Source organism: Kogia breviceps, chromosome 4, assembly GCF_026419965.1.
Source record: "Kogia breviceps isolate mKogBre1 chromosome 4, mKogBre1 haplotype 1, whole genome shotgun sequence".
Lineage (NCBI taxonomy): Eukaryota > Metazoa > Chordata > Mammalia > Artiodactyla > Physeteridae > Kogia > Kogia breviceps.
In genome coordinates, this window is record NC_081313.1 from 159,113,564 (window position 1) to 159,401,921 (window position 288,358).

General features: G+C 38.0%; 1 long non-coding RNA gene and 1 pseudogene across 2 annotated transcripts; both read right to left on the reverse strand.

Annotated features, from left to right (window-relative positions):
• Positions 1 to 29,604: 29,604 nt before the first annotated feature.
• LOC136794186 (uncharacterized) lies at positions 29,605 to 228,844 on the reverse strand. 2 transcript variants are annotated; one of them, XR_010840572.1, is made up of 8 exons: positions 228,799 to 228,844; positions 81,609 to 81,743; positions 80,468 to 80,520; positions 80,200 to 80,363; positions 72,286 to 72,369; positions 37,225 to 37,312; positions 34,585 to 34,611; positions 29,605 to 29,638 (listed from the first exon to the last, which is right to left on the reverse strand). It is a non-coding gene; the product is annotated as an uncharacterized lncRNA (long non-coding RNA). The 2 variants fall into 2 exon arrangements; XR_010840573.1 differs by lacking the exon at positions 72,286 to 72,369.
• LOC131754327 (protein YIPF5 pseudogene) lies at positions 115,539 to 117,261 on the reverse strand (annotated as a pseudogene).
• Positions 228,845 to 288,358: the final 59,514 nt, after the last annotated feature.

Genomic DNA, 288,358 nt, shown 5'->3' on the forward strand with positions numbered 1-288,358 from the left:
CAAGGGACTCAAATTATATACCAAGAGTTGTATATTAAAGGGAGCATTATGCATACACCAAAGACTGTCTATTAGTTCATTTACTGACATATGCATTTGCTTGTTCCTTCATTAAACTAAAATTTATTGAGTACCTACTATGTGTTAAGGACTATGCACTGGGGATACAATACTGAACAAAAACAGACATGGAGCCTGCCCTCATGGATCTCAGAGTCCACCAGGGTATAGAGATATGAATGAAATAGGCATGTTAATGGATGTATCATTCTAAATTCAAATAATTTATCCAAAGTTAAGAACAAAATGTTATGAGCGCATATAATAAAAAAATGACTGACCTACATTTGAAAGTCAAGGAAATAGTCCACAAGGAAATGACAGTCTTTTTCTGAGAGCTGGAGGATTAACAGGAATTAACTGGGCAAAAAGAGAACAGCGTTCCTGAGGGAGGAAGCATCACACAGGTAGGTCGCTGGGTTAAGTGAGAGGATGCTAGAGTGTTGAAGGACAGGAACGAAGACAGCTTAGGCCTGGTAGTGGGAACAGAGTGGAGCAAGAGACTGAGAGCGAGTGAGCACATAGGATACATCATGGCAAGAACTCTACCATGGTAAGAATTTTAATGAAACTGAGAATACTAGAAAGGCATAGGTGGGTTACAAGAAGTGAGGAGACATGGACAGCTTTGCTTAAAAGATTGCTACTCTGGTTCCTTTCGATATATTGCATCAAATAAAATATATTATAAAATTAATTTCACTTTATTTTACTTTTAATGTGTCTACTAGAAAATTTAAAATTTTGTATGTGGCTTTCACATTTCTCGTGGACAGTGCTATTCTAGAACTTTCTTTTTCTCTACTGCTTTGAGCTAAGCATTGGAGAAAACCCAACTGGTGAGAAATCAGAACACTCTTTCCTCTCAGATAAGTTTTCTGAATACTACTAAACGCTTAGACATTGCATATTAAAGATGATGACCAAAAATGAAGATATTAAAATGCATAATCTCAAGGAACTTAACAAATCTGTGATAAAAAGCAAGGAACCCTATTTATTAGAACTTACAAGTTCTAGGCAATACATTTAACTTTTTCATTTTGACATTTATGAACTCATTAAACAATAACCAGTAATGATGTTTATACCAACATAGGAATACACATATAAAACCTGATTCTTAAATTGTGACTCACACAATATGAACTTAGACACATAATTCATACCCCATACTCAGATGCTTAGCCCAAATCAGTAGAAAAAGTAAAGTTCTAGGACAGCACTGTCAATGAGAAATAGAATGAGAGCCACATATAAAATGTTTAAGTTTTCTAGTGGCCATATTAAAAGAATTTTTAAAAAGTGAAATTACTTTAATATGTTTTATTTAACCCAATATATCCCGTCTCACCACTCCAATGTGCTGTCAATATAAAATTATTAATGAGCTATTTTACATTCCTTCTCTAGTACTGTCTTTGAAATCCAGTGTTTATTTTACTCTCAAAGAATATCTCAATTCAGAGTTTTCACATGCCAAGTGCTCAACAGCCAAATGTGGCAGGTGGTTGCTGTAATGAACATCACAGCTCTAGAGGGAAGTGATTTTAGAATCTTGTTCTGACTCCATCACTATACAAGGTAACCTTGAAAATGTCACTTAAATTGGAAGTTTCATTTTGTCATGTGTGAGATGGGCATAGTATCCATTGTATCTGCCTTGAGAAGTTATAAGAATAAAATATTAAATTTTAAAGTAATTCAATATATATTTCACATTATAAGGAATGACTTTGATCTTACTTTACTTTCATGATTTTTATCCCTCCTAAATTAATAATAAACACATAAAGCACTCAAAAGGATTACTGTTACTGTAACTACTACTACTATTATTACTATTATTTGTACTGTGGTTTAAAAAATATACACTATGTGAAGTTTAGTCTTCTCTAAGTGAAATTAGAACTCACACAAATGTCCTTTATGAATGGAGTCATTAGCCAATATTTCAAAAAGAACATTCACAGGAATTTCAATAAATTGGAAATACTTAATGATGCTAATGTGCAAATACTGGGCAGATAGAGGACTTGCTGATGGGTACCATATGCATTTCCATTACCAGAAAATTGGAAATAGCATAGATTATGAAGGAAATAATAAATAATAGCACAGAATTTTAATTAATACTGAAACACTCTAAGTTTAAATCACCATGACATATAACAATGCTATGGCAGCAACTCTAGATTTCTATCTTTATATAACTGCTGAAAGGTAAGTGAAGTTGAATAAAGGGTTTGGCACTTAATTTTTTTTACATATATTAACGGTATCCATTTGATACAGAAGACTTTGATTGCTTAGCTGATTACATGCAGCATAGCAAAGAATAATATATGGGGTTTGACTCCTTTCCTACAGCTCAAGTTTGTCATTGTAACTAGTATTTTGTGTGGTAATGAGACTGGGTGTCCTGTCACTGATATTCTTGAACTCAGTTCCAAAATTCAAGTCCCTGTTACATACAAAGTGCTCTGCTAAGATGGATATAACACCTCACCACAATTTTTAAAATCTGTTACAAAGGTCAAAGTCATCTGAAGAAAATTAAGTTTTGCAATGATTCACTGTACTCTGAAAAAAAAAAAGTTACTTCCTTTAAAATTACCTCTGCAGTAGACTGATTGGTTGAATGTCCCCAATTATTTGCTTTTCTGTGCATCCATGCCTATTTTGCTACATGTCTTTGCAGTAATAATTACTAATGAGATTGAATCTATTCTCTTTTTACATATTTATTGTGGTAAAATATACATAGCATAAAATCTACTATCATAACCATTTTTAAGTGTACAGTTCAAAGACATTAAGTACATTCACATTGTGCAATTATCACCACCATCCACCTCCAGAACTTCAACTTGGCAAACTGAAATTCTATACCCATTAAACACTAATTCCCCATTCCTCTCTATCTCCAGCCCCTGGCAACTACCATTCTATTCTGTCTATACAAATTTGATGATTCTAGGAACCTCATATATGTGGAATCTTATAATATTTGTCCTTTTATGACTTACTTCACTTAGATTAATATCATAAAAGTTCATCCATTTTATAGCATAGTCAAAATTTCCTTCCTTTTAAGATAGAATAGTATTCCATTATGTGTGTGTGTATACCACATTTTGTGTATCCACTCATTTATCAGTGGACACTTGGCTTGCTTCTACTTTTGAGCTACTGTGAATAGTGTTGTTATGAAGATGGGTGTGAAAATACCTGTTTGGGGTCCTTTCTTCAATTCTTTTGGATACAGACCCAGATGTGGAATTTTACATTTAATCTTTTGATGAATGACCATACCATTTTCCCCAGTGGTACACCATTTTACATTCCTGCCAGCTATGCTCACTTCCTTGCCAACACTTGTTATTTTCTTCCTTCCTGATTACAACGTAACTAATGAGTGTGAAATGGTACCTCATTGTGGTTTTGATTTGAATTTATTCCCTTACTCCTGAATCTGACTTTAGTACTAACTTTGGTCAATGGAATATTAGCACAGCAACTCAATAATAATCTTTAAAAAATGCTTATGCCTTGCTCTCTGCCAATAACATGGGAAGAACAAGCTCAGGCTTGCCTGTTGGAAGAGGGAATATGAGGAACAAAGCTGAGTTGCTCAAGTCATCCCAGACAAGGCCATCCTAGATTAGGTAATAGGCAGCTGATGTGAGTGAGGCCAGCCAAGATGAGCAGAGCTACCTAGCTGACCTGCTCTGAATGCAGAGACACAGTGAGCCCAGCTGACATCAACCAAGCATAGCCAAATCAGCCAAACCCAGTTCAAATCAGAGAAACTCCAGAGACTTGAGGCTAAATAAACTATTATCTTTGCTTTACTTTGTAGCCATATCTATATATACATAATCTTTTGGAATAAATTATTGCATGAAACTCTATTGTTACATAATGAGTCAAGGTAGAAGTATCAGTGGTAAGAATGTACCAAAACAAAAGATCAATTAATTAAATGTTGCCAGAGTACAATGGAGCATACCATTAGAATTGGGATGGAAATACTGAATTTAGCTTTTTTTGAGCAAGTACATTTTCCTTTCTCCATCCATTCTTCCAAACCATGGCCAGTGTGTTTGGCTCCCGAAACCTCTTTCCAAGAATCCATAACTGAAAAAGCAAAGAATCAAGGGCATTAGTTTGTACCTATGGAAGACCCAGAAATTTATGAATCCAGGCATGATCATCTTTCTCATAGTTAAGAGATGAAAATCTCATTGGCTACACAATTTTCTTTTCACTTAACCCCACTCCCTGTGACCTATGGTCATCTTATTAGCCCTTCCTCTATTTTGTACCTGGCCTGTTATAGGCTTGTATGTTTCCTGCCTGACCTCTGTCAACATTTGAGTCATAACCCTGATCTGGAATTATGACTTCCTTTGGTTTCTTCTCATTGTGTTCCCTGGAAATGTAAATTTTCAGAAAACAGAAACAAACCATGACTTGGATATTCGGAATGTTATACTTGGTTTGCTACTGAAGATAGCTTTATTTCACTACGGAAACTCAAATTCCAAGAACTTTAAACACAGTATTAGCAACAAGTATGTTTTTTTCCCATTTGGTTTCTTTCTCTCCTACATTTTGGACGGTATTCTCACAGTTGTCATTATCATCATTATTTTCATTATTCATGAAATGAGCCATGTAGCATGCTCAAGTGGAAGCCAAGGAGCTTGGTGCCAATTTTTGTCCTGTGATCAATTTGAAATGGCTTGCTGTTTTGGTCCTGACTGAGAGAGATTAATAACATCTTAAGGTAACATGCTATTGATTAATCTACTCTTAAAAAAAAATCCCTATTCCCATAGAAATTTGTTATTTCTGATTCATCAGATCCTTTTATTTAGTTCTTTAGTCTAACAACATTATTTTTATAAAGAGACACCCTTCCCCAGCAATGTCAGAGTATACAAATACCACAGGGATTTTATTAAATGCATTTAATTGAGATGGGCATGCTAAGGGAACACTTTGTTTCATAATAATAAAAAAAGCAAAAAGAACAAAATCTAGTCCCAATTTCCCTACAGAAATATCATTTCAAGGATAATTTTTCAGTGTTATAACTTATGTCATGAGAAATGCATCAAAACTATTCTTTGACATATAAGAAATCATCTGATATATCTTTTCTTAATCTATGTAACAAGAATGTCTAACATGGAGAACAACAGGTCATCAAGGAGACCATGGATTAAAGTCAGGCGGTCCACGGGGAGGGGGAAGGGTAAGCTGGGATGAAGTGAGACAGTGGCATGGACATATATACACTGCCAAATGTAAAACAGATAGTTAGTGGGAAGCAGCCGTATAGCACAGGGAGATCAGCTCGGTGCTTTATGACCACCTAGAGGGGTGGGATGGGGGGGGTGGGAGGGAGACACAAGAGGGTGGAGGGAGATCTGGGGACAGATGTGTATGTATCACTGATTCACTTTGTTATACAGCAGAAACTAATGCAACAATGTAAAGCAATTATACTCCAATAAAGATGTTAAAAAAAAATTATATCCTTTATTTCTCACTAACCTGTACCTGATTTAGCTTTTCCTTCAATCATGAATGCAGACAACAAATTCCAGTACTGTTAGCAGAATCTATGGTTCTATCAGGAAAAATCAAGATATTTGTGTATTACATTGCAGTTGTTACAAATAGTTGAATATATCGTTAATGTTTACCACTATTCAAAATTATGGTAATAATAAATCCTATTATTGTGTTGAAGAAGTATATATGTTACTATGTCACAAGTTTGTTTTTATTCTGTTTTGAGGATTGTATTTAAACATAATAGGTTTCCTTTAATAACATAATTCAAAAAAGAGGTCCACAGGTTTTACCATGTGCCGTAAGAGGTCCATGGTACAAAATTGTTTAAGGACTTCTGCTTATCAGAAATCCATTCTCTGGTGGAAAAGGCTTGTTGAACCTCTTAAGATAGTGAAAATAGCATCCGTTTAGGAGAGTGAAATTTGATCAATCACTGACTGAAAACTTTGTGTGGGCAGCCCCAAGAAAAACTAAAATAAGCAATATCTGAGGCAGTCCTCCCGTCTCTGAGCTCGATACCCTAATTCTGCCTGTGCCTAAGTTTACCCAGGACCCCCCTGGACAGCATGTCATTTCCCCTCCTTTCTTGGAAGTTCTCAAATGTTGAGACTTTTATCAATATTCCATTTAAACTAGGTCCCTACGACAAATATAAAGTACTGACTGGTGTTTTAATGTTCAGTGCCTTACTGGAAAATGATTTGCACTTTTACAGAAGCTTTATGAAGCCAGTGTCGCAACTGATTACAGAAAATTCTCAAATGTGAGGAAAAGAAAGAAGACACTGCTGACAATCAGGAGTTCAGAAGCTCAAGCTTCTCTACTCACCTGTATTTCCAAAAACTCTAGAAAACTCTAGAAAAATACTCTTGAGTATTTCCAAAAACTCAAGATCACAAATTGGGCTACACATTAGAGCCAAATTCCCAAGTTTCAGTTAAACTAGGGATATGAATTCTACTCTTTTGCTAAATTAGAAAATAATAAAAATCACAATGTAAGTTTTTTTCTTCACACCTATGAGAGACCCTCTGAAAGCAAACAGGATTGGACCAATATTCCAAAATCCAGATGTTTTCCAAAGCTCAACATTATCTGTAGGTGTCTTCAACCTAGCTTAGTTTGTCCCATGTCATGTCCTCTTCTTAGATATGAATATCTGAATTAACATATATTTGTTTCTAGTTAAGACTAGCAGCATACGACGTGAAATATCACAAGATAGCAAATGATTCAGCCAAGTTTTTTCTTCCTCTCTCCATTCCTCTATAATCTAGGGCACCCACTGGATCAGTAGAGGAACATTTTAAGACTTTAAATTTTAAGTTGAAATTGGATAATTTTAAACAAACATTGTATTCACGTTTCTCTGCCAACCTCAAGGGAAAAGTACTAACTGAAGATCACATTGAAACGGAGGTGTATTCAGACACTTCCTGGGTTTTTATATTTAACTTCCTTTAGACTCAAAGCAAGAGCACAGGAGCTCACCTCCATTTCATAGTCTGTTAGCATGTTTCATAAAGGAGGGAAGAGATGATTGAACAGTTAGAATGTGTAGCAATTCTAATTATGTGGGATGCTGAATAAGAGTAGCAACAATTGAAATGCTGAGAAGCCGACAACATCCTCAGAAACAGTTAAGAAAAGTCTCGGCATCAGAGATTTAAGAGTGTAGGTCTGTTCCCAACTAGCTTATTATAACAGGAAGATTTAAATTTAGTACATAGTACAGAGCAAACTTGAAGATGGCTGACTCTCTTTGGTCAAGAAATACATCTTTAACCTTTTTTGAACTGAAAAACTTCAAGAGTAAAACAAACACCTCTGATGTATGAGGTTCACATATATTCTAATGCACTTAGCAATTAATAACTGCAAGGTCATCTGTAGGAGGAATACAGCATTATTCCACTTGGTGACATCCAGAGCCCCTGTGCTTACAGGCCACATCACTGTCATGTTTTGCTTACATCTAGTATCAACATACCATAAAGATGTGTTAGATAAATATAAACATCTTGACAGGTAAATGCAAGTATGGACTGTAATACCTTTGAAAAGTACAAATTAATATGACTTACTTCTATGAGAAATATTTATTCACTTAATTTGGCCCTTTCATAAAGTTTCTGTTCGTACCTTCCCCAAATATCATTTATCTGCCAAGTTGTATTTATTTAAAAGCTTTTGGACTATTTAAATGAAATTACACTTAAACTACTTGCAAAGGCAGAGGAGAAGTCCTCAGATTTTGGCAGGATCTCTGCCATTTGTTCAATTAACTCACTGATGATCTGAAAGTAAATCTGGTATTACAGAGAGTTACATAATGCCCATCTATGTGACAATCAGCTGAACTGTATTAGCTCTCTGAGAAGGGAGAGAGCCAGTCATGATGAAATGCAAGTCCCCACTTGGACACTGGGTGGGGATGGGGATTCAACAATTCACAAAAAGTGCTGGGTTAGCTGAATCTGTAGGTCAAGCTCAGGGTCATGGCAAGGATGCCTCCCTAAATTTTGTACCTTGGGTTCCTTGCTTGCTGCACCCAGCCCTGATTTAAATAGTATGATCATTTCAACCACATTTGACATTAGGACACATAGCATACAGGAGGGCAATATTTTCCTTAGTGTGGCTTACAGTATTGAATCAGAAGTACTTGCAAAACCCGGTAAAATTGAGATTTCTACTGTGAGAGATGTTCAGAGAATGAAGCCTGATAATTTTCATTTATAATCACTTGAGGAGATTCTGATGCATTCTAAACTAGATCCTCAATGCAAAAGAATGAAACTGGACCCCTATCTTTCATGATGCACAAAAATCAGCTCAAGATGCATTAGAAACATGAACATAAGACCTGAAACCATAAACTTCCTGGAAGAAAATACATGGGGTAAAATCTTGACATTGGTCTTAGCGATGACTTTTGGGATTTGACAATAAAACCAAAGGCAACAAAAGCAAAAATCAACAAGTGAGACTAAATCAAACTAAAAAAAGCTTCTGCACAACAAAGGAAACCATTAACAAAATGAAAAGGCAACCTATGGGATGGGAGAAAATATTTGCAAATCATATAATTGGTAAGGAATAAATAAATCCAAAGTATATAAAGAATTCATACAACTCTACAACAACAACAAAATGATTAACAATGGGCAGAAGATCTGAATAAACATATTTCCAAAGAAGATATACAAATGTCCTGCAGGTACACGAAAAGGTGCTCAACATCAGTAATCATCAGAGAAATGCAAATTAAAACCACAATATAACACCTCACACCCTTTAAAATGGCTATTATCAAAACAACAAGAAATAGGGCTTCCCTGGCAGCATGGTGATTAAGAATCCACCTGCCAATGCAGGGGACACGGGTTCAAGACCTGCTACAGGAAGATTCCCATATGCTGTGGAGCAACTAAGCCCATGCGCCACAACTAGTGAGTCTGCACTCTAGAGACCGCAAGCCACAACTACTGAGCCCACGTTCCACAACTACTGAAGCCCGTGCACCAAGAGCCCGTGCTCCGCAACAACAGAAGCCACCACAATGAGAAGCCCGCGCACCGCAACGAAGAGTAGCCCCTGCTCACCGCAACTAGAGAAAGCCCACAGTCAGCAAGACCCAGCACAGCCAAACAAATAAAATAAATACGATAAATAAATTTTTTTAAAAAAGATGAGAAATAAAAAGTATTGGCAAGGATGTGGAGAAAAGGGAACCCTTGCACACTCTTGATGGGAATATAATTGGTGCAGCCACTATGGAGGTTCCTCAAAAAATTCAAAATAGAACTAGCACATGATCCAGCAATTTCACTTCTGGGAATTTATCCAAAGAAAATGAAAACAGGATATAAAAGAGATACCTGCACTCCCATGTTCATTACAGCATTATTCACAATAGCCAATATATGGAATTAACCTAAATGTCTGCCAATGGATGAACAGATAAAGAAGTACACAATGAAATACTATTCTGCCATGAGAAAGCAGGAAATCCTGCTGTTTGCAACAACCTGGATGAACTTTGAGAACATTATGCTAAATGAAATGTCAGACAGAGAAAGACAAATACTGTATGACCTCACTTGTATGTGGCACATAAAAAAGCCAAACTTATAGAAACAGCGTAAACTGGTTGCCAGGGACCAGAAAGTGCAGGAAATAGGTAGAGGTTAGTAAAAGGGTACAGATTTTCAGCTATAAAATGAAGTCTGAGGATCTTATGTAAAACACGGTGACTAGAGTTGATAACACTGTAGTGTACAATTGATATTTGCTAAGAGAATAGAACTTAAATATTCAAGGAAATAAAGAAAGAATCGAGGGAGGGAGGGAGGGAGGAGGGGAAGGAGAGAGGTCCTTCAAATACTTGCTATATAACTGAATGATTGATTGACTGAATAAACAGAAGGCAAGTGAAGACTTAGGCGTGGTTTGGGAGTTATCTTGTACTCTGGGCATTTTCCTTGAACTAAAAGAAACACAAGGCAGAAAGGAGAAAAATATCTGCATGTGGATTTACCCATTCACATAATTCACCACGTTGTTTTTCCTAAGAGAACATATTCTAACATCTTTAAATAATTTCATGTAGAAATATTAAATTTAGTCTGAAATATTATTTTGTACTAGATAATAGCAAATACTGCTATTTTCTCAGGTAAGTAAATTGAAAACAAGTGGCAATTCAATTTCTGAACTTTTGTGAACTTACATTTTTAAAATTTCTGGCCCCGAATATTTTACTAGCCTGCTCACCCAGAATGCTATTAAATTAACAAAATATATGTTCTTAAAAAGTCAGACAGGGGCTTCCCTGGTGGCGCAGTGGTTGAGAGTCCGCCTGCCGATGCAGGGGACGCGGGTTCGTGCCCTGGTCCGGGAGGATCCCACGTGCCGCGGAGCGGCTGGGCCCGTGAGCCATGGCCGCTGAGCCTGCGCGTCCAGAGCCTGTGCTCCGCAACGGGAGAGGCCACAACAGTGAGAGGCCCGCGAACCACAAAAAAAAAAAAAAAAAAAAAAAAGTCAGACAGAGTACCTTAACAGAAATCATATATGCACTTAAATTGGGAGCACAAAATAGGATATAAGTTTTACACTGTTCTTCAGAAAGCACAGGATTGTGATATTTCCCTCTAGGAGAAAAGGTTATCTTTGGAATCAAACTTTAGGTTGTTTACAGAAGAAATACTTCTACTTAGGAAGCTGGAAAAATGATAGGGATTGGCATTAGACTTTTGATTGTAGAAAACACTTATGACTGGATTTTACAGGTTGGCATATTGCTGCTGGGAAAGGAAGTTTTATGTTTTACAGTCTTGAATTCATTTTTGTTTTTTATATAATATACAACTCCTGTGGGTCCACCAAAGACTTACTCAATAGATATTCTCTGTTATCCCATTTATTACAGCAATGATTATGATATGAAAACGTATTTTGGTGCTAACAAAGCCATACTGTAGGTTTAATAGCTAAAGTGGCAGAGCAGAATGGCCCACCAAGGTACAGTTTCTGAGAAAATATTGCCACAGAATGTTCATCTAGGGAAAAAGAGATTGTTTCTGTGTTTAGTTGAACATAGATTATAGTACTTTGGGGGATTACTCGATGGTGTTTTGGAATTTGGGGCTTCTATGAATGTGGCAAAATCTTTTTGTTTTCTAGGAACAAATGCCTAGGTTAAAGTGCAGTAACCAGGGTAACAGATTCTGAGAAAAGGTGAATCCTCAGTCTTTTTTACCCAGTCACTAGCTCCAGCTCCCAGTCTCATCAGCTTTGGCCCTTTTCCCATAGGTAGAATGAGAAGATAAATAAGGTTATCAACACCAAGACCGATGTGATAAACCGGAGAGTCAGACAGAGAAAGACAAATACTGTATGATATCACTTACACGTGGAATCTAAAAAAATAATACAAATAAATGTATATGCAAAACAGAAACAGACTCACAGACATAGAAAACAAACCTGTGGTTATCAAAGGGGAGAGGGAAGCAGGGAGGAACAAATTAGGGGCATGAGATTAACAGATACAAACCACTAGGTATAAAACAGATAAGCAACAAGGATATACTGTATAGCACAGGGAATTATCTTGTAATAACTTATAATGGAGTATAATCTGCAAATATACTGAAGCACTATGCCATACACCTGAAATTAACAAGCATAATAAATCTCAAGCAATGGAAATATGAGTTTAACATACACAAGAAATAAGTAACAGGGATGTTAGGAAAATAGGTCTCTGATTTGTTTACGGTATTTCTCTAGGTAGCCTTTTTAGTAAGGCTGAAAAGCATAAAACAATGTTTTCCAAAGTGGAGCCTTGGATGACCTGCACAAAATCACCTGGAGAACTTATTTAAAGTGACGTAGTCAGAAATCTGTTCCTCTCTGTCTCTCAAGTCTGCTTTCCTGTGTTGGCATCATCTTCAGGCAGGCTCTCTCCTGAGATGTCACAGGCTGCTCCAAGATTCCTTGTTCTGCACAGGTAGCAAAACAGAAGCTCCTCTGCCCCAGCCTTTACTAGATTACATTCTATTGGCCTGACTCATGTCACATTGATGTTTCCTGCACCAGTCATCATGGAAGAAGATGAAATATGTCCACGCCTGGTTGTCTGCCTAACCATGGTGCCAAGATAGGAAGTCAGTCTCATCCAAATCTTAGACTGTGGTAGGGGCAGTTACTCCTCAAAATCAGGCTGCAGCTTCTAAAAGATAGGAAACTAGATACTGGCCTGGCAGAAACAAGAAATGCCTTTTAGGACTTCCCTGGTGGCACAGTGGTTGAGAGTCCGCCTGCCGATGCCGGGGACGCGGGTTCGTGCCCCGGTCCGGGAGGATCCCACATGCCGCGGAGCGGCTGGGCCCGTGAGTCATGGCCGCTGAGCCTGCACGTCCAGAGCCTGTGCTCTGCAATGGGAGAGGCCACGACAGTGAGAGGCCCGCGTACCCCCAAAAAAATAAATAAATAAAAGAAATGCCTTTTATAAGACAGTTTATATATGTTCATTTAGTTACTTTTTAGATATTAATTTATACATTTATTGGTACCATTCCTGTTCTAAGAAGGATTTAAGATCAAACATCTGCTATTTAAAAACCCACACACGACGGAAAGAGATGAGATCTCCACACTAGAGTCAACACTATTTTTACCTAGATATGAAGAAATGAAGCCTATCTGCTTCATTTTTTTAACCATTTTATTAAGGTATGATTAATATGTAAAAATCTCTACATATTTAATGTATACAAATCTATGAGTTTGGAGATAAGAATACATCCATGGAACCATCACCACCATCAAGGCCACAGACATATCCATCACCTCCCAAACTTTCTTCTCACTCCCTCTGTTACTATTAATATTGCTATTTTTATTTTCTGTGTCTGGTAAGAACACTTAACATAAGATCTACATGGGTAGCCCTGGAGAACATTGTGCTAAGTGAAAGAAGTTAGACACGAAGACAAATACTACATGATGTTACTTACACGTGGAATCTAAAATAGTCAAACTCATAGAAGCAGACAATATAATGGTGGTTGTCAGGGGCTGAGGGGAAGGGAAATGAGGAGGTGATGCTCAAAGGTTACAAAGTTTCAGCCATGAAAAATAAGTTCTGGAGATCTACTATATATATAGAGCACAGTACCTATAGCTAACAGTACTGTATTGTATATTTAACATGTGCTACCAGAGTTACTCATATGGTTACTGTATTAATCAAAGTAGGAAGCTCCCTGGGGGTACTTTTAAAATTCTTAATTGTTTTTATAATTTCTGCCCTTGCTCTGCATTTCTTTGCCTCGTTTACTTCTACACCTTCTTACTTCTCATTTTTGCTCTCTATAGTTTGGCCTTCCCACAATCTTCCCATGAGCTTAAAATGGTTTCGTTTGGAAAGCAGACCAAGAACATAAAACTATTAAAAGCATCACACGAATTTGGAATTGCATTCAACTGCTAAAACAGGCCTCAAATAACAGTTGTTTGAGCAAGATACAGTTTTATTTTCTCAATATGGAAGCCCAGAAGAAGTAGGACAACCAGGGCTGATAAGAAAGATGGACAATATTCTCATCGTCTTTACCATGTGCCTTTCATTCTCAAGGTTGTGTCAATGAAAACAGAGAATATGCCACTGCAACCATAATCTTCCCAGAGAAGGGTGGGAAAAGGGAAAAGGGGGAAGGACAGACAGCGTGCATCTTGTCACCAAGTTGCTCCCTTTACAGATTTTTTCCTGGAGTCTCTACCAAATAAATGACTCCTGCTTACACGTCAGTCATTTTTATCTGCCGGAAGGAACTGGGCATTACAGGACTTTGATTTTGTTTTTTCTTTCTTGAGCAGGGCACATTGCTTCCCTTCCCTATCTCCACAATTCATGGAAATGTTACTAATGAAGAAAGAGAAGGTAAATAGTAAACAATTTACAATGTTCAGCACAAGTGAGTATCCATTGATTCTTGAGACTCTGCAAATTTAAACCTCACACTCAAGAGCAACTCACTGTTTCTTTAAGAAACTCTCCCAGAAAAATCTTGATAACACCTCCCACAAATTAAAATGAAAATCAATTTGATTTTAATTTCATCCAGTTTGATTAGACAATAAACATTAAGGAGTAATTTAATGAATAGGAGTGCTCATATTTTAGAAGATAATGGTATCATAAAGTAGAGCCACTACACTATAAATGGGCAATATGCATTCCCAATTTCTCCAGGGGGAAAGGTTTATTAGCCCAAATCCCAGACAGAGGTAACACCTTCTTGTTATTGGAAACTCGGTCATACAGTTCTCTGCTACCAGATAAGAAATCTAAGGAAGCCTTTTGTTTATACAACAACATGGGTAACTCAGTTCCCTAACCTGCTATTAATGTCACCTCATTGGATCCCAGGGCATATTCTTTACCTGAGCCCACCAAATTATGTGTATGTTTTCTGGTCAACAAAGGCAAAGGAACTTTTTATTAATTTGAGAGAATAGTACAGCATAATAAAATACAGTGAAACAACCATTCCCTTGGCATAAACATTCATTTACTGAAGAACAAACTGCAGACCCAGTCATTTAATTCTAAGAATCCCTCTAGTCCAGACTGCTATATTCACTAATGCTTTCCAGACTGATCATAATTCTTCTACTTTTGCCTCCTTTGCAGCCTATTTTAGTTGGAAAGTTACTAACATCACCCATTTTTAATATTGTAAACGGGTTGTCCACTGAAATGATGTATATCATTTTAAAAGTAGGAGAGAAGCAAAAGAGCTCTGCTAGGCAATGTATCCCTACTATTAATGCTGTGGCTATATGTTTTCATAATCTGTTTTGTTTTGTTTGTATTTTAATGCTATACCAGCATCAATTCTTTTTTTTTTTTTTTTTTTTGGTCACAGGACCCTGATTTTTCTTTGAATATAAATTTAGTGGGAAAACAGATCAAGGCCCCCTCAACTCCTGGCCAAGGGTGAGCAGGATGCCAGATGCTCTCTTCCTGGAACTTGAATTTTAAGCAGAAAAACCCACAGATTAAAAAGTTCAAGTTCATTCATCCCAGAGAAGTACCCTATTATAAGGACCATCCATTTCTGCTCCCTGAATTTTCAGAGCAACTGTAGTCATTTATTAAGTTTACAATCTTTACACAATTGTTCAACAATTCTCTGAACTACCCTATATCCTTTCAACAAATATCTACTTTGCTTAGGCTTATCAGAGTTTGTTTTATTTGCTTTCGACTAAAGAACCATAATTGATATGAAGAGCGAAGACCAAATGTGATAATAGCACAAGCCCCCAAAGTCCCTCTACATCCCTGAGTGTTGTGCTTCTAAAGCAAATGGGGAGAAGATAATCCTCCCCAATTCTTGAAAGAAAAATATAGGTTAACTCTACAGAAAAAGTGCTACACAGTTCCAAAAGCTTGATTTATAAGTCAGAGCTTCTGCAGTTCATGTCCATGTCTTGTATACAGGTCTTTTTAATGATTTAATTCTAGTTGTCTGATGCACTTAAGGAAATTTAAAGATTTGAACCAATATACCACTGTTTATAAAGTATAATTTTATTATATTTTTAAGTAGAGGATTTAGTATTGGAAAGAATTAGATACTCTGACCTCAGCCACAGTAAGAAATAAGAGGGAAAAAAGATACTCAGTAGAAGGAACTTTGTTCCTAGAGCCCAACTAGCTTCAATCTTTATCACTCTTTATATTACATGTGGCACCTTTCCGAGAGACAGAAAAATAAGCCTTTTCCCTAAATGGTCCTTATCTCTGGTCTTCTTCCTATATCAACTATAAATTACAATTACTGGGAAATTTAAAGTGGCATTAGTTGAAGGTTACTACCTTTGTATTTTTTTTTTTTTTCTTCAGTACGCGGGCCTCTCACTGTTGTGGCCTCTCCCGTTGCGGAGCACAGGCCCCGGACGCGCAGGCTCAGTGGCCATGACTCAAGGGCCCAGCCGCTCCGCGGCATGTGGGATCCTCCCAGACTGGGGCACGAGCCCGTGTCCCCTGCATCGGCAGGCGATCTCTCAAGCACTAAGCCACCAGGGAAGCCCGAAGGTTACTACCTTTGAACAGGGGATCAGAAGTTATTTCTTACTTAATCGATCAAAATGCTTGGGCAATATTATCAAAGAATAAGAAGCCAGCCATGAAGAACAGAGAACAATATTTAGGGAAAAAACAGACTACTATGAACATAAATATCTATTGTCTTCCTTTACTACACATCTCTTCTTCCAGCCTTCGATTTCATGCACTTATAGTAAGAATTTTTTCTAGTTCTCTCTATACAAAAAAAAAAAATTAAAAGCTCAAAATGTTCTTTACAGATTGCTACTTATCAAAGTTCTGAAGGGCTTTCAAAGCATCTAATAAGAAAACAAGTTGTCTTTGGTACATAAAGAAGTGGGGCTTCCCTGGTGGCACAGTGGTTGAGGGTCCGCCTGCCGATGCAGGGGACACTGGTTCGTGCCCCGGTCCAGGAAGATCCCACATGCCGCGGAGCGGCTGGGACGGTGAGCCATTGCCGCTGAGCCTGCGCTCCGCAGCGCGACACAACACTGAGAGGCCCGCGTACTGCACAAAAAAAAAAAAAAAAAAGTACATGACAATATTTCACAATAACAATTTACATTTTACTTACTCAACTGCACATTCAATTACCCATATCCAAACATGAAATTGGTATTTCTTTCACCAAATTTTAAAGCCTAAAAACAGGGTATAAAACGATAAATTAGGAATAAACTGCTTTCCTGTGAAAGAATTTTAGGGATGCTTAAAGCAAGAAATAAAGAAATAGAATCAATTTGAATTGTACTAGTTTGGGAAAATGATTGCTTTCTGTTTGCATCGTGGAAGTACAGTGTTATGGTATATTTATGTTTTATTTATTTTTCAATTGTGAACTATTTGGTGCATAAAAAAATAGCACCTATAATGCTTAAAGTTTGTTAGATGTATGGTTTAAATAATGATAAAAACAACACCTAGCACCCAGAACCTAGCTTAAGGAAGAGACCCTTATGGGTATTTTGAAGATCTCTGGATGTTCCTCCCTGAACAGAGCCCCTCCATACACCCCCCCCCCCCCCCCCCCCCCCCCCGGAGAGGTAACAGGTGTACTAAATTTCTTTTAATCATCATTTGGTTTTCCTTAGACTTGCCCTACAAACAGACGTCCCTAGTTGAGAAGCTTGCTCATGCATGTTTTAAAGGTTTAGGTAGATCTTTCCACCACTTTTATTTATTGATTGCTCAGCATTGTTTTTAAAATCCATCTATGTTTCATTACTACATAGAAAACCACTGTACGCACAAACCAAATTTGCTTATCTACTGTTTTTAATGATGGAAGTTGGACTGTTTCCTCGATTAAGAAAAAAAGCTGTGATAAATACACATATCTTATCACTTACAAATGTGTAAGAGTTTATCCAAGGTGTGAGCGTACAATACCTTATATACAATTGCTGGTTCTTAAGGTACATGAATCTGCTTTTCTACAAGATAATACTAACGTTTCCCACGTGATTATACAGTTGACCCTTGAACAACAGGGGTCCACTTACACAGGGATTTTTTTTAAATAAACATACTGGAAAATTTTTGGAGATTTGCAACAATTTGAAAAAACTCACAAATGAACCTAGTAGTCTAGAAATATCGAAAAAAAATAAGAAAAAGTTAGGTACGTCATAAATTCATAAATATATGTAGATACTAGTCTATTTTATCATTTACCACTATAAAATATACAGAAATCCACCATAAAGTTAAAATTTACCAAAACTTATGCACACAAACTGTACATGGCGCCATTCACAGTCAGGAGAAATGTAAACAAACATAAAGATGAAGAATTAAGTCATACCTGCATTAAATTAATGGTAGTACATACCGTAGTCCTGTGATAATTTCATAGCCACCTCCTGTTGCTACTGCGGGGAGCTCAATTGCTGTGAGCACCACCTTCAAACACCAGAGACGCCAATCATCCCCACCTGAGCCCCTTGTCTCTCTCCAGTAAAATCTCATCTCGCGGGAACATGAGCTCTCGCGGTTCTCGCGTATTTTCCGTGGTGTTTAGTGAAATACCTTAAACCTTGAATAACACCACGAGACCCGTACAAAGTGCCACTAGTGATGCTGGAAGTGCTCCCAAGAAGCAGAGAAAAGTCATGACATTACAGGAAAAATCTGAATTGTTTGCTATGTACCGTAAATTGAGGTCTGCAGCTGTTGTTGCCGCCATTTCAAGATAAGCGAATCCTGTATAAGGACCATTGTAACAAAAAAAACAAAAAAAAAAAGTTTTTTCAATTACCCATATCCAAACATGAAATTGGTATTTCTTTCACCAAATTTTAAAGCCTAAAAACAGGGTATAAAACGATAAATTAGGAATAAACTGCTTTCCTGTGAAAGAATTTTAGGGATGCTTAAAGCAAGAAATAAAGAAATAGAATCAATTTGAATTGTACTAGTGTGGGAAAATGATTGCTTTCTGTTTGCATCGTGGAAGTACAGTGTTATGGTATATTTATGTTTTATTTACTTTTCAATTGTGAACTATTTGGTGCATAAAAAAATAGCACCTATAATGCTTAAAGTTTGTTAGATGTATGGTTTAAATAATGATAAAAACAACACCTAGCACCCAGAACCTAGCTTAAGGAAGAGACCCTTATGGGTATTTTGAAGATCTCTGGATGTTCCTCCCTGAACAGAGCCCCTCCATACACCCCCCCGCCCCCCCCCCCGAGAGGTAACAGGTGTACTAAATTTCTTTTAATCATCATTTGGTTTTCCTTAGACTTGCCCTACAAACAGACGTCCCTAGTTGAGAAGCTTGCTCATGCATGTTTTAAAGGTTTAGGTAGATCTTTCCACCACTTTTATTTATTGATTGCTCAGCATTGTTTTTAAAATCCATCTATGTTTCATTACTACATAGAAAACCACTGTATGCACAAACCAAATTTGCTTATCTACTGTTTTTAATGATGGAAGTTGGACTGTTTCCTCGATTAAGAAAAAAAGCTGTGATAAATACACATATCTTATCACTTACAAATGTGTAAGAGTTTATCCAAGGCGTGAGCGTACAATACCTTATATACAATTGCTGGTTCTTAAGGTACATGAATCTGCTTTTCTACAAGATAATACTAACGTTTCCCACGTGATTATACAGTTGACCCTTGAACAACAGGGGTCCACTTACACAGGGATTTTTTTTAAATAAACATACTGGAAAATTTTTGGAGATTTGCAACAATTTGAAAAAACTCACAAATGAACCTAGTAGTCTAGAAATATCGAAAAAAATAAGAAAAAGTTAGGTACGTCATAAATTCATAAATATACGTAGATACTAGTCTATTTTATCATTTACCACTATAAAATATACAGAAATCCACCATAAAGTTAAAATTTACCAAAACTTATGCACACAAACTGTACATGGCTCCATTCACAGTCAGGAGAAATGTAAACAAACATAAAGATGAAGAATTAAGTCATACCTGCATTAAATTAATGGTAGTACATACCGTAGTCCTGTGATAATTTCATAGCCACCTCCTGTTGCTACTGCGGGGAGCTCAATTGCTGTGAGCACCACCTTCAAACGCCAGAGACGCCAATCATCCCCACCTGAGCCCCTTGTCTCTCTCCAGTAAAATCTCATCTCGCGGGAACATGAGCTCTCGCGGCTCTCGCGGTTCTCGCGTATTTTCCGTGGTGTTTAGTGAAATACCTTAAACCTTGAATAACACCATGAGACCCGTACAAATTGCCACTAGTGATGCTGGAAGTGCTCCCAAGAAGCAGAGAAAAGTCATGACATTACAGGAAAAATCTGAATTGTTTGCTATGTACCGTAAATTGAGGTCTGCAGCTGTTGTTGCCGCCATTTCAAGATAAGCGAATCCTGTATAAGGACCATTGTAACAAAAAAAACAAAAAAAAAAAGTTTTTTCAATTACCCATATCCAAACATGAAATTGGTATTTCTTTCACCAAATTTTAAAGCCTAAAAACAGGGTATAAAACGATAAATTAGGAATAAACTGCTTTCCTGTGAAAGAATTTTAGGGATGCTTAAAGCAAGAAATAAAGAAATAGAATCAATTTGAATTGTACTAGTGTGGGAAAATGATTGCTTTCTGTTTGCATTGTGGAAGTACAGTGTTATGGTATATTTATGTTTTATTTATTTTTCAATTGTGAACTATTTGGTGCATAAAAAAATAGCACCTATAATGCTTAAAGTTTGTTAGATGTATGGTTTAAATAATGATAAAAACAACACCTAGCACCCAGAACCTAGCTTAAGGAAGAGAACCTTATGGGTATTTTGAAGATCTCTGGATGTTCCTCCCTGAACAGAGCCCCTCCATACCCCCCCTCCCCCCCTCCCCCGAGAGGTAACAGCTGTACTAAATTTCTTTTAATCATCATTTGGTTTTCCTTAGACTTGCCCTACAAACAGACGTCCCTAGTTGAGAAGCTTGCTCATGCATGTTTTAAAGGTTTAGGTAGATCTTTCCACCACTTTTATTTATTGATTGCTCAGCATTGTTTTTAAAATCCATCTATGTTTCATTACTACATAGAAAACCACTGTACGCACAAACCAAATTTGCTTATCTACTGTTTTTAATGATGGAAGTTGGACTGTTTCCTCGATTAAGAAAAAAAGCTGTGATAAATACACATATCTTATCACTTACAAATGTGTAAGAGTTTATCCAAGGTGTGAGCGTACAATACCTTATATACAATTGCTGGTTCTTAAGGTACATGAATCTGCTTTTCTACAAGATAATACTAACGTTTCCCACGTGATTATACAGTTGACCCTTGAACAACAGGGGTCCACTTACACAGGGATTTTTTTTAAATAAACATACTGGAAAATTTTTGGAGATTTGCAACAATTTGAAAAAACTCACAAATGAACCAAGTAGTCTAGAAATATCGAAAAAAAATAAGAAAAAGTTAGGTACGTCATAAATTCATAAATATACGTAGATACTAGTCTATTTTATCATTTACCACTATAAAATATACAGAAATCCACCATAAAGTTAAAATTTACCAAAACTTATGCACACAAACTGTACATGGCGCCATTCACAGTCAGGAGAAATGTAAACAAACATAAAGATGAAGAATTAAGTCATACCTGCATTAAATTAATGGTAGTACATACCGTAGTCCTGTGATAATTTCATAGCCACCTCCTGTTGCTACTGCGGGGAGCTCAATTGCTGTGAGCACCACCTTCAAACGCCAGAGACGCCAATCATCCCCACCTGAGCCCCTTGTCTCTCTCCAGTAAAATCTCATCTCGCGGGAACATGAGCTCTCGCGGCTCTCGCGGTTCTCACGTATTTTCCGTGGTGTTTAGTGAAATACCTTAAACCTTGAATAACACCATGAGACCCGTACAAAGTGCCACTAGTGATGCTGGAAGTGCTCCCAAGAAGCAGAGAATAGTCATGACATTACAGGAAAAATCTGAATTGTTTGCTATGTACCGTAAATTGAGGTCTGCAGCTGTTGTTGCCGCCATTTCAAGATAAGCGAATCCTGTATAAGGACCATTGTAACAAAAAAAACAAAAAAAAAAAGTTTTTTCAATTACCCATATCCAAACATGAAATTGGTATTTCTTTCACCAAATTTTAAAGCCTAAAAACAGGGTATAAAACGATAAATTAGGAATAAACTGCTTTCCTGTGAAAGAATTTTAGGGATGCTTAAAGCAAGAAATAAAGAAATAGAATCAATTTGAATTGTACTAGTGTGGGAAAATGATTGCTTTCTGTTTGCATCGTGGAAGTACAGTGTTATGGTATATTTATGTTTTATTTACTTTTCAATTGTGAACTATTTGGTGCATAAAAAAATAGCACCTATAATGCTTAAAGTTTGTTAGATGTATGGTTTAAATAATGATAAAAACAACACCTAGCACCCAGAACCTAGCTTAAGGAAGAGACCCTTATGGGTATTTTGAAGATCTCTGGATGTTCCTCCCTGAACAGAGCCCCTCCATACACCCCCCCGCCCCCCCCCCCCGAGAGGTAACAGGTGTACTAAATTTCTTTTAATCATCATTTGGTTTTCCTTAGACTTGCCCTACAAACAGACGTCCCTAGTTGAGAAGCTTGCTCATGCATGTTTTAAAGGTTTAGGTAGATCTTTCCACCACTTTTATTTATTGATTGCTCAGCATTGTTTTTAAAATCCATCTATGTTTCATTACTACATAGAAAACCACTGTATGCACAAACCAAATTTGCTTATCTACTGTTTTTAATGATGGAAGTTGGACTGTTTCCTCGATTAAGAAAAAAAGCTGTGATAAATACACATATCTTATCACTTACAAATGTGTAAGAGTTTATCCAAGGTGTGAGCGTACAATACCTTATATACAATTGCTGGTTCTTAAGGTACATGAATCTGCTTTTCTACAAGATAATACTAACGTTTCCCACGTGATTATACAGTTGACCCTTGAACAACAGGGGTCCACTTACACAGGGATTTTTTTTAAATAAACATACTGGAAAATTTTTGGAGATTTGCAACAATTTGAAAAAACTCACAAATGAACCAAGTAGTCTAGAAATATCGAAAAAAAATAAGAAAAAGTTAGGTACGTCATAAATTCATAAATATACGTAGATACTAGTCTATTTTATCATTTACCACTATAAAATATACAGAAATCCACCATAAAGTTAAAATTTACCAAAACTTATGCACACAAACTGTACATGGCGCCATTCACAGTCAGGAGAAATGTAAACAAACATAAAGATGAAGAATTAAGTCATACCTGCATTAAATTAATGGTAGTACATACCGTAGTCCTGTGATAATTTCATAGCCACCTCCTGTTGCTACTGCGGGGAGCTCAATTGCTGTGAGCACCACCTTCAAACGCCAGAGACGCCAATCATCCCCACCTGAGCCCCTTGTCTCTCTCCAGTAAAATCTCATCTCGCGGGAACATGAGCTCTCGCGGCTCTCGCGGTTCTCACGTATTTTCCGTGGTGTTTAGTGAAATACCTTAAACCTTGAATAACACCATGAGACCCGTACAAAGTGCCACTAGTGATGCTGGAAGTGCTCCCAAGAAGCAGAGAATAGTCATGACATTACAGGAAAAATCTGAATTGTTTGCTATGTACCGTAAATTGAGGTCTGCAGCTGTTGTTGCCGCCATTTCAAGATAAGCGAATCCTGTATAAGGACCATTGTAGCAAAAAAAAAAAAAAAAAAAAAAGTAAAGCAAATTCATGAAGCCATCCCTGCAGCTACACCAGCAGGCACGAAAACCTTGCACTTTTTGCAAAATACCTTTTCATCTCATATTAACGATGCAGCCTCTATGTGGGTGCAGGATTATTATAAGAAAGGGTACCTGTAGACTCTAATAGGATTGGAAAAAAGTGAAGTCAATACGTGACATCTTAAAGCAAAAGGAAGACAAAGCATATAAAGCTGGAGAATTTAATTCCAGCAAAGGATTGGCACCATATAAAAAACTTTAGAGAAATTAGAAAGTCAGACAGAAATTACAGTGTATTTCCATAAAGTTTGCCGAGTGTGCCTGCCACTCTCTTCTCCCTTCACCTCCCCCACCTCTTCTGCCTCTGCCACACTCCTGAGTCAGCAAAACCAACCCTTCCTTCTCCTCCTCCTCCTTAGCCTACTAAACGTGAAGGTGACAAAGATGAAGACCTTTATGATGACCCACTTCTACTTAATGTAGTAAATAATCATCATGTTGTACACTTAATAAACCTATCTGTTGTGTATGTGTGTGTGTCTGTATGAAAATCTAATAACTATATGGAAAGAACTATTTGAGATGTTTTTGTGTCATCATCATCATCACCTAAGTATTCATCATTAGAACATCGTGTACAAGACAGTCTGGACATTAATTCTATGAGAGTCATAAGTATTACAAATGCATCATAGTTTTTAGTTTGCACTTTCATGATTTACAGTCTTTTGATAAATGTAAGGTCTTACCCTTTAAAGTTAGTGGTTTTCTCCTGTATAATTTGACGGTTTGTGTCAGGTTTAAGAATATAATAAAGAATATGTTTCTCTAAAAATATATAATTACATCTTTTATAATTAATGTCACCAAGAATTGATGTTTGTGTGTGGGTCTGCAGAAGTGAAGTGGGATTCAATTTCATCTCTTTCCACATAAACAAACGTGTGCCCATTAACTTTTTTATTGCTAAGCCCACCTTTTTTTCAAATCATCTGTACAGCACTTCTGTAATATGATGTTTTCATAAATAAACATGAAATATTTGGATATATGGATATATTTCTAGGATTTCTAACATTCCATTGATTAATTTATCTATTAGCAAGAGTTTTTTTGCACCTGCTGTTGCTTCTACCTGGAAAGCATCTCCGGCAGGTCTTTTCTTGGCTTACTGTTTTCTCCATTTAGGACTTTTTTCAAAGGGTACTTTTGTGACAATTTTAATGTAAAATAGTCCCCAATCTCTCATTTTTACCCCATCTCATATTGTATTCACTATATCCTTTACCACTGCTTTATATTTATACTTATTTGTCTGTTTATTGCATGCATCTTCCATTAAAATGTAGAACCATGAGAGCTAAGACCTTGTCTGTCTGGCTCATTTATGCATCTTCAATGCCTTTGGAATACTTGGAAGATAGTAGGCATTTAATGAGATGTTTTCAAGGAATAAATGAAGAAATAGGTATAAAGTTTGCTCTGTTACTTATGAGATGAGGAATCTTGGGCAAGTTACTTAATCATTCTAAATGGCGCTTCTAAAATATCAATATTATTTCCTTATTTGCAGGCTAAGACTTAGGGATAATGTTTATAATGTGCCTACGATGGTGCCTGGCACACAGAAAGTGCTTTGTAAGTGGTAGATACTATGATATACCGTCCACTGATAAAAAGAAACAAGATGCAACTTGCCATTAAGAAAACCCCAAATATAAAGATACAAAATATCAAATGAGAATTTTGGACTCTGATTATTAAAAAAATGAAAGATTTTTAGAGAGAACCCCCTTGAACTACTTTAAATAGAAGACAGACTCCATTAGGAGATTACAGTGATATCTCATGGAGCACAAGACTGGAAATAGGGGACACAAGGAATCCTTCTTCTCCCTCTCTCATTGCTGCTTCTCTCTGCAATTAATTTAATGTCTTCTTCATTTCAGTTAGCTTTCTGTTTTTTAGTTAATAGAGCAGCCACAAGCTACTGAATTTATATGTTACATATTCAGCCAATCAAAAGGAGCTCAATCTTATTTTTTCAGTCCCAATTCCAAATTTTCAAGGAAAGGATTGATTTGACTGCTTTGATTTATATACCTACCATTCAACAAATTGGTTGTGGTTAGAGAGCAAGGGTCATCTTGTACAAATATAGCAGCTCCCTCTGATCCATGTGGATGGAGAGAGCAATTACCTGCTCCCCAAAAGGAAGCAGACGTCAATAAGTTAAGGGGGCTGAGAGGATCATGGATAGACATCCACTCTCACTATATTTTTTTGAATGTTAACAGTGTCCTTTAAGCATCAGCTCACGAAAGAACCACAATCAAAGGCATAGTACAGTGAAAAGACCACTACCCTGAAAGTTAAAAGACTTGGTTTCCAGTATCTAGTTAACCAGCTGGAAAAATTCAGAGAAGTCACTGTACAGTAAAAGGGTTAAATTAAACAGTATTACTTTTTATTGCTTTAAATGCTTATAATTCAATCCTTTCAATGATGGGCTAAATTCCAGGATATGTTGATAGCTATAAGTAATATTTATTTTTCTCCAAAGTTAAAGGCAGATAGATATTGGAACTGACTTTTCCTATCATGAAACTCTTATTTTACCTGACATACTGAATGGCTCCAAAAGGGCAAGGCACTGAGAAGGATATATTTTTCTTCCCTCATTTGACCTAACATTCCTCTGAAGGGGTCACTCCCATGGTGACAGCTTCTGGGAAATTTGACAGTACCATCACCAATTAAAGTGCCTCTTTTTCTTGACACTCAGTACCTATTTTATTCTAGATGTGCAATTTGGCCTCTTTCTGTCATAAACCTTCTCTCCTGGATGGCAGTTTGAGGAAACAGACACCACTACTTGATTTCTCTCATACCATGGGAAGCTTCAGCCCACTGAAATCTCATCCACATGGCACTAATTCATTTTCCCTTTACAGCCCTCAAATTCAAAAGGCACTATCCACAGGTCCACAAAGTAAAAGACCAAGTAGATAATAGTTTGCAAATGATATAGACAGCAAAGCCATTAAGGTAAAAAAAATAAAATACTGTGTTTTTATTCCCGTCTTGCCCCTAGGTTCTTCATGACCTTTTTTTTTTTTTTCTTAGATTCCATATATATGTGTTAGCATACAGTATTTGTTTTTCTACTAGAGAATGGACTTGAGGATATGGGGAGGGGGGAGGGTAAGCTGTGACAAAGTGAGAGAGTGGCATGGACATATATACACTACCAAACGTAAAATAGATAGCTAGTGGGAAGCAGCCGCATAGCACAGGGAGATCAGCTCGTTGCTTTGTGACCACCTAGAGGGGTGGGATAGGGATGGTGGGAGGGAGACGCAAGAGGGAGGAGATATGGGAACGTGTGTATACATATAACTGATTCACTTTGTTATAAAGCAGAAACTAACACACCATTGTAAAGCAACTATACTCCAATAAAGATGTTAAAAAAATTACTGTGTTAACAACTGTATTACAGTGATGTAGGCCACATTCATACATGGAAAAGAATGATTAGAGAAGCTAAGGCTTCTTTTTCTGAGCAACTACCAGAACCAGTATTAAGCTGTTTAAATAGGTTATCTCATTTAATCCTGTCATAAAATCTGCATTCTTAAAATGAGGAAAAGAAGGCTTGAAGAAGAGTTTCCCAAATTACACAGAAAAAAAAGTATTGTTTAGTGCAAGTTTCACAAACTCAGATGTTCACAGGAGCCAAGCAGGTAAGACAAATGAATAAATTAGGTGTGGCACTTGCATATTAAACAATAAAATTTTTCTTTGCCTCTACAATTAAGAGTACAGCAACTTTCAAGTATACAATACAGTATTATTGACTATAATTTTAAATATTCTCACCACAAAAAAAGAAAGGGTAATTATGTAACACGATGGAGGTGTTAGCTAATGCTATGGTATTAATCCTTTTGTAGGGTATAAGTGTATCAAATCAACATGTACATCTTAAACTTAGTCAATGTTATATATCAATTATATCTCAAAACATCTGAAAGAAAAAAAAGAGAACACTGTCTCCTTTTCCTTGAAAATCCCCACCCTCTAGATCCATCCTTCATTTTTGAAGGTACATTTTTTCTATTATAAGAAAGGCAACAATGTGAAAGAAATGGTCACTGCTTATTGTCCCAGCTTTGCAGTCAGGACAACAATATAGAAGGATAGAAACTATGGCAAACTGTAGAGGTCATGTCTTGACTAAATGGAGAAGACAGAATAACTCTCTAGTTGATAGTTCCCCTAGGATATAGACACATTTTTCAAGGGAAGATGCAAGTCTGGATTTTTACATGAAGTCCTCCAATTTTTAAACGCTGGCTCAAACAATTTAAAAATATAATACATAGGCCAAATAAAATACACCTGTGGATAAGTAAAAATAATGAAGATTCTGGATAGTGCACACCTGGGTTTGAAACCTAACTATGCCACATAACAACTATGTCCTTAGCTTCTCTAATCCTAAATTTTCTCATTTGTAAAATAGATTAAAAATAGTACCTGTAGGGGGCTTCCCTGGTGGCGCAGTGGTTGAGAATCCGCCTGCCGATGCAGGGGATACGGGTTCGTGCCCCGGTCCGGGAAGATCCCACATGCCGCGGAGCAGCTGGGCCCGTGAGCCATGGCCGCTGAGCCTGTGCGTCCGGAGCCTGCGCTCTGCAACGGGAGAGGCCACAACAGTGAGAGGCCCGCGTACCACAAAAAAAAAAAAAAAAAAAAAAATAGTACCTGTAAAAGAATCATTAAAAGGATTACATGAGATTTAAAAAAAGCACTCAGTACACAGTAAATGGTCAATAAATGTTAGCTAATGTTTATGCTAAGTAAATGAGTCAGGATTTAAAGTAAAGTTCACCTTCCTCCAAAGCTCATGCTTTTCACATTATATCACCATTCATTTAACCAGCTGAGGATCCTTCACGGTGATTTAAGGACCTCTCCTAATTTTGTTCCATCATGTAGTTCCCTTCGCCCCATATAATTGTGATTAATCCCCTGAACTTACTTTAGCTAGCACACTTAGAAAGCTAAACATTGGCCTTGGTCACCAATAAAAGAAATACCTAAAAAGTTTAGGCTCAACTATATCACAAAAGTTGTGTGTGCATGTGAATGTGTGTATGTATGTGTGTGTGTGTCCCATATCTCACTCTGCATGCCAAGATGTGTACATATTCCTAAAACCAGCATATTTTGTGATCTCAAGATACCTGCTAATGCATGGTATACATGCTTCCTTATCAACATGTAGCAGGAAAAGAGAACATCTTTACTCCTCAATTCTCAGCAAAACCCTGAATTTCACTTCTAATAGAACTAAGGTGACATGAGAATGGGATGGCAACCCCAGAACCAAAGCATACAATCAATGAAATGAACTGATCTGACTGGCTTAGTCTACCTAGGTTTTTGGCTTCACCACTAGATGCCCACAAGAGAAATTGGCAACTGTTTTAAAAAGGGATTGAGGAGAGGGTTATAAAAGAAAATATCAACAAATGTCCACTAAACTGGTTTTGAAATTTTGTTTGCTTGGAGAATTGAAGGGTAAGTTTTATTACCAGGGGGTGTTCAGATAGCCATGGACTGCACCAGTTATGCTCAGTGATAATTTTACATTAAATAATGCCACACTTTAACACAAAACAAAGTGATACTTAGTATCACAAACTCTTACAGCTTAAAAACTAGAAGAAATCTTAGAGAGCAGCTAATGCAACATATAATTTGATAGATAAATAAAAATGTTTCCTGAATAGCATAAATGTCATGCTTAACATCAAACTTAAAAGTTAATTGTAACTGGAATCCATATTTCTCTACTCATATTTATGTTTTCTTTGAGCAGCTTTGAAAAAAGATACAAAACAAACCTCAATCCTTAGAGAGAAAATTTAGATTGATAAAACATAAGCAATTTTTAAACTAGACTTACATTCTCTAAGTACTTCTAAGAGAAGACAACTGATGGATCCCTGTTTGAGGGAGGCAATAGATAATAGTCTCTACATCTGCCTGGACACATGCTATGGTCTCACATAGCCATTCATCTGGCTTGATATATTTTCAAGTTCTCCAGCCTATAATATGAAAAGAGAAAGGAGAAGAAGAAACAGAGAAAGGGGATGGGAAAGGAAGAGAAGGGAAGGGAAAGAAATAGCTTAATTAGTAGACCTTGTATTTTGTCAAAGGTAAATTTTTTTCAAGGTTTTCAGATTAAAAAAAAATTATATTGTTCTCGGATTTTGTCTCTGCCAACATCAATAGCAGAATATTGCCAGAAGTGGTAAGCAATGCAATACCATACCATACCATACCATGCCATATCATACTATATCATACATATATATATATATATATATATATACCATACATATACCAATATATACATATATATGCTTCACTTGATAGGGAAACCAAATCCATTATAAAATCTACATCTTTACAAGTTTTTTTGTTTGTTTAAGGATAACAACAGTAGTATGATAAACCTGTGTTCTATACTCCTAACTTGAAAGTTAAAACATTGTGTTTTTACAGCTTTCAAAGACATTCCATAATTGAACCCTCTAAAAGGTAAAGAATCTGTGCATATCCAAAGCAAGAAGAAAAATGAGCAAAGATTTCATAATGATTTTTCCCAAAACATACATTTATCAATCTCACTATTCTTCCTGGTATTTTTCTCACATAAAATGTATGATTTATAGCCTAGACTTTTAATGGAATAATGATTCTAATGTTAAGATTAACTATAGTGTGGATGGAACTGCTGTGTCAAACAACAGAACACAGGTTGAAAAAAGCCAATTTGGGGTTTAAATTAAAAATTAAAGATTGAAAAAAATTTTTTTTATTTATCTGGAAATAATAGCCTTCTGGGGCTATGTGATTATCATTATGTCCCTAATTCACTGGTAAATAAAGATTTACAGAGTATATATGTGGCTGCACAGCAAATAATCTTTGAACTACTTTTACCACTAGTTCAACCAGTTTGTTGGATGTTATTCATCAATGTTTCGCTTCAGGGAAAAAATACTTGGAACACTGTGAAAATTATTTCTTTAACAGATAGCACCAGATTTCTTTTTGTAGAGGGAACCAACTTTGTATAGGAAATGCAACGATACAAAAGTGAGTTCGGGAAAAGTGAAAGTGGTGATAGGTTGGCAAAAACAAGCACAACAGAAGAAATATTTAAAATTCTCCGCACTGGAGAAAAAGAGATAAAGTATCCTCTTTTGCTTGCCTTTAATTACCTATTGTATACACAGAGAATCAAAAGTGGGGAAGGTGTGATAACAAAGAAGAGAGAAGGGAGGCGCAAAGAGGATGAGGAAACACAACCAGGGAGCCTGAAACTCAACTTCTGGAAATAGCTACAGGACTTCTAAAAACAGGCATGTCTTACCATGAATTTTAAGTTATATGTGTTTCTTCAGGGTAAAACTCTCCATCTACTCAAAAATTCAGGAAAACCTGGACACAAATTCCTTAAATAAATGGTTTGGTGAAAAGTGAGGGGAAAGGCTAAATTCTCTGCTTCTTGGTTCATGTGGTGTGAAACAGAGACAGAGGCAGAATGGACAGACCATCCCCAAACTGACCTTATTCATCAGAAGATGATGACTTTATTCATCACTCATATCAAGGACCTTAAATAGTATCTAGCATGTAGTAGGTGCTTAATAAATATTTGTTGGTTGAAGGAATGAATGTATGCATGAATGAATTAATTAATGGAGAATCTGAAAGGCAGCAGTGATTTTAAGAAAGTAAGCCCTTTGGGAACCATGCAAATCCTGGAGAGGTGGTCATACTGTTATATATGAAATGAAGTTTCAAGTAATCTTATCAAAATCTTACAGGTCAATAAAAGCCTGGTTAACATCTAGTTTACATCTAGGTTAACATTTAAGACTTTGAAAAATCATTGTTTCAAGAATAAATATGACCAAAAGGTTTTTTTTTTAATCTTAAAGTATCTACTTTTGCTTGCCTTTAATTACCTATTGTACAGAGACTCAAAAGGTTTTTAAAGTTACTACTAAAACTAAATGTCCAGAGCATAATTTACAACTACTGGAAGAAAAGCATCCTGAAATACAGCTTTACAGACACTCTAGTTAAACCAAAAACTCTATCAGGCTGATTTCAAAGTATTAAAGGGTTAAGCCTAACAGATTACCTTAAAACTTAGTGGCTTAAAAGAGCAAAAAATATGCATCACCTCCCAGTTTCTATGGATTGAAATGTAAGAACTACTTAGCCCAGTGATCCTGGCTTGGAGTGTCACAGGAAGTTGCAGCCATGATGTTGGCCACGGCTCAGTTTTCTGAAGGTTTAAATAGGGCTGGAGGATTTCCTCCCAAGGTGGTTCATTCAAGTAGCTGGCAAGTCAGTACTGTTTCTTGGCAGAAGGATTCAGTTCCTCATTACAAGGATCTCTCCTTAGGGCTGCTTGAGTGTCCTCACAAGACAGCCAACTTCCACCAAAGCAAGTGATTTAAAAGAAAGACAGAAGCTTCAGTATATTTTACAACCACCCTTGAAAGTGACACACCATGACTTCCACCACATTTGATTCATTAGAGGAAAGTCACCAAGTACAGCCCATGGTCAAGAGGAGGGAAATTAGGCTCCACCTTTATAGACCGGCATGTCAAAGGTTTGGGGGACACTTTTTTTGTTGTTGTTGGTACGCGGGCTTCTCACTGCTGTGGTCTCTCCCGTTGCGGAGCACAGGCTCCGGACATGCAGGCTCAGCGGCCATGGGTCACGGGCCCAGCCGCTCTGCGGCATGTGGGATCTTCCCGGACTGGGGCACGAACCTGTGTCCCCTGCATTGGCAGGCGGACTCTCAACCACTGCGCCACCAGGGAAGCCCTGGGGGACACATTTTTAAACCACCACAATTACTGTGAGTCAAAAATTTTAAGTATTCAGTTAAAAAGCTATATTTTAAATATATGTTGTACTTCAGTAATACAATGCAATTTAACAATTTAATGACTTTTTTTTTTTTTTTTTTGGCTCCATTGGGTCTTTGTTGCCACGTTGCGGTGACCAGGGGCTACTCTTCATTGCGGTGTGAGGGCTTCTCATTGCAGGGGCTTCTCTTGTTGCGGGGCATGGGTTCTGGGTACGCAGGCTTCAGTAGTTGTGGCACACGGTCTTCAGTAGTTGTGGCACGTGGGTTTTAGTAGTTGTGGCTTGCGGGCTTTAGAGCTCAGGCTCAGTAGTTGTGGCGCACGGGCTTAGTTGCTTTGCGGCATGTGGGATCTTCCCGGACCAGGGATCAAACCCGTATCCCCTGCATAGGCAGGCGGATTCTTAACCAGTGCGCCACCAGTGAAGTCCCTTCAATGACTATTATTTTAGCAATTAGAAATGCATTATTTAGCAAATTAGAAGTAGTCCGTGAATAATATTCCTTTACTGTGTCACACTATTGAAGAATGTTGTTAAAATTAGATCTTAAATACAACTTCTTTAATGCCAAATCAGCAAGGTCTGCCAGGTTGATGAATTTTTATCTCATTTTTCCATCTTTATTCATTATTCCTAACAATTTTATTTAATTAAAACTTGGCCATCTCCAAATGAAACTGAAAATAGTTTTTAAAGACAGACATCAATGCTTTGCATTCTAACAAAGGACAACGTGTGTATATTTTCATGCATGCATTCCCAGAAAATGTGTAGGTATTTATAGGCACTGTAGTGTATCAGAATGAAATTGATAATTCATTAAAATCCCTTTAAAGAGCTGTCCTTGGCCATTGGGTCTGAAGATGAACTTCTAGCTCATGACATTTCCTTTTGAAGGAATCGCTTTAAGAACACAAGTTATATTAACTTTAATGTACACCACAACAAGAAATAAAAAACATCACAGTAAAAACATTCAGTTGAAGAATTGCTACCCTTAGGCAACACAGAGAATGTTACCACCAGGCTTTGTAAAACAATAAGTATTTGATATCTTTTAGGGACCACTACTAAAGTGTTTTTATGAATGAGGATATTAGATCTTACGATTCCTATATCTATTTGTGCTTTTGATTAATCACTTATTAATTTAAATAACAAAAAATCATGGAGATTGTTGACATACAAGAAAGAAAATTAGCATTAAATATTAGAGATCTTTCCTAAATAATGCATTGTTTGAATAACCAGACTTGCTTTTTTTTTTTTTTTGGTGGTACGCGGGCCTCTCACTGTTGTGGCCTCTCCCTTTGCGGAGCACAGGCTCCGGAAGCACAGGCTCAGCGGCCATGGCTCACGCGCCCAGCCGCTCCACGGCATGTGGGATCTTCCCGGACCGGGGCACGAACCCGGGTCCCCTGCATCGGCAGGCGGACTCTCAACCTCTGCGCCACCAGGGAAGCCCCCAGACTTGCTTCAATTAATATTTTCCATTGCATGTTTATTCATACCAGAAAGGGGAATAATTCATGTACAGACTACTGAACCAATTTTCTGCAAATGTTAGAGAAACAGTGGACACCTAATTTGACCGGAAAGGAAAAACATGACTGCCAGCTGACAATGATCATATTTTACTCTGAAATTATGGGTCAAAATTGTAATGTTTACCTCCCTACTTCACTTAAAAACGTGTTGTACTATTTTCCCATGTGTAATCCCCTCAAGGAACTTCTAATGTCATTGAGGAAATTAGACCAGTATACATAGAAGGATCCCAGAATCCCATTTAAGGCAGTCTATGAAGAAGTCCTGGGTTTTAATGATTATGGTATCAGAGGTCACACAATTCCAACATTGAATGCACCTCTAATATATATATTAGTGTCCCTTTAACTGAGACCCTATGAATAACATGATTCCTGTTAGAAATGGAAGTTATCAACAGATTTTTCTAAGGTTCTAAGGGCAATATAATTAGTAACAATAAAAGATATATAACCCATCAATAGTATAACATTTAACTGTTCATATACAAATTTTAATATTAACGAGCATCTCTTCCTCAAAGCAAGTCATACATAAGACTTACATTCCAAAAGGAGGACTCCATATGTACCTAGACCAAGCCAGAAACAAAAAATGAAAGTTTAATCTAGTGTTGTATTTGCAAGATTTAATAACTGGAATCTTGAAGAAAGTAAATAATTCTGGGTTAACTTAAGTGTTCAGCATATTTGCCATTCATCACTGGGTAGAGTATAGTCAAATTTGATCTTTTGCATTGTAATTGACAGGCATTTTTAACTATATATTTAAGGTAACCACAGAAAATAATATCATCCAACACTGATTCATCATAATAATTCATGATTAGTATTTTCTCAAAAAAAGACATTGAGTTATATGCTATTATAACCATATTAAATGCTTATTCATACTAATACAAAAAGGAAAACATAGTCACCTACTTGCACAAAGATTTCTAAGTTTATAATAGTTAATGATCTTCCTAATATTAAGAAACCTACAAAACTCTAGAGTGACTCAGATGCTCCACTGCAGACTAAACATTCTCGAACAAAAACCAGAGCTGGGCAGTAGTTAAAGCAGCAAAAACAACTTTTACTCAGGACTATCGCAATAAGGTAAAAGTGACTCAGTACCAAACCTGGATTAATTGCAAATACAGGGCAAGTGGGAATATACAACCAAGGAGTGGAAGGGGAGGGAGGGTAGTGGATGGAAAATTACTAAGGGGAACATCAGGGATAAGGAGAATTTCACCTAAACTGACCTAACAGGGTCCTTTGCTGAAGATAGGCCAGGGTAATCAGGCATCATCTGGGGGATGATGAAGGATGAAGAACCTGATCAGATATAGAGGGTGATCAGATATTGAGGATGGGGGACTCTTGCTAAACTGAATTGGCAGAGTTCTTGCTAAAACTGGATTTTACAAGGATGTATACAGGTGAGTCCAGGAGAAGGTTCAGGAGACTAACTAAAGTTTGGTCAATCAAGCAAAGAATCTGTCAACATAAACATAGATGATTTTAGGATACATACTGTAGTGATGTACAATCACTGCATGATCATTTTCATAGTTAACATCCAGTTTCAAAAAGTTCTAAGTGTGAACACACTTATCAGTAGAGTTTAAAAGAAAAAACTACAGTCATCCTTCAGTGTGCATGGGGGATTGGTTCCAGGATCCCCCGCAGATACCAAAATTGGACGGTGTTCAAGTCCCGCATATAAAATGGCATAGCATTTTCATACATAACCTACGCACATCTCCCATATACTTTAAATCATCTCTAAATTACTTATAATACCTATTTCAATGTAAATGCTATGTAAATAGTTGTAAATAAAATGTAAATGCTATGTAAATAGCTGCAGACATGGTGCAAACTCAAGTTTTGCTTTTGGAACTTTCTGGAATTTTTTTAAAATATATTTTTAATCCACAGTTGGTCGAATCCACGGATACAGAACCTGCAGATACAGAGGGCCAACTGTATTTTTTTCATAATTGTGAGCACATGGAAGGTCATTCTAAACATATTTTCAAAGTTCAAAACTGTAAAGAAAGAGGCTGATAGATTTGAAAACATAAACATTTCAGAAATTTGAATAATCAAATGCCATTATCAATGTTTACAAAAGACACACTGGCCTCAGCACTAGTCCATTGAGCCAATAAGAAGCCTCCACCTTTGAATTTTTTTTTTTTTTTTTTTTTTTTTTTGCGGTACGCGGGCCTCTCACAGTTGTGGCCTCTCCCGTTGCGGAGCACAGGCTCCGGATGCACAGGCTCAGCGGCCATGGCTCACGGGCCCAGCCGCTCCGCGGCATGTGGGATCCTCCCGGACTGGGACACGAACCCGCGTCCCCTGCATCGGCAGGCGGATTCTCAACCACTGCGCCACCAGGGAAGCGCCTGAATTTCTTATATTCACTGTTGCCCCTACTAGGAACTCTGTTGCTCAGGTCTCCAGATATCCTTATTTCTCTCACTTCCTTCAAATTTCTACTCTACTGTCACTTTCTCAGTGGGGCCTTTCATGACCACTTTATATAAAATAAATGACATGCCTCCCCCAAAAGAAGCAGGTATTCTTATTCCCCCTTACCCTACTTTATTTTGTCCAGAGAATTTGTCTCCATCTGACATACTGTGTATTTAGTTGTTTGTTTATTTTCTGTCTCTATTCCCACTCCAAACAAAAGCATGATCCATGAGGTTAGGACTTTATTTTGCCACTGCCATATCCCCAGTAACTAGAATGGTTGCTGCTCCATAGTCTGTGCTCAACAGGTTTTCATTAAATGAATTCATAAAAGAAAAAAAGGATTTTAAAATATTGCTACATGCTGCCAGATTACCTTCCCAAAATGTTGCAGCAATCACCACTATTCTGCAATATGTAAGAATGACTGTAACTGCTTTCCCATACTTTCACCAACACTAGACATTATCAATCTATTATGTATTTATTTATTTATTATCAAAAGGATAGGTGTAGCTTTTATCAAATGAATAGTCAAACCTAATTTATAGCCAGGAGTATATATCTTTGTTGACAAATTCCTATGTAACACACTATACAGAATGCAAACAGAAACAATGCAGATTAAGTTTCAGAGTTAATATCCTCAATAGTTCATGCTCGTGCCTTTTAGCTCTAAGAATTAAAATGCAAATAAAATACATCTTCAGGGGAACCTGTGTAAGGCAGTAATCCCTCCATTTCAAGAAAGCATCTTTCAGCCAGCACCATCCTTCTGTGAAATAAGCAGTTTCTCTGGCAGGTCTGAAAGAAAGAATGAGAAAAATGAAAGGATCACTCATTATAACTGCCCTCCTGGAATCCTTTCAAGAATATGCTTCCATGACGATAAAGAGAATTCAGAGGCTAAGAGGCACTCTACTAAGATTTACGGGAGGCTTTGGAATAGATCCACATGAAAGATAAATACAAATGTGCAAAAGAAAGAAGGATGTGGCAGTGGTAAAGACATTCCTCATGTGACATGGAAGATCCCGAGGAACAGTGATTCTGGGGATGCAAACTCAGCCTGTTGAATAGCTCTTGAGAATGACAGCTGTAAAAGAACATCGAGCAATTGGAAGACCTATGGGGAAATTGGCTTAGAATCTGAAACTAGATGGTCTGCATGATAAAGTTTCTAAGGCACAGATTATCTTTAAAATGTCTCAGTGTTCAAAGATCACTGCCATACCCAATGTAGAAATTACAAAGATGGGCCATTCTTTGGATAGTTCTGAGTTAATACAAATAATAGCATAAACCAAAATTAAAACAACATTCTGCCATTCTTTTCTTTTTAAGTTATTCTTTCCTCTCATATTTAATAGGATTTTTAAAAGTAAAATAGCTGTCTTTCCAAATTGCAAACTATAGATGTTCTATATAAACGCCAAATAGTCAGGCTTACTTCTAATATTAGCCAAATTCCCCATCTGAGAGACAGAACTTAAGCTGGCATTAAAGAAAAAAAAAAATAATTAATTAAATACTGCCAGATTACAGAAGACTTGGATCATTTCAATGATGTTGCCAACAGATGGCAAATTCAGGGCAATGGAAGATAATGCCAAAATAATTCCTTCTCGAGCCAGGATCCAAGCTAAGAGTGTGCTCTCTGAGAAACAATGATTCTGCTCACTGCTGAGGAAAAAGACATACACACACAAATATTAGGAGAAATATAATCAAATCTATAGAAATTAAGGCTGAGAACTAAGGTTAAAAATATTCTAGTAGAAGGAAAGGAAAAGGAGAAGGAATATTTTAAATATACCAATTAAGAATAAAATTATATTAAAATTATTCAGTGGTAATAATGCTGACCTTTTTAAAGCAGTATATGTATAGTCCATGTCCTTTTACAAGTATGTTCTCATTCAACCCACAGGAACGCTATGAGCTTGATTTTATTATTACCCACATTTTACAGATAGGGAAACTGAGGGATAAAGAAGTTAAATAACCTTCCCAAGGTCACAACTTGTAAGTGGTAGAGCCAAGATTCACTGCTAGACATTCTGATTCCAGAGACCCTACCCTTGGACATCACACCACTATGTATCAGGTTGAATGTTGCATGTAAACACCCAAAAGGCAGTTTAACTTTCTGTTTGAAGGCAACCCAACTCTGTAAGCCTGGTTCACTATGACAGCATTGCTCTGCTCACATAAAACTCAAAGATTCATTGATTCAAACATTTATTTATTTATTCATTTATTTATTTATTTGGTACGCGGGCCTCTCACTGTTGTGGCCTCTCCCGTTGCGGAGCACAGGCTCCGCAGCCATGGCTCACGGGCCCAGCCGCTCCACAGCATGTGGGATCTTCCCGGACCGGGGCACGAATCCGTGTCCCCTGCATCGGCAGGCGGACTTTCAACCACTGCACCACCAGGGAAGCCCAATTCAAACATTTAATTAGCACTACGTATAACACAAACATCACATCAGGCACTAGAGAGATGACAATTTATTTCCAGTTCAGAAACAGCTTATAGCCCAGCAGGAAATAATACAGATATGTAAACAAAAATAATCATAATGTGATACAGGAAGTGACATCCTATAAGGTACATTTAAAATATAAAAAGTTACAGACTTACCAAAATACTATTGCATTTTTATCTCAGGCAGGGAGGGGGAAATGAGAAGAAAGAAAAGGATAAGAAAGAAATAATGGCTGAAAGCTTGCCAAACCTGGGGAGAGATTTGGATATTCAAGTTCATGGAGCATATGGGTCATGCTAAAACTTCAATTCAAAATAATCTTCTCCAAGACACAGCATAAGAAAACTGCCTAAAATCAAAGTCAAAAAGAGAGTTTAAAAAGCAGCAAGAAAAATTAAATTTCTTTCATACAAGGAAACCTCCATAAGGTTATTAGCAGATTTCTCAGCAGAGACATTACAGACCAAGAAAGAATGGGAAGATATATTCAAAGTGGTGAAAGAAAAAAAACTGCCATCCCAAGAATACCCAGCAAAGTTATCCTTCAGAAATGAAGATGAGATAAAGAATTTCGTAAGACCTACCTTTCAAGAAACACTGAAAGCAATTCTTGAGGGTGAAATGAAAGGATACCAACTAGTAACATGAAAACTTATGAAAATAAATAACACACTAGTGAAGGCAATATATAATCAAATTCAGAATACACTAATACTGTAATATGGTGGTATATTAACCACTTAACGCTAATATAAAGGTTTAAGAACAAAAGTAATGAAAATAGTTATAGTTACAAAAACTTATTAATGGATGCACAATATAAAAAGATGTAAAGTATAACATCAAAAATATAAAATGTAGAGGGGAAATGAAACAGTAGAGTTTTCACATGCAATTGAAGTTTAGCTGTTATCAGCTTAAAACAGACTGTTATAACTATAAGATATGTGAGGTAAGCCTCAGGGTAACCACAAAGCAAAAACCTCTAGTAAATACATGCAAGATAGAGAAAGACATCAAAATATACTGCCATGGAAAATAATTAATTTACAAAGGAAGACAGCAAGAGAGGAACAAAGGAATATAGGAATTACAGAACAGCAAGAAAACAATTAATGAGATGGCAACAGCAAGTACCTACCTATCAATAATTACTTTAAATGTAAATGGATTAAATACTTCAATCAGAAGGCACAGTGGCTGAATGGAGACAAAATAAGACCCAACCATATGCTGCCCACGAGAGACTTACTTCAGCTTCAAGGACACATATAAGTTCAAAGTGAAGGGATGGAAAATGTTATCCCACACAAATGGATACCAAAAGAGAGCAGGGGTAGCTATACTTATAGCAGACAAAATTAATATACTTCAAGTAAAAAATGGTAACAAGAGACAAAGAAGGTCATTATATAATGATAAGGGGTCAATTCATTAAGATAATATAACAATTGTAAGTATATATGCATCCAACATCAGAGCATTTAAATATATTAAGCAAATATTAACAGATCTGAAGGATTAATAGACAATAATGTAATCATAATAGTAGGTTACTTCAATATCCCACTTCAAAAATGGATAGATTAATCCAGACAGAAAATCAATAAGGAAATATTAAATTTGAACTATACTTTAGACAAAACAGACCCGACAAATATATACAGACATCCCATCCAACAGCAGCAGAATACAGTTTTCTCAAACACACATGGCATATTATCCAGGATAGGTCATATGTTAGGTAACAAAACAAATATCAAAAAATTTAAAAAGATTGAAATTACACCATATATATTTTCTGACCACAATGGAATGAAACTAGAAATCAATAACAGGGGAAAAATGGGAAAATTTATTAAAATGTGGAAATTAAACAAGATGCCACTGAACAACCAATGGATCACAAGAAATCAAAATGGGAATCAAAAAATACCTTGAAATGGACAAAAATGAAAAAATATACTAAAACTTATGGGATGCAGCAAAAGCAGTGCTAAGAGGGATGTTTATAGCAATAAATGCCTACATTAAGAAAAAAGAAAGATCTCAAACAACCTAACTTTACACCTTAAGAAACTAGATAAAGAATAATAAACTAAGCTTAAAGTTAGAAGGGAAGACATAAAAAAAATCAGAACAAAAATAAATGAAATAGAGAATGAAAAACACAGAAATGATCAATGAAACTAAGAGCTGATTCTTTGAAAAAATAAACAAATTTGACAAACCTTTAGCTAGTCTCACCAAGAAAAAAATGAGTACTCAAACAAATAAAATTATAAATGAAAAAGGTAACAGTACAACTGTTAAAACACAAAGGATCATAAGAGACTACTATGAATGATTATATGCCAACAAATTGGACAACCTAGAAGAAATTAATTACATTTTGAGTAACAAACAACCTACTAACCCTGAACCATGAAGAAATAGAAAATCTGACAGATCAGTAACCAGTAAAGAGACTGAAGCAGTAATCAAAAACCTCCCAACAAGGAATATCCCAGGACCAGATAGTTTCCCAGATAAGTTCTACCAAACATTTAAATAAGAATGAATGCCAATCATTCTCAAACTCTTCCAAAAAATTGAAGAGGAGGCAACATTTCCAACCTCAGTTTCTTAGGCTAGCATTACTTTACACCAAAGACAGATATGGATACTACAAGAAAAGAAAACTACAGGCTAATATCCCTAATGAACATAGATGCAAAAATTCTCAAAAAAATACTAGGTAACCAAATTCAACATCACATTAAAAGAATTTTAGGACTTCCATGGTGGCACATTGGTTAAGAATCTGCCTGCCAATGCAGGGAACACAGGTTCGAGCCCTGGCCCAGGAAGATCCCACATGACACAGAGCAACTAAGTCCATGCACCAAAACTACTGAGCCTGCGCTCTAGAGCCTGTGAGCCACAACTACTGAGACCACGTGCCACAACTACCAAAGCCCATGCACCTAGAGCCCATGTTCCACAAGAAGAGAAGCCACCTATATGAGAAGCCCACACACTGCAACAAAGAGTAGCCCCCACTCTCCACAACTAGAGAAAAGCCTGCGTGCAGCAATGAAGACCCAATGCAGCCAAAAATAAATAAATAAATAAATAAATAAATTTATTAAAATAAAATAAATAAAAGAATTTTACACCATGATCAAGTGGGATTTATTCCTGAGATGAAAGGGTGGCTCAACATACAAAAATCAATAAATGTGATACACCACATTAATAAAATGAAAGATTAACATCATATGACGATCTCAATGAATGCGGAGAAATCATCTGACAAAATTCAACATCATTTCATGATAAAAACTCTCAGCAAATTAGGTATGGAAGGAATGTACCTCAACATAATAAAGATCATTATATGATAAGCCCACAGCTAACATCATACTCAACAGGGAAAGGTTGAAAGCTTTTGCTCTAATATCAGGAGCAAGACAAGGGTGTCTACTCTCACTACTCCTATTCAACATAATACAGAAAGTCCTAGCCAGAGCAATTAGTCAAGAAAAAGAATAAAATGCAAAAGGCATCCAAACTGGAGAGGAAGAAATAAATTGTCTTAGTTTGCTAACGACATGATCTTGTATATAGAAAATGCTAAAGAAACTACCAAAAAAACTGTTAGACCTGATAAACAAATTCAGTAAAGTTTCAGGATAGAAAATCAACATACAAAAATCATTGCAATCACAGCAAGATCCTTTTTGACCCACCTCCTAGAGAAATGGAAATAAAAACAAAAATAAACAAATGGGATCTAATGAAACTTAAAAGCTTTTGCACAGCAAAGGAAACCATGAACAAGACCAAAAGACAGCCTTCAGAATGGGAGAAAATATTTGCAAATGAAGCAACTGACAAAGGATTAATCTCCAAAATTTATAAGCAACTCAGGCAGCTCAATAACAAAAAAACAAACAACCCAATCCAAAAATGGGCAGAAGAACTAAATAGACATTTCTCCAAAGAAGATATACAGATTGCCAACAAACACATGAAAGAATGCTCAACATCATTAATCATTAGAGAAATGCAAATCAAAACTACAATGAGATATCATCTCACACTGGTCAGAATGGCCATCATCAAAAACTCTAGAAACAATAAATGCTGGAGAGGGTGTGGAGAAAAGGGAACACTCTTGCACTGCTGGTGGGAATGTAAACTGATAGAGCCACTATGGAGAACAGTATGGAGGTTCCTTAAAAAACTACAACTAGAATTACCATACGACACCACAATCCCACTACTGGGCATATACCCTGAGAAAACCATAATTCAAAAAAAGTCATGTACCACAATGTTCACTGCAGCTCTATTTACAATAGCCAGGACATGGAAGCAACCGAAGTGTCCATCAGCAGATGAATGGATAAAGAAGATGTGGCACATATATACAATGGAGTATTACTCAGCCATAAAAAGAAATGAAACTGAGTTATTTGTAATGAGGTGGATAGACCTGGAGTCTGTCATACAGAGTGAAGTAAGTCAGAAGGAGAAAAACAAATACCGTATGCTAACACATATATATGGAATCTAAGAAAAAAAAATGTCATGAAGAGATTAGTGGTAGGATGGGAATAAAACACAGATCTACTAGAGCATGGACTTGAGGGTATGGGGAGGGGGAGGGGTAAGCTGTGACGAAGTGAGAGAGTGGCATGGACATATATACACTACCAAATGTAAAATAGATAGCTAGTGGGAAGCAGCTGCATAGCACAGGGAGATCAGCTCGGTGCTTTGTGAACACCTAGAGGGGTGGGATAGGGAGGGTGGGAGGGAGACGCAAGAGGGAAGAGATATGGGAACATGTGTATACGTATAACTGATTCACTTTGTTATAAAGCAGAAACTAACACACCATTGTAAAACAGTTATACTCCAATAAAGATGTTTAAAAATCAATTGCATTGGTATATACTAACAATGAACTATATGAAAAAAGATAAAGAAAACAATCCCATTTACAACAAAGTCAAAAACAATGAAAAATACTTAGAAATAAATTAACCAAGTTAGTGAAAGATCTATACACTGAAAACTATAATACATTCATGAAGAAATTAAAGAAGCCACAAATAAATGGAGAGAGATACTGTTTTCATAGGTCAGAACTAATATTGTTAAAATGTCCATACTACCCAAAGCAATCTACAGATTCAGTGCAATCCCTAACAAGTTTCCTAAAGCATTTTTCATAGATATGGATAAAACAACTATAAAGTTGTATGTAACCACAAAAGACCCTGTACAACAAAGCAATCTTGAGAAAAAACAAAGCTAGAGGCATGATACATCCTGATTTCAAGCTATATTATAAAGCTATAGTAATCAAAACAGTATGATACTGGCATAAAAATAGACACATAGACCAATGGAATAGAATCAAGGGTGTAGATTTAAACCCTTGCACATGTGCTCATATAATTTTGACAAGGGAGGCAAGAATACTCGATGGGGAAAGAATAGTCTCTTCAATAAATGATGTTGAAAAAAAAATGGATAGTCACATGCAAGAGAATGAAACTGGACCCCTATATTATACCATTCACAAAAATGCAATGCATTAAAGACTTAAATGTAAGGTCTGAACTGGTAAAATTCCTGGTAGAAAATATAGCGAAATGCTCCTTGCCATAGGTCTTGGCAATGATATTTTTGGATGTGAAACTAAAAGCACAAGCAACAAAAGCAAAATCACCAAGTGGGATTATATCAAATTAAACAGCTTCTGCGCAGCAAAAGAAAAAATCAACAGAATGAAAAGGCAACCTATGGAATGGAGCACATGTATGCAAACCATATATTTGATAAAGGGTTAATATCCAAAATATATAAGGAACTCATATAACTCAATAGCAAAAAAAAATCTGATTTTAAAATGGGCAGAGGACTTGAATAGACATATTTCCAAAGAAGATATACAAATAGCCAACAGGTACATGAAAAGTTGCTCAACATCGTTAATCAACAGGGAAGTGCGAAACAAAACCACAATGAGATACTACCTCACACCTGATAAAATGACCATTATCAAAAAGACAAGAAATAGCAACTGTTGGCAAGGATGTAGAGAAAAAGGAGCCCTTGTGCACTGCTGGTGGGAATGTAAATTGGTGCAGCCACTATGGAAAACAGTATGGGGGTTCTTGAAAAAATTAAAAATAGAAATACCATATGATCCAGAAATCCCACTACTGGGTATTTAACTGAAGAAAACAAAAGCACTAATTCAAAAAAATATATGCACCCTCATGTTTACTGCAGCATTTTTTACAATAGCCAAGATATGAAAATAACCTGTGTCCATCAATGAATGAATGGATAAAGATGACATGATTATTATATATATATACACACATATATACATATGTGTATATATACATATATGTATATATACACATATTTACATGTATATACATATATTATACTACACACACAATGGAATACTATTCAGCCAGGAAAAATGAAATCTACCATTTGCAACAACATGGATGGAACTTAAGGGCATTGCGCTAAGTTAAATAAGTCAGATAGAGAAAGACAAATACCATGTGATCTTATTTAATATGTGAAATTTTAAAAAACAACAAATGAACAAACAAAAACTAGTTCATAGATACTTGCCAGAAGTGGGGGGTAGGAGATAGTTAAATGGGCAAAGGGGGTCAAAATAAATGTCATGGAGATGTAATGTACAGTATGAGAATTATAGTTAATAATACTGTGTTGCATATTTGAAAGTTGCTGAGAGTAGATCTTAAAAATCTTGATCACAAGAAAACCAATTGGAACTATGTATGGGGTGATGGTGATGGATATTAACTAGACTTACTGTGGTGACCATTCTGCCATATACACAAGTATCAAATCATTATGCTTTATACCTGCAACTAATATAACGTTATACGTTAATTATAATACCTCAATTTTTAAAAAAGTATTCAAATATAAAATGCAGGCTTCAGCAAAAGAAAAGGCAAAAAATATTTTTTACGTAAGCAGTACTCTAGTTGATAACTTTTTCCACAGGGGCTTAGATTAACAATTCTAAACAACTGTATATGTATATTGGAACTGAACAATGAAGTAAATGGATGGTGGATGGTGGAAGCAGGTTTTTCACTATTTGAGAGGAAATTATAGACAAGCAAGGGGACAAAACTAGAATGATCCCTGTGGTAATGGATTAGATGGGAGACATCAGTATAAACTCATGTTTAGCTTAATATAAATATAGATGGAGGGCTTCACTGGTGGCGCAGTGGTTGAGAGTCCGCCTGCCGATGCAGGGGACACGGGTTCGTGCCCCGGTCCGGGAAGATCCCACATACCGCGGAGCGGCTGGGCCCATGAGTCATGGCCGCTGAGCCTGCGCGTCCGGAGCCTGTGCTCCACAACGGGAGAGGCCACGGCAGTGAGAGGCCTGCGTACCGCAAAAAAAATTAATAATAATTAATTTTTAAATATATATATATATATAGATGGAAATGTATAGAAATACTTACAGATATGTGTATATGCACAGGTTTATATACTTACATATACTTCCTTGTTCTGTCAGCTGTGAGGGCTAAGAGAAACAACATGCCAGTAGCAGCTAATACACCAAAAGCCCAAATTTTGATTTCTAATACCATGCTCAATAAAAGAAACCAAAGCTACCTGGAGAAATGTCTGATTCTAGGACTTGGGAAGTAATTATTCAAGATGGGCATGGAATATCTTGTACAGAGTAATTTTTAAAATAAGCCAAAATTTGTAAGGGTATGCCAAAATGGTACAGAAACCAACTGCAAGAGCTCCCAAAGGCCAAAGCTGGAACAATTTGAGCAACAAATAATAAAGTTGTATTAGATTATAACCCAAAGTATAAAATACTCATAAATCCATACTAATCTAAATAACTGATTGAATAAATAAACAGAGGGAAAATACAGAAATCTCAATCTCACCTGGAGAATATTCTGCAAAATACATGAACAGTACTCCTCAAACTATCAAGGTCATCAAATACAAGGGAAGTCTAAGAAGCTATCACAAACAAGAGGAGCCTAAGGAAACATGACATGTAAATGTAATGTAGTATTTTGGATGGGATCCTGGAACAGAAAAAAGACATTAGATGACAAAAACTAAAGAAATCTGAGTAAAATCTGGACTTTAGTTGGTAAGAATGTATCAATGCTGGTCCATCAGTTGGGCTAAATGTATCATACTAATGTATATATTAATAATAGGGGAAACCAAATATGAAGTATTATGGGAACTCTCTGTACTATCTTCACAACTTTTGTGTAAGTCAAAAACTACTATAAAATGTAAAAGTTTATTAAATATAAATATCTATCATAAGAAATAAAAAGAATTTAAAGAATGTATGTATCAAAGTGAATATTTTTACATTTATGAGTTTCTAAAAAGAAAAATAGCATCCTATGAATATGTACCTCCAAGTATTACGTGGTTAAGTACCTTAAAAACTTATACACGGGAAAGATGGACATTTTTCTCAATATGTAAGAACACTACAATAACAGAGCAACTTTTTAGCAAATTCCAAGAAGTAGGACTTCTGAATAAAATAAAGGACTCGAGTAAAGAGTTGCAGGACAAACCTGAAGTGGATAGAATTGGTATTATTAAAGAATAAGACTGTCTCCCTAAATGACTCTCTCTCGATTCCTAGGAAGGCTTGTTCTTATTTTTCTAACCAAAACTTTCAAAAAGATAGGCTTGAAATGAACTTACAAAGACTGAATGGACAGTGGTCAATTGTCAAATCAATTGAACAAAAGAGGATCATGGACACTCAGAGCTGGCAAAATCACCAGGGTCAAACCTTTATTTCTTACATGAGGAGGCTGAGATGCAGAGAGATGAGGTGTCTTGTCCTACAAAATATGTGCAGCTGGTGATTCAGGATTCTAGAGCCGAATTTCCTCTATCTCCAGGGCCATGCTTCTCTCAGTGATAACACCACTGACAGCAAATGACTGCTACCTGTTATTTCTTATAGCCATTGCTTCCCCAGTACACTCTCATTCTCTCCCCTCTCTTGGGATAGACAAAGGTTTTTCTATCAAAATCCACTTACTCACTGAGCATATACAGAGACTCAAATAGTTCTCTAAGCAGTACCCCATGCATCCTCTACCCAGGATAAGAAGTGACACAATTGATAACAGTAAACTTCTAGTCCATTCCTAAAAGACAAGAAAAGGTACTAATATAAAGCAGCTATGCCCTAAGGTGACAAGTTAATACTGGAACTGGAGTGAACAGCCTCCTACCATAATAAACCCAGAAACCTCATTAAAGTAATGTTTGCTTATTAAACTGGAACCCATTAAAAGTAATCAACAAAAAGTGATCTATTTCTTCTACTATATTAATTTAATTTGGATGAGAATAATCTATACCTCGAATTAATCACTTCAATGGGAGTTGGTTAAAACAGTTAGGTTTTCCAGCCTATCAATTTTTAAACTAAAATGGAGAAAAACACAAAAACAGTTCAGTTTAAATAAAAGTACTTTGAAGCTTTGAACTTCAAAATAATCAGATATTGAGCAGACATAGCTATTTTTCCAACTTAGATCCTAATTAGTTTTCTTCGGTCTGAGGCTGATATGCATCCAATAAACTTGCAAATTTAGCAATTATCTGTGAAAATCTTTTCCTTTAAATAACTTGAGAGTTGTCTCCTGGGACTAAAAATATAAGCAACAGATAGAGAAATGTTTAAAAATGACAAATTTGCCCGACTAAAATATACTTAGAAATGTGAAAAATCTGTGCTTAAATAAGTTACCTCAAAATCGCATCACGTGACCATGAATTTCAAACTTATTAAACTTTCAAAATCTCAAAGGTGTAAGGAAAATGTCAGCAGTTCCTGGCAAGCAAGAGTAAACTTTATACTATGATAATGCTTCACAGACTGCAAAATCTGAATTTCAGAGCAGAAAGAAATCTCAGCAACCACCTAAATGAAATTCTGTGTTTCACATTTGTTCATTATCCTTACAGTCTGAGTTAACTCCCAGAAGGGACAAGGGTAGTGGGATTTAAACCCCAGGGTACTGCCTGCTCACTCAGTGCTTGCCACCTCTTCCCATCATAACATGCAGCCCTGTCAGTTTCCTCTCTTCAGAGCTGGGTGGCTGCCAGGCTTATATAACAAAGAAACCTGCAATCCCTCATCCTCATCTGTTTTCTTGGTTCCTCTTCACCCTAAAAGTCAAGACTATTTACTTTGGGATCTTTATTTCCTCATAGAGCACAAGACCTGACTGTTTGCTTTCTAGCTTAAAGCAATAGGTCTAAAATATAATACAACCTTTATTCTTTTCCTTCTAAAATAGGGTGACAGTAAGTAAAATATATCTTTCGGGTCCAGGATGAGCAAAAGAGAAGTTATTAAAGTATATGCTAATTAAAGAATAATCATACTAAGTGGAGCTCCCCTCAGTGACTCAACATACTTGGTTTTGTGGCAAAGAAGCAGGCTCTGGAGTCAGACTTCCAGAGACCTTAAATCCTGCTTCTCCCACTGATTAACTGTGTGACTTTAAGCTCGATGCTCTTCTTACCACATCCTCACCAGTTTTATAGTTCAAAAAAAAAAAAGGAAAGAAAATATCAATATACATATATTTATATATATGAAATTATTAAAATATGTAATTATATATAAAATTATATATATAAGCCCCTGGATTACTGCCTCAATGCCTCTTTTTAAAGTATCAAATAACACATTACTTCATTACTTTTGATCTTTCAGGGGTTATCTCTGCTATCCAGGGGCTACTTACACAAGTTCCTTAAAATTTCCAAGTCTCAGGTTTCCTCATGTATAATCCTTAAAGAATTAAAGGAGACAACAACTATTCTGCTATGCATTAAATGTAGAGATTTAGCAGACTTTTCACCCTCTTCTAGGCTTCTCCCTTTATAACGGAGGCTAGGATCTTAGGAACTATATTTCTCAGACTCCTTTGCCAATGTGATTCTAGATATAGTTTAGTTTCTACAACTCGGGTGAGTTTTGGAAGACAGAGACAGCTACAGTACATTACTCTTCGTTTGGTGGTGGCAGGTAATCATGTGACCTCTGGCATACATAATGCTTCACAGTGGCCTCTGGATATTTCCCACCCCCATCCCCACCCACACCTCAGCATTACCTATCTTCATGCTACAAGTTGTCTCTTTTCCTAACATGGCAAAAGCAGCAACCTCTTGATCCTCTAAAAATCTAGAGCCAACAGAAAGTCAGTGACTTTTCCTGACCTTCACTCTTCAAGCCCATCCAATAATTTTGTAATCAACTCATCACCTGTATTAAATTCCTCTCTTCACAAAATACTTACAATAATGTCTGTTTTCCTGACTGACCTGACTGATAAACCTATAAAGTATTCATCACAGTGCAGTGCCTAGCACACAGTAGGCACTCAATAAAGATAACTTGTAACGGTAGTAGTAGTAATAGCCACAGCAGGAGGAGGAGTAGAGGCAGTAAACTAAATGCCCACATTTTCAAACAAAACAAGGATAAAGTACCACGCAAATTAGGGGAAGTTCTGGATTATGGAAATCATAAGAGAAATGCTACCTTAGTTTTTAGAGTTAGATGCAATAATTCAATTCAGCTGTCATGCTATTTTATTTAACAATACATGGATTTGCAAGTACTGTTTGTGTATTTTATATCCATGTGATTTGGAAGAATGATCTCTAGACAAGAAACCAGGAAATCTGGATTCAAATGTCACTCAGCCAATTTTTAAACTGTGATCTTGTAGAAGTCAGCTTTGGTGCTTCAGTTTTCAAATCTGCAAAACGAAGTAGTTGAACCAAATGTTCAGTGAGGGCCTATTCAGCTGTTTAATGTTCTGCTTTTATAACTAAGTATGTGAAGGGCTTTAAGGTCCTTGAAGACTGTTGCCCAAAGTCATTTAAATATTCCGCTGAAGAGTCGCCGCCGCCCCGAGTCCCGGTAACATGCATTTAACAGTGGCCTTCTGGAGACAGCGCCTTAACCCAAAGAAGTGACTTCAAACAGTGAAAACTTCAGTGAGTGCTGAGTAAATTTTGCTTGAGCGGAGACGGCTTAAAGATGGCGGAAGAGTAAGACGCGGAGATCTCCTTCCTCCTCACAGAGACATCAGAAATACATCTACACGTGGAGCTTCTCCAGTAGAGCACCCACCGAACTCTGGCAGAGGACCTCGGACCTCCAAAAAGGCAAGAAACTCCCCACATATCTGGGTAGGGCAAAAGAAAAAAGAATAAACAGGGACAAAAGAATAGGGACGGGACCTACGCCAGTGGGAGGGAGCCGAGAAGGAGGAAAGACTCCCACACACTAGAGGCCCCTTCGCGGGCGGAGACTGCGGGCGCCGGAGGGGGAAGCTCCGGAGCCGCGGAGGACAGCTCAGCCACAGGGGTGCAGAGGGCAAAGCGGAGAGATTCCCGCAGAGGATCGGTGCCGACCGGCGCTCACCAGCCCGAGAGGCTTGTCTGCTCGCCCGCCGGAGCGGGCGGGGCCGGGAGCTGAGGCTCGGGCTTCAGTCGGATCCCGGGGAAAGGTCTGGAGTTGGCAGAGTGAAGACAGCTTGAAGGGGGCTAGTGCGCCACGGCTGGCCGGGAGGGAGTTCGGGAGAAGTCTGGAGCTGCCGAAGAGGCAAGAGACCTTTTCCTCCCTCTTTGCTGCCTGGGCGCGAGGAGAGGGGATTAAGTGTGCCGCTTAAAGGAGCCCTAGAACCGGGCGCGGAGCTGCCGAAGAGACAAGAGACTTTTTCTTGCCTCTTTGCTTCCTCGGGTGTGAGGTGAGGGGATTAAGAGCACCGCGTAGAGGAGCTCCAGAAACGGGCGCGAGCCGCGGCTGTCGGCACGGACAGTAGAGACGGGTGTCGGACGCTAAGGTTGCTGCTGCCACCACCAAGAGGCCTGTGTGTGAGCACAGGTCACTCTCCACACCGGCCCTCCCGGGAGCCCGTGCAGTCCGCCACTGCCGGGGTCCCGGGATCCAGGGACAGCTTCCCCGGGAGAACGCACGGCGCGCCTTGGGCCTGTGCAGCGTCACGTCGGCCTCTGACGTCGCGGACTCGCCCCACCCCCGTGCCACTCCCTCCCCCCAGCCTGAGTGAGCTGGAGCCCCCGAATCAACTGCTCCTTTAACATCATCCTGTCTGAGCGAAGGGCAGTCGCCCTCGGACAACCTACACGCAGAGGCGGGACCAAGTCCAAAGCTGAACCCCAGGAGCTGTGCGAACAGAGAGGAGAGGGGGAGATCTCTCCCAACAGCCTCAGAAGCGGCGGATTAAAGCTCCACAATCAACTTGAAGTGCCCTGCATCTGTTGAAAACCTGAATAGACAACGAATCATCCCAAGTTGAGGAGGTGGACTTTGGGAGCAAGATATACTATTATTTTCCCCCTTTTTTTTCTTTTTGTGGGTGTGTATGTGTGTGCTGCTGTGTGAGATTTTGTCTGTATAGCTTTGCTTGCACCATTTGTCCTAGGGTTAGACCGACCCATTTTTCTGTTTTTTGTTTGTTTGTTTGTTTGTTTGTTTGTTTGTTTTTGTTTTTTTTTGTTTTTTAAAAGGAAATTTTTCTTCTTAATAATTATTTTTTATTTTAATAACTATACTTTATACTACTCTGTCTTCTCCCTTTCTTTCTTCCTTTCTTCCCTCCTTCCCTCCTTTCTTCTTTCCTTCCCCCTTGTTTCCTCCCTTCCTCTCTTCCTTCCTCCCTTTCTTCCTCTGCACCTTCCGTCCTTGCTTTCTTGCTTCCTTCCTTCATTTCTTCCTTCCTTTCTTCCTTCCTTCCCTCCCTCCCTCCTTCCTTCCTTTTCTTTCCTCTCTATCTATTCTACCTTTTATTTTGAGCCGTGTGGATTAAAGGTTCTTGGCGCCCCAGCCAGGCACCAGGGCGGTGTCCCTGAGGTGGGAGAACCAACCTCAAGACACTAGTCCACAAGAGACCTCCGAGCTCCACGTAATATCAGACGGCGAAAATCTCCCAGAGACCTCCAGCTCAACACCAAAACCCAGCTTCACTCAAGGACCAGCAAAGAACAGTGCTGGACACCCTATCCCCAACAAAGAGCAAGACAGGTCTACAGCCCCATCCATTAGCAGAGAGACTACCTAAAATCATAATAAGGTTACCAACATCCCCAAACACACCACCAGACAAGGACCTGCCCACCAGAAGGACAAGATCCAGCCTCATCCACCAGAACAGAGGCACTAGTCCCCCCAACCAGGGAATCTACTCAACCCACTGAACCAACCTTAGCCACTGGGGACAGCCACCAAAAACAACAGGAACTACGAACCTGCAGCGTGCAAAAAGGAGACCTCAAACACAGTAAGATAAGCGAAATGAGAAGACAGAAAAACACACAACAGATGAAGGAGCAAGATAAAAACACACCAGACCTAACAGATGAAGAGGTAATAGCCAATCTACCTGAAAGAGAATTTAGAATAATGATGGTGAAGATGATGCAAAATCTTGGAAATAGAATAGACAATTTGCAAGAAACAGTTAACAGGGACCTAGAAGAAATAAAGAGGAAGCAAGCAACGATGAGCAACACAATAAATGAAATTAAAAATACTCTAGATGGGATCAATAGCAGAATAACTGAGGCAGAAGGACGGATAAGTGACCTGGAAGATAAAATAGTGGAAATAACTACTGCAGAGCAGAAGAAAGAAAAAAGAATGAAAAGAACTGAGGACAGTCTCAGAGACCTCTGGGACAACATTAAACGCACCAACATTCGAATTATAGGGGTCCCAGAAGAAGAAGAGAAAAAGAAAGGGACTGAGAAAATATTTGAAGAGATTATAGTTGAAAACTTCCCTAATATAGGAAAGGAAATAGTCAATCAAGTCCAGGAAGCACAGAGAGTTCCATACAGGATAAACCCAAAGAGAAACACGCCACGACACATAATAATCAAACTGTCAAAAATTAAATACAAAGAAAACATATTAAAAGCAGCAAGGGAAAAACAACAAATAACACACAAGGGAATCCCCATAAGATTAACATCTGATCTTTCAGCAGAAACTCTACAAGCCAGAAGGGAGTGGCAGGACATATTTAAAGTGATGAAGGAAAAAAACCTACAACCAAGATTACTCTACCCAGCAAGGATCTCATTCAGATTTGATGGAGAAATTAAAACCTTTACAGACAAGCAAAAACTGAGAGAGTTCAGCACCACCAAACCAGCTCTACAACAAATCCTAAAGGAACTTCTCTAGGCAAGAAACACAAGAGAAGGAAAAGACCTACAAGAACAACCCGAAACAAGTAAATGGTAATAGGAACATACATATCGATAATTACCTTAAATGTAAATGGATTAAATGCTCCCACCAAAAGACACAGACTGGCTGAATGGATACAAAAACAAGACCCATATATATGCTGTCTACAAGAGACCCACTTCAGACCTAGGGACACATACAGACTGAAAGTAAGGGGATGGAAAAAGATATTCCATGCAAATGGAAATCAGAAGAAAGCTGGAGTAGCAATTCTCATATCAGACAAAATAGACTTTAAAATAAAGACTATTACAAGAGACAAAGAAGGACACTACATAATGATCAAGGGATCGATCCATGAAGAAGATATAACAATTGTAAACATTTATGCACCCAACATAGGAGCACCTCAGTACATAAGGCAAATACTAACAGCCTTAAAAGGGGAAATCGACAGCAACACAATTATAATGGGGGACTTTAACACCCCACTTTCACCAATGGACAGATCATCCAAAATGAAAATAAATAAGGAAACACAAGCTTTAAATGATACATTACACAAGATGGACTTAATTGATATTTATAGGACATTCCATCCAAAAACAACAGAATACACATTTTTCTCAAGTGCTCATGGAACATTCTCCAGGATCGATCATATATTGGGTCACAAATCTAGCCTTGGCAAATTTAAGAAAATTGAAATCGTATCAAGTATCTTTTCCGACCACAATGCTATGAGACTAAATATCAATTATAGGAAAAGATCTGTAAAAAATACAAACACATGGAGGCTAAACAATACACTACTTAATAACGAAGTGATCACTGAAGAAATCAAAGAGGAAATCAAAAAATACTTAGAAACAAATGACAATGGAGACACAATGACCCAAAACCTATGGGATACAGCAAAAGCAGTTCTAAGAGGCAAGTTTATAGCAATACAATCATACCTTAAGAAACAGGAAACATCTCGAATAAACAACCTAACTTTGCACTTAAAGCAATTAGAGAAAGAAGAACAAAAAACCCCCAAATTTAGCAGAAGGAAAGAAATCATAAAGATCAGATCAGAAATAAATGAAAAAGAAGTGAAGGAAACAATAGCAAAGATCAATAAAAGTAAAAGCTGGTTCTTTGAGAAGATAAATAAAATTGATAAACCATTAGCCAGACTCATCAAGAATAAAAGGGAGAAGACTCAAATCAATAGAATTAGAAATGAAAAAGGAGCTATAACAACTGACACTGCAGAAATACAAAAGATTATTAGAGATTACTACAAGCAACTGTATGCCAATAAAATGGACAACCTGGAAGAAATGGACAAATTCTTAGAAATGCACAACCTGCCGAGACTGAACCAGGAAGAAATAGAAAATATGAACAGACCAATCACAAGCACTGAAATTGAAACTGTGATTAAAAATCTTCCAGCAGGGCTTCCCTGGTGGCGCAGTGGTTGAGAGTCCGCCTGCCGATGCAGGAGACACGGGTTCGTGCCCTGGTCCGGGAAGATCCCACATGCTGCGGAGCGGCTGAGCCCGTGAGCCATGGCCGCTGGGCCTGTGCGTCCGGAGCCTGTGCCCCGCAACGGGAGAGGCCACAACAGTGAGAGGCCCGCATACCGCAAAAAAAAAAAAAAAAAAAAAAAAAAAAAAAATCTTCCAGCAAACAAAAGTCCAGGACCAGATGGCTTCACAGGCGAATTCTATCAAACATTTAGAGAAGAGCTAACACCTATCCTTCTCAAACTCTTCCAACAGATAGCAGAGGGAGGAACACTCCCAAACTCATTCTATGAGGCCAACATCACCCTGATACCAAAACCAGACAAAGACGTCACAAAGAAAGAAAACTACAGGCCAATATCACTGATGAACATAGATGCAAAAATCCTCAACAAAATATTAGCAAACAGAATCCAACAGCACATTAAAAGGATCATACACCATGATCAAGCGGGGTTTATCCCAGGAATGCAAGGATTCTTCAATATACGCAAATCAATCAATGTGATACACCATATCAACAAACTGAAGGAGAAAAACCATATGATCATCTCAATAGATGCAGAGAAAGCTTTTGACAAAATTCAACACTCATTTATGATAAAAACCTTGCAGAAAGTGGGCATAGAGGGAACTTTCCTCAACATAATAAAGGCCATATATGACAAACCCACAGCTAGCATCGTTCTCAATGGTGAACAACTGAAACCATTTCCACTAAGATCAGGAACAAGACAAGGTTGCCCACTCTCACCACTCTTATTCAACATAGTTTTGGAAGTTCTAGCCACAGCAATCAGAGAAGAAAAAGAAATAAAAGGAATCCAAATAGGAAAAGAAGAAGTAAAGCTGTCACTGTTTGCAGATGACATGATACTATACATAGAGAATCCTAAGGATGCTACCAGAAAACTACTAGAGCTAATCAATGAATTTGGTAAAGTTGCAGGATACAAAATTAATGCACAGAAATCTCTGGCATTCTTATACACTAATGATGAAAAATCTGAGAGTGAAATTAAGAAAACGCTCCCATTTACCATTGCAACAAAAAGAATAAAATATCTAGGAATAAACCTACCTAAGGAGACAAAAGACTTGTATGCAGAAAACTATAAGACACTGATTAAAGAAATTAAAGATGATACAAATAGGTGGAGAAATATACCATGTTCTTGGATTGGAAGAATCAACATTGTGAAAATGACTATACTACCCAAAGCAATCTACCGATTCAATGCAATCCCTATCAAATTACCACTGGCATTTTTTACAGAACTAGAACAAAAAATTTCACAATTTGTATGGAAACACAAGGGGCCCCGAATAGCCAAGGCAATCTTGAGAACGAGAAATGGAGCTGGAGGAATTAGGCTCCCTGACTTCAGACTCTACTGCAGGGCTGCAGTGGTCAAGACAGTGTGGTGCTGGCACAGGGACAGAAATATAGATCAATGGAACAGGGTGGAGAGCCCAGGGATGAACCCACACACATATGGTCACCTTATCTTTGACAAAGGAGGGGAGGATATACAGTGGAGAAAGGACGGCCTCTTCAATGGGTGGTGCTGGGAAAACTGGACAGCTACATGTAAAGGTATGAGATTGGAACAATCCCTAACACTGCACACAAAAATAAACTCAGAATGGGTTGGAGACCTGAATGTAAGGCCAGACACTGTCAGGCTCTTGGAGGGAAACATAGGCAGAGCACTGTACGACATAGGTCACAGCGGGATCCTTTTTGACCCATCTCCTAGAGAAATGGAAGTAGAAACACAAATAAACAAATGGGACCTAGTGGAACTTAAAGGCTTTTGCACAGCAAAGGATACCATAGGCAGGACCAAAAGACAGCCCTCGGAGTGGGAGAGGATGTTTGCAAATGAAGCAACTGACAAAGGATTAATTTCCAAAATTTATAAGCAACTCATGCAGCTCAATAACAAAAAAACAAACAACCCAATCCAAAAATGGGCAGAAGAACTGGGTGGACATTTCTCCAGAGAGGATGTGCGGATTGCTAACAAACACATGAAAGAATGCTCAACCTCATTAATCATTGGAGAGGTGCAAGTCAAAACTGCAATGAGATATCATCTCACACCGGTCAGATTGGCCATCATCGGAGACTCTGGGAACAGTGGATGCTGGAGAGGGTGTGGAGAAAAGGGAACCCTCTTGCACTGCTGGTGGGAATGTAGATTGATGCGGCCGCTATGGAGAACAGTATGGAGGTTCCTTAGAAAACTACAAATAGAACTACCATACGACCCAGCAATCCCACTGCTGGGAATATACCCTGAGAAAACTATAATTCAGAAAGACTCATGTACCAAAATGTTCATTGCGGCTCTGTTTGCAGTGGCCAGGACATGGAGGCAACCTAGGTGTCCATCAACAGATGAATGGATGGAGAGGATGTGGCACATATATGCAATGGAGTGTTACTCAGCCATAAAAAGAAATGAAACTGAGTTATTTATAATGAGGTGGATGGACCTGGAGTCTGTCGTGCAGAGTGAAGTAAGTCGGAAGGAGAAAGACAGGTACCGTGTGCTAACACATATATATGGACTCTAAGGGAAAAAAATGTCATGAAGAGGTTAGTGGTAGGACGGGAATAAAACACAGACTTACTCGGGCATGGACTTGAGGATGTGGGGAGGGGGAGGGGTGGGCTGTGACGAAGTGGGGGAGTGGCAGGGACATGTATACACTGTCAGGTGTAAGTTAGATAGCTGGTGGGGGGCTGCTGCATAGCGCAGGGAGATCACCTCTGTGCTTTGTGGCTGCCTGGGGGGGTGGGATAGGGAGGGTGGGAGAGAGGGTGATGCAGGGGGGAGGGGATGTGGGAGCATGTGTGTATGTATAGCTGATTTAGTTTGTTGTAGAGGGAAAACTGACACACTATTGTGGGACAATTGTACTCCAATAAAGATGTTAAAAAAAATAAAAAAATAAAAAATAAAAAAACCTCAATATGAAAGAAGCTAAAATAAGATTAAAATTTCAATGAACAATAAAAAAAAAAAAAAAAAAGAATAGCTTTATATTTAAAGTAGATTTCCACTTTTGGCTTTCTAGTTCCTTTTTCCATCCTGAAAACCTTGTAAAATTAGTTTTCCCAAGTATCAATGAGAACAATAAAAGTTGATTTCATATGAAAAAAAATAAATAAATAAATAAATAAATAAATATTCCGCTGAAATCAAATGTATGTGATTAATTTTCCTAAGACAGAAAGCATTTGCATATCAAAAGGTATTTTTCATTTTAACTTAGCCTAGCTCCTGTCCCAATTATCACCAAATTTTTATTAATAAAGTAATGCTGTCTCATTTCAACCAATTTACTGTCGAGAGAAGAGAGACAGACCTGAAAATTATCCATTCATTCCAGCTCCATCTCAGAGAGCAATTATACACTGGTCTTTTCAATCATCAAATCCAAACAAACAAGTAGCTCCTAGTTAAAAAAATAAAATTTAAAAAAAGGTAAAAGTAGAGGAGAGATGAGAGAGATGCAGAGAAAGAGACACACAGAAAGACAGAGACACAGAGAGACAGAAACAGAGATGAAGAGACAAGAGAGAATATGGAAACATTTTGAAAAGTACAAAGCACTCAATAAATGTAAATATAGGCAGCTTCAACCACCCACTGGAGAATTAATTAACCAATCAATGAATTCTACTTCTGTATGTTGCTTGAAAGTTTAAATTACCTAAGGCAGTCCAGCAGACAGTGGTGAGAGCATGATCTTTGAGTCTAGGCAGACACAACTGAATGTCAGATTCAGTAATCACCAGCTGTTTAACTGTAAACAATTTGACCTCCATGTGCCTCCGTTTCTCATTAATAACATGAGAATAACAGTAATATCATAGGATTGTTGTGTGGATTAACTGACAAAATACATGTCTACACATGCATGTCTACACATTCACTTATCAAAGTATTTAGTATAGAGTAAATGCCCCATACCTGCTAGTTATTGGTAGAAATTGCCCCTTCCACCTGAGTTGTTTCACTTCATGAACTATCCTTAGCTAACCCATTGGTGCCTTTTGCAGCAATGACATTATTCTAAGCCCAGCTCTGTAGGGCGAAATTGATTTCAGCCTACCCCATTGGGGACATGTGAAGATATGCTGAAAGGAAAAACCAGAACAAATCAGAAAGTAAATTAAACTTACTAAGTTGACGCTGAAGTTGAATTATAAAGGAAAAGTATGATCTTTTTAAGTGATTAGGAATACACTATTCAGTCACAACTCAATCTTTTAATCTGCTTTTATTTTCAGCAGATGCTTACCCATTCAGTCCTAATTAAATTATACAAATGACTGTGCACCTGAAAAGACGTGTGCTGGCACTTCCACATGAGCATGACTGATCAGATAACCTTCAGTGACAGAGGATTTTGCAAAATCTAAAGGAAAGAGGGAAAAGATTCAAATCCAAGGGGCCTCAGAAAAATATTTCTCAATATACTAATAAACTGGTGCCTTATCAGGCAGTTATTCTCAAAGTATGGTCCATGGCCCTCTACCGTGGGCCATGAACTTCTCCAATTTAGTGGCAATATCATTAACAAATATTCATTAGATGTAATATGTGCTATTAACTATTCTAGATGCTTAGGATACAGCAGTAAATAATATAGAACAAGCCCTTGCTCTCCTGGGCTTACTTTCTAGTTTCCAGAGACAGACACATAAAAATTAATAAGTAATATATATTCTGTGTCAGATGATGATAAGTGCTTTGGAGAATAATAAACAGTGAAGGTGCATAGAATTGCCATGGTGGGGAGCAAGTTTCAATTTTAAATAGAATAGTCAGGGAAAGGCTCACCAAGATGATAACATTTGAGTAAAGATCTAAGTGAGGTGAGTTGTAAGCCATTTGCATATTTGGGGAAAGAGAATTCCAGGTTGAGGGAAGAACAAGGCAAAGACACTGGGGTGAGGGAGCCAGTGTGGCCAATCTTTTTTCTAACTCCCTTTTTCACTCAATGCAGTAAGCGCACCATGGAATATTTTGACCTTCCCAAAACAACCTGCCCCAAATCAGGAAAGTCCTCTGAGGCACTGCTGCAAGTTGAGCCCTGTACAGCGGAGACCTGGGCAAATTACTCAGAACAACATGATACAATTAAAAAAGAAGCATGTCCAATGAAGATTCATTTTGTGCTGGTATATGCTTCAAGGCACTTCCCTAACTTTATCTCATAAGAACTCCAAGGACTGAGCTACCATCTCCCTCCAGAGCCACCCTGATTTCTATATTTGGGTTACTTTCCTACACAGTTTGCCATGAACTGAGATACAGTTATAAGACTTCTTCCCTTCCTTTCCCTGCCCCTTCTTTAGGCAGATTCTTTAAAGGTTTTCCCTGTGATTTTACCAATAACAACTCTAGGAAAAGCAAGGGGAATTAATAGCATAATAAACACAGGGATCCTACCAAGTTATAAGACAGGACACGAGGAGGGGGAAGGGTAAGCTGGGATGAAGTGAGAGAGTGGCATGGACATATATACACTACCAAACGTAAAATAGATATAGCTAGTGGGAAGCAGCCACATAGCACGGGGAGATCAGCTCGGTGCTTTGTGACCACCTAGAGGGGTGGAATGAGGAGGGTGGGAGGAAGACTCAAGAGGGAGGGGATATGGGGATATATGTATATGTATAGCTGATTCACTTTGTTATACAGCAGAAACTAACACACCATTGTAAAGCAATTTTGCTCCAATAAAGATGTTTTAAAAAAAAGAAGCATGTCCAAATGAATTATCATATCACAGTCTCTTAACTCTGGAAAATATAAGCCCTGTGAATAAAAACTAAAGAATAGCAACCATGTAATAAGGGCACTCATTCAATAGTCAGCAAATATTTGGTAAGCATGAATTATGTTTCAGATATTATTCTTTATATTATTATTAGAAATACAAATAAGTAGACCATTTCCTCTCATCCTGGGCTTGGACAGATAAAAGGGACACATTCACAGAATCATGTGATAAAACAATTCATGCACATGGAATCAACTTTCCAATCCCACCAAGTGCCATCAGGAACATTCTGAAGACAATTTCCTTTGGAGTCTCACATTATAGCCACAGTAATCTCCATTTACAGACAATCCTGGGATTACCAACTTAACATTATTCACAGTACTGGATAGCATAGGTTCTAAAAATAGACGTAAACAGATTAGATTCTGTGTTCCTAGTAGAGATAAATTTCACATAAAGCAAAGCAAGAAATAAAAAGGTACTCTGGAGAAAAAACTTTCCACTTACCCTTGGGCTGGACAGCCCTTTGGTATTTTATGGATGCAGAAAATAGCACAGACAATTCCCCTTTGTCTTCTATTCCCATAGTGAACACCTGCTGCATTTGTCTTTCCACAGTCCATTCTCCCCTTCTCTTAAAGAATTACTTCCTTTTCCACTCTGAGTCTGTTACTTTGATTACGACTCACAACTCCAGTGGTAAGCAAGTGACTGAGATTGAAACAGAGTATTTCCTGTGCCCTTGCAGGGCCAGCTTTACAGGCATGTGAGCTGTGAAGGTGTACAGGGCCCTGCACTTATAAGGGCCTCACACTGGGTTTAATGCTCTTCAGTCTGTTTCAAAGTGCTAATAATTTTCTCTTTGAATTTGTGTTTTGTAAATAAAGCCCAATGAGACAATAGAATATACACGTGCATAGAGAAAATACATACAATATGCACCATTCCTGGTCACTCCATTCACATATAAAATTTGTATATCACATTCTGGAGGCCCCATGAATACAGCATTCCAGTCTGTAGAGTTATGAAGATTCAAAGCAAACACTAACTAAGAATTTTTACCTAAAACTGAGTAATTGAGGCCGCTGAAAACCACACTTTCCACTTGAATCAGGTTTTCTTCAATGGAGAAAAAAGCAATGGCATTCTAAGAAACACAAATGACCAGAAAATCCAATTGTATTCATTTTTTACTGTTACTTTCCTGTATTAGGCAACCACTTATGCTGAAAATAATGACACAGAAGAAAAGAGAACTATGGGGTAACTCATAGCTCCTTTTCCTTTTGGTCCTTCCTTACTCAACAGTAATCTGAAAGATGGAGAGTGTTGATAGAATGAGCACATAACAAGAAGTGAAGTTAGTTTGAAGCATCTCCATTGCTCTGGTAAGAACAAAATTCATATGCATGGGCAGGCTATGAAACTTATCCAATGTTATAAACCAGTGTTACCTCGATTTTTTTTTAAGTTGCATTATATACTCCTACTTATGTTGCTTAAGATGAAATGAAATTAAGGTGTTCCACATCCTACCTGATCAAAATCCTCCCTCACCTTTACTCACAGGTTCCATCAGACAATGCTTCAAAGAGACAAACCCTACCAACCTCTGGTCGGAGTCTCTCAAGTCACAGGTATTCATCTCTGTGGTATAACAGGGAATATACACTTGGTCTTTGTCCCAGATTCCTGGCACAAAGCTCCTAGAAGCCTTAGGATCTCCAGAGTGATGTGTCTTTTGTGTGCTAGTGACATGACTGTTGCTGAGGGCCCCTAGATACCTTCAGGATGGGGGCTGATCACCAGAAGACCAACCATGATTAGAAGGTTGGAACTTTCCATACCTTCCCCATCTCTGGGATAGGGAGAAAGGCTAGAATTTGAGCTAATCACCAATGGCCAACGATTTAATCAATCACGTCTGTGTCAAGAGACTTCTGTAAAGTCCTTAAACTACAGGTTTCAGAGAACTTCTTGGTTGGGGAATGCATCCAGTGCCGGGACAGTGGTGGTGCACCCCAATTCTACAGGGAAGAAGCTCCTGTACTCAGGACCCTTCCAGACCTTACTCTGTACACCTATTCATGTGGATTGTTGTGGATTGTTTTGATATGATTTCAAATCCACTTGTTTATGACAAAAATGAAGTTGTTATTAAGAGTAAAGTTGTTTTTAAGAATGAAGTTTTTGTCTTGATATAAAAGTTAAATTGTGTCAGGATGTCATTATCCACATCTATGGTTTCCAATAAAGACTCAGAAGCTCAGCTCCTGAGGGGCCCTGCTGGGGCCTTATTAGTAAGAACATAGGGAGAAGCAACTATGGGGAGGAACATTTAGACTATAAATACCAAAAGTTTATGAGCACTAACGGAGATTGTTCATGTAGGCAAGGCTAATCTTTGATGGTCTAAATTAGCTCTCCAAAGACCGTGGGGCACCAGCTCCCGCTGAAGTAAAGGCAACTCTTTTACTGGCAGTGTGGTAGCTGCAAGAAGAGAATCATCTTGCCCACCAGCATCAAGGCCATTGTTCCCTAGCAACGTGCTCTAGCAACAGGGGACCTTTGTTTCACTGGCAGCTGGACGTCAGCTCATGGTTGGTTAAGCCCACTCTCCCAAGAAGCAATTTGTAGAAATGGTTCACCTCAACTAAATCTGAACTTTATTTCTTTCATCTCCCCTTGTCTGGAACAATAGTGTGATTAATCTATCATTGGTTTGGAGTATGTTACATCTTTACTAGCTTATTAAGAGACATTATCCTGTACGCTATTGGCTTGTGAAATTATTACAGTTCCCACAGTGAACCTGTGTTAAATAAACTATTGGCAAAAACAATCTCAGTATCTGAGTATAATTTTCCTTGAAACAAAACATGACTGTTCCTTTTAATATATTATAGTAAACCAGTGATAATAAATGGAGTGTCTTCCTGAGTTCTGTGATCTATTCTAGCAAATTATTGAACATGAAGAGGGGTTCATGGGAACCCTCAACTCATAGTCAGTTGGCCAGAAGGATGGGAGGCCCAGAACTTGCAATGAACATGTGAAATAAGAGGTAGTCTTGTAGCACTGAGCCTTTAACCTCTGGGGTCTGTGTTAACACAAGGTAGTTAGTGTCAGAATTGAATTGAATTGTAAGACACTCAGTTGGTGTCTGGAAAGTTGGAGAATTGGTTGGTGTGGGGAAAAAGACCCGAAACATTTGGTGTCACAAATGTTGTGATTAGGAACAGATCAAAATCTTTTACGCAAAATCAGCACTTGGACATAGAAAGTCTCATATTGTATTCCAAACTGTTTTGTATTCAACAAACAATCAATTCAATGAAGTCACAGACATACCATTTAATTTTCTTCCATCTTTCCCTCTCTTCTACTCCTAGAACACAGAAAGCATCCAATAAACACTAGTTGAAAGTTTTAAACTAAGATTTAGTTATTATCAAAGTCTATTCCTTAAATATTTCTTCCAAAGTCTATTCCTTAAATATTTCTTCTTTTGTTGTTTAGATACTCTAATGTAAATGGCACCCACTGAAGGGCAGACTACAACATGAACAGTGCCTCTGGAGTAATGCAATGCACTGGCCCTGTCTTAGCTTGAGTGTCTCCATAAACAATGATATGAGTGCAAGTAGTTTATTTAGAAGGTGATACCAGGAAGCACTTTGAAGGAACAGAAAAACGAGAGTGAAGGGAGGAAAAGTTAATACAGGGTTCACAAATAAGCAAGTTACTACTGTAGACAATTGGATATCAATCCTGCTAAAGATCTTCTGAGTGTCTTTGTGGAACACACACTAAGATTCCCATTCCTCACTGGGTTGAAAGTCACTCCAGGACATTAACTCTCTAGCACTCCTGGCCTTCTCCTTGGTTGCCATACTCCTGCAGCCAGAGAAAGTCCTTGGGCAAAGAAGCACAGCAAGGCTCCGGGCATATAAGGGATCTATGTGCAGTTGTCCTAGGGTATACTGAGGTGACACAACTGACAGAATCTACTACAGATCCCAATATGGGTCCACGACATGCTGTTAGAGTGCCAATACTTATCTACTATGTGTCTGCTAAGTGCTAGGCATTGTTCTAGATGTAAAAGATACAAAGTTGAAAATAACAGATTAAAATCTCTCCCATCTTGAAACTTGTAGACTAGTGTAGTTAAAGGATATTAACTAAAATATTATATTGGGTTGGCCAAAAAGTTCATTCGGTTAATGAATACATTGTTCAATAAAGTTCTTGGTGAAAATGAAAAATGTATCTTTTATTTTTTCTTAAAACTGAATGAACTTTTTGGCCAACCCAATACAAATATAAGGAGCTTGTTTCAAGAAGTTCAGGAAGAAGAAATGGATATAAATGATGATTTGGTCTTATCTGGGAGATTGCTTCATAGAAAAAGTGAGGTTGAGATGAAGAATGAAAGATAAATAAGAATGTACTAAGAAATACTTTCAATGAATTAAAAAAAGGAAATATAGATGAAGTGTAGAGATAAAATGGGAAAACTAGCAGGAGGTTTAAGTCTGAAAAGGCAAGCAGGGGCTGGGTCATTCTGGGCCTTAAAGGCCATATTATAACCTGTAGTCCTTAAGATAAGATTGATGTTGTTCAAGGGTACAAATCTGCAACCAGTAGTAAATAAGCCATGGAGACCTAATGCACAATGTAATAAATATAGACAATTATTATACTATAATTATATAATGTTAGAAATATCACAATGGCAATCATATTACAATATATATACATGTATCAAAGTAGCACATTGTATGCCTTAAATTTATACAATGTTATATGTTGAATTTATTCAATAAATAAATAAAATCAATAAAAATCCATTGAAAGGTTTTAAGAAAGGAGTATATCTGTGGCAAGAAAACTTTGTGTGTTTTGAAAAGACTACTATGCCTATCTGGTAGAGATTAGTTTAGAAAAGTGCAGAGTAGGTATAAGAAGTACCCTTGAGGCCATGTATAGCACACTGGAGCAAAAATGGTAGCTTGCACTAGACACAGAGTTAAAAAATAGATGCACTGACTTAAATTGGCAGAATTTGATGATGACTGCGGGAGAGGGAGTCTCCATGCAGATACTGCCCCTTCCACTTCTGGACCATAGAACATGTTAAAAAACAAACAAAACAAAACAAAACTATGTATATATATATATATATATATATATATATATATATATATATATAGAGAGAGAGAGAGAGAGAGAGAGAGAGAGAGAGAGAGAGAGAGAGAAAGAGTTATATAGAGTTATATTCGGATGCATTTTAGATAAATATTAGAGAAGGAGCAAATATAGATAAGGGAAGATTATTTCACTTTGGACATGCATTTGAGACATTCAAGTGGAGCTGCTCAGTAAACATTTGGAAAAGGAAGCCAATAGCTCACAGAAGGGTCTGGTGTGGATATGCAAACTGGAATAGTCACATATACTTGTAACCTGAGGCCCTGGCCATACTCGGGATTGCCTGGGGAGAGAAGTTTGTGTTAGAAGAGACCAATGAGGAACTTGATATTCCATATATTAAACCTAATGTGTAACTGCAAAACAATTTCTCCTTTGAAAGTTTATGTCAATATTCAAGTTATTTTGATATAAATAAATTGTCAAGACAGTAGCTTTTGGTGTTGCTTTTTTGCTTTGTTTTGTATTTTACATTGCCTTGATTTCTCAAACTCTTAGAGACAATTTTGTTTTTCTCGCAGACGTTAATTTCCATCCAGACACAAACACGCAAGTGGGTCTCACATTTTAAAAGCCTGTGATAAAGCTTAACACAGCTTGAACTATTATAAATAAGAAAACGATTCAACAGTGTTCTGAAATAGCTCTCTTTACCCTCTAAATTTTCTAAAATGCAGAGTTAATTACTTAGTGGGACATAATGGCAAATAAAATTATATGGAAAGAAGGCACAGAGTTGTCAATAGAATCCCAGAAATAAGACAATTGCTTACTTGTAGGTTGATAAAGCAAAGAGAAAAAATACCTCTTTCTAATTTTTTCAACAGAAACAGAACATACACATCAAATGAATAGTTTTTATCTTACATTTAACAATGCCATAAATATACAAAAAAGCATTTGATCTTTGGGATCTTGAAACCATACACCAACCAGAAAAACAGTAGCTAAATTATATTTACAGCACTGGAAACAAAGCCATATAAACTGGAACTTCAGGTAATTCTACTTATTTTAAAACTCACTTCAGTTTAGATTTTCCTCAAATGGTTGTTTAAGCCCCACACACTAAAGGGAGAAAATAAATATATCCCCAAATCATAAACAGTTAATAGCAGTTTTGGCATTTGGATCATGGTGTGTCTTAGACCAGGACTCTCTTCCTCAAACCACACTTTTCATTTTTACCTCCCGTGAGTTCCTCTATTAAAATGAGTCTCTTCTCTATCATGTAGATTAATCCAAGGGTCCTTATTCTAAATAAGCAAGATAAGTGAAAGATGATGCTTACATTTTAGTATTACTGAGTCATCACCAGCTGCCCATGAATGGATTGAAAAAGGAAACTAAGATAAAATGGGCTCCCAGAGTTACATCCAAGGGTGAATCTCTTCCATAGGTGAGATCAGCCTTTAGTTTTTCAGGATGACTTGACTTCAACCAAGAGTGGGTGGCGAACTGCCCAGTTGTGAGTACCATTAACTGGCTCTTCCCCCTGCTTCTGGAACTATACCCATGAAATGTCAAGAATCAGACTCACTAAATTTTAGATTTTAGAAATACTACTAGACACGAATGAGGAAACTACAGTTTTTAAAATTTGACATATAAGTAAAATTAGATGTATAAAGGGACTTGCCTCCAGGAAACCAAAACTTCGCAGAAAATGGTTCCTATATGTGATTAGATTCTGTTTAAATGATAAACTCTAGCTTCTACCTCTCCTCTGACTTCTAGATTCATACCCACTCCATGTTGACTCTTCCACTAGGCTATTCCGCAGAATGCTCTAAAATTTGATTATGGATTGCTACCTTCTCCCTCCAAAGCTGTCCACTCTTTAGGTTTCCCTATGACATTAAACTGTGTTCAAGCTACCCAGTTACTTAAGTCAGAAACATAAGAGTCATCCTACTCCTTTACATCTCACATAGAATTTATCAGCAAATTCTATTACTGTCATATCTAAAATATGAACGGAATCCATACAGTAGTCTCCAACTCTGCTACCACTAGCACTGTCAAAATCACCATCAATCCTCTTCTGCATAACTACCTTAGCCCCCTGTCTAATCTCCCTGTGTCTAAATTCATCCCCTACCCAAATTAATAGTAGCCATAGCAATATTAGAGAAACATAAACATGATCGTGTCATTTGCCTGATTAAAACCTTTCACTAGGGTTTCCCTGGTGGCGCAGTGGTTGAGAATCTTCCTGCTAATGCAGGGGACACGGGTTCGAGCCCTGGTCTGGGAAGATCCCACATGCCGCGGAGCAACTAAGCCCGTGAGCCACAACTACTGAGGCTGCGCGTCTGGAGCCTGTGCTCCGCAACGGGAGAGGCCATGACAGTGAGAGGCCCGCGCACCGCGATGAAGAGTGGCCCCCGCTCGCCGCAACTGGAGAAAGCCCTCGCACAGAAACGAAGACCCAACACAGCCAAAAATAAATAAATAAATTTATAAAACAAACAAAAAAAACGTTTCACTAGCTTCCAGATGAGCTTCAAATTAAACCCAAACCCCTTTTCATGGTCAAAGGTGAATCCCTGCAGGCTGAGCTCTGCCTACTTCTCCCACCTACCCCACATCATCACGCACCATGTACTCACTGTCATGTACTCACTGTCACCCAGTCACAGGGCCATGTCAAGAGGTGGTCAAATATGCTGAGGTCTTTTCCACTTTGGGATTTTTGCACGTGCTGTCCCCTTCACTTGGAATTTTATTCTTTCTCCTTATGTTTTTTTGTTCCTTTTCATATTCTGGACTCAGCATAAATGACATCTTCTCAAAGAATCCTTCCAGAGTCACTCAACTGGAAGAGAAACATCCTCTCCCCACACCCTTATTCTCTACTCAGCAGCCTGGTCTTTGCTTTCTTCACAGTACCTGGGGCAACAGCTAATTAGATGTTGATTGCCTTGTTTACTAGCTTATTTCTCATTTCCCCCATAACATTGTGCGTTCTGTGAGGGATGGGCTTTGTTTTACTCACTAATTTACACCTAGCATCTCGGACATTGTAGATATACATTTGCTGAAAGAATGAATGATGCAGTGAAGTGATAAATGCTCCTCCTTGGAGAATCATGCATGCATCTTCAAACATCAGCCTGGCTGATTTTTGAAGGAAATCATCAAGAGGATGTGACCTCCAGTTGACCCTTGATCTGGACCCAGGGAATTAGAGGCTCCTTACCCCCTCCTGTGTCCTTGGAATATATGTTTTGCCCACTCTTCCCAAGTAGGAACTGTTTTCAAGGACACAGCCTTATGAGAGCAATGTGTTGTTGAGACCATCTGGATGATATACATGAATGAACCCTGTTAGAGCTTCTACATAAACTTAAGATTCTGGTGGGTGGATGCAGAGGTCTCATTTTGCAGATGCCCAAGACAAGCTTTGTATGTAAGTTCCCTTGCTAACTGCCACCTACCAATCTGGAGTGGTCTGCCTCTTTCTCTGGTCTCTCCTTGCCCTCCATGTATGGGGGCCAGTTCGCAAATCACCACTAATAATCTACTGAATTCAGAACCTACTAACAGTAAATAAAGCAAAAACTGAAACCACAATCTGGCAGTTTTTTTCTGCAAAAGGATGCTATTTCCTCTCTCATTTGAAATATGCTAACCATAGAGTATTCCATTGATGTCTCCAATTTCATGTCTTCAAAGATCTTGGATTTTATTTTTAACCTTTTTCCCAGTTTCAACTGAGTGTTTGTTTCAGTCAGCATTCATGGGTATGCCATGCTGATTTCAGAGAAGTGGAATGAAAATTTAAGGATTTTATTTCCAAAAACTCAATTATTTTGGACGTTATGAGAAATTGAAGGCTCAAACATTTCTAATCTTTTTTAAAAATAAATTTATTTATTTTATTTATTTATTTTGGGCTGCATTGGGTCTTTGTTGCTGTGCGCAGGCTTTCTCTAGTTGCGGTGAGTGGGGGACTACTCTTCATTGTGGTGTGCGGGCTTTTCATTGCAGTGGCTTCTCTTGTTGCGGAGCACGGGCTCTAGGTGTGCAGGTTTCAGTAGTTGTGGCACCCAGGCTCAGTAGTTGTGGCTCGCGGGCTCAAGAGTACAAGCTCAGTAGTTGTGGCGCTTGGGCTTAGCTGCTTCACAGCATGTGGGATCTTCCCGGACCAGGGCTTGAACCCATGTCCCCTGCACTGGCAGGCGGATTCCTAATCACTGCGCCACCAGGGAAGCCCTCAAACATTTCTAATCTTAATAATCAGTTCCCAAAAGAACTTTTTAATAAAAACAGTTGTTCCAAGAAGTGATGGCATGTATACAAAAACAAATACTCACACACCTATATACATACATAAGACATGCATTTATATAGATACACACAAGGTATTTATATAGTCAAATAAATATAGGAAATACTGAGTTAGACAAGGCTAAATAGGCCTTATAATTGTCAATTTCTCAGAGCCTTTATTAACATGCAAATATGATTACGAATTTCCAAAGTGGAATAAAGTACTCAGCATTTCCAATTTAATTTGTCCCTCAAGTCCTTGTCATCTGCTCTCATCTTCTAGAAGCACTGTTCTACAGAGAAAATTATAGAAAATGCTTTTCTAGAGAGAGTAATTAGAATTCCAATTCAAGAATTTTAAAATTGTTGGGACTTCCCTGGTAGCGCAGTGGTTAAGAATCATCTGCCAATGCAGGGGACACGGGTTCAAGCCCTGGTCCAGGAAGATCCCACATGTTGCAGAGCAACTAAGCTCATGCGTCACAACTACTGAGCCTGCACTCCAGAGCCTGCAAGTCACAACTACTGAGCCCATGTGCAACAACTACTGAAGCCCAAGCACATAGAGCCCATGCTCCTCAACAAGAGAAGCCACCAAAATGAGAAGCCCGCACACCACAGTGAAGAGTAGCTCCTGTTCGCCACAACTAGAGAGAAAGCCGGTGCACAGCAATGAAGACTCAACACAACCAAAATTACTTACTTACTTAATTAATTAAGTAATTAATTTTTTTAAAAGAGTTTTAAAACTGTAGAACCAGAAGAAATCTCAAGAGATCATCTCACTCGGTCTTCTGACCAGATGTCACAAACTCAAATGCAGGACTAAAGCACACTGAAAAGAATATATCCAACATAGAGGAGAAAGTAATGACTTAGCTTCAGCTTTAATGCAGAATCAATGTCCCAGATTATTTAATTTTCCAAAAGAAGCGAGAAACTCAGAGTTTGTATTATAAATTTACATTTTTAAATATTTGTAACTATTTCAAAATGAAGTTTTTCAAACACTACACAGACTAAATAAAAATACCTCTAGGCCATATTTAATACACAACCCACCAGTTTTCAATCTGATTTAAACTACCTAGTAGAAATATTTGTCTATTCCATTTTTCAAAATTTGTATTTAGTGACTCACCTAACGCTGCTGCATTTGTAACCATCTTTGATTTACTTTCCTTTATGGGCCCCTGTGAATCCTCCAATTTGGCAAGTCTTTCAACTGGAAGGTATAAATAACATCAAAATGGTCAAAATTTCCTTTGCATATAACATTAAGAAAGGGCCAGGTAATGTGCTAGAGTAGATGTCCTCCAAGATAAGCTCCATTCCATTGAAAGATCCATTTACTACCATACATTCTATAACGTTCTATTCTACTCAAATAGAGATATCTAAACTAACTCAATAAAGACTATTTCACTTGGAAAAATAACAAAAATTTTCAAAGGGAAACTTGTCTATAACTCCTGAAAATAATAATTTTAATATCATTAGGACCTAGGCATTTATCAGTTACAAAGTAGGTGAAGAAAAATGAGCAGCATAGATAAGAGCATAGGCTTTGGAGTCAAATAAGCCTGTGTTAGAATCCCAGCCCATTTCTTACTGGCCAGCTGATTTTAACACAGCATCCTCCCAGACTCTTGGCATCTTTGTGTCCTAGGTTAAAATGAAGAAAATAATAGTACCTGCTTTAACAGGTTGCTGACAGTTCTAATTATATAACATGCTTAAAGTAATAAAGTTATAGCAATTGAAAAGAGATCAGTGGTTATCAGATTGTTTAGTTGGGATGTGTGACTATTATGGGATAACTTGAAGAAATTTCTTTGCAATGATGGAACTCTGTATCTTGATTGTGATAATGGTTACATGAATAGATGCATATGGTAAAACTTCTTAAAACTGTATACCAAAAAATGCATGTAAAACCGATGTAATCTGAATATGGTCTGGATTCAAGTTAATAGTTTACTAATGTCAGTTTCCTGGTTTTGACAATGTACTATGGTTATGTAAGCAATTATACTGAGGGAAACTGGGTGATGGATACAGAAGAACTCGCTATATTATTTTACAACTCCTAATGAGTCAAACTATTTCAAAATTAAAAGTCTAAAGAAAAACAAAGGAAAAACAAAGCTTGCTAAGAGGATTGTATGCGAGAGTGTGCAAAGAACTTGGCACAATATCTGGCACATTATAAATGCTCTCTAGATGGCAGATATCATTTTTTAATTATTAAGTCTAGGAATTGAAACTTAAAAATAATGAAAATGGAATATATACCACTGAGAAATGAGATAAAATTTATCAGTTATCTAAGGAGGTAACTCAAATTGAATTTTGAATATTAAGACCAATAAAAGGGCAAAAGATGAAGCGATAATAACTCATCAGCTTCAAACTCATTTCTCATTGCCCACCTACCAACATTTCAGTCACTTGACATTATACCCAGGAATAACTAACACATCACTGAAATTATGCAGTCCTTTAAAGGACTGCATAATTTACTGTAATGACACAGTAAACTTTTCTATCTCTATGCACTTTCATACTAATGATGCTTTAAATACAGCTTACTAATAGCTGTAACACATTAAAACTAGTTTATAAAATAATCACCTGTTCTAATTAATAGTAGGGCTTAAGTAGTCAGAAAAACTTAATTGTGATAAATCTTTATAGACAAGTTAAACTGACTTTCTGGTCAGTATAATGTTCCCTCCTCTTGAAGTAAACTCTGAAAATAATTAGAATATTAACGTACATGAATCTTTACTTTCTTCTTTCCAGATGTACAGCTGCTTAAGAAATACAGTTTGATGTTCTAGTTTTATGAAGAATTATGAAAGAATTATTAAAAACATGTTCTAATCACTAATTAATTGATACATGTCTAAAAGGATCTATAACCATACAAATATTCTGATTAAAGTATAATAAAAATAGCATGTGATTTGAGGTGAGATAGCATGGGCTGTTATTGATACATTTATTCAACAGATTTTATTGAGCTCATACTATGTGCCATTTTTCTAGGCACTAGGCATACAGCAGGAAGCAAGACAAAGTCCCTACCCTTAGGGGGCTTACATTCTAGTAGGGAAGACAGACAAACAAATGGCAAACAAACAGAATAGCGTATTTCCTGTTATAAAGAAGAATTACATAGATCCACAATAAAAAGTGAGGGGTGGTGGAGAGAGGGGGGACTATAATATGTAGTGATTAGGGAAGGCTTCTTCAAGGAGAAAGCATTTGAATGACAGAAATGAATGAAGATGAGGAAGTAGGCCATTTAAAGACCTAACAGAAGAGTATTTCCAGAAGAGGGAACAGCCAGCACAAATGTTCTCAAGAGGGTCAGGCTTGGTGGGTCTAAGGGACAAGAGATAACCATTGTAACTAGACTAAATTAGCCATGCAGAAGATGAGGTAGGCAAGATAGCAAGAGATAGGCTCATGGGATATGGGTGTTACTGAATGTGATCAGAAGCCTCTAGGAAGTTTGAGTAAGTGTGTGTGTCATCATCTGACTTAGATTTTTAAGTTCAAACTCACTGCTGGATGGGGAACTAAGAGTAGGTGGGACAGAATGAACAAGGAGGCCTAGCTTAGCAATACTCTTCCCGGTGAGAAGTGATGATGCACCTTCTCAGCACTGTGAACTTGTTACCTGGCCTCTCTGGCTTCAGCTCCCTCACCCACAGACTGTGAGCTATAAGTGAGCTGTTTTGACATGTAACTTAAATTCTGCATGGAAAGTGAAACAAGCTTGGATGGCTGACCACAGATTCTACATCTGAAATAAACATCAGGTTCCAGTTCTACCCTAGGCAAAACTAAGGGCTATCTTTCACAGAATTTATTTCTTACATACTGTATAAATTTTGCAAACAACCCCCAAATATAAAGAATAACATTAAAAATCTGCAGCAAGTCTACCATGTAAGAATGAAGATCCTGATTATGTTGTGTTTTTCCTCCACCCACATATATAACCTTTTTGGAAAACTGCTTTTTTCCTCAGAAGCATTTACTATACTTCAAATCATTAAATATTCTTCAAAAAATATGAACTTTTGATTTATTTGCATAAGTCCCAACCATGGTACATTTTACCTGTTTCCAGGCCTACATAACTATAAATGACACTATGATAAACATGCTAATATGTAAATCTTTGCATGCAGAGCTGGTTGTTTCCCTAGTGTAAACTCTTAAAAGTAAAGTTTCTCAACAGTCAAAAACTGTATGAAAATTTAATGCATTTAACATATGCTGCCAAATTTCCTGCCAGAAACTTATTCCAATTACCCTTTAGACAAGTGCCCAGTAATATTTTTGAGTCTTCTAGGGCTTTTTTGAAATCTCTACAGTCCTCTTTATCACTAATCTTACAAGGCTTCTTGTATCTACTGCAATTTCTATCTCTGTCTGTTCCTCTTGGGAGTCCTTGCTCCAGACTTCTGCTCTGCATCCAGATCTAACCCCACATAAGTCTACACAATCAAAGCCTCCCAAGGTGGGTCGTAGCACACACTGTTGACTCCCTACATAACTGCCTTTTCACCATTCTCCCTGGCTAATAGTGACATGCTCTTGTCTGGGTATCAGATTGCCAGCAATGTACTTGAGGAAAGTAGGCTTCTCTTCCAACCCTGAGGGTGGGGGGTGAATATTTATTTTTCTCATCCATTGCTAGGGGATAAATCTCTTTTTTTTTTCTAATTCCATTGCCTTTGCCACTAATTAGCAGCCTGTGAACTATGTCTAGTGAATAAAGCATAAGGGGAGATATGCTGGGGGCTTCTGGAACAACAATCTATCCTTCCGAGATAAAAGGAAAGAAGTAGTTCTCAAGCTGCCCTAGTTCTCTCCTGCTTCCTACTTTTGAACATAAATGTGATACATGGACGTTTGGCAGCCATTGTGCAGCCATTAGTTGTTTCAGGATGAAAAAAAACAGGTCAAGGATAGTAGAGCAAAAGGATAGAAAGTGGCTGGCTTCTGGACATTACTCAGGCACTGAACAAATCTTGAAGACCACCTGTATTTAATAATTGACATTTATTGAAGTAAGTCTACGACTGTTCCACAGAGACTGCGAGATAGAGGTTCTATCTTTTTTGATGGTTACCATTCAAAGGAATGGCTCCTAAGTTCTTAAGGAAGACATTCTTGGGTTGTAAAACTGTCAGGAGACTGGGAAAAGATTTATATCTGTAAGGGTCTGAGAGAGATGTTATAGTTGTAAGTTTTCTAAAGTAAATACTCTAAGGAAAGGAATCTCAGGGGCCTATAGTCAGAAAGAAAACTGTCTATGTTTAGTGATGGTGAGAAGAACACTGAAGCCATCTTTGTCAGTGAACATGCTGCTTCTCCCTCAGTTACCCTAATCAACCCCCACTCTGAAAACCTGTGCTAAGGAATTAATTGAGCCTCTTATGATCTTTCAGAAAATTCCTAAATTGGCCAGAGTTAGTTTCTGTCCTTTGCAACTAAAGCCCCTCTGATGAGTCAAGATTGCATTCTTAACGTTTCTTTTTTTTGGAAATTAGGAAATGAAATTACATTTTCCACTGAGTGTAAATTATAATAGATCAGATATAGTGGAGGGAAAAAGGTACTGAACTTGGAGACCTGAGATATGGATTCTAGTTTCAGTTTGGTTACTGTATGTTTGAGGTCTAATGCTCGTTTTTCTCAACCTGACAAATGAGAAGGTTGGACCAGATGGTCTTTGAGGTCCCTTCCAAATCTGACTTTCCAAAACTCTGTGATCATTTTGCCAGTTAAACAAATGCACCTTTAGAAATGTAAAACCAAAAGATCATTTCTTTATTCTCAGACTTTCATTAGCTGGAAAGAATAAAAATAACTATGCCAAAACTGTCCACGGTTTAGCAGAAGCAAAATCACAGTCAGAATTTCAAACAGCAGGTTTTGATTAGAAGGAGTTCAAAGCAGTCATAATTTACTTGCTCTTCAAAGAAGCTCTTAGCATAGACCCGCACAAATTACCAATATAAAGTGGTTGGCAGGTACAAGGTAAAAGACAAGAACTATATTGAGTAGATAAAGAATTATTTCAGATACTGGATGATACTTTAGAACAGTAACTTGGGAAAGGAGGAATACGACAAACTGATCGTCATAGAATAAGTTCATTTTTCCAGCAATTTGAAAGCAGCAATCCTGAGCAATAAAATAAAATCAGCACGTCTCACCACATGGGGCAGCTAAAGTTGTAGTTTCCACAAAAGAAGGATAAATGGAATGTGTCACAGGGGATTAGGTGTTTAAGGGAGTAGAAAGTTCTTATAACAGCTGCTACTTATGATAGATTTCAGGAATGCTTTTGAAATGAGTAGATAAGGTACTGAAATTCTTGCATTCTGTCTGGGCTCAATCCTTTGGGAAAGGGAGTAGCGTAAGAAACAAGTGCTGAAATTTGTTGCTGGAAAATGCTGAACATAATTTTAAATATAACATTTGTCTCATTTGAATCATAATTCATGCTCATTTTAGGAAAACTGCAAAAGAAATATATACAAAAAAAATTAAGAAAACATATTTCCATTACTCATCTAGACACAACTCTACTTCTTCATTTTCCCTGGAACAAAATCTCAGCTATCCCAACAGGGGAATTACTGCTTTCATTACTAGCCACATACCTAGAAGAAGTGTGTTCAAATTGGAGGACTAAAGAGAGATGGGCTGTTGCCTTTCTATCTCTCTCCCTCTAATTAGAGGTATAATTACATAGATATTACTTAAAGAGCCTAGGAATGTTGAGGGCATAACTTGGTTTGCCCAAGCTACTAGGTTAGGCTACTGGGAAACTACCTACTTCTACTAGTAAAACTAGCTTTCCTATAAGCCTGGCATCCCTTCTTGGGCAAAGACAGCAAGGAATCCCATATATTAGGTTTCCCTCCAAAGAGAATTATCAAGGTATAATTCCCTGCATTTAATCCCTTAGGTTCTCCTCCTACATGCCAGCATTACTGGGTCATGGTTCATGGCGAGAAATGCATATTCAAGTACAGATACTGCCTCTGTCAGCACCTACTGCCTCTAAGCCCCACCCACTCAGGGAAGCAAGTGTTTTAGCATGTAGCTCCATCCTTATCCTCCTGCTGTCTGCATACCACTTGAAGAGGATTTAGAAACCCTATATGGCTCCCAAATGCAGAATAGGTCATCTTTCTAGTCTGGATAATAGGGGAACAGACCACACTGAATGGCACGAAAATCTCTGTCAAAGGCACTAGTAAGGATTTCCATGGGGTGCTATAATATAGCCTTTGCCCAAAAAACCACTGGACTTTTCATTTAAAATCAGGTGTTATTCCCTTGGATAGAGGCAGAGCCAATCACCTACACATATTTTAAAACACTACTGACCAACCCAATACTTTAAACATTTAATTTTTCTCTACTGGGTGGGCAGTTCAAGCCGTGCAGCCAACACCAACTAGTTTTTGCATTAGTTCAAGCAAAGGCAACAAAAGAAACAAAACTCATTACCTGTGAGCATTCAAACCCTGACAATACACCAGATAAATCATCACTTCAAAAGAACATGTTAACGATGACTTGACTTCCCCATACTAAGCAGCTAAGGAAGCATTACAAAGTATGTTGATTGGTTGGTTTTGCCAGGGGCAACCTATCCTTTTAAGGTGTGTCCAAGATATTAGAATTTCTCATTTACTGATACTATCTGTGCACAAGCTCTATGCTGGGACTAGATGTTGGAAAACATGGCATTCAGAAAGAAAGAGGGCTTGAAGTGGCTTTTTGCAGACTTCTGAGAAAAGGTCTCAGTATTCCCTCTTTTATTTCTCAATCCATCTGAGAAAGTTAGGAAAGAACCCTGAGGTGAAGTATGGAAATGAAAATAATTCTGAGGAATTTTCTAGCAATTTCCAGAATCCAAAAATTTCTTTCTCAAAATTTTAATGGAGCAGAAAGTTCTCCCAAAGTTCCATGAGTTAGCCTTTATTTGCCTATCTTAAGCAACTTTGGATAAATAGTTAAAAATCTGAAAGAGATAAATACTGCCAATCAATGTAAACAACTGATGGCTGTTGACTGATGATTAAGTTGTGTCATCGATACTATAATGGCATATTACTCTGTGATGTGATATAAGTTGTAACAAGATGCAGCCACGGTAGCTAGGACCAGTGATGTACCAAATATGTGGGTGTTCCTAATTCTCTCAGTTAAAAATATTCTTATTCTTATTCCGAGATGTAACCCTTGGCCATTCCTACAAAAGACATGACCCTTTTTTCATACTAGGTCCAGTAATAAATTTGGGAGCTCCATCAAGCCTAGGAATGAGTTGTGCAAATAAATACCAGAATTTATGATTATCTTTTCAAAAGCAATATTATCCTCTAACCTCCTAAAGAGCTTTCCTGGAAAATAATTTAAACATTGATAAATGAAATGATTAACCTAGTCCCACTAGGTTACTGCTAGCTTGTTTGGAATCTGCATGCTTTATTATTGCTTTCAGCCGATTTAATATCAACTGCCTATTTGCTGTCAATGTCAATGTCTTTAAAACTCCTTGATTGGGTCCCTAATGGAAAGACATTAGATGATAAGGCAAGTGATTTCTCTACCTTCCTTTTGGTGTCTGACATCATTAATGTGATTAATGAGGTGACCAGGGAACCGAAGTCACTTGTCACCATTAGATTGTTAATACAATAGCCAAAGCTCAAAGGTGAGGAAGGAATGAGAAAAAAGTCTTCTCTTATCTCTGTTCTCTACTTTATCAAGGAGACAAACAACCTACCTTGTGTGAACCTTTTTGTAATAGTAAACATTTTGTAATAGTAAATGCTAAGAAAATGAAAAGCTTGTTTATTTGGTTCCAAATTATTTGTGATGACTGAAAAATAATTATTTTACCTTTAAAGATTAAGAATCCATTCTAGATGATTGAATAATGACTATACAATAGAAAAATCGCTAGATCAGTGCCTTTAAAAAGGAGTAAGAGGAAAGGTAGACTCACCAATGGAAGTGATTGGCTCATGTTGATATAAAGTCCAGCAGAAGCTCTTGCTTCAGGCACAGCTAACTCTGTCTTGCTCCTCTTGTCCCCCTCTTCCTCTCTTCACCATTTCCCCCTTCTCCCTCCATTTCTCTGCTGTAATTTTCTCTGTTGTTTTCAAAATCCTGGAGAATAACAGAGAGAGAGAGAGAGATTAAGAGAGAGAACTTCTTTTCTCTCATTGTAGTAAAATCCCAAAATTGATACAAACCTGGCTTGGACTACTTACTCAGTCTTAGAGGATGAGGATGTGTATATTGATGTGTTCATACGAGCCCAGACCTGGAGCAGGGGGAAGTAGTTCACCCAAATGTGAAACACACAAGAGTGGGAAATTGTGATGCTTTTTTACACATAAAAGGGAAAAACAATCCTGAGCAACCAAACAGTAAAAATAAACTATCTATCTACCATAGAAGGAACAAATGGTTTTTAAAGAGAAACTGGGTTTGCATTTGGTCATACAAACTTTTTTCTGTAGAGTTATATGGACTGATGGGCATTCTCGTACATGGCTGGTGGGAGTGTAAACTTTAGAATTTTCCTGAAGAGCAAATTGGAAACATTTTAAGTATGAATATACATCTTAAATATGAATATACACCATTCTAGAAATTTATACTAAAGGAACAATAATAAATCATCACAAAAATGTGACTAAAGTGATGTTTCTCTCATTGTATATATGACAACAAAGAATTGGCAGCAACCTAAATGTCAAAAAATAGGGGAGATTTAAAAAAGCATGGGGCTTCCGTGGTGCACAGTGGTTGAGAGTCTGCCTGCCAATGCAGGGGACACGGGTTCGTGCCCCGGTCCGGGAAGATCCCACATGCCGTAGAGCGGCTGGGCCTGTGAGCCATGGCCGCTGAGCCTGCGCGTCCGGAGCCTGTGCTCCGCAACAGGAGAGACCACAGCAGTGAGAGGCCCATGTACCACACACACACACACACACACACAAAAAAAAAAAGCATGGAGAGTACTATTTTAAAATTTATGTGTTTATTTGTCTGTTTATTTATTTATATAATCTGAAAAGATATATACCAAAAGACTAGGAATATCAGGATGGTTGAAATATGGGTGATTTTTCCTGCCTTCTTTTTTCTAATCTCTATTTACTAATTTTCCCCCAATGAGTATAAACACGTATTAACTGTGTAATGTTTGTGTTCTGAGAAGAGAGTAGCTTGAAAACAGATTCCTGATTCACTCTAAATACCCCTTCTAAATAATACCATATTGGGATGGGAGGCTGGTGAGCAGGACATATAACACTTCAAAGGTGTCTTTAGGGACCAAGAATCAGCTGTAAACTATTCTCTTTTGTGATCTAAGCCAAGGGATCAGACCCAAGGGAAAGGGCTTACCTATGTTTGGGGTCTCCAATGATGACTCAGGTTTCTTTATTTCTTGAAGGAAATCAGCAAGCAGAAGCCTGGGCTTCTCTTCCAGAAAGACTGCACCTGTCCATTTGCTGCATGTGGTCCTATGGACCCAGAGGCCTGGAAGAAACACAGAGGAGAAAAATGCCCTGTCCCTGAAGTGGGGAAAGGACTGCCACTTGTACCCCAATTTCACATGATATTTTAAAATTAATTCCAGATGAAATAAGTTTTTAAATGCAAAATACATAGTGGTTAAAACATTACAAGAAATTTAAGAAGAATATTTGTATAACCTTGCATTATACAAGATTTTCCTAGGCAAGGCAGGAGACCTAAAAGCCTTATGTAATATTTCATTATGTAAAAATTAAACACCTTTCATGGCAAATATACCATAAGCAGAATTAAAGAGAAATGAGAAACTGAGGAAAATATTTTCAATGCCTATGTCAGATAAAGGGTTAATATTCCTTGTATTAAAAGATCTCCAGAAATAATTAAGAAAAATGGAAGTAACTGAAGGAAAAATGGATGAAAAGGCATAGACAGAAGAAGAAATTCTGATGGCCAATAAATACACAAAAATTCTCTTAACCTCTCTAGGGTTTAAAGGAATGCAAGTAAAAGCAACAAGATGTCATTTTTTCATTAATCTCATATAGAAATAATAATATAGTGAGAATAAAGCACGGATGAAAAAACAGGGATATATAACCTCAGATAGGAAATAATTTGTGAATTGCAATGACCTCTTGGATTGACCTATTAATCTCGATTTGGAAATCTATCCATTAGAAATAAAAACCCTCTGTTCTATGAACAAAGATGTCTATCGCAACACTATTTTATAGTAGCAGAATACAAGAAAAAATAAAGGGACACCAACAAGGGAAATGGTTGGATAAATCACAGTACATCTACTCCACGCAACAGTCCATAGCTATCAAAAAGAATAGATTAGGCCAACGACTCTCCAAGTGTGGCCCTTGGACCAGTAGCCTCAGCATCACCCAGGAACTTATAGAAAAGCATGTTCTCTGGTCCCACACCAGGCCTGCTGAATTGGAATGTGTGAGGATGGGGCCCAGTAATCTGTGTCTTAAGTTATCCATGTGTTTCTGATACATGGTTAGATCTATATCACTTGTCTTGAGAAGTCTATTCATATTGTTAAATGAGAAAATTAAATTTCAGAGTAATATATTCAATGTGATGCATTTTTATAAAAGCAAACATCTATAAAGCATACACTTTTTGATATGTACTCATACTTTTGTATGTGAAAGCATAAAGTTGTGCCAATAACATTTTTTAAGGTAGGAAAGGAGTAAGGAAAGAGAAATAACCTCTCTTCATGTATCTTTGCTTCCTTTTTCACTGGAAACAGTGAGCATATATTACTTTCCTAATTTTAAAAAAAAGACATTTAAATAATAAATTAAAGAAAACATGGTCATTGAGACTAGATTTTCACCTGACCTAGATCAAATAGACTCTAAGCTATGTGGACATCAATTGGTTAGATCTTCCTTTCACCAAGCCTTAATTGGCCTTAAGACCTAGCTAGTGATGGCTCTGGCATAATCCTTTACTAAGCAAACTATTAAATAGGTAGGTGGATCAGAGCAAGGATTCTTGGATTTTGCAAGAAGGGGCTCATAAGCACAATTTCTCTGTATTATTTCTCCAAACTGCCTTTATAGTTAAAGTTAAGGCCTATCCATTGGACCCTCTGAAAATGTTACAGTCACTGTAAGCAAACTATATAGATGTCAACAGCTATAATACAAGTCTATGCACAGTTTACTGAATTTAAAAATTTTGTCAACTGGTAGTTTATTCCAATACTTCTTTCCATTGGGTTTTAAATTTTAAGTGTGGAGAAACAATGGTTTCTTCTTTAAAGACCTAATCATTTATTGAAATGTCATTTTTAAAGTCAAATTAAGTTAAATGTTGAATTATTACATTTTTTGGCTAAGATTTTTCCTTCAAGGACAAAATACTCCAATACTATCATTTGAGATTGGTTTTATCTATATCTGAACTTTGTTAGAAAATACATGTATTTGCAAAGCTCTAGCAAGTCATAAGTACATGATTGTAGGGTCCAAAAGTTACATCCCAGGAAGTCACAAAAGTTAACAACATGGGCCAGAATAATCATGGAGATTAGGTAAATTTAACTTGTGATGTTGTCTTCTTCCTTTTAATTACTTAGCTCTTGAATATAGTCAATAGTCTGATGAGCTCTGATTATGGAGAACTCAGCCAAAAATAAACTGAATTATAATCACCTGCAATGTGACATTTAAAATTCTACAATTTTAGTTCTCCTATCCACCCATTCTTCTTCCATGGGACAACTTTAGGGTTATAACTGAAATGAATCTCCAAATGCCCCAGTGATGTGACTTTTGCACGTTGCTGGAAAATTAAGAAGAATGTTTACTTGCCCTTTAAAAACCTATATTCCACTGAAAGGAACCTAGATTTAAAATTCTCACAAGCCTGAAAGAAATAATTTCATAATCTAATATGTTATGGTGGTCTAAATGAGAATTTTCCAACTCAGTCTCATAAAAAGAAGCCTTTTGCCACTAGACTTAAAAAAGATTAGACATACAATTTAATTAAGTTAACGAAGTCCACTTAATTCCTTAGAAGTGAATCTCTTTTAATCTTCCAAGTTTATTGGCTTCATTACTGTTGCAAAGAATTTCTAACCCATGATTACATCGATGCCTTTCTGCAGAGCCATTCAGCATTCTGAGAAATACCCAACTAATTTGATTACATGCTTTGGTTCTCAACAGATCCCAAATAGAGAAAATCCTTTCTGCCTTTTATCTAAAATGTTTACTCTGCATTAACATATTTCACTAGTATAAGTAAATAAGCTTTTTTTCCTTCAGCCAAGTATTAGAGAGCCTACTATGTGCCAGTGCTTGCCAAGCACTTCAAGTGCATGAGGAAAATCAAGACAAGGATTTGACATAAGTACCTTACATTACAGTGAAGGTGTCTCTCTAAAAGGATTCCTTAAATATTTTTTGCTAACTCAATATTTATTACTTAATCAGATACTTGATTTAACACCCATGCTATTTGCTACCCTATTAATAACTGATTAATGCATTTTACTATTTTGCCCTAAATGTTTTACTACCCCCCAAGGGAAATATTTGGACATTTCCCTTCACTGAGGCCAGATTATCACTGGCACCCAACCAAGGAACAGACCCTATGTTCCGTCCAAAATTATTTGACTTTATTTCCATAACATAACATCCTTTCTTTTATCAAAGAGTGTATGAAATGCTGGAACTGAGGAGAATATTTTTATTTAAATATTAGAAATTTGTACCTGTATAACTTAAAGCACCATACCTCACCCTGAAAGGATTTATATGTTGTGCTGAGAGAGTATATCAATTTTATTTGTGGTGTTAACGGAAGTTCAAATTGCTAAATTAGATTCAGATAACATATTCATGGTTTGCATTAACAAGAAAATAAGCAGACAGTTGAACAGATTCAGAAACTGTGCATGTTTAAAGCAATCAGCATTTTAAGTGTGAAGAGAAAAATAATGTACTTTTAGTAAATAGTCTTTCTACTTTAAAGTCTCAACCATGGCCATGGGATTTCTGTTCACATTAAATCTTAGTTTTTTCTTAGTCCTAAAAAGACTTTTCAGTAGAGGGAGGAAGAAATCCCGTTTTGAAGAATTCATGTTACTGAAATCGCCATGGTCAGACTCTACAGGTGAGAGAATATAGTCCCTCCTAAAAAGTTCGTCCTGTTAACCAGAGGAAGGACAGAACCTTGGGGTTGAAAGAGTTCAGATTGACTACCCACAACTGATACTAAATTTCCCACATTTGTAGTAGGTGATTATCCAAAAGATACTTCTATGCATTTGCAACAACAAACTTTTAAAAGTTTGATGCTATTCCGTAGGACTTTGCCTGGAAATTTTCTTTAACTAAAAAGTACTTTAAACTTTACACTAGAATTCTTAGAAGGGTGATTTATAGAATCCACACTGGGGTTTTCCATTAGAACTGTAACTAAAAATAAATAAATAAGAACTGCCATCTCCAACCAATGGTTAGGAATGAAGGTGCTGGATTTGATATCCTGGGTTTGATTTCCAGCTGTGTAATCTTGCACACATTACTTTCTCTAATCCTGCTAAGCCTCAGATTCTTCACAGGTAAAATGAGGATAAAAGTAGTGCCTATCAAAAAAGGGTCTTTGTGAAGATTAAATGTAATAAGGTGTTTATCAGTACAATGCCCTGCACATAGTTCCCACGCTATAAATTCATGATTCAACAAATAAATATGTGCTACTCTTTGGTCATTTTCAATATTTTTACTCTCTATTATTTTCCTTAATAGACTTTAAGGGGTAATGATGTTACTGTCATTTTCAAAGAACCAGATTAGTATTTATTTATCTTCTCTAGAATTTTTAAAAATTTTGCCTTCTTTTTCATAAATAACATCTTTTATTTCTATTTGTCTCTTCTTACTTTTTCTTTTAAGTTTTTAAAAAATTTTATTTATTTTTAGCTGTGTTGGGTCTTTGTTGCTGCGTGCAGGCTTTCTCTCATTGCAGTGAGCAGGAGATATTCTTCGCTGCGGTGCGCAGGCTTCTCATTGCAGTGGCTTCTCTTGTTGTGGAGCACGGGCTCTAGGCGCACGGGCTTCAGTAGTTACAGCACGTGGGCTCAGTAGTTGTGGCACGTGGGCTCTAGAGTGCATGGGTTTCAGTAGTTGTGGTGCGCGGGCTCAGTAGTTGTGGCTCAAGGGCTCTAGAGCACGGGCTCAATAGTTGTGGCACACGGGCTTAGTTGCTCCGTGGCATGTGGGATCTTCCTGGAGCAGGGATTGAACCCGTGTCCCCTGAATTGGCAGACGGATTCTCAATCACTGTGCTACCAGGAAAGTCTCTCTTCTTGCATTATTTTTCTTTTTTCTAACTTCTTAATTCTTCTATTTTTTGCTTTCTCTCCTAAGGTAAGCATTAGGACTCTGATTACAACTTGTACTATAGCCTGTAGGTTTGTATGTGATGTGTCTCATTAAATTGCTTTCTAAAGAATTTGCAATATTCACTGTCTTCTCTTGGATTCTAGAATAATCTGGGAGTGAATTTCTTAGTTTCCATGTAGTTGAGATTCTTTTTGATCATCTTTCAATTTCTGAATTACTCTATTTGACAATACCTTTTAATTTAGAGTCATCTTTACAAAAAAGAGATTTCTGTCCTAACAGTTAGTTAAAAATTCATTATCATCTAAGGGAATTCATTTTTATTTAATAATTTTGATAGCCCTTTAAGAATTCCCAAGAAAAATTTCACGGTTTCTGTAGCCTCAATACTGAGAAGCATGCAAGAATGAGTAAAAGCAAAAGAAAGTCCATATTTAAATGTCTGGGTATTCAATGTATTTTGCTTTATTATAAATCTTAAATATCTAGTAGGAATCAAGGTGGGAAGAATTTAAAGTATTCCCACTTGCTTATACACTTTACTCTTCTCAGTTTTAATAAAAAGACTTTATAATGGAAGCCAGTCCAGGGAATTTTCTGGAAGTAAAATTAATAAGAAGTCAAGCATCAAAGCACAGTGTTAAACATAAAATGAAGCCAACCGACTGGGTGCAAGGAGTATGTAGATGATGAAAGCTTAAAAAAATAATACGTACACCATCTGAGCCATATGTATGATCCACAAAGATAAGGAAACCCTATCACTGTTGTATCTCCACCTCAAGGAGAAAAGAAACCACAGGAACAAGTAGTTTAAATTCCAAGACATAGCCAACAACTCTAAATGCAGAGACTTCCACATTAGTTCTAGACGTTTATAATCTAATCCTCAGTCCCAGGAAAACAAAACATTTTACCCTGGATCTAGAGTTCTCACCAGTTTTATGCAGGGTTATAGAAAGAAAAGACTATTTTCACAGTTTTAGGCGAGTGGTTCTCGCTGACCCTTAGTTTCCTCATCTGCCGAATAGCTACCAGGTGGCAAGAGCCCTGATTATATAATCTGTATGTTTATTTTTAGCTCTAGCATTTTAAAATTCTACAGGCAGGTTAACATGTGTCTATTCTAAGCATTAAAAATGTATGAAGAAATTCCAATCACAAACAGCAGGGCTATAATAGAACTTACTAAAATAGTTTTGATCAAATATACAACACCCTGAAGTATTACTTGATAAGACTAGTTTTGAACTAATCCTGTGGTTGATAAATTAAGTGCTCAGGTATGAAGATGAATCATGTCAGTTTATTTCATAATGCAGAAATTTTATTTACCTAAAAGAATAAGAAGAAAGTAAACTTTTGAGTACTTTAAATGGGCTGAGAGATACGTGCTAAGCGTTTTACATGTGCCAAATAACTGGAAATCATGAAAATAAAAATTGTGGACTATTAGTCTAGAGCAGATGTTGCTGGTTCCCTGCCCATATCCCTCTGGTCTTGTTACTTCAGTTTGCTCCTGTACAAATACCAACAGCCAGAATCTGCATCTCTTTGCCCAGAAGGCTTTGAAGACTTGGAAGGCTGCCATACCTTGCACCCAGCAGACTGGTGGTGGAAGGAACTAACACCTCTACCCCAGGGAGCAGTCGAAACCAAGGGCTGAATGGAGTTGCTTGGTAAATGCCCACCTTGCTCACCCCACAGGCAAGGTGTGTGTTTTACACCATTTTTTCAGAACTTCCCAGAAGTGTTAAGATCTAGTTACCAATAGCAGTGGTTGCACTGATAGTTCTTCGCACACTGGCTACCCCACCTTCCTTGTGTCTCTTTCCCACTCCCCTACTCATGTTTCCTGTACCTGCCAAGCTAACTACTTGCACTCAAGTCCTTCTATTGTCTCCAGATCTGCTCCTGGGGGGACCCAAACTAAGACTGACTACCAGAAACAGACTGATCTCACTGTGCAAGTAAATCTTCAAGTCAGTTACGATTTTGTCCTTCACCACCCCACTTAAATATACAGTCATGCTCTTTGCCCCAAATTAGGAACAAACTGGGCAGGAGTCTTGTATATGCAGTCAAGAAAGCAATACCCACTTCCAAAAGAAAAACAAATACAGAGGTGAAACTTAATACCCACCCTGGGAGCAAAGAACATGACAGAAACCTTTTGCTCAAATGAAGATATTATAGGATGGGGGAATGGAAGGAAGAGGATTAGCCCTTTGATTACCATTTTCCCTACTCTCAGGAGAATTTTGATGATAAAGATTTAGACAAGCATATTTTAGCAGGGTAGACATGAGTTAAGGGTTCATTCTGCTGAATACTAGTTCTGAGTCTGAAAGCAAAATTGTGGCAGGGACACATCATGGATATAACCTGTACCTAAGACAGTAGTTGGAACATAGTAGGAGTTCACTACATACCTATAAATGTATAGTGAGAACCAAGATGGATCAGGCAAGACTTAAAGACTAAGAAAGAGGAAGTTAATCCACTATAAATAGCTCAAGACTAGTTAGAAGGAAAACTAAAACGTCATCCCGTTTCAGCTCATCAAGTTAGGAAGGAAGCCTGCTTGATCAAAAACTCCACATGTACTGTCTTTTAGGAGCTTGGAGATAATGATAGAAAGAGGGGTGGACATTCTGCAAAAGGAAGAAAGGGAAACGTCCATCACCCCAATTATGTTTTCATTATAAAGTCCAAAGCAAAGGCAAACTTAAAATGTTATATTCAGAATGACTAAAGAATTAATTACTGTTGTAATATCTTAGTTCTCATGTGTTAGCGTCAAAATTATACCTTCCCAAATATCTATTTTCATATCTCTGAATCACTCATGAACACACTGTAGGTTACAGGCATGCTACTTTTACCTGACCATTGTGGAGCCCCTCATATTAATAGATCTGATCTTAGGTAAAAATATTCTGATGGAGACAAAAGAAATTTAACATTTGACTGATCCTAGCCTTCTTACATCACCTCCAGTTATGAAGGATTTATTCATTCTCTTTCTCTTCCTTCTTCTCTGCTCTCTTGAAAACCCAGTCCCCAGGATATTATCACCCTGAATTTGGAAAACAGGTATAGTGATATCTGATTGGAGGCATGAGGATGCTTCCAAAAACAATGGACACATGGTTTGGGGCTTGGTAAGACAGGAAGTAAAGGGAGAGGATGAAACATTCAGGGATACTATGGTATATTAAAAAATGAGAGAGGAGGGGGGATTTTATAAAGCATTGTTGAATTACAGAGCTGTGATTCAAATATAAACCACTAAAATACTTGTCTGGAAGTATAAGTTTAAAGTATAGTATGGTATGGTATAGTAGAGTTTAGTATAGTATAGTATTGTCTGAAATACTATAGCTTAAGCTGCCTCTAGGCTAAGCTGCCTCTAGGCTAAGCTGCTTCTAGGCTAAGCTGCCTCTCCTACCCTCTTTCTCTCCTGAAACTATATACAAAAATGTCGCTGGGTCCCCAGGGCACTAGCAGGACAACTTTGAAATAATGTATTAGAAAAGCAAATCACCAAAGAGGCATTACATTATCATCTTTCCATCAACCACGATATCCTTCTGTCTTTAAAAGACAGATATTCAAAGAGTGAAAATGTGCCTGTTTTATCTGGGAAAAAGTGGGAATTTTATTTCAACTTTCTGTGTATCATTAGGTTGTTGGAAATCATGGAAACCTAAATTACATATGAACCGCTTCATGCGCTGAGACCTCCTGTAAGAAGAAAGCAGCGAGATAATCAGTCAGCTCCAATCATCCTCAACATTAACAAGGTGGCTGTAGAGTCATTTTAAGAAATGACTTTCTGCTCCTATTAGTAGACTGATTATACTCTAGCTTTTGTTCCAGAAGCATATCACCAAACTAGTCCCCGAAAATGTGTATTAAAAATGATACATTTTCCTTGCCAGTGTTCATATTCAAGTCAAAGTTTCTTCAGAAAAGAACAGGAATACAAAAAAATTTGAAGCCATGGCAGTTTGCATCTCTCCAGCAAAAGCAATCATCAAGGCAAATATTTATTGTCTGAGTTGTTGAACATAGATGTGTGGACAGAAGTTTAATGTCCATGCAATCTGTTCCCAGTGCATTAGCTATCACACTACAAATGACAAACAAGATTCTCTCTTGTTCAAAATGTGTCCCACATGCTCAGAATCAATCTTGATCAACAGACTGTGGTATAATTTGGCAGTTCAGAGAGGAGAAGATTATGGACACATTTCAGTTAAAAAATAAATTCAAAGGAGACAACTTGTATGCATGATGTATCTAAAAATGCTTCTGAAACACATTTAGGAATCTAAGTCAACTCTGAACAGAGAGTCTTGGTCTATTTTGTCAAACAATATTATGTAGAAGAATTACTTATGGAGAAGCTACAGACAACCTTCCACTTTTTATACAACAAATTCCTGAAGTATATTCAAAAGCTGAATGTGAAAAAATAAAATGATCTGTGTGGAACCTTAGCTCCACTAATTACTAGTTAAAAGAATTTAAATTATTTAATGTCTCTAATTCATACATTTATACATTCAACACATATTTATTGCGTTCCTGTTACGTGTCAGACGCTGCTCTAGGGCTTGAAAATACAGAAGTTAACAAAAGAGGCTACAATCTCTGCCTTCACACTTTGAAATGAGAGAGGCAAAACAGACTGAGGACAAATATATATTAGAACATGATAATGTTAGAAAGAAAAATAAAATAAAAGAATGGGATATGAACTATTGGAGGGGTATTACATAGGTATTTGATAGATATTTTAGAGTGGGATAGGTAAGATGTCACCAAGAAGATGACCTTGATGATAACCTGAATAAAGTGAGGGAACAAGTGTGGATATCCATGGAAAGAAACAGCAGGGCTTCCCTGGTGGAGCAGTGGTTGAGAGTCCGCCTGCTGATGCAGGGAACACGGGTTCGAGCCCCGGTCTGGGAAGATCCCACATACTGTGGAGTGTCTGGGCCCATGAGCCATGGCCGCTGAGCCTGCAAGTCCGGAGCCTGTGCTCTGCAAAGGGAGAGGCCACAACAGTGAGAAGCCTGCGTTCCGCAAAAAAAGAAAAAAAAAAAAAGAAACAGAATTTCATGAGTGGCAAGTGCAAAGGCCCTGAAGCAAGACTATGCCTGACAAGAAAAGATAGCAAGAGACAGTAAAAGCAGAGAGATGAAGGGTAGAGTGTCAGAAGAGGAAGTCAAGAAGTAAAGGGGGTCAGAGCTGGGGAACAGACCTGTTAGTTCATAGCAAGGACCCTAGAGAGAATAAAAAGCTATTAGAGGATTTTGAGAAAAGAAATTATATCATCTGCCTTACATTTGACAGGAATAATAACAATTCTTCCTCATGAGTTTACTGTAAAAATTAAGATAGGTACTTCCCTGGTGGCACAGTGGTTAAGAATCCACCTGCCAATGCAGGGGACATGGGTTCATGCCCTGGTCCGGGAAGATCCCACATGCCGTGGAGCAACTAAGCCCGTGTGCCACAACTACTGAGCCTGCACGCTAGAGCCCACGAGCCACAGCTACTGAGTCTGCATGCCACAGCTGCTGAAGCCTGTGCACCTAGAGCCCGTGCTCCGCAACAAGAGAAGCCACGGCAATGAGAAGCCCGCACACCACAATGAAGAGTAGGCCCTGCTAGCCACAACTACAGAAAGCCCGCGTGCACCAACGAAGACCCAACGCAGCCAGAAAAATAAAAGTCTCCCTTTTAAAAGTAAAAAATTTTTTTAAAAGCCCTCTTCTCGAAAAAGTTTTTTAAAAAATTAACTAAGATAATTGACATAAAATGCTTCCCACAGTACATAGCAAAAGATAAACATAAAATGTTAGCTGCTATAATTATTTTTGTTATTCAGACACGGAGTAGGAAAACATAATAAAAAATGAAAGTCATTGAATGGGTTAGGATTCCTATTTTTTATTTTGTCTTTATCCTTAAAAAACTCAGAGTAACAATCCAAGGAGGGAAAGAAGAATAATGAAGAGATGCTTTGGTTCAAAGATCAAGTGAAGATAATTTCTGACACATTTAAGTGCCTTTTTTAAAAAATGGAAGAAAAAACTTAAAGTACAAAACAGAAGGATATTAAATTTTCCAGGTAAATCTCTCAATGCTCTAAGCACAGAAATAATTGGAAATCTATTTGAAGCAATTTGAATTGATGTTTCTTCCAATTTAGGGCCAGGAAGAAGCATCAAAACTGTTTGGATGACTTTTGGCAAAGAGCTATACACAGTAAATAGAAAGAATTTATTGTAAGTAGATTCCAAGAAAGCCACTAATAGGCCTCCCTGCTGGCTGAGCAAGATTACTGAAACAAAGTAAAGCAAAGCAAAATGTATTATTGCCTACTTAAGCAGTCTGGCATAAAAATTATTACAGAAGCTGGACTGGAGAAAAAATAAACAGATCATGCTTAAAACATCATGAGAGGCAAAGTACATTTTCCCTCTCCCAGTATATCATTCCAGGTATACAATAGGTATAAATGATATAAATATTGGAGAAGGATTTATGATTTGAACTCCCAGAGAACCTTCAAAGTGCAGAATCTCATTTCACACACAGCCCAAAGAACAAGTATTATCTTTCATATTTATATCATTTTGTGTATTTCATTCCTTTAAAAAGCATTTATTGATTACCTATTATGGGCAAGGAGCTGTGGAAAATAGAAAATTGTGTAATACATGGTCCTTGTCACCCAAGAAACCTACGTTATAGCAAAGGGACACAAGGTATAGTGTCTATTTCACTGAACATAAGACACCATCAATTGGAGTTAAATCAAAATAATAATTTAATAGGAAAAAAGAAAATCAATAAATATACATAGAGTTTTAAAGATAAACCCAATATCAGAAACATTAAAATTTGAAAGAAATACATACCTTAATATATAAAATCAGGTATATAAATATCTACACTAAGAGGAAGCATAAGTGAAAAAGATGGTTTTTGAAATAACAGGATGTTATAGGTGCACAAAGGAAAAAGTATTACCACTGGGTCAGAGAGGTTAGCAAAATCCAGATGATGTTAACATTTCAGCTGGGCTTTAAAAAAAAGCAATAGAAAGTCTCTAATGGAAATGACAAGTAAAAAAAAAAAAAAATGCATTCCAAGCAAGTAGAAATGGTGGGTAAGAAATGCATTCCAGGCAGATGAAATAGCACGTACAGAGTAAAAATTACTTTGCACAGAGGAGCAGCCATACATTCAGATTGACTGAAGGGGGTTCATATTGGACCCAGTTTGTAAGGCATTTTAAATGCTAAATAAATGATTGTGAACACCGCCCTGTCAGAAACTAGGAAGCTTCAGAAGTAGACAACACACGTTGTTTAGGAAGAATAACAAAACAAAAATCCACAGTGAACTGGAGGGAGGCTAGACTGCAGAGTGGAAGAGCAAGAGGGAATCTTCCAGAATACTCCAGGCAAGATATGCCAAACCAGACGAGCGAGGTGAAAAGGTGAGTTGAAGAGAGATGGATGTGTCTCTCCCTTTTGCGTGCTTTTACTCACATGCTCGTAATTAATCTGTAATAATGTGACATCAAAAGAATTATTCAGATTTTAAAGAGGAGGAAGCCAAGAGAGAAAATTTATGACTTTTTTTTTTTACTATATAACGTGTTGAGATAAACTGAGTCATATTAAAACTTTTTTTTTTTTTTTTTGTGGTACGCGGGTCTCTCACTGTTGTGGCCTCTCCCATTGCGGAGCGCAGGCTCCGGACGCGCAGGCTCAGCGGCCATGGCTCACGGGCCCAGCCGCTCTGCGGCACGTGGGATCTTCCCGGACCGGGGCACGAACCCGCGTCCCCTGCATCGGCAGGCGGACTCGCAACCACTGCGCCACCAGGGAAGCCCCATATTAAAACTTGTAAGTTTATTTGAGCAAAAATCAATTGCAACCAGGCAGTGCCAAACCTTCAGTGGTTAAGAGGGCTCTGCCAAGAAGAACGGGGGGGAGACGTGTCTAGAGAAAGTGCAGAAGCTGAGAAAGGAAAGCATAACTTGGCTATAGCTTAAAGCCTAGTTGGCTGCTTGTGATTGGTTGTCCTTAGTGTATTGATTTTGGAACCTTAAAGCATTTGCAGGCTTAGATTTTGGTTTGCTCACGTAGGCCACAGCATTAGCGCCTCCGCAGTCTAAGGGCCTCGTTGTTTAATTATTATTATTATTATTATTTTTGTGGTACGCGGGCCTCTTACTGTTGTGGCCTCTCCCGTTGCGGAGCACAGGCTGCGGACGCGCAAGCTCAGCGGCCATGGCTCACGGGCCCAGCCGCTCCGCGGCATGTGGGATCCTCCCGGACCTGGGCACGAACCCGCGTCCCCTGCATCGGCAGGCGGACCCTCAACCACTGCGCCACCAGGGAAGCCTTGTTTAATTAATTTAACACTAGATAGATTCGACCACCCCAGAGGGCAGATCTGCCATTCTCTTCTCAGCACATCACCTAACTTTCATAGGTTTCTGATCACAAATTACAGAATGAATGCTTTAGGATGAATTGGATGTTTCAACTTGAAAGATAAAAAAAGCACTGTGAGCCTACAGGGTGCAGTGCTTTGCTAAACAAAGATGGCTATACTGACTCAGCTGTTCAACCTCACGCAGTTGTTGACAATTTTCGTGGCAGTAAAGGCATTATCTCTGTGCCCAGCCTGCGCCATGTAATCAGAAAACTAAGACAGATGGCTGAGTGACATGGGATGAGAGGTGAATCAGAATTTTGGCTACTTCGTTAGCAAAATTGTGTTTAGGGTGATTTGGAATTCTACATTCCTATTTCAAATGATAAAATATTTCTGAAGGAAATTAGGCATGCACACATCATGAAAAGAAATTTCATTTAATAATGTTGGACAAATTACCAATCAAAATAGACTAACTTCCCCAAGCATCACTTGCATGAAGAACACTGGTTCTCAATTTGTAAATCATTTCTTAGATACTTGGTAGAGCTAAAAAATAAGGGTCTTATTTTGTGAAGTCTCTGACAACTCTATCAGAGTCACCTTGGGTGACCCATGATTCAGATTATAAATCAGGCAGAATGGAGTCAGTTTTGGAAATCTGTAGCAACCAGATTTGGAAAACACTGCTCCAGGGGACACTGTGACCAATAGATAGCTCACCTTGAATCCATGAGAAGATATAGTTTTTCTCTCCACGCCATGATAACTTACATCTTCAAATTCATTCCAAGCCACATTTTTTTGCAAGCAACCAATTTCTATCTTTTGCGATAATTATATTAATATTGATACTAAGCATATATGAAAACCATGCATTCTTTTCTATCTGGCATCTTTCAAGATAATCCACGTCACGGTGTGTATAAGTAGTGCGTTCCGTTTTATTGCCAACTATAATAAGAAGGTTGGGAAGGAGAAGCAAACCTGACCACAAGTGGGATTTTTCAATCATGAAAACTATTCTTAATTAGTAAATCCTTACACACATGTACACATATATACATACACTTTCATATATATGCATCCTACGAAGGTCATCTATGGTTTCAAGATTATTCTATTTGTAGTTATACAGTTTGTGATGACATTTTATGGGTCTGGGGCAACCTCTGTTTATATAACGTCCCCCAAAAGGTGTTTTGTTCAACAAAGAGAGGAACACAAAAGTCTCATTTTTGCCAAGTTCTTTGTAGGATGGACCTGTATAAATTCTAAAACAGTCATCAGGGAATGCGCTGAAAAAAAATATTCTAAAGCAAGTCTCCACAAACTTTTTCCATAAAAAGCCAGAGAGTTAATAGTTTAGGCTTTGTGAGCCATATGGTGTCTGTCACAACTACTGAACTCTGCCAATGTAGCATGAAAGCAGCCACAGACCACAGGTAAAGGAACAAGCACATCTATGTTCTAATACAATTTAATTAATGAAAACAGGTAACTACCAACACCTATTAGAATGGCCCAAATCCAACACACTGGCAACACCAACTTCTGGCAAAGATGTGAAGCAATAAGAACTCTCATTCATTGTTGGTGGGAATGCAAAAGGGTAGCCACTTTGGAAGATAGATTGGTGGTTTCTTACAAAAGTAAACATACTCTTGCCACATGTTCCAGCAAAGATGCTCCTTGGAATTTACTCAAAAGAGTTGAAAATTTATGTGTTTTGTTCATTAGAATACTCACAGGGGATTTTTAGAGCAGTGGAACTGACTCTTCTCTACGATAGGTAATGGTGGATACATGACATTATGCATTTGGCAAAACTCATAGAATGTACAATACGAAGAGTGAACCCTAATGTAAACTACAGACTTTAGTTAATACAAATGTATCAATATTGGTTACTAAATTTTAACAAATGTACCACACTAATGCACCACGTTAATAATAGGGGAGGGCTTCCCTGGTGGCGCAGTGGTTGAGAATCCGCCTGCCGATGCAGGAGACACGGGTTCGTGCCCTGGTCCGGGAAGATCCCACATGCTGCGGAGCAACTAAGCCCGTGAGCCATGGCCGCTGAGCCTGTGCGTCCGGAGCCTGTGCTCCGCAACGGGAGAGGCCACAACAGTGAGAGGCCCGCATACCGCAAAAAAAAAAAAAAAAAAAAAAAAAAATAATAGGGGAAACTGTGGGTGGGGTGAGAGCACAGTTTCTGTTGGGAACTCTCTACTTTCTGTTCAATTTTTCTGTGAACCTAAAACTGCTCTAATAAAACAAAACAAAACAAAAACAGGCAATGAGCCAGATTTGACCTGTGGGCTATAGTTTGCTGCCCTCTGTTCTAGAGAATGAAGACATCAACAGAGAATACTTGGAGTTCATAAAGTTGTCTTTGTGAATGTCACTGACTTCAAAGAAATTCATTCAATATTGCTTTCAGAATTTTGTTTAGAAAAGCATGATAACACTCCTGCCAATTACATTCATATTTTCATATTTTTATTTCCATAGCAAAAAGTTATCCATTATAATCATGAAACTGAACCCATGCACTTTTCTTACAAGCCAACAGTTAAGCAGATCCTTCTTGCTCCAGCATTGGGGAGACCTCCCACAACCCACAGAGCCCCTGTGTGGGGAACCTAGCACATCTTAATGTAACACAAGCAGTGCTCCAAATACAGGTGTCTTCAGGCTATGGCTTCATCTAGGCTGTTCAAAAAGATTAGATACTTTATTGCCCTCTTAAATAGTCTCATATTGTATACTTTAGAAAGTTTTATCTTCTAGAGTTTCCACCTGTCATGTTGCCATCAGTAGTGCGGGAAACAACCCTAGCATTTTTTTAAAGAGTTCTATAAACTCAGTCTTATCTCCATGGCCACTTTATAGTGGCAATGTGTGTTCCATTTTTAAGATACTAATCAAATTTTAGTTAAAATAGTAACATGTATTCTCAGTAACAATACTATAAATAATCTGTTTTGCACTTAATGTAACAGTAAAAACATATATTCAATGGTGTTATTATTATTTTAAATATTTGTTTTTGTTTCAAAATGCAGCAATAAAATTTACTTCAACTGCAATCACCAATGCAACTACAACTTTTCTTATAATTTGCCATAAATAATAAATAATGCAGTGCCTATAAATGCACAACAATCTTTCTTGGGAAAAGTTGGCTTTTGATTGCTGTAATTTTTGTGAGATTTGTCAAGTCAAGATAGAATTTTAACTAACTTGGGGTCTACCTGCTGCTAAGTGATCTAGGAACGTGTAGAAGACTTGTTTTCTTTAGGACAAGCTATAACTGCTCTGGGAATCGTAAAATGTATATTTCTGCCCCTTTTTTGTTATTTTCAACAGAGTATACTCATTAACAATGGGAAAGTAGCTGAATTTCAACCATTTAGTATAAGGATTAGTTTGATTAGCTTCTGAGGGTAGGATGGCTGAGTTGGAATGAAAGATTTGACTTCTCAGTATCTGCACACATAAGCTATTTGCCACTCATAAAAGACTAACAACTTTCTGGGCTTCCCTGGTGGTGCATGGTTATAATCTGCCTGCCAATGCAGGGGACACGGGTTTGAGGCCTAGTCTGGGAAGATCCCACAGGCCACGGAGCAACTAAGCCCGTGCGCCACAACTACTGAGCCTGCATGCTACAGCTACTGAAGCCCGCACGCCTAGAGCCCGTGCTCCGCAACAAGAGAAGCCACCACAATGAGAAGCCAGAGCACCACAATGAAGAGTAGCTCCCGTTCATCGCAACTAGAGAAAACCCGCATACAGCAACGCAGACCCAACATAGCCAAAAATAAGTTAATTAATTAATTTTTTTTTTAAAGACTAACAACTTTCTTTCCTGACCATGTCTGTAACTAGGTCAACAGCCATTTTGAAAAGAGACCGATATGTATATTATGGAGAAGGTAGAATAGAAAAGAGAGAATCCAGAAAAGTATCTTTTAAATAGAAGCAGCAGCATCTGAGTTATGAATTATTTGTCAAGTGATCTAGTCTTGAGAAAGTATACATAACCTTTAGAGAAGTGACAGAGACATCTACTACCAGCTATTGACCACATACCATGCTAGAACAGAAGTCAATACATAAACGAAACAAGGTTAAATACATTAACAAGGACCCATTGCCATATAACTGCAGTTTGCCCCAATCCTTCTCTCTCTCTTTTTTGTCTCTAATTTTTATGTGTAGGAGGAAGGCAGGAGGGAATCAAAGCTTGCAAGGAGAATTTTGCCTTGTTATTTTGCTAATTTAATGTTCAGCATCTGGTTTATCTGCTGCTGTGCATGGGCTATGGTGGTCTGACACTGATCATGGAATGCTGATTGAAAAATAATGAAGAGTCGACTTCAGATTGAAATTCTTTGAGGGTGAACTAACAACATTCAAGCTTATTAAGACCAGTCAAGGGCTTCCCTGGTGGCGCAGTGGTTGAGAGTCCGCCTGCTGATGCAGGGAACACGGGTTCGTGCCCCGGTCCGGGAAGATCCCACATGCCGCGGAGCGGCTGGGCCCGTGAGCCATGGCCGCTGAGCCTGCGCGTCCGGAGCCTGTGCTCCGCAACGGGAGAGGCCACAACAGTGAGAGGCCCGCGTACCGCAAAAGGAAAAAAAAAAGCTTTAAAAAAAGACCAGTCAATAACTAAACAAATTTTTTGCTTTTGAGTTATTTTAACAGATGGCTGCTTTATCTTCTTTCATAAGCTCACAAACAGTGCTCATCTGCATTTTCTTTACATCTTAGAAAACAGTTGCTGTGGTTCTTCACTTTTATTCCCTTATGCATTTAAGTTGAATTTTTTATGTTGAAATTTTGGTCTGGGCTTTTCCACTTTATAGTGGCAAGGTTAGAATAAGTTAGTAATAATTAAGTGTGGGTCAGAGGCATATGTAATTTTTGACATATGCCTTGGAATCTCAAGTTGCCTTAGGAAAACACCCCACCCATTTCTTCAGCTGCAAAATGAGAGATTCTGTGTTTGCCAGAGTCAGCATCTGCCTATATAAGACAATTTTTCAAAGTTAGAGAAAGTTTAAGGCAATAAGGTGACTTTTCCTAATAGTGAGGGTGACTTTTTGTAACTAAAAATACATATTTAAGCAATTATGACAAAGTCACATCTCTTAGTGCTTACAGGGCAAAGTTTTCCAATGGCTCAAAGCAATATACACATCATCCTAAATCTAGGACTATTTGGCAAGTATCACAGTGGCACATTACAGCAATATGGAATTTATCCCTATTAGTTGAAACTTTTTATCCTCCTGTCTAGCCTAATTTAGTTCTAGAAATACTTGAAAGAATTTTTTTATCTCATGGATAGAGCTTTCCTTTAATCAAGGATAATAAGTGCTATATGAGAGAAATAGGAGCCTTGATCTGTTGGGAAGTAACATAAAGGCTTATATTGCGGAGATGTGTTCAATTAATTGCAATATTCATAAAAGTTCTCAAAACAATAAAAAGAAAATTGGTAGCAGGTCTGAAAATATCCTAATTACCATCCCAAGATACAAGCAAACCAGTTTACACATAAGCTAGTTTGATAATTCTGCAGCCAATTAGTAACAATACCACCAAAGTTACCTGAAGTACTCAGAGAACAGAGATTGTTCTTGTTACACTGTCCAAACAAAACAAAACCAAGCCTAGTATGGTAGATTGGTTACATTAATGGTCCCAAATAATGCCTCCCTACACTGTGGCCCTTAACTGTGTGGTCCTCTCCCACTCTGTCTCTCGCTGTGGCCAACTAACTTATTTTAGCCAATGGAATACTAGCCCACATGCTGCAAGCAGAGACTTGAGGACATGTACGTTTCTGCTGTTCTCTGGTGTGACTGAGGGGCTGGCTTACTCTTGGACCCTTACCACTACCAGATGAACATTCCTAGGCTAGTCTGATGAAAAGATATGAGAGACATATGAACTAAACCCAAACTGTCCAAGCTAAAGTCATCCTAGTTAAGACAGCCCTCTGCTTACCTGCCAGCTGACCAGAGATGCATGAGCCAGCCCACCTCAGATCAACCCAGCCTCTATCAATAAAACCAGCAGCCAACCCACAGACTTATGAGAAATAATAAATGTGTGTTTTAAACATCTTTGTTTTGAGGTGATTTATTACACAGTATTATTATGGCAATAATTATTGATATACCTTGTTACAGTCTGAAAATCTTTCTGAAAACTTATAAATCCACCTTTTTGCCTGAATCTGTTGATTTGCTAAACACAGTAATTTTCTCCATTTGTCTCTTTCCCTCAAGAAATTGAAATTAAATGCTTCATTACATACTGAAATGTCTCTCTGTTATTACCATTACTTGCATTTCCAGGGCAGTATACCAGTTATCTAAAATTACTACTCAACTTCCAGGTCAAATTTTTGCAGTTTTCCAATATGCCTTCTACCTAAAAGAAGTCTTAAGACTTGAAGGGACACTTCCAAAAGAGATTAGGCTTAATCAGAGAAAAAAATATCTTAAAGATTTTTGAGGAAATAAATTTTTTAAAAAAACAAAGAACTTGGAGTATATGCAATTCCTTGCTGCTACATTTTTTTCTCTTTTTGAGTTTTAAATAAAGGTCAGATTAATAACAACTAGAACCCATCTATTTATTTCTTGTCATTATCAGTCAAAGTTCAGGTCATTTTAAAGGGACCCTCCACTCCTTGACAAGTTTTCCATACCTTTCCTAAGGACAGTACTGTATCAACATTAGTATGATATGCTTATCATACGTCTTTGCACTGAGGGATTGGAAATCATTGATTTTTCTTTACAGAAAGGAAATCTGGGCCATTGAAGAGATGAGGTCGTTTGCTTTTTGCTCAGCCTCTCAGAATCTTGGTTTTTTCTTTTATCACAAATCAAATGAAGTTGTTGGGCACAGAAAGTTTTGAGCAATTTGATTGTCTTCAAATAACTATTTTTCCTCTATATTTCTGTGGGAATAGAGAATATAGAATCAGAAAACAGAAATAATTTGTTTTTATTGTGAATCCATCAACCCAAATAAAGGCATAGGTGTGGAAATTTAATGTGAGAAAGTTATAGGTTTTTAAAGTTTTAAAATAAAGGTAAGTTACTTTATTTCTAGTGGGTTTATAGCATGTGATGAGAGTATAGGATATAAACAGAGATGTAAGATTGCCAAGCTAATAGCCACTTATTGATAATGATAAAACACGTTACTGAGAATGATAAAAACTGCTATATCTTCTTACCCTAAGTCAGACTCTCTGCTAAGTGCTTTCCAAACATTTAATTTAATGCTACAACAACTATACGATTCAATGACAAATACATAGTTGGCAGATCCAAGAGCCATTTCTCTCTCCCTTCTCTCATACTACCTTCTACTACTGTGGCTAGAAAAGTGAAATATTCAGTTTTCCAGTTTTCCTTGTCATAAGAGAAGGTCATGAGATAATGTTCTGTCCAAGTATATATAAGCAGAAGTTGTTTCAGGAGATTTCTGGGAAAACTTTTGTTTTCTTAATCAAAAGAGACAGTCATGAATAACGTGACCTTTCCCCCTTTCTTCCTGCCTTGAATGCAGATTTGACACCTACAGCTGTGGCAGTCATCTTGTCACCACATGGAAAAAGCCTAGAGGATTACAGAGATGCCAGCCCTGTTAATACTGAACCACTAAACCAAGCCCAAGAGCCTCTACCTCCAGATTTCTCATCATGAAAGAGAAAATAAACCTCTACTTATTCAAGTCACTGTTAGGCAAGAGTTTCACTACTTCTACTTGTAAAAATTCCTAATAGAAATTTCAGATCCCATGTTTGTTTCTTTGTTTGTTTTTGTTTTATGTTTTTCTTTTTGCCAATTTGTAGATTAGTTTCTTTAATTCACCTCCAGTAATGCTAAAGTCCAAAATAAATCCACACATTCCATTAAAAATTTATATAATATCTAAATATGACATATATCAGGTAGGTTTTAAGTTTGCCTTGTTTAACATTCAACAAATTGAAATTGGGCTGTGCATAGATATCCTAGTAACTTCAAGCATTAAAGCAATCTTTTAATTTTGAATACCCATTCATTCTAAAATATACACAAAATATGCAAAGAGGTGTTCATACTTAGCTAGAAACAAATAGAAGCTATGATGTCATAATTGAAAAATAGCCTTAAGTAAATATCCTATACTATTAAAAGTATAGATTTTAAAATGTAAACAATTAAATAAAAAATTAAATATCCATGCAAAATACCCAATGCAGAAGATACACTTTATATTCATTCATCTGTTTTTCACACATATACCTAAGTCCTTATGTCTGGGAAGGTGCTTTGTATTTCTGTTTGTTATCACATCCAATGTTCTTAAGCAAGCTCAGTACTGCCTTGCTCTGTACTCAATATTGAAGTAAACATTCTATCAGCAATCTCTCCAAAACTTCCCAACACCAATCTTTTCCTAGATTCCAAGTGCATGTAAGGTGCTGGTTATAAACCAAAATCAATTGACTGCTGATTTTAGTACAATGATCACCAAGAAAAGCAGAATTAGCAGATGGAATAAGCAAAAGGTTTACTTTTTATTTGGCCATAAGGTGGATATAAAATAACAGAGACCAAAACAGACATTAAAGTATAAAATGAATGACTTTCAGAGAGTGTATTTCCTGGGAGCAGGCCTTGCATTCATCCCTTTAACTCTGAGGATGCAGTAATCCTCAAACTACTCCTAATTTAGAGAACTTTGGAACTATTAGAATGACTCAGTGAGGATTCTGAATTCTAAGGACAATGAAGTATAACTGCACTCTCAGACTTTGGTATCATAGAAAGAGTTCAGGCTTTAAAGCCAGATGAACATTTACTAGTAAGTCACACCTGGGGTGATTTACTTAGCATCTTTGAGCATTAGGGTCTCATCTATAACTCACAGAGAAGTTGCAGACTAAATATAACATTTTTTAAAGTGTTGGTACAGACTATGGCATATATTAAATGTCCAATAAATAATGGCTATTTTTATTAGCTTATCATTTTGATATATTATCTTATTTTTAAGTATCTTTAGACAAAGCTAGAAAAAAAATCACAGTATGTTCAGCCAGTTTCACACTTACTCAAAATGAATTTCTGGCCTCAAAATTAAATCTTTTATAACCTATAATCTTTAAGTATGAGGCAAGAAAACCGTGGTGAGAGCAGCTGTTGATCATGACGAGATCCCTGACTGAGCTGCGTAAACACTGGGTAAACTCCACGTTCAGTGAGGATTGAGTGAAAATGAAATAAAACCACAGCAAGTACTGTTTGCTCCACCTGCCTAAAATGTGGAGAAAGTGCCCATGGGGTGTCCTCTTAGCCTTCTCTTTATTTGTTTAGTAAATGTGGATGGTCAAGGAGCCCATGGTGCATCTGGCAGCGTGGGTCACAAAATGTTAGCTATAAATAAAAAACAAGATCCGATACCCTCTTTTTATCTGTTCTTCCCTCAAGACTGTTCATTGGCCAAGTATTTTAGCCCCTTCTGTTTGTTAGGCATTGAGGATACAAAGGTTAACGAGATACAGCTCCTGCCCCCGTGATACCTCCCACTGTGGTTAGAATGAGAAACCTTTACAATCTGACTGCTGGAGCAACCATGATGAGCGGCAAGGTGAGCGCAGAATGAGAACGTGGAAAATCAAAGCTCTGCGGCTCAAGTTATCAATCAAAGTTATAATGTGAAAGGGCTCCCCCTCCCCTGCCTCCCTGATCAAGCTTCTCTATGTGAGTGCCAAACCTGGGAGACGGCAGCGAGGCAGAGAAGATGACCCAGGCTTGGATTGAACTAAGATTATGAAAGCAGCCTGAGAAAAAAAAAAAAGAACTATGGATAATGTGTCCCATCTAGCCTGACTCAGAAATCCCAAGGAGACCTTCTCCCAAGGAGAGATAGTGGCACTTGTGTCCTGGTGACAGATCAGAAGCCTCCCTGGTTACCAAACCCAACCAGGTACACTTTGTCTATGGTCTCTGTGCTCCCTACAACAGCTGAGTGAACAGAGGGGGCAGAGTAGTAGTGAGACTGACATGCAAACAAGTAATTATAATATAATGTAATGTGGAAGTACAGATTGGTGAGCAATGAACTCACCTCAGTCCTGGGATCAGACGCTCACAGAAAGCTCAGAAGACTTGTCACCTGGTGATACTTGGAGGAGGATATAGAAATTTCGTGAAGCTGGTGTGTGGAGGGGGGGAGTCAAGGAGAGAGCACGCATGCCAGTGGAAGAGCAGGAGGTAAGAAAATGATGGAAGGGCTCTGGGAAAGATAAACAATTTGATATAACTGGAGTGCAAGTGCTCCGTGTGCGGGAGAGGTGAGGGCAGTGGGTGGTAGGGGTAGGAGTGAGGAGAGCAATGAGACAGAAAGTTAAACCCAGATTGGGTATGGCTTTTTATGCATAAGTAAAGGGTCAGACAAACTATGTGCCCAAGCAGCTCAAATTTGCTCCCCAAAAGGGCAGTTTTAAATTTCCTATAGATTACATAATCATTTTTACATAAAATTCCATATTTTTGTTCTTTCTTGAAAACTCAGATGTGGTGATAATCTCAGAGGTGAGGTGATCACGTGGCCTTCTTAGGGCCACGTGTGATCCAGTGGGCCACGGACCCTGCCCAGTGCATGTCACTTGTTCTGTTTCCTGCCAGAGCCTGGAAGTCATGTGAGTTTTTCACTCCTGCACTCAGTGATGGAAAGATAACAAGAGTGTTTTATAGGAATACCGATAAGATTGCATTCATTATCTGCTCAACACTGTGAGCAAAAAAAGAAGGGATCTCACAGAAACTCTACTAATGCCAGCATTTTAATAGTTTAAAACTCTTTCACGGTTGCCTATACAATTTTCAATAGTATGTAAAATGGACCTCTGAAATACAACTATCTTACTACCAAATCCTTCTTTTTATCTCCTTTTGTAAAATAATTTTCAAATCATGGAGCCCATCCCCAGAAAGCCACGGAAGATAAATTATTTCATTGTGCTGAGTGCCTTAAACAATTCAAATCAAAACAAACTCTGAACTTAATAATCACTCACTGATGATGTTCTAATGCACATTAAATATCTAGCATTGCTCCAATTGGTTATATAAAAGTTTACCCTAATTTGTAGTGTTTGCAAAGCCCTTCAGCATATGTGTTGCTGTGGTATGTGGCCTCAGTATGTAGTGATTTAGTTTCACCCCCAAGTCAGAGGAAAGTTGAGTTTAACAGTATCAGCATACTTCATTGCAGTGCAATGAATTAAAAACAAATTAATATTTTATCCTCAAGTAACTCTTAAAATCTACAAAGTCTTATTGAAAGAGATTTATTAAAAGAACTAGGAGTTTGGCTGGTTTAGTTTAGCTTTTTATTTATTTATTAATCAGAGCAATTTCGACATTCTCCAAGATGCATAGCTAAGATGAATAAAATGTAAAGCTTCTCAAGAAACTGAAGTTACAAAATCCTCTAAAGGAAAATACTGACCAATGAAGAATATGAAGATGTATCTCATGCCATCACAACAAATGAACTCAAGGTGGGAAAAAAATGATTGACAAAGAGATAGATCTCTATTATTTACTGAACACCCTCTAATGTCAGGTACTATTTGGGCTTTTTACATATTACACATTTAAACCTTACAGCAAATCTATGAGAAGTTTAAGTCCCCACTTTATAGGTGCAGAAGCTAAGGCTCAGAGAGGTTAAGTAACATGTGTAACATGTCACATCTGCAAGAGGCACTCAGTTTTGAACCCAAGATTCCAAAGCTATGCTTTTCTCTTATATACATATATGTATATATACATATATGTATGTATATAACTATAATTGACTTACAGTATTATATTAGTTTCAGGTATACAACATAGTGAGTCAATATTTTTATACATTATGAAAGGCTCACCATGGTGAGTCTAGTTACCATCTGTCACCGTACAAAGTTATTACAATATTATTGACTCTATTCTCTATGCTGTACACTACATTCTCATGATTTATTTTTTAACTGAAAGTTTGTAATTCTTAATCCCCTTCCCCTATTTAGCCTATCCTTCCCACCTTCCTCCTCTCTGGCAACCACTAGTTTGCTTCCTGTATCTATGAATCTGTTTCTGTTATGTTATATTTGTTCATTTGTTTTATTTTTTTAGAGTCCACAAATAAGTAAAATCATATGGTTTTTGTCTTTCTCTGACTTATTTCATTTAGCATAATACCCTCTAGGCCCATCCATGTTGTCATAAATGGCAAGATTTCATTTTTTTAATGTCTGAGTAATATTCCATTATATATACATGCCACATTTCTTTATCCATTCATCTACAGACAGGCACTTAGGTTGCTTCCATACCTTTACGATGGTAAATAATACTGCAACGAAACTTGGGGTGCATATATCTTCTCAAATGAGTGTTTTCATTGTTTTTAGATAAATACCCAAAAGTGGAATTGCTAGATCTTATGGTAGTTCTAGTTTTAATTTTCTGAGGAACCTCCATACTCTTTTTCACAGTGGCTGCACCAATTTATATTCCAACCAATGGTGTACAAGGGTTCCCTTTTATCTACATCCTCGACAACACTTATTACTTGTCTTTCAGACAACACCTCTTCTGACAGGTGTGAGGTGATATCTCATTGTAGTTTGGATTTTCCTTTCCCTGATGATTAGTGATATTAATCTATGACAAAGGAGGCAAGAATATACAATAGGGAAAAGACAGCCTCTTCAGTAAATGGTGTTGGGAAAACTGGACAACTACGTGCAAAGGAATGAAAGTAGACCACTTTCTTACACCATGTATAAAAATAAACTCAAAATAAATTAAAGACTTAAATGTAAGACCTGAAACTATAAAATTCCTAGAAAGAAACATAGGGCGTACTCTCTTTGACATCAGTATTAACAATTTTTTTTTGATCTGTTTCAAAAGGCGAAGGGAACAAAAGCAAAAATAAACAAATGGGACTATATCAAACTAAAAAGCTCTTGAACAGTGAAGGAAACCATCAACAAAATGAAAAGGCAACCTACTGGCTGGAGAAAGATATTTGTAAATCACATGTCCAATAAGGGGTTAATATCCAAAATATATTTTTAAAATTCATATAACTCAATATCAAAAAAAACCCAATCTGATTTTAAAATGGGCAGAGGACCCAGATAGACATTTTTCCAAAGAAGACATACAGATGGCCAAAGCTATGCTTTGAAAGGAAACTCAACACTTAAAATGATCAGGAGTTATACTGAGTATTACCCAGTCCTGCTGAAGAACCACTGCCAATCTCAGCTCTATGGAGGATCTGAAGCTAGATGCACATATTAGGGAAGGGAGGTTTACAGATGTCTCATATTTGTTCCTCTGTTAAGGGGTACTCCTGCAAAGGTTACACAAATACACACACACACACACACACACACACACCAGCAGCATTATTATCATCAAACTGACAGCAGTCCTATATATCTAGAAAGTTATGAGAGGATGGGCCATTCCTCCCCCCAAAATAGTTAGGCCATCTTAAAGGAGATCAAATATTGGGTACCTGGACAGACACCGCCCCTGTAAGTGTATAGAAAAATGTGCACTATCCTGCTAAAAAGACAGCAATAAACACACTCACAAGCTATCCATCATGGCTAACACGCTGAACTGAACTGGGCACCAGAGGCCGCTGAAAAGAAATCCTTAAACCGAAGACCCCCTTTTACTTGTTTCTTTAATATTTCACTAGGTTTGAGGAAAAGCTGGCCAAACAACTCCACCAAAGTAGCAATAGTTCCATCCAGATAGTTTTGTATGCAAAGGAGCCAAAAAACTCAAGGGTAAGAATAATGAAGCTGCCAAACAAGATGGATGTAATGGCAGCATGAAGCAACAGGATAAGTGACTGAATTGCAGAATGAGGGCTACGCTGATGAGGCCAGTAATGATGAGGCCAGTAAACCAAAGGTGTCTTGTTGGGACTAAGCTCTAAACATTAAGATCAGGTCACATCAGAAGAACTCCAAGAAAGGCTTTGAAAGAGCAGATCCCTTTCTGATGGCTTCATTTCATTTACGAATTCACACAGTTACACACCTACTTTCAAATTTTGCTATCTGCCTAGTATGAAAAAACAAAAAGAACAGGAAATAATATCCCCAATTAAAAAAAGACAGGTAATAGCAGTTATCAGAACTTAAATGAAATCATTATTCTACTTGATGTCAACAACTGTGCTGTAAATGGGCACATTTCCAGAATCTTGACACTTAATTTATGTCCAGATTTCACAATTTTTCCCAGTTACAGTAGCATTTGCAGGGAGCTCTTATATTCCTCCTATATATTGTCTTAGATCTTAAACTCTTAGAGGCAATGATATGTTTTACACTTACTTTTATGGAACCGGCTGCACTTTCTTTTAAATAATAACTCATTGCCTTTATAAAGCAGATTATATATTTCAATAGAGTTTTCCATTATATCATTTTGTTTGACCCTCATTGTCTTGTGGGGAAGAGCAGGATGGCGTTATCCCAATTTTGTGGTTAAATTTTAAAAGAATAGCTTCTCAAGAACACACAAGTATTCAGCCAGAGAGTTGAGGCAAGAACCTGAATCTTCTAATCTAAGGATAAATGAACCCAATTTTCAGATCTTTTTTTTTTTTCCCAAGAAGGAAAAAGCAGCAATGATTTTCATGTAATCCTCTTAAGTGTACTCAGCCTAAATCGTGCATCAAACTCTGGGAACCCATGAGCAAAATCTTCAGAACTTGTTGTTTAGCCCAGATATTGTTATAAAGGGCAGTATAACAAAGTGCTTAGGCAGTTGGCAGAAAGGTGAGTAAGCTATTTTCTTTGAGGAAGAAATTAATTTTGATTAGGTGTATGTTGAAGTTTTAATTAATATGATGGCCTATTGAATAGCTTAAATATAAAATAAAGCGAAGGTCATTGCTATGGACTGAATGTCTGTGTGCCCCCAAAATTCATATGTTGAAACCATAACTCCAACATGATGGTATTTGGATATGGGGTCTTTGGTAATTAGGAATATGGTAATAAGGTAATTAGAGTTAGATTAGGTTGTGAAGGTGGGACCCTCATGATGGGATTAACACCTTTATATCAATACAAAGAGGATGAGACAATGAGAGCTCTCTCTTAGGGCACACACCCAGGAAGGCCATGTGAAGACAAACAAGAAGAGGACACTCACCAAGAAACTGACCATGTTAGCACCCTGATCTTGGATTTCTAGGCTCCAGAACTGTGAGAAATAAATTGTTTCTCAAATTTATTTTTGAGAAACAATTATTGTTTCTCAAATCTAAAATTGTTGTTTTAGCCACCCAGTCTGTGACATTCTGTTATAGCAGCCCAAGCAGACTGAGACAGTCACACTATAAGGCAGGTGTCATGCATGGCAGTAATAGACAAGCAGCTTAGCACCAATTCCTTATACCAAGTGGCCTCTGTTGTCATTTGAGATTGTGACCCTGCAACCCAAATATTGATTTGTCCTTAATTCTTCAAAAAGGCACTATACTGAAAATCCTGTTCTTAGTAAGTTATAGCTCCTAAAATGCCACCAGGTAAAGAACTTTACAAAACAGGTTAAAATATCTATCAACTGAATCAATCAAAAATTGTATAAGTAATATTGACTTGTTAAGTCCATTAGATGATTACCTCAGTGTTCCATTCACTGTTCAATAGGATGTTACATATTATTCTTCAAAATAAATGTAAACACCTCAAAAAAAAACCATCTTGGAAACACTGAGTGAGATATAATACCTAAACACACTGCTTACATAGTGAGAGTATTAATGTATTTCCAAGGAAAGAATATAAGAAGTATCTAAACATAAGCACAAGATTCAAGAATACAAAGGGATGGACAAGTCAAAACAATTTTCTGTGCATTCTTTGAACCTCAACATGTACATAAATTAGTAAATGTCTAAATGAAGTGTCAGTGCAGTCATTCAACCAGGATTAAGACAAGGTGAATATGAAGTTAGTACAAATCACTGGGCCCTGCTGGGTAGAAAGAGGATGGGATAAATCTCATGTCTGCCCTTCCTAGGGAGACATTTTTTTCCCACTGGGCCAAAATCAGGTCATAATTAAAGTATTCAACATTTATTCAAAAAATATTAACTGAACACTTACAATGTTCCAGGCATCGTCCTTGACACAAAGAATAGAGAAATGAACAAGACGGAGAATGTCCTTGATCTAATAGAACTTGCAATCCAGTTGGGGTAAATAGGTGAGAAAAATGTAAACAAATGAACAGGAATGTTTCTAGGGATGATATCTTTTTATGACAAGTTAATTTGACAGAGAATAGTCTGGCTAGGTATATGTAGATAGCCTGGTATTTGCCTGTATCTCTAACCTAAATTCTTACCTTCTTCCACTCCCTGCAGCTGCCTCAGCCTAACCTCTTCTGATGACTCAAAGGCACTATAATTCACTGTCCCGGGGCTATAATATTGGAAAATTTTAATGTCATTTAACACTTTAGAGATTACATTCACATACATTGTCCCATTAAATTCTCACACCTTAGGAGATAAGCAGAGTAGATATTTGTTATTTGGGGGATACCCTGCTTCATTTCCACCTTCCTAACCATACCCTATTTCCTTTTGGGGAGTTATCTGTCTCCCATTGTTTGTAGTCTGGGTGAGATTATAAATCCAGGTATCTGTCTGCCACTAGAACCCAAACTGACTGGATTATTCTGCACTGCCCTAGTACACCAAGCAGTTGAACATATAACCTGAACCCTGTCAAAGTTTTCTGACAGAAATTTTACTATTTAGGGCAAAAATGGAAGAAGAAAAGATCATTGATGTTATTCGCCCTGATAGTGTAAACTTAACTAGACTGTCCCTTTTACCAGAAATTCCTGTAGTTCTTCCTTTCTAGCCTTCAGAAGAGGCTTTGTTTCAAGTCATCCTTCAACCTTCCCTTTGATTGCTGAACTCTAGGTAGACTTTCATTTAATGCCTTTTCCTTGATTCACTCAAAGTTTCTGTTCCTTGCAACCAAAGTCTTCCAACTAATAAATTAGATCATTATGCCCATTTTACCAATGAAGACTGAGACTGAGAGGAGTTACCTGTCTAAAGTCATACCCTTAAACAGTACTAGACCTAGAATTTGAACCTACTTGTTCTTATTCCAAATGCAGTACTCATTTTGTGACACTTTGACTAATAAAATGTATCAGAAAACTATAAAGACTATAAAGATCATAAGTTGAAATCATGCATTTACCTCTTCTTTCCCCTCTTCCATTAAATAAAAAGGAAAGTAAAGAAAATTTCTAAAATAGAAACACAAAAATAAAAATAAAAATAAAAAAATAAAATATAAACACAGAAGGATTAAAAATAAAGGGGTGGTAGTAAAATTCTAGAAACTGGAGAGCAGAAGGCTGAATAGTATACACAAGAAAACTGAGTCCTAAGCCAAGAGTAAGAAAGCTGTGATGCAACCTGATTTCTACTACAAAATCTCTCAAAAGACACATATGTTGTTTGTGCACATTACTTCTAGAAATGAATGTAAAAATAAGGCTAAAAATTAGAGAATAGGTACAAAATCTTTTTAGAAAGCTATTTAACTTCAGATTCCTCCCCAGTCTAACAAAGAAAATGGAAGTTCACTTTATGGAAGGGTAAAATTGAGCTTCTGGATAGGTCATAATAAAAGGCAGGAATAAGGAAAACCAAAAGTTTTCATGGAAACACTAAAATGTAGAGCCACCTCCCCAGCTCATCTTTCAAATTACTGGAAGCCATTATATCACCAAGACAGGAAACAGGATTCTTCACTGGGTGACACAACCAGCCGAAGAAACAAGATCTAAACTCACCAATACGACATATTCCCCCAATTAAATGGCCCAGGTATATTACCCTATAATGAAACCCACATTTAGCCAAACATCTGAGGAAAATTTCAAATATAAAATATATACAGCAAAACACATAAACTGAAAAAGGGCTAGTTGAAGGAAACAAAACTTTGCAGTGAACTAAACACTTAAAAAAACTCTAATTAATATCCTCAGAGAGATAAAAAGACATTGCATTCATGAAAAAAGAATAGAATGCTATTTTTAAAAAGAGCAATCAAAGATCAAGAAAGAACTCTTAGAAATCAAAAATATGGTAACAGAAGTGAGGAAAGGCCCAATAAAAAGTTGGACAGTAATACTGATGAAATCTCCCAAAGGAAGAAATTTGAGGAAAAAACATTTTTTTAAATTAGAAAATAAATTCATGAGATCCAATATTCAAGAAATGAAAATTGAGAAAGAAGAATAAAGAAATGGAACAGAGCAATATATGAACAAAATAATTCAAGAAAAATTTCCAGAACTGAAAAATTTGAACCTCAAATTGAAAGAGCCAATCAGTTGTTCAGAATAAAATCTAAAGGAAAAAAAATCAAGGCACACTTCTTTGAAATTTCAGAATACTAGGGAAAAAGAAAAGATACTAAAAGCATCCAGAGAGGGGACAAAAACAAGTTACTTATTAACTTCATGTTTAAGATGGACTACAGATTTCTCAAAATCAGTACCCTAAAACAAAAAGACACCTTCAAAATTCTAAAAGAAAGTTATTTCCAACCTAGAATTTTATTCCCAACTGAATTATCATCCATAGGTAGACTGAAGACATTTTCAGACATTCAAGATCTCCAAAAATATCCTACATACCATTTCTCAAAATAATTACTAGAGGAGATACTCTCCCAAAACAAGAAAGTCATAGGATCCAGGAAACAAGTGAGAGATAAAGGGAATCCCCTTGTCAAAGATGATAATGAAGAGAAATCGCTGGCTGACAGCTGTATAGCTGAACAGATTGAAGCAGGTCAGAGAGGTTCTGAGGGATATACTGTCAAGATGAAAAAAATAGAAAACCTGATGCATTTGAACTAATTGAAAGGAGATTTAGATAAATGTAGAAGAAATGGTTAAATATATATATATTTATACATATGTATAAATACATTTTACATATATGTGTGTATATATACATTTTAATTTTTAAAAGGATAATTAGCAATTAAAAGGGAAAAAAGGAAGTTATGCAACAAAGGAATAGTGTTTGGAATATACCACATGGCTCCACTGAGCCTATGACTTACGTGATCATAGTAAATACAAATGGTGAATATTCATCTACCCCAAATAATTATTTAACTATGTTCACTGAATGGGAAGTTATGTTTTTATGCTTGCCTGTGCTAGGAGGGGTGATGAAAGAGAGGTAAATTTTCCTCTACCAAAGTGAGAAGTAAATAGATGCTGGCTAAAATGGAAAAATCAAAGAGAAGTACCATAAACCATTGTTCAGAAATGTGGAGGTACTTTTCATAAGACGCTGTTGAAAATAGTTGCCTCTGGAATGCAAAAAAATGGGCAGAAGAACCTGGGGACAGATATTCTTCCAAATAGCCTTGGAGAGCTGTATGAGTCTTTAAATCAGATCTTGAAAAAATTAAAACAACATTAATTAAAATTAAATTAAAAACACCCAACTGGCTATCCTTTTCCACACTAAAGAAGCCACACATCTAACCTTTCCTTCATAGGTCAAGCTTTAGCTTATTTAACCATGAAACCATATACACTTATTCTGGTGACAAACTAAGGATGCATTTTGCGTGTGTGCATGTGTGTGTGTGTTACTCTCATGGAAAATATTATCCTCCTCCAAGACTGTAGCTGGCAGAGACGAATGCCTGAAAAGGTTAGGAGAACCACTGACTTGATTGGAAGAGAGGACAGTTTGTTAAGAAACTGTCCCAAATCCACCACAGAATAATGAAGCTAATTTCCAAAGACCCTGATGCAATTCTTTGTCCTGGCCCTATCCATCTTCTCTACATTGGTAGGCAAAAACCATGGAAGCAAAACCCTTTTTCTAATTTAATAGATTCTGAGAAACAAAATTGACTAATGAAGGTGATCAGAACACGTAGGCAAACTGGATATTTACCTAACACTTGAATTTTCCAGATTAAAGATAGAAGGTTACAGTCCCAATTGTTAATGTTCCATTTAGAATCTCTGCATCTTCTTTGGAAGAGAGACCTTCCATCCTTACAGGGATACATTTTCTAGGGTTGTAAAGCTTCCTTTGAGTGGTTTAAAGTAGGGATATTTCACTATCATCTTCATTTTTGAAACTCTATGCCATTGAGCATGGTGTTCTCCTTGAAGTGTTTAGCTAGACCAAAATCACTCTGAGATGTACACAGAGGAGACGCACCTGTCTCATGCCCCAAACACACACAAGGCCATACAGCATGAAACCTAATTAGTCTGGGGTACGTAGGCATTTTTTTTTTAATTAATTGGGAAAATTTTAATTAATAAGCATCAAATGTACTTTACATTGAAACTGCAATACTGAAACTGTGACATTTTAAATATTCTTCACAAAAAAGGTTAGTGATTTTCTTTTTCCTGGGAAACATAGAGATCCAATTATGAGCATTAATGCAGAGTCTAGGTCACTATGGTTTAGTTAATGCTAGTATCTGAAGAGATGTTCACATTTCACACCTACAATAAGGTAGACTGTGAACTACTTGTATCGCTGATTTTATCTAAAATTCCATGAGATAATTTAGAGGACTGTCAAACTTTTGAAGTGCAAACTCATAAAACTTTACATTGGGATCACTTTTTTGCTTCAACTGCACCTGACTTGAGAATACAGGTAATTTTTATTTCCTAACTCCTTGAAAAAACATTTCTCCAATAAGTCTTATGTCTTCTTTATTACGGGTTATTTTTAAGAAAGATTATTATCTCTGTGGTTAATTTCCCACAGTTGATAAAAATCCATCAAAAACATCATAATATATAATTAGCAAGGAGAAGAGCTGTTTTTCTAAGGCTGCAGGAACACGAAAGAAATAGCACTTCTTATTTGTATTAGCACAAACATTTAAACCTAGTCATACTGCAGGTAAATCCAATATAGTATTCAAAAGTTCTATAAAAATGAACAAAAGATACGTATTTAATTCCACTGCTCCAAGAGTCAAACATCAGATCTGCACGAGAGTTGTACTGTAGCAGTTTGCTGGTCCAATTTAAGAGTTCAAAGTCCTTTTTGCTATTTGGCCCAATGATGTCCACATCCCAGATAAATTCAGTTCAAAAAACAGAAATTAGGGCAAAGACTCCGTATAGCAAAGCACAAGGATATGCTACTAGAAGTTGTTGTCCTTCCATGGCTAATGCAGAAATAAAAATTTTGGAAGCAGAAAAACTACACCATCCAATAATTCTAGCAGTGAGAATGATTCCTACCATTCCTTGCAAAGAAAATATCACTGCAAAGCTGGAAAGCAGGATCATGGGAAGAAGACAATATCCAAGGACACTTGCCACACAACCGAAGGAAACACCAGTCATACTCATTAAGTTTAATAAACAAACATTCCTAGGCATCCAATTGCACTGATCCCATATACATAGCCAAACTGGATTTTGCCAGCCAGTAACAATGTGGCTCCAAAAGCAAGGCAAAAAACCATTGGTCCTGCCAAATCAGTCTCATTCATGATGCTGCCACCTGCTACTTTTAATGGGTGTAACACTGTGAGTGTTTTTTGCCAGATGTGATCAAAATTGATACCTAATTCTTCTAATAAAGGTGGCTCATCCTCAAAGTTGTTTCCATAGAATGGCTGAGGCGTAGCTGGAGTATACGCCTGAGCTGGCTGAAAAATCTGCCCGGTGTACGGCTGTTGTGGCTGCATCATGTCTGGAGGGACAAACCGGCCTTGGTGCGAGTAGTCATAGCCAGCATACTGTTTGCTATAAGGTCCTCCACTTCCTCCATAATCATAGGACTGCTGTGATTGGTCATCGATGCTGTAACTTGTCTGGTAGAAATCCGTGTTTAAGTTGTCAAAGCCTGACATTGCAAATGATCAAATGCGGAGGCGGAGGCGGAGGCGGCGGCGGCAGAGGCGGTGGCGGCGATAGCTCCGGCAGCCTCTAATAACCCCCCAAACTCAACTAAGGACCCTGTTCTAGCCCCGTTTCTACGTGTCAGCTGGTTAAAGAACTGCTTCCGGGGCACGCCCGCTCGCGCAGGCGTGTTCCGTAGGCATATTAACAGATGTTTTAGTTGTGCCGTTTTGCTTCTTCACTAGTTTTCTATTCTCCTTGGCAGTGACTCTCAGAGTTTAGTTGGCTTAAGTATCACCTGGGATGCTTTTTCAAAAATGCAGGACCTCAAGCCCCCAGTGATTTGGAGTCTTTACCTCTAGTGTTGAGTTTGTGAATCTGCTTTTTAACAAATCCCCCTCCATCCTATGATACCATCACAATATTTATAGCACACTAGCCTGTGGGATAAAATCAATCCCTTATAACAGCATACACAGTCCTCCTAATCTGGCCCTTGCCTACTTCTATAATCTATACTTCTTACATCCCAGAGTGAATGTCACTGCTCTAGTGGAACTTGCAAATTTCCATGCTATTTCATATATGCATGCCATATCTCACATTATTTCCTGGGATACATGTCTCTAGCCAATATTTATTATTTTATGTTCCCATCATCCTGGGAATAATCTTACCTCCTGGGAATAATAGGCTCTTAGGAGGGGGGTGGGGTATGCTTTTCATACCCACTCATTCATTCTAAACATGTTTCATAGGGTCTGCTAACCATAGTATCCACTCACCCAGCCACAGGGAAATAGGAGTAGGTATGTGAGACCAACAAAATATTTTCCCTGGGATTTTTCAAACTGGAAGTTTAAAAAAGAGATAGGCCTTTACTAGTGAAAAAACTAAAAAAATGTAAAGGACAGGAGCTATGTAAAGACTTGTTTGTTGAAAATGGAGGAAGGCCGTCAAACAGAGTAAAGCTAACATTCACAAAGGAGCAGAGATAGTTAATAAATGTGAATTGACCAAAATACAATTTTGATACAGATGATAACTACTATACATTTTTAAGTTAAATATTCTGAAAGACTTATTACATGACTGGTAGACTGAGGACTGCATGGACAAATTTTATTTAGGAAAAATGTGTTTAATTCTAAGATTTATTTAGGACTTTAGTGTTGTTCACAGTTTACTTCAAAATGCCAATAATACCTTAATATGATAGCATATATTAATATGTAGTGAAGATAAATACTTTCTTATAAAGTGCCCTAAAATGACAAAAAATTATAACATTTTCTAGGTCATAGATCTTTTGAGAAACTGATTTAAGTTAAAGATTCCCTTGAGGCCAAAAAAAAAAAAAAAAAGCACATTCACACAAATTTTTACAATTTCTGGAGAATCACAGATTCCCCTGAAGCCCATTCATGGACCTCTTAGAAATCCCTGGGCTCAGTGAGGCTTGTTTGGTTCTATTTCACACGTCTGCTACACGAGCCTACCTGTGTACAAAAAAATGGATAAAGTAAAGTGACATTTGTGAGAAATGAAATTTATTTAGTTTCCAGGTTGGAGATGGTAGACAATAAAATAAATGAGAGTTCCAAGTGGCAATTAGGAATCAAGAAAAACCTTAACATAACCAATTTCAAAAACATCTTCCTTCTCTCTAATTTTTATTTGGTTTAGTGTTTGCTTTCTTTATTGCTGTTGGTGATAGTGTTTGCTTGCTTATTTTTCTTATGATTACTTAGTATATTTATTTCATCTAATGTAAAATGCAAATGCTTTTCTCATGATTTTTCACCAGATTTCCTTGTGATCTCTGATGCAAAATATAGGTGCTTACTTGCCACATTCCAAGTACTTTGTATTCATATCTATTGACTGTGAAAATGCGGCAGCACTTTGAAATATTAAATAGATAATTCAAGATTGAATAGAGGACAGATTTGACATATTCAATAGAGATTCTAAACTGTCTTTACAACCAGCATCTCATGAGACAATTTTTAGATTATTTCATAGTCTGACATTTAAAATATATTTTATATTGCTTTCTAATAACTACATGCTTGTTAAACTTCTTTATCTTATTATAGCAAATTACTTATGAGCAGGTTTCAGGTCTCCTATTTCCCAGGTAATTTTCACAAAATATTTTGGTCAACATTATGAGTTGTATGTGACAGTAACAACTCATACTGCCTTAGGGGAAAAAAAAGGAAGGGGAGTGCTATTGTCTTCAAAAACTGAGGAGGTCAATGATGATTCTTCCTCTGGCACAGCTGGATCCAGGGGTTCAAACAATGATGTCAAGGGTCACTCCTTCTATAGTTTGCACAGTATTTCTCTGTGTTAGCTTCATCATTTGATGGGTTCTTTCCATGTGGTGGCTCTCAACACCTCCAGGCTTACATTGCCCTTGCATTCTCCTTCCCAATTATATATTCCTGCACATTTCTGGAATTCAGTGTCATGTACCCAACTTGACTAATGTACTCATCTCTGAACCAGTCTGGACATAGGGATTGATTCTATACAAATTAAATGAGTTAAGAACTGAGAAGAGAGGGAGAGATCAATATGGCAGAATAGAAGGACATGAAGCTCTCCTCCTCCCACAAATACATAAAAAATACATCTACATGTGGAACAAGTCTCACAGAACACCTACTGAATGCTGGCAGAAGACCTCAGACAACCAAAACTGCAAGATCACCATATAACCAGGTAGGACGAAAGGGGAAAAAAGGAATCATGATGGGACCTTTGCCCCCTGGGAGAGAGCTGTGAAAGAGGAAAGGTTCCTTTACCCTGGGAACCCCCTTCACCAGCTAGGAGATCAGACAGGACAGAAAGGGAGTTTCAGAGGCTCAGAGAAGAGAGAGACCAGCACAGCCTGTCCTGGCCACCTCACTGCACTCCCAAGCCCAAGAAATGCATCTGCTAGAGCACGTGTGGGCTGGGTACTGAAGATTGGACTTCAGCGGACAGACCTGGGGAGAGGACTGTGGTTGGCTGAGTGGAGATAGCCTGAAGTGGTGGGAGTGTGGGCCAACCCACAACCAGGGGTATATGCAGGAGAGAACCTGGGTCCACCATAGAAGCCCTGTTGTTAACTCACATGCGAAGGGAGGAGCAGTGTCCCACCATAGCAGCCTCATTCTTCATATACTTACAGAGGGCACAGCTCTGCCTCTATGAGCTCTGGGAGTGTGCAAGCGCCAGGGGTTGCCTGTACATGAAGGCGGGGCTGAAGTTTGAGTCAGTCTCAGGGGCTGAGCGATTTAGGAAACAGGGCTGAAATCTGAGCACAGCAGCTCTGAGATCCATGGATTTATGCTGCTGCCACCTGTGGCTATGTAAGCTCTGCACCTGAGGGACATCCAAGCCAACTACTGTTGCTTCCATGTCTGGGGAGGGTCTGGCATCAGTAGCTGCAGGCTTTGTGGGCACAGGCTCGCAGAGGCGGGGCCAGGGTCTGGGCTGATATCATAACTCCCACTGTGGGTCCAGGTACATGACTACACATGACTACAGCAGGTCCCAGTGTTTGACTTCAGGGGACCTGCACTGGTGGCTTTCTGAGCACAGCACCTGAGGGACACCTGAGCTGATTGCCAGCATTCCCACAGTTGAGGCAGGTCCAAGGGCAGGGCCAACAACAGTGTACTTTGTGAGCCCACACAATGGGTGACAGGTGACACACCACACAGCACACTTCCTGGTGGACACCTCCTGTTTCCTGACAGATGAATGGATAAATGTGGACAGATGTGGTACAATGGAATACTATTTAGTCATTAAAAAGAATGAAATAGTGCCATTTGAAGCAACATGGATGGACCTATAGAGATTTTCATACTAAGTGAAGTAAGTCAGATAGAGAAAGACAAACATCATATGATATCACTCATTTGTGGAATCTAAAAAAATAATACAAATGAACTCATTTACAAAACAGAAACAGACTCGCAGACATAGAAAACAAACTTATGGTTACCAAAGGGGAAAGGGGGTAGGGGGAGGGATAAATTAGGAGTTTTGGATTAATAGATACAAACTACTATATATAAAATAAACAACAAGTTCTGTGTAGCACAGGGAACTATATCCAATATCCTGTAATAAACCATAACAGAAAAGAATATTTTTTATATATATATATATATATATGAATCACTTTGCTGTTCACCAGAAACTAACTAACCTACAACACTGTAAGTCAACTATACTTCAATATATTAATAAAAAAAAGAAGAAGAACTGAGAAGAGACACTTGCCCAAGGGAAAATCATAGTGTGATTATCAAAAGAATGGCAATTATGAGAAGGAAACTGGGTGCTGGAAAGGAGAAAAAAAACATATATCTACTACATAGAGCTTACTAGCTTTAAGTACATAGCAAACACTCTTTGGTTGATATAGCATCCTCTCTCATTCAAGACTAAAGATAAAGAATAATTTTGTGTCCGTCTTACACAGGGTCCACTTGATTACAAGGCACTCATCAGTATAGTTCAAGTAAAAATTGGTTTTATTTCATTCTCAAGCAATCTCACTGTAAGAATTACAGCAGGGTCTCCAGAAAACCTGAAGGTTGTCAGGCAACTACATATGTGTATGGGAGTGTTGGGGCAGGGTCTGCCGGGTAGAAGATAGGATATGTCTTTTATATAAGATATGTCTTTGTGCACTTGTATGTCTTTTTCACCATAAATCAGCTTGTCACTTACATCATTTATTCCAAGATTTACATATGGACTCATCTAGGCCATCCAGAAATAGAGAACTTAACACCAGAATGCACAGGGACTTCTAGGTCTGCTGCCCACAAAAATCTCAGTTCTCTAGTTCAGATCTGATGGGCCAGCAGAGGTCAGAGATCCATTGTGGGCCCCCTAGATGAGTTGTCTGAAGTAGGAATAGTAGTGGGGGCGTTGAAAATGAAGACTACATAGTTCAAAGGAGATCTCATTCTGGAGCTAGGTGCTGGGCAGGATCCTTGAAGGCAGTTGTGGAGGCAAAGAGGAAATTATTGACAACTTTAATGCAATTTGATACAAAATTTAACTCTGAATTTTACACCAACTATATGAGAATTACACAAGTGGAAATAAATAAGAAAGTAATACTCTAATAATGAGAATTTCATTCTATTTGTCATGTCAAAACCAAGTTTTCATTTAGGAAAATGATAAAGAATGAGATCATCTATGAATAAGATAAGAATTTTGTTCATCTATCTTAAAGCAAGGTTACTAAAAATGCTTAATATTATGAATTATGTAATAATGGTTTTAATCGGTAGAAGTTAGAGTTTTAAGGGATAATAAAAGTAATGAACTTTTGACTCCCACCAGATTTAACAATATCTCTAATATTAAAATATTAATATTTATATATATTTAAAATTCATATTGGAGTTAATACTAAAACAGTAGATAATATCTATTTAAATAAATATGTGGTTTCAAAAACAGCAATACAGTATGTATTATGTCTCAGCTTCTAAAAATTCACTGACAGTAAAAGAAGGGTTATTTTTATCATTTTAGCTATATTTTCCTTTGCTCTGAATCTGTTGATATTAAAAAAAAATGAAAATGAACACATTTTTTCCATTAGATTTGAGTAAATTGAATCAACCACCCAGAAATATGTGATTCTGGTGTATGTTACTTTTCAATATTCCATTTAAAATTAACCAGCACCAAGAAAAGCCCAATGCTATTTTCAACAGTACCTTCCAGAAGAGGGAAAAACAAAACTGATTTATATAGCAACACTTAGAACATCTAGCAATAGAAAATCTGCCAAATGTTTTCTGTTTGTTTTTATGACTGTGTATATAGAAGTTTATATTCCTACATGGGGTGGGTAGCTATCAATAGAATACAATGAAATAATACCTCTTTTAAATCTTAAATCTTTCCTTAACTTTGTCAGTTTAGGGTGATTAGTTGTACTCATAATAAACCTGTTGAAGTGAAATCTCTAGTGCATGAAGTAAAAAAGAAAAATTCCTAAGAATCCCCCAGAAAATTCATTATATCCAGTTCCCTGAGATGTCTGGGATTTTCCTTCTGGAACTTACATCTACCAGATCCCATACAGACATTCATCTTTCTGGAGAAAACTACTTTTGCAAAGTAGTTAAGGCAAGGATTGTAAAATCAGACAGAGTAGAGGTTGAACTCCTCCTTCTCCATTTATTTGCTGTGAGATTTGGGACAAATTACTTAACTCCCCTCAGCCTGTTTCCTCATCTATAAAATGGGTACCTACCTTACAAGTTGTGTGGATTAACTGAGATAAAGTGTGTAAAGCACTTAAGATGGTACCTACAAGGTCTTCCCTGGCAGTCCAGTGGTTAAGACTCTGCGCTTCCACCGCAGTGGGCATGGGTTTAACCCCTGCCCAGGGAACTAAGATCCCACCTGCTGCATGGCATGGCCAAAATAAATAAATAATGTTTAATCAAAAAAAAAAAAATGGTACCTACACAAAAAAATATGCAGTCAATTTGGTAGCCATTGTTGAGAAAGAATTCATTATGTAAAAAATAATCATGCAATAAATAAGGTAGGGCCATTCCTACATCTGAGCTTATATATTATACAGCTTTTATAATATATATGGTGATTATTTTTCCATATCTTTCCTACCCACCCTCACTGGACAGTAAGCCCCTTGAGGGTAGTGATTTTGTCTTATCTTTTCATCCTTAATTCAGATCTTGGCACATATTAGGTCTTAAATAATTACTTGTAAATAGAATTGAACCTAAAAATTCCTACAAGTCCATTATTTCTTCTAGGATGTAGAACTATGCAGCTCTTTACTCTGTTTTATGTAGCTGAAGTGCGTAAGATATATTGCCCTCTGAAACCTTTACTCAAATGCCAGAAAAGAAGAGGCATTTGTAAAACAGGCTATGCAGTGTTTTTTAACTGGTAGAGGAGCTTAAAATCTCAAGACAAGTACTGAGTAAATGTCTAACAAAACCTAACTGATATTACATCTTAAGTTCTTAGCAACTGGTATAGAAAAAAGAAGCTGCAACATTTTTTGAGATATTGCATCAGAATTTTTGGTTCTGGGCTCCAAACCTTGCTGCATCAATCTACATTCTTTTTCTTTTTAATTAATTAATTTATTTGTTTTATTTTTGGCTGTGTTGGGTCTTCGTTGCTGCACACAGGCTTTCTCTAGTCACAGTGAGGACAGGATACTCTTCGTTAGGATATGCGGGCTTCTCATTGTGGTGGCTTCTCCTGTTGCACAGAATAGGCTCTAGGCGCGAGGGCTTCAGGAGCTGTGCCTCGAGGGCTCTAGAGCGCAGGCTCAGTAGTTGTGGCTCGTGGGCTCTAGAGCACAGGCTCAATAGTTGCGGCGCACAGGCTTAGTTGCTCCGCGGCATGTGGGATCTTCCCAGATCAAGGATAGAACCCATGTCCCATGCCTTGGCAGGCGGATTCTTAACTGCCGCGCAACCAGGGAAGTCCATCAATTTACATTCTGAAGGTTATCTTCAGAGCCAGAAGGGTGAGGAACAGACACTTTTAAAATAAAAAATTTCTCAGGGTTACTATATCTAAAAATCCCTGTATTTTATTTTTTTAATTTATTTTTATTTTTTTTTATAATATTCTTTTTTCTTTCTTTTTTTTTTAAACCCCACATTTGTTTATTTATTTACTTTTGGCTGTGTTGGGTCTTTGTTTCTGTGTGAGGGCTTTCTCTAGTTGTGGCAAGGGGGGCCACTCTTCATCGCGGTGCACAGGCCTCTCACTATCGCGGCCTCTCTTGTTGAGAAGCACAGGCTCCAGACGCGCAGGCTCAGTAGTTGTGGCTCACGGGCCTAGTTGCTCCGCGGCATGTGGGATCTTCCCAGACCAGGGCTCGAACCTGTGTCCCCTGCATTGGAAGGCAGATTCTCAACCACTGCACCACCAGGGAAGCCCAATCCCTGTATTTTAAATTCGGCTTTCACCTTGATAATAGGACTCTGTGGTAAGAAACAGCCTTAATTCTGTTTCCCTTGAAAATGTACTTTTACAGTGTGGAAGAACGCACTGAACTACTTTTAATGTTACGTTCATGGATATTTCATAGATTGCATTGACTTGCGGGTCTTGAAAGGGTTAGCATTTCTCTCCTTTGGGATCTTGACTCAACTCCAGGACCAAAAATCAGCAAATGAAACTGCATCCAAGTTATGATCATTGAACACCTCCCACTTGTTTCTAAAGGTGCCTCAGGGACTTATCTGGCCTAGATAAAATTCAGCAAACATTGAAGATGTGTGCTAAATTGCAGAGCAGGGAGAGGTTGACTAAAGTCAGATAATCTAACACCTTCCTGGAGAGTAAAGAAGTGTTTATCCTGATCTAGGGGCAGAAAAGTAGGTGATAAGATGAGGTTGCAATACTGAGGAAGAGAAGGACCCTCAAGATGAAGGGCACAAAGAGAGGGGAAGGTCATCAGTGGTCACTTTGTGTAAGGGTTCTAATCAAACATTGCTAATTATTCCAAGTTACAAATCCAGAAAAGCTCCTTCTTTGGACAGAGTGAGGTGCACCTGTTTAAAACATGCTCCAGCATTCTTAAACTGACAATGTTGGGAGTCCCTTGGGTTCAATCCTGGGCCCTCTTTTCTTTCCCTTTTATAGTCCGTCTGCCTTTAGAAAACTTGTCCAGTCACATGACTTCAATTAATTTATATACCCTAATGACTTCAAATTTTTATCCTCTAAGCTCCACCTGCCTACCTATCATTTCAATGTGAATATCTCAGCCACCTAACTGTATCCCCTCTAATGCAGAACCCTTGATCATCCTGCAAAATCTTCTTCACTTCAATTTTCCTTGACTTCGTAGATGATGCTAGTATCTACTTCCTTCTATTTTCCCTGACAACATCCAAGTTGAAGTAAGTGTCGTACCTTGTCTGGACAACTGTATCTGTCACCTGAAATGGTCTTCCTTTTGACAGTCATCTTTGTCCTCCCACCATCCATTTTCCATACTGCTGCCACAGTGATTTCTTTTTTCTTTCAAGGAATGGTGTTTGATAGTGTCACATTCCTGAGTAAAGGCTTTACAAAAGGCTTTGCTCTTAGAATCGAATCTCAAATTCTTAATGTAGCCTAAAGGTCCAGCACAACCTGGTCCCTTTCAATGAACACTTTTCCTCTCCTTTTTTTTTTTTTTTTTTTTTTTTTTTGCGGTATGTGGGCCTCTCACTGTTGTGGCCTCTTCCGTTGCAGAGCACAGGCTCCAGACACGCAGGCTCAGCGGCCATGGCTCACGGGCCCAGCCTCTCTGCAGCATGTGGGATCTTCCTGGACTGGGGCACGAACCCGTGTCCTCTGCATCAGCAGGAGGACTCCCAACCACTGCACCACCAGGGAAGCCCTCCTCTCCTTTCTTAAACTCCAGATATACCAGTGCCTTAAATATGCAAAGACCCACCTGAGTGCAGGGTCTTTGCAAACACTCTTTTTCCACCTTAACCCTCAAGCACCTTTACAGAGCAACTTCTACTCATCTCTTAAGACCTAATTTAAATGCCACTGCCTCTGGGAAGCCCTCTCCATGTCCTGGACCAGGATAAGTATGAGCTTAGTATCCTTCTCCTTTTCCCATACTGTAAATATAAGATTCTTTATACAATTTTTGTGTACAGGCATACCTCATTTTATTGTACTTTGTTTTATTGAGCTTTGCAGATATTGCATTTTTTACAAATTGAAGGTTTGTGGTAACTCTGTGTTAAGCAAGTCTGTTAGCGCCATTTTTCCAACAGCATTTGCCCACTTCATGTCTCTGTCACATATTGGTAATTACCCCTCTGTTTCAAACTTTTTCATTAATATTATATTATACCATATTATATTATATTATTATTATTATATTTGTTACGGTGATCTGTGATCAGTGATTTGGGTTGTTTTGGATTGCCACGAAGCTTACGCATATAAGACCATGAATTTAATAGATAAACATTGTGTGTGTTCTGACAGCTCCACCAACCAGCTGTTCCCTCATCTCTTCCTCTCCTCAGGCCTCCCTATTCCCTGACACACAACAATATTGAAATAAGGCTAATTAACAACCCTACAATGGCCTCTAAGTGTTCAAGTGAAAGGAAGAGCCATACATCTCTCACTTTAAATCAAAAGCTAGAAATGATTAAGCTTATTGAGGAAGGCATGTCAAAAGCTGAGACAGGCTGAAAGCTGGTCCTCTTGTGCCAAACAGTTAGTTAAGTTGTGAATGCAAAGGAAATGTTCTTGAAGAAAATTAAAGGTGCTACTCCAGTGAACACGCAAATGATTTTTAAAAAGTGAAACAGATTTGTTGCCAATATGTAGAAAGTTTTAGTGGTCTGGAGAGAAGATCAAACCAACCACAACATTCCCCAAAGCCAAAGTCTAATCCAAAGCAAGGCCCTAATTCTCTTCAATTCTATGAAGGCTGAGAGAAGGTAGGAAGCTGCAGAAGAAAAGTCTGAAACTAGCAGAGGTTGGTTCATGAGCTTAAAGCAAAGGAACAATCTCCACAACATAAAAGTACAAGGTGAAACAGCAAGCGCTGATGGTAGAAACCACAGCAAGTTATGCAGAAGATCTAGCTAAGATCATTAGCGAAGGTGGCTACATTAAACAACAGATTTTCAATGTAGATGAAACAGCCTTATAGTAGAAGAAGATGCCATCTGGGACTTTCATAGCTAGAGGGGACAAGTCAATGCCTGGCTTCAAAGGTTGAATGGGCAGGCTGACTCTCTTGTTAGGGGCTAATGCAGCTGGTGACTTTAAGTTGAAACCGATGCTCACTTATCATTCCAAAAATCCTAGGGCCCTTAAGAATTATGCTAGATCTATCCTGCCTATAAATGGAACAACAAAGCCTGGATGACTGCACACCTGTTTACAACATGGTTTACTGAATATTTTCAGCCACTGTTGAGACCTGTTACTCAGAAAAAAAGATTCCTTTCAAATTATTACTGCTCATTGACAATGCACCTGGTTACCCAAGAGCTCTGATGGAGATGTAAAAGATTAATGTTTTCATGCCTGTTAACATAACATCCACTCTGCAGCCTGTGGATCACGGAGTAATTTCAAAGTACAAGAATTTCAATGTTAAGAAATGCATTTCATGGGACTTCCCTGGTAGTCCAGTGGTTGAGACTTCACCTTCCAGTGCAGGGGTGTGGGTTCGATCCCAGGTCAGGGAGCTAAGGTCCCACATGCCTCACAGCACATGCCAAAAAACCAAAACATAAAACAGAAGCAATACTGTAACGAATTCAGTAAAGACTTTCAAAATGATCCACATCAAAAAATCTTAAAAAAAAAAAAGAAATGCATTTCATAAGGCTATAGCTGTCATAGATAGTGATTCCTCAGATGGATGTGGGCAAAGTAAATTGAAAACCTTCTAGAAAAGATTCTCCATTCTCGATGCCATTAAGAACATTCATGATTCATGGGAAGAGGTCAAAGTATCAACATTAGCAGGAGTTTGGAAGAAGTTGATTTCAACCCCCATGGATGACTTTGACGGGTTCAAGACAGTGGAGAAAGTAACTACACGTGTGGTGGAAACAGCAAGAGAACTAGAATTAGAAGTGGAGTCTGAAGATGTGACTGAATTGCTGCAATCTCATGATAAAACTTAAACAGATGAAGAGTTGCTTCTTATGGATGAACAAAGACAGTGGTTTCTTTAGATGGAAACTACTCCTGGTGAAGATACTCTGAAGATTGTTGAAATGACAACAGAGGATTTAGAACATTACATACACTTAGCTGATAAAACAGTGGCAGGGTTTGAGAGGGCTGACTCCAATTTTGAAAGAAGTTCTACTTCATGAAAGGAAGAGTCAATCGATGAGGCAAACTTCATTGTTGTCTTATTTTAAGAAACTGCCACAGCCACCCCAGCCTTAGCAACCACCACCCAGATCAGTCAGCAGCTATCAACATCTAGGCACAGATGATGGTTAGCATTTTGAAGCAATAAAGTATTTTTTTAATTAAGGTATGTACATTGTTTTATTAGACAATGGCATTGCACACTTAATAGACTACAGTTTAGGGTAAACATAGCTTTTATTTGCATTGGAAAACCAAAAAATTTGTGTGACTTGTTTTACAGCAAAAGTCGCTTTACTGCAGTGGTCTGCAACAGATCCTACAGCATCTCCAAGGTGTGCCTCTGCTGTGAGCTTCCTAATTAGTCTGTGAGTGTCAACAGAAGCAGAGGCAATGTCTGTTGTGTCATCTACTGAATGTTCAGCAGCTAGCAAACTACTTGGAATGTACTTTGTAGAGAAACAATAAATACAGCATTTTTAGAAAACTCACTAATGAAGGAAGCAAGTATATTAAAAGATCAACTAATGATAGCAGCCCTATCAGTTAAGGTTCTCCAGAGAAACAGAATCGATAGGATAGAGACAAATGGAGATTTATTTTGAGGAATTGGCTCATGTGATGATAGAGGCTGACAAGTCCCAAGATCTGTAGGGTGAACTGGCAAGCTGGAGACCCAGGAGAGCTGATAGTTTAGTTCCAGTCCAAGTCTGAAGGTCCAAGAACCAGGGAGCCAATGCCCAAGTTCAAAATTCTTCCTTCCAGGCAGGAAGAATTCTCTCTTGCACAGGGAAAAGTCAGCCTTTTTGTTCTATTCAGGCCTTCAACTGATTAGATGAGGCCCACTCACATTATGGAGTACAATCTTCTTTACTCAGTCTACTGATTTAAATGTTAATCTCACCCCAAAACATCCTCACAGCAACATCCAGTATAATGTTTGACCAAATATCTGGGCACCCTATAGACCATTCATTAAGTTTGGTACATAAAATTATTATATCAGCCACATAATCCCATAGGTTTGGCTTTTTATTGGCCATTAAATGTCCTTATGTCTCCAAAATATTAATGTCAAAGCCAAAATCCTAGCATGCAAAGGGTTTTAGGAAAGTCAGTTTGTCTGACATGTTGCTGCACAACTCTGTTTATGATTTTATTTTCCTAACTGCTGGGGTGCATTTTACTTCAAAAACATAAAAGCCAGAAAATGATAGTAGAACTAATCATGTTAGATGGTCCATGGGCTCTCCCTATATCCCCATCACCACCACAGATACATTCCCAACAACTAACACAAGTCTGTGTGTTTTTTCCTGAAGTTCCAGAGACAACTAAAGTAAGTCACTGTAAAGAAAAAGAAATTTAGACATGGATACTCAATACAATTTTTTGCAGAGTCTAAGGGAAATAATTTTAAATAAAAAGTTAGCTGTTGAATATTTACAGGGATCCTCTTAAAGGATGATCCACAGTCTCTATATTTGTTTCTCTGTAAGTCCTTCCTCATCTTTCCATCCTCAAAGATGCAAATCCATACCCTTATTTTGAAGAAACGCTCAGTCTTGTCATAGGGTCCATTGCCTTTTCCTATCCATGGCTCACAGTAACATAATTACACATTCTAGTACATTTTCTGAAGAGTATTCCTTCTATAAAAAGGGGGCAAAGAGCTCCAGCAAAACTCTGCACAGTGGAAGAGTTTTGACACTCCAAATCTAGTTGATCTCAGTGGCTTTTAATACATTGGGTTCTTTCATTAGTCAGCTCTCCAAATGTTATGGACTGAATGTTTGTGTTGTGGTTGCCAAGGGGGAGGGCAGTGGGGAGAGGGATAGACTGGGAGTTTGGGGGTGGTAGATGCAAACTATTACATTTAGAATGGATAAATGACAAGGTCTTACTGTATAGCACAGGGAACTATATCCAATCTCCTGTGATAAACCATAATGAAAAAGAATATTTTAAAAGAATGTACATATGTGTATAACTGAGTCACTTTGTTGTACAGCAGAAATTAGCACAACATTGTAAATCAACTATATTTCAATTAAAAAAAAATCACATGTTGAAATCCTATCCCACAATGTGATGGTACTAGGTTTGGCCTTTGGGAGGGAATTAAGTAATGAGAGTGGAGTCTTCACGAATGGGATTAGTGCCCGTATAAAAAGACACAAGGGAGCTTGCTTTCTCTCCCTCTACTCTCTGCCATTGTGGGGATGCCATGTACTATGGTGGCATGCTGATCTTAGACTTCCAGGCTCCAGAACTGTGAGGAATATATTTCTGATAAGTCACCCAAGCTATGGTATTTGTTATCTCAATCCAAATTGACTAAGACACCAAACATACAATATTTACTGTGTCCTACTACATGCCAGACCCTATTCATTTTGAAGGGTCCCCCACCAATATAAGGTAAAGATATGCCCCTTCATACTTTCAACTGTCAGAACACAGTATACATACATACATACATGCAAATACACTTCATGGAAAAACAACACTTTCCCAAATGTAAATTCCTCTGCAAAAGTTTCCCCTGCCCACAGTGCAGATAGCCTTTTACATTTCAATACAGGGCAAGTGGTCTGAGTTCCTTTATATGCACTGTCTTGTTCATACCAAGTCAGGCTATACTTCTGTCTAAGAAACTAGCAGATAACAGCATGTATATGCAACATAAACATCTGCCTCACATAACCACTCCTAGGTACAAATGACTTGAAGAAAAAATTTGAAGTTATCATTTTTTTGTTTCTCCTTTTACCATTGTCCAAACTTCCCCTGCCCCCACTTCCGCACAACTGGTTTCAGTAGGCAGAAGGGGAACAGAAGGGGGTAAAAAGGATGGGCATTCCTTCCAGTTATACAAATATATACCATGTATATATATATATGTATATAAATACACACATATACATGTATTTACATAGTCAAACGTGATGTGTCTTAAAATAAAATGTAACATGTTGTCAGAGGAAAGCTCTTTCCCAAATGAAACTTTGCAAGATGGATTTTTAAAGTAGGATCATACTGCAGTCACTGGCTTCTTGAAAGGTGACCTTCACCCACAACTACACTAGTCAGCAATTCAATATTCTCAGTATCTTAAGGAGGTGATAATACCTGCAAATTGTCCTGACATATGCTACCAGCTACTTCTTTAAAACAACAGTTACACAACTTGCTTTCTCTCAATTTGAATTTTTTTTAAAAAATGTTCTTCTTTAACAGTTGTTTTACATTTTCAAACTCAGGTTTGGAATTGAAAGTTGGGAACTCATATGTGCAGGAAGATCCAACAGCCAGTCTCAACCAAGCATATTAAAGCCATTTTTCCAGATACATAATTGCACCTTTTCTCCATCTCATTATTTTTTAGATAACTTGAAACGCTATCCTAGTTGATCATGTTTATATCATTTGTCATTGCAATTTCACACTACATCTGAAATAACACCCCATTTTTTCATAGAATGTTCACATCTCTCATTTCTCGAAAGCCTCACAGCAACTGTGAATATGGTAGGTGGGGTGGGTAATATTATTAACCACAGTTCAGAGTAGGCAAAATGGAAGCTTAAAGAAATTAGAGTGTGAATATTCTCAACTCTGTCTTGAGTCCCCGTTCTTCCATTACCCAAAAGAACTCTTGTACTATATAATCATAGATTCAACACAACTTTATGTGACAGCCTCATAAAATTCTAACTTTAATTCCTCCTGTTTATCTGAGTGCTGAGCTTGTGATTCCAAATGTCTCTTGTCCATTTCTTGTTGTATATTTGACCAGAATTCAGACTGAACTGAACATCTCCTAAGACCTTTTTCTCCTTCACTAATTCCTACTGCTAGCACCTCCATATCCCGCTCTGACTTAAAAACCTTCAGATTTTTAGGGATTCTCCCATCCCTTTCCACAAATAAAATTAGTGTGATGTCATCCAACTCCTCCCCTCAGAAATCTTCAGTAGCTCCCCATTTTCTACCACAATTAGCTAAAACTTCTCCCAGGTCCTTAGCATCCTTGAATAACAGGTTGAAATCATCTCTACCAACTTCATTTTCAGTTGCTACCCATCCCTTGTCCTGGTTCTAATCAAATTTGCATACTTGACTGCCTTGTAAAGATACTAGAATAATTCTTGAATGTCTACCTTTTATGTTTTTCTTTTTACCCAAAATACTTTCCACCAATGACTCAGTCATCACTATTCTTTCCTTGTATGGCTACTAAAATTAATGTCTATACCAAAAATTCAGCTATTCAACATTTTGGTATGATTTATTACTTGCTTCCTGAAATTTTTCTCATCTTTGAAATTCTTAAAGAAAATATGAAAATAGATAAGTTGAATTTTATATACCTTCCCAAGTACCCTAGCTCATAGATTAGACACACTCAAGCAATGTGGGTGGCAAGGGTAGTTCTGAATTAGAAATCTGTAAGCTTAGCCTACTAGCTTGTAGTGTGATTTTCGATAACTCATTTAACTTCCTGGTTTGCAAGATCTCTATCTACAAATATAGGAAATAGTAAAATAGGGGGAAAAAATCCTTGAAAACTCATTTCCTGCCCATCTTCATGATTCACCCACTGAATTATTCCCATCAGCATATAAATAGTGATATCACCATCACCCAGACCCCTCACTGCCTTCCACCAACCACTCCTTTTTTCTGATGCCCTTTATGGCAAGGCTGCTCAAAAATGTTATTCCATTCTTTTTTTTTCACTTTCATTTTTTCCTCAACCCATTCTAATCAGATACTTTACTTTTTGCACACTAGTAAATGATGTATGTTAAGGTAACAAATTATCTCCATTCTGCCAATCCAGTCATCAATTCTTAGTTCTCATTTGACTGAATCTATTAGCAGCATTTAAAATTACAGATCGCTCTATCCTTTTTTGTTTGTCTGGGGTTTTTTCTTCCAGTTTTATTGAGCTATAACTGACATACAACACTGTATAAGTTTCAGGTGTACAGCATAATGATTTGACTTACATACATCATGAAATGGGTACCGCAATAAACTTAGTGAACATCCATCATCTCCTATAGATACAAAACGAAAGAAGTAAAAAAAAAAATTTCCTTGTGATGAGAACTCTGTATTTACTCTCAACAATTTTCATATATAACATACAGCAATGTTAATTTTATTTATCATGTTGCACATTACAACCCTAGTACTTATTTACCTTATAACTGAAAGTTTGTATCTTTTGACCACTTTTATACAATTCCTCCTCCCCGGCCCCTCACCTCTTGTAACCACAAATCTGATCTCTTTTTCTATTATGCATTTTGTTTGTGTACTTGTTTATGAAGTATAATTGACCTACAACATTATGTTAGTTCTTATTACACAACATACTGACTCGATATTTTTGTACATTTCAAAATGATCACCATGATAAGTCTAGTTATCATGTCACCATGCAAAGATATCACATAATTATTGACTATATTCCCCACACTGTACATTTCACACCAGTGACTCATATATTTTGCAGCTACAAGTTTGCACCTCAATCTCCCTCACCTATATCTCTCTTGAGAGAGAAAAGTCCTTGAAATACATGCTTAGCCTGCCTTCTAGAATACCACACTACTCTGAGTCTTTCTCTTACCTCACCTTCTCCTACCTCTTACCTACCAAGGCTCTATCCTCAGCCCATTTCTCTTTTCAACATACATTAGTTCACTAGACACACATTTAACTTTAATATCATCTACACATATACACTCAAACCTATGTCCATTTGTAACCTTTCATTTACACTCCAGATTCATATACACTGCTTATTAAACATCACCACTTGGATGTCTAATAGGCATCTCACTTTTAACATGTCCAAGATAAAATCCTTTAACAAAACTTGCTCTCTTTAAAATCTCCAGATTTTCTCTTCCCTTACACTTCCCCATCTCAGTAAGTGTCAATACCTCTCCTTCCATCAACAAGGTCAAAAGCATTGGAGACTTTCTTGACTTCTCTCTTTTCCCAAACCTACACATATTACCTATTAGCAAATCCTATTGATTAAACTTCTGACACTTATTCTGATTTCATTCTCTTCTCACCACCTCCATCATCACAACCCTAGTAGAAGCAAGGATGCTACTGGCCTAAAATTGTCATCGTACAAAATTTTTAAAGGTACCCACTTGGGGCAGGAATATCATTGGATGAGAAAATGGGGTATCTGTGAGATTTAGGATAAATATGCCCCTCCTGTGATCACATGGCTTGGCAACAGATGAACTTTGCATAGATTGGAAAAGGCTCTCCTCCCTCTAGGTGAAAACAACCCTTGCCAGGGAGCAAGGCTTGGAGAGCAGAGCTCTAACTGTATTTCAGCCCCTACTTGGTCCTCATTCTGCAAAACTGTGCTTAGCAGCCCTGAGTCCAAGCCACCACCACCTCTCACCTAGAAAACTGCAATCACTTCCTATTCACCTCCTCGCTTCAGTAGGTGTCCCACCACATCCAGTTCTCCATAAAACTTGCAAAGTGGCATTTCTGAGTTATCAAGCTCACAAAGACTCTCTCCTTGACCAAACTTGAGTCAGCTCCTCCCAGTCCTCTTCTCCACTAGGCCCCAAACTTAGGCTCTGTCTTTGGCCTGCTAAGTCCAGTTTTAGCAAGAACTGGACTGGATCAGTTTAGTGAGACTCCCCTACTCTCAATATCTAATCAAATTCTTCATCCCCCACCTTTGGTTCTGATGACCCTTGATATCTTACCGCTCTGGCCAGCCTTCAGCAAGAATCCTGTCAAAGCAGTTTGGCCAGAACACCCTTTACCCCAGATGTTTCCTCTTAGGAATTTTCTACCTACTGACCCCCACGCCCAGCTCCTTGGCTACACATCCATACTTGTCCATATTGTATTGGAAGTTGAGCCCCATTCTCTCTCCCTCACTGCAAAATCCCCCTTGCAGAAGTCTCCTCTTGAATAAAGCCTTTCTTACCATCTTTAACCATTGTCAGGAAGAATTTTTCTTGAACAAAGCAGATCTCAGCACACCCTGACTCAAAGGTCGCCAATGACTTCCCAATCACACTCAGAATAAAATGCAAACTGCTTACCATGGCCAACAAGGCCTTGCATGATATCACTCTTCCTCTTTCTTTGCTTCATCTCTCTACATTTTCTGCCATATTCACTCCTGTCTAGCCACGCAGCTTTCTTGCTGTCTCTCCAGCCCACCAAGCTTATTCTGCCCTAGGTCTTTATAGCTGTTGCTTCTTCTACCTATAATCACCTTCTCTAAGACCTTTGCAAATATTGCTATCTCAATTTATCCCAGTCCTCTTTAAAAAGTTCCTTCCTGAGGGTCCTTTATCTAAAATAGCACACACACACAAACTTTCACTCTCTATCCCCTAGCCCACTTACTTGTTTTCATAGAATTTATTAGGATATTTTTTATACTCATTCATTTATTTAATTATTTGTTTTTCCTTCTAAGTTGTATAGTTGCTAAAGGGGAAAGTATCTATCCTATCACTATATCCTCCCATGTCTAGAACACAGACTGACACTAGTGGATACTCAATACTTGTTGAATGAATGAATGATAATTACCATGCTTATAAACCACCTTTACAACTGTTTATTGACATTGTTTTATTTAAATTGAATGTCTTTGTTACTTAAATGGCTATATTTTAAATGAAAAATTTTTTCATTTAAATTAGAAAATGAAAATAACTAATTAGCAGTAGCATTTGACACATAGAAGGTAATCTGAAAAGGGATATATTGAAAACAAAATAGTATTTATGGCATTTCAGTGAGCCATTATTCTAGTCAAAGACTCTGAATGTGGACCTTCCTCTGTTAAAAAAGATTACAAGGTATTGGAGAAGTGATAAGAACTCAACAGCACCAAACTGAGAGTTTCTCCTCCTGAGTAAATCAAAACAGTCAAGAGAAAACTAAAAAAGAGAAAATCTTTTTTACTTATGAGATTCAAAGTAATTAAATGCCATGCCATTATACTACTTAAAATCATCACACATGTCATCAGTAGGCAACTTGTCACTAACTGGGATGCCCTGCACTAGGTGGTTAAGCCCTTCACACCTCTCACTCTGTGAGGAATAAAAGCAGCTTGCCCAGGGTCACACAACTGTTCAACGTGTACTAATACTTGGAACCAGATTTTCTGATCCTATCTCGTGGCTCTGTCCACTAAATTAATCACCTCCCCCATTTGACATCAAAACTATAGTTGTCGTCTTTCTATACACCTGTAACCTGGCTTTGGCCTTCCCTAAAGTGATCAAATATTCCCAAGTGTCTGGCCATGAATTGCACTCAAAGCTTACCCACGGGTTAAATCCAGGTCTACGAGAATAACAAATTTTACAATTCTTAATGCAGAGTCAATTATAACGCTCTTTTTTTAACAGCTTACATCATCTGCATATGTGAAATGAAGTTGATGTGCAGTCAAAATGACAGAAACAGATGCTTCTGCCATCACTTAATATGAAACATAATTTTCCATGCTGGTGAACAGAAGGCTCTCAGCTGCAGAGGCTATAGATACAAAGGGTCTTACATTTTAGAATCCACTGAGTATAAAATGTCTCCAAACTTTTCCCCAAACACGTTTTGTTTTGTTCATTGAATGCCATACATTCCTATATTGGTTTAGGTTATAAACCCCACTGCTTAATGGTTGTCCACTGGTTGACAGTCTCACTCCTGCTTCAAAGATATAAATATCCAGATTGAAAACCTGAGTTTCTGACCACCCTAAGCTTGATAAACACTCATTCATTACAAATAGTTGTCATAGCAATAAGCAGAGTATTACAAAACCAAGAGAGAATAATACATTCACATAAAATTTAGATAACTTAAAATATCCAATCAATGATCTTTAAGGTAAAATTCTACACCTGCTATAGTATAATGGTGATTTAAATGCCCATATTCAGCAGGTTTTCCAGCCTTAATTTATTCATTACTCAACAGTCATTTGTTGTTAGGAAGCAACATAATATGGTGACTAGGATAAGAAATTGGGCAATATATACTGCTGGGTTCGTATCCTGCTTCTCCCACTTACTAGTTCTATAGCCTCAGATTAGACACCTGGCTCTCCTGAGACTCTGTTTCCCCTTCTACTTTAGAAATGATTATGCCTTTCAAGACTGCTGTAGAATTAAATTAAGTAACATGTAAGTCCAGTGTTTGAAAGCTACTAGGCAACTAACAATCAACCCCTCTTCCTTCCCTCGAGGCAGCCTCTCCTACTATGTGCTGTTATATGTATAAACACAAAGATAAGGGGTAGAGTTGTTGACTCAAGGGTTCAGAGTATAAAAAAATTCAAATTCTTTTCTACCTTAGTGCCACACATACAATTTCTCAGTCTAGGAAGCTGGACACAATTCTACTCTTCTCTGATATCTTGTTCCCTTGTCATATTCAGACCTTAATCTAAATGTCATCTCTGCAGAAGAGTCTATCCTGACTAGCCCCTAACACATATAATGAGTCTTAATTCCAACATCCCATTTCTTTCTTTCATGGTTTTTATTACTATTTATATAATCATTATATGTGTGTGTGTGTGTGTGTGTGTGTGTGTGTGTGTGTATTTTCCTCCACTGCTCGAGGTAAGAGGGCTGGGAACACATTTTTCTTATTACTAATACCCCTAGTTCCTTGTCTAATGCCTGGCACTTAGTAAGTACTCAAAAATATTTGTCCAATAAGTGAATAAAGTGTTGAGCAATAAAAACACATCTCAGTTGCTTCATTTGCAAATATTTTCTCCCATTCTGAGGGTTGTCTTTTGGTCTTATTTATGGTATCTTTTGCTGTGCAAAAGCTTTTAAGTTTCATTAGGTCCCATTTGTTTATTTTTCTTTTTATTTCCATTTCTCTAGGAGGTGGGTCAAAAAGCATCTTGCTGTTATTTATGTCATAGAGTGTTCTGCCTATGTTTTCATCTAAGAGTTTGATAGTGTCCAAAATTTACAAGCAACTCATGCAGCTCAATAACAAAAAAACAAACAACCCAACCCAAAAATGGGCAGAAGACTTAAACAGACATTTCTGCAAAGAAGATATACAGATTGCCAACAAACACATGAAAGAATGCTCAACATCATTTATCATTAGAGAACTGCAAATCAAAACTACAATGAGATATCATCTCACACTGGTCAGAATGGCCATCATCAAAAAATCTACAAACGATAAATGCTGGAGAGGGTGTGGAGAAAAGGGAACACTCTTGCACTGCTGGTGGGAATGTAAATTGATACAGCCACTATGGAGAACAGTATGGAGGTTCCTTAAAAAACTACAAATAGAACTACCATATGACCCAGCAGTCCCACTACTGGGCATATACCCTGAGAAAACCATAATTCAAAAAGAGTCATGTACCAAAATGTTCATTGCAGCTCTATTTACGATAGCCAGGACATGGAAGCAACCTAAGTGTCCATCAACAGATGGATGGATAAAGAAGATGTGGCACATATATACAATGGAATATTACTCAGCCATAAAAAAAATGAAATTGAGTTAGTTGTAGTGAGGTGGATGGACCTGGAGTCTGTTATACGGACTGAAGTAAGTCAGAAGGAGAAAAACAAATACCATAAGCTAACACATATATTGGAATCTAAGAAAAAAAATGTCATGAAGAGAATAGGGGTAGGACGGGAATAAAACACAGACCTACTAGAGCATGGACTTGAGGATATGGGGAGGGGGAAGGGTAAGCTGTGACGAAGTGAGAGAGTGGCATGGACATATATACACTACCAAACGTAGGGTGGATAGCTAGTGGGAAGCAGCCGCATGGTACAGGGGGATCAGCTAGGTGGTTTGTGACCACCTAGAGGGGTGGGATAGGCAGGGTGGGAGAGAGGGAGACACAAGAGGGAAGAGATATGGGAACATGTGTATATGTATAACTGATTCACTGTTGTAAAGCAGAAACTAACACACCATTGTAAAGCAATTATACCCCAATAAAGATGTTAAAAAAACAAAAAAAACCCACATCTCTTTCACTTATGAAAATATTCTAAAGTAAAAACAAATATCAAACAACAAATTAAAAAAATAATTGTCCAGTTATAATTGAGATAAGAATATAAAACAGGAAAAAGATGCTAAGGATATTCATTTTTGAATGAAGACATCTATAATATAATTTGATGAGCACTATAATCAAGGAACATTCAAAGTGCTTCACAAACAAAGATGATGGAATGATTTGTTCTAACTAAACAGAAAGGGTAAACCTGAGATTTCATGGAGTAGCTGACATTCTGACCTAAGCCTTGAAGAATAAATATAATATGGTGAAAAGTGGAAAGGGTAAGAGTATTCCATGATAGAGGTCTCACAGTAAACAAACTAACTCACAACTTCCAACAATATTTGTCAAAAGGTAGAAAGGAATGTTAAACGGGGTAAAAAGAGGAGCATAGATCAAAAGTAACTTAATAGGGACACCTTCAGGTTCAGCTGTGACATGTAAAGAGTTCGGCAGTCATCATTCCCATCCTTACAAAAAAAAAAATGGACATATGGAAAAACTGAAAATAAATGACTTTTCTTGGACTATTCAAAGAACTATTCAAAGAGTTTGCAGAGTAAACCACCAGCTTGAAATCTCAAGAGATAAACTAATCTGGAGAGACAAAGTCAACGATCGGGTCTGTGCTATAAATTTAAATCATGTATGATTTCCTACGGCTGCTGTAACAAATTACCAGAAACTTGGTAGTTTAAAACAACAGAAATTTATTCTCTTACAGTTCTGGAGGCTAAATGTCTAAAATCAAGGTGTGGATAGGGTTATCCTCACTTTGAAAGCTCCGGGGAAGAATCTTTTCTTGCTCCATCCTTCTTTCTGGTGGTTGACAGCAAATCCTGACATTCTTTTGCTTGCAGCTGCATCATTCCAACTTCTTCCTCTGTCTTAACATGGCTGCTTTTCCTCTGCATGTCTCTGTGTCTTCCCTCTGTGTGTTGCCTCTCTATGCAATATAGATATGCTGAGATTTTTTTCCAAATCATCAAGTTCTGGTTCCTTTTACTTAGCAATTCCTGCCTCAATTTATCTCTATTCTCTCACATTTTACTATAATCAGAAATATCCCTCTCCTTTCTCTTATAAGGACACCAGTTATCGGATTTAAGGCCCATCCTAATCCAGTACATCAGCTGAACTTGATTACATCTGCAAAGACCCTATTTCCAAATAAGATCACTTTCACAGGTATTGGGGTTAGGACTTAAACCTATCTTTTTGGAGGGAAACAATTCAACCCACCACAGATTACCCTCTGGCCCCCCAAATTCATATCTTTCCCATGTGGAAAATACATTTAACCCATCCCAACATCACTGGAAGTCTTAATCCATTTCAGCGTTACATCTAAGTCCAAAATCTCATCTAAATATCATCAACTCAAAAAGTCTCAAATATCATCTAAGTTAGGTAGGGTTGAGACTCTGCATATAATCCCTCCGGGGGCAAAATTCCTCTCCATCTGTGGCCAAGTGAAACTAAAAATAAGTTATCTGCTTCCAAAATACAATAGTAGGACAGGCATAAGGTAGGCATTCCTATTCCAAAATAGAGAAGTTAGAAAGAATAAAAGGTCATTGGTCCCAAGACTAAAACCCAGGAGGGCAAATTCCATCAAGTTCCAAGGCCTGAAAACAATCTTCTGTGGCTCTATGCTTTGTCCCCTCTGCTCACTGCCCATTGCAAGGCCCCCTCCTCTGGTGCCCTTGCACTGGAATCCCTTCCCTCTCAGCTGATAGCTATCATTTGAGTCATTCCTTCCTTTTCTTGAAGGACAGCACATGTTTGCAAATGAATAGCTTGATTGGCTCATTCCCTGCCTGTAGAATCCCAGAAGCCTGATAGTCTTCATTCATTTTATCCCATCTTTGTCCCTTCAATCCAAACTGGCAGTGTTTTAGGTGGCATAACATTCTCAAAACCTTTGTGGGTCTTCTGAGTATTTCAAGAAGATTCACATCATAGACAAGAGAATCCTCCACAGTTCCTGCCTAGGTAACTAAACCTCTATTCCTGGCTTCTGCTGAGATGGTTGCAATCAACCATTATGTGATCCATGAATCACATGCCTAATCTCACCAGCAGAAGGTTGCCCAGCTACACCCCTGGCACTCTCTCTAGAACATGTTTTATCATCTCTTGCAATATAAATAGGCTGAGATTTCTCTAAATCATCAAGTTCTGGTTTCTTTTCACTTAACAATTCCCTCCTCAGCTAATCTTTTTCCTCTCACATATTACTATAATCAGCAAGGTGAACAGGCACATGCCTTCAATACTTTGTGTAGAAATCTCCTCAGCTAAAATATCCTAATTCATTGCTTACAAGTTCTATTTTCCACCCAATAGTAGAACACAATTCAGCCAAGTTTCCTGCTACTTTATAACAAAGATTACTTTTCCTCCAGTTTCTGATAACATTTTCCTTATTTCCATCTGAGAACTCAGTAGAAACACCTTTAACATCCATATTTCCATTAATAGTTTCTTCAAGGCAAGCTAGGATTTTTCTAGCAGGTGCTTCAAAATTCTTCCACCCTCAGGCATTACCCAATCCAAAGCCGCCTCCGTATTTTTAGATATTTATTACAGAAGCATCCCACTTGCTAGTATTAGATTCCTAGGGATGATATAAAAAAATTATCACAAACTGGTGTCATAAAACAAAAGAAACTTATTCAATCACGTTTCCGGAGGCTAGAAATCTAAGGTGCCAGTTGAAGTGCCAGTTGAAGGTATCAGCTGTGCCATATTTCCTCAGAAAATTCTGGGTAAGATTTTTTCTCTTTCTCTTCCAACCTTCTAGTGGTTGATGACAATGCTTGGCTTTTTTTTTTTTTTTTTTTTTTTTTTTTTGCTTGCTTGCTTTTTTTTTGGCTTGTAGCGACATCACTAAATTCGATTCAGCTTTCCAGCTGTCTTCCTTCTGGGTGTATCTGTATGTCAGATCCTCCTCTCCTTTCTTCTAAAAAGACAGCAGCTGAAAATATTTGAAGAGATTATAGTTGAAAACTTCCCTAATATGGGAAAGGAAATAGTTAATCAAGACCAGGAAACACAGAGAGCATCATACAGGATAAATCCAAGGAGAAACACACCAAGACACATATTAATCGAATTATCAAAAATTAAATACAAAGAAAAAATATTAAAAGCAGTAAGGGAAAAACAACAAATGACATACAAAGGAATCCCCATAAGGTTAACAGCTGATCTTTCAGCAGAAACTCTGCAAGCCAGAAAGGAGTGGCAGGACATATTTAAAGTGATGAAAGGAAAAAACCTACAACCAAGATTACTCTACCCAGCAAGGATCTCATTCAGATTCGATGGAGAAATTAAAACCTTCACAGAAGACCAAAGGCTAAGAGAATTCAGCACCATCAAACCACCTTTACAACAAATGCTAAAGGAATTTCTCTAGGCAGTAAACACAACAGAAGGAAAACATCTACAACAACAAACCCAAATCTATTAAGAAAATGGTAAGAGGAACATGCATATCGATATGCATGTTACATGTAATGGATTAAATGCTCCAACCAAAAGACATAGACTGGCTGAATGGATTAAAAAACAAGACCCATAGATATGCTGTCTACAAGAGACCCACTTCAGACCTAGGGACACATACAGGCTGAAAGTGAGGGGATGGAAAAAGATATTACATGCAAATGTAAATCAAAAGAAAGCTGGAGTAGCAATTCTCACATAAGAAACAACAGACTTTAAAATAAAGACTATTACAAGAGACAAAGAAGGACACTACATAATGATTAAGGGATCAAACCAAGAAAAAGATATAACAATTGTAAATATTTATGCACTCAACATAGAAGAACCTCAATACATAAGGCAAATGCTAACAGCCATAAAAGGGGAAATCAACAGTAAGACAATCATAGTAGGGGACTTGAACGCCCCACTTTCACCAATGGACAGATCATCCAAAATGAGAATAAATAAGGAAACACAAGCTTTAAAAGATACATTAGGGCTTCCCTGGTGGCGCAGTGGTTGAGAATCCGCCTGCCGATGCAGGGGACACGGGTTCGTGCCCCGGTCTGGGAAGATCCCACATGCCACAGAGCGGCTGGGCCCGTGAGCCATGGTCGCTGAGCCTGCACGTCCGGAGCCTGTGCTCCACAACGGGAGAGGCCACAACAGCGAGGCCCGCATACCACACACACACAAAAAAGATGCATTAAACAAGATGGACTTAATTGATATTTATAGGACATTCCATCCAAAAACAACAGAATACACTTTTTTCTCAAGTACTCATGGAACATTCTCCATGATAGATCATATCTTGGGTCATAAATCAAGCTGTTATAAATTTAAGAAAATGGAAATCATACCAAGTATCTTTTCTGACCATAACACTATGATACTGGATATCAATTATAGGGAAAAATCTGTAAAAAATACAAACACATGGAGGCTAAACAAAACACAACTTAATAACCAAGAGATCACTGAAGAAATCAAAGAGGAAATCAAAAAATACCTAGAAACAAATGACAATGGAGACACGACGACCCAAAACCTATGGCATACAGCAAAAGCAGCTCTAAGAGGGAAGTTTATAGCAATATAATCCTACCTCAAGAAACAAGAAACATCTCAAATAAACAACCTAACCTTACACATAAAGCAATTAGAGAAAGAAGAACAAAAAACTTCCAAAGTTAGCAGAACAAAAGAAATCATAAAGATCAGATCAGAAATAAATGAAAAAGAAATGAAGGAAACAATAGCAAAGATCAATAAAACTAAAAGCTGGTTCTCTGAGAAGATAAACAAAATTGATAAACCATTAGCCAGACTCATCAAGAAAAAAAGAGAGAAGACTCATCAATAGAATTACAAATGAAAAAGAAGTAGTAACAACTGACACTGAAGAAATACAAAGGATCATGAGAAATTACTACAAGCAACTATATACCAATAAAATGGACAACCTGGAAGAAATGGACAAATTCTTAGAAAAGCACAACCTTTTGAGACTAAACCAGGAAGAAATAGAAAATATAAACAGAACAGTCAAAAGCACTGAAATTGAAATTATTATTTAAAATCTTCCAAAAAACAAAGCCTGGGATCAGATGGCTTCACAGGTGAATTCTATCAAACATTAGGAGAAGAGCTAACACCTATCCTTCTCAAACTCTTCAAAAATATAGCAGAGGGAGGAACACTCCCAAACTCATCCTACGAGGCCACCATCATCCTAACACCAAAACAAGACAAAGAGGTCACAAAGAAAGAAAACTATAGGTCAATATCACTGATGAACAGAGATGCAAAAATCCTCAACAAAATATTAGCAAACAGAATCGAACAGCACATTAAAAGGATCATACACAATGAACAAGTGGGGTTTATCCCAGGAATGCAAGGATTCTTAAATATAATCAAATCAATCAATATGATACACCATATTAACAAACTGATGGAGAAAAACCCTAATGATCATCCCAATAGATGCAGAGAAAGTTTTTGACAAAATTCAACACTCATTTATGATAAAAACTCTCCATAAAGTAGGCATAGAGGGAACCTACCTCAACAAAATAAAGACCATATATGACAAACCCACAGCCAACATCGTTCTCAATGGTGAAATACTGAAAGCATTTCAACTAAGATCAGGAAAAAGACAAGGTTGCCACTCTCACCACTATTATTCAACATAGTGTTGGAAGTTTTAGTCACAGCAAACAGAGAAGAAAAAGGAATAAAAGGAATCCAAATCAGAAAAGAAGAAGTAAAGCTGTCACTGTTCGCAGATGACATGATACTATACATAGAGAATTCTAAAGATGCTACCAATAAACTACTAGAGCTAATCAATGAATTTGGTAAAGTAGCAGGATACAAAATTAATGCACAGAAATCTCTTGCATTCCTATACACTAATGATGAAAAATCTGAAAGAGAAATTGAGGAAACACTCAAATTTACCACTGCAACAAAAAGAATGAAATAACTAGGAATCAACCTCTGTAAATAGACAAAAGACCTGCATGCAGAAAACAATAAGACACTGATGAAAGAAATTAAAGATGATACAAACAGATGGAGAGATATAACATGTTCTTGGATTGGAAGAATCAACATTGTGAAAATGACTATATTACCCAAAGCAATCTACAGATTCAATGCAGTCCCTATCAAACTACCAATGGCATTTTTTCACAGAACTAAAACAAAAATTTCACAATTTGTATGGAAACACAAAAGACCCCGAATAGCCAAAGCAATCTTGAGAAAGAAAAATGGAGCTGGAGGAATCAGGCTCCCAGACTTCAGACTATTCTACAAAGCTGCAGTTTTCAAGACAGTATGGTACTGACACAAAAACAGAAATAGAGCAATGGAACAGGATAGAAAGCCCAGAGATAAACCCATGCACATGTGGTTACCTTATTTTTGATAAAGGAGACAAGAATATACAATGGAGAAAAGACGTCTTCAATAAATGGTGCTGGGAAAACTGGACAGCTACATGTAAAAGAATGAAATTAGAACACTCCCTAACACCATACACAAAAATAAACTCCAAATGGATTAAAGACCTAAATATAAGACCAGACACTATCAAACTCTTAGAGGGAAACATAGGCAGAGCACTCTATGATATAAATGACAGCAAGATCCTTTTTGACCCACCTCCTAGAGAAATGGAAATAAAAATAAAAATAAACAAATGGGACCTAATGAAACTTAAAAGCTTTTGCAAAGCAAAGGATACCATAAACACGATCAGAAGACAGCCCTAAGAATGGGAGAAAATATTTTCAAATGAAGCAACTGACAGAGGATTAATCTCCAAAATTTACAAGCAGATCATGCAGCTCAATATGAAAAAAACGAACAACCCAATCCAAAAATGGGCAGAAGATCTAAAGAGACATTTCTCCAAAGAACATATACAGATTGCCAACAAACACATGAAAGAATGCTCAACATCACTAATCAATAGAGAAATGCAAATCAAAACTACAATGAGATATCACCTCACACCAGTCAGAATGGCCATCATCAAAAAATCTACAAACAATAAATGTTGGAGAAGGTGTTGAGAAAAGGACACCCTCTTGCACAGTTGGTGGGAATGTAAATTGATACAGCCACTATGGAGAACAGTATGGAGGCTCCTTAAAAAACTAAACATAGAACTACCACACAAACCAGCAATCCCACTACTGGGCATATACCCCGAGAAAACCATAATTCAAAGAATTATGTACCACAATGTTCATTGCAGCTCTATTTACAATAGCCAGGACATGGAAGCAACCTAAGTGTCCATCGACAGATGATGGATAAGGAAGATGTGGCACATATATACAATGGAATATTACTCAGCCATAAAAAGAAACAAAATTGAGTTATTTGCAGTGAGGTGGATGGACCTAGAGTCTGTCATACAGACTAAGTCAGAAAGTGAAAAACAAATACTGTATGCTAACACATATATATGGAATCTAAAAAAAAAAAAAAGGTTCTGAAGAACCTAGGGGCAGGACAGGAATAAAGATGCAGACATAGAGAATGGACTTGAGGCCACGGGGAGGGGGAATGGTAAGCTGGGGCAAAGTGAGAGAGTGGCATGGACTTATATATACTACCGAATGTAAAATAGATAGCTAGTGGGAAGCAGCCACATAGCACAGGGAGATCATCTCAGTGCTTTGTGACCACCTAGGGCGGTGGGATAGGAAGGGTGGGAGGGAGACACAAGAGGGAGGAGAGATGGGGATATATGTATATGTATAGCTGACTCACTTTGTTATAAAGCAGAAACTAACACACCATTGTAAAGCAATTATACTCCAATAAAGATGTTAAAAAAATAAATTAATTAATTTTTAAAAAAGACAGCAGCCATTGGATTTATAACCTACTCTAATCCAGTATGATCTCATCCTAACTTGATAATATCTGTGAAGACCCTAATTCCAAACGTGGTCTTGTTCACAACTACAGATTTTAGCAAGAACTTAGGTAAGCTAGAGAGAGCTGAGTTGCCAAGTTCTGGAGTAGTGAAGTAAAACAACAAGCCAGATGAAAGTAACAGTCAAGGTTTTAATCACTTACTGCCCCACAGTATAAGCAAGAGCCTAAACTAGAGAAAGCAATGACTTCCCCTCTGTTCTGTTTCCCCATAGAATCGTTCTTGTGGAGAACCAAATGGATCAGCAGAGACATACGGAGTTTTCTCACTGCTGAGAGAGCCCCCAACTGAAAGCCTCTGCAGTTTTTTGGGCCTGGGGACCAGAGGGTGAGTGAGGGGAAAGGCTAGTAATGGAAAAGTACTGAGTACTGTCAGAGTAGGGAAAAAGTGTCTTCAAAGTACCCTCCCATGAGTAAGGAGGTTTTGGCAGGTGTTCCTAAGGAAAGCCCCAACACAAAGGCTTTTGAATGCAGGCTCCTAGGCTAGGAATGCAGATATCTGTAAAAGGATGGTCCTTGACTGCAGCTTCCTAAAGAGACTTCAGTTCATTGACTGTGCACCCCCAAGTCTGGTGTGGGGAGGTCAGATTTTCCTTGTGAGGCATGGCAGCTAAAGCCTTTGTAATTGTCTGTGTTTAGGCCTGAAAAATCATATGCAGGTTTTTGACCAGGAGATGGATTCCTCAAGGACATGAGCATATCATTTTGGAGGAGGCACAATTCAATCCACTACTAATGGTAATTTGGACACTGCTGGAGAGTGAGTGGTCTAGTATGAGAGAAAGAAACTCCTGAGGCTGCAGTCTTAAGGCTTCACCTCCAGGAATCCCACCAGATGTTCACAGCAAACATCTAAGAAAGATCCTCTTTTGGCTCTTGCAGGAAAGAGGAATATTAATCAAAATGAAATACACCCCAAGTCTTCTTCATAACAAAGGCCTTCTCTCCAAAGAAAATTACTTTTCCAGACTCTTATCCTAGTTAGGGAAAGGGCATTCCTCCCACTCCAGCTCCCTTTAACCTTACTGTTTTACTTAAGGGGAAAAAAATTATAGTCAACGGGGCTCAAGCCTTCAAGGAGATAAACTGGAAATGCTGTAGCCAAGGAAGAAGATAAGGGACAGTGAAGATAAAATGTATACTACTGGCAAAACAAGTGTGAAGGTCATGGGCCCAAGACAGGGAGTCACCAGAGGCTGAAATTTAATTAGAAGATTACAGAATGCTCCCCTCCCTATACCTTACCACACCACCAAAGAGACTCCAGAATAACAACCTCGGATTACAACTGAAAGAGCTGTAAGACAGACTCTCTCTGTGAAGGGATACTCAGGGAAGTTCAAAGTCAAGACAAAAGACAAAAGCAATGACCCAGAGGAATTTGAAATCTCTTGCACCTATAACTATAGCAATCATTAAATATAGCCCAAGTCCTAGGCAGGTTACTCTAAATCCTCTCACCAAAGGCCCATTTACCTTCTGTTCTATTGCCTGATACCATAGCTATCACAAAATATTACAAGCATGTCTAAAGCTAGAAAAAAGAGTGAAAAGACAAAGCAATCATCTAAGCGAGACTCAAGTATGACACAGCAGGTGGAATTATCAGACAGAGAATTTATAATAACTATGATTAATACATTAACAGCTTAATGGAAAAATAGAGTACATGTAAGAAAAGATGGGTAATGTAAGCAGAGAGATGAAAACTCTAAGGAAGAATCAAAAGGAAATGCTAGAAATCAAAAACACAATAGTGGAAATGAAGAATTTGTTTGTTTGTTTGTTTTTTGTGGTACATGGGCCTCTCACCGCTGTGGCCTCTCTCGTTGCGGAGCACAGCCTCCTGACGTGTAGGCCCAGCAGCTATGGCTCACGGCCGGCATGTGGGATCTTCCCAGACCGGGGCACGAACCCGTGTGCCCTGCATCGGCAGGCGAACTCTCAACCACTGTGCCACCAGGGAAGCCCTGAAGAATGTTTTTAATGGGCACATCAAAAGACTCAGCATAGCCAAGAAAAGAATTAGTGACCTTGAATATAGGTTGATATATAGTGCAAAGAGAGAAAAAAGAAGAAAAAAACAATAGAAGATACAAGAACTGAGGGACAATTACAAAAGGTGTAACATACACATAATTGGAATACCAGAAGGATAAGAAAGACAACAGAGAAGAAGATATTTTTGAAATAATAATAACCAAGAATTTTCTAAAATTAATGACAGATACCAAACCACATATTCAGGAGGCTCAGAGAATAGGAAGCAGGATCAAAACCAAAAACAAAACAAATAATCCAAAAAACAAAACCAAAAGTGACCAAAACATATAAAATCCACAGTTAGGTATTTCATATTCAAGCTACAGAAAAGCAGAGACAGAGAGAAATATCTTAAAAGAATCCACAGGAGAATATCTCACCTCTAGAGGTAACAAGAATAGGAATGACAGCAGACTTCTCAACGGAAATCACGCAAGCAAGAAGAGAGTGAAAAGAAATATTTAAAGTGTTGGGGAAAAAGACACATAAAGGACTTGTATCCAAAATATACAAGGAATTATTAAAATCACCAATAAGAAAAGAAACAACCCCAATTTTTAAAAAGCAAATGATCTGAACATACATCTCACCAAAGAAGATATGTAAGTACATAAGCATATGAAAAAATGCTCAACATCATTTGTCATTAGGAAAACACAAATTAAAACAATGAGGTACCACTACACACCCATTGGAATGGCCAAAATGCAAAAATCTGAAAAAACGAGTTACAGCCAATAGGAATTCTCATTCATTGCTGATGCGAATGCAAAACGGTTAGCCATTTCGTAAGACAGCTTACAAATTTTTCATAAAGTTACACATAGCCAAACAATACAATCCAGCAATCACATTTCTAGGTATTTAAGCTACCAATTTGAAAACTTATGTCCTCACACCAAAACTAGCACATAAATGTATATAGCAACTTCGTTCATTAACTGCCAATCTGGAAGCAATTAAGATGTCCTTCACAGGTGAATGAATCAGCAAACTGTACCTGTTATCTCACCCATACAATTTGAGCAATAATAAGGAATGAACTACCAAGACATAAAAAGATATGGATAGATCTTAAATGCATATTTCTAAGTGAAAGAAGCCAGTATGCATACGATATGATTCCAACTATATGACATTCTAGAAAAGTCAAAACTGTAGAGACAGTAGAAAAAGATGTGAACCTTAATGTATGCAAACTTTAAAAAGTCATTTAGGAGGTCAGGGATCACAGGATGGAATACAGTATGTAACAAAAGAATCCAACAATATTGCAAATATATGAAACAACTTCACTGAAGAGGATTGGGGAGAAGATGCTGACTTAAGTAACTTTAGAAATGAGTGGAACTTGTAATGCTAACAGCAAAGGGAACCATACATAAGCACACTACTCCAGTTGATAAAGTATCAAAAGCATACATGGGTATGAGCTAACAATTTTGAAATTATACTGTAATTGAAAAATTAAGTAAATAGATCATGGATGGTAGGAGCCAGGTTTCTCACTGTTGGAATGGCAAGTTAAAGATAATCAAGGGGAGAAGACTAGAATAATCCACATGGTAATGGCTCAGAGTCAGAAATATCATATGAACTCATGTTTAGCTTAATAGAGATACAAATGGTTACAAAATATAAATATTTATAGATATGTGTATACACACACATATATTTCCTTGGTCTATCAGCTGAGAGGGCCTAGAGGCCAGGGTATCTAGCACCAGCTCTTGGTTTCCAACACCATTCTCCAATGACAGGAACTGGGGCTCTTTGGAGAAATGGCTGATCCTAGGAATACGGCAGGATATACACAAGATGAGCCTGGAGCACTTTGTAGTGCCAGAAAGCAAGTGTTAAAACACTCATACATACACACATACACACAATGATGGGGGTATGTCAATAGGAACAGGACCAACTGAAAGAGCTCCCACTGGTCAAAGCTGGAACAATTTGAGCAACAAAATAAAGTAATATTGGAGTACAACGCAAAGTATAAAATGCATATTCATCAGTCCATACTGATATCAATAAAGGATTGAGTATGTAAATAAGGGAAAATAGACAAACCCGTTCAGAAGAATTCCAAATAGGTTTGTAGATACTGCCCCCTCAAGGACATGGAGCACAAATCCCCACTCCTTAAGTACAGGCTGCTCATAGTGTCTTTTTTCCCAAAGAGTAGAGTATAAAAAGAGGGAAAAAGAATAACTTTACAGTGGAGAAAGCTGGCAAACATTGACTGCCAGGAGATCAAGGTAAATATCAACAGTGATAACTCATATTGATAGTGTGTTCCCTTGGTATGATGTGATGAGGATCAAACTTTACCTCTGGGGTCTTCCTCCCAAGAACACAATGCTCCAGGCTAATCGTGAGGAAAACAGACAAACCTCAATTGAGGAATTTCTACAAAGTACCTGACCAGTACTCCTTGAAACTGTTAAGTACATTAAAAACAAGGAAAATCCGAGAAACTTAACAGCCTGAGGAGACATGAATGACAACTAACGTGGTATCCTGTTTGGAACCCTGGAACAACAACAACAACAAAACACAATGAGTTAAAAATGAAGGAAATCTCTAGGAGTCTGTTTCTGTCTTGTAGATAGGTTCATCTGTGGTTGCCAAGGGGGAGGAGGGCGGGAGAGAGATGGACTGGGAGTTTGGGGTTGGTAGATGCAAACTATTACATTTAGAATGGATACAACAAGGTCCTACTGTATAGCACAGGGAACTAGATTCAATACCCTGTGATAAACCATAATGGAAAAGAAAATTTTAAAAGAATATCTATGTGTATATAACTGAGTCACTTTGCTGTACAGCAGAGATTGGCACAACATTGTAAATTAACTATACTTCAATTAAAAAAAAAAAAAAAAAGACAAGACTCCACACTTCCACTGCAGGGGGTAAGGGTTCTATCCCTGCTTGGGGAAGTAAGATCCCTTGTGCCCCACAGCACAGCCAAATTTAAAAAAAAAAAAAAAATGAAGGAAATCTAAAGTCTGGACTTTATTTCATAATAATGTATCAATAGTGATTCATGAATTATGACAAATGCATGATTCTTATATAAGATATTAATAACAGGGAAAACTGAATGTGGGGTATATGGCAACTCGCTAAACTACCTTCACAATTTTGCTGTAAATCTGAAATTATTCTAAAGTTAAAAGTTTATCTCAAAAATCATTAAATATTTTCAGTGGCCACTCATGAACAAGATCCTCCATATACCACCACAATCCTCCCTTGACAACATTTCCAAATAGGTACGAAGAAAAAGACTAGTAAAACTCATACATAGTGATGCCAAAGCAACTATTCCTCAAAACCACATTCTTATCTTTATTTTTTTACTCACAAAAATGTTCCACCATCCTCCTGAGAGCCAGAGAAAAGCTTTCTCTTGGCAAGAAAGGTGAAAGGGAGAGCAATGTTCACCAATTTACTTTAAAAATGTGACTCCTTTACTTCTATAAAGTCACCATTTTTGTTCTGACACTTTGGGTTACCCATCCACCAGGTATTATGCCCATTTTCTTATTTTCTGGCACAGTCTGCTTTGCATTGTAAAAGCTGAAAGCATCAGATTCTCACCTTCTCAGATACTTCTAAAAGTTCAGAGTTAGACATTGTGATACAATCCTGGGGAATTCTGTTTAGAGGCTTTGGGAATAGTTTGACTTCCAAATCAAAATATATGTGAGGAGAAACTCCCCATATTTCCTCTTATATATATTTATGGATGTACTTGTAGGAGGACATGATGTCTGAAGCTACAGCAGCCATGAAGCAACCATGAAGGGATAACCCTCACAGTGAAAATCAAACCACCAAGAATGGTGGTTCTCCAAAGGGTAGAAAAGCATCATCCTTTGACGGCATCAATGAGCTTCTAAACTTGCTAATCCTAAAATCTGCCCCATGTCCAGAATCCTTGTTAAATGGTTAATAAATATCCTTATGGCTTCAAATTCTTTTGTCTATATGTTGTTACTTAGAGAGGAGAGCCCTATAACTGTTATATATCTAATTATACTGTTCCATAAATTTGCTCTTCCCCACACCAACTTATGTTTGTCTACCTGAACGTGACCTATGTTATTCAAAGTCCAATGAAATTTTCAACACCTGACAATCTCATTCCAGGAGAAGATAGCCCTGATCTAGTTCATTAACCTTTACTATCTACAGCAGTCGTTCAAACTTCTTGTTGCTCAAAAGAATTATTTGAGGAGCTCGTTAAATATTCAGTTTCCCAGACTCTACTTGAGACTTACTATTATCAGTCTCTGAAAGAATCTGGAAATTTGCATTTTTAACAAGATACTCAAATAATTGTAGTAATCCTCTAAATTTAGGAAGCACTGGTCTATACTGCACTGATACTTAGTCAATATGTTCATTATCTAATGCCATAACCAGGTTTGTAAGCTTCTAGACAGTAAAAACTTAGCCTTAAGTCACATGTTTTAGTTTTTCCGGCATATTTTCTGCATTCTTCTGGGGTAGTATTACTCAAAAACATAGCCCAAGTCCATGTCTGGTCTATAGATTATTTTAGGTGGAGCGTTATACATTATACAAAGTGGATGAATGTGATATGCTTATATTAAAGATATGGCCTGAAATCTAATCTCAAAGTAGTCATTAAGAAGTAGCAGGGGTGGAATGTCCTATAAATATCAATTAAATCTATCTGGTCTACTGTGTTATTTAAAGCTTGAGTTTCCTTATTTACTTTCTGTTTGGATATCTGTCCATTGGTATAAGTGGGGTGTTAAAGTCCCCTACTATGATTGTCTTACTATCAATTTCCCCTTTTATGGCTGTTAGCATTTGCCTTAGGTATTGAGGTGCTCCTATGTTGGGTGCATAAATATTTATAATTGTTATATCTTCTTCTTGGATTGATCCCTTGATCATTATGTAGTGTCCTTCCTTATCTCTTGTAACAGTCTTTAATTTAAACTCTATTTTATCTGATATGAGTATTGCTACTCTGGCTTTCTTTTGATTTCCATTTGCATGGAACATCTTTTTCCATCCCTTCACTTTCAGTCCATATGTGTCACTGGATCTGAAGTGGGTCTCTTGTAGACAGCATATATAAGGGTCTTGTTTTTGTATCCATTCAGCCAGTTTGTGTCTTTTGGTTGGAGCATTTAATCCATTTACATTCAAGGTTATTATCTATATGTATGTTCCTATTATCATTTTCTTAATTGTTTGGGGTTTGTTTTTGTGGGTCTTTTTCTTCTCTTGTGTTTTCCTCCTAGAGAAGTTCCTTTAGCATTTGTTGTAGAGCTGGTTTGGTGGTGCTGAAATATCTTAGCTTTTTTTTTTTTTTTTTTTTTTTTTTTGCTGTACGCGGGCCTCTCACTGCTGTGGCCTCTCCCGTCACGGAGCACAGACTCTGGACGCGCAGGCCCAGCGACCATGGCTCATGCGCCCAGCTGCTCCGCGGCATGTGAGATCCTCCCGGACTGGGGCACGAACCCACGTCCCCTGCATCGGCAGGCGGACCCCCAACCGCTGTGCCACCAGGGAAGCCCTTATCTTAGCTTTTGCTTGTCTGTAAAACTTTTGATTTCTCCATTGAAGCTGAATGAGATCCTTGCTGGGTACAGTAATGTTGGTTGTAGGTTTTTCTCTTTCATCAGTTTAAGTACATCCTGCCACTCCCTTCTGGACTGCAGAGTTTATGCTGAAAAATCAGCTGATAATGTTATGGGGATTCCTTTGTATTTTTTTTTTTTTTTTTTTTTGCTTTTCCCTAGCTGCTTTTAATATTTTTTCTTTGAATTTAATTTTTGATAGTTTGATTAATATGTGTCTTGGTGTGTTTCTCCTAGGGTTTGGGGGACTCTCTGCGCTTCCTGGACTTGGGTAGCTATTTCCTTTCCCAAGTTAGGGAAGTTTTCCACTATAATCGCCTCAAATATTTTCTCAAACCCTTTCTCTTTCTCTTCTTCTGGGACCCTTATAATTCAAATGTTGGTGCATTTAGTGTTGTCCCAGAGGTCTCTGGGATTGTTTTTGATTCTTTTCATTCTCTTTTCTTCTGCTCCTTGGCAATTATTTCCACCATTCTGTCTCCTAGCTCACTTATTCACTCTTCTGCCACAGTTATTCTGTTATTGATTCCTTCTAGTGTATTTTTCATTTCAGTTATTGTGGTGTTCATCTCTGTTTGTTTGTTCTTTAGTTCTTATAGATCTTTGTTAAACATTTCTTGTATTTCCTCAATCTGTGCCTGCATTTTATTCCGAGATTCTGGATCAACATTACTGTCATTGCTCTCAATTCTTTTTCAGGTAGATTGCCTATTTCCTCTTCATTTATTTGGTCTTGTAGGTTTTTACCTTGCTCCTTCATCTGTGACTTATTTTTTTGTCTTCTCATTTTTTAAAATTTTTTTAAAATTTATTTATTTATTTATTTTTATTTGTGGCTGTGTTGGGTCTTCATTTCTGTGCGAGGGCTTTCTCTAGTTGCGGCAAGCGGGGGCCACTCTTCATCGTGGTGCACAGGCCTCTCACTATCACGGCCTCTCTTGTTGCAGAGCACAGGCTCCAAATGCGCAGGCTCAGTAGTTGTGGCTCACAGGCCTAGTTGCTCCGCGGCATGTGGGATCTTCCCAGACCGGGGCTCGAATCTGTGTCCCCTGCATTGGAAGGCAGATTCTCAACCACTGCGCCACCAGGGAAGCCCTCATTTTTTCTCTTTTGATGGGTGGGATTGTGTTCCTGTCTTACTGGTTGTTTGGCCTGAGGCTTCCAGCCCTGGAGTTTGTAGGCTGTTGGGTAGAACCAGGTCTTGATGCCGAGATGAGGACCTCTGGGAGACCTCACTCCAATGAATATTCCCTGGGGTCTGAGGTTCTGTTAGTCTACTAGTTCAGACTCAGGGCTCCCACCACAGGAGCTCAGGCCCAACCCCTGGCTCATGAACCAAGATCCCACAAGCCACGCCAGGAAGCAAAAAGAAAGAAAAGAAAAAAAAGGAAAAACAGCACCAGAAAAATAACAAAAAATAAAACATAAAATACAATTAGTGGGATTTCTCTGGAAGTCCAGTGGTGAGGACTTCGCCTTCCAGTGCATGGGGCAGCGGGGGTGGGAGGGTGTTCAATCCCTGGTCATAGATCTGGGATCCCACATATCTTGCAGCCAAAAAACCAAAACATAAAATAAAAAACAGAAGCAATATTGTAACAAATTCAATAACGACTTTAAAAATGGTCCACATAAAATAAATCTTTAGAAAAGTAAATCAAATAAGAGTAGAAAACTAGGAGATATGTTAAAAAAATAAAAATATAGGTGAAACAACAACTGGAAGATAAAACAAAACCACAATAGCAAAACAGAAGGGAAAAAAAGCCAGAAAATGACTTGGCTGTGGTGGGTGGGGCTTAGGCAGGGGTGAGGTTTAGACAGGGGACGGGGCTTATGTTTAGGACCCACAGGGATGGAAAAGGTCCTATGGAGGTGCGGGGTGGAGCTTAGGCTCAGCAAGGCAGGAGGGGCCCAGGACTGCCTCTGGCCATGGAGGGTGGAGGACCAGGTCTGGGACCCCGGCAGGCTGGCTGGGCCCGAGTGGCAAGGGAAATGCTGGCAGAATACACTTTCTTCGCAAATGCACATGGAACATTCTCCACAATAGATCACATCTTGGGTCACAAATCTAGCCTTAGAAAATTTAAGAAAATTGAAATTGTATCAAGCATCTTCTCCAACCACAACACTATGAGATTAGAAATCACTTACAGGAAAAAAAAACCACAAATATATGGAGGCTAAACATTGAACTACTAAATGACCATGATATCACTGAAGAAATCAAAGAGGAAATCAAAAAATACATGGAAACAAAAGATAATGAAAACACGATGACCCAAAACCTATGGGACACAACAAAAGGAGTTCTAAGAGGGAAGTTATAGAAATTCAATCTAACCTCAAGAAACAAGAAAAATCTCAAATAAACAATATAAACTTACATCTAAGCAACTAGAGAAAGAAGAACAAACAAAACCTAAAGTCAGGAGAAGGAAAGAAATGATAAATAGCAGAGCAGAAATAAATGAAATAGAAACAAGAAAACAATAGTAAAGATCAATAAAACTAAAAGATGGTTCTTTGAGAAGATAAACAAAATTGATAAACCTTTAGCCAGACTCATCAAGACAAAAAGGGAGAGGACAAAAATCAATAAAATCAGAAATGAAAAAGAAGAAATCACAACTGACACCTCAGAAATACAAAGGACTATAAGAGACTACTACAAACAACTATATGCCAATAAAATGGACAACCTCAAAGAAATGGACAAATTCTTGGAAAAGTACAATTTTCCAAGACTGAACCAGGAAGAATTAGAAAATATAAACAGAACTATCTCAAGTAATGAAATTGAAACTGTAATTTAAAATCTTCTGGGATTGGTTCAAGATGGCGGAGTAAAAGGACATATGCTCACTCCCTCTTGCAAGAGCATTGGAATCACAACTAACTGCTGAACAATCAACAGGAAGACAAAAAAATATCCCACATTCAAAGACAAAGGAGAAGCCACAATGAGGCGATATAAGGGGCACAATCACAATAAAATCAAATCCCATAACTGCTGGGTGGGTGACTCACAAACTGAAGAACACTTAAACCACAGAAGTCCACCCACTGGAGTGAAGGTTCTGAGCCCCACGTCAGGCTTCCCAATCTGGGGGTCCGGCAATGGGAGGAGGAATTCTTAGAGAATCAGACTTTGAAGGCTAGCAGGATTTGATTGCAGGACTCCGACAGGACTCGGGGAAACAGAGACTCCACTCTTGGAGGGCACACACAAAGTATTGTGTGCATTGGGACCCAGGGGAAGGAGCAGTGATCCCAGGGAAGACTGAACCAGACCTACCTGCTGGTGTTGGAGGGCCTCCTGCAGAGGCAGGGGGTGGCTGTGGCTCACCGTGAGGATGAGGACACTGGCAGCAGAAGTTCTGGAAGTACTCCTTGGCGTGAGCCCTCCCAGAGTCTGCCATTAGCCCCACCAAAGAGACGGGTAGGCTCCAGTGTTGGGTCATCTCAGGCCAAACAATGAACAGGGAGGGAATGCAGTGCCACCAATCAGCAGAGAAGTGGATTAAAGTTCACTGAGCTCTGCCCACCAGAGCAACACCTAGCTCTACCCACCACCAGTCCCTTCCATCAGGAAGCTTGCACAAGCCTCTCAGACAGCCTCATTACCAGAGGGCAGACAGCAGAAGCAAGAAGAACTATAATTCTGCAGCCTGTGGAACAAAAGCCACATTCACATAAACATAGACAAGATGAAAAGGCAGAGGGCTATGTACCAGATGAAGGAACAAAATAAAACCCCAGAAAAATAACTAAATGAAGTGGAGATAGGCAACATTCCATAAAAAGAATTCAGAATAATGATAGTGAAGATGATCCAGGACCTCAGAAAAAGAATGGAGGCAAAGATCGAGAAGATGAAAGAAATGTTTAACAAAGACCTAGAAAAATTGAAGAACAAACACCTAGAAGAATTTAAAAACAAACAAACAGAGATGAACGATGCAATAACTGTTAAGAAAAATACACTAGAAGGAATCAGTAGCAGAATAACTGAGGCAGAAGAACGGAAAAGTGACCTGGAAGACAGAATGGTGGAATTCACTTCCATGGAACAGAATAAAGAAAAAAGAATGAAAAGAAATGAAGACAGGCTAAGAGACCTCTGGGACAACATTAAACACAACAACATTTACATTATAGGGGTCTCAGAAGGAGACGAGAGAGAGAAAGGACCAGAGAAAATATTTGAAGAGATTATAAATGAAAAGTTCCCTAACATGGGAAAGGAAATAGCCACCCAAGTACAGGAAGCGCAGAGAGTCCCAGGCAGGATAAACCCAAGGAGAAACACGCTGAGTCACACCAGTAATCAAACTGACAAAAATTAAAGACAAAGACAAATTATTGAAAGCAACAAGGGAAAAACAGCAAATAACATACAAGGGAACTCCCATAAGGTTAACAGCTGATTTCTCAGCAGGAACTCTACAAGCCAGAAGAGAGTGGCATGATATATTTAAAGTGATGAAAGGGAAGAACCTACAACCAAGATTACTCTATCCAGCACGGATCTCATTTGGATTCAATGGAGAAATCAAAAGCTTTACAGAGAAGCAAAAGCTAAAAGAACTCAGCACCATCAAACCAGCTCTACAACAAATGCTAAAGGAACTTCTCTAAGTGGGATACACAAAAGAAGAAAAACACCTACAAAAACAAACCCATAACAATTAAGAAAATGATAATAGGAACATACATATTGATAATTACCTTAAATGTGAATGGATTAAATGCTCCAACCAAAAGACACAGGCTTGCTGAATGATAAAAAACAAGACCCATATATATGCTGTCTACAAGAGACCCATTTGAGACCTAGGGACACATACAGACTGAAAGTGAGGGGATTGAAAAAGATATTCCATGCAAATGGAAATCAAAAGAAAGCTGGAGTAGCAATACTCATATCAGATAAAATAGACTTTAAAATAAAGAATGTTACAAGAGACAAGGAAGGAAACTACATAATGATGAAGGGATCAATCCAAGAAGAAGATATAACAATTATAAATATATATGCACCCAACATAGGAGCACCTCAATACATAAGGCAACTGCTAACAGCTATAAGAGAGGAAATCGACGGTAACACAATAATAGCGGGGGACTTTAACACCTCACTTACACCAATGGACAGATCATCCAAACAAAAAATTCATAAGGAAACACAAGCTTTAAATGACACAATAGACCAGATAGATTTAATTGATATTTATAGGACATTCCATCCCAAAACAGCAGATCACACATTCTTCTCAAGTGCACCCAGAATACTCTCCAGGACAGATCCCATACTGGGTCACAAATGAAGCCTCCGTAAATTTAAGAAAATTGGAAATATATCAAGCATCTTTTCTGACCACAACATTATGAGATTAGAAATCAATTACATGGAAAAAATGGAAAAAACACAAACACATGGAAGCTAAACAATATGTTACTAAATAACCAAGAGATCACTGAAGAAATCAAAGAGGAAATCAAAAAATACCTAGAGATAAATGACAATGAAAACACAACAATCCAAAACCAACTGAATGCAGCAAAAGCAGTTCTAAGAGTGAAGTTTATAGCAATACAAGCCTACCTGAGAAAACAAGAAAAACCTCAAATAAACAATCTAACCTTACACCTAAAGGAACCAGAGAAAGAACAACAAACAAAACCCAAAGTTAGAAGGAGGAAAGTAATCATAAAGATCAGAGCAGAAATAAATGAAATAGAAACAAAGAAAACAATAGCAAAGCTCAATAAAACTAAAAGCTGCTTCTTTGAGAAGATAAACGAAATTGATAAACCATTAGCCAGACTTATCAAGAAAAAGAGGGAGAGCACTCAAATGAATAAAATTAGAACCGCAGAAATACAAAGCATCCTAAGAGACTACTACACCAACTCTATGCCAACAAAATGGAAAAGCTGGAAGAAATGGACAAATTCTTAGAAAGGTATATAACCTTCCAAGATCGAACCAGGAAGAAATAGAAAATATGAACAGACCAATCACAAATAATGAAATTGAAACTGTAATTTAAAAACTTCCAACAAATAAAATTCCAGGACCAGATGGCTTCACAGGTGAATTCTATCAAACATTTTGAAAAGAGCTAACACTAATGATGAAAAATCTGAAAGAGAAATTAAGGAAACACTTCCATTTACCATTGCAGCCAAAAGAATAAAATACCTTGGAATAAACCTATCTAAGGAAGCAAAAGGCTTGTACTCAGAAAACTACAAAACACTGATGAAAGAAATCAAAGACAACATAAACAGATGGAGAGATATGCTATGTTGTTGGACTGGAAGAATCAACATTGTGAAAATGACTATACTACCCCAAACAATCTACGGATTCAATTCAATCCTTATCAAATTACCAGTGGCATTCTTCACAGAATTAGAGCAAAAAATTTTACAATTTGTATGGAAACAAAAAAGCCCCCAAATAGCCAAAGCAATCTTGAGAAAGAAAAGCAGAGGTGGAAGAAAGAATCAGACTCCCTGACTTCAAACTATACTACAAAGCTACAGTAATCAAGACAATATGGTACTGGCACAAAAACAGATATATAGATCAATGGTACAGGATAGAAAGCCCAGAGATAAACCCATGCACATATGGTCACCTAATTTATGACAAAGGAGGCAAGAACATACAATGGAGAAAAGAATTCAATAAGTGGTGCTGGGAAAACTGGACAGCTACATGTAAAAGAATGAAATTAGAACACTACTGAACACCATATACAAAAATTAACTCAAAATGGATTAAAGACCTAAATATAAGACCAGACACTATAAAACTCTTAGAGGAAAACATAGGAAAAACACTGTTTTACATAAACCACAGCAAGATCTTTTTTGACTCACCTCCTAGAGTAATGAAAATAAAAACAAAAATACACAAATGGGACCTAATGAAACTCAAAAGCTTTTGCACAGCAAAGGAAACCATAAACAAGAAGAAAAGACAACCCTCAGAATGGGAGAAAATATTTGCAAACGAAGCAACAGACAAAGGATTAATCTCCAAAATATACAAACAGCTCATGGAGTTCAATATCAAAAAAACAAGCAACCAAATTTTAAAAGTGGGTGGAATACCTAAATAGATATTTCACCAAAGAAGATATACAGATGGCAAATAGGCACATGAAAAGATATTCAACATCACTAATTATTAGAGAAATGCAAATCAAAACTACAATGAGGTATCACCTCACACCAGTCAGAATGGCCATGATCAAAAAATCTACAAACATTTAATGCTGAAGAGGGTGTGGAGAAAAGGGAACCCTCCTGCACTGTTGGTGGGAATGTAAATTGATACAGCCACTATGGAGAACGGTATGGAGGTTCCTTAAAAAACTAAAAATAGAACTACCATATGACCCAGCAATCTCACTACTGGGCATATACCCTGAGAAAAGCATAATTCAAGAGGCACATGTACCTACCTCAATGTTCATTGCAGTGCTATTTACAGTAGCCAGAACATGGAAGCAACCTAAGTGTCCAATGACAGATGAATGGATAAAGAAGATGTGGTGCATATATACTATGGAATATTACTCAGCCGTAAAAAGGAATGAAATTTGGTCATTTGTAGAGATGTGGATGGACCTAGAGTCTGTCATACAGAGTGAAGTAAACCAGAAAGAGAAAAACAAATATCGTATATTAAGCATATATGTGGAATCTAGAAAAATGGTACAGATGAACCTATTTGCAGGGTGGGAAAAGAGACATGGACATAGAAAATGTACATGTGGACACAGGGGTGAAGGGGTGGTGGGACGAATTGGGAGATTAGGACTGACATATATACACTACCATGCATAAAACAGTTAGTGGGAACATGCTATAAAGCACAGCAAGCTCAGCTTGGTGCTCTGTGACAAGCTAGATGGGTGGGATGGGGGTGGAGGTCCAAGAGGGAGAGGATATAGGTATACATATAGCTGATTCACTTCATTGTACAGCAGAAACTAACACAACATTGTAAAGCAATTATATTACAATTTTAAAAAAAGTTGCAGGGGTAAAATTATCTCTACAAAACTAAATAAATAGAGAGCTCTACGAGAGTCACTTTGTTATATCAGACACCTCAGAAGTTATTTTTATATTTACCTTCTCTTTATTACACATAATGTTAATTTAGACAAAAATAATATGTAAAAAGAGTGGAGGTAGAACTTAAGTGGTTGAATGTTGAGGAAGATTGCTCTGTGGGATTGTGGTAAATAGATAGTCTTCATTTTATTAGCCATGACAGTAATCCCTTTAATTAGCTAGAAAAAAAAAAAGAAAGGCAATCTACCTTTCAATTTGGTTTGGTGCCTTGCACCAAGTGTTGCACATAGTAAGAAATGCATTAGTAAAAGGGGAAACAAAATCACACATTTCACCCCTGAATAATGAATCTCTAAGGTCATTCACACATTCAATACTTCAACAAATATTCATTGAGCATCTGCTATGCAGCAAGCTCTGTTCAACCAGCCATTTGTATGCTACAATGACTGTGTAAAAAAAGCTTGAAATTTTCATTTTTAACAGGTTATCTGGATGACTGTGATGAGCCTTCAGGTTTAAGAAGCACTGGTAGGTGTTACATGGATGTTTAGTCATATATTCATTAACACTGCCCTTATGAAACATGTATTTTCCATGTGGGAGAAGTAGGCAAGACACAACTTAGCAAATAAATACATAGTCTGACAACTAATAAGTACTATGGAAAAGTAAATCATGGTAGTACCAATTTTGGGTAGGTGGTGTTATTTTATATACTGTAACCAAGAAAGTCCCATTCATAAGGTGGCACTTGAACAAGATCTGAAGAAAGGAAGGGAATGAGTCATGGGCTGTCTGGGGGAAGAGTGTTCCATGAAGAGAGATCAGGGAAAGCCCTGAAGCAGGAGCTTAAATGGAATGCTTAAGGAATAACAAAGAGGCCAGATAGGGAAGTTGAGCCACAGGGAGAGATGTAGGAAATGAGGTGATTGAAGTAGCAGAGGAGCTGATCTCTTGAAAGCCTATTTGACCATAAAAACACATGGAATTTATTCTGAATGAAATGGAAGGCCAGTTGATGATTTTGAGGAGAAAGGCATAATCTACCTTATGTTTTAGAAAAATTATTTTGCCTGCAATATTGAGTATAGACCATAGGAAGAGCAAGTATGGAAGCAGGGAGCAAGTTAGATGAATAAGGCTGTATTGTGTGCAGAGAATTTGGGAGGTGATCATAATAAAAGTGGTAAGAAGTGGATCAATTCTGTATGTTTTTTTTGTTTGTTTGTTTGTTTTGTGGTACGCGGGCCTCTCACTGTTGTCGCCTCTCTCGTTGCGGAGCACAGGCTCCAGACACACCGGCCCAGCGGCCATGGCTCACAGGCCCAGCCGCTCTGCGGCATAGGGGATCCTCCCAGACCGGGGCACGAACCCGTGTCCCCTGCATCAGCAGGCGGGCTCTCAACCACTGCGCCACCAGGGAAGCCCCAATTCTGTATGTATTTCGACAGAAGAGCAACAGGATATCCTGAAAGATTAGGAGTGGGGCTTGGAAAAAATAGAGGAATGAAGGATTACTCTATGGTTTTTGTTTTTGTTTTTGGTTTGCTCATTTTTTATTTGTTTTTGCTGGGGTTTTTGGTTTTATTTTGGGGTTTGTTTGTTTGTTTGTTTGTTATTTTTGTCTGACCAACTGGAAAGAAGGAGTTTCCATTTATTAAAATAGGGAAGACTCTTAGAAGAGTAATACTGGGGAGAAATCAAAGTGCAGTTTGAGACATACAATACTAAGTTTAATAAGTTTACAGTACACTGAAGTGGAAACAAGTAGGCATCTGAATCTATGAGTCTGGTGTTCAGGGAGGGGGTCAAGGTTGGATACAGCAATTTTGGAGCTGTTAATATTTAGAAGGTATTAAAGCCATGAGATCTGATGAAATCACAAAGTGAGGGAGTGTGGATAAAGAAAAGGGACACTCTAAGGATGTAGCTCTGAGGTGTCCCAAATAAGTTAGGGAGATCAGAAGGAACTACAGACTGAGAAAAAGTGCCCAGTAAGGTAGAAGAAGAATCAAGAAAGAATGTCCCCAAAGCTAAATTGAAAATTAGGAAGGGAGCACCTGTGTCAAATGATCTGAAAGGTCAAATAAGATACAAACTAGGGATTGGTCATTAGAAGAGCAAAAGGAAAGTCACTGACCACTTTGACAAACACAACTTTGATGGAATGAGGGGAGAAATGCACAGAGAGAATGGGAGGAGAGAAATCGGTCACAGGTGATAGAGACAGTTTTTCTAGAAGTTTTGTTATAGAGGGGCTACAGAATAGGATGGGAGCTAGAGGAGGAAGTATACCCAAAAGTATTTTTAGTGGATAATACTCCATCATACCACTACGCTGATAAAAATTTTAGTGAGAAAATTGATTTACAGAAGAGAGGAAAATTGCTAGACTGATATTTTTGAAAAAGCAAAAGAAAATGGGACCCTGTAGACCAGGGGAAGTGTTGGCCTTAAGTAGGAAAACAGATAGTTTTTCCATAGTAACAGAAGGGAAGGCAGGATAAATGGATATAAATGCATACAGGCTCATACATGTGGTAGCATCAAACAGTACCCCAATACCAGACCTCAAAAATCCTAAAACAGTATTCTATGTTTCACTTGACAAGAAGAAAAGATGAGCCATTATTCTGTTTTCCACTGGCAGAGGATTTTAATTGGGTCCAAGTTTTGAATGAACATAGTTTTACAGAGATATTCTAATCAGCTGGAAAGAAAAAGTAGAAAATAGCAATATTCAGATATGTAATCAATCAAAACTATGTTGACTTCAAATGCTCCCTAATAATGAATGAAGGACGGAGCAAAGTCTGAAAGTTTCTTTCACTTACATATATTATTCTTTTTATTTTTAATGTTATCCATAATGACTAATAATTACAAAACTCAATAATGTATCATTTCCTTTTGACTATAGTTGGTCCTAGCTATAGGATGAGGTGATTGTGGCCTGACTTAGTCAAAGATAATATGTCTCTTTCAACGTTCCAATCGAATTTGACTTAGGAATCCCTGGATTATGGTAAATTTGATATTGAAATGATAATTTGAAAGCTTGTAGAAATATGTAATACACTAAAATTGTGCACACATGGATGGGATCCAAAACGTGATTAGCTTTTCCTGCTACCCAACATCAGGCCAAAGTCCCTGGAATGCTGAAGCATCCAGGGTCAGCCTTGATCAACATCCAAAATAAATCAATGATGTAGGAAAAGATGAACAAGATTGGCCATTAAGCCCTTGAGAACAACTGAGGCTTGCATTTCTCATTCTGATGAGCTAACAAAAAAAACCCAGAATAATGAAACTACACAGTCTTACACTTTAAGCTGATTTTTCCATAGACCATAAGTATATGCAGCATCCTCTCAATATTCAATAGCTTAAGAATAGCACCTCTAAATGCAAAAACATCTCTGCTATATTTGAGACTATCTGATATTTACATATGGAACCAGTAGCTTTCCACATTTGATACAAAAATGATGGCTAGAGTAAGGCCTACAATTACTTTATTTCCATTCGTTGTTGGGAATCAGTCATTCTTCTGTTTCTGATGTAAGTGTTAAATCACTTTTCTTTCCAAATTAGTGACCCAGAGTCACCCTAAAAGTAGACCAATTCTTCTTTTAGGCAGTAGAAAATTAAATTGTTTAACTTCCAAATGTTGAAGGCTCTTATAAATCAAACCTAAACTTTACTCATCATATAGTTACCAATCCTTCACCATGGCTAAATGAGAATATAAAATACTTAGCTCTGAAAAGATATGTCATGATATAATACGTAATCTTGTCACATTTCAGTACATCACTTTCTGAGTCATTAATAAATATACAAATCTGCACAAAGTACATGTCATTGGAAAACCAAGCACAGGAAATACCTGAATGAAATGCAAGCACCTGACAATCAGGAGAGATGGTGTCTGGAAAGACAAGTTGAGCTTTTCAGGTGCTCTAACCTGCATGAATCGTTAATACTTCTTCAAGTATTTAGGACACAATTTTTATTTTTCACTGAAAGCATCGTGAGAAGATTTATAATAGTTTTTCAGTGGTTATATGACCACTTCTATTTACCTAAATAAGACTATATCTTGTTTTATGTATGTGCTCACAACCACATTCTAATGCTAAAGACCAAATGCACAGTGCAGCAGGTTTTGTGACATCAACCACTTCATTTTTATAAATCCCCAAAGATATCAGAAAAGAATATGTTAGCACTTTTAAATACCTGTGTCATAAGGAACTACAGCAGAACTAATGGAAATAGAATTATGTGCACTATAACTAGCTGATATATAATTCCACGTGTCAAATACAATAATATAAATACATAAATGTTTCTAATCATAGTTTTCTACCTACTGAACCAAATCTAGCTTTTCTTCACTTTTTTCCTAACTAGAAATTTCATGGGTGAGTCAGAGCTCAAACCTAAAAGAAAGTGAGGAGGGAAATGAGTCAGGAAGTCTTTGAAAAAAGTTATACAAAAACAAAAACTAATTTTCTTATCTATATTCACAGAAAACATCTGTCTCCATAATGTCATCTAATACTATAAATGCAAAGTTAATAGCATAAGTCAAAAGCCTTTCACTAATTCTAGAAGCACTTCTGGGTTCAGACCCCACTTTCTTCACTCTTTAAGTCCTGTTTATGGTTGGGGAGTACACGGAGACTACAGGATTCTCAGAACTGATCACGCATCAGAACCAGGCCTGCTTATCTGGAATCTGCCTTTCCCATCAGGAGAAGCTCAGTCCCATCAGGAGGAGCTCAGTCCCTGAGGATTATATGGCATCGACTTCATTATTTATGATTAGTCTTCCTATTAAAACAACATTCAGAAAGCAGGATAAATGGAAATGCTTTTGAGTTTCTGTTTGCAGTATGAGTACTTAACAGAAGCTTGTAACATCCAGTGCAGTGAGCCCCGGTGATTGTCCACATATGGCATGAAAGGTAGGAACTAGGTACTGTTTAGCATGTACCAAAATGCGAACATAATCCCCTCTGCTCTTGCTTTCTACTCTATGCTCCAAAAAGGTTATGGCCTTTAGATATTCAGTAGATGACATATTTAATAATTCTGTAAACCCAAGTACACACAGGCAGTATTTTTCATGAAAAAATAGGACCATATTGTCCCCTGCAATAATCAGTAATGCACTGAAAACTGGTTTTTATAAATTCTAATGGCAACATAGTTTAGCGGGGAAAAGATGACACTTATGATGGAAGACCTACAGCTTACTCTAAGCCACCATATATTTATGATTGCAATCCTGTCATTTTTCAGCTTCCCTTGCTGGTATATGGGGATGGAATGTGATTACAAACAAATGCTGTGGGGTTCTGATTGAGAGAATGCTGGATGCAAGTTCACAGCCTATGGTCAAAGGCAACATGCACTTTCCAGTCTATCACTATGACACTCATCCCCACAAGGCCACAGGGTATAAAGGCAATGACATCTGTGAGATAATAAGTTCACTGAAGATTGTCTTTGGGATTGAGTCGGGTCTCAAAGCAGAATTTAAACAACTGTGTATCCCAGCAGTCCCAGTTTTTTTATAGCTTTTACCTGCACTTGCTTCAGCAGAAGCAGGGACCCACCTATCACCTTTCCATCCCACTCATGGTGGCTTCTTTGGAAACCAGACATCTAATTGGCTTATTTACTCTGAAAACACACACACACACACACACACACACACACACACACACACACACACACACACAAAGCGAGACTACTTTTAATGGTACAAGTTTTTTGTTTGTTTTCCTTGCTTATTGAGGTAAAGCTCAGTAGTCTTTAAATAATAAAAGATCTGTTAAGTACAAGGTCCACTACAGTTCCTTCTCTGACATTTTACTGTAGAAAGTCTCTAATTAACCTTCATTTAAACAAATCACTAGATTAAAAGACCTGTTTCATTCCCTCTGACAGACTCACCAAACTAATTTCTGTGGCATGATAAACTTATAGGCATTTTTCTAGCACTCTATCCAATTATGGGCCCACCAGTTGGGTTGTACTTTTACCAAGAGTGAACTGTGTTTCTTTGTTCCTGCCCTGTTGAGACCAGTTGAACTTGTCAAGGTAATTAAAGCACTTAAACAACTGTTGTGTAAACCACAGAAATATGAATTCAAAAGAATGAAAGGTGTTTTTCTATGACAACCAAGGTGAATGTTTTTAAAAGATGTTCTAAATAGGACCACTATCAAAAATTGCTATTAAGTTGTGTGAACGAGATGGGGGTGGTGATTAAAAAAAAATCTAGATGGAGTCTGGAAGTAGACAGCTTAAAAATATTTTTAAATTCTGACTCTTTTTAAAGAAATGGAACCTGAAACAGGATATAAGTGAACAGCAACCTCACGGGTATAGCTTAGTCAAGAAAAAAGATACAGAACTCCAATCAGTGAAGCTCCCCTCAAACAAAGGCCTCAGATTATATCAGTGAGATTGGCAAATGAATATATATTTAAATGTTTTACGTTAAAACAAAATATTTAACTGTGTATGTTTCATTTTTTTATGATTCCCTCATTAAATGACTTTTTCAATTAACCCACCACCCATTGTTCCTACTTGCTTTGGGTAAGAGGTCTGCTTCTATTTTTCTAATCTAACCACATTTCACTTTCTCCTGTTACTCACTCTACTTCCCCAAGGCAAACCCCTCAGAATAGTATTTATTAAAAAATCTCTCTATAGCATGACTAAAAATGCTGGGAAATAAAAAGATACAGGTCTTTGCATTCTTTGTGAGTAGTGATAAGGAATCCTGGCAACCTGCATAAAGTAAGATTTCATTCTGGCTTCAATTTACTTCTAGCCCTGTTATCATTCCATGACATTTTGCACTACTGGGGGAAGAGGTTGGCTAAATCGTTGGTGCAGATGTAATTTATGGCAATTTAAACTGAGTCAAGAAGTTTATAACTTTGAAATAATGCATGCACCTCATACTGAGTTTAATCAGGGTTTATTTATTTATTTTTTTTGCGGTATGCGGACCTCTCACTGTTGTGGCCTCTCCCGTTGCGGAGCACAGGCTCCGGACGCGCAGGCCTAGCGGCCATGGCTCACGGGCTTAGTTGCTCCGCGGCATGTGGGATCTTCCCGGACCAGGGCACGAACCCATGTCTCCTGCATCGGCAGGCGGATTCTCAACCACTGCGCCACCAGGGAAGCCCAATCAGGGTTTATTAAAAGATGGGTTACATATGCCTTTTTTCCCCTTCACGTATCCTCATGTAGAAAAAAGTTTACCAGTGATTAAGCAAAAGCCCTCATAGTGCTCTTAATCTGAATTGTGAGCTTTTTGTAAAAATGACTTGTCAGGGCTTCCCTGGTGGCCCAGTGGTTGAGAGTCCACCTGCCGATGCAGGGGACATGGGTTCGTGCCCCGGTCCCGGAAGATCCCACATATTGCGGAGCGGCTGGGCCCATGAGCCATGGCCGCTGAGCCTGCACGTCCGGAGCCTGTGCTCCGCAACGGGAGAGGCCACAACAATGAGAGGCCCGCATACCGCCAAAAAAAAAAAAAAAAAAGACTTGTCAGAACGTAGATGGTTAAAAAAAGATTCCGCAGCTCACCTTCATCACTCCTAGGGTATATTATCAGCAAAAAGCACATCTCTCTCCACTTTGAAATTGTAGAAAATGACCCTCTTGTGAAGCCTGTGGGACTCCTCACTAAACATGAATATTCAGCACTGAAAACAGAAACTTCAGCACATCAAATTAAATGTAACCTTAAGAAGAGCTTGGGGGAGCGAGAAGATGGCGGAAGAGTAAGACGCGGGGATCACCTTCCTCCTCACAGATACATCAGAAATACATCTACACGTGGAACTTCTCCTATAGAACACCCACCGAACGCTGGCAGAAGACATCAGACCTCCCAAAAGGCAAGAAACTCCCCACGTACCTGGGTAGGGCAAAAGAAAAAAGAATAAACAGAGACAAAAGAATAGGGACGGGACCTGCACCAGTGGGAGGGAGCCGTGAAGGAGGAAAGGTTCCCACACACTAGAGGCCCCTTCGCGGGCGGAGACTGCGGGTGGCGGAGGGGGAAGCTCCGGAGCCGCGGAGGAGAGCGCAGCCACAGGGTGCGGAGGGCAAAGCGGAGAGATTCCGCAGAGGATCGGTGCCGATCAGCACTCACCAGCCCGAGAGGCTTGTCTGCTCACCCGCCGGGGCGGGCGGGGCTGGGAACTGAGCCTCGGGCGGATCCCAGGGAAAGGTCTGGAGTTGGCAGAGTGAAAACAGCCTGAAGGGGTTAGTGCACCACCGCGGGCCGGGAGAGAGTCCGGGAGAAGTCTGGAGCTGCCGAAGAGGCAAGAGACCTTTTCGTCCCTCTTTGCCTCCTGCTGCGCGAGGAGAGGGGTTTAAGCACGCCGCTTAAAGGAGCTCCAGAAACGGGCGCGGAGCTGCCGAAGAGACAAGAGACTTTTTCTTGCCTCTTTGCTTACTGGGGCGCGAGGAAAGGGGATTAAGGGCACCGCATAAAGGAGCTCCAGAAACGGGCGCGAGCTGCGGCTGTCGGCGCGGACAACAGAGACGGGTGTGGGACGCTAGGGTTGCTACTGCCGCCACCAAGAGGCCTGTGTGCGAGCACAGGTCACTCTCCACAACGGCCCTCCCGGGAGCCCGTGCAGCCCGCCACCGCCAGGGTCCCAGGATCCAAGGACTGCTTCCCCGGGAAAACGCGCGGTGCGCCTCGGGCCGGTGCAGTGTCACGCTGGCCTCTGCAGCCGCGGACTCGCCCCACATCCGTGCCCGCCCACACACACCCCGCCTGAGTGAGCCAGAGACCACGAATCAGCTGCTCCGTTAACCCCACCCTCTCTGAGCGAAGGGCAGACGCCCTCGGACGACCTACATGCAGAGGCGGGGCCAAGTCCAAAGCTGAACCCCAGGAGCTGTGCGAACAAAGAGAGGGGGAGGTCTCTCCCAGCAGCCTCAGAAGCAGCGGGTTAAAGCTCCACAGTCAACTTGAAGTACCCTGCATCTGTGGAAAACCTGAATAGACAGTGAAATATCCCAAGTTGAGGAGGTGGACTTTGGGAGCAAGATATACTATTATTTTCCCTTTTTTTCTTTTTGTGAGTGTGTATGTGAGTGCTGCTGTGTGAGATTTTGTCTGTATAGCTTTATTTTCACCATTTGTCCTAGGGTTAGACCGACCCGTTTTTTTTTTTTTTCTTTAATAGAAATTTTTCTTCTTAATAATTATTTTTTTATTTTAATAAATGTATTTTACCCACTTTATTGTCTTCTCCCCTTTCTTTCTTCCTTTCTTCCCTCCTTTCTTTCCTATTTCCCCCCTTCCTTCCTTCCTCCCTTCCTTCCTTTATTCCCTCCTTCCTTCCTCCCTTCTTTTCTTCCTGCCCTCCCTTCCTCCTTCCTTCCTTCCTTTCTTGCCTTTCTATTTTTTTCTCCCTTTTATTTTGAGCCGTGTGGATTAAAGGGTCTTGGCACTCCAGCCAGGTGTCAAGGCTGTGTCTTGGAGGTGGGAGAACCAACCTCAGGACACTGGTCCACAAGAGACCTCTCAGCTCCACGTAATATCAAACGGCGAAAATCTCCCAGAGATCTCCATCTCAACACCAAGACCCAGCTTCACTCAAGGACCAGCAACGAACAGTGCTGGACACCCTATACCCAACAAAGAGCAAGACAGGTCTACAGCCCCATCCATTAGCAGAAAGGCTGCCTAAAATCATAATAAGGCTACCAACATCTCCATACACACCACCAGACGTGGACTTGCCCACCAGAAAGACAAGATCCAGCCTCATCCACCAGAACAGAGGCACTAGTCCCCCCAACCAGGAAACCTGCTCAACCCACTGAACCAACCTCAGCCACTGGGGACAGCCACCAAAAACAGCAGGAACTACGAACCTGCAGCCTGCAAAAAGGAGACCCCAAACACAGTAAGATAAGCAAAATGAGAAGACAGAAAAACACACAGCAGATGAAGGAGCAAGATAAAAACACACCAGACCTAACAAATGAAGAGGTAATAGCCAGTCTACCTGAAAGAGAATTCAGAATAATGATAGTAAAGATGATTCAAAATCTTGGAAATACAATAGACAAATTTCAAGAAACAGTTAACAAGGACCTAGAAGAAATAAAGAGGAAGCAAGTAATGATGAGCAACACAGTAAATGAAATGAAAAATACTCTAGATGGGATCAGTAGCAGAATAACTGAGGCAGAAGGACAGATAAGTGACCTGGAAGATAAAATAGTGGAAATAACTACTGCAGAGCAGAAGAAAGAAAAAAGAATAAAAAGAACTGAGGACAGTCTCAGAGACCTCTGGGACAACATTAAATGCACCAACATTCGAATTACAGGGGTCCCAGAAGAAGAAGAGAAAAAGAAAGGGACTGAGAAAATATTTGAAGAGATTATAGTTGAAAACTTCCCTAATAGAGGAAAGGAAATAGTCAATCAAGTCCAGGAAGCACAGAGAGTCCCATACAGGATAAACCCAAGGATAAACACGCCGAGACACATAATAATCAAACTGTCAAAAATTAAATACAAAGAAAACATATTAAAAGCAGTAAGGGAAAAACAACAAATAACACACAAGGGAATCCCCATAAGGTTAACATCTGATCTTTCAGCAGAAACTCTACAAGCCAGAAGGGAGTGGCAGGACATATTTAAAGTGATGAAGGAAAAAAACCTACAACCAAGAATACTCTACCCAGCAAGGATCTCTTTCAGATTTGATGGAGAAATTAAAACCTTTACAGATAAGCAAAAGCTGAGAGAGTTCAGCACCACAAAACCAGCTTTACAGCAAATGCTATAGGAACTTCTCTAAGCAAGAAACATAAGAGAAGGAAAAGACTTACAAGAACAACCCAAAACAATTAAGTAAATGGTAATAGGAACGCACATATCAATAATTACCTTAAATGTAAATGGATTAAATGCTCCCACCAAAAGACACAGACTGGCTGAATGGATACAAAAACAGAACCCATATATATGCTGTCTACAAGAGACCCACTTCAGACCTAGGGACACTTACAGGCTGAAAGTGAGGGGATGGAAAAAGATATTCCATGCAAATGGAAATCAGAAGAAAGCTGGAGTAGCAATTCTCATATCAGACAAAATAGACTTTAAAATAAAAACTATTACAAGAGACAAACAAGGACACTATATAATGATCAAGGGATCGATCCATGAAGAAGATATAACAATTGTAAATATTTATGCACCCAACATAGGCGCACCTCAATACATAAGGCAAATACTAACAGCCATAAAAGGGGAAATGGACAGTAACACAATCATAGTAGGGGACTTTCACACGCCACTTTCACCAATGCACAGATCATCCAAAATGAAAATAAATAAGGAAACACAAGCTTTAAATGATACATTATACAAGATAGATTTACTTGATATTTATAGGACATTCCATCCAAAAACAACAGAATAAACATTTTTCTCAAGTGCCCATGGAACATTCTCCAGGATAGATCATATCTTGGGTCACAAATCTAGCCTTGGCAAATTTAAGAAAATTGAAATCGTATCAAGTATCTTTTCTGACCACAACGCTATGAGACTAGATATCAATTACAGGAAAAGATCCGTAAAAAATACAAACACATGGAGGCTAAACAATACACTACTTAATAACAAAGTGATCACTGAAGAAATCAAAGAGGAAATCAAAAAGTACTTAGAAACAAATGACAATGGAGACACGATGACCCAAAACCTATGGGATACAGCAAAAGCAGTTCTAAGAGGGAAGTTTATAGCAATACAATCATACCTTAAGAAACATGAAGCATCTCGAATAAACAACCTAACTTTGCACCTAAAGCAATTAGAGAAGGAAGAACAAAAACACCCAAAATTTAGCAGAAGGAAAGAAATCATAAAGATCAGATCAGAAATAAATGAAAAAGAAATGAAGGAAACAATAGCAAAGATCAATAAAAGTACAAGCTGGTTCTTTGAGAAGATAAATAAAATTGATAAACCATTAGCCAGACTCATCAAGAAAATAAGGGAGAAGACTCAAATCAATAGAATTAGAAATGAAAAAGGAGAAGTAACAACTGACACTGCAGAAATACAAAGGATCATGAGAGACTACTACAAGCAACTCTATGCCAATAAAATGGACAACCTGGAAGAAATGGACAAATTCTTAGAAATTCACAACCTGCCAAGACTGAACCAGGAAGAAATAGAAAATATGAACAGACCAATCACAAGCACTGAAATTGAAACTGTGATTCAAAATCTTCCAACAAACAAAAGCCCAGGACTAGATGGCTTCACAGGCGAATTCTATCAAACATTTAGAGAAGAGCTAACACCTGTCCTTCTCAAACTCTTCCAAAAGATAGCAGAGGGAGGAACACTCCCAAACTCATTCTATGAGGCCATCATCACCCTGATAACAAAACCAGACAAAGACGTCACAAAGAAAGAAAACTACAGGCCAATATCACTGATGAACATAGATGCAAAAATCCTCAACAAAATACTAGCAAACAGAATCCAACAGCACATTAAAAGGATCATACACCATGATCAAGTGGGGTTTATTCCAGGAATGCAAGGATTCTTCAATATACGCAAATCAATCAACGTGATACACCATATCAGCAAACTGAAGTAGAAAAACCATATGATCATCTCAATAGATGCAGAGAAAGCTTTTGACAAAATTCAACACCCATTTATGATAAAAACCCTGCAGAAAGTAGGCATGGAGGGAACTTTCCTCAATATAATAAAGGCCATATATGACAAACCCACAGCCAGCATTGTTCTCAATGGTGAAAAACTGAAACCATTTCCACTAAGATCAGGAACAAGACAAGGTTGCCCACTCTCACCACTACTATTCAAGATAGTTTTGGAAGTTTTAGCCAAAGCAATCAGAAAAGAAAAAGAAATAAAACGAATACAAATCAGAAAAGAAGAAGTAGTACTGTCACTGTTTGCAGATGACATGATACTATACATAGAGAATACTAAGGATGCTACCAGAAAACTACTAGAACTAATCAATGAATTCGGTAAAGTAGCAGGATACAAAATTAATGCACAGAAATCTCTGGCATTCTTATACACTAATGATGAAAAATCTGAGAGTGAAATTAAGAAAAGACTCCCATTTACCATTGCAACAAAAATAATAAAATATCTAGGAATAAACCTACCTAAGGAGACAAAAGACTTGTATGCAGAAAACTATAAGACACTGATGAAAGAAATTAAAGATGATACAAATAGGTGGAGAAATATACCATGTACTTGTATTGGAAGAATCAACCTTGTGAAAATGACTCTATTACCCAAAGCAATCTACAGATTCAATGCAATCCCTATCAAATTACCACTGGCATTTTTTACAGAACTAGAGCAAAGAATTTCACAATTTGTATGGAAACACAAAAGACCCCAAATAGCCAAAGCAATCTTGAGAACAAAAAATGGAGCTGGAGGAATCAGGCTCCCTGACTTCAGACTATACTACAAGGCCACAGTAATCAAGACAGTATGGTACTGGCACAAAAACAGAAATATAGATCAATGGAACAGGATAGAAAGCCCAGAGATAAACCCACACACATATGGTCACCTTATCTTTGATAAAGGAGGGAAGGATATACAGTGGAGAAAAGACAGCCTCTTCAATAAGTGGTGCTGGGAAAACTGGACAGCTACCTGTAGAACTATGAAATTAGAACACTCCCTAACACCATACACAAAAATAAACTCAAAATGTGTTAAAGATCTAAATGTGAGGCCAGATACTATCAAACTCTTAGAGGAAAACATAGGCAGAACACTCTATGACATAAACCACAGCAAGATCCTTTTTGACCCATCTCCTAGAGAAATGGAAATAAAAACAAAAATAAACAAATGGGATCTAATGAAACTTAAAAGCTTTTGCACAGCAAAGGATACCATAAACAAGACCAAAAGACAACCCTCAGAATGGGAGAAAATATTTGCAAATGAAGCAACTGACAAAGGATTAATATCCAAAATTTATAAGCAACTCATGCAGCTCAATAACAAAAAAACAAACAACCCAATCCAAAAATGGGCAGAAGAACTAAATAGACATTTCTCCAAAGAAGATATACAGATTGCCAACAAACACATGAAAGAATGCTCAACATTATTAATCATTAGAGAAATGCAAATCAAAACTACAATGAGATATCACCTCACACCGGTCAGATTGGCCATCATCAAAAACTCTAGAAACAATAAATGCTGGAGAGGGTGTGGAGAAAAGGGAACACTCTTGCACTGCTGGTGGGAATGTAAAATGATACAGCCACTATGGAGAACAGTATGGAGGTTCCTTAAAAAACTACAAATAGAACTACCATATGACCCAGCAATCCCACTACTGGGCATATACCCTGAGAAACCATAATTCAAAAAGAGTCATGTACCAAAATGTTTATTGCAGCTCTATTTATGATAGCCAGGACATGGAAGCAACCTAAGTGTCCATCAACAGATGAATGGATAAAGAAGATGTGGCACATATATACGATGGAATATTACTCAGCCATAAAAAGAAATGAAACTGAGTTATTTGTAATGAGGTGGATAGACCTGGAGTCTGTCATACAGAGTGAAGTAAGTCAGAAGGATAAAAACAAATACTGTATGCTAACACATATATATGGAATCTAAAAAAAAAAAAATGTCATGAAGAGATTAGTGGTAGGATGGGAATAAAACACAGACCTACTAGAGCATGGACTTGAGGATATGGGGAGGGGGAAGGGTAAGCTGTGACGATGTGAGAGAGTGGCAGGGACATATACACACTACCAAATGTAAATTAGATAGCTAGTGGGAAGCTGCAGCATAGCACAGGGAGTTCACCTCTGTGCTTTGTGACCACCTAGAGGGGTGGGATAGGGAGGGAGGGAGGGAGGGTGACACAAGAGGGAAGAGATATGGGAACATATGTATATGTATAACTGATTCACTTTGTTGTAAAGGAGAAACTAACACACTATTGTAAAACAGTTATACTCAAATAAAGATGTTATTAAAAAAATAAATTTAAAAAAAAAAAAGAAGAGCTTATCATTTTTAAGTCGTTTGCATCTTTTCCCCCCAGACTTCCTTTCCCAACTGTGGAGGATGACTGGGCATCTCTACCCAGTAAGCATGAACTTCAAATGGATGCCTTTGCTGGCAGCTCCAGGGTGAGAAGTTTGGGCTGGTCACCTGTAACAGCCATGAGACCACCAAATAGTATTATATGGGATAAGGTTATCGCTGACAAGCCTCACAGCACTATTCAAGTCCTGTGAGAGCAAGTATGAGTTAGGAATTCTCAATTATGATTGTTCGGTTACAAGTATCAGAAATCCAACTGAAGCTGATTTAAGCAACAGCAGGAATATATTGTCACACTTAACCTGGAAGTTACAGGGGAGCGGATTGGCCTCAGACACAGATGGCTGAGGCGTTCAAACTACGCTGTCATGTCTCTTGCTCCCTCCCGAATCTCTGTTCTCCCAGATATCCTTCACTGTATAAGAGCAGCGATAAGGTATGCTGTTCTCTGAGCCTGTAAATTCAGCAAAAAGAGCACCCCTGGGTGTCTGTGTCAGCCTCTTGATTGCGCCATCCCTGTCTGGGTTACATGCTCATGCTTTGGGCAGGGAACCCAGGGCCAAATAATTAACCCTTTCAGGAGAGCAGGGTATGGAAAAAAAAAAAAAACACATGCAGCACAGACCAAAATATAAATTAAATAAAATAGCCAACATCCACAAATATCCCTTAAAAGAGTCAATAGACAGGGAGGTAGACAGAGAGGATTTAAATGGGTAAGAAAAAGGATGCAAGCTTTGGAGCCAGAGTTCTGTCTTTGAAAACTGTTTATACCACCTACAAGCAGTGAGCCCCTAAGTCACTCATCTCTCTAAGCCTGATTTCCCCCATGCAAAGCAAGTCCTAGCTTGCAGAATTATTTCAAGAATTAGATGTCCTCTTTGTAAAGCACCTAGTGTGGGACCTGCCAGATAGTAGACATCCAGTAAAGGGTAGTTCTTATTATTTGGGTGAGGCAAGGGAACCGAGATTAATTCTAAATCTCAGTGAAAAAGAAGCAGACAGTTGGAGAGATATGAAAAAATATAAATATAATCTAACAGGGAGTAAATAAAATGACTATATTTGCTTTGAAATATTTGAAATAAAATTTAGCATAAACGTACAAAATAGCAATTATATTTAAGTATCAAAGTATTGTTATATGGTGAAGTATTACAGTGACATTTACAAACCAAGCATGTTGCTCAGAGTGTGTGGTTGCAATAAATAAGTGGCAAATTTTTCAGCCTCAATATTCACATTGATATTTAATACACACTGAATAATTAGCACAACTCAAGATGTGTTTCTCAAAGAAGAACTAGGAGAAGGCAGAAGCAAAGGCTTGTGGATGAGCAAGGAACAGAAGGCTAGAGTTTGAAATCCCATTTCTGGTTCTCACTAACCTCCTCTGTGACCTTGACTGCCAGTCCATTAACTTCTCAATGCCCACCTCATCTGTGAAAGAAAAAGCTAGTGGGCTCTAATCACCTCTAAACGACAGTTTGTGCTTGAGAACATGCCATGAAAAAGAAAGAGGATTTATCTCAATCCCCAATTTCACCTCACCTCCCAGGACAATTTTCTTAAATGAACAGTTAATTAACACACATCTATCCTTCTGATTAGTTGCACATCTATGTTAATTGGGTCTTAATATGTAAGACCAAATCTATTAAATAGGCATATTTTGTAGTTAATATAGGAATTCAAATCCACAGAATCACAAACCTATAGAGACAGAGGTAATCGTAGAATTGGACTAGTCCAACTCCTTCATTTTATAGATGAGGAGAATCAGAACCAAGTCCATATCTTCCAGGCCTGAACTGTATTCTACCATTCCAGTTAAGCAAGAGCTTTTAAAAGTTTTAAAGTTATTTTTAAGGCAGTGTTAGGTCTCTCAACTACAAAGAGTAAAACCGAGTCCCCCTAAAACCGAGTCTTCTGCCAAGTTTATGACTAACCTGTCTCTCCAAACATTATTCCCTTTCTTTGCCAACACCTGTTCCCCTCAAGACTGAGAAGTAGCAAAGAAAAGGGGGGACTGAAACCCAGTAGGACCCTGTGGGACCCTCCCAGACATGAAAGGCTTTCCGTGTCCCTTATTTCTTGTTTGTAGGAAAAAGGTTTCAGTCTCCTAGACCTTCCCTGAATTCCAAAGGGCAGATTCAAACAGTCACTAATTAGGGAAGTGAGGGAATGCAGAAAGAAACAATACTGCAGAGATGGGGCCTGGTCCTGGCTCCTCCCCAAGGAATATACATAACAATCTGATACACATCTCTGAGTTCTTTTACAGGAACTAGGGCCCCTAGACAGGTGGAGGATGGTAACTCCAGGCTGAACACTAGCACTACTGGTTGGAACCAGAGGCTGATGACTGAGATTCCTGGAACACCATCCTTTTACCTCACCACCAACCAGTCAGAGGAAGGTCGCACACCCTGCATACCTTACCCCAAATTTTGCCTATAAAAGCTGTTCCCTGAAAACCACTTGGAAGTTCGGGTCTTTTGAGCATGAGCCACCCTGTTCTCCTTGCTTGGTCCTGCAATAAACTTTCCTCCACTCCAAACTCCAACGTTTCAGTTTGTTTGGCCTCACTGTGCATTGAACACACAAACTGGGGTTCGACAACAAGAGGAGAAGACCATAAACAAGAAGAAATAAAGATGTAAGAGGCAGTACTGAACACAGATGGTCCAGATTGGGGTCTGAAATGGTTGAAAAGATGTCCTTGAGATGGGAGACTGGAGAAAGCCATTAATCATGGAGATGAATGAAAGAGCAGAAATGAGAGAGCCTCAGAGAATTTTAATTTAATAATCTTCACATCCCACAAGGACAGCACATGACTATCTACAAAGTAAAGAATCAGGTAGATGTATGTCAGATGGAGAACTAAAGACTAGAATTCAATGAAAATGTTCACTGACCAATGTAATATAAGGTTACTAAATTATCAGTTGATAAGGAAAATGTTCAATAAAATGTCATCATACCATACAACTGTTTTGAGTAACTACAAGCAAATTCTAAGCAGAGAAGTGATTATTAGTAGGTAGTATGGGCCAATGCCTAGAAAATCAACAAATCCATTGTGTTTAATGATAGAAAAAAATTTTTAGCCTTAAATATACAACCTCTGTAACCTTATCTTTATGGCTCAGAGAACTGCCAAAAAGTGACTTGAGCAGGACTCTTGGAATTCTGGAGTAAGAAGCCCAACAGATTCTCTCCTCAAAAAGCATTGACAAAACTGAACAAAATTATCCAAAACTAACATTTCAGAATTTTGAAATGGGCCAAAGGTACAATTTCATTGGAAATGGACTGAAGGCATACAATAAGTTGAGATATGTTTATTCAAGAAAAAAAAAATCCCAAATCTTGGGTTATAACTGTGGGAGCCCATGGTGTTTTAGCCTGGAATTGCTTCCAACCCCTTACCCAGCACCATCAGCTTCAAAGATCTACTAGGGTGGCAGCAATCTCTGAAAACCAGGGATATTGATTTAGATATTGATTGAGAGGGATATTGATTTGGAGGGATATTGTTGCCTGACAGGGATATTGATTTGGAAGAAAAAGTCAGAAAAAGCCCATGCTCCTAGGAACTATCAAAAAGAGTAGCCACCTAGATGTTAACAGAATGGGGAAGACCAAAGTCACAGCTGGCCTGAGGAGATGATCCTGGTTGGGTCTAGTAATAAACTGGCAGACTAGCTAGAAATTTAACAGGGAGGTCCAGAGAATGAGACATACCTATCTGGCTTCGATAAGCAAATACATATTCCTGGTAGTCTGAGAAGCTACACATAAGGACAAGGTCATGAAAACCAAGAAGGACCCTGTGGGGTTCCTGGGCACAGAAGCCTTTCTGTCCTCTGTTTATTGTGGGAAACAGACTCTAGCCTCCAAGACCTTCCCTAAGTTCCAAAGGGCAGATCTGGCAGTTGCTTACCTGGGAAGGGAAAGGATGAAAAGACAAAGGAGGGGCAGCCAAGAAACAGTAGTGTAGCCTTGGGGCAGGGTCCTGGTTCTACCTCAAGGGACACATATAACAATGTCTTAAAGCTCTTTAAGATGTCAGTATTCGTCATACCAAAGAAAGACCACCTGAGGCTACATTAAAGGCACCAGAGAAGCTCATCAAGAAGATTACCAGAGACCAGGTTAGAGGAGTACAGGCCCTGCACACACCCTTATCTTATCAGCAACCCCACACTTGAATCATTGCTATAAAACTCCTCATCAAATCTTCCCATATTGAGACACATTGTTTTTCAGGGCAGGAGCCTGCTGTGTCCCTCTTTGCCTGGAAAAGCAAAAAAGCTATTCTTTTCTATATCACTCTAAACTCTGTCTCCAAGATTCAATTTGGTACTGGTGCACCGAGGCTGAGCTTTCAGCATCAAATTTCTTTTCTACTTCACCCAAAACTGTCTCTGAGATTCGATTTGGCACTGGTACACAGAGGCCAAGCTTTTGGCATCAGTCAGACAGGAGAGCAATCACACTCCCCTATATGAATATGAGGCCATGCACATGTGCAGAGGTGAAAGAGGGCTAAGCAGTAAATAAAAGGGAAACTGTAAACTGATGGAACTTTGCATGCACTCCCCAAACCACACATACATCCATGGGCAAAGGGTGGAAACGTTACCAACTTGAGATGTTTGAACATGAACGAAATCAGAATATGTAACCCCCAAATAAGCTACTTTGGCACAAGGATTATTTTGAGCTGAAGGCATTTGAGAAGCAGATACAAGAAAAGATTCCTGCCTTCTCCCTCTTTGCTAAAAGCAGGACACAAATTTTCAAAGGTGTCTTTCCTCCACTCTCTACCAGAAAAGACAAAAGTTAATCATTGGAGACAACTTCAGACCCTATTAGCCCAGTAGTCTTTAACTATTGTACCATTAGTTTCCCATATATTTACTTCCCCATAGTTTGTTGCTCTTGAAGCCTATAATTGCTTTCCTTTGGCCTATCATTTCTTTACAAATTTATTGTTTCTTTGTTGGAGGTACTATATAAGCCTGAATTATAAGCCAGATCTCTGAGTTACTCTTCCTTGAGTTTTATATATATATATATATAATATATATATATAATATATATATATATAAACTTCTGTTTTTATTTTCTCTTGTTAATCTTTTATTACAGAACCCCAGCCAAGAATTGAAGATGAGCAGAGTAAAATTTTTTCCACCCCTGCAAACATAACCTTTGACCAAACATTGGCTGAACATCAAGTCATGCTAACTCAAGGGTGACCCCAAGTTAGCCAGATTTTTAAATAAATACAAAAATTAAGGAAAAACAACAATAACAAAAAGACTAAACAGAGACGTCTGTGGCTACACATGAAGGGAGAGATAGACTCCAGAGAATTAGTCCAGGCAACTTACGTACAAAACAAACAAAATAGCAACAACAAAAACAACTCAGAAAGGTAAAAATCAGAATCATATTAAAAATTCCCAGTTTCAACCACAACAAAAAATGAGATATGAAAAGAAATAGGAAACTTTGATTCCTACCGGGGGAAGAGAAAAATACTCAATTAGACATGTTTCTGAGGGTTCCCAGATGTTGGACTTGGCAAAGACTACAAAACAACTATCATAAATATGTCCAAGGTACTAAAAGAACTATATTTAAAGAATTAAAGGAAATTATTATGATAATGACATATTAGACAATTTCAATAGAAAGCATTTTTAATGAAAATTCTGGAGTTGAAAAGTACAATAATCAATTACTAAATCTGACTCTAGAAAAAAGATAAACAATATTCTTTCAATTACTCTCCCATAAAATTCCATGAGGCTGGTATTAGACACAACAAGAAAATAAATTACAGAACAACATCCCACATGAGCATAGATGTAAAAATTCCTCAACAAAATATTAGCAAGCCCAATCCAGTAATATATAATAATGATTAAACACCAAGACCAAGTGGGATTTATCCCAGAAATATAAAGTTGGTTTACTAGCTAAGATCAATCAATCTAATGTTTACTGGACTAAAGAACAAAAATCACATGACATGTCAATAAATGCAGAAAAGGCATCTGACTAAAATTCAACATATTCATGATTTAAACTCTCCACCAAGTAGGAAAAGAAGAGAACCTTCTTCAGCTTGATAAAGAGCATTTAAAAAAATCTATGGTTAACATCAAACTAGATTTTGCCTTCCCCCTATGTTTGAGAACAAGGCAAGACTGTCACTGTCTGACCTGCTGTCACCACTTCTATTCAGCATTGTACTGGAGGTTCTAGCCAGTGCAATAAACCAAAATAATAATAACAATAATAATAATAATAACTGTTATAATACAATAATAATAGAAAGGAATAAGGAAGAAGAAGTAAAAGTGTAAAAATTTCTTCATCAACAGACAATAAAATCTTGTAGAAAAGCCTATGAAAGCCACAAAAACACAGTGAGAACAAATAAACATGTCAGCAAGTTCACAGCATACATGATTAATATTTAATAACATTGCATTTTACACATTAACAATGAGCAATCAGAAAAGGAAATTAAGAAAGAAATTCTTTTCACAATAGCAACAAAAAAGAATAAAATACTTAGGAATATCTTTAACAAAAGAAGCACAAGACTAATATACTGAAAAATACAAACCTTTGCCAAGAAAAATTAAAGATCTAAATAAACGGAGATATTCTATATTAATGGATTAAAGATTCAATAGTGTAAGATGGGAATTTTCCCAAAATTGATCTTTAGATTCAATGCAATCTCTATCAACATTCAAGCAGGATTTTGTGCAGAAATTAACAAGTTGACCCTAAAATTTATATGGAAAAGCAAAGGATCTAGAAGAGCCAAAACAGTTTGAAAAACACAAAGAAAGTGGGAAGACTTACTCTAAGTTCAAAACATTCAATCAAACTACAGCAATCTGGACTGTATACCACTGGCATAATGACAGACATACAGATCAGTGGCACAGAAAAGAGAGTCCAGAAATAAACTCTTACACTTATAGGCAATTTATTTTCAATAAAGCTATCAAGAATTAAGAAAGGATAATGCTGGGACTGTTGAATCTCAATAAGCAAAATTATGAATTTAGATCCTTTCCTCATATCATATTCAAATATCAACTCAAAATGGATCATAAATCTAAATGTAAGAGCTACAATTATAAAACTTGTACAAGAAAGCATAGGAGAAAATCATTGTGAATCAGTTTCCAGAAAGTATTCTTACATACAACACCAAAAGCATGATCCATTAAGGAAAAAAATTGGTAATTGGATTTCATCAAAAGACACCATTAAGAAAAAAAAATTTTAAATACCAATTGGGAGAAAATATTTATATATTGAATGAAGCTATTATATTTTTAAAAGAGAAAAAAACAAAACACTCTTACAACTCAGAAATGGAAATGCAAACAACCAATTAAAAAATAGACAAACGATAGAAATGTCCAATAGGCAGTTGTATGTAAGAATCTACAGTAAAGGTGAAATATTAAGGCTGGAGATAAAAGCTAGGGATGAACATGTATCTTTGAACATGTCAGAATTCTGCAGCATGGATTCATAAAAGTAGAATTACTGAGTGAAAAGATGTGCACATAAATAGATAGCAAATTTGTTTGAACAGATATTTTATTAAAGAACACATACAAATAGCTAAAAATCACATGAAAATGTGCTCAATATTTTTAGTCATTGGAGAAATGCAAAGTAAAACCGCAATGAGATACCACTTTATCCCGACAATAATGACTGTACTTCCAAACCAGATAATCGCAAGTGTTGGCAAATATGTGGAGAAATTGAAACTCTCATGCATTGCTGGTTAGAATGTAAAATGGTACAGCCACTTTGGAAAAGAATTTCACAGTTTTTTTTAAAGTTAAACAGTAAACTTAACATATGACACAACAATTTGATTCCCACCTAAGAGAAACAAAAACATATCCACACAAAGATTTATACACAAATGCTCACAGCAGTTTTATTCAAAAACTGGAAATAATTCAAATGCCTACCAACTAGAGAATGAATGAAGAAACTGTAGTATATCCACTCAGCAGAATATTATTCAGCATTAAAAAGGAACTAACTACTGATCCATGCTACAATTTGCTCAAAAACATTATACAAAAGATTAAAAAATTATATATTGTGTAAGTTCATTTAAGTGAAGTGTTCCAACCAGGGCAACTGAAGAAATAAATAGCAGATCAGTGGTCATCTGATGCTAGAAGTGGAGCAGAAATTGACCACAAATAGGTATGTGGGATTTTTTGAGTTGATAGAAATGTTCTAAAATGGAATTATAATGATAATTGCACAACTCTATAAATTTACTAAGATCATTAAATTTTACATTTAAAACAGGTGAATTTTATAGTATGTGAATTTTGCTTCAATAAAGCTACTGAAGTAAATGATAGATAGATAGATTTAAAAGTTAAATGACTATGGACACCAAGGGAGGAAAGTGGGGGTGGGCAGGTGGGATGAACTGGGAGACTGGGATTGACATATATACACCAATATGTATAAAATAGATAACTAATAAGAACCTGTTGTATAAAAAAAATTAAGCGACTAGAAGTATATAATTCACACCACTTGCAAATAATATGCATTGAAATTATACATAGGAATCTAAAACAACTTTGGAATCTATCTTTCCTTGATATCCCTTACAGTAGGAGATGGTTCAATCAGTCCTCTGTCAATTTCAAATCATGACTTGGAAGAGATTAGGGAACTGAACTGAGTAAAGGAGACAAGTGAGGCAAAACGTCTTAAAGACTAACTGAAAACCTAAATCACAGTGTATGACATAATAAGAAGATCAAGATCATACATAGGTCACCGAGTACTAAGATTCATGTCACTGTGTTTTAATAACGTGTAAAGCAGATGATACATGCGTGAAACCATGAATGTTGATATCTCTGAGTCCTAATGTTATCATCAAAAAAATCTGAGTGATGGTTCTAAAAGTCATGAAACTTAAATATTCATACTTTGCATCTTTCACTCTTTCCTCACAAAGAAACTGATAAAATGTGAGACTTTTGAAATCATTGTTTTTCCAGATAAAGTACTTCAAAATTCCTTTCCCACATTAGCAATAATTTCTTATCTGAAGACCAATAAGACTTTTCGTCTTCTTTCTAAGGACTAAATTAGGCTGAAGAAAGCATGTTTCTCCTATACCCTACATACATTCATAGAAAATATGGATGTTTTCATTTATTGATATTTATTTATACTGGAGTTACAACCACAATATTATTATATTAGGCACTGAGGAGTTTGGAATGCTTAGACTCTAAAATTCAATTGGCAGTGTTGTAGGCAACAGGCTGTCAACAAGAGCAAAAGTTAAAAAGCAAACATAAGTTGCTTGTGGAATGTACGTTGTTATAGAAACTGGAGTAAGGATGAGGAAAATAAGGAGACTAGAAAGCACTGTCATAATGGACAGAAGCTCATCTACAAACCTGTATAAGACCTTTCTTCTTTGAGTTATGTGTAAAACCAGCCTGATCTATTGTTACCATCAAGTTCAAAATAAGTCTCTCAAGGTTCCAAGAGTCAGGCTGATCTCTGTATTTACCTTGCTTACCCAGGATTCTCATGGAGCCTGAGTTACAGGGTGTGGGGCGGAGTATCACGGTATTTGTAACAAATTGACCTATTTAACAACACCGAGGGATTACAAAGATCTTTAACACTAGAGTTTGATTCCTATTTTTATAAAGATGGAATCATCCTGTTTTTCAAAATTGAACTGGAAGGCAGTGGAAATTTTAATAGAGAAATCCTAAGTCACATTCAGTTTAAGACAGGAACGGGGCTGTGAGCAGAGACTAAACTTTTAAAATAATGCTACATATGGAATAAAAAGAAGAAAAAAGCCCTCCTGATGCGCTGTTCTATGTGTTAAGGGTACAGGGCTCAAAGCTGCATCATCAATGCTATAAACAGCCAGGAGCATGGGGTGAATGTCTGTGGGGCATCTCTCATAAAGACCTCCTGTCTACTCTCACCACAAGTAAAGAGGTGCAAACCTCTTCTGTTCACTGAGTGCTCTTCTAGATGATATACAGTCCATATATTCATGAAATGATTTACTTATTTTTTTCACTATGTCAGATTACAGCCTGATATTTTCATTTATCTGCTTTTTAGATATTAACGTTGATGTTATTATTGCTTCCTCAAGTCATGACGTTAGCCATCATTGAGAAGATATTAAGGTATTTGCACTTATTTCAATCTTTCTGGATACCTAGGAAAAATAATGTTCCAGTGTAAAGAGCTTTGAGGTCAACAGACTGTAGAAGTCTGGGCTTTGTCACTAACCAGCTGTGAACACTGGGGCAATTTCCTTAATCTCTCTGAGCCTCTCTAGAGGGCTAAGAGACAGTTTAAAGAAACTGCAAATATAAACTATTTATGATAGAGCCTGAGAGGGTACATTCAATAAGACAAATAAGGGGACATTTTCATAGTTAAATCTGGGTGTTTGATCTTAGGAATTGCCTGGATCCTGCAACTCAGTTTATGTGTTATGGAAAAATTAAAGCTGTAGAAAACTGCATTACACTGAGAATCATCCAGATCTTAATGCTTCTTCTACTGAGGCAGGAGTGAGCAAATTATTGCCCAGAGGACAACCAATCTACTACCTGTTTCTGCAAATAAAGTCTTATAAGAACATAGTATATCCAGTCATTTACATACCACCTATGACTACTTTTATGCTGCAAAGGCAGAGTTAAATAGTTGTGACAGAAACTGTATGGCCTGTAAAGCCAAAAATATTTACTATCCAGTTTTCTGAAAAAGTTTACCTACCCCTCCTGATACTAGAGTATGCTATATAAGCACATACAGCAAAATCAGTATCAGAACCTATATAGTCTTGAAGATAATTTCAAGCTTAGTCATGCAAACTTAATCTACTAGGAAAAGAAATAAACAAACTGTGGCTGTTAACTCTCTGACAAAAATTCCAGAAGAATATTCCATGATTATGATCCAGTGGAATTTCTTAGAAATCCTACATTCTGACTGGGGGGTAGGGAGGTGTTTGAATGTAAAATACAGCTTTCTTAACATATTTTCTTACTTAAATTATCAACACTCAGGTAATTTGCAGAAGAGCAAGTTTATTCCTAAATAGACTAATTTCTTGAGTGACAGCTAGGTATCAAACAGTCCACAGAAGTGTTATCTCATGGGCACTGAGTCATTCTTCATGTGTGTCTGTTTTTAAAGTTTAAACAATGAACACTGCTCAGGGGACAAAGACTAATGGAGGACAATATTCTGTCAGTCTTTCTTAACTGGTATTCCATGGGAGCATTAAGTCCTGATGGCCCAAGACACTCATCATATATAGTGAAGTAACTTATTTCCTAAGCACCTAGAATGGTACTAGCATATTATCCTTGGGAGAATTGAGCTCAATCATTTTCTACATGCCTTAGTTTTCTCATAGAACACTGGTAGACAAAAGCTGGTAGATATAGGGTTAGGGGACTATGATTTAGTCACATTTTCTTGACAAGAGCTATGCACGCCCTACTCTCTGTCCTGAGATTTGACCATCAGGAAATGTCTATGGGATGTGAATTAGAAACAAATAGACTGGAATAAGAGATTATAAAGAAACCACAGAATCATCCAAGCTCTGGGGTTAAATAACTACTAATGGTGAGACTCTGGTAAACTAAATGTAATAATGGTTGCTAAGGGCTTGCAATTTAATAGGGACTCAATAAATGATCATGGTTATTAGTTATTCCTACTATTATATCCAATTCTCAAAATCTTCTAGTAGAAAGAACCACCTTGCTTTAAATGCACTGTACAGTAATTGCTAACCAAAGTCTCAATAAGCAAATGTCTAGAAGATGAAAATGGAGAAAGTACTTGAGCATATCTTTTAGATTTTCGGTAAGTTACTGAGTCAAATAATTCAAAGATGTAACTGACTAAAGAATCACTATTCTTACCATCCCTTAGAAGAAAAATAATGCAATTTTATAATGCCTGAAGTTTTAAACACTGATTCAAATCTTAATAGAAGGACCAATATTTTATAATAATTATAACTAGAATATAACCTTTAAAAATTGTGAATCACTATATTGTACACATGTAACTTATATAATATTGTACATCAACTATTGTACATCAACTTTTTTTCAATTAAAAAAAAAATTAGGAGGACCAGAGCATAGAGGCTTGTTGTTATATGAAAGAAGACTCTTCATCTTCAAGAAAATTTCACTAGTAATTACAAAAATACAACTGAAATAACAAGGAGAGACCATTTTCACACATTAGTTTGTAAAAAGTAAAAATAAATAATAAATATCCATTGTTACCAATGGTATGGAGATACTCTCACACGATAGAAGTATAAATTGGCTCAGCCTTTTTAGAGGGTAATTTGATATCTATTTATGTGCACATCTTTTCACTCAGTAATTCTACTTTTATGAATCCATGCTGAAGAATTCTGACATGTTCAAAGATACATGTTCATCTCTAGCTTTTATCTCCAGCCTTAATATTTCACCTTTACTGTAGATTCTTACATACAACTGCCTATTGGACATTTCTATCTGGATGAATGATGGCACTCTCACAATTTAACATTTTCCAAATCCAACTTTTGAAAATACTCTTCCCCAAAAATAAAAAAATAAAAAATAAAAACAAAGATACATGTTCAAAAATATTATTGTGTACTGTTTTGCAATTAAAAATGAACAAAAATTTCATCAATAGGAAAATGCATACATTATTTATGATTACACTATGCCATGGAGGCAATACAACCATTTTAATCATGAAACAATTTCTATATGCTGATTTGGAAAGTCATCCCAGATATACTGTTAATTGAAAAGAGATTTTAAAAAAGCAAATTCCAGAACAAGTTTCACAGCATGATATTATTTATGTAAATATTATTTATGTCATTAGGGTGCATTTGTGCACGTGTGTACATACATGATTCCAAACACAAAGAAAAATATGTGGAACGATATATATCAAACAGATGACAGGATTTTCTCTGGGAAAGAGATGGGATTAGGAAAATGTGAGTAGGGAAGAGTTAGTTTTTACACTCTACTTACTAATTATTATTATTATTATTTTTTGCAGTATGTGGGCCTCCCACTGCTGCGGCCTCTCCCGTTGCGGAGCACAGTCTCCGGACGCGCAGGCTCAGCGGCCATGGCTCACGGGCCCAGCCGCTCCGCGGCACGCGGGATCCTCCCGGACCGGGGCACAAACCCGTATCCCCTGCAACGGCAGGCGGACTCCCAACCACTGCGCCACCAGGGAAGCCCACTAATTATTTTTAAGTTATTTAAAATTGCCATCAAGCATACACTACTTTTGTGATTAAAAGTATTTTGAATAATTACTAATAGATATGATATCTACTATTCCTATTTGGTTCAGATACAGACCTAGAAGCTTCATCTAATAATGAAGACTTCTATCAATAAATATTAGTCAGAAAAATCAGTGCTAATTTTCAAAAATAAAGAACAATAAATATTTTAGGATAACTGTAAGGACAGAGAAATGGATAGCCTAATTTTAAATTCAACAAACATTCATTTGGTACTACCAATATGTCAGTCACTGTGAGTTGCTTGGCATTGAAAGATTGTTAAAACAGATACAGTCCCTGGCCTCAAGGAGTTCTCCGTTTAGTGGAAGCATTTGACATATAGGCAGATTGCTTCAGTATCCTAGGATAAAGGCAGTGATTGAAGACCAAAAGGCTAAAAGAACAGTGAAGAGGAGTCCCAGAAAGGAAGTCTGGATGTTTACTCTTAGACTCTAAGGAATTAATCTCTAGGAACTGAGGCTCTTAACCATCTAACTGCAAATAAGCCGAATTGAAAAACAGAAAACACTGAATAACTCTTCAATACATTTCTTTTAGGTAAGGAGTAGAGAATTAAAGATCCATATCAACACCGTGTTACACTTTAGCTTACCACGAAAAAATTGAAAGATTTGGGTTTACACCATTTATTTATTTGTTGCTGAGCTCCCAACGATATAGTCATAGGCAATCGTTCAGTCATTTATAGTTTACAAAGTACGTACATATACATCATTTTATTTCATCCTTACAATTTCTGTGTTAGATGTAGGAATTTTTCCCATTGCAAAGATAAGAGAAGGCAGGTTTACAGAGGTTATAATAGACTGTCCCTAGCCAGATGACATTCTGCAAAAAATTGGGCATTTTTCTTCATCTGGAGGAAGATTCTGGATTTGCAAATACACTATTTAGTAATTAGAGAAAATATAATAAAGTGTTCCTGTTTTATCCCAAATTAACAGCAGGACCTTTTTATACCATCCTTATATGATTACAGTAATTATGACAGTAACAAGAATAAAACATACTGTAAGAAAAGGGGAAAATAACAGCCTAAACTTCCCTTAGAACTCCTAGAAATGCCCAAAATGGCACCTTATTTTTTTCAAATCGTAATTCCTTCCATGCAGTTGTTCCCTCCATCCAAAGCTTTTAGTAATTTAATTTTCCATTTCCATGACTTAATTCACTAAGTTACTACATCAACCATGTGACTTTCAGGAAATTAAACACAAAATAGTTTATTTTTAAAAGGAAAGGTGTAAGAATCATATAATGTAAATTCCAAGAATATGTTTGTTTCAGGTATGTCTTGATCCAAGGGCTCAAATAATGACATGAGGACCCAGATCTTTTCTTTCTCCTGGTTCTGTTCTCCTCAATGTTGGCATTGATCTCAGGGGGCAAAATAATTGCCAACAGTTCCAGACTACAGGCTTCCAGGTTCAAATCCAATAGGAAAAGTGTCCATATCGTTTTCTTAGCAACTTAAGAAAGTTTTGTTTTGCCTCATTGGCTTTGCCTCATGGACATACTTATTCCTAAACTTTGTCCACAAAAAAGTGATCCTTTGAATGGTCAGGCGTTAATCTCAAGTCAATCCCTTAAGCTGGGGGTGAGTCAATGTCATACAAAGCACACAGAATGAGAAGGAAAACAAAGTGTATCCCTACAGGAAAATCAGTATACAATTGCCAGAAGAAAGCTTAATGGATTCTGAATGACAGAAACAATAGTCATTCATGACAGTTCCATATAGGTCTTATATTAAACCCCAAGCTCAATTTTGTATTAATTGAAGGCTGAGTGCTAGTTTTATGGCATAAAGCTACATAAGGAAGGGTAAGATAAGATGCTGTAGATCAGGTTCCCTGGGAAGCAGACTCTGAAATGGAGATCACATGCATGAATTTCACTGGGACGTGCATTCATCGACATGGGTGAATGGGTGAAGGAAGCAGTACTGAAAGGTGGAAAAAGAACTCTGAACAAGTTGGTCTTAGCCAGTGCCACAGGGAGCTCTGAAGCTAGTATAGTCTTCAGAGTTGTCCTGAATTGAGGTAAGTAATTGGCTCCCCACATTGTCCAGTAATTGGATACAGGCTATGCCGGGGGAGGGGACATAACCTTGGGTGACACAACAGCCTTCCAACTGAAGTCAGTTCCTGAGAGACACTCAGCTGTGCCCTCTCAGCAGATAACACTATGAAAAGTGCCTTGATACTGATGTAGGTGATCTAGGCAGCATACCACAACATTCATGGGTTTGCCTCTTTGCTACGCAGATCCATTGGTAGTAAATAAGTTTACCTCATTTGGAAACACCTCCTCTAGCATCTGATTGCTCTCTTTTCCTGGGAAAACTTGCAAGTAGAAAGTTAGTGGGATAAACTACAGCTCCTCCACCACTGCAACTATTCTCAGGGTCTCAACTGATATTCATCATCTCCTTCCTATGCTACCAATTTGAGATTCCCCTCCCCCACCCCCAAGCTAGCACATCTGCCAGTATAAGCCCCTTTTCATCATGCCTTTCTCAAGTCACTGCACTTGCCCACTTATGGTCAAAATCAGGCAGGGGAATACCAAGAGATGCCCAGTGGATGTTTGTGTGGATCTGGGTGTGTTCATTATATAAAAGCAATCCTACTTCCTCCTAATGATGATAGTCAATTATCTTTGCCAGGGTGGTCCCCCCTTACCCTGCTTTCTAGTTTCTTGGAACAAGGGTATCAAAGTGACTGGATACTTAGCCATAGATTAGAACTTAATGAAATGCTTGCTGTATCACCTGGTGGAGGGATTCTCTCTCTGAGACCATAATCTCTAGACCCACAGAACACAGAGTTAAAAGAACAAGAAAAAAAATTCCTTAAAAGGATCTTTGGGAGTGATAGGAAGCAAGTCAACTCCTACCACCACTCCTTGGTTTCCAGACCTATGCAGTCAGCTTACTGGGGCCATCATATAATGGCTATTGACTAAGAAAGATTGTATCTGGTGTTCTGCACCCTTAAAAAGCTGTTCATTCATCATTTATTTACTCTCACAGGCCAGCACTTGGTATAGGATAGAACAGTGAATACCACAGTCAAGCATTCACAGTCGCACCTCCTTAACTATAATGTGGGTCCCTTGGTCTGAAGCAATGTTATGTGGACTCCTATGTCCATGGATCAAACACTACTAAACCCTTGGATAGTGGAGCTAGCTGAAGCCCTGTGGGCAGGAGAGTCAAAACCATACCTAAAATGTATTCCAATCTCAGTCAACATTAATCTCTTTTCATTCATGGTGGAAGTGGTCCAATATAATCAACTTATTGTAATGACTACCAAATGGTTAGTTAGTCTTTTCAAGGAATGGTGGCATATCAAGGGTTCAGCATTGTCTCTGTTGCTGGCAGTTTAGACATTAATCAGCAGCAGCACAGCTGGATTAGCCTAGGTGAGTTAAAGCTGTGGGCTCATGGATAGCCTCCATCCTTGCTACCATGGCTATTCCTAGAACTTGAGTGCTGATGATAGGCTGGTAGACATCGCCTGGTATAATCACTGTTATCTATTTAGTTATTTGGTGAAATTTTGTACGAATGCTCTCTGATAAGTATTAACAAATAATGCAGAAGCTTTCACAAATGATAAAGTTAGAGACTAAATTTATATTCCCACCTGAAACGATTTTTAAAAACCCATAAAATATATGAAAGCACAGTTTCAACACACTAGACGTCAGGCAACAAAAGACAGTAATTCCCTTCAGTTGAGGAGATACAGCTGAGAGTCCATCATTAAGGTATGGAAAGAAACTGTCAACCCAAAATTATATACTCAGTGACAATATCTTTCAAAACTAAAGATGAAATAAAGGCCTTTTCACACATATAAAAACCAAAAGAATTTATCAACAGCAGAGCTGCACTATAAAAAGTGGTAAAGGAAGTCTTTGAGCCAGTAGGAAAATGATACCAGAGGGAAACATGGATCTACACAAAAGAATTAACAGAAATGGTAAACATATGGATAAATACTTGTTTTATCTTTATTATTTAAATATAATTAAACCACTTGACTGTTTGAACAAAAAGAATATCAAAATATTCTGGGATGTATAACATATATACATATGTAAGTATGTATAAAACAAGAGCATAAAGTTGGAGGGAGAAAAATGGAAGGATACTACCATAAGGCATTTACACAATTTACACTATATATGAAGTGGTATAATACCATTTGAACATAGATGGTACTAAGTTAAACATGTACTTTAAATCATAAATCAATCACTAAAATAACAGAAAGTTATTTTAAAACAAAAGAGATGAAGTGGAATCATAAAAACTACAATTATTCTAAATGAAGGCATAAAAAGAGGAAAAGAAAACAAAGAACAGATAAGTCATATAGAAAATGAATAGCAAGAGGATAAATTTAAACCTACCCATATCAATAATCACATTAAGTGTAAATGTCTACATAGAAAGATATATTCCATAAAAATGGAAACAAAAGGAAAGCTGGGGTAGAAATAGTTATATCAGGTAAAATAAACTTTAAAACAATCTATAATAAAAGACAAAGAATGACATAATATAAATAAAGGGGTCAATCCAAGAAGAGGATATAACATTGGTAAATATATATGCACCTAGTTTAGCAGCACCTAAATATGTAAAGCAAACATTAACAGACATAAAGTGAGAAATTGACAGTAATACAAAAATAGTAGGGGACTCTAACACTCCACTTATACCGATGGATAGATCATTCAGATAGAACATCAATAAGGCAACAGTGGTCTTAAATGACATACTGGAACAGATGGACTTAATAGATATCTACAGGAAATTCCATTTAAAAACATTCTTTCCCAATGTACATGGAAGTTTCTCCAGGATAGATCACATGCTAGGCCACAAAACAAGTCTTGGTAAATTTAAGAAGACTGAAATTATATCAAGCAACTTTTCCAACCACAATGTTATGAAACTTGAAATCACTTACTGGAAGAAAAATGAAAGACAAACGTGAAGACCAAACAACTTAGTACTAAAAAAACCAATGGGTCAACAAAGAAATCAAAGAGGAAATCAGAAAATATCTTGAGACAAATAAAAATAAAAACAGAATTTCCAAAATCTATGGGACAGAGCAAAAGAAGTTCTGGGAAGATTACAGCAATATAGTCCTACCTCAAGATTACACCAATATAGTGCCACCTCTAGAAACAAGAAAAATCTCAAACACACATTTTTCATCTAAAGAAATGAAAAAAAGAAAACACAAAGCTAAAAGTCAGCAGAAGGCAGGAAATAATAAAGATCAGAGCAGAAATAAATAAAATAGAAACCAAAAAAATCAATAAAACAAAGACTTGGTTTTTTGAAAAATAAACAAAATTGATAAACCTTCAGCCAGGCTCATCAAGAAAAAAGAGAGAGGGTCCAAATAAACAAAGTTAGAAATGAAAGAAAAGAAGTTATAACCAAAATATAATCGTAAGAAAATACTACAAACAGTTATACACAAATTAGACAACCCAGAAAAAATGAATAAATTCCCAGTAACATACAATCTTCCAAGATTTAATTAGGAAGAAATAATCTGAACAGACTGACTACTAGTACTGAAATTGAATCAGTACTCAAAAACTCACAACAAACAAAGTCCAGGATCTGAAAGCTTCACAAGGGAGCTCTACCAAACATTTAAAGAAGAATTAATACCTATGCTTCTCAAACTATTTTCCAAAAAAACTGAAGAGGATAGAAGACTCCCAGATTCACTCTACAAGGCCAGCTTTACCCCATTAATGAAACCAGACAAAGACACAAAAAAGAAGGAAGGAAGGAAGGAAGGAAGGAAGGAAGGAAGGAAAGAAAGAGAGAGAGAGAGAGAGAGAGAGAGAGAGAGAGAGAGGGAGGGAGGGAGGGAGGGAGGGAGGGAGGGAGGAAGGAAGGAAGGAAGGAAGGAAGGAAGGAAGGAAGGAAGGAAGGAAGGAAGGAAGGAAGGAAGGAAGGAAGAAGAAAATTACAGGCCAATCTCCTGAGGAACATATATGCAAAATTCCTCAACAAAAATTTAGCAAACTAAATTCAACAATACATAAAAAGGATCACATACCATGATGAAGTGGAATTTATTCCAGCAATGTAATGATGGTTCAATATCTGCAAATCAATCAATGTGATATACCACATTAACAAAACAAAGAATAAAAGTTACATAATCATCTCAGTAGATGCAGAAAATGCATTTGACAAAATTCAGCATCTATTCATGATAAAAACTCTTAATAAAGCTGGTATAAAGAAACATACCTCAGCATAATAAAGGCCATTTATGACAAACCCACAGCTAACACCATACTAAACAATGAAAAGCTGAAAGCTTTTCCTCTAAGATCAGGAACAAACAAGGATGCTCACTCTCACCATCTCCATTTAACATAGTATTCAAAGTCCCAGCCACAACAATCAGACAAGAAAAAGAAATAAAAGGCATTCAAATTGGAAGGAAGAAGTAGAACCATTTGCAGATGGCATACCAAATAGATAGATAGATAGATAGATAGATAGATAGATAGATAGATAACCCTAAAGACCCCACCAAAAGCTATTAGAACTAATAAATGGTTTTGGTAAAGTTGCAAGACACAAGATTAGTATACAGAAATATGTTGCTTTACTATAAACTAATTATGAACTATCAGAAAGAGAAATCAAGAAAACAAGATACCTAGGAATAAACTTAACCAAGGAAGTGAAAGACTTATACTCTGAAAACTATATGACATTGATGAAGGAAACTGAAGACAATACAAAAAAATGGAAAGATATCTTGTGTTCATGGATTGAAAGATTTGATATTGTTAAAATGTCCATACTACCCAAAGCAATCTACATGTTTAATGTGATTCCTATCAAAACACCCATGACAGTTTTCACAGAACTAGAATAAATAATCCTAAAATGTGTAAGGAACCCCAAATAGTCAAAGCAATCTTGAGAAAAAAATAGAACAAAGCTGGAAGCATCACCCTCTCTGACTTCAGATTACACTACACAGCTACAGTAATCAAAACTGCATGGTACTGGCACAAAACAGATGCACAGATCAATGGAACAAAATAGAAAACCCAGAAATAAACCCACGTACCTATGGCCAATTAATCTATGACAAAAGAGACAAGAGTCTACAATGGGAAAAACAGTCTCTTCAATAACTGGTGCTGGGAAAACTGGAAAGTTACATGTAAAACAATAAAATTGGAGCATTTTCTCACACCATATACAAAAATAAACTCAAAATAGATTAAAGAACTAAATGTAAGACCTAAAACCGTATGTGGAATCTAAAAAATAAAACAAATGAATGAATAATTAAAAAGAAACAGACTCACAGATACAGAAAACAATCTAATTGTTACCAGTGGGAAAAGGGGTGGTGGGAGGGGCAATAAAGGTAAAGAGGATTAAGAGGTACAAACTACCAGGTATAAAATAAATAAGCGGGCTTTCCTGGTGGCACAGTGGTTGAGAATCCGCCTGCCAATGCAGGGGACACAGGTTCGTGCCCCAGTCCAGGAGGATCCCACATGCCGCGGAGTGGCTGGGCCTGTGAGCCATGGCCACTGAGCCTGAGCGTCCAGAGCCTGTGCTCCACAACGGGAGAGGTCACAACAGTGAGAGGCCCGTGTATGCAAAAGATAAATAAATAAATAAATAAATAAATAAATAAATAAATAAATAAGCTACAAGGATGTGCTATACAGCACAGGGAATACAGCCAATATTTTATAATAACTTTATGTGAAGTATAATGTATAAAAATATCAAACTACTATGTTGTACACCTAAAACTATTAGAATTATTTTCCTCTTTATGACCTAAATGATGAATGGAAGATGAAATAATTTTTAAAATTAGGGCTTCCCTCGTGGCACAGTGGTTAAGAATCCTCCTGCCAATGCAGGGGACACAGGTTTGAGCTCTGGGCCAGAAAGATCCCACATGCTGTGGAGCAACTAAGCCTCTGCATCACAACTACTGAGCCTGCTCTCTAGAGCCCACGAGCCACAACTACTGAAGCCCGCATGCCACAAATACTGAAGCCCATGCGCCTATAGTCTGTGCTCCACAACATCAGAAGCCACCACAATGAGAAGCCTGTGCACTGCAAAAAATAGCCCCTGCTCGCTGCAACTAGAGAAAGTCTGCAAGCAGCAACAAAGACCCAACACAGCCAAAATGAATGAATGAATTAATTAATTTTTAAAATTAAATTAAAATTAAAGGACTCTATGATGTTTCCATTAAAGAAATGTGAATGATGTAAACATGCCAATAAGGCAAAGACTGGAAAATTAAAAAACAAGACCTAATTACATGCTGCTTATAAGAAATGAACTCTAAATATATAAACACAAATAGGCTAAAATTAAATGGATGGAAAAAATATACTTTCCACAACTTTTTGATTAGATAACACTAATCAAAAGAAAGCTGTGTTGAGTATATTAATTTCAGCATATCATCTTCAAGCAAAGAGACTGTACTAGCATTTAATAGGATGTAGTGAGCCACTTCTGCAGGTCCAGAGGATTCAGAAAGATCTGGAGTTTCAATTTTCTCAGGTAATTTAACTTAAATGTCCCCATCCCAAGACTCACCATCCTGCTCCTTCCCAACCAGGATCTTTACCTTGCATAGCAGAATTCCTGGCCTTGAAAATATTGCAGTTCTCTTAGGAAGCCCCATTTTGATCCTGATATTCAGTGTTCTCATTGCTCTGACCTTGAGAGATGAGAATTTCTTTGTATCTTACTACTGAGGTCTTTTGACTTTCACACTTAAGTCAGTGATCAATCACATGCAGTCTTTCACTCTCTTCAAAGTACTCATGGCACCAAGCAAGAGATAATCAATTCCACAGACCTTACGATTACTACTTTCCCTAAACCTTTCAAATGTCTGCGATATTGAATCTTGTAGCATATTTCCTTCTATCAGCATCTGATCTTGATTCACCACCAAAGGATATTTGAATACTTGCACTGATACCACAGACTATATACACTCTGCCTACCATCGGTGATGTAATCCTTATTGCCAGCCAACTGGTAATCAGCACCAAAATCTCATTTTAGAACCTGCTTGTCATTTAGATTCTGCTGATTCCAAGTGTCTAAAGTCAGGCTCACTAGGTAACAGACTCTGAGATTGAATTTACATTCAAGTAGTTTATTAGGAAATGCTTTCAAGATAAAATCCTATAGGAATGAAAAGAAGTATATAGGACTGAGTAGGAGAACTTCAACTGTGATGTAGTTGAAACAGACACTTCATCTGCTCCCATGGGGACCTCTGAAGCTGAGATTTGCCAAATAGCAGCAAGAGAACCAAGCCCTTATTCCCCACATTAGTCAGTCTTTGGATGTGGGTGGTTCCTGAGGTGGGGCATAATCTTGGGCAAGAAGACTCTCCTTTGATGAAGGTAATGCCTTGGTAGACACTCAGCTGTGAGCTGTCAATAGGTAGATTATGACAAGTTAAACATGTGTACTATATATCTTAATTCAACTTCTAAAATGAAGCTGAGCAACTGGGTGCCTAGATGCTAAAGGTAGAGGGTGCTGAGGAGAATGGGGAAGGCAGGCTGAGAATTTAGGTAGCACACCATAGATCTACCATAAAAGACAATACTGAGTGAAAGGGGTAAAAAAACAGTTAATCGCATTCCTATTTTTAGTTCTGTGAACTACATTATTAAAAAAAAAAAGTACCACGTCTGCTTCACCTTCTTGGGGGAGAGACCGATGATAACGAGCAAACCCTTCAGTAGGAATTTTTGGCATCCTCCTAAAAGAACCAGAAAGAATAAATCCCCCTTACTTACAGATGTCAAATGGTTACACACTTATTATAGACACATAATTCTTTTACTTCAGGTTCATCAATGGATGCATCAGTCTGTCATAGATGAAAGGGGAAAGGCCAAGGGAACAAAGAATCTAGCTGATACTCATTTTCAAATCAAACAAAACCATTTCCTAAGTGCTAATTTCTCTCAATTGTTAACAAGAGCTCAACTCTTCTGTTTGATCCTCATTGAACCCATATTTTAGACTTGGTCTACTCAACCCACTACTAATTCAGTTGAAATAATTTTTAATGTGTATACAGAAAACATGTGTCTGTTTTTTTCCAAATAATTATCATGTGGAATAAGCATTTCTGAATCATACAATTTCTTTCTATCTCCATTTAACTCAAATCCCCTCATAATGAAGTTTTTTTCTTTTACAGTAAATATGAGCCAGACCTATCCAAAAGCAAAGAGCTGCCCCCAAAACAAATGTATCAGACAGTTTCATTTCCCTGACTAAAACTAGCTTTTGGAGACTTCCCTGGTGGGGCAGTGCTTAAGAATCTGCCTGCCAATGCAGGGGACGCAGGTTCGATGCCTGGTCGAGGAAGATCCCACATGCCACAGAGCAGCTAGGCCCGTGCACCACAACTACTAAGCCTGCACTCTAGAGCCCGCAAGCCACAACTACTGAGCCCTCATGCTGCAACTACTGAAGCCCGCGCACCTAGAAGCCCATGCTCCACAGCAAGAGAAGCCACTGCAATGAGAAGCCCGCACACCACAACAAAGAGTAGCTCCCACTCACCGCAACTAGAGAAAGCCTTCATGCAGCAACAAAGACCCAACACAGCCAAAAAATAATTAATTAATTAATTTTAAAAAATGAAAAAAATAGTTGTTGATTATTCAAACCTGTAGCTATTGAAAAAATAATAATAAAAACAGTAAACTGATTTTTAAAAATAATAAAAATGCTCTCCCAAAGTAACACTCTAACAATATTCAATTTAAAAATATCTAGCTTTACTCCAGATTCTATTTCAAATATAACTCACCAAGAACTTACCCCATACGTTCTCCACACAGTACCTAACAAAGTCACAAGAAGCCAACCACACCCAACCATCACAGGTTCCACCTACACTTCCAAAGTAAGCTTTGAGAAAATACATGCCATGAAATCCATATCATTTTACATATTCAAAGAGCTTCAGAACAGAAAAAAACACCTGCCTTTACATTCCAAACAGTCATTGCAGAACTCTGATGCATGGGTTACTAACACCAGAGTGATGAGATAACTACATTTGTCGGCTCAGGCTGCCATAACAAAATACCATATCCTGGGTGGCTTGAACAACACAAATTTATTTCTCACAGTTCTGAAAAGTACAAGACCAGGGTGCCAGGCTATTCAGTTCCTAGTGAGGGGCCTCTTCTAGGCTTGCAAATGATCACCTTCTTTCTATGTCCTCACAAGGTAAAGAGAGAGAGAATTTTGGTCTCTCTTCCTCTTCTTATATGTACACTAATCTCATGATGGGGGCCCCACTCTCATGAAGTCTTCTAAATCTAATTACCTTCCAAAGGACCATCCAAATACCATCATATCAGGGTCAGGGTTTCAGCATATGAATTCTGGAGTAACAAATATTCAGTCTATACCACTAACACACTCAAAGATTTATGATTATGTACTTTCTTGGTCATAATTTCAAGACTGTTTTCTGTACATTAAAAAAATGCCTACTTTAGCTGCCTTTTATATAAGAATTAAAATTGGCCACAAAAGTACATTTTAACAATGACTTTTAAACACAGATTTCATAATAAGTAACTGGTTAGATAAACGCTTTTGTGATATGGTCTTGAATTTCATTTTGTATTTTAATTGAATATTTTATCAGCTAATCTAAACATTTTACATTAAATAGAAAGCTCATGCACTGAAAAACTATGGTTAATTGAATTGTCTGGTTAGTTAAATATTGAGGCAGAAGATCCTTTAATTGAACAATTTCTGAATATAAACACACATACAAACACACACTGTCTCTCTATATCTAGCTCTATATCTAGCTATCCATATATATGTTGCGTAATTTAATCTTTCTCAGTGCCTGAATGTCTTTCAAGGCTTTAAGAAGACTTTGACCAGCAATAATTACACCATAAATGCAGATGGTCAACATCAGGTTGCTTTGTACATATCAGAAAGTAGATCTGTATATTTTTCATGTTCTGAAAAAGAGACAAATAATTTAGAGTCCTTCATTAAATGTATGTAATACATATTGATAAAGAACCTGTATAAGTCCAGCCAATTAGATGCTACAGATTAGAAAAGAAACACTGATCTGTTACCTAGAATGAAAAAAGCTTACCACAAATATTCATAATATCATAAAGTAGAAGGTGAATTTGCTTGTAATGGCATAGTCATGCTGGCTTTGGTCTTCCCAGCTACAGAGTATTCAGTAGGCTTTAATAATAACTGCAAGTAGTTGTTCGGTCTTGAAAGATACAACAACCTTGAACTGAAAGGCCTAAATCATCTTTCTTTGACCAGCATTTACACTTCCCCAAAGTGAGGATTTTATTGATGCCATTCAATTTGAAAAATTTGTATTAAACCCCCTTCCTATCTACTCACCCTTTATTCAGAGCTACCTATGAAGTGACAGATTCCCTTCATATTCATCCCATTTATAGTTCCTAGCTCCTGGCCCCATTTATAATTCCTAGTCCCTGGCCCAATCACCTGTTTTGTTTTTTTTAATTAATTTTTTTAACATCTTTATTGGAGTATAATTGCTTTACAATGGTGTGTTAGTTTCTGCTTTACAACAAAGTGAATCAGTTATACATATACATATGTTCCCATATCTCTTCCCTCTTGCGTCATCCTCCCTCCTACCCTCCCTATCCCACCCCTTTAGGTGGTCACAAAGCACAGAGCTGATCTCCCTGTGCTATGCGGTTGCTTCCCACTAGCTATCTAATTTACATTTGGTAGTGTATATACGTCCATGCCACTCTCTCACTTCGTCACAGCTTACCCTTCCCCCTCCCCATATCCTCAAGTCCATGCTCTAGCAGGTCTGTGTTTTATTCTCGTCCTACCACTTCAGAATGCATAAATCTTTCGCCTTTTACCAATCACCTGTTTTAATCCAACAACTGGCTCCACCTCCCTAACACAGCATTCTGAAAAGTTGGCTGGGGCTGAGGTAGAAAAGCAAACAGCCAGGGTGCAGGAATAAGAATAGATGGAATCCAATTGGTCGGGTTTGCATGTAATGAAAGTTAATTCACAGGAATCTACTTGACTGGGTTTCCTATGTATGAAGCCCTCAAGAACATCTTCTTCCCAAATCCTTTTCCCCTAAGTCCACCAAACAAAACAAATATAAAGTCTTTCTTTTTACCAGCATGAGCCCATCTTTTATGCAGCACCTAAATTTCTCACTATACAACTGACAACTCTTCCACCCCAATTTCATTTAATTATCTTATTCCCAGAAATCAGCATAATTCTAATTACTTAATCCTTTTTGGAGGCATATATCGATTAATCTTCAGTAATAACTTCACTTAGAAAAGTCTTTTTATTTTTCATATACCCTTAAGCTAATTCTGAAAATCACTGACTACTCACATATATGATTCTTGAGCTGGGTGCTTAAACAGTGGTCTTTGAACACGTTGAACAAAATGGAGAAATCATCAGTCCATATTCATGTCTGATCCTTTTCCCTACTCTGGGATAAACAGTGGGCTTGTAATTTTTTTACTGAAACTGACAGATGAAGGTTTTATGTTTCTTTTGTCCCTAAAAGAATCACCTCCCCAAAAAAACATTGGTTAAAAGTTATAGTTGGTTAAAATTTTCTGTCAGTTTGATTTAACTTTAAACCTATAATATAACAAATATTCTCACCCAAAGCAACATAAAGTAAAATAGACAATTAAAGCATAGTCTTGGCTTTTTATGTACTCAACTTCAAATTTTTCATGCTTTTTGTAAAATTGCCATGCTGAGAACCTTTTTTCCTCAGTTTAACATTCAGGACCATGCAAAGTATATGTCTACAGACCTATTTGTCTAGAAATAAAAGTAATAAATGAGAGTCACATTTGAATAACAAGAGTGGACTAGACGAGAGAATAGAACAGGCCTAAGCAGCTTCAATTGTCCATCTTAAAATTACTTACTATTGTTGGGAATAATAGAACATCAAAAGGATAAATTCAAAACTCAAATTAATTCCTGTCCTCCCAGGAGAGACTGACTGCCTGATTCTGATCTGTCTTTCATGCATCGTTCTCACTCAAAGTTACAATTTCAAGGGCTAGAGTGTCATTCCAATATGCAAAAAGAGTTGGCATTGATGAGAGTTATATTTAGAAATCCTTCTACTGTGAGATAGAATATAACATTAAACTTGTAAATTTTAAGGTCATGACAAGGACATATTGACAAGCTAAAGTTTCAAAACGATGTAAATTAGCTACTTGGATAATCACAGTCTCTACAAATCTTCTGCTCAAATTAAGAGACAAGCTTGTTCATTCTTTCCACAATTAAGGATCTGTCAGAATAGGGCTATGCTATTTTCTGCTAACAAACAATCTCCAAATCTCACTGACTGACTTATAAAAGCCAAGGTCTACTTCACACCACATTGCTGCCACTGCAGGTTGTCTCACTCTGGGTGGCAGCCGATAGAGAAGCAACCATCTCAAACGTTGCTGGTCACTTTGGCAATGGGAAAACATAGCTCTAGGGTGTGTTGCACCAGTGATTAACTGTTTCTGCCTAGAAATGACTCTCACTTCGCTCAGAAGTTATCGATTAAAACAAGCCATAGCCATACTGAAACAGGAGGGAAGGGGACAGGGCACAACCTTTAAAAGAATGACACAGCCATAAGATATGACAAAAACTGATTAGAACTAACTAGATCCAAGATGGCAGAAGATTAGACTTCCAGTGGACCTTAAGCCTCATTGTACACTCATTGTAATACATCAGCACACTAAATGACACACCCACAGGAACCGCGGCAGTTCCAAGGCCAACTATAAAAGGTCAAAAAGTGGGCCATGGCCTAATTCTGGAAATCCCCACCCCTTCCCCAAAGTAGCTGGAATACTCCTCCCACTCATTAGCCTATGAAATTACCCACGCCTATAAAAACTGACAACCCCGGTATCCTGGTGCCTCTTCCGAGATGGCCCAAACTCTGTGGAGTATGTTTCTCTTTAAATAAATCCACTTCTTACCTATCACTTTGTCTCTCACTGAATTCTTTCTGTGATGAGACATCAAGAAACTGAGTTTCATTAAGTCCTGAGACCACATGTATGATCTCAATTAAAAGACCTTGGGTTCAAGTCCCAATCTGGCTTTAGGCCAGGTTCGATTTCCAGCACATGGGTTCAAGCTCCAATCTGAGTTACATGGTTTCAGTACCAACCAACCATAATGGGGGCAGGGAAGTACAATCTCTCCAGGTACCTAAAGGAAAGAAGATGACAGCCAGAGCAGTGATCACAACAACAAAAGTCCCCACTCTTAGAAACTTATTAGTGAAAGGAGTCATATAAATATAAAATATACAAGTGAATAAGGGAGATATGTACCCCCATTGGAGTAAGTGATATGGAGGAGATAACCAATGATGTGGTAGAGAGTAATGTGAGGGGAGAGAGATGAATGAGAAGGTCCATTTTAGACAAGGTGGTCAGTTATAAGATAAAGTTGACAGTAGATACATTTTGATATCTTCCCTTTATCCTTTCAGGTTCACTCTCCCTTTTCCACCCTGCTCTGTGCCTTGAGAAGACATGGGAAGGGTAGCAAAATATGGCACCCCAAAATATGGCTGTAGGGGTTCAGGACATGCTACCCCAAGATATGAAATATGCCACTTTGGTGTATTGATTATTTTGAGCTTACAGGCACTTGAAAAATAGCAAATGCAGGGAGAGGCTTTCTCCGAACTCCCTTTATCTGGCTAAAGATAGATCCTCCAAAGGGAACTCAATTGTCATAAATCCTCTACCCACGAGTTTTATCAACAAGGGAAGATTGAGTCATTTTTTTTTTCCATTCTTTTCCAGCTTATTTTCTGTTGGTGTTGAAATACCAATTTGGGGAAGGAGGGCCTCAGACAAGTTGTGTTATTAGTGTCACAGGAATTTGAATTAATTTGAATGTGATTTGAGTTGAAAAGTCTTTGGGTATCTTTAGGATAAGATAATGAAAGTCATGGTTTAAATATAGATATTTTGGATGGGGACATAATTGGGTTATTAGATGCCTGGTAGAGAATTAGTCCCTGAGTCCAGGCACACAGGGTCAGAAGTTAGGGATCAAGAAGTAATAGATGAAAGGAAGGAAAGAGAGTGGTGAATCTGGATAAATGAGAGTAGAAGGATGCAAAGAAAGGGTCCTCCTTGGGGGTAAGCTCTTTAGTCGATCTCTGCTAAGATAAGGCCTTGTCCTCATGAAGTATGCAGAGTCATGATCTCAGGTGAAGATCTTTCTGGTTTCAGTTCCCTAGAGAAGAGGCAGGTTCTCATACAGGAAACCTCATGTAAGGAGACTAGCCTTAGGCAGATAGTAGAATGGTGGCATGGTCAATTTTATGTGTCAATATGACTGGGCCACGAGGTGTCCAGACATTTGGTCAAACATTATTCTGGGTGTGTTGGTGAGGATGTTTCTGAGTGGCATTAGAATTTGAATCAGCAGACTGAGCAAAGCAGAATGCTCTCTCTAATATGAATGAGCCCTATCCAACGAATTGAAAGTCTGAATAGAACAAAAATCCTGTCCCTTTCACAAGTAAGAGGGAATTCTTCCTGCCTGACTGTCTTCAGCTGGGACATGGGTTCTTTCCTGCCTTCAGACTCAGACTGAAAGAAGACTGACTCTTATCACAGGAGAGGAGAGTAGCAGTAAACACCCCACCCAGACAAAATTACAAACTATCATACCTCCTATCTATTCTTCTAAGGGCCCATTCATCTTTCTTAATACCATTAACCATCCTTTAAGGGGCCTACATTTCCCCACATCCCCTTCCCCTGTTAAGATGGTATTTGTCTGTGAGAAGAGACTTGCGGTCGCCAAGTGGGCGAGGGGTGGGGGAGGGATAGATTGGGAGTTTGGGATTAGCAGATGCAAACTATTATATACAGCATGGATAAACAACAAGGTCCTACTGTATAGCACAGGGAACTATATTCAGTATCCTGTGATAAATCATAAAGAAAAAGAATATTAAAAAATAGAATGTTAATATGTGTATAACTGAGACACTGTTATACAGCAGATATTGGCACATTATAAATCAATGATACTTCAATTTAAAAAATTAAAAATTAGGGCTTCCCTGGTGGTGCAGTGGTTGAGAATCTGCCTGCTAATGAAGGGGACACGGGTTCGAGCCCTGGTCTGGGAAGATCCCACATGCTGCAGAGCAACTAGGCCCGTGAGCCACAACTACTGAGCCTGCGCGTCTGGAGCTTGTGCTCTGCAACAAGAGAGGCCGCGATAGTGAGAGGCCCGCGCACCGCGATGAAGAGTGGCCCCCACTTGACGCAACTAGAGAAAGACCTCGCACAAAAACAAAGACCCAACACAGCCAAAAATAAATAAATAAATAATTAAAAATTTTTTAAAAAAGTTTTTTTAAGGGCTTCCCTGGCGGCACAGTGGTTAAGAATATGCCTGCCAATGCAGGGGACATGGGTTTGAGCTCAGGTATGGGAAGATCCCACATGCCATGGAATAACTAAGCTCATGTGCCACAACTACTAAGCCTGCGCTCTAGAACCCATGAGCCATCACTGAAGCCCGCACGCCTAGAGCCCATGCTCCTCAACAAGAGAAGCCACCACAATGAGAAGCCTGCACACTGCAACAAAGAGTAGCCCCCGCTCGTCACAACTAGAGAAAGCCTGCACAGAGCAACAAAGACCCAACACAGCCAAAAATAAAATAAAATAAAATTTTTTAAAAATAAAAAATAGAGAGAAGCTTCAAGATGGTGGAAGAGTAAGACATGGAGATCACCTTCCTCCCCACAAATATATCAGAAATACATCTACATGTGGAACAACCCTTACAGAACATCTACTGAATGCTTGCAGAAGACCTCAGACCTCCCAAAAGGCAAGAAACTCCCCACGTACCTGGGTAGGGAAAAAGAAAAAAGAAAAAACAGAGACAAAAGAATAGGGATGGGACCTGCACCAGTGGGAGGGAGCTGTGAAGGAGGAAAGGTTTCCACACACTAGGAAGCCCCTTCCTGGGCAGAGACTGAGGGTGGCAGAGGCGGAAGCTTTGGAGCCATGGGGGAAAGCGCAGCCACAGGGGTGCGAGGGCAAAGTGGAGAGATTCCCGCAGAGGATCGGTGCCGACCAGCACTCACCAGACCAAGAGGCTTGTCTGCTCACCCACCGGGGCAGGTGGGGGCTGGGGGCTGAGGCTCGGGCTTTGGAGTTCAGATCCCAGGGAAAGGCCTGGGTTTGGCTGCATGAACACAGCCTGAAGGGGGCTAGTGTGCCACAGCTAGCTGGGGGGCATTCCGGGAAAAAGTCTGGAGCTGCCGAAGAGGCAAGAGACTTATTCTTGCAACTTTGTCTTGCAGTATGCAAGGAGAGGGGATTCAGAGCACCGCATACAAAAGCTCCAGAGACGGGCATGAGCCTTAGCTATCAGCATGGACCACAGAGACAAGCATGAGATGCTAAGGCTGCTACTGCAGCCACCAAGAAGCCTGTGTGCAGGCACAGGTCAGTATTTACACTTCCCTTACCTGGAGCCTGTGCAACCCGCCATTGCCAGGGTCGTGTGATATAGGGACAACTTCCCCGGGAGAACAGACAGCACACCTCAGGCTGGTACAAAATCATGCCAGCCTCTGCCGCCGCAGGCTTGCCTGCAATCCATACCCCTCCTTCGCCCCGGCCTGAGTGAGCCAGGGCCCCTGAATCAGAGGCTCCATTAACCCCATCCTGTCTGAGCAAAGAACAGACGCCCTCAGGTGACCTACATGCAGAGGCAAGGACAAATCCAAAGCTGAAACCCAGGAGCTGTGCAAACGAAGAAGAGAAAGGGAAATTTCTCCCAGCAGCCTCAGGAGCAGCGGATTAAATCTCCACAATCAATTTGATGTACCCTGCATCTGTGGAATACCTGAATAGACAATGAATCATCCCAAATTGAGGCGGTAGATTTTGGGAACAACGATATATATATTTTTAATCTTTTTGTGTGTATGTGTATGCTTCTGTGTTTGATTTTGTCTGTATAGCTTTGCTTTTACTATTTGTTCTAGGGTTCTGTCTGTCCATTTTTTGTTTTTGTTTTCATTTTTTTAGTATAGTTTTTAGCACTTCTTATCATAGGTGGATTTGTTTTTTGGTTTGGTTGCTCTCTTCTTTTTTTTTTTAATTAATTTTAAATTTTTTAAAAAATTTTCAATAATTATTTTTAGTTTGTACCTTAATAACTATATTTTGTTTTATTTTAGTTTTTTATTTCTTTCTTTTTTTCTCCCTTTTATTCTGAGCCACGTGGATGACAGGGTCTACATTCTCCAGCCAGGGTCAGGCCTCTGCCTCTGAGGGGGGAGAGCCAAGTTCAGGACACTGGTCTCCCAGAGACCTCCCAGTTCCATTTATATCAAACGGTGAAAATCTCCCAGAGATCTCCATCACAACACAAAGACCCAGCTCCACTCAACGACCAGCAAGCTACAGTGTTGGACACCCTATGCCAAACAACTAGCAAAACAGAAACACAACGCCACCCATTAGCAGAGATGCTGCCTAAAATCATAATAAGGTCACAGACACCCTGAAACACACCACCAGACGTAGACCTGCCCACCAGAAGTATAAGGTCTAGCCTCATACACCAGAACACAGGCACATCCCCTCAACCAGGAAGCCTACACACCCCACTGAACCAACCTTACCGACTGGGGGCAGACACCAAAAACAACGGGAACTATGAACCTGCTGCCTGTGAGAAGGAGACTCCAAACACAGTAAGTTAAGCAAAATGAGAAGACAGAGAAACACACAGCAGATGAAGGAACAAGGTAAAAACCCAGCAGACCAAACAAATGAAGAGGAAATATACAGTCTACATGCAAAAGAATTCAGAGTAATGATAGCAAAGATGATCCAAAACCTTGGAAACAGAACAGAGAAAATACAAGAAACTTTTAACAAGGACCGAGAAAAAATAAAGAGCAAACAAACAATGATGAGAAACACAATAAGTGAAATTTAAAATTCTCTAGAAGGGATCAGTAGCAGAATAATGGAGGCAGAAGAACGGATATGTGACCTGGAAGATAAAACACTGGAAATAACTACTGCAGAACAGAATAAAGAAAAAAGAATGAAAAGAATTGAGGACAGTCGCAGAGACCTCTGGGACAACATTAAATGCAACAACATTCAAATTATAGGGGTCCCAGAAGAAGAAGAGCAAAAGAAAGGGACTGAGAAAATATTTGAAGAGATTATAGTTGAAAACATCTATAATATGGGAAAATAAATAGTCAATCAAGTCCAGGAAGCACAGAGAGTACCATACAGGATAAATCCAAGGAGAAACACGCTACGACACATATTAATCAAACTATCAAAAATTAAATACAAAGAAAAAATATTAAAAGCAGCAAGGGAAATACAAGAAATAACATACAAAGGAATCCCCATAAGGTTAACAGCTGAACTTTTAGCAGAAACTCTGCAAGCCAGAGGGGAGTGGAAGGACATATTTAAAGTGATGAAAGGGAAAAACCTACAACCAAGATTACTCTACCCAGCACGGATCTCATTCAGATTCGACAGAGAAATTAAAACCTTTACAGATAGGCAAAAGCTAAGAGAATTCAGCACCACCAAACCAGCTTTACAACAAAGGCTAAAGGAACTTCTCTAGGAAGGAAGAACAAGAGAAGGAAAAGACCTACAATAAGAAATCCAAAACAATTAAGAAAATGGTAATAGGAATGTACATATTGATACTTACCTTAGATGTAAATGGATTAAATGCTCCAACCAAAATACATAGACTGGCTGAATGGATACAGAAACAAGACCTGTATATATGCTGTCTACAAGAGACCCACTTCAGACCTAGGAACACATACAGACTGAAACTGAAGGGATAGAAAAAGACATTCCAGGCAAGTGAAAATCAAAAGAAAGCTGGGGTAGCAATTCTCATATCAGATAAAACAGACTTTAAAATAAAGACTATTACAAGAGACAAAGAAGGACCCTACATAATGACCAAGGGATCAATCAAAGGAGAAAATATAACAATTGTAAGTATTTATGCATCCAACATAGGAGCACCTCAATACATAATGCTAACAGCCATAAAAGGGGAAATAGACAGTAGTGCAATCATAATAGGGGACTTTAACATCTCACTTTCACCAATAGACAGATCATCCAAAATGAAAATAAACAAGGAAACACAAGCTTTAAATGTTACATTAAACAAGATGGACCTAATTGATATTTATAGTATATTCCATCCAAATACAACAATATACATTCTCTTCTCAAGTGCTCATGGAACATTCTGCAGGAGAGATCACATCCTGGGTCACAAATCAAGTCTTGGTAAATTTAAGAAAATTGAAATCATATCAAGTATCTTTCCTGCCACAACGCTCTGAGTCTAGATATCAATTACAGGAAAAGATCTGTAAAAAAAAATACAAACACATGGAGCCTAAACAATACACTACTTAATAACCAAGAGATCACTGAAGAAATCAAAGAGAAAATCAAAAATACCTAGAAACAAATGACAATGAAAACAAAAAGACCCAAAACCTATGGGATGCAGCAAAAGCAGTTCTAAGAGGGAAGTTTAAAGCAATACAATCCTACCTTAAGAAATAAGAAACATCTCAAATAAACAACCTAACCTTACACATAAAGCAATTAGAGAAAAAAGAACAAAAAAAATCCAAAGTTAGCAGAAGGAAAGAAATCATAAAGATCAGATCAGAAATAAATGAAACAAAAATGAAGGAAATGAAAACAAAGATCAATAAAACTAAAAGCTGGTTCTTTCAGAAGCTAAACAAAATTGATGAACCATTAGCCAGGCTCATCAAGAATAAAAGGGAGAAGATTGAAATCAATAGAATTAGAATGAAAAAGGAGAAGCAACAACTAACACTGCAGAAATACAAAGGATCATGGGAAATTACTATAAGCAACTCTATGCCAATAAAATGGACAACCTGGAAGAAATGGACAAATTCTTAGAAATGCACAGCCTTCCGAGACTGAACCAGGATGAAATAGAAAATATAAACAGACCAGTCACAAGCACTGAAATAGAAACTGTGATTAAAAATCTTTCAGCAAACAAAAGCACAGGACCAGATGGCTTCACAGGCGAATTCTATCAAACATTTAGAGAAGAGCTAACACCTATCCTTCTCAAACTCTTCCAAAAGATAGCAGAGGGAGGAACACTCCCAAACTCATCCTACGAGGTCACAATCACCCTGATAACCAAATCAGACAAAGATGTCCCAAAGAAGGAAAACTACAGGCCAATATTACTGATGAACAGAGATGAAAAAATCCTCATCAAAACACTAGCAAACAGAATCCAACAGCACATTAAAAGGATCATACACCATGATTAACTGTGGTTTATCCCAGAAATGCAAGAATTCTTCAATATACACAAATCAATCAATGTGATACACCATATTAACAAACTGAAGAATAAAAACCATATGATCATCTCAATAAATACAGAAAAAGCTTCCAACAAAATTCAACACCATTTATGATAAAAACCCTCCAGGAAGTAGGCATAGAGGGAAATTACCTAAACATAATAAAGGCCATATATGACAAACCCACAGCCAACATCATTCTCAATGGTCAAAAACTGAAACCATTTCCACTAAGATCAGAAACAAGACAAGGTTGTCCACTCTCACCACTATTATTTAACATTGTTTTGGAAGTTTTAGCCACAGCAATCAGAGAATAAAAAGGGATAAAAGGAGTCCAAATCAGAAAAGAAGAAATAAAGCTGTCACTGTTTGCAGATGACATGATACTATTCATAGAGAATCCTAAAGATGCTACCAGAAAACTACTAGAGGGCTTCCCTGGTGGCGCAGTGGTTGAGAATCCGCCTGCCAATGCAGGGGACACGGGTTTGTGCCCCGGTACGGGAAGGTCCCACATGCCGCGGAGCAGCTAGGCCAGTGAACCATGGCCACTGAGCCTGCGCGTCCGGAGCCTGTGCTCCGCAACGGGAGAGGCCACAACAGTGAGAGGCCCGCGTATCGGAAAAAAACAAACAAACAAACAAACAAACAAACAAAAAAAAACTACTAGAGCTAATCAATGAATTTGGTAAAGGAGCAGGATAAAAAATTAATCCACAGAAATCTCTTGCATTCCCATAAACTAATGATGAAAAATCAGAAAAAGAAACTAAGGAAATACTTCCATTTACTATTGCAATAAAAAGAAAAAAATACCTAGGAATAAACCTACCTAAGGAGACAAAAGACCTGTATGCAGAAAACTGTAAGACACTGATGAAAGAAATTAAAGATGATACAAATAGATGGAGAGATATACCATGTTCTTGGATTGGAAGAATCAACATTGTGAAAATGACTATACTACCCAAAGCAATCTACAGATTCAATGCAATCCCTATCAAACTACCAATGACACTTTTCAAAGATATAGAACAAAAAATTTCACAATTTCTATGGAAACACAAAAGACCCCGAATAGCCAAAGCAATATTGAGAAAGAAAATCATAGCAGGAGGAATAAGGCTCCCTAACTTCACACTACACTACAAAGCTACAGTTATCAAGACAGTATGGTACTGGCACAAAAACAGAACTATAGATCAATGGAATAGGATAGAAAGCCCAAAGATAAACCCATGCACATATGGTCATCTTATTCTTGATAAAGGAGGCAAGAATATACAATGGAGAAAAGACAGCCTCTTCAATAAGTGGTGTTGGGAAAACTGGACAGCTACATGTAAAAGAATGAAATTAGAACACTTCCTAACACCATACTGAAAAATAAACTCAAAATGGATTAAAGACCTAAATGTAAGGCCAGACACTATCAAACTCTTGGAGGAAAACAAAGGCAGAAAACTCTATAACATCAATCATAGCAAGATCCTTTTTGACCCACCTCCTAGAGAAATGGAAATAAAAACAAAAATAAGCAAATGGAACCTAATGAAAGTTAAAAGCTTTTGCACAGTAGAGGAAACCATAAACAAGACCAAAAGACAACCCTCAGAATGGGAGAAAATATTTGCAAATGAATCAATGGACAAAGGATTAATCTCCAAAATTTACAAGCAGATCATGGAGCTCAATATCAAAAAAACAAACAACCCAATCCAAAAATGGGCAGAAGACCTAAACAGACATTTCTCCAAAGGAGATATACAGATTGCCAACAAACACATGAAAGAATGTTCAACATCATTAATCATTAGAGGAATGCAAATCAAAACTACAATGAGATTTCATCTCACACCACTCAGAATGGTCATCATCAAAAAACCTACAAACAATAAATGCTAGAGAAGGTGTGGAGAAAAGGGAACCCTCCTGCACTGTTGGTGGGAATGTAAATTGATACAGCCACTATGGAGAACAGTATGGAGGTTCCTTAAAAAACTAAAAATAGAACTACCATATGACCCACCAATCCCACTACTGGGCATATACCCTGAAAATATAATTCAAAAAGAGTCATGTACCACAAAGTTCACTGCAGCTCTATTTACAATAGCCAGGCTATGGAAGCAACCTAAATGTCCATCGACAGTTGAATGGAGAAAGGAGATGTGGCACATATATACAGTGGAATATTACTCAGCCATAAAATGATATGAAATTGAGTTATTTGTATTGAGGTGGATGGACCTAGAGTCTGTCACACAGAGTGAAGTAAGTCAGAAAGAGAAAAACACATATCATATGCTAACACATATATATGAAATAAAAAAAAAACTGGTCATGAAGAACCTAGGGGCAGGACAGGAATAAAGACACAGACCTACTAGAGAATGGACTTGAGGTCACAGGGAGGGGAAAAGGTAAGATGGGTCAACGTGAGAGAGTGGCATGGACATATATACACTACAAAATGTAAAACCGATAGCTGTGGGAAGCAACCGCATAGCACAGGGAGATCAGCTCGGTGCTTTGTGACCACCTAGAGGGGTGGGACAGGGAGGGTGGGAGGGAGGGAGATACAAGAGGGAAGAGACATGAGGATATATGTATATGTATAGCTGATGCACTTTGTTATAAAGCAGAAACACACACACCATTTTAAAGCAATTATACTCCAATAAAGATGTTTAAAAAAATAAAATAAAAAATAAATTTTTAATTAAAAAAATTTTTTAAAGATGGTATTTGTCTAAATTCTAAGCCACCTCAGAGAGTTATTCATTTTTCCCTAGGTATCTCTCATGTATACATGAGGTATATGTTTTAATAAACTTGTTTGTTTTTCTCTTGTTAATCTGTCTTTTATTACAGAAGTCTAACTCAGAAGGGTAGAGAAAAAAATCATCTTTTTCCCCCTACACATGTATGGACTTCATCAATGAAAATTGTTTTCCCTCTGGCTTCCAGTTAGGTTACTCCGCTGAGAAGCACAAGGGTAAAATCAGAGGCAGGCAGAAAAGCAAAGCCCTCACATCTTTCCTGACGGATTGCTGCTGGCTGGCTCTGCGTTCACCAACTATGGTTACAGCTCCTGCCAGGTAGCCGTCACCACATGTATTCTCTGTCTGCCCATAGTAGTGGCCAAACCCTCTTCAGTTACTTCAGGCCCAAGAATGGTAACTCCCTAATGTTTGTAGCCACAGGGCACTGTAGTGTCCAATGTGGTTTCCCTAACTGTTATAGACTGAATTGTGTCCCCACAAAAGTCATGAGAGGACACGATGAGAAGGCAGCCCTCTGCAAGCCAGGAAGAAAGCTCCCATCACAACCCAACCATGCTGGCAACATGACCTTGTTGCAGGAAGGAGGACCCCTTCCAGGGCTCTTGTCTAACAGTTGGAAATGAATTGTCCAAAGATACACGTGCTGACAAAACAAGAGACTTTATTGGGAAGGGGCACCCAGGCGGACAGCAAGAAGTAAGGGAACCCAGGAGGACTGCTCTGCCACGTGGCTCGCAGTCTCGGGTTTTATGGTGATGGGATTCGTTTCTGGGTTGTCTCTGGCCAATCATTCTAACTCAGGGTCCTTCCTGGTGGTGCACGCATCACTCAGCCAAGATGGATTCCAGCAAGAAGGATTCTGAGATGTTGGTAGGACATATGGACTGGTGTCTCCTCTCTCCTCTGGACCTTTCCCAAATTCTTCAGGTTGGTGGTGGCTTTTTAGTTCCATGTTACTTACCAGGACCTCGTGTCACAATGTAACTCATGAAAATGGTTACTGTGTTGCCTGGCCAGGGTGGGAGGTTACAGTCAGTGGTTCCTCTAACAACCTCAGACTTCTAGCCTGCAGAACTGTGAGAAAATAAATTTCTGTTGTGTAAACCACCCAGTCTATAGTATTTTGCTATGGCAGCTGGAGCAGTACTAGACACTAACCTATACTCTTACAATAATCCCTTTATTAAACTTTTCTCAAATTATCCCACACAAGTATCTCTTTTCCTGCTGAGATCCTTACTAATGTAAAATATGTATTTTGAATTCTCATTTGTTTGCACCTACAATTTCTCTTCGACTTGTAATTTCCTATATACATGACAGCTTAATTATGACTTAGAAAATTAGAACAAACTTTTGTTTTAAAAGGTAAAATATTTAAGTAAATATACCATTTATCTTTTCTTTAAGTCATGATAGAGCATAATCATTCAGAGAACAGGACTACAGGTTTAGGCAGACTTGGAGTTCAATCCCATTTCTGTACCTGGTAGCAGAGATTCTTGGCCAAATTCTCTAATGTTCATGTTCCTCATCTGTCGAATAAGAATCACAATCTGCTTTATAACCAATGTGGTTATCATAGGGTTGCAGTAATAGCCCAAAGTGAAACAGAGAAAGCTATTACTATTAAGCATTATTATTATTATTCTCTTACGAAAAATCCTCTTGTGATATTACTATTTGGGGAAGCTTCTTGAAACTTGAGCATATCCATGTATACTAGTTCTCACAACCCTCAAAGACTTTGGGATTTTTACATCAAGGAGAATAGATTAGCACCCATATACAGGCTCCAAAGGCAACATGAACTAAGGCCAAGAGGCATCCTGCATTTTGCCTCCAGAACATGCCCTTCAGAGGGGAAGTTAATCAGTGCCTTATTACCTTTAATGAAGTTCTCATATTAAATGCAGGACACTTGATATAATTTAATTAATTACTTTTCTATGCTTAGAGGAAGCTGCTTGACAAATTATTTGTTCTGCCTGAATATTCTCTCTTTATCCTTTTTCTTGCCTGCTGCCACATCAGACATGGATATGACCTGTACAGAGAGCTGAAAAATACTCACAAGCATTAACCCCTACCTCAGCAACTGACATAAGACTTATTTACACATCACTTAATTTTTCTTTAATTACACAGAGTTTTCTATGGCTCAGTCAATAAGCATCTTATAGGAAAGTCAAGCTAGGCACTGAAGTCTGCACATATTATGAGCCTTTGAAATAGGAAAAAAGATTTCTCAGCAAGCAGATTAAATCATGAAAAATCTGAAAACCAACAATTTATGCAACAAGGAATGTTTAGCTTTCTAAATTCAAAGTTCAAAAATAATTTCTAATAAATTGCTACTTACACATGACCTGGAAAAATACCTAATCAACCCATACTTCCAAGATGAGAATATTAAGCAATTGAGATACATGACCTTGATCAAGTTCCTTAGCCTCTCTGATTTTTAGATTCCTCATTAAAATGGGGAAATAATAGAACATAGGGCAAGAGCTACTGAGAGAATGACATGAAATAAGGCATGCAAACTGTAGTTTCTGTTACATAGGAAAGCACTCAGTAATTGTTAGATAGTGTATTATTAAGATATGTGATATCCATTTTAGCTCTAGTATATTATGACCCATTGCCATTTAGAAAATTTAACTCATCCTACAATAGAAAAGGGTTATTCCTATTATTATATGACTACTCTTTTAGTTTAAAGCTTTCTTATAAATATTTGTATCCCAAGAAAGATTTCACAGTTTTCAGTTTTCAAGGTTATCCCATGTGGGTGTGCCCATGAAGATCACTGGCTTATTAAATAACTTCATACCAATAAGCAAAAAAGCTTTTTCTGATTTCTGGCTCATCACAGTCTAGAATATAATAAAACTAGGGTAAATTTTACCCTAAATAGCTTGAAGAAATAGGGAGACCAGGTTTTAAACATTAAAACTTAACTATCTACTAACTTGCTCCAAGGATTCATTTACATAAACTGTAAAGTTTATAACTAAAAAAAGATAAATTAAAAATGAACAAATAAACTAATAGAGAAGTTCTTATTCATGTTTTGAGGTTTTTGAGTTTTATGACAGGTATTTTTTTAATAACTCCAAAGTATATTTGTAAAAACATTTTTAAATGGGGAGGGGGCATAATCCCAGAGAGCCTACCACATGAAGAAATGTTTCTGAAGTGCATTCATTCATGCCACACAGTTGGTCGCCCTTACTGGACAAACTAGTCAAAAAGAAGGCATGTTCATGCAGTCAGACATTTCACAATCCAGTTTTAATTTCCCCAGTCAGGACCCAAAATGTAAGGAAATAGCAAACGAAACTCTAGTCCTTTTAAATATTTTTCTATTTCGTTAATTTTCTTTGGAAAGAAGAGAGAAGTCTTAAGACAAAAATAACTATTTTGGCTCCAGAAATTAACTGTAGTTATATTAGCTTAAGGAATAAAGCCTATCATATAAAAATACAATTCAAGCAAAGTTGGCATGCTAGTCAAGAGAGTCCATTTCTACAGTGAAGTCTAAAGTTGGATGAAATATGAGCTTTCCTACAGGATCAGAGCAAAGAAGGATTTAATATTGATTTTCCTAGGATAAATGTTCACAAGACAATTTCTCAGTATCATGCCACAGGAAAATGCCTCATACCTTAAATCCATTCTCACCTGGAGTTGTTAACAACCAGAGAATTAACAAAGTGACTGCCTACCAAAGGCTGTGAAATAAAAGGGCTCCATATAGTGTCCTTTAAAACACCTTTCAAAACCTCCTGAATGTGGACAGTTCCACAAGATGTCGTTCTTGGACTCTTCAAAAGTCAATGACATGGAAAACACAAACAAACAAAACACACACATCAAAAAAAGTTTAAGGACTTCCTTGGTGGTGCAGTGGTTAAGAATCTGCCTGTCAATGCAGGGGACATGGGTTGGATCCCTGATCCGGGAGATCCCACATGCCGCAGAGCAACTAATCCTGTGCGCCACAACTAGTGACCCTGCGCTCTAGAGCCCAAGAGCCACAGCTGCTGAGCCTGCGTGCCATGACTACTGAAGCCCTTGTGCCTCAAGCCTGTGCTCAACAACAAAAGAAGTCACCGCAATGAGAAGCCTGTGCACCACAACCAAGAGAAGACCCACTCACTGCAACTAGAGAAAGCCCAAGCCTGCATGCAGCAACGAAGACCCAGTGCAGCCAAAAATAAATAAATAAATAAATAATTTTTTAAAGTTTAAATAAATAAAATGGGAGCACACTTATTAAATGGCTAAAATTTATAAGAAGTTATTTTACAAAGTGTTGGCAAGGAGAAACTGGAATTTTCATACACTGCAGCTGAAAACAAAATGGAACAACCACTTTGAAAAACAGTTTTGCAATTTCTTCAAAGGTTAAACATAGAGGGACCTTCAAGATGGCAGAGGAGTAAGACATGGAGATCACCTTCCTCCCCACGCATACATAAAAAATACATCTACATGTGGAACAACTCCTACAGAACACCTACTGAACACTGGCAGAAGACCTCAGACTTCCCTAAAGGCAAGAAACTCCCCCACGTACCTGGGTAGGGCAAAAGAAAAAAGTAGAAACAGAGACAAAAGAATAGGGACAGAACCTGCACCTCTGGGAGGGAGATGTGAAGGAGGAAAAGTTTCTACACACTAGGAAGCCCATTCACTGGCAGAGATGGGGCAGGGGGAGGGGGAAGCTTCGGAGCCACAGGGGAGAGCACAGCAAGAGGGGTGCAGACGGCAAAGTGAAGAGATTCCCACACAGAGGATCAGTGCCGACCAGCACTCACCAGCCCGAGAGGTTTGTCTGCTCACCCACTGAGGCCAGTGGGGGCTGAGGGCTGATGCTCCGGCTTTGGAGGTCAGATCCCAGGGAGAGGACTGGGGTTAGCTGCGTGAACACAGCCTGAAGGGGGCTAGTGTGACAAAGCTGGCTGGGAGGGAGTCTGGGAAAAAGTCTGGACCTGCCTAAGAGTCAAGAGACCATTGTTTCCGGGTGCGCGAGGAGGGGGGATTCCTTCCCTGTCTGCACACAGAAGGCAGAGCACCACCTAAATGAGCTCCAGAGACAGGCACGAGCCGTGGCTATCAGCTCAGACCACAGAGATGGGCATGAAACACTAATGCTGCTGCTGTAGCTACCAAGATTCCTCTGTGCAAGCACAGGTCACTATCCACACCCCTGCCCTGGGAGCCTCTGCAGCCTGCCAATGCCAGGGTCCCATGATCCAGGGACAACTTACCCAGGAGAACACACAGCGTGCCTCAGGCTGTGGCAACATCATTCTGCCCTCTGCCACTGCAGACTCGCCCTGCATTCAAATTATAACTACCATACTCCTCCCTCCCCCAGGCATGAGTAAGCCAAAGCCCCCTAATCAGCCACTGCTTTAACACCCTCCTGTCTGGGTGGGGAACAGATGCCTGAGCATGACCTACACACAGAGGTGGGTCCAAATCCAAAGCTGAACTTCAGGAGCTGTGCGAACAAAGAAGAGAAAGGGAAATCTCCCCCAGCAGCCTCAGGAGCAGAGGATTAAATCTCCACAATCAACTTGATGTACCCTGAATCTTTGGAATAGCTGAATAGACAATGAATCATCCCAAAATAGATGCCATGGACTTTGGGAGCAACTATAGGCTTGGGGTTTATTGTCTGCAACTGGCTTGTTACTGATTTTTATGTTTATCTTAGTATAGATTTTCTGCTGGTTATCATTGGTGGATTTGTTTATTGGTTTGGTTGATCTCTTTTTTTTATCATTATTATTAATTTTTACTTCTTATCTTAATAATTTTATTTATTTATTTTTCTTTCTTTTTTTTTCTCCCTTTTCTTCTGAGCTGTGTGGCTGACAGGGTCTTGACGCCCTGGCCTGGTGTCAGGCCTGAGCCTCTGAGGTGGGAGAGCCAAGTTCAGGACATTGGACCACCAGAGACCTCCCGGTCCCACATAATATCAATCAGCGACAGCTCTCCCAGAGATCTCCATCTTAATGCTAAACCCAGCTCCATCTAACTGCCAGCAAACTCCAGTGCTGGATGCCCCATGCCGAACAACTAGTAAGACGGGAACACAACCCCACCCATTAGCAGACAGGCTGCCTAAAACCATACTAAGTTCACAGACACTCCAAAACACACCCCCAGATGTGGCCCTGCCCAAAGAAAGACAAATTCCAGCCACACCCAACAGCACACAGGCACCAGTTCCCTCCACCAGGAAACCTACACAACTCACTGAACCAAACTTACCCACAGGGGGCAGACATCAAAAACAATAGGAAGGGCTTCCCTGGTGGCGCAGTGGTTGAGGGTCCGCCTGCCGATGCAGGGGATGCAGGTTTGTGCCCCAGTCTGGGAAGATCCTACAGGCCGCGGAGCGGCTAGGCCCGTGAGCCATGGACGCTGAGCCTGTGCGTCCGGAGCCTGTGCTCCGCAACGGGAGAGGCCACAGCAGTGAGAGGCCCACGTACCGCAAAAAAATAAATAAATAAATATAAAATAAAATAGTGTTTACTATTAAAAAAAAAAAAGGAAATACGAAACTACAACCTGCAAAAAAGAGACCTCAAACACAGTAATTAAACAAAATGAGAAGACAGAGAAATACACAGCAGATGAAGGAGCAAGGTAAAAACCCACCAGACCAAACAAATGAAGAAGAAATACGCAGTCTACCTGAAAAAGAATGCAGAGTAATGATAGTAAAGATGATCCAAAATCTTGTAAATACAATGGAGAAAATACAAGAAACGTTTAACAAGAACCTAGAAGAACTAAAGAGCAAACAAACAATGATGAACAACACAATAAATAAAATTAAAAATACTCTAGAAGGAATCAATATCAGAATAACTGAGGCAGAAGAATGGATAAGTGACCTGGAAGATAAAATAGTGGAAATAACTACTGCAGAGCAGCATTTAAAAAAAGAACGAAAGAATTGAGGACAGTCTCAGAGACCTCTGGGAAAACGTTAAACGCACCTACATTTGAATTATAGGGGTCCCGGAAGAAGAAGAGAAAAACAAAGGGTCTGAGAAAATATTTGAAGAGATTATAGTTGAAAATTTCCCTAACATGGTAATGGAAATGTGGTCAATGAAGTCCAGGAAGCACAGAGAGTCCCATACAGGATAAAACCAAGGAGAAACATACCAAGACACATACTAATCAAACTATCAAAAATTAAATATAAAGAAAAAAAATTAAAAGCAGCAAGGGAAAAGAAACACATAACATACAAAGGAATCCCCACAAGCTTAACAACTGATCTTTCAGCAGAAAGTCTGCAAGCCAGAAGGGAGTGGCAGGACATATTTAAAGTGATGAAAGGGAAAAACCTACAACCAAGATTACTCTACCCAGCAAGGATCTCATTCAGATTCGACAGAGAAATTAAAACCTTTACAGACAGGCAAAAGCTAACAGAATTCATCACCACCAAACCAACTTTACAACAAATGCTAAAGGAACTTCTCTAGGCAGGAAACACAAGAGTAGGAAAAGACGTACAGTAAGAAACCCAAAACAATTAAGAAAATGGTAATAGGAACATACATAGCGATAATTACCTTAAATGTAAATGGATTAAATGTTCCAGCCAAAAGACATAGTTGGCTGAATGGATACAAAAACAAGACCTGTACATATACTGTCTATAAGAGACCCACTTCAGACCTAGGGACACATACAGACTGAAAGTGAGGGGATGGAAAAAGATATTACATGCAAGTGGAAATCAAAAGAAAGTTGGAGTAGCAATTCTCATATCAGAAAAAACAGACTTTAAAATAAAGACTATTACAAGAGACAAAGAAGGACACTACATAATGATCAAGGGATCAATCAAAGGAGAAAATATAACAATTGTAAGTATTTATGCACCCAACATAGGAGCACTTCAATGTATAAGGCAAAACTAACAGCCATAAAAGGGGAAATCGACAGTAACACAATTATAATGGGGGACTTTAACACCTCACTTTCACCAATGGGCAGATCATCCAAAATGAAAATAAATAAGGAAACACAAACTTTAAATGATACATTAAACAAGATGGACTTAATTGATATTTATAGGACGTTCCATCCAAAAACAGAATACACATTCTTCTCAAGTGCTCATGGAACATTCTCCAGGATAGATCATATATTGGGTCACAAATCTAGCCTCGGCAAATTTGAGAAAATTGAAATCGTATCAAGTATCTTTTCCGACCACAATGCTATGAGACTAGATATCAATTACAGGAAAAGATCTGTAAAAAATACAAACACATGGAGGGTAAACAATACACTACTAAATAACCAGGAGATCACTGAAAAGATCAAAGAGGAAATCAAAAAATACCTAGAAACAAATGACAATGAAAACAAAAAGACCCAAAACCTACGGGATGAAGCAAAAGCAGCTCTAAGAGGGAAGATTATAGTAATACTCAAGAAACAAGAAACATCTCAAATAAACAACTTAACCTTACACAAAAAGCAATTAGAGAAAGAAGCAAAAAAAAAAAAAAACCAAAAGTTAGCAAAAGAAAGAAATAATAAAGATCAGATCAGGAATAAATGAAAAAGAAATGAAGGAAATGATAGCAAAGATCAATAAAACTAAAACCTGGTTCTCTGAGAAGATAAACAAAATTGATAAACCATTAGCCAGACTCATCAAGAAAATAAGGGAGAAGACTCAAATCAATAGAATTGGAAATGAAAAAGGAGAAGTAACAACTGACACTGCAGAAATACAAAGGATCATGAGAGATTACTACAATCAACTCTATGCCAATAAAATGGACAAGCTGGAAGAACTGGACAAATTATTAGAAATGCACAACCTTCTGAAACTGAACCAGGAAGAAACAGAAAATATGAACAGACCAGTCACAAGCAATGAAATTGAAACTGTGATTAAAAATCTTCCAACAAACAAAAGCCCAGGTCCAGATGGCTTCACAGGCAAATTCTATCAAACACTTAGAGAAGAGCTAACACTTATCCTTCTAAAACTCTTCCAAAATATGGCAGAGGGAGAAACACTCCCAAACTCATTCTACAAGGCCATCATCACCCTGATAACAAAACCAGACAAAGATGTCAAAAAAAAAAAAAAAAAAAAAAAAACTACAGGCAAATACCTCTGATTAACACAGATGCAAAAATCCTCAACAAAATACTAGCAAACAAAATCCAACAGCACATTAAAAGGGTCATACATCAATATCAAGTGGGGTTTATCCCAGGAATGCAAGCATTCTTCAATATACACAAAACAATAAATGTGATACACCAATATTAACAAATTGAAGGAGAAAACCCATATGATCATCTCAATAGATGCAGAAAAAGCTTTCAACCAAATTCAACACCCATTTATGATAAAAACTCTCCAGAAAGTAGGCATAGAGGGAGCTTACCTCAACACAATAAAGCCCACATATGACAAACCCACAGCAAACATCGTTATCAATGGTGAAAAACTGAAACCATTTCCTCTAAGATCAGGAACAAGACAAGGTTGCCCACTCTCACCACTACTATTCAAGATAGTTTTGGAAGTTTTAGCCACAGCAATCAGAGAAGAAAAAGAAATAAAAGGAATACAAATCAGAAAAGAAGAAGTAGTACTGTCACTGTTTGCAGATGACATGATACTATTCATAGAGAATCCTAAAGATGCTACCAGAAAACTATTAGAGTTAATCAATGAATTTGGTAAAGTAGCAGGATACAAAATTAATGCACAGAAATCTCTGGCATTCCTATACACTAATGATGAAAAATCTGAAAGAGAAATTAAGGAAACACTCCCATTTACCACTGCAACAAAAAGAAAAACATACCTAGGAATAAACCTACCTAGGACAACAAAAGACCTGTATGTGGAAAACTATAAGACACTGATGAAAGAAATTAAAGATGATACAAACAGATGGAGAGATATACCATGTTCTTGGATTGGAAGAATCAACATTGTGAAAATGACTATACTACCCAGAGCAATCTACAGATTCAGTCCAATCCCTATCAAACTACCAATGGCATTTTTCACAGAAGTAGAACAAAAATTTCACAATTTGTATGGAAACACAAAAGACCCCGAGTGGCCAAAGCAATCTTGAGAAAAATAAATGGAGCTGGAGGAATCAGGCTCCCAGACTTCAGACTATACTACAAAGCTACAGTAATCAAGACAGTATGGTACAGGCACAGAAACAGAAATATAGTTCAATGGAACAGGATAGAAAGCCCGGAGATAAACCCACACATATATGGTCACCTAATGTATGACAAAGGAGGCAAGAACATACAATGGAGAAAAGACAGCCTCTTCAATAAGTGGTGCTAAGAAAACTGGACAGCTACATGTAAAAGAATGAAATTAGAACACTCCCTAACACCATACACAAAAACAAACTCCAAATGGATTAAAGACCTAAATGTAAGGTCAGACACTATAAAACCTGCTCACAGGTCAAGTGGTAGTCACGTCCTCTCAATGACCTCCTCCAACACAAGCCAAGAGTTAAACTATCTACCTCCATCCACTTATCCTGTTCATTGATAATTCTGAAACTAGAAATCCTGTCATGCCAAAACACTGGATGGGTAACAGGTTTTGTGGAACACACAGAAGTACACACAGAACCTAGGGTGTGCCTGAACTCTCCACAGTTTCACCAAGTCCCTATGTCTACAGTACACAGAGGGGACACAGAAGGGACAGCATTAACAAGAAAATCCTTTTCTAATCTCTGCCCTTACACGACCCCACCTTATCAACTTTCCAGAAGGAAAGGCAGAAATGAAACGATCAAAGTCTCTACTTTCTCTGCTCAGTGCCCTCAATAGACAACATAAATGTGCAGAACCATACCTTTATCCTGCCTTCTGCCTTTCCTATTCAGCACCCTGTGCAAGATCAGAGGTTTCTGGGAGCCTCACTGCCTACACGCTCTTTGCTCTGCTGTCAGTCTCATAGCACTCCTCTTTCTCCACCCACGACAGGGCTGAGCAACTCACCAATGAGCCTTCATTCAGAGCCAAAAAGAAAGGGAAAGGTGGGAGTAAAAGAACAGAACTCCTAGCATGTGTACCCCTGACATAAACCTCCATAAGCGAACACTTTGGAGTTGGCAACCCCACAGGCAGTCAGTGCCAAGTAGAAATCAAGGTCATAATAACACTAATGTTTAAGCTCTTACTGTGTGCTAGATATTAAGTAAGGCATTCTCTGAACATCACCATCTGAGGGCCATTTCAAAGATGGGGAAACTGAGTCAGAATGAATTTACCAGCCTCTGGTCAAGAGTTCACTTTTAGTAAATTCTACACCTAGGATTCAAATCCAGACCTCATTCCAGTGCCTGAGTTTCTTCCATAACCATGCATCTCAAAGACCAAGGGTTTGTGGTAAAGAGGAGAGAAATGAGAATTAGAAAAAACTAAACTTTGAGAGTAAAGATTGATACCTCCCTATCCTCTGCCACAGCTCCCAGCCTGCTAAAAAGACTTCAGCTGTTTCTCACAGGCTTACCTAGTACCTCTGCATCAGAATCACCTAGGGAGATAATTTAAAATGCAGATTACTGGGCTCTCCTCCAGCCATAATAAATCTACTTCTCTAAGGTAGGGACCAGCAATGTGCATTTTTAATTGCTCTTCCAAGGTGAATTTTAACCATTTCTCCAGGTGAACCACTGGATTTGATGACTCAGAAAAGGAACAAGGCAGAGTTTAAAAATCTTGAACAGAAATTTAAAGGCAAAAAAAAAGACATTTTAAAGTCACAACACAGTAAGGAATTTTGCTGTCAGACTTACATAATTTTTAATTTTTTAAGAGAACAATTATTATCGGCAAACATCTGAAGGAAATCTGGTCCATCAATTTTACTTGTTTTGACGTCTGCAGATAATGACAAGCTGGAGGGAAAAGCAGGTTTAAGGTTTGCAGCAATTAGTTAATTTGTGACTGATTATTTAAAATACAATACATGCAGCTCTGTGCTTCTCCAGAGGGAACAGTTACAAATTACTATGGTGGTTGTTGCTGCTGCCACTGCTGCTATTATTGTTGTTTTTAAAAGATTGCAGCCTTCAGATATTTGTGAATGTTAATATTGTTAGAGGTTTGTCAGGTTGCCATAGCCACCTCGGTTCCCTTCTGCCAGCAGGACTTAAAGCACTGGGAGTCAGAATTGCAAAGGAATCCACAATGTAAATGCAATCTGGGAAGCGCCTCTTTCCTTCCCACATTTCCACACCTTGTTCGTTTTGATACATTGACCAAAACACACCTGCAGCGGGATTGCTGGGTCGCACGGTAGCTCTATTTGTAGTTTTTTAAGGAACCTCCATACTGTTCTCCATAGTGGCTGTATCAATTTACATTCCCACCAACAGTGCAAGAGTGTTCCCTTTTCTCCACACCCTCTCCAGCATTTATTGTTTCTAGATATTTTGATGATGGCCATTCTGACCGGTGTGAGATGATATCTCATTGTAGTTTTGATTTGCATTTCTCTAATGATTAATGATGTTGAACATTCTTTCATGTGTTTACTGGCAATCTGTATATCTTCTTTGGAGAAATGTCTGTTGAGCTGTTTTGCCCATTTTTGGATTGGGATGTTTGTTTTTTTGTTATTGAGCTGCTTGTAAATTTTGGAGATTAATCCTTTGTCATTTGCAAATATTTTCTCCCATTCTGAAGGTTGTCTTTTGGTCTTGTTTATGGTTTCCTTTGCTGTGCAAAAGCTTTTAAGTTTCATGAGGTCCCATTTGTTTATTTTTGTTTTTATTTCCATTTCTCTAGGAGGTGGGTCAAAAAGGATCTTGCTGTGATTTATGTCATAGAGTGCTCTGCCTATGTTTTCCTCCAAGAGTTTGATAGTGTCTGGCCTTACATTTAGGTCTTTAATCCATTTGGAGTTTATTTTTGTGTATGGTGTTAGGGAGTGTTCTAATTTCATACTTTTACATGTGGCACATATACACAATGGAATATTACTCAGCCATAGAAAGAAACGAAATTGAGTGATTTGTCGTGAGGTGGATAGACCTAGAGTCTGTCATACAGGGTGAAGTAAGTCAGAAGGAGAAAAACAAATACCGTATGCTAACACATATATATGGAGTCTAAGGGGGGGAAAAAAAAGGTCATGAAGAACCTAGGGGTAAGACGGGAATAAAGACACAGACCTACTAGAGCATGGACTTCAGGATATGGGGAGGGGGAAGGGTAAGCTGTGACAAAGTGAGGGAGTGGCATGGACATATATACACTACCAAATGTAAAATAGACAGCTAGTGGGAAGCAGCGGCATAGCACAGGGAGATCAGCTCGGTGCTTTGTGACCACCTAGAGGCGGGGGATAGGGAGGGTGGGAGGGAGGGAGACGCAAGAGGGAGGAGATATGGGGATATATGTATACGTAGAGCTGATTCACTTTGTTATACAGCAGAAACTAACACACCATTGTAAAGCAATTATACTCCAATGAAGATGTTAAAAAAAACACACACACCTGCTTCCAGCTTGCTAGCCCTCTCATACTTGTGTTCTCCCCAACTCATTTACCCTCCCCCTCTCCCCTCCATTCCCCTAGTACCCCTTCACTGTGCTCTTTTAAACCCTTGGACACACATTCTCACTCAAACCCTTCTAGTAACACTTCCTCTACCTTCTCTCCTAAACTGAAACTTGGCTTTGCCCAGATAATGATAATACTGAACTCTCAAGTGTGCACAGATCCTGGTGATGTCATCTTTCCTCCCTGCCACTAATCCACCCCTAGTCCCATCATCCCAAAATCTCAGGGACTAGAAGTAGGTCATTATCAATCTCGGTATTTCTGCTTCCTCTGCTGATTCACCATTTCCATTCAAGGACTCCTCTCTCCTTTGAACTTCCTCTGTCTGACCATGCCACCCTCTTCTGATCTCCCTCTTTGTCTTCTAGCCTCTGGGGGACCTCCAAGCTTTCCTGTTGGTGCTGCCCCTCCCCCACTGAGAGGCCACACATGGACTAGACCCCCAGCCACAGCCACTTGACCCCCTCTACTCCAAATCTGCTGTTTCAGCTCCATCTCGTGCTGATTTAAGTTCCACCTACAGGCCCAAAGCCAGCGCTTCCAGCACTGGGATAATCTTCCTACAACTTGACTGACATTCTCTTTGCAACCCCAAAGCATGGCGAGCAATAGAACGTGGTGCTTAGGAATACGGTGTCTGGATTAAACTCCACAGGTAAAGTCCTGGCTTTACCACTTACTACTTCCGTGGTTCAGCACAAGCTATTGAACTTTCCAGGCCTCAGCTTCCTCGTCCATAAAATGATGACAATAATATCATCTATTTCATAGGGTTGTTATGAAGACTAAAAAAGAAACCTCCTTAGTATAATTTAGACTGTTTGAAGGTAAGAGAAAGCCCAACTCAGACTAGCATAAAAAAACAAAAGTGTTTTATTGGCTCACTTTTCTCAAAGTCCAGAGGAAAGGTAGGCTTCAGGCTTGGATTGATTCAGTGGTTCAGCCATGGATCAAGGATCTAATTTCTCTCCCTCTGTTCTATCTTCTAAGGTGGTAGATTCAGCTTAAGGCTGGTTCTCCCTCATGCTTATGAGAGGCTATCATTGGATTATAGGCTTCCTCATCCAAAACAAAGGAGTGTACAAAATGATCACTTCAAAAAGCTTTCCCAGAAGAGTAATGGAGAACTTTTCCAGACATTCTTAGAAAACCTCTCAGGTCCCATTGTCCAGTGTGAATAACAAGCACATTCTGGAACCATTGCCTGGATCAGAGGAATTACTAATTGGCTTAGACCTGCTCAAATGGACCAATCACTGTAGCATAGGAGAGGGGATTACAAACCCTGGAAAATATTTATCTGCCTATAAACTGCACAGTAAGTACGAGATGGAGACAGAGAGGGGAATGGATGCTGGGGAAATGACCTAAGACCCACTGTGCAGAGTCATCTCCTTAGTTAATGATGGGAAATTAGTAAACACTATGCTAATATTAGCACTTATTATTATATCATTTTTAACCTCTGATGACTACTTCTCATTCTTCTTTATATTATCATTTATTATTTACATGGTAGTCTCTCTATACTCTCCCATCCTCAAGCTTGTCAATACTTAAGGCAGTGTGCTTTCCTGAGTTTTTTTACCCCTAACATGGTTCACCCCAAACTCTGTACCTAGCAGAGTGAATAAAAAGAAGAGAGCTTCAATAAATGCTTGTTGAATACATGAATAGACTATAAAAATGGTTCTACCCAGTGACAAAGCCTCTCTGGCAGGAGTTAAAGATTATGCAACGTTCTCATGTCCTTCAGTAAAGAACAACTTAACACATTTAAAAAATATTCTTTCTTGTACAAAATAATATTACTAACCCCCCACTGATTACCCAGGCACAGACAGCGAATATGCCTTTGTTATTTTCTAACTGATCAGTAAAAGCTTATTCTTTAACACAATTACATACAATTTATTCTTTTTCAGTTTTCTTTCACAGTAACTTTTGAAGTAGACCATTCCATTTGACCAGACTACATGCAGTACAAAGAATACTATGAGACACGTGATTTTTTTTTGGTCACTGTACCCTCATAATGAAAGCTGAGAAACCTTCAAATCGGTACATTTTAACTAAGAGCTAGACTTCTCAAAACCACAAATTAACAGGAAAAACTCCCATATGACACAGTACGAAGTTATAAGATATTTATGTAGGGAAAGACTTCCCTGTTCAGATTATTCTTTAAAATGTCCCATTTTACATAAAATATACTTCAATTTTAAACCAACTTAGATATATGCCTTATTCTGCCTTGTTTTTTTTTAGTAAATAACATCACTTCCAAAGAAGTTTATTTTAATGTTTTTAAAAAGTAGGAAATATTAGCAATGCTATAATAATGCAACTTACTAATGGGTAGCTGTAATTTTTAGATAGACATGGTAAATGGCTCAGTATGTGAGGGGTTTTTTAATTCTTCGTATTTCTTTTAAAGTCTGCAGGATTCCAGAATTTTATTACCTGAAAATTATCTGACTTTTAAAAAATACATTATTAAACTTGAAAAAGTCTTTGAGAGAAGAAGTGTGTGGGAGACTATAAAACATACAGGCAGCCTAAGAGTAAAATGAGGGAAAATGTGGATTCCCTGTCTTTTAACTGAGAGGCTGTAGCAATGCAGAACCTTCACTTCTTGTCTGTGGAGACCATGCAGTGAATTTTAAGAGTGGAATCTGATGAAAGAGTGAAACAAGAAATGTTTAGAGAATATAAACTAGTCAGACTATCTGAACTTCATGAAAAAGATAGTAATAAATTTAAAACTAATTATAGCACATGAGTCCAATCTGGGTAACACTGCATATATAAAGCTATATTATACATTTGACATCTAATAATCTACGTGCACAACCTTTCACGTTTTATTTCATGTGCCTCTTAAAATTGCCACCTTGGTTATCTCTAGCCTCAAGCTTTTCACCATCCAATACAAAGTACAGCCTCAGAAAATAATGAAACAACGTGAAGGATAGATAATGCAGTGGACAGTAGTACATCCCCATAGAATTTGATGCCTGACGCAACTCCATGAAGTAGATATTATTACCTGAGGCCAAAATGTTAAATAATTTTTCTCTATGCTTCTGAGTATTGGGAATCAAGTCCCAAAGCCCCTGACTGCATTGCAATGTGACATCTAACCAATAAGTCTCTTTCCCAAAGCAAAATCCAGCAGAGAAAGTGTGCACCGTTGATCTCATACATCCAACTAAATAGCCAAAAGGCTGTGCAATGTAAGTTATTCTATTACCTCTGTTGGATTTGGGGAATGAGTCACTTGGGTGAGGCTTCTGATGTTTCCTCAGTGATCAGCATGCTTGATGGAGCAGCCAAAGTTCATTCAAACCCATACTCCCTGCAGTCTCCACTCTGGCTTTTCTGGCGACCCTAAGTATAGAAACAGTTTAGGATGCAACAAACATACTATAGAAAGAGCCCTAACCTCAGTCATGTTTACAAATGACCTCTTTGAGATGAACAATATCACTCAATATTTGAAAGAAAAATTTAAGAGAAAAATTAAATGCCTTTTTTACCCATAAAATTTAAACAATAAGAATTTTTTTAAATGTCTCACTTGTGGGTAGATAAGTTGATGCACTCATGATGGATTTAAATTTTAAACAGGCATACGTCTTAAGCCAGTAATTACATTTCTATAAATGTATCCCTAGAAAAGTATTCAAAGATACATGCAAAAAATATTACAGTGTTGGGGCTTCCCTGGTGTCGCAGTGGTTAAGAATCCACCTGCCAATGCTGGGGACACAGGTTCGAGCCCTGGTCCGGGAGGATCCCACATACCGCGGAGCAACTAAGCCCGTGCACCACAGCTGCTGAGCCTGCACTCTAGAGCCCATGAGCCACAACCACTGAGACCGCGTGCCACAACTGCTGAAGTCTGCTTGCCTGGAGCCCATGCTCTGCAGCAGGAAAGGCCACCACAATAAGAAGCCACACACTGTAGCGGAGCAACTAGATAAAGCCCATGCGCAGCAGCGAGGACCCAACACAGTCAAAAAAGAAATTACAGTGTTGAATAAGAAAGTAGATAAATTTATTAGAGTAAATCCATGAAATGGAATGCCATGAAGCCTCTAGAAAGAATGAGGTAAATCTATATATACTGCTATAGAAAATATCCCAATTTTATTGCAGAGTGAGGAAAAGCAGTTTGGTAACAAATCTTTAATATGATTTCTATTTGCACATTATGATCTTATTCGTGAAAAGGCTGTATATGTATTTTTTTTCCTTGTAGACATAGAAATTTCTGGAAGTACAAAATACACAAAATACTGATAGCCTGTGGAGTGGGAGAAGGACCAATGTGGGATACAACAGGACCTTAACTTTCCACCTTATCTCTTCTTTATGTTGAAAATTTTTACCATGAGAAGGGCAAAAAATTCTCTTCTCCCAAGTCTTGGCTGTATGAGAGTGAATATGGATGATGTAAATGTTCCATGTAAAGAACCTGTCAAAGACACCTGGAACCCATGAATGTTGGTTCTCCCATTCAAACATGAGTGTGCGTGTGTGCACACACAAACACACAACCCACTCCTTTCCAACACCTTCTGAACCCTGACACCATTTTACATGACACCAATCTTACCATACATCTCCATTATCTTTTAGATATCCTTATTCCATTCAAGGGAGAATTGAAGAAAGGCAAAAGGAGAAGATTTAATTTGGACACTGTTGTCCCCTAATACCTAGCTTAGGTTTTTTCAAAAGAGAAAGGTAGTATTTTATTTTCCATTTTCAAAACAGAGGGAAATAACATCTTCCCAGGTACTATCAATGACATAGGAAAATACTTCATCCTGCTCACTACTCCAACCAATCTTTTTTTTTAAGCAGATATTCATTTTTAATTTTTTTAAATTTATTTATTTATTTTTGGCTGTGTTGGGTCTTCGTTTCTGTGCAAGGGCTTCCTCCAGTTGCAGCAAGTGGGGACCACTCATCATCACAGTGCACGGGCCTCTCACTATCGTGGCCTCTCTTGTTGCGGAGCACAGGTTTCAGATGTGCAGGCTCAGTAGCTGTGGCTCACGGGCCCAGTTGCTCCACGGCATGTGGGATCCTCCCAGACCAGGGCTCAAACCCGTGTCCCCTGCATTAGCAGGCAGACTCTCAACCACTGCACCACCAGGGAAGCCCCACTACTCCAATCAATCTTGAAAGAGAGACTGGGGTGGAACATTTAAAACATGCCTCAACTGTTATTGAAAACCACAAGAATGATGAAACTTCAGGCATAATGATGTTGAAATAACCCTCCGTGAATTGTGGGGATTCTGACAGGCAGTTAAATTTATGACTCCTTTCCTCCATCCCAAATCACAGAAACAGTAAAAAGCTACCTTCCAGGTCAATGGTCTCCAAAACAGATGTTGATCTCACACCCCAGCAGTAGAGAAACTTTGAACAAGCATCCTCAACATATTTTTATTTACTTATAAATCATATACTTCACACCATTGTACTAATATATTAAAATATTAACAAATATAAAAGTAGAAAATACAATGGATGAAATTTAAAATACATAGAAAATCAAGTATCTAGTATTTTCTTCCCACACTCACCCAATGGGATACTGTTCCAAGTAACTTAAATAGCAGCTACCATGGTGTCTCATACACAATTATGAAATTTACATTTGTAATATCACATGAGTTTTTATACCAATGAAAAAGTTTCAGGACAATGCTTTCTGTTGAAATGCCTCCTCAGATGGCCTAGAAGTATATAATTAAATTGAGAAAATAAATAATTCTTCTTTCAACTTGTTTGGGGGAGAGTGGATAATATTTAATGAGTCCTTTCTCAGTGCCAAGATTTAAAACATCTAATATTTAATTTTCCCAACAACTCTGTATGGTGGACCCTTTACAGATACAGAAAGAGGATTAAAGTGGTCCAAGATCAACTAGTTAGAAACTGGTAAGGGATAGTATCAGAATCTGGTTGGACTTATTTCAATATCTAAACACTTAGTCCTCTTTACTGCCTAGAAAAGAAAAACAATAGGGGTCAAAAATGTGTAAACATGGTTATAGAATCTGAGACCACAAAATACTATAGAGTCAAAAAGATGAGAAGCGTTTGAGAGTTGGGCCTTCTCTCCTATATCCGTTTCTATTGCTCTCTCTTTTTTTTTTTTTTTTTTGTGGGATCTTAGTTCCCTGACCAGGGATTGAACCTGGGCCCTCGTCAGTGAGAGCATGGAGCCCTAACCACTAGACTGCCAGGGAAGTCCCTCTGTCACTCTCTTGCTACATAGAGTGATTTTTCTGTAGCTAAAGTGTAATAGGACCCTGCTGTATTAATCCCTGGGCACAGTAAACTCTAAGAATTTTGAAATGAGAGGTATAGGAAAATTTTTTTTCACAAATTTTTAAGTTATCTCTCTATATCCTATTACTTTCTTCAAATTGAAAATAAAACCTACATAGATTTTTTTAACTTTAAATTGTACATATCATTTATGTGAAAATTCTTCTTCAAAGAACTTACTCTGAGTCAGTGGTTTTCAATGGTGGAGAAATTTTGGCTCCTAGGGGACATTTGGCAATATCTGCAGACTGTTTTGGCTGTCACAACGAGTAGTGGAGGTTCTACTGGCATCTAGTGGATAGAGGCTAGGGATGCTGCCCAGCATCCTAAAGGGCACAGGACAGTCCCCTACAACAACAACAACAAGTTTCCTTCCCCAAATGTCAATAGTGCCAAGTTTGAGAAACTTTGCTCTAAGGAAATAATCAGTAATATGTCAAAGATGACTATCCAGATATGTTCATTAGCACTGTTTGTGACAGTTTCATAATCTGAGACTCATTAAATTATAGTGCCTCCATTCACTGGAATGCTGTAGACATTAAAATGATGCAAAAGTTTTTAATAATATGAAGAAATGCTCATATTTGTCCTAAAATAATATATTTAGTATGATTGGAGCATTGTAAAAGTATACATATACTTGTGTAAAGGCATGGAAACTGCTTTGAAAGAGTATCAACCAAAATATCTATACCATTTATTTCTAAAGAGTGGTAGGGAATTCACACAAAAGATACTTCACAATTAATGTCATTAAAAATACCTATACCATTTATCATCCTGAGGAGAAGGACATTTGATATAAGCCATTACCTCAAAAGCTATACAAACTTCCTAAGTATATAAGGCTTTGTACCCTTTCTTTTCTGAATGTGTCATTGGAAGAGTTTTACTTCCTGACATCAAGTCCTTTAATGGTAGAAAAGAGGAGCTGCAGGTATTTCTCACCAGGTGCCTCGTGATGGCAGCAGCCAGAGTTCACTGGGTATTTTTCTTCAGAGCCAAAATAGCACCTACTATTCTCATTCCTTCTCTTTAAAAGCCTTCATTATTATACTATGATTCAAAAGTAGAATTACTCGCTTCCACCCACACCAAAAACAGTACGGTCATGACACTGCAAATTCAATAAATGTTTCAAACATCATGAACACTCATCCCCAGTTGAGAATGTTTTATGAGTAAAAGGCATTATGATATTGTCTGCTATGCAGCCTTATAACTTCCATACTGGGGTTTAAACTGTTGATGTTGCTGATAAATTATCATTATTTTAGTGACCAGTAGCTTCATGTGAAGAAGGAAGCAAAATGGCAACAAGTTCTCATAAATACCACAATGTTTATATCAATCAACAAACCTGATTAGTTTTGCTCACCAGTATAACTGAACTTCTAACCTGGATTGGAGAGAAAGGGAAGGTAGGGGTGGGGGTGGGAACAATTTGGCCATGCTATTTGATGTCAATATAATACAATTAGAAATTTAAAACTTTTATGGTATAGTAAAGGAAAAAAAGAAAACTCCCATAAAAGAGACAGATCTCCTCTACAGAAGAATTCCAAATAATTTCAGTAGATATTGCCCCTCAAGGAGGTGGGACTTAACTCTCCATCCCTGAGTGTGAGCTGTGCTTAGTGACTTGTTTCCAAAGAGTAAGAGTATGGAAGGATGAAAAAAGTAGCTTTACAGTGGCGATCCAGACAAGCACTACCTCCACCACGTAATCAAGGTTAACATCACTAATAATAAGTTATGCTGACAGTATACTCTCTTGATATGATATAATGAGAATGGCATTTCACTTGTAATCTTCCACAACCATATACTAATCACGAGGAAAAACTTCAAACAAACTCAAAATGAGACATTCTGTAAAAAAGCTTGATTTCAAAACTGTTAAGGTCATCAAAAGACAAAAACAAACAAACAAACAAAACACAACACCAGAGAGTTTGAGAAACTAGCATAGACCAAAGAAGGTTAAGGAGACATGTAATGTCTCCTGGATGATTCTGAAACAGAAAAAAGACAGTATTAAAAAACTATTAAAATTTGAATAAAGTATGGAGATTAGTTAATAGAAATGAACTAAGCTTTTGACAAAATCCAACACCCAATTATGATAAAAACCCTGCAGAAAGTAGGCATATAGGGAAGCTTCCTCAACATAATAAAGGCCATATATGACAAACCCACAGCCAACATCATCCACAATGGTGAAAAACTGAAAACATTTCCACTAAGATCAGGAACAACACAAGGATGCCCACTCTCACCATTATTGTTCAACATAGTTTTGGAAGTTTTAGCCACAGCAATCAGAGAAGAAAAATAAATAAAAGGAATCCAAATCGGAAAAGAAGAAGTAAAGCTGTCACTGTTTGCAGATGACATGATACAATACATAGAGAATCCTAAAGATGCTGCCAGAAAACTACTAGAGCTAATCGATGAATGTGGTAAAGGAGCAGGATACAAAATTAATCCACATAAATCTCTTGCATTCCCATAAACTAATGATGAAAAATCAGAAAAAGAAATTAAGGAAACACTTCCATTTACCATTACAATAAAAAGAAAAAAATACCTAGGAATAAACCTACCTAAGGAGACAAAAGACCTATATGCAGAAAACTGTAAGACACTGATGAAAGAAATTAAAGATGATACAAGGGCTTCCCTGGTGGCACAGTGGTTGAGAATTTGCCTGCTAATGCAGGGGAGACAGGTTCAAGCCATGGTCTGGGAGGATCCCAATGCCATGGAGCAACTAAGCCCATGAGCCACAACTACTGAGCCTGCACATCTGAAACCTGTGCTCCGCAACAAGAGAGGCTGTGATAGTGAGAGGCCCACGCACCATGATGAAGAGTGGCCCCCTCTTGCCACAACTAGAGAAAGCCCTCACACAGAAACGAAGACCCAACTCAGCAAAAATAAATTAATTAATAAACTCCTACCCCCAATGTCTTCTTTAAAAAAAAACGATGATACAAATAGATGGAGAGATATACCATGTTCTTGGATTGGAAGAATCAACATTATGAAAATGACTATACTACCCAGAGCAATCTACAGATTCAATGTAATCCCTATCAAACTACCACTGGCTTTTTCACAGAACTAAAACAAAAAATTTCACAATCTGTAAGAAAACACAAAAGACCCCGAATAGCCAAAGCAATCTTGAGAATGAAAAAGGGAACTGAAGGAATCAGGATCCCTGACTTCAGACTATACTACAAAGCTACAGTAATCAAGACAGTATGGTACTGGCACAAAAACAGAAATATAGATCAATGGAACAGGATAGAAAGCCCAGAGATAAACCCATGCACATATGGTCACCTTATCTTTGATAAAGGTGGCAAAAATATACAGTGGAGAAAAGAGAGCCTCTTCAATAAGTGGTGCTGGGAAAACTGGACAGGTACATGTAAAAGTATGAAATTAGAACACTCCCTAACACCATACACAATAATAAACACCAAATGGATTAAAGACCTAAATGTAAGGCCAGACACTATCAAAGTCTTAGAGGAAAACATAGGCAGAACACTCTATGACATAAATCACAGCAAGATCCTTTTTGACCCACCTCCTAGAGAAATGGAAATAAAAACAAAAATAAACAAATGGGACCTCATGAAACTTCAAAGCTTTTGCACAGCAAAGGAAACCATGAACCAAAAGACAACCCTCCGAATGGGGGAAAATATTTGCAAATGAAGCAACTGACAAAGGATTAATCTCCAATATTTACAAGCAGCTCATGCAGCTCAATATCAAAAAAACAAACAACCCAATCCAAAAATGGGCAAAAGAGCTAAATAGACATTTCTCCAAAGAAGATATACAGATGGCAAACAAATACATGAAAGAATGTTCAACATCATTAATGATTAGAGAAATGAAAATCAAAACTACAATGAGATATCATCTCACACCAGTCAGAATGGCCATCATCAAAAAATCTACAAACAATAAATGCTGGAGAGGGAGGGAACCCACTGTTGGTGGCAATGTAAATTGATACAGCCACTATGGAGAACAGTATGGAGGTTCCTTAAAAAACTAAAAATAGAACTACTGTATGACCCAGGTATCCCACTAATGGGCATATACCTTGAGAAAACCATAATTCAAAAAGAGTCATGTACCACAATGTTCACTGAAGCTCTATTTACAATAGCCAGGACATGGAAGCATCCTAAGTGTCCATCAACAGATGAATGGATAAAGAAGATGTGGCACATATATACGATGGAATATTACTCAGCCATAAAAAGAAATGAAATTGAGTTATTTGTAGCGAGGTGGATGGATCTAGAGTCTGTCATACAGAGTGAAGTAAGTCAGAAAGAGAAAAACAAATACTGTATGCTAACACATATATATGGAATCTAAGGGGGAAAAAAAGGGTCATGAAGAACCTAGGGGCAAGACAGGAATAAAGACACAGACCTACTAGCGAATGGACTTGAGGATATGCAGAGGGGGAAGGGTAAGCTGTGACAAAGAGAGTGGCATGGACATATATACACTACCAAACGTAAAATAGATAGCTAGTGGGAAGCAGCCGCATAGCACAGGGAGATCAGCTCGGTGCTTTGTGACCACCTAGAGGGGTGGGATAGGGAGGGTGGGTGGGAGGGTGACGCAAGAGGGAAGAGATATGGAAACATATGTATATGTATAACTGATTCACTTTGTTATAAAACAGAAACTAACACACCATTGTAAAGCAATTATACTCCAATAAAGATGTTAAAAAAAATAAATTTAAAAAAAGAAAATAATTAAAAATAATTTTAGCAGAGTAACATCAAAATGTGCAGACTAAAAAAATAGAAAACATTGCTGAAGGAATTTTTTAAATGAAAATTACATATATATGTGTGTATATATATATGTATGTAATATATGTTATATATATACACTGGCACAACTTACACAGTTATTTGATACTTAACAGAGGCACCAAAGCAAACTAATAGAGAACTGAAAATCTTTTCAATAAATGGTGATGGAACAACTGACTAACCATATGGGAAAAAATAAACCATGACCCCTACCTAATACCACACACAAAAATTAATTCAAGGGTATCACAGACCTAAAGTAAAAGCTAAAACCATAAAACTTTTAGAGAAAACATAGGAGAAGATCTTCATGACTTTGGGTAGGCAAATGTTTCTTGGGGAAGTCATAGAAAGTAATAAGCATTAAAATTTGATAAATTATAATTCATCAAAATCTTAAACTTAAGTTCATCAAAAGATAGCATTTAAAAAGTGAGTAAACAAGAGAGAATTATGTGCAAAACATATCTGATAAAGGACGTTATCCAGATTATACAAAGAGCACCTCCAACTCAAGGATAAATAACCTGAAAACTGAGCAGAAGTTTTAATCAGAAACTTCACAAAAGAAGATAAGCAAATGGCCAATTAATACATGAGAAGTTAATAGTAAAAACTGGAAATAAGCTGTGTCCATCAACAGGAAACTGGATAAACCATGGCACATTCATTCAATAGAATACTATTCAGCAATAAAAAATGAATAAATTAATGAAACTTGCAAAAACATGGATGAAGCTCAAAAACTTTATGTAGTGTGAAGGAAATCTTACACATAGGAACACGTATTTGATTTGATTCATATGAAATTCTAGAAAATGCAAAACAAATCTACGATGAAAAAAATCAGGACAGCAATTGCCTCTGGAGATGTGGGACAGAGACTGAGTGGGACAGGACATGAGGCAAATTTCTGGGACCTTGGTAACATTCTGCATCCTAATAGGGGTTTGGACTACACAGAAATATGCATTTGTCAAAATTCAGCAAGTGTGTAGTTTACATTTCATTGCATATACTTTTTTTTAATTCAAAATTTTTTTCTTCCATTTTTATTGAGATGCAATTGGCACACAGCACTGTGTACTTTTAAGGTGTACAGCATGGTAATCTGACCTACATACATCATGAAGTGATGACCATAATAAGTTTAGTGAACATCCATCACCTCAAATAGAATAGAAAAAATATATTTTCCTTGTGATGAGAACTCCTAGAATTTACTCTAACAGCTTTCATATATAACGTCCAGCAGTGTTAACATTATTTATCACATTGTCCGTTACATCCCCAGTATTTATTTACCCTATAACTGGAAGTTTGTACCTTTGATTGCCTTTATCCAATTGCCCCTCCCCTCACTCCCCCCCTCCAGGAGTCATAAAACTGATCTCTTTTCCTATGAGTTTGTTTGTTTGTTTTCAAAATATAATTGAACTACACTATGTTAGTTCCTGGTATACAACATAGTGATTCAATTTATTTATATATAATTTTTAAATCCAACAAAATAATCTATAAATGAATACTGAACTCTAGTTAAAGATACATATGCATGAGGAAACATGTAGGGGGAAATATACTGAACACTGCAATTTACTTTGAAATGTATCCAAAAGAATATAATGGCTTAATGTATAGATAGAGCAATGGGTACATGAACGGATACATGGTAAACAGTAGAATAAAAGGATAACGGTAGAATCCAGATGGTGGGTATATTGGTCTTCACTCTAAAATTATTTCAAAATCGCTGAATGTTCATAATAAAATATTAGAAAAACCGAAATTAAGGACAATTTAGAAGTAAACTATGCTAAATATAAAAAACTATAGAATAATGTTAAATTTATGGTGATAATAGTTTGAAGTGATGATGCAGTCAATGAACTGTTACACTAGGAGAAAGTACCTGAGAAACTGGAGAAAGTACTTAAGAAACAGTTGTACTTGAGAAAGTACATTGAAGTACACTGAGGTAGAGGGTTGTATTCAAGGTCGTATGTTGACATTGAGGTTACAGATGAGGTGCCACTTTTTAAGTGGTTCCGAGTGTGTCTATGGAACTAAAAGGCTGGTATAGTAAAGAAAAGATCATTAATACTAAGTTCCAGGAATGAAGAAGCCAGATATTGAAGGGTGGCAACTGGATTTGCCAAGAATGACAATAGGCATCGAAGTTACAGGGAAGAGCATGTGATGTGATAGGGATACTATGAGGAAAGGGATTATATATTTCCAGAAGGAGCAGGTTTTGTTCAAGAAGGAGAGAGTTCTGGTCTAGAAGTACCGATAAAGAACAAGGAGGATGCCTACTCTTAACATCTGCTCTTGACGTACATGGAGCATGAGGGAAGAAAAAAAATACAGCCTTTTTAAGAGAGTTGAACCCAGAGAAGACACCTATGTTTCAGTTACAATAAGAAGAGAACATGCAAGGAGAAGAGGAAAAACAGGACAGCTTACTGATCAGCACTGCAGGTCCCAGAAGACACAGGGGAGGCTCTGGGAGCCAGGAATGAGGGGCTGGTCACACACAGGACCGTACACAGATGAAAAAAAAAATGGGATTGATAATAAATGCTCAGGAAGATTATATTTTCTAGAGGTGGCTGAGGTAAACAGCAATGTGTGGTATGATGACTTTAATCCTCACAGGCTTTTGGGGGAAAGAATAAGCAAGTCCAGCGCTGTGGACAGAAATGCTTCCAGAAAACAAGTCAAACCCCATCTCTCGAGCAGCATCTAGATGTACGGCTAGAATAAAGCCGAAGAAAGGAAAAGAATAGGATTAATCAGAAAAAAATATCAGAAATTATAAAAACAACAGTCTACATCTGTTTTTCAGATGTAGACTGAAGAACAACAACTGGTTCTTTGGAAAGATTAATAAAACAGACAAACTTCTGCAAAGCCTTATCAAGAAAAAAATGAAGAAAAACTAAATAACCAATATTAGTCATGAAAAGGGGAACATAACTAGAAATACAAAGATATCTGGGGGTTTTGGAAAGTTTCAAATGTGTACAGAAGTAGAAAAAAATACACTAATGAAACTGGTATCCATTAGCCAACTTCAGTAATTGCTAATTCCTGGCTAATTTTGTTTCATCTTTATCCCTTATAACTCCCCACAGCCTAGATGATTTCAAAGCAAATCTCAGACATCAGATGATTTCATCTGTAAATATTCAGTATGCATCACTAAAAGGTAGTAGCTTTTTGTAAAGACAGCCACTATATCATCATCGTGCTTTCAGCATTTATATTTCTGTTTTTACATTTCCCAGTCATCTTATAATATTTTAGTTTGTTTGAACCAGAATCCAAACCGTCTCTACACTGTTATTGGTTGATAGGTCTTTTCTGTTTCTTTTAATGCATGTTTCCCTTATCTTTTTCTTGTAATTTTTTTGTTGAGGAAACTGCCTTTTGTCCTCTGGTTTACCCACAGCCTGGATTTTGTTGCTTACAACCTGCAGTGTCATTTAGTATGTTTCTTTGTTCTCTTCATTTGCTGAAAACTGGCAGTCAGATCCAGAAACTCCATAAGATTCAGGTTCCATTATTTGATAAAACAACTTATTTTATAGGTGACATTGGGTACCTCCATCAGGATCCGATTCTCTGCTTTTGTGATATAACAGTCATTGATAATCACTGGCCACATCAATTAATTCACTGGGGATGAAAACTGGTGATATTCTATCATCAAAATAATGGTCAGAGAGTATTCTATATAGCTTCATACTGATAAATCAACAACTCAATAAAATGGACTTTTTTTTTGGAACATCTATTATGAAAATTGAGTCTTGAATCAGTAAGAAACTTTAACAGACTAATTACCATACAAGAAATTTAAAAGGTAATTAATGAAACATCCATGTTTTAGGGACTCATTTTCCCAAACCTTCAAGGATTCAGACCACAGAAAAAGATGAAAAACTTCACAGTTCATTTTATGAAGCAATAACCATTTTGATATGAAACCCAATAAGAGTGTAATGAAAAGAAAATTGTAAACCAGTTTCATTGTGAAGATTTTAAAAAATTATTAACAAAATGAACCCAGCAATACAGTAAAATAATTTAAAATAATAACCAATTGGGATGGATCCAGAAATACGAGAGGTGGTTAAACATTAGAAAATTATTTACATGAAAAAATGGATGTTCCTTCTCACTTCTATTATTGAACATCATTCTGGCTATTTTAGTAGTGCAAACAAATCATACAGTTATTTAAAGTTTGAAGATGATATACCAGAAAAATCCAAGATTTCAACCTAAAAACTGTTACCAAAAAAGAAAATACAAATAAGTAGGCTGGAATAAAATTAATATACAAAAATTGATGGCTTTCACATTTGTAAACAATAACCATCTAGAAAGAATAATGGAATAAATGCTATAAAATCAATAGCAATTAAATACAAAATATCTAAGAATAAACATACAAGAAATTCACAAGATTTAAATAAAGAAAAGTTTTAAATGCTCTTGACAGACTGTAAAAGGTGAACAAATAAAAGCATACCATATTCCTAGATAGGAAGATTACACATCATAGAAATGTTATTTCTCCTTAAATTCATCTATGAATGTAGGGTTATCTTAGCTCCAAAATTTATATGGAACAATAAACAAGTAAGAACATCCAGGAAAAAAAATCTGAGGAAAAAATCAGAGTATTGAAAGGGACTGGCCCAAAGAGGCATGAAAACATTACAAAGCCACAATAACTAAAGCACTGTGGTAGCAGCACATGAAGAGATAATCAGTGGATTAGAACAGAAGTGCAAAAATGAACCCAAGGGCTTCCCTGGTGGTGCAGTGGTTGAGAGCCCGAATGCCGATGCAGGGGACACGGGTTCGTGCCCCGGTCCGGGAAGATCCCACATGCCACAGAGCAGCTAGGCCCATGAGCCATGGCCGCTGAGCCTGTGCTCCGCAACGGGAGAGGCCACAACAGTGAGAGGCCTGCGTACTGAAAAAAAAGAACCCAAATGCATACAAAGATTTAGTATTATTAAACAGAATCTTAAATCAGTAAGGAAAAGATAGCTTAGGCAATAAGGACAACTGTTTAGCTGTTTGGAAAACTGGATCCCCCTTATACTTAGATAAACTCCCCAAAAGATGAAGGAATTTACAAAACATAAAAGTGTTAGAAGAAACCATTTGCAAATACTTTTAGAATCTCAAATAGAGGAAGGTATGTAAAACTATGACACAACATCTAAAGAAAAACTTGATAAAAAGACAAACTAGGCAAAGACAATTACAACTAATAATATAAAAAGCGAAAGGTTTTTCAAGTATGTGAAATATAGGAAAAGTCTGATCAGAGCATTCAAGTGTCCCTTCTGTAACACCTTTGTTGAAACAATGTGCTAATTACTTTTGCCTTATTGATAGGTGAAAAATAATATTTCCATGTAACTTAAGTTCATGCTACTTATTTTTAATTTAAATTATCTGTATTCATTTCAAGGTTAAAAGGCTACTTTCCATAGTTTCTGTTGCAGGCGTAAACAAAGTTTTGATTTCAGTGGAAATACCCCCAAAATTGAAGTTTAACTGTGCTGGGTCCAAATCTCGCTCTGCACTTCATCAATATGTGTCTTTGCATAAATTACTTACTGCTACTGAGCTTGAGCATCTCTATCTGTAAAGGAGTGCTAGTAATATCTACTGTGAACCCTGTGAGGGTTGTAGTTAAAAAGAAAATGAGACAACATTTGTGAAGTTCTGGGCACAAAGTAGGGATTTGATAGGTATTATCTTTTTTCGCTCCTTTCCTTGTCCTCACACCTAAAGAAGTTACATTTCTTCAAGCTGATCTGGATGGAGAATACTTTAAAAACACCTCAGAGTCACCTAATGTTCTAAGGGGAAAGGAGTGGAAGAAACAGCTAATAGATCCCTTTCATTTTACAAAGGGTAAAACTGACGCCCTTCGGGGATGTTTCCAGGAGAACATCCACAAACATGTGAATGAATAATGACAGTTTCCTCCCATCCTCCAGAAATTATCAAAACCACAAGTCACTCCAAAAAGCCCCAAACTCCAAACCTCAATAGGGCTTTTGGGGCTTCCCTGGTGGCGCAGTGGTTGAGAATCCGCCTGCCGATGCAGGGGACACGGGTTCGTGCCCCGGTCCGGGAAGATCCCACATATCGCAGAGCGGCTGGGCCCGTGAGCCATGGCCACTGAGCCTGCGCGTCTGGAGCCTGTGCTCCGCAACGGGAGAGGCCACAGCAGTGAGAGGCCCGCGTACCACCAAAAAAAAAAAAAAAAAAAAAAAATAGGGATTTTGGCTGGTTTTACCATGTCCCATGAAATCCTATAAATCAGCCTCCTCCACAAACTATCCAAGGTGGCAATGCAGAAGTTAAAAAACAGTCACAATTTCTCTGCTAGCCTGTGTCTTTTCTAGAACTGCATAAACAAGTTTAGAAGAGTTAATGCTAAGAATGTCTCTTGGACACAGCACAAGGGCTCCACCTTCAGCTCTCAGACTGAAGAGGAATTCTTCAAAAATGCTGCTGAATCCTCAAAAAGTAGATCTGAAATATAATGTTTTCTCATGAAATTTAAACCACACAACCTTTCACTTTTAAATATTTCAGCCCAGAATATTTATCTACTGTTCATAGGTGAAATGAAAGGTAAGAGTCTTACGATGTGCTATATTGATATTAAACAGACAAGATTTAAAATATATTACACTTTCTTTAAATTCTTCAGGATGCTTCTCTTGGTGTCATTTTCTTTACTGCTGCAGCAGAGTCTGATAAGATCTTTCATTCTAATTCTTCTATGGTTTCACTCCACTGGACTTATGGTCTTATAATAAAGGAAAAGGTTAATTCTTGCCCAGCAGGACTATCCATAAATTACCAACAATTTTTGAATATCCCACTAAATATATGCCAGTTTTTGAAGGGAAATTTTATCTGGACAAAGGAAAGCAAAATTCAATTCTATGAAAGGGCATTACTTGGGCCTTGAAGATTGATATCTACCAATGGGTAATGGTAAGGAATATCAGTTTATTAAAAAAAAGCAAACTACCAAAAGATATCCCCATCATTCCACAGAATGAAACTCCCAAATCTAAACTGAATTCTAAAGTAGTTTATATAATTACATAACAGAGTGGATTAATCTTCCACCACATACTTTATGGTAATCTATTAAAGAAAGGTGACAAAGTGCCTGCTTCTTTACAAACTGTGGCATGTAGAAGGGATATTAGTCATTTTTCTACATTAAAAGGTATCAGTAGATGTAGATTATACAAATACATACACAGACACTGAATCTTTCAAAATCTGATCATAAGAGTAAATTTGTTGCTAATTTCTCTCCATTTCTTTCTTCTTGCCTCAACTAAACTCAGATTTCTGAGTGTCAGTGAAAGGAAGTCATAGACATTCAGGGTTATAGAACTGTGTCTAGGTAAGGAAAACTGGAAAATTAAACTTACGTGTTATATATACCCTGGAAAGTTTCTACATGCCTCCTAATGATGCCCAGAATTCTCATCTTTTTTGCCCTTAGGCTGTTTACAAGTCTGGAATCAGATGTTGCCACAGAGAAATGTGAGTTTTGTGTGTCCCAGAGACCCTGAAATGGGGTTACAGCACCACCAGAGCAAGGATTGAAACTAAGTTCTGTTTTTCAACACCAAAGAAGTTTCCAAATCTTAGGCTGTTCCAGGATGTAATGGTGAGAACTCTGGACTCTGAATCCAAAGTTTCCAAGTCCTTGGCCATATAAAATCTCCTTCCTAAGAGTGAACAGTTAAAATTTGTAGAGCAATTGATATGTGCCTAGATTCTTGGTAAATATTTTACATGTTTTTAATTTTCATAATGATCCAATGACTTAGTTTTCTTTTTTTTTCTTTTTCTTTAATTGAAGTGTAGTTGTACAATATTATACATTACAGGTGTACAATATAGTGATTCATAATTTTTAAAGGTTATGCTCCATTAGAGTTATTATAAAATATTGGCTATAGTCCCTGTGTTGTACAATATATCTTCATAGCTTATTTTATACATAATACTTTGTACATTTCTTTTATCCTTTGTTCTATCATTGAGAAAACCAAGTTTTAAAGAAATTAAGCCCAGTCACATAGATGGACTAAGCAAGCCCAAACTCTTACTCCCCATACTCTATACACAAATCACCCAAAATAACCCTGGATGTAGATAAGTATCCAATTATATTCATTAAATACTTTTTAACAAATTTCTATTTGACAGACATTATGCCTGATGAAAATGAAGCACAGAAATGTTAAGGGGCTTGCCTAAGATCTCAGAGTAACTTCACAAATGCTAGGACTAGAGCTTGTGCACTGAATCTCAGTGCTGAAGAGTAAACACGGTGATATGATGAAAGACTCCAGGCTCTGGAAGCAGACATGTCCACATTCAAATCACAGATCCACCATACACTAGCTGTGTAACCTAGTTGAAGTTACCCACTATTTCTTTTCAGTGATTTGGGAATAATAATAGTTTGCCAAACTTAGAAGTATCGAAGCTACTATATAAAAAGGATCTAGTACAAAGTATATATGCAAGTACTATTACTTTTCATTCCATGAAAAACTAAGATCTCTTAGGTCTTTTGCCCACAATGAACAACTGTCCCAGGTCACCTCAACTGTTAGTGACCTTGGTTTTTCCACTTGCCCCAAACAAACATGAGAAATTTAACATCCTAGATGAATGAGCCTGGAGCATGGTTGTCCCCAAGGTCCCTTGCTGTAGCCTCTCCTCTTCTTCTTCTCCCTCCTACTTTCTCTCTCTCTCTCTCTCTCTCTCTCTCTCTCTCTCTCTCTCTCTCTCTCTCTCTCTCTCACACACACACACACACACACACACACACACACACACAAACATACACAGTGTCCCAAATGCAAGAAAAAAAAAGTAAGATTACATTGTTTCACTCAATGGAAGCAACAGAATAAATACAAACTCTACAGAAAGATGCCTGATTCAAGCATTGCTATCTTTTTGAAGATTAAAAAAAATGCCTCCCAGACCTTCAAGATGGTGGAGGAATAAGATGTGGAGGTCACCTTCCTCCCCACAAATACATCAGAAATACATCTAAAAAAAAAAAAAAAAAAAGAAATACATCTACATGTGGAACAACTCCTACAGAACACCTACTGAACGCTGGCAGAAGACCTCAGACTTCCCAAAAGGCAAGAAACTCCCACGTACCTGGGTAGGGAAAAAGAAAAAAGAAAAAACAGAGACAAAAGAATAGGGACAGGACCTGCACCAGTGGGAGGGAGCTGTGAAGGAGGAAAGGTTTCCACACACTAGAAGCCCCTTCGCGGGCGGAGACTGCGGGTGACGGACGGGGGAAGCTTTGGAGCCATGGGGGAGAGCGCAGCAACAGGGGTGCAGAGAGATTTCCGCAGAGGATCGGCGCCGACCAGCACTCACCACCCTGAGAGGCTTGTCTGCTCACCTGTCGGGACCAGTGGGAGCTGCGAGCTGAGGCTCGGGCTTCGGAGGTCAGATCCCAGGGATAGGACTGGGGTTGGCGGCGTGAACACAGCCTGAAGGGGTTAGTGCACCACGGCTAGCTGGGAGGGAGTCCGGGAAAAGGCTAGAACTGCCTAAGAGGCAAGAGACCATTGCTTTGGAGTGCGCGAGGAGAGGGGATTCACATCACTGCCCAAATGAGCTCCAGAGACTGGTGCGAGCTGCGGCTATCAGCGCGGACCCCAGAGACGGGCATGAGACGCTAAGGCCACTGCTGCCACCACCAAGAAGCCTGTGTGCGAGCACAGGTCACTATCCACACCTCCCCGCCCGGGAGCCTGTACAGCCCGCCACTGCCAGGGTCCCGTGATCCAGGGACAATTTCCCTGGGAGAACGCACGGCGCGCTGCAGGCTGGTGCAACGTCACGCTGGCCTCTGCCACCGCAGGCTCGCCACACACTCCGAACCACTCCCTTTCCCCGGCCTGAGTGAGCCAGAGCCCCCTAATCAGCTGCTCCTTTAACCCCGTCCTGTCTGGGGGGGAAGAGATGCCCTCAGGTGACCTACACGCAGAAGCAGGGCCAAATCCAAAGCTGAACGCCAGGAGCTGTGTGAACAAAGAAGAGAAAGGGAAATTGCTCCCAGCAGCCTCAGGAGCAGCAGATTAAATCTCCACAATCAACTTGATGTACACTGCATCTGTGGAATACCTGAATAGACATCAAATATCCCAAATTTTAGGTGGTGGACTTTAGGAGCAACTGTAGATTTGGAGTTTGCTCCCTGCATCTAATTTGTTCCTGGTTTTATGTTTATCTTAGTTTACTATTTAGAGTTTATTATCATTGGTAGATTTGTTTATTGATTTGGTTGCCCTCTCCCTCTTTTTCTTTATATAGATATATATATATTTTTTCCTTCTTCTCTTCTTGTGAGAGTGTATGTGTGTGCTTCTTGGCATGCTTCTTTGTATGATTTTGCCTGTATAGCTTTGCTTTTACCATTTCTCCCAGAGTTCTGTCTGTCCTTTTTTTCCCTATTATTACACCTTATTTTATTTTTAAATAATTTTTTGTTTTTAATTTTAATAACTTTTATTTATTTATTTATTTTTCTTTCTTTTTTTCTTTCCTTTTTTCTTTTGAGGTATGTGGGCCTCTCACAGTTGTGGCCTCTCCCCATTGCGGAGCACAGGCTTCGGACGCGCAGGCTCAGTGGCCATGGCTCACGGGCCCAGCCGCTCTGCAGCATATGGGATCTTCCCAGACTGGGGCACGAACCCGTGTCCCCTGCATCGGCAGGCAGACTCTCAACCACTGCGCCTCCAGGGAAGCCCTATTTCTTTCTTTTTTTCTCCCTTTTCATCTGACTCATGTGGCTGACAGGGTCTTGTGCTCGGGCCAAGTATCAGGCCTGTGCCTCTGAGGTGGGAGAGCTGATGTCAGGACACTGGTCCACCAGAGACCTCCCGGCTCCATGTAATATCAAATGGTGAAAGCTCTCCCAGAGATAACCATCTCAACGTTAAGACCCAGCTCCACTCAACAAACAGCAAGCTACAGTGCTGTACACTCTATGCCAAACAACTGGCAAGACAGGAACACAACACCACCCATTAGCAGAGAGGCTGCCTAAAATCATAATAAGGTAACAGACACCCCAAAATAAACCAGCGGATGCGGTCCTGCCCACCAGAAAGACAAGATCCAGCCTCATCCACCAGAACACAGGCACCAGTCCCCTCCACCAGGAAGCCTACACAACCCACTGAACCAACCTTAGCCACTGAAGACAGATACCAAAAGCAACAGGAACTACAAATGTACAGACTGTGAAAAGGAGACACCAAACACAGTAAGTTAGGCCTATAACAAGACAAAGAAACACACAGCAGATGAAGGAGGAAGTTAAAACCCACCAGACCAAACAAATGAAGAGGACATAGGCGCTCTACCTGAAAAAGAATTCAGAATAATGACAGTAAAGATGATCCAAAATCTTGGAAACAGAATGGAGAAAATAAAAGAAACGTTTAACAAGGACCTAGAAGAACTAAAGACCAAACAAACAGAGATGAACAACACAATAAATGAAATTTAAAATTCTCTAGAAGGGATCAATAGCAGAATAACTGAGGCAGAAGAACGGATAAGTGACCTGGAAGTTAAAATAGTGGAAATAAATACTGTAGAGCAGAATAAAGAAAAAAGAATGAAAAGAATTGACAAAAGTCACAGAGACCTCTGGGGCAACATTAAATGCACCAACATTCAAATTATAGGGGTCCAAGAAGAAGAAGAGAAAAAGAAAGGGACTGAGAAAATATTTGAAGAGATTATAGTTGAAAATTTCCCTAATATCGGAAAGGAAATAGTTAATCAAGTCAAGGAAGCACACAGAGTCCCATACACGATAAATACAAGGAAAAACATGCCAAGACACATAATAATCAAACACACAGCCTTCCGAGACTGAACCAGGAAGAAACAGAAAATATAAACAGACCAATCACAAGCACTGAAATTGAAACTGTGATTAAAAATATTCCAACAAACAAAAGCCCAGGACCAGATGGCTTCACAGGTGAATTCTATCAAACATTTAGAGAAGAGCTAACACCTATCCTCAAACTCTTCCAAAATAGACCAAAGGGAGGAACACTCCCAAACTCATTCTTCGAGGCCACCATCACCCTGATACCAAAACCAGACAAAGAGGTCACAAAGAAAGAAAACTACAGGTCATGTCACCGATGAACAGAGATGCAAAAATCCTCAACAAAATACTAGCAAACAGAATCCAACAGCACATTAAAAGGATCATACACCATGATCGAGTGGGGTTTATCCCACGAATGCAAGGATTCTTCAGTATACTCAAATCAATCAATGTGATACACCATATTAACAAACTGAAGAAAAAAACCCATATGATCATCTCAATAGATGCAGAAAAAGCTTTTGACCAAATTCAACACCCATTTATGATAAAAACTCTCCAGAAAGTAGGCATAGAGGGAACATACCTCAACATAATAAAGGCCATATATGACAAACCCACAGCCACATGGTCCTCAGTGGTGAAAAACTGAAACCATTTCCACTAAGATCAGGAACAAGACAAGGTTGCCCACTCTCACCACCATTATTCAACATAGTTTTGGAAGTTTTATCCACAGCAATCAGAGAAGAAAAAGAAATAAAAGGAATGCAAATTGGAAAAGAAGAAGTAAAGCTGTCGCCATTTGCAGATGACATGATACTATACATAGAGAATCCTAAGGATGCTACCAGAAAACTACTAGAGCTAATCAATGAATTTGGTAAAGTAGCAGGATACAAAATTAATGCACAGAAATCTCTGGCATTCCTACACACTAATGATGAAAAATCTGAAAGAGAAATTGGGGAAACACTCTCTTTTAGAATGGCAACAAAAAGAACAAAATACCTAGGAATAAACCTACCTAAGGAGACAAAAGACCTGTATGCAGAAAACTATAAGACACTGATGAAAGAAATTAAAGGTGATACAAACAGATGGAGAGATATACCATGTTCTTGGATTTGAAGAATCAACATTGTGAAAATGACTATACTACCCAAAGCAATCTACAAATTCAGTGCAATCTCTATCAAACTACCCATGGCATTTTTCACAGAACTAGAACAAAAAATTTCACAATTTATATGGAAACACCAAAGACCCCACGTGGCCAAAGCAATCCTGAGAAAGTGAAACAGCTGGAGGAATCAGGCTCCTGGACTTCTGACTATACTACAAAGCTACAGTAATCAAGATAGTATGGTACTGGCACACAAACAGAAATATAGATCAATGGAACAGGATAGAAAGCCCAGAGATAAACCCATGCACATATGGTCACATTATTTTTGATAAAGGAGGCAAGAATACACAATGGAGAAAGGACAGCCTCTTCAATGGGTTTTGCTGAGAAAACTGGACAGCTACATGTAAAAGAACGAATTAGAATACTCCCTAACACAATACACAAAAATAAATTCAAAATGGATTAAAAACCCAAATGTAAGGCCAGACACTATCAAACTCTTAGAGGAAAACACAGGCAGAACACTCTATGACATAAATCACAGCAAGATCCTTTTTCACCCACCTCCTAGAGAAATGGAAATAAAAACAAAAATAAACACATGGGACCTAGTGAAACTTAAAAGCTTTTGCACAGCAAAGGGAACCATAAACAAGATGACAAGACAACTCTCAGAATGGGAGAAAATATTTGCAAATGAAGCAACTGACAAAGGATTAATCTCCGAAGTTTACAGGCAGCTGACGCAGCTCAATATTAAAAAAACAAACAACCCAATCCAAAAATGGGCAGAGGACCTAAATAGGCATTTCACCAAAGAAGATATACAGATTGCCAACAAGCACATGAGGGGATGCATAGTGGGTCAGGTCTATGATGAGGTATCACCTCATGCCAGTTGGAATGGCCATCATCAAAAAAACCTACAAACAATAAATGCTGGAGAGGGTGTGGAGAAAAGTGAACCCTCTTGCACTGTTGGTGGGAATTTAGATTGATACAGCCCTGTGGAGAACGGTGTGGAGGTTCCTTAAACTACTAGAATTGGAATACCATACGACCCAGCAATCCCACTACTGGTCATCTACCCTGCGAAAACCATAATTCAAAATAGTCATGTACCACAATGTTCATTGCAGCTCTATTTACAATAGCCAGGACATGGAAGCAACCTAAGTGTACATCAAAGGATGAATGAATAAAGAAGATGTGGCATATATATACAATGGAATATTACTCAGCCATAAAAATAAATGAAATTGAGTTATTTGTAGTAGGGTGGATGAACCTAGAGTCTGTCATACAGAGTGAAGTGGGTCAGAAAGAGAAAAACAAAAACCATATGCTAACACATATATATATACGGAATCTAAAAAAATAAAAATAAAAATGGTTCTGAAGAACCTAGGGGCAGGACAGGAATAAAGACCCAGACGTAGAGAATGGACTTGAGGACACGGGGAAGGGGAAGGGGAAGCTGGGATGAAGTGACAGAGTGGCATGGACATATATACACTACCAAATATAAAATAGGTAGCTAGTGGGAAGCAGTTGCATATAGCACAGGGAGATCAGCTCGGTGCTTTGTGACCACCTAGAGGGGTGGGAGAGGGAGGGTGGGAGGGAGACGCAAGAGGGAGGGGATATGGGGATATATGTATACGTATAGCTTATTCACTTTGTTATACAGCAGAAACTAACACAACATTGTAAGGTAATTATACTCCAATAAAGAGGTAAAAAAAAAACCACAACCTCACAACAACAAATAATTCCCCTTAGGCTAATTATTTCAATTGAAAAAAATGGAAAGTTATGATATTAATGCCTTTTAAAGTTCTCTCCTCACTAGCTTCATGCCAGATTTGGGAAACAGCCACATCTATATAGGTCCTTTTATAAAATAAGCAAAAGATCCAGGAGTTAGTAGTAAAATTTCATTATTGAGAAAGTATAAAGGAAGGGCTATTTACCACCCTGAAATCCATCACCAAGACAATTCTTTAGCAGAAAAGCTCTGGATTACATTAAAAATTCATTTTCTTTCCACATCATGGCTCATCAAATTTTAGAGCAGGAAGAGACCATAGAAATTATCTAGCTATGCTAGAACCTGCCTAACTTTTGTCCTTTTGTCCCTCTTCTTTGAGAATTAACTCCCTCTAAATACTGGAGTGGACCTCACAGCCGTGTTTGTAATAAGTGATTCTTCCCTACCTGTTCACAGGCATAGATTTCCCTGAACCGACATGGGAGAATCAGATTAGACTTGAACCTCAAACATGCTAATTAGCCTCTGGAATTAAACTAGAAGCTAGAGAAGCCATTTTTGATCATGTACATACCAACTCAGGGAAAGGAGTCCATAGTATTGGTAGAAAAAAAAATAAAAAGCAATTTAATAAGAGGACATATGTGGAATGTAAGAGATAAGGGAAAAGAGGAAAAAAAGAAAGAAGAAAGTAACCTCCTCAGATCTTGACCATTTTCCAGTTCCAGGTATTAATATTTCATGAAAACAAACTCTACTTTCTGCCCTTGATTTCCATGCTAGCTCATGATTCATTACGGCTACTTCTTTCACCCTTATAGTTTCTGTTTCTATCCACCAAATAATCCCTCACTAAAATAGTAGACCAATGCTATCTTCCAATGACATTTTACAGATCAGAGAGAGGCCCAGAAGGGCAATGTTCCTGCTCATTGTCACATACATAATTAGCAGAACCAAATTCAGTTTTTCTGTTTACAAATCAAGTCCTCTTTCTACAACACTAATTTCCATTTAATTCCCTAAAATACTAATATAAAAAGTATGATTAAACCCAAATACCATATTTCATAAAACCTCAGATCCATCAACTGTATGATACATCAAACATTACAAATTAAAATATGACATATTGCTAAGATGCCAATGATAGTAAGAGACATTCATATTTCATATATATTAACATGTGAAATAAAATGCTCACTTGAGAAGTTGTGAAAATAGTCATATAAGGGATTAGGTGCAAGTATAAATGTATTTGTTGTGGCCCCTGTTTGGGAAGAACTGGCTTTAAGGCTTCAAGTAGGAAAACGAAAATTGTGGAATTAATTCCTATTTTGAAACCCACTCATGTTGCCAACAGTGGAGAATCTTCAGGTCCAGAATGTTTCAAAGATGGATAGAAAAGGCACTTTCAAATCCTGTCTTGTATTCCAAATCCCCCATTTTGTTGATGTCAAAGTCCTAACACTGTGCTATGCACTGAAATAGGAGAAATTGAGGTGGGAAGAGAATATGAGGAAAGAGAGAGAAAGAGTAGAAACCCCATGTCTAGCCCTCATGCGTTATTCTTTAATCAGTAATATTTATTACGTCCCCACTCTGGCTCAGGCACCATTTTAATAGTGGGCCTATAGCACAGAACAAGAGATGAAAAGTCAGTCTTAGAGCCAATATTGTAGTAGAGGAAACAGATGATAAATAACAAAATAAAATTAAAATGTCATAGAAAAATATTAAGTAGTATATGTGCTCAAGAAAAATAAAGCATAGTAAGGAGTCACTCCCTCCAGAAACATATAGTTCAGAAATGAGTTTCCCATGCATGAAATAATTTTGCAGATCCTTTGAGAAGCAGGTGATGAATGGGAGTTGTTTGGACACTTAGTATACCAGAATTCAGAGATACTCTCCCAAAGGTTCCCTTTACCCTTAACCTTTGATCTACCAACCCCATCATTTCATGACTCTGCAAAAGTCTTGATTCAAAAATCTGGTACTTGGTAAGAAACAGCTGCTGAGGTTATCAACCTAGCAAGTAGGAATCAGTTGCACATAAACTCTACTCCTAATTTCTATGGGTACCCATGACCAGTCACTCTTGCATTTCTTGCTCTATAACTGAACCTTCAAATATTTGGTAAGGCAAGCTTTTGCATATGCATCTATGCATTCGTTGTCTCAAAATCAGTGTCACTCTGGTCTACTTCATGTCACATGGTGCTTTCCTTACTGGTAATACCATCTCTTCCTAACTGGTTGTCCAGAAGGTTCTCTTCATTACCACTCAGAGCAACTTATGCAACTCTCAGGGCAGCAGCCTGAAGCTGCTCACACCTCTATCATCACACCACCTGCCCCAGGTTTAGCAAAGATTACCTAATTATCAATTATGGAGAAAACAAAAATTTAAACTTCTCAAAGAGACTGAAATCTCTTTCCAGAAGCATTTTAAAATATTTTTTTGATTTAAAAATATCATGTTAACATTTATTAATTTCCCAAACCTCAAGCAACAGAGACAATGAAATAGCATTCATGTTCCCCTAATTTTCCAGTCTCCAAAGAAAATTACTTTTACCAGTTTGATGTATATTCCTGTACAGTGATTCTGTGCATTGTTTATTAACACATATATAAACATAAATGGGATTTTTTTATATGTATAATCTTCTGTAACCCACTTGTTCACTCAAACATTAATTGTAGATACCTTTTTCAGTAAGTAAATACAGACGTTTTAGTAGCTACAAAGAAGTTAATTGTATGGGAATACTGTAATCCATTAAACTATTGCCATATTGATGAGAGTTTAAGTTCTTTCCAATTTTCACATATATAATGATGCTAGAAAGAACATGTACTGTATTTGCTTGCTTGATGTATTCCTGAAATTTTAACTTCTAGATAAAAGGAAGTGTACATTTTACATCTATCAAGATAGCCATATGACTATGAAAATGACTGTACCAATGTGTATACCTCTGTCATTATAATAGATTGCTTATTGTCCCATACCTGCACCCACACTGGTTATTATCAATCATTTAATTCATATTTAATTATCTGATCATTGAAAAACAATTATATCATTAAAATGCTTCCCATAAAATCATGATATCCCTCACAAAAATTATTCCTTTTAAATTAGAAAAAATTTACCCTTACAAATAGCATATGTTCATGGTAGAAGATTTAGAAAATAAAGATTTACAGGAAAATAAAATATCAAGGGACTTCTGGTGCAGCTATGACAGGGAAGCTGATAAAGGTTCTCTCTCCTACTGATTTACAACTAAAGATTCTGAATAGAATGCAAAATGTACCACCTGAGGACTCGGAAAAGAAAAAAAAATAGCTGGTAGATTGAGGACTAAAATCAGAATTTAAATAATTGTCTGCAAAGTGGGAGGCACCAGTCATGAAGAACTTCCTAACAGTAGAGAAAGCTAAAAGTCGGAAGAAAATATTTAAATCCTTCTGATCAGAGGTGCAGGGAAAAGAGAACCCTGGGATCCTGGGAATATGGGGGAAATCTCAGAGGAGACAGCTGAAGGAGATTCCTCTAATTCTGTGTATGAAGTCACATAAGTTCTGGACTTGTCTTCAAGGCATGCACACACAGAACAGACCCAAAGAAAAGAGCAAAGGCTTCAAGAAGTGAACTACCATAAAAACCTTTGCCCAAGTCCAAGACTAACCCCAAGAGGCACATGTGCCAGGCTGATCCAAAAAGCACAGCAAAGGTTTAAAATCCAATCTGACCTTGGAAACACCACCATCAGGAGTTCAGAACTTGTGATCTGAATGTAATGAGGTTTATTTGCCTGCTTGAACAAAAAAATAACACTCTGAGGAAGATTTAATAGGACCCAGAGTCTATCAACACAATATTCAAAACATGCAGGATACCATCCAAAATTATTTGACATACAAGGAACCAAAATTATCTGACCAATACTCAAGAGAATAGACAGCCAACAGATAACAAGCCTGAGGTGACCAGATGTTGGAATTATCAAAGACTTTTAATGTAGCTATTATAACAATCTTCCATGAAGCAAAGGTAAACACTATTGAAATTAAGAGAAAGATAAAAGTTCTCAGAAGCAAAATTAAAATTATTTAAAAAAAACCAAATGATAATTTTAGAACTTAAAAATACAATAACTTAAGTTCTAAAAATTCATTGCAGGGGCTCAATAGCAGAATGGATGTGAAAGAGGAAAGAGCCAGGGAAATTAAAGATAGAGCAATAGAAAGTATGCAATCTAAAGAACAGAAAGAAAAAGATTGAAAAAAATAGAGACTCCAAACTGTAGGACAATATCAAAAGATCTCACATGTTATTAGGGTCCCAGAAAAAAGGAAAAAGAAATGGGTGTAGAAAAGTACCATTAAGAATCCTGGGGGGCTTCCCTGGTGGCGCAGTGGTTGAGAATCCGCCTGCCGATGCAGGAGACACGGGTTCGTGCCCCGGTCCGGGAAGGTCCCACATGCCGTGGAGCGGCTGGGCCCGTGAGCCATGGCCGCTGAGCCTGCGCGTCCGGAGCCCGTGCTTCGCAACGGGAGAGGCCACAACAGTGAGAGGCCCGCATATCAAAAAAAAAAAAAAAAAAAAAAGAATCCTGGGGCTTCCCTGGTGGCGCAGTGGTTGGGAGTCCGCCTGCTGATGCAGGGGACACGGGTTCGTGCCCCGGTCCAGGAGGATCCCACATGCCGTGGAGCAGTTGGGCCCGTGGGCCATGGCCGCTGAGCCTGTGCATCTGGAGCCTGTGCTCTGTGGCGGGAGAGGCCACAGCAGTGAGAGGCCCGCGTACGGACAAAAAAAAAAAAAAAAAAAAAAAAAAAAAGATCCTGTCATCCATAGTCAATATTTGATATATACTCTTGTAGGCTTTTTTCCATTTCCATACACACACACACACACACACACACTACATGGGATACTAGAGTACTTGCTGCTGATGAAATGCTTTTTCCTTTAATAATACATTGTGTATGTTTGTATATTTCAATAAATGTACATCTGCATAATAATTTTTAATAGCTGGTTAATAGTTCATTAAATAATGGAGCCATAATTGTGTTATTCAGTAACCTGCCACTGCTTATTTAGTTTTTTCCCTCTTTTTTAACTATTATAAAAATTCTGCACTTACCCTTATTGCTAAATCATTGTCACCTCCTTATTATTTTCTTCATTTATATTCCTAAAAATAAAATTGCTGCTTAAGAGGTATTCATTCAACCAATATTCAGTCAACAAATATTTACTGAGCATTTAGTATAAAGTAGGCACTGCCAATATGTGGAAGTACTACTTTCTCTGAACCCTTGCCAATTCTAAATATAATCAACAACAGTTAGTCAATTCTGCATGACAAAGTTCAGAAATATGCATATCTTTAGCTTCAATGGCACAGGAAAATTTGGTCTCAAGGGGACACTGTTGGTGCAAGATCAAATCTCCAAAAAATTATTTAAAAGTCAAGAATCAAACCACTAAATATTAAAAATACAGGAAACACGTTGATACACTTTTTTGCATATTCTTTTTCTTAAATAATATGAAGCAGCTTCAAAATTGGCTCCGGTCAGAGCTACCCATTTTGTCTCAATCAGCACACTGATGATCCATATACTTTAAGGCAGCCTCAGTGTTGGATCAGTGTTACAATTATCTAACTGGCTGCAATTATTTCATCATTTCTGCCGAACAACCAAATTCTACAAATTTTAAGATTGCTTTCTAAAGGTTCTATAAAAGGGCATTGAAAATACCTTGTTGTTATTATTACTACCTAAAAGTTGATTCCCAAGAAGGTAATCCATTCTTGTGTATTTTTTAAGAACTAAACTGTATGAAGATAAAATGGCAGTGGGAGAAGAGCATGAAACATATTATGAATGTGTGATGTTACTATCCCTTAGTTGGGATAATGCTCAAGTATTTTGGTGTCAACTCCTTCCTTGTGACCTCACTTTATCTTGGATATGCCACTAGTACAGCACGTATTAAACAATTATCAGATGATATTCTTTGAAGTCTGTCTCTCCTAGTGTACACTGAACCCTATAAGGGCAGGAAATGAATCTTATCTATTTTTATATCCCCACCAGTTAACTCAGAAAATGCTCAGTATATGTATGCTAATTTTTTTAACATATTTTGGTCTTCTCCGTCCCTGTAAATCCAGAAGATATTCCACTTAAAAATAAAATGAATTAAAACAATGTATGGTTGCCAGATAAAATACAGAACACCCAGTTAAATTTGGATTCAGAAGACATTTTTTTAGGAACAAGTATGTCCCAAATACTGCACGTTTATCTGAAATTCAAATTTAACTGGACGTCTCATATTTTTGTTCACTAAATCTGCCTGTTGAAATAACTGGAGATTTCCTAGAATATCACTCAGACCACAGCAAAAGTTTCTCCCTGATCTAGGAAGTAACGGTTTCAAAAATCTCCATAATTGGAATGCAGGACTTTTCATCTCACATGGGGCTAGATAAGCTACCTTATCAGGAATGCTGTGTTGCTTAACAGTCTGGACAATGTCACTTCTAAGTCTCTACCTTTTTGCACATTATCACTGTGTCCCTGTGCTTTAGTTTCTGAGTCCTTTTTGCTAGCAAAATTAGAAAAGTCTTGTATTTGATTGATTCATCTCCAACAGTGAATCTCGTGGCTTTGAACCATCCATCTCTCTATGGCAGGTTCCCTTCCTTGCTCTGGAACAAGACCCTGGTGGGTCCTCCCAGGGGAGATCCTTTGGGAAAGAGCTGTGTGAAGATCACAGAAGCTGCATTAGTGCACAGCCAGGCTTCATCTCAGAAGCTATTTTGTAAGCATGGATTTACTCCCCACAAATAATTCTTGCTCAGTTACCTTCCCCAAATCCCCAACTGCTGCCAGGGTGTATGCAGGCCCTGACTCTGGCTGCAGATTCTTATTAATTCATCCAATCAATGATCTTGTATCATAAAGTGTCCGTTTCTAATGTAACCTATTTGATGAGGCTGTATTAATTTAGGAGAAATATGCACTGGTATTCTGGCACGCACTTTTCCTAATTATCTTACAACGCATTCAGCAGTGAAATTAGTCTCTGGTTATCACAGTTAATAGAAGCCCAGAGCTCTTAGTTAAGTGATCTCCACCAGTCACCTGACCTTTTCTTGCTCTCAGCTGCATAAACATGATTGCACTATCTATGCAGTCCCTGGTGAATGCATAATTTGAGCGTGGGAGTGAATGTTTTAGCAAAATCTCCTGCTTCAGAGCAATAAGATGGCATTCTATTCTGGTATGTCTCTTTAAGTGGATGGTAACAAGATTGGAAAGACAAGGCTGTGAAAGGAAAAGTTACACAGTAACAGGAGCGAGGTAAGGAGACAGCTTCTGAGGATACACAGATTCTCCAAAAAAAAAAAAAAAAAGCCGAAAAGGGCATAAAATTCTCCATGTCTTCACTCCTAGTGCTCTTGAGCTCTACAATGCCTCTCCTACATTTATAACCTTTCTCTTAAAAACTGTGTGGAGTGCCTAGTCAAATTATTAATTTCTCCTCTACATTCCCATTCACTGCATTCATTCATTCATTAAATAAGTACCTACTAGACACCAATCACTATGAAAGGTACAGGAGATAAACCTGCAAATCAAACAGAAATAGTCCCTTCTCTCACGGAACTTCAGTCCAGTCAATGACACAGGCAAACAAGTTAATTAAAACCAATAATTATAAATTGTTAAAATGCTAGGAATAAAAAAATTTAATTAAAAAAAAATTGGGGGGCTTACCTGGTGGCGCAGTGGTTGAGAGTCTGCCTGACGATGCAGGGGACACAGGTTCGTGCCCCGGTCCAGGAAGATCCCACATGCCGCGGAGCAGCTGGGCCCGTGAGCCATGGCCGCTGAGCCTGCGCCTCCGGAGCCTGTGCTCCGCAACGGGAGAGGCACAGCAGTGAGAAGCCCGCGTACTGCAAATAAAAAAAATTAAAAAATAAATTTTTTTAAACAGGGTGCTCTGAAAGAAAATGACCAGGAGGAACCAACTTTTGTAAAAGTATTCAGGGAATGGCTCTCTGAGGAGGTGATATAGGAGCTAAGACCTGAATGACCACAAGGAATCAGCCCTTCTAAGTACTAAGACAGAACAATCCAGCACAGGAACAGCAAATACAAAGGTCCTGGGGCAGGAATAAGCTTGGTATGTATCTCAGCTAGTCTAGAGTATTTGAAGAAGAGGAGAGAGGCTAAGAATATGACCCTTTATTAAGCCCTTCTGCCTTTGGAATCTGGGTTGTAAATGGCTGTCTGTCTGTCTCCTTCCACTTCTCTCAGTGGATAATAAACAACCTAAGGGCAGAAGTGATACAGTATTCATTTTTCATTACCCACAACTTCAAGTGTGACACCTTGTGTAAAACAGATGACCAAGAAATGTTAGTTGAATTTACTTGTATTTATTTAAATACACTATGAATTCCAATTCTATCTATAAATAGAGAAAGCTACTTAGTTGCTGAAAAACTTGCTAATTATAATAGTTAATATTTATTGAACGGTTATTTACCAGACACTGTTCTAAGGTGCCTATACATATTCATTTCTTTAAGGCTTACAAAAACACCATGAGTAGATATTATGTTTGTTTCCATTTTAAAGATGAGAACCTGAACAGCAAATAGGTCAATAAATTAAAATTGAGAATATAGTAAGTGTCCAAGCCAGGATATGAATCTAGGCAGTCAGGCTCCACAGTATGTCCTTAATCATGATGTTAATGCTTCTAGTAGGCTAAATGTGTCTTGGAAAACTAATTAAGCCATTGAGATACATCAGTATGTAACATTCTGGGATTTAAGTTAGATGTATGACATGACACAGATGGAACATATTTATCCTGAATATGTATCTGAATATATTTGAACTATACCTTTTAACAAATTTCCATCTCTGCTCCCTTGGTTATAAGAAAGGATTATCTAGTCTTCCTTCAAATGGTTTGAGTGTTGCCATAGAAACTGCTTTTCCTTAAGTTTGCAAGGTGGCTCTCTCAGTAAGACACTCAGCTGTAGAAACAGTAGATCACTACAGTTCTATCCACAATGGCAACACCAAGGATTGGCTTGGGGAAATCTTCAATTTTTCCCAATATTGTCTATCTTTTTCTCTCCCTCTTCCCCCAAACCAATTCAAACACAGAATCTAAATAAAATTAGTGTGCTTGCTATGGAAACATTATTTTATGACAACTCTCTAACCACCTCTTCTTCCAACAACCTGCTTGCTCCCCCTAAAATAATCTTAAATAAACCTCTGGCATATCCACTGCCCATTGGTGATGAGGAAGCACTACCTCTCAGAAGACTCCTATTCCTTGGCTATCACCCTCTCTGATGACTTTTTCCTAAGACATAGGCCATAGGCCAAGGGAAATGGAAAACATATTAACGGTGTTCAGAAAAGCAGGAATATAAAGTTTTCTGGAAAGAAATGAGAAGTACTGAAGTTTTGGCAAAGCAACTCACCTGTCCTTAGAAACCCACATCTTACTCATCTTCTTATCCACAGCATCTAGTATAGTTCCTAGTACCAGTTAAGTGCCCAATAAATGTTGCATTAATGTATGATGTCTCTGGTCCTTTGGGAGACAAATATATGAGGTACAAATGATAGGAAAGATACAGGCAATTCATAAGGCTATTTCCCTGATGACTCTTGTCACAGCCATCTCTAAGATGGCTCCAAGATTATCTTCGCAATTACATTGAAACGTTTTTATTCTGTAATCAAGCATGTTAACCATGCACTGACATATATTATTTATTTTTATTTAGGTTTATGTACTATCTCTCCAAGTGGATGTTAAGACACATGTGCAGCCATTTCCCTTCTCATTGTTCTTTTAACTTATCCTTTTTAATAACACAGTGCTAGCCACATTTTAGAGGCTCCATAATATTCAGTTAGTAGCTAATAAATACAGAGAGATGGAGAGCTTCCTGAGGGATCTTGTTCTTGCAGTAAATACCATTTTGCCACACAAGCTGGGAAATTTCCACAGAAATCTTTCATTCACTCTTCACTCAAGAAACCTTGGAAAGGAAGGGGAGAGAGGGAAAAAGGATAGAAGAAAGAAAGAGAGAAAGAAATTGGAAGCAGTTTTCATATAGGAAGGAGGAAGTTTAATGGGACTGAAAGAATATGAGTTTGGAGTAAGACAATCTGAGATATAATAACACAAGACCTTGGGCAATAATTGAACTATGTCTCTCTTTCCCTGAAACATGAATATTAGTACCCTTCCCAGAAAATACAAATAATAATATGAATTTCAAAGAGGCAGAACTCTTTGACTTGCAAGTGGGAGGAACACATCTAGCAGTAGCTAAAGCCTAGGAAGGAATACTGGGGGTACTCATAGAATACAAGAAGCTAAGGAAGGGGGAAGGCATAGAGACCTCAGAGTCTTCTAAAGCTTGACAAATGTTGTAATCTAAAAACTATAGACTAAACATTTTAAGTTTAGATGGTTGCTATTATGATTTTCCATGCAGGGAGATGAGAGAGAGAAAGAAAACAAAACAAAAACATAGACCTCATGTAGACAGCACAACTCTTCCAGCTCCATTGTAACCTGACGTTACAAATGTTCTTATATACATGTTTATGTAGATCTAGGCTAGGTTACCTCAGGAAGCCATTATATGTATGTCTCTTTCCAAGCCACCTTTTCCTATGTTTAGAATTTTCTTATGATATAGGGTAGCCATGGGCAAGGCAACCTTGAGACACAAGGAAGACTGAGTGGGCCTGAGTGAATCTTCCCTGATTTCTTGCTGATTTGGCCTGGCGCTGCTATAGGGCCTCCTGGATGCTATCCTCAGACCCTGTTATGTGGCCCTCTCCCCAATGTGGCAGTTTGCTTTTCCAAGGCCGGTAAGAGACTCCCTCTCATTCTTTGAATCTCTCTTTTCAGAAATATCAAGACCACTTCTCCTCCTCTATTTTGGCCTCTGCTCCCATACTAACTGCTTAAATAAGTTAAAAAAAGAGCCTTAAATCCAAACTGTGCAAGAAAAGACCTGATTGCCTGTGGCCACATGCGGCAAAACTTTTCCATCCCACTCCTCACCACAGAAGACTATCACATAGAACAGGGGTCCCCAACCCCCAGGCTGTGGATAGGAACCGGGCTGCACAGCAGGAGGTGAGCGACAGGCCAGTGAAGCTTCATCTGCCACTCCCACGCTGGCATTACCACCTGAACCATCCCCAACGTCCCTGACGCCCCCCCACCCCGCAGACCGTGGGAAAATTGTCTTCCACAAAACTGGTACCTGGGGCCAAAAAGGTTGGGGACTGCTGACATAGAACACAGGCCAGCTTTTGAATTGGTGACTTAGGATCAGGTGTTCATCTCGAGCCCAATTTCTTGTACTCGGGTGTTAGGGTAATGGAGATTTAATGTTAAAGAAACCACCTTGGAAATGGATTGTGGCAGGCTTGGATTAATGTCTCCAACCAAAGTATAATTTCAGGTATGGCACTCAGTGTCTTTCTTAGTAGAGGGTTTTTTTCATTAATTATTTCTTTTTACCTTGATATTCACAAAATTCTATCATGTGTATGGAGAAGGTATTCTATCCCTCATTTTAAAATAAGAAAAATTAAGTCCAACAAAACAAAATCATCCACCCAAAGTAACCCAAAAGATAGTGTGAAAGCCTGGACCATATTCTGTGTCTCTGAATTATTCTTTTGCTCTTTTTACTACATTACATAATCATTGTGATCCTCCATTGCCTTATAATTTTATTATTCTTTAAAACAAAAACAAACAAACCTAAACTCTTTTGTTCTCACCATCTCAAAGACAACAATGACCAGAGGAGATAAAGATATCAAGGGTAGAGACAGTTGCTGCCTGAAGGGGGAGAGACAGTTGCTGCCTGAAGGCTGGTAGAAGGTAAGACAATCTTATAATCAGATCATGCTCCAACTAGGATCAGTTGGTAGTGGATGCCTGTAGCTCCATGTCAAGAACTTTAAAAGCATGTCTGGTTTCTCCTGCATGAAGGGAAAGTTTCCTGATAGATTAGTAATATCTAGGGGGAGGAGAATATTTTGTATTTGTTTAGTGATGTCTGCTATGTGCTCTGGAAATAAAAGGGGAGAAAGAAAGAGATTATTTACCATTCCAGGTCCTTATGTCAACATCAGCCATTTGAGATTATGGCACAAAATTTATTATTCTGGTGTTTCTAGTAAAATCAGGGGAAATAGTCTTTGAGAGCTGAATGCTGTGGGGGTCTAAATTTGTTGGGGGCTTCCTATAAATTCAAATGAAGTTAAAAAATGGAACTTTTCTTCTGAAGAGAAATTAAATATAAAATTTAGGGATTGTAATCTTTGACAAACTATGGCTGGCTTTGGTTAAAAGTACAAAATGAACAAGGATAATGATGATGATAATGGTAATAAAGACGATAACAATAGGTCATAATGCCTAAATATAAACATCCTCTACAGAGAAGAAAACTGATAAAGGAAAACTAACCTGAAAGATTTATACACAGATCTTCCAAAATATAAAGCATCTTTCAAACTTGTGAAAAAATAATATTCTGCAGCTGTTTTTCATCTCTAAAAGAGTGCTGAAGAGCTATAGGAAAATTAGAACATCATTCAATTTCCATTTTTAATTGAAAAAAATTTTAACTAAGACATATAACTGTCCTTGCACAAAAATAACACTGCAGATGCAAAATTTTCTAGATTCTAAATTTATTTTATGATTTCTAATTTGAGATGGTATTTGTTGTTATTGTTGTTCTTACTTTAAGGTTGTTTTTCACTATACAGCATCATCCTAGAATATCTCTGCTTGGGGGGGAAAGTTAAAAGTCCATTTCAGATGATCAGTTTCAGAGTCATAGAAAACACAGGGAAGTGTAACCAGGGATTTAGAAGCCTTCACTGTACCCAGATCAGCAGGAGGCTAGGAACAAGATAAGGTAGGAAAGTCTGGGAAACCAGGTAGCAATGTTCTGAACATTCCATGGCGGAAAGCAAACCTGAAGGCCACAACCCAAGGGCAACCAAATTACCTATGAGAGAACAAAACAAAACAAAAACAAATCAAATAGCACTGATTTTTATTTTCAGATAAAGTGCAATCTCAATGGAAAGCTATTTATCTCAAATAACAAAAATATAGAAAAATAAATTGACAATAAATCAAACTTGTTCATCTGGAAGAACTGCATGAGGACCAATTAAAAAAAACTAACAGCCTACGTAAAAGACAATTTATACATAAAAATAAAAATATATAATATATATTTATATATTTTGGTTTTTATATAGGATGCTACTAGGTTATATATAGAGAATACATACTTCTTAGTGTATATGTATATATATTACTTCTTAGTGTGTGTGTATATATACATATAAACACAGAAAAATTCTAAAATGTGTGTATGTATATATATTTGTAAGTATTCTAAGAAGACCTTCTGTAAAATAGAAGCAAAACTAAGCACAGTATTCATATGTCTTATTAAAAAATGTGGGACATTTAAAATTGGGCTTGCCATTTCTCTGGCAAGAAAAGATATTTAGTCAATTTAAGACTGAAAAGAAAAATGGGCACTATGTATATATATCAAATGGAAACTAAAAGAGAAATGAAGTAAATGAATCCAGGAATTTCCAATGGAGCTCACTGGGAAAAAAAAAAAAAGAGAGAGAGAGAAGCCAGATGAACAACAGACTCTAAGCACACACAAACATGCAATGATATATAGACTCATAGCCTCTCTCCCGAAGTTAGGTCTGACTCTGCGTTGGGGGCGGGAAGGGTGGTCTGCAAGACAAAACGTATGTCAGACAGGTCCAAGGCACACATTCTTGTGCATGCTTCTGCCTCAGGTCCCTTGCCTAGATCACAAGCCGGAGAGTCCCACCCTGCCTGGATCTCTCTGAACAGAACCTCTATTCATATCCCGAATCCACTGGTTCTCATTCACCCAAGCACCTTAGGATCCATATTTAATCTCTGTAGATTCAGGGCACAGTATGTTTCTCTTTGCCTCAGCAGATTGTTCTGGTCTCTAGACATTATCCTTGGTTATTTAGAGTTATTATGCCAGCCTGATCCCCCCAGCCACTGGTTACCCTCTAAAACTCACTTCCAGTCCCTTTGGCTCACAATCAATGAAATGCTACATGATACAGTAGAACGAAGTTTCCAAGTCAGACAGACCTTGGTTCATTCCTGTTCCTTCACAAACTGCTGTGTGAGTCTCAGCAAGTTGCTTCATCTCTCTGAGTTTCAGTTTCACACTTGTAGAATTACTGTATAGATTTACGATAACTTCTAAAACACAATTCACTGGCACATCACATACACTCAAAGTTACAGTAACTATTATTATCTGAATTCCAGGATTGACATTTCATTCCATTCTACTATTTTGTCATTTCTCATCCTCTGTGGAACTAAGCAAAAAGAAAAAAAAAACAACACCACCTCTTACTCTTCATTAATTCATTCATTCAAAAATTATTTTACTAGATGCCTACTAGCATATCAGCCTTTGTGGTAGGCACTGGATATGCAGCAAGGAGCAACAAAGAGATACAGATACAATGCATGCCCTCATCAATCTTTCAGTGAAGTAAAAAAAAAAAAAATATATATATATATATATATATCAAAATAATAATTACATATGCTCTTTTTTAACATCTTTATTGGAGTATAATTGCTTTACAATGGTGTGTTAGTTTCTGCTTTACAACAAAGTGAATCAGTTATACATATACATATGTTCCATATCTCTTCCCTCTTGTGTTTCCCTCCCTCCCACCCTCCCTATCCCACCCCTCTAGCTGGTCACAATCCACCTAGCTGATCTCCCTGTGCCATGTGGCTGCTTCCCACTAGCTATCCACCCTACGTTTGGTAGTGTATATATGTCCATGCCACTCTCTCACTTTGTCACCGCTTACCCTTCCCCCTCCCCATATCCTCAAGTCCATGCTCTAGTAGGTCTGTGTTTTATTCCCGTCCTACCCCTAGGCTCCTCACGACATTTTTTCCCTTAGATTCCATATATATGCGTTAGCATACAGTATTTGTTTTTCTCTTTCTGACTTACTTCACTCTCTATGACAGTCTCTAGGTCCATCCACCTCACTACAAATAACTGAATTTCGTTTCTTTTTATGGCTGAGTAATATTCCATTGTATATATGTGCCACATCTTCTTTATCCATTCAACTGTTGATGGACACTTAGGCTGCTTCCATGTCCTGGCTATTGTAATTAGAGCTGCAATGAACATTTTGGTACATGACTCTTTTTGAATTATGGTTTTCTCAGTGTATATGCCCAATAGTGGGATTGCTGGGTCGTATGGTAGATATCAATTATAGGAAAAGGTCTGCAAAAAATACAAATACATGGAGGCTAAACAATACACTACTTAATAACAAAGTGATCACTGAAGAAATCAAAGAGGAAATCAAAAAATACTTAGAAACAAATGACAATGGAGACATGACAACCCAAAACCTATGGGATGCAGCAAAAGCAGTTCTAAGAGGGAAGTTTATAGCAATACAATCCTACCTTAAGGAACAGGAAACATCTCAAATAAAAAACCTAACCTTGCACCTAAAGCAATTAGAGAAAGAACAAAAAAACCCCAAATTTAGCAGAAAGAAAGAAATCATAAAGATCAGATCAGAAATAAATGAAAAAGAAATGAAGGAAACGATAGCAAAGATCAATAAAACTAAAAGTTGGTTCTTTGAGAAGATAAACAAAATTGATAAACCACTACCCAGACTCATCAAGAAAATAAGGGAGAAGACTCAAATCAATAGAATTAGAAATGAAAAAGGAGAAGTAACAACTGACACTGCAGAAATACAAAGGATCATGAGAGACTACTACAAGCAACTCTATGCCAATAAAATGGACAACCTGAAAGAAATGGACAAATTCTTAGAAACACACAACCTGCCGAGACTGAACCAGGAAGAAATAGAAAATATGAACAGACCAATCACAAACACTGAAATTGAAATGGTGATTAAAAATCTTCCAACAAACAAAAGCCCAGGACCAGATGGCTTCACAGGAGAATTCTATCAAACATTTAGAGAAGAGCTAACACCTATCCTTCTCAAACTCTTCCAAAAGATAGCAGAGGGAGGAACACTCCCAAACTCATTCTATGAGGCCACCATCACCCTGATACCAAAACCAGACAAAGACGTCACAAAGAAAGAAAACTACAGGCCACTATCACTGATGAACACAGATGCAAAAATCCTCAACAAAATACTAGCAAACAGAATCCAACAGCACATTAAAAGGATCATACACCATGATCAAGTGGGGATTACTCCAGGAATGCAAGGATTCTTCAATATACGCAAATCAATCAATGTGATACACCATATCAACAAACTGAAGGAGAAAAACCATATGATCATCTCAATAGATGCAGAGAAAGCTTTTGACAAAATTCAACACCCATTTATGATAATTACATATGCTCTTAATTGCTATGGTAATAAGTGCATGAAGAAAAAGTACTGTGTGCCTAACCTAGTCTAGGAAAGGGGTAGGTAGGAGAAAATCCTAAGAAAAGCTGCTTCAAACTGAGACTGATCTTATTATGAGTAAGATCAGTTATTCAAGCAAAGACAGCAGGAAGCATCTCAAGAGGACATAACAATATGTGAGAAGGGCCAGGAAGTGAGAAAGGTTTGGCACATTCGAGGACCAGGAGACAGTGTGGCTGCAGAATTAGAATGCTAAGGGGAAAAAGGATCACTGTTAAACATATAAAGAGCAAATGGGTTCAATATGAACCACAGAAAGAGTGCAACAAGAAACTATTCCCAAGTCTTTGAATTACTCAGTGAGCCAATGAACAAGGGGGCACTGAATCTCTGAGACAGCATAGTAGCTAACAGGTTTCTTGCAGAGGATTGAGCTGTAGGTGGTGACTGTCACAGCAATGTTGGGAAAACGCTTGTGTCCCGGAGAACTCCTGCCTTGTAAATATGTCTCAACCTATTTTAGGGACACTTTAAGGTAGCAACTGACAACTAAATGATTGTTAAGGTAGCAACTGACAACTAAATGATTCTTAGCCACCACATGTCAGTCAACCTCATAATATTCCAGCCACAAAATCTTTTCCTCCTCTGTGTTGCCATAGAAACATGTCCCAAACCTCTTTTTTAACAGTTCATTGACTGAAATGTATGTTTCCATATAAACTGGAACGGTTTTATCTCCAGTGCCTAGAACAGTGGGACGCAAAAGCTCAATAAAAACTGTATTCAGACATTTTCTTCCATGCCTGGAATATCTTTCCCCTCCCACTTGCTTTTTTTGTGAATAACCTATCTCTCAAATAAATAGATGGACTTTCTGTGTATTTCCTCTAAACTTCACTCATCACTGTCACCTATCCACCTGCATTATAGTTGTCTGTTTCCTTCTCTCTATCCCATCAGAAAGAAACCTCCAGGAAACGTTCACATTCATTTTATTCACTATGCCCCAAGGACCAATAAAAGATGCTTAGTAAATACAGGTTGAATTAATTAATGTGTTGAATTCATGAAAAATGAACTTGTCATGAGGCCAGTTAGCCTCATGTTCATTTTATAGACAGTGAGGTCTGTCCAGTCAGCAAATTTACAGCAGCAGCAGAATCACAACTCATCAAGCCTGAGTTACAACTGTGGAACTCGTCACACTGAATTTGGCTAATTTCCTGTGGCAGACATTAAGGAAGAACTATTGGCATTTACATTTTGTTTGTTTTATTTTGTTTTGTTCTGTAGGGGGAAATGCTTTGGCATTAGTATCAGCTATTAAAAAAACAACAACAGGGCTTCCCTGATGGCGCAGTGGTTGAGAGTCTGCCTGCCGATGCAGGGGATGCAGGTTCGTGCCCCGGAATGGGAAGATCCCACGTGCCGCGGAGCGGCTGGGCCCGTGAGCCATAGCCGCTGAGCCTGCGCATCCGGAGCCTGTGCTCCGCAACGGGAGAGGCCACAACAGTGACAGGCCCGCATACCGCAAAAATAAAAAAAAAAAAAACAACAGAGAAGACATAAAAACAGAGTATCCTAAGTACCTAGAAAAAGGTGATCAGGAAAGAAAGTGAATAAAACCAATTCATCACAAAAGAACAGAAAACAACAAATTAATTCTAAGTCTCTCTGGGAGCTAAAAACAACACATGAATAAACGCTAGCTATGCCACAAAATATTCAACAACCATGAGCCTGAATTGTTCTTTTAACAGAAAGAATCAGGCCATTTATCACAGCAGTGTTTGCCTCAACATACCACAAGCAAAATTCTCTGTGAGGGTCCGGGGTTGAGTAAGTTTGGGCTGAATACCTCATCTTCCTCTATGATTAACATGTATGACAGTGAAGAAACTGGTTCCACCTGTTTAATCAAGTGCTTCCCAAATTTATTTAGCTTCAAAAACCTTTGTCCTCCTCCCTTTAACACCAATGAATACTTAAAGAAAGTAATGTTCCCCAAAACACCCTCTGGAAAACACTTGTGTATGAAGCAGGAGAGAGTGGATGAAAGGGAAAATCTGGGGGTGGAGCTTCAAGATGGTGGAAGAGTAAGATGCGGAGATCACCTTCCTCCCCACAAATACATCAGAAATACATCTACATGTAGAACAACTCCTACAGAACACCTACTGAACGCTGGCAGAAGACCTCAGACTTCCCAAAAGGCAAGAAACTCCCCCACGTACCTGGGTAGGGCAAAAAGAAAAAACAAAAAAGAGAGACAAAGAATAGGGATGGGACCTACACCACTGGGAGGGAGCTGTGAAGGAGGAAAGGTTCCCACACACTAGGAAGCCCATTCACTGACAGGGACAGGGGGATGGGCAGGGAGGAAGCTTCGGAGCCACGGGGGACACTGCAGCAACAGGGGTGCGGAGGGCAAAGTGGAGAGATTCCCGCAGAGGATCGGTGCCGACCAACACTCACCAGCCCGAGAGGCTTGACTGCTCACCCACCGGGGCAGGTGGGGGCTGGGAGCTGAGGCTCGGGCTTCAGTCGGATCCCAGAGAGAGGACTGGGGTTGGTAGCGTGCACACAGACTAAAGGGGCTAGTGTACCATGGCTAGGTGGGAGGGAGTCCGGGAGAAGCCTGGACCTGCCGAAGAGACAAGAGACTTTTTCTTGCCTCTTTGTTTCCTGGTGCAAGAGGAGAGGGGATTAAGCACACTGCTTAAAGGAGCTCCAGAAACGGGTGCAAGCCACGGCTATCAGCACGGACCCCAGAGATGGGCATGAGATGCTAAGGCTGCAGCTGCCGCCACCAAGAAGCCTGTGTGCGAGCACAGGTCACTCTCCACACCTCTCCTCCCGGGAGCCTGTACAGCCCGCCACTGACAGGGTCCAGGGATCCAGGGACAACTTCCCCAGGAGAGCACACGGCGCACCGCAGGCTGGTGCAACATCATGCCGGCCTCTGCCGCCGCAAGCTCGCCACACACTCCGTACCCCTCCTTCCCCCCGGCCTGAGTGAGCCAGAGCCCCCGAATCAGCTGCTCCTTTAACCCCATCCTGTCTGAGCAAAAAGCAGACGCCCTCAGGCGACGTACATGCAGAGGCGGGACCAAGTCCGAAGCTGAACCCCAGGAGCTGTGGGAACAAAGAGGAGAGGGGGAGGTCTCTCCCAGCAGCCTCAGAAGCAGCGGATTAAATCTGCACAATCAACTTGAAGTGCCCTGCATCTGTGGAAAACCTGAATAGGCAGCGAAATATCCCAAGTTGAGGAGGTGGACTTTGGGAGCAAGATATATTATTATTTTCCCCTTTTTCTCTTTTTGTGAGTGTGTATGTGTGTGCTGCTGTGTGAGATTTTGTCTGTATAGCTCTGCTTTCACCATTTGTCCTAGGGTTCTGACCACACCGTTTTTTGCTTTTTGTTTTTTTTACTTAAAAAATTTTTTCTTCATAATTATTTTTATTTTAATAACTTTATATTCTTTCTTTCTTCCTTCCTTCCTCCCTTCCTCCCTTCCTTCCTTCCTTCCTTCCTTTCTTTCTTTCCTTTCTATTTTCTCCCTTTTATTCTGAACCGTGTGGATTAAAGGCTCTTGGTGCTCCAGCCAGGTGTCAGGGCTGTGTCTCTGAGGTGGGAGAACCAATTTCAGGACACTGGTCCACAAGAGACCTCCCAGCTCCACGTAATATCAAACGGCGAAAATTTCCCAGAGATCTCCATCTCAACACCAACACCCAGCTTCACTCAATGACCAGCAAGCTACAGTGCTGGACACCCTATACCCAACAAAGAGCAAGACAGGTCTACAGCCCCATCCATTAGCAGAGAGGCTGCCTAAAATCATAATAAGGCTACAGACACCCCAAAACGCTACACCAGACATGGACCTTCCCACCAGAAAGACAAGATCCAGCCTCATCCACCAGAACAGAGGCACTAGTCCCCTCAACCAGGAAAGCTACTCAACCCACTGAACCAACCTTAGCCACTGGGGACAGATACCAAAAACAACGGGAACTATGAACCTGCAGCCTGCAAAATGGAGACCCCAAACACAGTAAGATAAGCAAAATGAGAAGACAGAAAAACACACAGCAGATGAAGGAGCAAGATAAAAACACACTAGACTTAACAAATGAAGAGGAAATAGGCAGTCTATCTGAAAAAGAATTCAGAATAATGATAGTAAAGATGATCCAAAATCTAGGAAATAGAATAGACAAAATGCATGAAACATTTAACAAGGACCTAGAAGAACTAAAGAGTAAGCAAGCAACGATGAGCAACACAATAAATGAAATTAAAAATACTCTACATGGGATCAAGAGCAGAATAACTGAGATGGAAGAACAGATAAGTGACCTGGAGGATAAAATAGTGGATATAACTACTGCAGAGCAGAATAAAGAAAAAACAATGAAAAGAACTGAGGACCTCTGGGACAACACTAAAGGCACCAACATTCAAATGATAGGGGTACCAGAAGAAGAAGAGAAAAAGAAAGGGTATGAGAAAATATTTGAAGAGATTATAGTTGAAAACTTCCCTAATATGGGAAAGGAAATAGTTAAACAAACTCAGGAAGCACAGAGAGTCCCATACAGGATAAATCCAAGGAGAAACATACCAAGACACATATTAATCAAACTGTCAAAAATTAAATACAAAGAAAACATATTAAAAGCAGCAAGGGAAAAACAACAAATAACACAAAAGGGAATCCACATAAGGTTAACATCTCATCTTTCAGCAGAAACCCTACAAGCCAGAAAGGAGTGGCAAAACATTTTTAAAGTGATGAAGGAAAAAAACCTACAATCAAGATTACTCTACCCAGCAAGGATCTCATTCAGATTTGATGGAGAAATTAAAACCTTTACAGACAAGCAAAAGCTGAGAGAGTTCAGCACCACCAAACCAGCTTTACAACAAATGCTAAAGGATCTTCTCTAGGCAAGAAACACAAGAGAAGGAAAAGACCCACAAGAACAACCCAAAACAATTAAGTAAATGGTAATACGAACATACATATCAATAATTACCTTAAATGTAAATGGATTAAATACTCCAACCAAAAGACAGAGACTGGCTGAATGGTTACAAAAACATGACCCGTATATATGCTGTCCACAAGAGACCCACTTCAGACCTAAGGACACGTACAGACTGAAAGTGAGAGGATGGAAAAAGATCTTCCATGCAAATGGAAATCAGAAGAAAGCTGGAGTAGCAATTCTCATATCAGACAAAATAGACTTTAAAACAAAGATTATTACAAGAGACAAAGAAGGACACTACATAGTGATCAAGGGATCAACACGAAGAAGATATAACAATTGTAAATATTTATGCACCCAACATAGGAGCACCTCAACATATAAGGCAAACACTAACATCCATAAAAGGAGAAATCGCCAGTAACACAATCATAGTAGGGGACTTTAACACCCCACTTTCACCAATGGATGGATCATCCAAAATGAAAATAAATAAGGAAACACAAACTTTAAATGATACATTAAACAAGATGGACTTAATTGATATTTATAGGACATTTCATCCAAAAACAACATAATACACATTTTTCTCAAGTGCTCATGGAACATTCTCCAGGATAGATCATATTATGGGTCACAAATCTAGCCTTGGTAAATTTAAGAAAATTGAAATCGTATCAAGTATCTTTTCTGCCACAACGCTCTGAGACTAGATATCAATTACAGGAAAAGATCTGTAAAAAATACAAATACATGGAGGCTAAACAACACACTACTTAATAACGAAGTGATCACTGAAGATATCAAAGAGGAAATTAAAAAATACTTAGAAAAAAATGACAATAGAGACACGATGACACAAAACGTATGGGATGCAGCAAAAGCAGTTCTAAGAGGGAAGTTTATAGCAATATAATCATACCTTAACGAACAGGAAACATCTCAAATAAAAAACCTAACCTTGCACCTAAAGCAATTAGAGGAAGAAGACCAAAAATACCAAAAATTTAGCAGAAGGAAAGAAATCATAAAGATCAGATCAGAAATAAATGAAAAGAAATGAAGGAAACGATAGCAAAGATCAATAAAACTAAAAGGTGGTTCTTTGAGAAGATAAACAAAATTGATAAACCGTTAGCCAGACTCATCAAGAAAATAAGGGAAAAGACTCAAATCAATAGAATTAGAAATGAAAAAGGAGAAGTAACAACTGACACTGCAGAAATACAAAAGATTATTAGAGATTATTAAAAGCAACTCTATGCCAATAAAATGGACAACCTGAAAGAAATGGACAAATTCTTAGAAATGCACAACCTGCTGAGACTAAACCAGGAAGAAATAGAAAATATGAACAGACCAATCACAAGCACTGAAATTGAAACTGTGATTAAAAATCTTCCAACAAACAAAAGCCCAGGACCAGATGGCTTCACAGAAGAATTCTATCAAACATTCAGAGAAGAGCTAACACCTATCCTTCTCAAACTCTTCCAAAAGAAAGCAGAGGGAGGAACACTCCCAAACTCATTCTATGAGGCCACCATCACCCTGATACCAAAACCAGACAAAAACATTACAAAGAAACAAAACTACAGGCCACTATCACTGATGAACATAAATGCAAAAATCCTCAACAAAATATTAGCAAACAGAATCCAACAGCACATTAAAAGGATCATACACCATGATCAAGTGGGGTTTACTCCAGGAATGCAAGGATTCTTCAATATATGCAAATCAATCAACGTGATACACCATATCAACAAACTGAAGGAGAAAAACCATATGAACATCTCAATAGATGCAGAGAAAGCTTTTGACAAAATTCAACACCCATTTTTGATAAAAACCCGTAGAAAGTAGGCATAGAGGGAACTTTCCTCAACATAATAAAGGCAATATATGACAAACCCACAGCCAACATCGTCCTCAATGGTGAAAAACTGAAACCATTTCCACTAAGATCAGGAATAAGACAAGGTTGCCCACTCTCAGCACTCTTATTCAACATAGTTTTGGAAGTTCTAATCACAGCAATCAGAGAAAAAAAAAGAAATAAAAGGAATCCAAATCAGAAAAGAAGTAAAGTTGTCACTGTTTGCAGATGACATGATACCATACATAGAGAATACTAAGGACGCTACCAGAAAACTACTAGAGCTAATCAATGAATTTGGTAAAGTAGCAGGATACAAAATTAATGCACAGAAATCTCTGGCATTCTTATACACTAATGATGAAAAATCTGAGAGTGAAATTAAGAAAACACTCCCATTTAACACTGCAACAAAAAGAATAAAATACCTAGGAATAAACCTACCTAAGGAGACAAAAGACCTGTATACAGAAAATAATAAGACACTGATAAAACAAATTAAAGATGATACAAACAGATGGAGAGATATACCATGTTCTTGGATTGGAAGAATTAACATTTGGAAATGACTCTACTACCAAAAGCAATCTACAGATTCAATGCAATCCCTATCAAACTGCCACTGGCACTTTTCACAGAACTAGAACAAAAAATTTCACAATTTGTATGGAAACACAAAAGACCCCGAATAGCCAAAGCAATCTTGAGAAAGAAAAACGGAGCTGGAGGAATCAGGCTCCCTGACTTCAGACTATACTACAAAGCTACAGTAATCAATACAGTATGGAACTGGCACAAAAACAGAAATATAGATCAATGGAACAGGATAGAAAGCCCAGAGATAAACCCACGCACCTATGGTCACCTTACCTTTGATAAAGGAGGCAAGAATATACAATGGAGAAAAGACAGCCTCTTCAACAAGTGGTGCTGGGAAAACTGGACAGCTACATGTAAAACAATGAAATTAGAACACTCCCTAACACCATACACAAAAATAAACTCCAAATGGAAGGCCAGACGCCATCAAACTCTTAGAGGAAAACATAGGCAGAACACTCTATGACATAAATCACAGCAAGATCCTTTTTGACCCACCTCCTAGAGAAATGGAAATAAAAACAAAAATAAACAAATGGGACCTAATGAAACTTAAAAGCTTTTGCACAGCAAAGGAAACCATGAACAAGACCAAAAGACAACCCTCAGAATGGGAGAAAATATTTGCAAATGAAGCAACTGACAAAGGATTAATCTCCAAAACATACAAGCAGCTCATGCAGGTCAATATCAAAAAAACAAACAACCCAATCCAAAAGTGGGCAGAAGACGTAAACAGACATTTATCCAAAGAACATATACACATTGCAAACAAACACATGAAGGAATGCTCAACATCATTAATCATTAGAGAAATGAAAATCAAAACTACAATGAGATATCATCTCACACCAGTCAGAATGGGCATCATCAAAAAATCTACAAACAATAAATGCTGGAGAGGGTGTGGAGAAAAGGGAACCCTCTTGCACTGTTGGTGGGAATGTAAATTGATACAGCCACTATGGAGGACAGTATGGAGGTTCCTTAAAAAACTAAAAATAGAACTACCATTTGACCCAGCAATCCCACTACTGGGCACATACCCTGAGAAAACCATAATTCAAGAGTCATGTACCAAAATGTTCATTGCGCTCTATTTACAATAGCCAGGACATGGAAGCAACCTAAGTGTCCATCAACAGATGAATGGATAAAGAACGTGTGGCACATATATACAATGGAATATTACTCAGCCATAAAAAGGAATGAAACTGAGTTATTTGTAGTGAGGTGGATGGACCTAGAGACTGTCATAGAGAGTGAAGTAAGTCAGAAAGAGAAAAACAAATACAGTATGCTAACGCATATATATGGAATCTTTAAAAAAAGAAAAGAAAATGGTCAGAAGAACCTAGTGGCAAGACAGGAATAAAGACACAGACCTATTAGCGAATGGACTTGAGGATACGGGGTGGCGGAAGGGTAAGCTGGGACAAAGTGAGGGAGTGGCATGGACATATATACACTACCAAATGTAAAACAGATAGCTAGTGGGTAGCAGCCACATAGCACAGGGAGATCAGCTCGGTGCTTTATGACCACCTAGAGGAGTGGGATAGGGAGGGTGAGAGGGAGGGAGATGCAAGAGGGAAGAGATATGGGGACATATGTCTAACTGATTCACTTTGTTATAAAGCAGAAACTGACACACCATTGTAAAGCAATTATACTCTAATAAAGACGTTAAGAAAAAAAAGAAAGGGAAAATCTGTCCCAAGAGCAGATACATACTCATAGGTCTCTAACCACATGTAAATGTAAAGCTTTTCTAAAGAGCACTCTCTCATTTCTGCTTTTAGTTCTGCTACTCAAGATATTTATGTGTATCCTAAAATCAAGACAAGTTAGACCATAAGGAGGACTGTGGAAGATGACTGTCCTCCCCCCACAAATAAAATAAAACTAGTTTGTTATGAAGTGAGAAATCCCAGTAGCTTTATAATACAGTTTCCATTGTCAATCACACCTCTTAATGGATGCATAGCCCCCAGCAACCTCCTAGTCCATTTTTTGGATGCTTAGTACAAAATATGCTGAGAATTTCTTTTTCTCCCTTGCTGCTGTATCTCGGTATGGCATTGTCTATTTCAAACAGATGTCTAAGGACATTTCTAGGGATTTAGAGGTAGGAGATACAGAAAGGCCCACAGGAAAAGTGACAGTCATCAAGTCCTCAAGACACGAGCTGTGCAGGTAGGAGGCAGTTTCTCATAATTGAGCTGCTACTTTAAAAAACCTCATGTACCGGTCAGATTGGCCATCATCAAAAACTCTAGAAATAATAAATGCTGGAGAGGGTGTGGAGAAAAGGGAACACTCTTGCACTGCTGGTGGGAATGTAAATTGATACAGCCACTATGGAGAACAGTATGGAGGTTCCTTTAAAAAACTAAAAATAGAACTACCATTTGACCCAGCAATCCCACTACTGGGCACATACCCTGAGAAAACCATAATTCAAAAAGAGTCATGTACCAAAATGTTTATTGCAGCTCTATTTACGATAGCCAGGACATGGAAGCAACCTAAGTGTCCATCAACAGATGAATGGATAAAGAAGATGTGGCACATATATACAATGGAATATTACTCAGCCATAAAAAGGAATGAAACTGAGTTATTTGTAATGAGGTGGATAGACCTGGAGTCTGTCATACAGAGTGAAGTAAGTCAGAAGGAGAAAAACAAATACCGTATGCTAACACATATATATGGAATCTAAGAAAAAAATGTCATGAAGAGATTAGTGGTAGGATGGGAATAAAACACAGACCTACTAGAGCATGGACTTGAGGATATGGGAAGGGGGAAGGGTAAGCGGTGACGATGTGAGAGAGTGGCAGGGAGTTCACCCCTGTGCTTTGTGACCACCTAGAGGGGTGGGTTAGGGAGGATGGGAGGGAGGGTGATGCAAGAGGGAAGACATATGGGAACATATGTATATGTATACCTGATTCACTTTGTTGTAAAGGAGAAACTAACACACTATTGTAAAACAGTTATACTCCAATAAAGATGTTAAAAAAAAAAGTACAGTTGAAGCTTGAACAACATAGGTTTGAACCTCATGGGTCCACAGACACACAGATATTTTTCAGTAAATATGTACTATCGTCCTACACAATCCAAGGTTGGCTGAATCCACAGATGTGGAACCACTGACTATAAACTTATACCCAGATTTTCAACTGCGTAGGGGTCTGCACCCCTAACCCCCACGTTGTTCAAGGGACAACTGTATATTATGAGGAAAGTTAAACACATTAAGTTTTTAAAGTTGTCAATATGTGAACAAATTCTTTTTGTTTTGCTATGTGTTTATCAATTTAAAAAAAAAAGTGACCATAAAAAAAAAACAAAAAACCTCATGTCATGGACTGAATGTGTGTTCCCCAAAACTCATATGCTGAGCCCTAGCCCCCAGTGTGGTGGTATTAGGAAGTGGGGCCTTTGGGAGGTGGCTAGGATTAGATGAAATCATGAAAGGAACCCTCACAAATTCATGAATGGGATTAGTGTGCTAATAAGAGTCAAGAGAGAGCTTACTTCCACCCTGCTCTCTGTCACGTGAGGATACAAGGAGAAAAGGGCCGTCTGCAACCCAGAGGCAGGTCCTCACCAGAACCCAACCAAGCTTCCACGCTCATCTGGGACTTCCAGCCTCCAGAACTGTGAGAAATAATTTTCTGTTGTTCATAAACCATCCAGTCTACGGTATTTTTGTTATAGCAGCCTGAATAGACTTAGTAGCATGATCCAAAAATGTATTAATGTGAAAAAAATGATTTAAAAAGCGTATCATTGTGAAATGAGTTTAGCATTTTCCGAGAAGTTTTTAATTTACAGAGAATCTGTAACAGAGTTCCTTTAAGTGGTAAGCTTTCTTGGGAATTTTGTCAAGGTGTGCTCAATATTTATTAAGCATTTTCAGTATGACAAAATATATTAGAGATGCAAAAATGCAAGGGGCTGCCCTACGGAAGTTCACAGAAATGGTGGAAATGAACCTGTATGTTAAATAATTGAAATACTGTGTAATACCTCTTCTAATCAGATAAGATCACACAGATTAGCATGATGAGATGAAGTGATTAGCCAGGCTTAGAAGAGTAAGGGAAGGCTATGTAACAAAGAAGATGCTGGAGTGACCTGTTGGAGGATTAATAGAAGTGTGCTGGATGGATATGTTAGAGAGAGGCATTCTCTATGTGAAATCACATAAGATACTTGAAACAGTCTGGTCAATTCAAGACACTGTGAGGCAATGAGTGTTGGAGGTTATCAAGAGGCTGGCAGAGAAGAGGCCGAAGCAAGTAAGTGACATGGGTCTGCCCACTCTCCCCTAGGATGTAATAACAACTTTAACCATTTTTAAGTTACTTCACATCTGTCAACCAAGACTATTTTCTTCCTCATTTAAAAGATAAATTAAATGCCATAAGAAGAATTTAACTTCACAGAGTTTTTATAACAGTAAGCTATGACCAGAACTCAACTCTTTACCCTACAGTCCTTTCTACTGGACAACAGGAGCTTCTGAGTGAAACCAGAATCGACTTCTACCAAAAAAAAAAAAAAAAAAAATTAACTTTTCTGGCACAAAATGGCAAATGGCTGTTTGCAAGGAAGAACAAAGTCCTTATCAACTCAGAGCAAGAAAGCAACAGGCCCAAAACTCCACACACCTTTCCTTCAAGCCGTGAACCCCTGTCCTGGTGTTCCAATCTGAGCTGATGGAGGCCCTCCTGCAATACCACTATGTCAGTCTCACAAAAGAGAGACAGTTGTCAGTGGATCCATTAAGGTTCTTTGGCTGCAAGCAAAATAAATAGAATTTGGTTATCGTAAGGCAGAAAGGAATTTATTTGAGAGATCTGGGATGGCTCACAGAAGTGAAGGAAAGCGAACACGACATACTTCCAAGAGGGCCCAGCTAGAGCATCTTCAGGAATCATAATGTACTACAAGAACTCTGGTCAGCTCCTCCTGATATTCTCATCGAAATGGAAGAACTGCAACTATTTTTGGTCTTTCTCATTTCCCTTAAGATTCAAAATCCAGGGACAGAGGATCTGATCCCACTAGCTTGCATCCCTAGTCTACCCTTTAGCCAAGGGAAGGCAGGGCACCCAAATAAATACTGTATGATGAGGGAGAGATAGTTTTCCTAAGCAAAATCAGGATGCTGATACCAACATAAGAGAGAGGAGACACTGAGCCAACAAAATCAATCAAGGCCACCATAATCCTTTATCATTTTTCTACAAATGCTATCACACATCTGGCAATTTATAAATAGTCATCTCACTTATTCACTGAAATCTACACCCTGTACCCACATAAATAGTATGAGATGGAAGAGGTATTACAAGGGAGGGAGGCATGAGAGTAGAGAAGAGCAAGATCCAGGAAGACAAACTATGGGATCAAGACTCAATTCCACCATTTACTAGTGGTGAGAATTCAGCCACGTTTCTTAAATTCTCTGTGCCTCAGTTTTCTCAGCTATAAAAATGGGATGATAATATTAGAGCTATTGGCAGAAAATACGAGCTAAAGCATGTGATGCATTTAGTGCTATGCTGGCATCCTATAAGCACTCAGTAAACATTAGTTATTATCATTTCACTGTCTGGCACTGTGACATCTATAGATATTCTTCTCCCCCTTTTAAAAGTTCTTGTTTTGATTCTTGTTTTCTCTAGATCCTCTTACATACCATCACAATGTCACAATGTCATAAGAAATTCAGGGTGAGAAGCATCTTTGTTTTTCTTTACCACCTTGTTTCTCTCCTACCTGAAAAGAATAGTCAAGACACCATTTACATTTCAAACTAACATTCTGTGGCAATTGTTCAGCATGGGCAGCATTCAAAATATACCTCCAGTGATTTTTTTTCTGAGAAGTATACAACTAAGGTTAATAGAGGTGCCGTTTTCAAGATACATCTGCCCTGAGCCACATAAAAGGATTATTTTAAGAGGGCACAGGGCATAGGACACACCCTGATATTAAAAGGCCTAGCAACTAAAATTAATTTTACAAGCTCCCACACATAACAATTTTCATTGACTCTGATTTTTCTATCTAAATTACTTTTTTCCCCTTGTTCAGGGAGGTCTAAAAAAATTGAGTAGGAAGAAGAAAAATCCTTTCATTTGCAAACCATTGCACAGACACCACCTGCACCTTTTGAGCATTTAAAAGTAAATGACTTTGTCCTTTTGTTGTTTCTTTTTTCTCTGTTTTTCTCTGCAGAGTAAAGTGACAGCAATATCAGTACAAAAATAAAATACCTATTTCCCCTCATCAAGTCTCACTGCTTTTTAAATTACCTTCGATAGTCTTCATTTGTAAATACCCTATCTATGAGAACAGATGCCTTGAAATTTGCTAAAGAAAAGCGTAGCTTTCCCTGATTTTTAATCAAAAAAAATATCTTCAACATAAGTAAAACAGAGGAAGATTTCTGATTTTTGAAAAGCTTTCTGGCCCTAAAATGCTTATTTTTTTAACTTGTTCAAACTTTAAGATAGAGGATAAAGTTCAAAATTAGACTAGACAGTTTTTTGGTTTTGTTTCAATTACATTCCTGGGATAGACATTTGAAATAAACTTCAAGCTAACAAATTGTTGGTCAAAATGTTCTCAGAAGTATTTC